At 45.3% G+C, this 244701-nt stretch overlaps 33 protein-coding genes, 1 long non-coding RNA gene, 1 other non-coding gene and 2 pseudogenes across 67 annotated transcripts; 12 read left to right on the top strand and 25 right to left on the bottom strand.

The window, feature by feature from the left end:
- Positions 1–3817: 3817 nt before the first annotated feature.
- Positions 3818–7190, bottom strand: LOC112893162 (protein CHLOROPLAST IMPORT APPARATUS 2). Of its 4 annotated transcripts, none has more exons than XM_025960364.1 (3): positions 5458–7188; positions 4225–4435; positions 3818–4103 (listed from the first exon to the last, which is right to left on the bottom strand). In XM_025960364.1, the coding sequence occupies exons 1-2, from the start codon at positions 6676–6678 to the stop codon at positions 4250–4252; spliced, it is 1407 nt and encodes a 468-aa protein (XP_025816149.1). In that variant the 5' UTR covers positions 6679–7188; the 3' UTR covers positions 3818–4103; positions 4225–4249. The 4 variants fall into 4 exon arrangements, with proteins under 4 accessions (XP_025816149.1, XP_025816131.1, XP_025816140.1 ...); XM_025960346.1 differs by having other exon boundaries at positions 4271–4435; XM_025960355.1 differs by having other exon boundaries at positions 4301–4435.
- A 6483-nt stretch (positions 7191–13673) lies between these two features.
- On the bottom strand, positions 13674–21117 carry LOC112891590 (pathogenesis-related homeodomain protein). The gene is made up of 12 exons (XM_025958490.1): positions 20819–21117; positions 19668–20121; positions 18876–19041; positions 18671–18791; positions 17134–17249; positions 16688–17038; positions 16332–16529; positions 16018–16107; positions 15652–15702; positions 15134–15208; positions 14563–14784; positions 13674–14426 (listed from the first exon to the last, which is right to left on the bottom strand). Exons 2-12 carry the CDS (start codon positions 20084–20086, stop codon positions 14010–14012), a joined length of 2226 nt encoding a protein of 741 aa, XP_025814275.1. The 5' UTR covers positions 20087–20121; positions 20819–21117; the 3' UTR covers positions 13674–14009.
- Positions 21118–21544: 427 nt separating this feature from the next.
- Positions 21545–27214, bottom strand: LOC112902544 (DNA-binding protein BIN4). 3 transcript variants are annotated; one of them, XM_025971692.1, is made up of 12 exons: positions 27056–27214; positions 25970–26174; positions 25804–25847; positions 25169–25367; positions 25020–25084; positions 24775–24825; positions 24181–24298; positions 23208–23254; positions 23107–23133; positions 22840–22915; positions 22447–22586; positions 21545–21927 (listed from the first exon to the last, which is right to left on the bottom strand). In XM_025971692.1, exons 1-12 carry the CDS (start codon positions 27098–27100, stop codon positions 21829–21831), a joined length of 1116 nt encoding a protein of 371 aa, XP_025827477.1. In that variant the 5' UTR covers positions 27101–27214; the 3' UTR covers positions 21545–21828. The 3 variants fall into 3 exon arrangements, with proteins under 3 accessions (XP_025827477.1, XP_025827611.1, XP_025827527.1); XM_025971826.1 differs by having other exon boundaries at positions 25181–25367; XM_025971742.1 differs by having other exon boundaries at positions 25178–25367; positions 27056–27213.
- A 1086-nt stretch (positions 27215–28300) lies between these two features.
- Positions 28301–35302, bottom strand: LOC112902344 (26S proteasome non-ATPase regulatory subunit 2 homolog A-like). Of its 2 annotated transcripts, none has more exons than XM_025971410.1 (25): positions 35088–35302; positions 34910–35010; positions 34552–34672; positions 34408–34467; positions 34193–34260; positions 33958–34000; positions 33378–33443; positions 33228–33266; positions 33047–33129; positions 32789–32897; positions 32626–32709; positions 32320–32478; positions 32138–32242; positions 31945–32049; positions 31665–31805; positions 31474–31578; positions 31174–31395; positions 30832–30945; positions 30520–30735; positions 29698–29757; positions 29500–29613; positions 29295–29380; positions 29096–29204; positions 28828–29006; positions 28301–28737 (listed from the first exon to the last, which is right to left on the bottom strand). In XM_025971410.1, the coding sequence occupies exons 1-25, from the start codon at positions 35193–35195 to the stop codon at positions 28665–28667; spliced, it is 2670 nt and encodes an 889-aa protein (XP_025827195.1). In that variant the 5' UTR covers positions 35196–35302; the 3' UTR covers positions 28301–28664. The 2 variants fall into 2 exon arrangements, with proteins under 2 accessions (XP_025827195.1, XP_025827271.1); XM_025971486.1 differs by having other exon boundaries at positions 32626–32700.
- Positions 35303–36334: 1032 nt separating this feature from the next.
- LOC112902468 (UDP-glycosyltransferase 72B1-like) lies at positions 36335–38118 on the top strand. Its single transcript, XM_025971605.1, has one exon. It carries the CDS (start codon positions 36485–36487, stop codon positions 37949–37951), a length of 1467 nt encoding a protein of 488 aa, XP_025827390.1. The 5' UTR covers positions 36335–36484; the 3' UTR covers positions 37952–38118.
- Positions 38119–40048: 1930 nt separating this feature from the next.
- On the bottom strand, positions 40049–41620 carry LOC112884282 (dolichol kinase EVAN-like; the record flags this gene model as incomplete). Its single annotated transcript, XM_025949666.1, has 7 exons — positions 40049–40493; positions 40586–40686; positions 40774–40825; positions 40907–41021; positions 41122–41210; positions 41315–41380; positions 41492–41620. Coding segments are annotated over 7 exons (666 nt in total), but the record flags the coding sequence as incomplete, so codon positions are not given.
- On the bottom strand, positions 41534–42933 carry LOC112888663 (annotated as a pseudogene).
- Positions 42934–43122: 189 nt separating this feature from the next.
- On the bottom strand, positions 43123–48398 carry LOC112888669. Of its 4 annotated transcripts, none has more exons than XM_025954965.1 (8): positions 48032–48398; positions 47454–47524; positions 46751–46900; positions 46575–46648; positions 46371–46489; positions 44801–44884; positions 44075–44183; positions 43123–43258 (listed from the first exon to the last, which is right to left on the bottom strand). In XM_025954965.1, exons 2-7 carry the CDS (start codon positions 47458–47460, stop codon positions 44075–44077), a joined length of 543 nt encoding a protein of 180 aa, XP_025810750.1. In that variant the 5' UTR covers positions 47461–47524; positions 48032–48398; the 3' UTR covers positions 43123–43258. The 4 variants fall into 4 exon arrangements, with proteins under 4 accessions (XP_025810750.1, XP_025810732.1, XP_025810757.1 ...); XM_025954947.1 differs by lacking the exon at positions 43123–43258 and adding an exon at positions 43462–43857; XM_025954972.1 differs by lacking the exon at positions 43123–43258 and adding an exon at positions 43462–43804.
- Positions 48399–49571: 1173 nt separating this feature from the next.
- On the bottom strand, positions 49572–51275 carry LOC112878802 (DNA-binding protein BIN4-like). Its single transcript, XM_025943022.1, has 5 exons — positions 51234–51275; positions 51133–51159; positions 50867–50942; positions 50474–50613; positions 49572–49954 (listed from the first exon to the last, which is right to left on the bottom strand). The coding sequence occupies exons 3-5, from the start codon at positions 50928–50930 to the stop codon at positions 49856–49858; spliced, it is 303 nt and encodes a 100-aa protein (XP_025798807.1). The 5' UTR covers positions 50931–50942; positions 51133–51159; positions 51234–51275; the 3' UTR covers positions 49572–49855.
- A 271-nt stretch (positions 51276–51546) lies between these two features.
- LOC112878801 (UDP-glycosyltransferase 72B1-like) lies at positions 51547–53414 on the top strand. The gene has a single exon (XM_025943021.1). It carries the CDS (start codon positions 51764–51766, stop codon positions 53228–53230), a length of 1467 nt encoding a protein of 488 aa, XP_025798806.1. The 5' UTR covers positions 51547–51763; the 3' UTR covers positions 53231–53414.
- A 1472-nt stretch (positions 53415–54886) lies between these two features.
- Positions 54887–57777, bottom strand: LOC112893120 (eukaryotic initiation factor 4A). Its single transcript, XM_025960292.1, has 5 exons — positions 57649–57777; positions 56938–57010; positions 56732–56826; positions 56218–56648; positions 54887–55803 (listed from the first exon to the last, which is right to left on the bottom strand). Exons 2-5 carry the CDS (start codon positions 57006–57008, stop codon positions 55168–55170), a joined length of 1233 nt encoding a protein of 410 aa, XP_025816077.1. The 5' UTR covers positions 57009–57010; positions 57649–57777; the 3' UTR covers positions 54887–55167.
- Positions 57778–59606: 1829 nt separating this feature from the next.
- On the bottom strand, positions 59607–62517 carry LOC112885865 (dolichol kinase EVAN). Its single transcript, XM_025951547.1, has 11 exons — positions 62391–62517; positions 62091–62161; positions 61932–62006; positions 61634–61860; positions 61048–61237; positions 60871–60936; positions 60678–60766; positions 60464–60578; positions 60331–60382; positions 60143–60243; positions 59607–60050 (listed from the first exon to the last, which is right to left on the bottom strand). The coding sequence occupies exons 2-11, from the start codon at positions 62112–62114 to the stop codon at positions 59937–59939; spliced, it is 1053 nt and encodes a 350-aa protein (XP_025807332.1). The 5' UTR covers positions 62115–62161; positions 62391–62517; the 3' UTR covers positions 59607–59936.
- Positions 62518–65087: 2570 nt separating this feature from the next.
- LOC112885817 (splicing factor 3B subunit 1) lies at positions 65088–70112 on the bottom strand. 10 transcript variants are annotated; one of them, XR_003227285.1, is made up of 4 exons: positions 66190–70112; positions 65656–65713; positions 65544–65565; positions 65088–65440 (listed from the first exon to the last, which is right to left on the bottom strand). XR_003227285.1 is itself a non-coding variant. In XM_025951521.1 (3 exons), the coding sequence occupies exon 1, from the start codon at positions 70032–70034 to the stop codon at positions 66195–66197; it is 3840 nt and encodes a 1279-aa protein (XP_025807306.1). In that variant the 5' UTR covers positions 70035–70112; the 3' UTR covers positions 65088–65440; positions 65544–65565; positions 66190–66194. The 10 variants fall into 10 exon arrangements, 4 of the variants coding, with proteins under 4 accessions (XP_025807306.1, XP_025807275.1, XP_025807289.1 ...); XR_003227286.1 differs by having other exon boundaries at positions 65659–65713; XR_003227283.1 differs by having other exon boundaries at positions 65544–65713.
- Positions 70113–70324: 212 nt separating this feature from the next.
- LOC112885855 (KIN17-like protein) lies at positions 70325–72158 on the top strand. Its single transcript, XM_025951536.1, has one exon. The coding sequence runs from the start codon at positions 70576–70578 to the stop codon at positions 71860–71862; it is 1287 nt and encodes a 428-aa protein (XP_025807321.1). The 5' UTR covers positions 70325–70575; the 3' UTR covers positions 71863–72158.
- A 2606-nt stretch (positions 72159–74764) lies between these two features.
- On the top strand, positions 74765–76350 carry LOC112874349 (auxin-induced protein X15-like). Its single transcript, XM_025937630.1, has 2 exons — positions 74765–75385; positions 75560–76350. The coding sequence occupies exon 2, from the start codon at positions 75620–75622 to the stop codon at positions 75995–75997; it is 378 nt and encodes a 125-aa protein (XP_025793415.1). The 5' UTR covers positions 74765–75385; positions 75560–75619; the 3' UTR covers positions 75998–76350.
- Positions 76351–77406: 1056 nt separating this feature from the next.
- On the bottom strand, positions 77407–78344 carry LOC112876758 (auxin-induced protein X10A-like). The gene has a single exon (XM_025940939.1). The coding sequence runs from the start codon at positions 78134–78136 to the stop codon at positions 77714–77716; it is 423 nt and encodes a 140-aa protein (XP_025796724.1). The 5' UTR covers positions 78137–78344; the 3' UTR covers positions 77407–77713.
- Positions 78345–79425: 1081 nt separating this feature from the next.
- On the bottom strand, positions 79426–87890 carry LOC112886451. 2 transcript variants are annotated; one of them, XM_025952390.1, is made up of 20 exons: positions 87711–87890; positions 87337–87554; positions 86865–86939; positions 86649–86764; positions 86361–86475; positions 86143–86271; positions 85549–85596; positions 85030–85226; positions 84757–84953; positions 84373–84656; positions 84009–84158; positions 83471–83911; positions 83163–83312; positions 81904–81979; positions 81680–81807; positions 81077–81268; positions 80845–80982; positions 80648–80764; positions 80107–80322; positions 79426–79978 (listed from the first exon to the last, which is right to left on the bottom strand). In XM_025952390.1, the coding sequence occupies exons 2-20, from the start codon at positions 87490–87492 to the stop codon at positions 79817–79819; spliced, it is 3087 nt and encodes a 1028-aa protein (XP_025808175.1). In that variant the 5' UTR covers positions 87493–87554; positions 87711–87890; the 3' UTR covers positions 79426–79816. The 2 variants fall into 2 exon arrangements, with proteins under 2 accessions (XP_025808175.1, XP_025808252.1); XM_025952467.1 differs by lacking the exons at positions 86865–86939; positions 87337–87554; positions 87711–87890 and having other exon boundaries at positions 80630–80764; positions 84373–84674; positions 86361–86480.
- A 422-nt stretch (positions 87891–88312) lies between these two features.
- LOC112888895 (nuclear pore complex protein NUP160) lies at positions 88313–102068 on the bottom strand. Its single transcript, XM_025955278.1, has 27 exons — positions 101776–102068; positions 101363–101495; positions 101006–101270; positions 100816–100876; positions 100407–100558; positions 99764–99846; positions 98965–99069; positions 98617–98714; positions 97813–97933; positions 97068–97250; positions 96780–96972; positions 96124–96692; positions 95378–95540; positions 93987–94249; positions 93677–93864; positions 92575–92645; positions 92152–92495; positions 91359–91427; positions 90923–91232; positions 90704–90835; positions 90492–90597; positions 90297–90362; positions 90083–90221; positions 89260–89367; positions 89019–89165; positions 88764–88937; positions 88313–88683 (listed from the first exon to the last, which is right to left on the bottom strand). The coding sequence occupies exons 1-27, from the start codon at positions 101973–101975 to the stop codon at positions 88621–88623; spliced, it is 4506 nt and encodes a 1501-aa protein (XP_025811063.1). The 5' UTR covers positions 101976–102068; the 3' UTR covers positions 88313–88620.
- A 5865-nt stretch (positions 102069–107933) lies between these two features.
- Positions 107934–110797, top strand: LOC112895586. The gene is made up of 3 exons (XM_025963586.1): positions 107934–108292; positions 109346–109580; positions 110163–110797. Exons 1-3 carry the CDS (start codon positions 108194–108196, stop codon positions 110477–110479), a joined length of 651 nt encoding a protein of 216 aa, XP_025819371.1. The 5' UTR covers positions 107934–108193; the 3' UTR covers positions 110480–110797.
- A 696-nt stretch (positions 110798–111493) lies between these two features.
- Positions 111494–120183, top strand: LOC112893999 (L-arabinokinase). The gene is made up of 28 exons (XM_025961553.1): positions 111494–111805; positions 111888–112064; positions 112206–112289; positions 112394–112470; positions 112668–112734; positions 113052–113109; positions 113194–113261; positions 113349–113411; positions 113869–113922; positions 114009–114111; positions 114208–114317; positions 114432–114551; positions 114851–114907; positions 115206–115369; positions 115478–115637; positions 115890–115973; positions 116557–116679; positions 116867–116997; positions 117073–117154; positions 117444–117531; positions 117702–117745; positions 117834–117929; positions 118015–118091; positions 118193–118408; positions 118489–118654; positions 118997–119068; positions 119237–119440; positions 119605–120183. The coding sequence occupies exons 1-28, from the start codon at positions 111692–111694 to the stop codon at positions 119716–119718; spliced, it is 2973 nt and encodes a 990-aa protein (XP_025817338.1). The 5' UTR covers positions 111494–111691; the 3' UTR covers positions 119719–120183.
- Positions 120184–134427: 14244 nt separating this feature from the next.
- Positions 134428–142240, top strand: LOC112880919 (auxin response factor 5-like). The gene is made up of 15 exons (XM_025945648.1): positions 134428–134803; positions 135017–135135; positions 136520–136618; positions 136701–136757; positions 136844–136999; positions 137104–137188; positions 137436–137526; positions 137602–137766; positions 137875–137997; positions 138144–138219; positions 138313–138442; positions 138558–140425; positions 141046–141236; positions 141474–141687; positions 141807–142240. The coding sequence occupies exons 1-14, from the start codon at positions 134728–134730 to the stop codon at positions 141670–141672; spliced, it is 3435 nt and encodes a 1144-aa protein (XP_025801433.1). The 5' UTR covers positions 134428–134727; the 3' UTR covers positions 141673–141687; positions 141807–142240.
- A 275-nt stretch (positions 142241–142515) lies between these two features.
- Positions 142516–143660, bottom strand: LOC112880936 (AIG2-like protein D). The gene is made up of 4 exons (XM_025945661.1): positions 143344–143660; positions 143133–143225; positions 142912–142995; positions 142516–142815 (listed from the first exon to the last, which is right to left on the bottom strand). The coding sequence occupies exons 1-4, from the start codon at positions 143554–143556 to the stop codon at positions 142741–142743; spliced, it is 465 nt and encodes a 154-aa protein (XP_025801446.1). The 5' UTR covers positions 143557–143660; the 3' UTR covers positions 142516–142740.
- A 902-nt stretch (positions 143661–144562) lies between these two features.
- TRNAH-GUG lies at positions 144563–144634 on the bottom strand. Its single transcript has one exon. It is a non-coding gene; the product is annotated as a tRNA-His (tRNA).
- A 461-nt stretch (positions 144635–145095) lies between these two features.
- On the bottom strand, positions 145096–145981 carry LOC112880928 (molybdopterin synthase catalytic subunit). The gene has a single exon (XM_025945656.1). The coding sequence runs from the start codon at positions 145816–145818 to the stop codon at positions 145231–145233; it is 588 nt and encodes a 195-aa protein (XP_025801441.1). The 5' UTR covers positions 145819–145981; the 3' UTR covers positions 145096–145230.
- Positions 145982–146548: 567 nt separating this feature from the next.
- LOC112884267 (protein FAR1-RELATED SEQUENCE 5-like) lies at positions 146549–149496 on the bottom strand. Its single transcript, XM_025949639.1, has 6 exons — positions 149352–149496; positions 149198–149268; positions 148199–149116; positions 148002–148090; positions 147093–147351; positions 146549–146734 (listed from the first exon to the last, which is right to left on the bottom strand). The coding sequence occupies exons 1-6, from the start codon at positions 149494–149496 to the stop codon at positions 146549–146551; spliced, it is 1668 nt and encodes a 555-aa protein (XP_025805424.1).
- A 3654-nt stretch (positions 149497–153150) lies between these two features.
- LOC112885223 (achilleol B synthase-like) lies at positions 153151–163307 on the top strand. Of its 9 annotated transcripts, XM_025950880.1 has the most exons (19): positions 153199–153213; positions 153293–153700; positions 156097–156285; positions 156408–156497; positions 156755–156949; positions 157099–157183; positions 157262–157428; positions 159358–159546; positions 159737–159850; positions 159944–160066; positions 160150–160272; positions 160508–160606; positions 160906–160962; positions 161092–161138; positions 161228–161371; positions 161458–161635; positions 162058–162138; positions 162223–162306; positions 162941–163307. In XM_025950880.1, exons 2-19 carry the CDS (start codon positions 153503–153505, stop codon positions 163067–163069), a joined length of 2292 nt encoding a protein of 763 aa, XP_025806665.1. In that variant the 5' UTR covers positions 153199–153213; positions 153293–153502; the 3' UTR covers positions 163070–163307. The 9 variants fall into 9 exon arrangements, 7 of the variants coding, with proteins under 7 accessions (XP_025806690.1, XP_025806672.1, XP_025806683.1 ...); XM_025950874.1 differs by having other exon boundaries at positions 153153–153700; XM_025950915.1 differs by lacking the exons at positions 153199–153213; positions 153293–153700 and adding an exon at positions 155476–155973.
- A 1887-nt stretch (positions 163308–165194) lies between these two features.
- Positions 165195–165574, bottom strand: LOC112882483. Its single transcript, XR_003226674.1, has 3 exons — positions 165541–165574; positions 165340–165447; positions 165195–165229 (listed from the first exon to the last, which is right to left on the bottom strand). It is a non-coding gene; the product is annotated as an uncharacterized LOC112882483 (long non-coding RNA).
- Positions 165575–179278: 13704 nt separating this feature from the next.
- LOC112879756 (cycloartenol synthase) lies at positions 179279–193896 on the top strand. Its single transcript, XM_025944139.1, has 18 exons — positions 179279–179641; positions 180646–180831; positions 181143–181232; positions 181307–181501; positions 181592–181676; positions 182041–182207; positions 189209–189397; positions 190025–190138; positions 190303–190425; positions 190508–190630; positions 191209–191307; positions 191603–191659; positions 191904–191950; positions 192026–192169; positions 192261–192438; positions 192840–192920; positions 193008–193091; positions 193406–193896. Exons 1-18 carry the CDS (start codon positions 179450–179452, stop codon positions 193523–193525), a joined length of 2274 nt encoding a protein of 757 aa, XP_025799924.1. The 5' UTR covers positions 179279–179449; the 3' UTR covers positions 193526–193896.
- On the bottom strand, positions 193833–196483 carry LOC112879770 (annotated as a pseudogene).
- A 950-nt stretch (positions 196484–197433) lies between these two features.
- LOC112901686 (squamosa promoter-binding-like protein 3) lies at positions 197434–202747 on the bottom strand. Of its 3 annotated transcripts, none has more exons than XM_025970654.1 (6): positions 202265–202747; positions 201854–202166; positions 200813–201547; positions 200535–200671; positions 199297–199566; positions 197434–197998 (listed from the first exon to the last, which is right to left on the bottom strand). In XM_025970654.1, exons 3-6 carry the CDS (start codon positions 201490–201492, stop codon positions 197661–197663), a joined length of 1425 nt encoding a protein of 474 aa, XP_025826439.1. In that variant the 5' UTR covers positions 201493–201547; positions 201854–202166; positions 202265–202747; the 3' UTR covers positions 197434–197660. The 3 variants fall into 3 exon arrangements, with proteins under 3 accessions (XP_025826439.1, XP_025826447.1, XP_025826432.1); XM_025970662.1 differs by having other exon boundaries at positions 201854–202118; XM_025970647.1 differs by having other exon boundaries at positions 201854–202747.
- An 8927-nt stretch (positions 202748–211674) lies between these two features.
- LOC112874946 (glucan endo-1,3-beta-glucosidase 6) lies at positions 211675–215985 on the bottom strand. 2 transcript variants are annotated; one of them, XM_025938571.1, is made up of 3 exons: positions 215335–215985; positions 214850–215252; positions 211675–213096 (listed from the first exon to the last, which is right to left on the bottom strand). In XM_025938571.1, the coding sequence occupies exons 2-3, from the start codon at positions 215197–215199 to the stop codon at positions 211977–211979; spliced, it is 1470 nt and encodes a 489-aa protein (XP_025794356.1). In that variant the 5' UTR covers positions 215200–215252; positions 215335–215985; the 3' UTR covers positions 211675–211976. The 2 variants fall into 2 exon arrangements, with proteins under 2 accessions (XP_025794356.1, XP_025794345.1); XM_025938560.1 differs by having other exon boundaries at positions 214850–215248.
- Positions 215986–218471: 2486 nt separating this feature from the next.
- On the top strand, positions 218472–225311 carry LOC112886540 (protein arginine N-methyltransferase 5). 2 transcript variants are annotated; one of them, XM_025952472.1, is made up of 22 exons: positions 218472–218804; positions 218902–219108; positions 220033–220122; positions 220223–220300; positions 220392–220486; positions 220595–220670; positions 220765–220851; positions 221039–221120; positions 221502–221596; positions 221686–221721; positions 222380–222448; positions 222789–222857; positions 223192–223245; positions 223437–223511; positions 223646–223738; positions 223825–223928; positions 224022–224070; positions 224141–224227; positions 224352–224457; positions 224543–224630; positions 224720–224813; positions 224901–225311. In XM_025952472.1, the coding sequence occupies exons 1-22, from the start codon at positions 218661–218663 to the stop codon at positions 224982–224984; spliced, it is 1962 nt and encodes a 653-aa protein (XP_025808257.1). In that variant the 5' UTR covers positions 218472–218660; the 3' UTR covers positions 224985–225311. The 2 variants fall into 2 exon arrangements, with proteins under 2 accessions (XP_025808257.1, XP_025808265.1); XM_025952480.1 differs by having other exon boundaries at positions 218661–218804; positions 220398–220486.
- A 364-nt stretch (positions 225312–225675) lies between these two features.
- On the top strand, positions 225676–228492 carry LOC112886552. The gene is made up of 6 exons (XM_025952492.1): positions 225676–226065; positions 227192–227245; positions 227365–227445; positions 227728–227797; positions 227896–227984; positions 228084–228492. Exons 1-6 carry the CDS (start codon positions 225889–225891, stop codon positions 228216–228218), a joined length of 606 nt encoding a protein of 201 aa, XP_025808277.1. The 5' UTR covers positions 225676–225888; the 3' UTR covers positions 228219–228492.
- Positions 228493–231111: 2619 nt separating this feature from the next.
- On the top strand, positions 231112–234331 carry LOC112879329 (protein PHOSPHATE STARVATION RESPONSE 3-like). Its single transcript, XM_025943561.1, has 8 exons — positions 231112–231245; positions 231897–232649; positions 232785–232977; positions 233068–233144; positions 233242–233281; positions 233389–233458; positions 233599–233668; positions 233893–234331. Exons 2-8 carry the CDS (start codon positions 232023–232025, stop codon positions 234100–234102), a joined length of 1287 nt encoding a protein of 428 aa, XP_025799346.1. The 5' UTR covers positions 231112–231245; positions 231897–232022; the 3' UTR covers positions 234103–234331.
- A 129-nt stretch (positions 234332–234460) lies between these two features.
- LOC112879319 (putative vacuolar cation/proton exchanger 4) lies at positions 234461–237710 on the bottom strand. The gene is made up of 12 exons (XM_025943548.1): positions 237590–237710; positions 237447–237509; positions 236701–236916; positions 236535–236602; positions 236419–236447; positions 236127–236323; positions 235854–236058; positions 235627–235757; positions 235383–235499; positions 235243–235296; positions 234959–235075; positions 234461–234861 (listed from the first exon to the last, which is right to left on the bottom strand). Exons 2-12 carry the CDS (start codon positions 237504–237506, stop codon positions 234712–234714), a joined length of 1344 nt encoding a protein of 447 aa, XP_025799333.1. The 5' UTR covers positions 237507–237509; positions 237590–237710; the 3' UTR covers positions 234461–234711.
- Positions 237711–237881: 171 nt separating this feature from the next.
- Positions 237882–241195, bottom strand: LOC112879310. Its single transcript, XM_025943538.1, has 4 exons — positions 240717–241195; positions 240264–240479; positions 238970–239434; positions 237882–238870 (listed from the first exon to the last, which is right to left on the bottom strand). The coding sequence occupies exons 1-4, from the start codon at positions 240960–240962 to the stop codon at positions 238103–238105; spliced, it is 1695 nt and encodes a 564-aa protein (XP_025799323.1). The 5' UTR covers positions 240963–241195; the 3' UTR covers positions 237882–238102.
- A 128-nt stretch (positions 241196–241323) lies between these two features.
- On the bottom strand, positions 241324–242533 carry LOC112879334. 2 transcript variants are annotated; one of them, XM_025943578.1, is made up of 3 exons: positions 242067–242533; positions 241872–241916; positions 241324–241757 (listed from the first exon to the last, which is right to left on the bottom strand). In XM_025943578.1, the coding sequence occupies exons 1-3, from the start codon at positions 242411–242413 to the stop codon at positions 241700–241702; spliced, it is 450 nt and encodes a 149-aa protein (XP_025799363.1). In that variant the 5' UTR covers positions 242414–242533; the 3' UTR covers positions 241324–241699. The 2 variants fall into 2 exon arrangements, with proteins under 2 accessions (XP_025799363.1, XP_025799357.1); XM_025943572.1 differs by having other exon boundaries at positions 241872–241958; positions 242067–242529.
- Between the last annotated feature and the right edge of the window lie 2168 nt (positions 242534–244701).

Here is a 244701-nt window from a genome sequence, read left to right as displayed (position 1 = left end):
CACAATCAAGCGAAAGAATCAAAAGCTTTTACCGTTGAGCTTGAATCGGAAATAATTTAGTTATAGAGATAGGGGTAATATTTTTGGGTGGTTTCTTAATGGCATGGTTAGAACTATACTAGAAAGGGTGTGGTAAAGTTTCGGGTCGATCGAAGCTCGTTTGGCGCATAAAATAACGAGTTAAAGAGGGTTCAGGGGTTAAACAGGGGTCCAGGGGCTTATTCATAAACTTTCTGGAAAAGAAAGGACCTATTTGTACATCCTAGAAACATTAGGGGCACAACAAAAAGTGTGAGGGGTCTATTTGGAAATAAGTTTATATAGTGGAGGGGTCTAGTTTGGGAAATGGCAAAAGGAGCGGGCTCTTCTTGCAAAGTTGTCAAAAGGGTGGAGGGCCCTTAAACAGATAGGAGGGAAGGAAGGGGCCTAAGGGCAAATCTGCCCCTTTCTTCCTCCTCTCCCCACGGGAAAAAGAGGAGGGGGGCAGGGCGCCGGCGGCGGCCAATCCGACCGGCCCGAGCCCCGGCGGTGGCCCGAGCCCCGGCGGTGGTCGTAGGAGGGGGGGAAAGAAGGAGGGAGGCGAGAGGGTTTGATTCCCGGCCTTACCTCGGGCCGGGGCGGCGGGAGGAGGCGGGGCGACGGGAGCGGGCGGCGGCGGCCTCGGGAGTACGGCGGGGGCGGCGCTAGGGCAAGGGAGGCGGGGGCTGGGCGTGCTGCGGCGGTTGTGGGGGTGCCGGGGTGCCCCTCGGCCCTATTTATAGGCGGCCGAGGCGGTGAGGCGGGGGGTCGGCCGGCGGCTCCGCGGGCGGCCATTAATGGCATTTGGCCGCTCGCGGCCGTCGTGGTGCGGCGTGGTGGCGAGGGCGCCGAGGCGTCGCACGTGGGGGGGGGCTGTGCCGGCACAGTGGCAGGGAAGGCAGCAGCGCGCGCGGCGGTGGTGCGGCAGGCGACGGGCGGCGCGGCCACGCGCAGGGGAGGGCGCGCGCGTGCGCGCACGGCGCGGCGAGGCGCGGGCCAGGGGTGGGGGTGCGAGCGGCGGGCGGCACGGCGTGGCGCACGGCCACGCGTTGCGCGTGCGCGTCGCGGAGGGAGGCCGGGGCAGGGCTCGTGCGCGGCGTGGGCAGGACCGGCGCGCGGCTGAGCGGCGCTCGGGCGCGCGGCAAGGGGGAAAGGAAGGAGAGAGAGAGAGAAGGGAGGAAAGGGAAGAAGAAAGAAAAGAAAAGGGAGGGAAAAGGAAAAGAAGAAAATAGGAGGAAAATAGAAAAGAGGAGGAGAAGAAAAATGGGGAAAAAGAAAAGGAAAAGAAGAAATGGTGGAAGGAAAAAGAGGAAAGGGAGAAAGGAAGGTGACGCGCGCCGGCGATATTCGCGGCGGCGACCGCGGCTGGTCGGCCACGCGCGCGCGACGTTCGCACGCTGCGCGAGGAGAAAAGAGGGAGGTGACAGCGGTCGGATTCGGGTGTCGGTTCGGGGTTCCGGGGAATTAGGGCTTCGACAAAAAGGTTTCTGAAAAAGATATTTTCAGCGTATGATTTTCTCTAGTAAATTTTTCCGGGATGTCACATCCATCATCAGCAAAAACCACATCTTGTTCTAGCAAGAAACTCATATTGCAACCTGTGACCGTAGGATCTGAGAGGCAGGCAGGCGGCGTACGCCCCAACGGCATCCATCGATCACCGGTGATGGTAGCGTGAGGCGGGGCATCTAGCGAAGAGACCCTCCTTTCAAAGCTTATTAGTTGGAAATGGCGGCCCTGGGGGTGGACGGTAAATGAAACTATGATGGTTGTGGGTAGTAAATAAAACACCATCCAAGGTGGATTCACTGTCAGCCTTCAGATCCGAGTTAGACAGCCACAATTCGCGAAGGGAGGGGGGTATCTTTCAAAACACCCCTTGTCCAGGGGCGGGGCTATATGTTGCTTCAGGCGACAATTCACCATGCATCACCTGAAGAATCAGTCCAATTTATTTTCGCACGGTGACTGGTTAGCTGATCATCCCATCTTGTAAACTACTGGACCATTAGCTTGGAGGAATAAAATGGAAGAGAAAAATGCATGAGGAATGGTTCAAACAAGAACCCGGATTGCTAATGCAAACATTATTTCTATCAACTATTATACCACCACTACTGGTATGATAACGTACGATATTTCTACATTTATATAAACGGATTAAACGATCTGAAAATTCACAAACAAAGAATAAGTCCATGGTGATGAACTTTTAATAAAGCGAATAGATAATTTAATATCATGAATAAACTAGTATAGTGCATACAATGGATCTATATAGAAAAAATTATTTGGCATGAAGAACAAACATAGCAATAGCAACAAATTATTCTTACGGTTCAAATATTTTAACATTAGGAACAAAATATCTTCAAGCGCGAATACAATAACTCCACAAGTGAATAAATAATTGTACGTGGACAATAAACACATTCAGAACACAAACAAATTATTCCTAGAGACGAACAATATATATATACATTGTGAACAAATTGGTATATAAAAGGGAAAGAAAAGAATAGAAAGAAAAACTATAATAAAAGAAAGGGAAATAAGAATAGAAAAAATATAAAATAATATAAAGTAAAATAAAAGGATAAAGGGAAGAAAAGAAATTTTAGTATTACTGAAATTGTAAAGGGGGAATAAAGGAAAATATATGTATAAAAATATATTGGTATACAAAATAAAATAAAATGATAAAGTAAAAGAAAAGGAAATATAAATATTATATGAAAATTAAAATAAAAGTAAAGAAATATCGGGGAAAGAAAATAAAATGAGAGAAGAAAGAAATATAAACGGAATAATAAAGACAAGGGAAGGAATAAGGCAAAGCAAAAGAAGAAAGAAAGGAAAAACAATAGATGGGCTAAATCTGGGCTCACAGACAAGAGATAGAGCAAATATTTGGGCCGATCACATTTCTTCACACAGATTAAAGTCGAACGGAAATCGTCTAATGGGCTGAATTTCCGGTCCACACAAGCGCGCGCGACAACGGTGAATCTGTCGCGCGCGCGATATATAGTGGTGCGCCCTTTCCAGCGCTCCCCTTCGTCCTCCCGCGGCGGCAGCAGATCGAAGAGCGGGGAGGCGCGGCAATGGCGGCGCGGCGCAGGCGAGGACTGCTCCGAGGAGTTGAATTGAATCTTCACCGCTTCGAATACCTCCATCGATTCGCCCAGGTCAGCAGCCGCTGCCGCTCCGTGCAGGGCGCCATTTCCGATCGGTTGATCTGCTGTGCAGACTGCAGGGCAGCATCTGCACAATGGCTCCTTCCCTCTATCATGTCGAACCAGGGAGGAGGCCATGGAATGGATCTACGAGTTTTTCCATCTCACGAACTCTAGCCGCGCTGTTCATGCCGTTGGAATTTTGTACTACAGGTGTGGATAAGTGAGCAGGGCTCTGCTCTCTGCAAGTAAAAAGGTACTACCATCTGAGAGCTTCAAACACGTGCTGCTTTGTTTACTGTTTTTTAATCCACACCTGATGATGTGAAATTGCAAAGTTTTTTTTTTCAGGTAAAGGTGAAGTGAGATCTACAGTGCTCCTTTTTTCGTTTTAGTTTGCTACTTTCCTAGTGACTGCAGTAAATGTTTCATGTAGACTGTAGTTGCATGCCTGCAGGTAATTTCCCTCTTGAAACGATGACAAGCATAATGTGTGAATAGCAGATGTTGTGATTGTGAAATGGTATTAAATCATCCATGCTGTTTGAAGTTGCATTTAGTCAATAATCTTGGAGCAGTAGAAGTAAATAAAAACCCATCATCTGTGCTGCTTGCTATATGACTGTATATTCTAACATCACTTTATTTCCTTCCTTTACCTCACATTGTAAACCTGAGACAAACTATTTCACCACCATATCATGACAATGCACTCTAAAGGCATCCTATCCTCTCCAGAGCAAAACTCCGAAAAAAAACCCGGGGGAAATCCTCACTCACATCTCTTAGCTAATGATAAACTAAAAGGGACAAAAAGATGCTGATAAAAAAAAGGCTAGCAAGTATCACTGTCTAGCTCTCTTCCTCCAGGGCTTGCTGAAGAAGAGATGGGCTCCTAACAAACCTTCCCTGCAAAGAACAGGAAATAAACATGTCAGTCTTCAGACACTTTGCTATGGTTAACTGCATCTGCAGGCTAAACACACGGTATTTTTGGCGTGATTGAACAGTGAGTTTTTGTAGTTTTTGCCTTACGAACAGATCTTTTATGCTTTCTAATCAGTTCTAGTGCTTGCCTTCATCCGAGGCCGGCAGTCAGCGTTCACCTTACGCACTTGGTACCGGATCTTCTTTGAGAACAGCCGGGTACGCCTCTTCTCCTTGTACCTCAACACACTGGCTTCCCTGATGCCGCCACCAGCTCCATTCTCTGGGAACAGATCAATGTCTGCAAGTTTTGCCTGCAACAAGGATAGATCTTCGTCAGTAAAACTGTAAGAGCAGGTTTACATTCTCTGAAAAGTCTCTCAAGGAGAGATACATGTCATAATATGTCCATATTACAAAACGCCGAACGTATCTAATTATGATTCTTGTCATTTCCGACAGCTGCAAATATTGGCGGTTGCCCGTGCAAATTGCAGAAAATCCAATTGAATTGGGGCTGCAGTTTGTTGCAATTGGTCTATCATTGGACCATAGGGCATCAAAATGAGCCCAAATGACCCTTTGCAAGAAGACAGACATGTAATCCTTGGCATAAGTTCTCCAGGCTCTCTCTATTGTCTGTGGTCCACTGCTGGATAATTGAGTTTAACCAATCCTAGCCGAATAAAATGGCTGAATTGAATTTACACATAAGTTTAACAGATTTTAAATGCCTCGTGAGATCTGAGAAAGGTTCTACACAATGAAAACTTTTTTTTCTGGATACTTTTATTCTATAGGTTACAGGCTTACAGCAGCACCATTGATATTCTGAAAGGACGTGTACTCACAGATATGTAGCAGTGCGGTACTACACAGTACTTTGTGTGAGGGACCATCCATTTGGATAAACAGTACATAATCTAGAGAGATGTAGTGTGGGTTTTACTTGTGAGTGTCCATTTTTATTGTTTGAAGGAAGCAACTGTCCAATTGACAATTCCCTTCTTTCTTATAAAAAAATATGAAACGAATTCTTTCTTATAGAATTGGTACAATTCTTTCTATTAACAAAAAAAATATTCAGAGTTCCAGAAAATTATCCAGCTAATCTGCATAAGAATGTAATAAAGAGGTAAAATTCAGCTACAAATCGCCAAAGTTTTCCTATTTGATCTAAGCGAGCCATCTCAAATTGTGAAATCGAGCCACTGATAAAGCATCAAAATTATGCAACCTGCTCTGCAAGAACCTTCCACTTTTTTCCTCAGGGAAAGCAGCAACACTGAAGTCTGAAGAATACTAAAGACGTAAGCAGATGGTAGTCAATACTTACCCGCACGTCGGCGGCCGACGTCGGCGACTCCGGCCCGCCGCCCTCGGTGAACATCGACCCTTTGTCGGACCACGCCTTGAGCACCTCGTCGGCGTTCAGCTTCAGCCCCAACCCGGTCTTTGGCGCCTTCGTCGGCGTGCTGTCAGCGTCGCCATCGCCATTAGCAGCCTCGACCGAGCCGTCAGCTTCCTCCTTGCATTTTGCGCTGGGCAGCTCCTCCCTCCCCTTGGCCATAACCTTCTCCATCTTCACCACCTTCTTCTTCTTGCTTTTCTTCTTCTCTGGCGCCGCCGGCACCTGCGCCATTGCAGTGTCCGGCGCTGCCGGTGCTGGCGGTGTCGGTGGTGCCACTGTTATGTCCTTCACCGGCACGGCCGGCCACATCCACCAGGCGCCGTCGTCGTCCCGCCGCTTCAGTGCGCGGTTGAGGTTGGGCCGAGCGCCGTGCCGGAACCCGAGGCCGAGCTCGAACCTGCCGGCGAGGCCGACCACCATGAGGCTCCTGAGGTAGGGGTGTATGCCGGAGCTTGATAGGATGGAGTCATCGGACGTGGTGGCTGTGTTGCTCTCGACGGTGAGGCTGCCCATGATGCCGTCGAGGCCCTCGGCCGCGCCGGCGGTGGCCTCGTCGACGTCGAGAATTGACTCGGCATCGAAGCCGTCGTCATCGAAGTCGAGTTCGCCAAGCTCGTCGACGTCGACGGTGTCGGGGCTCGCCGGTGAAGGCGCCGGGTCGCGGAAGTCCCGGAACACGCTGCTCACCGGGGCCGGCGACGAGCAGTTCTTGGCGCCGGACGGGCTTTGCGGCTGCGGCGACGGTGCGGGCATGTCCCGGAGCAGGAATGCGGAGTCCGCGAGGACGGGAAGCGGCGGCAGGAGGTCGGAGGAGGGGTCGAACGCCGCGGCGAGGCCGGAGAGCTGCCGCGCCGGCGGGCGCGTCGCCGTCTTGGGGCTCTTCTTGACGGGGAAGACGGAGGGGTGGATGGACGCGAGCAGCGCGGCGGCCTCGTTGTACGCCTGGTTCGGCCGCTTCCGCGGCGCGCGCGCCCGCTTCAGCGACACAGACGTCGCCGACGATGACGCGTTCGACGCTTCCGACAGCGTCGACGACGGCGACGAGTGCACCGGGCGCAACGGCGACGAGTGCGCGCCCGGCGACGTCGCCGCCTTCACCATGTCCAGGTCCAGCCGCAGGCCGGTTGGTATGCAGGAAGACGACATTGCAACGCCTCAACAACCTCTACCACCACTACTCAAATGATCACTTCGCCCTCGTCTTCTCGGAAGGTGAAATGAACAGCTCCAGCTATTCTTGGATTAATTCCACAACCATCAACCCAGGAACACAGGAGCAAGAAATTCCTAACCTAATCAAGAGCAAAAACTAGTAGAAATTGCACACACTTTGCCTCCACCTGGGACACTAACAACACTTTGGGAGAAGATGAAGTGAAAAGGTTCTGTCTTTGCAACGGCTGGACTCCTCTGTGGCAAGAAGAGGTGAAGAAGCAGAGCAGAGCAGAGCAGAGGGCCAGCAAGAACACAAGAGCAGGAGCAGGGGAATTCCCTTAGCTGAGCAGAGAAGCTGTGTTTGGATTGGGGATGGATGAAGAGAGAAGCTGCAATAGTACTTCTTGGATCCTTGGAAGGAGAGAGAGATTGTAGAGAGAGAAAGAGAGGGGTGTGGGGGAATTGCAGCTGCTGGGGGGAGGAGGAAGAAAGGGTTCAAGAGAAGGGGGTACAGGGTGGGGTTTTAGAGGGCTTGGGTAGGAGGCTACAGGAAGAGACAAGCCACCCTCTCATCAGGTCCCTTTCTCTCCTGCTGCCTGTGGGACCCCTGGCATTTGCAGGGCCCACACAGAGTTTTGTGCAGCCCCTCCTCTCCAAGTAATTTGTTCTCTTTATTCCAAGGCTCTAGGTTGTACATGTGTTGGATTTGCTTGGTCTCTGGGATTTGCAATGGCTAAAATGAGACCAATTTGCCCTAGGTTGTGGGGTTCTCAAATTTGTTACCATCTCTCTCTCTCTCTCTTTTAAAAAAGGTTACCATCATCACCATTTTTTTCAGAAGAAACTCACAGGATAACTAACTGAAGGCTATTTTTTTGTGTCAGATTTAGTTAAAGCCTATAAAAAGGCAAACTATGTACTGGAAGTTTTAATCTCATATGTGTGCCTGCAAGGAATCAGCTGGTACAGCTTTGATTGAACAGATATTTAAAACAGCGTGATAAATCACAGGTGGTCAAAATTATAAGCACACCGACAAAAAATAATTGAACTTCTCCAAATGTGGTGAACTCTCAATTGCTTGAAGTCATGATTCTCGCCCGGAATTAGAACAAATAAAAGGAAGTTCAAGTTTTACTCAAGCTTATTTGATCTTTTGTTTCTTACTGATTGTCTATTGGTAACCGTGTGACAGATCAAAATATTTCTTCTGAAGACGGCACTGGCCAATGGAACATGGGAGTAAGCATTACTTAATGGCATCCTCTTTTGGACTAATACATTTTGTCGCCATGCCTCGCTGTGCCGTATGGAAAGCAAAGCTTTGAAGGTTTCCTCCCACATGTCTTTTTTTTTTGTGTGTGAAATATCAAGTTCCACCCTTGTCCTGATGCATGTTACCTCCATGTGTGTGTATGTGCAGATGTTAAATGTATTAGTTTGTTAATTCGGCGTCCCATAGTAATAATCGTATGTTATTTAATTTTTGTTGTGATCTTTCTCTAGTGGACTGGTATAATTACATTGCAATAGCATTTGTTTAAACTAGTTTGCTGGCATTTTGCAAAAACTATGTACATGCTTTTGGTCGATTGTATCGATAGCTTCAGCACTGAGTATGAATTTTTCTACCTGTTTTGTTTTCCCCCTTACTGTTAGAGGACAAAGAACAAGTGTTGTCATTACTTAAATGTAGGTACAAGGAATGAGGTTCAAAGATTCTGATTCTATACTGCATCTATAGATTCTTATACGAGGGGTATCTGAGCCTATTTCCATTTATCAAGAGTATTTTTTAAATAATATTTGCCCATGTTGACGGATGAAGTGGTTTCAAAGTTGTTGGCCCATTGAGGAAGACAGGAGTGCACACAGTTACATGTCATAGAAGTTCTTGGTTGTTACTTGAAAATGGTAACATACTTGTAGTCTTGGTAACTTGTACGGAGAGAATCTTTATCAAACGGCAGATAAACCAAATGATTCTGAGCTTGAGGTGGCCAAAACATTTTCTTATATCCTACCTAATGCTAAATCATAAGCATTGCCTTGTGAGTTGCAAGTTGTAACCACCAAAAGCAAACCGGAGGGGCATTTTAGTAAACAGCCGAGCTAGGGCGCTTTTAAGCTCCTGATTGCCGATCCCATCCACCCACCCCAACGGAAAAGACCCCATGATTTTCTCTTATCCGCTGACATGGCGTGCTCCCATTGGCCGCGCCGGATTCTCGGGCCTACGTGGCGCGCTCTTTTATCTGCCCCCAGCAACCTTTTCACGTGAAGCTAAGCGCGGGGCCCGCAGGATCTTGGAAGCTTGTATGTGTGCATGGCTGACGGCGATTGGTCCCAGTACAAAGAGCAACAGTGCTACGCACACACAGGCCTCTTACCTCTTGTACCTTTATTTTCCATTTCATGGAAGAATTTTGGGGCCGTGTTAATGTTTGGGCCCCTCTTGATCTGGATAAGCTTTGCACATTGAAAGTTTGCGTCACAACATTCGACTGCATCTGCTGGCGCCCTTGATTGAATTTGTCAGTGAAAGTCAGGAGCTTTCTCGGTATGCGCGTAGCACCTCGCTCCTTGCCTTTTGGACTTTTGCCTCATATTTGCGAACTAGGATGTGTGGTAGCGATGCCCCATACGTTGTGTCCGCTAGGTTCAATCACTAATGATAGAGGAGGGGGGCCAATCGAGCCGTTTCCAGCCAACCAAATTAATCTTTGCTCTTTGTTTCGGATGAGGTTTTCCCTTTGCCCCTGGTAGGGCCGGTCTAGCTGCAGGATCTTTGTTGCAAGATATTTTATTTCTACATCAAAAGTGTCCCTTTGTGGTTGGTGTCTCTTTTTTTGTTAGAAATTCTTAGAGAGATCACTATTATAACTGATAACTGAGCACATGCATAATAGCAAGAGCCAAACTGATTAGAAATCAATAGGATATGTTTTGCACATTAAGAATTTGAACATAAATTGATGGGCAAATAACTTGATCTATCCTACACGTACACATTACCCCTTGGTAATAATCTATAAGGCGTTTAATATGCATGTTGAGATATTTATGTGGCAGAAGATAAATATCTCTTTAGCTGTTCCCACCAAAATTCCAACACAACATGCAGTCTTACACATCCTGAGTGGTCAGGATGTAATGTATCAGCCAATCATGTACACGGTCTGCAAATGGATTCAGTCATTTCACCCATCAAGCTGCTGTGTCTAGAACAGCTAGAACCTACTGTCCAATATAACAGATGTGTGCTGCATTTGTGGCCAGCTATTTTGCGAGGTTCTGTCTGTTTTGTAGTGGTCGTACTAGGCTTGTTCTATGGCTCTCCTTTGTTGTCGACGTATGTGCGAACGTCTTCTCGAAGGGCCACAAAATTTAAATGGATAGGAGAAAAGGAGACATACATACCTTTTTTTTTTCCATTTATCCAGCGATACATACTTGTATTGAATCTCCACATACAAGTAGACCTACAATATTGTACTTGAGAAAAAAAACAGAATATATAATTCAACATCTACGTACTAACAACATTTCTATGAGCATATGGTAATAAACTAGCTCCATGCCATTGCATCTTATTATGCTTAACAAATACTGTCCTACAAAACAAAGAAATAAGTATCCATAGGACGAGTGCATGTACTTGTGGACATAGATTCACCTGCTGCACTTGACCACCTAGCTGGATCGGATATTTCAAGCTAGGCAGCAAGCTTGGGAAGATTTCCCTACGGGAAATATCATGGCGATACGCATGCATGGCGGTTAGACTGTTGTCGCTATAGCGCCAAACGAATTAGGATCCGTGGCATGGCGAGCGGCGCAACAGGCGTATGCGTATGGCGGCACGAGCCCTTGCCCAAATGGTGGTACCGCGGCGGATGGGAACAAGAGGGAAATGAGGGCATGCCTGGGGCGGAAATGTTCAGATTTGGGCTCAGCCAGACAAAGGAAGCCAGAGGCGACCACCCTAATAAGAACAGCACAGCATGTGTGCGGAGAGGATTATTGTAGCGTCAGCTATTTCTGCGTGTAGATCTTTTGGAGAAATTGAATAAAGAGGAAGGAGAAAAAGAAATCGAAATTGCAGAGCTGGATACTATACAGTGAGCTGCAGCAGCAGTGGGTGGTTTAGCAGCAGCCGTGCAAGTAGTCTACTGCATGATCTTTGGCGAAAAAAGAAGAAGAGAAAGTAGTCCGCATGCTGGTAGTCTGCATGCTGGAGCTTGCTGGAGCGGTGGCTGGTGCCTTTTGACGCGCTACCCGGGCTTTGCCGTTGCAGGGCAAACGCCAAACGCTCCTCTCCTTTGCAGGCTTGCAGTTGCCGCTGTTGCTGGGCTGTGACAGTTATCCTTTTCTGCTGGGCTGTCGCCGGGGAGGAAAAAAGCGAGGCGTGGCCGCATGATGCATGCATGAGGTGAGACGACCGACCACCCGCCCATCCATCCATCCATCCTTGGCCAAAATGTCAAACGCTGCTGCACCGGGGCTTGGTCTACCCTGTACAGGTACAGCAGCTGCCATTGTTAGTTACAGTACAGGGAGAAAGTGGGTGCCCTTTCGTCCGCTAACCTTCTGTCTGGTCTACTGCGAGTGCATCAGCTGATCAGAAGTTCAGAATGGCCGGCCTCTCTCGACCGTCCGCTTGGCATGCGCTAGCTGCTTGCAATTGCAATAGCAATAATACAGCTCGCTTGCTTTGGTTTCATAGACATTTTTATGCAGTCCAAATGGCACCTCTTCATTCGGTTTTCCAATCAGAACTCAAATTGAGTTCACAAGAGAGCTCTAGCTAGCTTCAAATTAATGGAGGGAGGGGTAATTCCGGATTGCTATCCACTTGCCATTTACCGGAAAGATCCAAAGAGCACACGCACAGGCACGCCGGTGCGCGTAGATACGTACGCGAAGATCGGATGGGGATCGGGACCTGTGATGTGACCACCGTTCGCCGGAGCAGCTTGGAGCTGGATTGGATGCTCCGGACCGTGTACATGCATGTGCAGGGCGATGCTGGCCTGTTCGGCGATCGACTCGTCCGTCCGTCCATGGATGCATGGCCGGCCGGCCCCGATCTTGATCGATCTGGAGAAGATGATGGCCGGCACGCATGCGGCCAAGGGCGTGCGTGCTGCCCCGATGCAACCAAACGCTCGCAACGATCGATGCATGTGAGTATGTATGCGGCCGATTGGGATCTACAGTGCCAGTGCTTGATGATGATCACCGCTGCACAGGAAGAGACCCAGAGAGAGAGAGAGAGAGAGAGAGAGAGAGAGAGAGAGAGAGAGACGTGCGTTCATGGTCCATGCACCTTCCGGCCGGATCGATGTGCTGCGTGTCCGACCCGTGTGGTGCGCGTGTCCGCAGTCACCGCGGAGCCGGCCGGGCCCCGGGGGGGGACAGTCGCTGACCCTTGGGCCCCACCGCGTGGGAACCGTGCGTCGCCGTCTGCTTGTGCCCGTGCGGGAGCTTCACACGGGTCAGAGTCCGTGCACGAACTAGTACACACCACAGGGGGAGTCACTCGTGGCTCGTGCATACGCAGCCTCCGGTGATTCCAAAGAAATCTACCGTCTAGTGCATCGGAGGGTGGGTAACTCCCAGACTTCACTATTCCCTAGCTTCAAAATGTAACCTTTTTCTTTTGGCGAAGTTTCAAAATGTAACCTTTTTCTTTTGGCGAAGTTCTAAGCATTCAAATTTCTCTGTCTTTGACGAAGTTTGTAACAAAATACTACGTACATCTGATTATTTCAGCTATGCTAGAAAGTAGAAACAATCTGGTTCCATCTGCTATTTCTCTGGTCTAAACATTCAAATTTCTCAGGTTCCTTCGTGGGTCGTGGTGGGTAGAAACAAACTAGAAACAGATTCCCATGCGTATTTCTGCTATGCTAGGGAGCCATTTTTTTTTCCCTTTGGAGGGCAGCAGCCAGCGCTTAGCCATTCACGTCCCTGACTCAAGTCTGTACCATTTCTGAATCTCTGCAGGAATGTGGTGTTGTCGACGTGCACGTTTCTGCTGGCCAGAGAGATCGAGGGAATACTCATGTTCCATCTGATTTCTTCAGGGAAAAAAAAAACTCCTGTTCCATCTGCTGCACAGCTGCAACCCCAGCACATTACTCTGCATGTATTGTTACCCAAAACTCATTCCTGTTGCAGTCTTACTGCAAGAATCGTTTTGACTTGATTTCGCAGTACCTTTACCCCAAACAGACTACCACCTTTCCAAAGTAGAACTCCCGAAATATCACCAAATCCGGCCGTCACCAATCACTCGCGCCGAGCAGTGCGAAACGCTGCGAATAGTACGATATGAACACACACACACACACACCCCACGAGGTTCCAAGCGAGCATACTATCTGCCGTCCCCATCGGCAAGAACACCCATGCTGCCCATCTTATCCCGGCCGTGTCTCAGCCAGTCCCGCGCGTCCCCTAACAGAGCAGAGGGATTGCATGGTGCGCAGCGCGGACACTTGGACCCCTAAACCATCCTCCGTTCCCTCCGGATAACGCCACCACGCGCCAAGTTAGTTGATGCTACTGCGTCGTGTCCAGCACAAGGTCACGGACCAGGGGTGAAAAAGGGGTGGCCTCCCTCTAGTCGCTCACAGGAACAGAAGGCATGCGTCCTCTTATCCAGTAGCCTTTTCCTCTCCCTGCTCCAGCCAATTTGACCGTTTGAAAAAAAAAATCTCTCTTTTCCTAGGGCCGCCTGGTCTTGGAGTGTGATGGTATGGCAACATCCAAAAGGCTCCATTTTCCTGGTATATGCACAGGTGGTTAGACAGTCTCTGCAGTCTGATTATCTACGGTGTGTTTAAAATAAATTGACATGATCCTTGCAGCAAACTTTGGGTGCGAATTCTAACAGCAGTACAACAGAGCAATGCTTTATATTCAAACGGCAGTGAAGGAACAAAATTTGTACATCACATTTTGTCACGCGACAGCACACAAGGAGAATCATGCATGCATGCTAAGTTCTCTTTGAAATTAAATGACAGGTTGAGATCAGTGTGCTTGGTACAACCATCACTTGGATAAGAACAGCTTTGCTAACAGGTCCAACTCTGATCTAGAACATATAAAATTCCCAAGGCACCGAAGGTATGTTTCTGGCTCGTTTAGACTACCAGACGCCTATTAGTAATGTCGAGGCCGCACAGGCACTCTGACAGTATGTTATGTAAGCCGGCACTTGTCTGTTTCTTGTTTCCTTTTTTTTTTCTTGGTTCTCTATACAGTTATCTGCTATATAAAACCTATGGGCAATGCCCAGATAAAGCGCCATGCTACGCTTTTTCCTTGAGCTCAGCGGATGGCACGAGCACCACAGCTTGGTTTTTCATGTCACTCCCACCATTACCACAGCCCTCTGCTCCTGATGACAGCATGTTCTTCTTCAGCTTCTGCAGCCTACATTCAAGTCCGCACATCTCATCGATCACATCCAGGAAAGGCTGATAATCTGAGGCCCCAACATCCACCAAAGGAGCAGCTTGCTCTTCAGCGCAGGCACCAGTATCCATCTCAGAAGCAGCTTGCTCTTCAGCACAGGCACCAGTATCCATCTGAGGAGCAGCTTGCTCTTCAGCGCAGGCACCACTATCTAACTGTGAAGCAGCTTGCTCTCCAGTGCTGACTTCATTGTTTATTGGATGGCTCAAATCTGTCCACAGACAAGACTTGCTTGTAGGTGACGTACTCTCCTGCAAACATGTTGAGGCTACACAATCAATTCAATGGATCTGACAGAAGTAGATCCTTTTTCAAGGCCCCTGCTACTGTGGATTAGGTCAAAAATTAGGCAAGATAAACACAATCAGCTTTGTGTATAGTTTCTACCTTGACTTGGTCTGTTGGAGAACAAGCTGGCCTCACAGGACTGCTAGTTGATTCCATCTTCCTCTTCTCAAGATTCCGTTGCAATCGTGTAGGCACATTGATGATTTCAGACAAGGGAACAAAGCATGAATTGTCTCCTGAATCAACCTTGCCCAAGATAGCTTTTTCTTCGCCTGTTCCCAAGTTATTGGAGGAAGCAGTAACATGACCATTTCTTTCAGCCTGCAGGAGGACACAATGAGACAATAACAAACACAGTCTGTTGAATATAATACCCGCAAGATAAAACGAAAGAAATATTTGAACCTGACACTTTGTATCCTTCAATAGATTTACACAATGGTGATGTGTTGACTTACAGTTACAGAAATCATTGATTCAGGTATCTAATAAACACTAAGAGTCTATGGCTATAATTCCTTTTAGGGCATGGCACTATTATAACTGCCAGAATCAACATGAATACTTCAGAAAACTGAGAAACTCTTCTCAATATTTGCTTGCATGGTAGGGACCTTGGTGATTTCAGACAAAGGAAAATAAAAGAGCACGAATTGTCTGCTGAATCAACCTTGCCTGAGATTCCAGCTTTTCCTTTACTTCTTGAGCTTTTGCTGGGAGCGGTACTACGACTGTTCCCTTCAGCCTGAAAGATAGCACTAATGTTAACAAAGTTGAGTATACAACCACAAGATATACAGAATGGAAAACTAGAACTTGGTTCTGTGTATCCTTCAATAAATTTACACATGGAATCAAAGCATATGGAATAGTAGAACATATAACAGTTAAATTGCAATTTAGTCTAGAACTTGGTTCTGCATATCCTCCAATAATTTTACACATGAAATCAAAGCATATGGAATCGTAGAAAATATATAACAGTTCAATTGCAGTTTAGTTTGTGGTAACGAATGATTCTGTATAAAATAAATTGTGCACCTGTATAAATCACAGATTCACTGGACTAAATAAATTGATATCATTATTTTTAGGACTTTGCTTACGGGCCTTGGAATGCAGGGAAACATAATTTATTCAATGAAATTACACAGATCATATGAATAACCATGAGATAGAAATCCATGCCTTACGATCTCTGAGAGCAGCACACCGAGTATTTTTGAACCATTTATCAATCTGCAAATGGATGGCAGTCACTGGTTACTGCTGCTGAAGACATTTTAAGAAAAAGCAAGTTGGTAATCATTCTATACTTAGACGCCCTGCCCATCACATTGTCAGATGAAAAGAGTGGCAACTGACAAACTGTGATATTGACTTGAGTATCTGACTTTAATTATGAATAGCATTTATAGTATCTCTTATAACAGAAGTTATAAGTCAGGTGCACAGGGTAATTGAAGAGCAGAAAGCAACTTCTAGGTGAGTAAACACATACATGTTAGAAGTAACACAGAGCTGTCAAAATTGATCCAATTAAACACTACGTACCTTTTCAAAAGAGATGTCCAATTCTTTCGAGAGATTTTCTTTGACATCCCGGGGTGGGAGCTCATTTTCAGCAAAAGATTTGCGAAGCACCTAATTTAGCAAGGTTAAGGACAGAGGATATTAATGACAAGCAAGCGTGAACAAGACAAAATTGACAATTTCAAAGTTGCAGGCACAATAAGCCAGATTGAAATCCCATTACAGCCATGAGTTCATCTCGTATCACAACAAATATAAATGCGAATCACAATATGCATATATATATATATAAAGAGGCCTACCAATTTATAAATGTCATTAAAACTATCAGTTACCTCGACTGCCTCGGGAGGAATCCTGAAAAGTTTTCTCCCCTTCTTCTGGATCTTTTCATCTGATATAACATTCGAGAAACCCTCAACAGAATTATCCCCAACACTCCTTGCACGTGTTTTTCTTTTCTTTCTTCTGTCATGACCCCAATCTTCATCCTCACTCGGCTCTTCATTCTCAATTATTTTTCCAAACATTTCCTGTGGAGGATAAAAAGTATTCAACATTCCAGCCTGTTGGGCTAAATACCGCAATCAAAACACTTACTCAATGAAGGTGTGACCTATAAAAAATACTTCCAAGCAAAATGTTCTAAATTGCAGTACTGATGGCAATATTTTAGACTGGTGAAACAAACCTCATTAAGTCTTCGGTAATCAACATCTCTTCTTGGCCTTTGGTGTGTAAGGATCTGTGCGCAATCATCTTCACTAGAATCAATGCCTAAGTCCAAATTGGCATGACAGAACCCTTCAGCATTATTGAATTCTACTGATATGAATTCCGGAATATCATCATTTGGAGAATAAAGTGGACTTCCTGAACCATTGGAATCATCAGACATAATTTCTTCCCCACTGTTCATGCAACTGCTGCTGGCCTCGTTTTCTTCAGGATCATAGTCCTCATCACCTGAATACTCAGAAAGCCAATCTTCATCTAGTGCATCCTCAGAGTCAATTTGTTCAGTTGCTTCCTTGAAAACATCCTATAGAAAGCAAGTAGAGTTGACAATCGACAGAAATAGTATGGAATAACTAAAGTAAAACGATCATAACAGGTGAGGAAATGATGAACACTCACTTCAAAAGGGCACTTCACCGTAAAATTTGTTCCTAGATGTGCATTAATAGCTTCTAAAATTTTCACCTTGCACGAACAGAATTTGCAAAGCCATCCAAGGCTACTTGTTGGAAGAGCTGAGGTTGCACAAGACAGATAGACGTATTAATGGTAAAATAATTAGTACTGCAATATCTGTTTAAAAGTATACTAATGAGTCTGTGTGTATTTCAAATGAGGAGGAAAAGTACGCCAGGCAACAAAAATAAGTACAACACCATCAGAACAGAATCTGTACTTCTAACGCAGGCCATTGCAACCTAGATTATAAGATCACGCATTAAATTACATCATTTTTTGAAATTAATTCTGATGAAGGTGAGCAACATTTAAGGTACATATCTGCCCATGCTCAAATAATTATGATAAACAAAAAGTAGAGAAGCTGTGTGATAGAATGGCTCATTAATGTGAAGTATCTGAGAGAAATATTTAAATAGAACTATTGCAAAACCAGATAATGTAAAGAAACAATAGCACTAACTCAAAAATAAGCAGCAGTTCCTATAAAATAGCACTACAACATGAAAGCATTACATAGAAAAAAGAAAAAGTTACAATAATTCAAAAACCAAGAGGCAATTTTGAGTTAGCGCGTACTTCAGACTTAGCTAATTAAAGATTGACCCTAAACTCTAATAGTGCTGATTTTGGTCCCTAGCAACCTCCACTTTGCTGACTGTAGTTCCATAAATTGCAATATCGTTGTATTTCTGCACAAGTTCTCTCATATCACAAGTTGAGTTGGACAATTGGCACAGCTAGCTAGGGTCTGTGCTAATTGCCAATCCAATGTTTATATTGCATTTGGCAATCATGATAAGCAAACTAAACATTGGCAGTGCCAGTAACAAGTGCATTCAAACTGCAAACTTTGGTATGCAGATGCAACTGATTTTACATCCAGACTTGGCCATCTACAGCTTGTGTGGGCAATCAGACAGATCGATTGTCTCAACTTGTCACATCTGATATTTTTTTAATACAATAAGTAATACAAGGAAGAAAATGAGCAAAACTAAAAAGTTAGGCAGCGAGAAGCCGATCTTTAAAATATGTTTACAAAAGAGGAACTAGTGTAACATTAACCTGTGAGTGCTTGTGACCCTTGTGGTACATGAAATAGAGAAAACTGAACACAGATTTTCAAAGTCAACCTGGAATCTAGATGGAGTGAGTGAGTGATGGATAACTTATCTTTAGTAAGGGACAAATCTAACAAAAGATATGTCAAGTGATCGTCTGGTTTTTAATTGGAGAACTTAGACATCTAACTTTTATCCGTCAACAACCTACCTAGACGACATTCGCCATAAATGTGTACCTATTTTATCATACATTCACACTATATACAAAAAACAGCATGACAGGATGAAACAGAGAGGAGGGATAGAAGGAGGAGGGTGCAAGACAAATATGTTACCGTTTAATCTCAACAAACAACCATATCAAATAAATACATAAGAGAATATCTGGAAGGAAAAGAAGAAATAATTACCATTTTTTTCTAAAGGAGGTTCCGAACATTTCTCATGATATGCCCTTTTGCAAGCCCCTTCGCAGAGGATAATTTTATTGCTGGGAAATGATTCATGAGACTTGCATGTCGAACACATGATCTAGCAAAACAAATATTGATAATTTATCAGTTGAAAGATACTCTGGAAGTAGAACATCTGGCATTTGCTTGATGGTATACGTACATGTTCAGAATTGGTACGTGCAACTGGAGGCATCACTGGATCATCAACACCCCCAGTGGAATTATACAAATCAAGCTGGCGAATAACATCACGTATAGCAATTTTGCATTTTATGATCTGTTTCTTGGCACGCTGCAGTTCCTTCTCTGGTTTTATTTTCTCTCGGCTATTTGGAAAGGTGCACTTAATTAGTCAACTATTTAGTATTTACTATCATACCATATTTTACTATACTAACTCATAAAACCAACAGAGCAACATAAGCAAGGAAATTATATAACAGCATCATGGTGCAATTGATTAACAACAGTAATATGGCCTGTTAACATGATTCTATCAAAACAATAGGCAGGAAAATAAGAATACTTTCACTAGTGTCAACAAAAGGTACCTTACAGAACTTTCATCTCATAAAACAAACTTCAATCACCTAAGTCCAAAAGTATACTTCCGACAAATTAACAGAGCAGCATTATCCCTGGACTTGTGATCTTACTACAATTAAAAAAAATAATTGCTTAAAAGTGTGCCCTTGTCGTATTAGCCACATGGAGCTATTCTACATGGAGTATATAAGTTCCAAACAAATTGGCATCTTGTTGGCTTCAAATCTTAAAAGTCTAAGCTACGTTACATTTATGTGAACTTCCTCCCCCCAGAAAATTTTGTCCCGACATGATAACGTTATTCAGCTTACTTTTTAAATGAAAAATGCATTAACTCTAGTTGGATACATAGATTTGAAATTTTTCTTTCACCAGCAGATGACAGCAGTTAGAGCGTGGTGTGCACCTTTGGCCATTCCATCCATCCCCAGAGTAAGCATCTAGTAAATTCTGCTCCAATTTTATCTTGATTAGAAAATATCTCGCTCTTCTTTCCAAGCGAATTGCATCATCAATATTTTGCCTTTTTCTTTTTTTCTTCCTCCTCGCAACTAGTCCTGTTACAATTTTTCCAGCAACAGAATCTGAACCCCTCCGCCGTTTCATAGGACTACAATGATATTTCTTCTTTATGCTTTTTGCCAGAGTAGCATTCCTATCTTTCCTTGGTGATCCCTTCAAAGGAGAATCAGATTTACACTGGCGGGAAGCATTACGTCGACTTGGTCTGTTTGATACAGGAATCAACTCCGAAGAGGTCTCTTTCCTCCTTTTTGATGATCGTAGTGAGTTGGAGCACACTGTTTTATTTTCTGAGGAACGCATCCCTAGTACTGGTGATGATCACAGGGGATTAATACCTAATATGATAAAAAGATGCATTAAATACAAGATAGGCACAGTAAGAAACTGTGCCAAAAAAAAACAATTAGTGGCACATGAAGGAAATATGGTAAGTGGATGGTTATAGAGTGCTAAAAATAAAATAAGTATTATTTAGCACAAATCTATGCTGATGTCAACTGTTACTTCTTAGGCATGCCATGTATGTAAAGTTGGTCATACAGGGAGCATCTACAGCAAGCAGGCATTAATCTATACAGGCGTGCACAGGAACATAAACATAGTAACACTACTGTTTCAGATGATGTACAGTACTGTATTACTTCTTCCCAACCGTGCAAATAACTGTCACAAGGTGGACAGGTGAGCGCGGCACGTTTTGCACATACGAAACCTGAGCGGACGGTCTGAACTACAGAGTAGTGTTGATTTTAAGCTGGTTGATTCCAAGCCGACAGTCGAAATGGGGTCGACTGTATGGAGAAGCAACACCTCTAACTCTAAATCCACTAGAGGAAGCAGATCCGGACTCTACAACACCGAAGAGAACCAAGACGGAACCTACCCAATGGACCCCCTTTTCAGAAACACTAACCAGCTTACACAGCAACCAGCAAACCAAATCGCAGAGCAGAGACACCGCAAGCTAGCGCAGACTGCAGAGGGAGAGAGGCGGATGAGTGAAGCTCAAGTGGGGGTTAAGATAGCGCGTACAAGTACAATGGCACCGGCGACGGAGCGGCAGGGGCGCGCCGACGACCGGCCCGCCCGCCCGCCCAGATGCGGGGAGCGCGTCCGGCCACGGTGGGCGCTGGAGGCAGCCGACGGAGCTCGGGGCGGAGAATACGGCGCTAGGGCATGGCGGCCGCGGCGGCTGGGGGCGAGGAGAAGAGCGGAGCGGCGGTGTGAACGGGAAGGCGGAGGCGGAGGCGGCGTTGCTGCTGCTGCTTCTCTGCAAATTGAAGAGGACACGGAAATGAAGGGGGGCAGCCGGGCAGGGATGACGCGTCGCCTCGGTTTCTCTGCGCCCGGCTGTTGACGCCTGGGGCAGAGGGCGGACGGGTGGGATGGACGGGAGCAGGCGATCGGACGGCCGGGGCAACCTTGGACGCTGCGACAATTATTGCTCCGGCACCCGTCTGTCAGAGCATGACGGGCAAGGACGGATTCGAAAGGAATAATGATCTTTTTTTATATAAAAAATAAAAAATATATCATGTCGTTTCCTTTGGTGGAAAGCTGGTAATTTGAAGTGAAATCAACCAAATCAAGGGGAATTTGAACTTTGAAGTGGAGTCGCTCGAATTTTTTGCGAGTGAGGCTCGGGATGTGCCGGAGCTGCAGGGATCGGTCGTGCCAGAGCTTTAACCATCTGGGGAACTACCAAGTTCGAATGTGAAATTTGAATTAACGAACAAACTGCCTGGACCTGGTCCGACATTTTGGAAAAACTCCAGAATTTTGTATTAGCTTACAAACTCTACATGGAAATGAGGATACAGAGCTCCTGGAGTATGTAAACACAGTATCGTCTTTGCAATTTTACATTTTCTCTTCTTTTTTTTCATCTCTAAAATACTCCTAAGTGCTACATGATGTTACACCCGATGGACCCAGATCAGTTATCTCGGCAAATTCAGACAATCAGAATTCAGAGTGAATTATCAGCCGCCAGCTATCTCAAGTTCTCAACAGCCATTTTTTCGCAAACAAATCAACAAATATCATTTCTTCGCCTTCCTAGTTCTCTTCGCTGGCTGGGTTTTCCTCGCGCCCTTTTTAGGGGCCTTCCCTGCACCCTTGGCCTTCTTCGGTGCCTTCCCCTGCATGTCACAGGAATCAGTTTGGGCTTCCATCAGGAGCACCTTGATGTCGATGCACAATATTAAATGAGAATAACAGCGCGCCAGCACTAAGGAAGATATAGCAAGCGAAACCTGCTGGTAGATCGTTCTCTACATCTTTGGTAATGGTTATGTGAAATTGCTAGTTGAACATGGGAGCAGCAAGGAAGCCTAAGGAAACAGGAAGGCCAGTGCTGAAGGCTCATGCAAATTTCCTGATAATGACCCTTAGTGCAAGGACATAATAACAAGATACGCACAAGCATATTAATAATTAAGCCTTCAAATGCCACTTATAAAAACTCAATCTGGAATTAAACACATCTAATTCATAATTCCCAATCACTACAAGTCTGGAACACTCTAATGGCCATCTTCTGTACATAAGAAAATCCCAGAAACTAGCTACAGATAATTGGGTTATTTTTGTCTCGAACACTCACATAATTGGGTTATACCAAGTTAGTTATCATCTAAAGTGGAAGCAAGAAAACATACCACTGGTTTCTCAGCTTTTCTTTTGGTTTTCGCCTTAGGTTGACCGTCATCTTCATTATTCTGATCATTTTGATAGGCCTGTGATTCAGGGAGCTTATCACCCTCCTCATCTGAATCAAATGTGAATCCATCAAGCGTACCTATACAGAAGATAGGTCTATAATATTAGAGAAGAGAAATTGTAACACAGGCTGTCATCATGTAAACAATGGTCCATAACTTCATGCAGATTGGTTTTTCCTCGCAGGCGCACACTAACACTAAAGCTACACTCAAATGCGGAAGCACCAATAAATAGCTCAACCAAAGAATGATAGGAGCATGCCATATTAACTTGCATGGCAGCTTTGTACATTAAAGATGCTCTCGTCTAACGTCTATAATTATGCTAACCTTCCATCATAGTCTCTGCTTCAAATAAATTGAACTGTGGTTCAAGTTGAATAAAGTCATTCATTATAGCCTCAATCTGCACATGAAAAACAGGGGATGGATTATGGTAAATAGTTGCCTTGGAATAAAAGTGACCTAGAAAAATGGAATACATAAAAAATTGTACAGTTAGAGATGGCACATTAGACGCTCGAATTTATGACATGTATAAACTGATATGGTGGATAACATTAATGGGCTTATAAATTTATTTAATCATTTACAAACCTTTGCTTCTGATTGTCCCACACTAACCTGAAAGAGGAAACCAAGGATTAAAGACCAATTCCAAATAATAAAATTGCACTTGAGTTTGAGATACAACTTACAACACAAAATGTCCTGGATGGAACTATAGTTGTTTTGTATATCGTTCCTGTTTGAGTATGGAAAGGAGAAATAATAAGCTAACTCTTGGAATATGCATGTATCAAGACAAAACAGAGCTGGTTTTCAAATGCTTGGGCAGAGTTTTAGTGCAGATATCTTGCCTGGGATTTCCAACCACAGATTAGAATTAAGAAGGCAAAATAGGCATTTTGGTCCCTTAACTTTAATCTGAGGGTCAACTTCATCCCTCAACTTTTAAATTGGCCAATATAGTCCCTCAACTTTTGTTTTAGGGTCAAACTCATCCTTGTGCTGATATTATACTCCACAATAACATGAGATAAATATAAAAGGTCTATTTTACCCTTGGCTCATTCCCCCCTCCTCATTTTCCAATATTTGTATCACGTTCGCTCAACTTTCCGATATATTTTATATGATGGTACAATTATGCAACAAGTAGGTCTAATTTTACTCTCTATGCGTCCACAATACAATGCGGTGCATGGGTAAATATTTTATATGATGGTACAGTTATACAACAAGTAGGTCTAATTTTACTCTCAATGCGTCCGCAATAAAATGCAATGCATGGGTAAGTAAACTTCTATGTTCCAAATTAAACACTTGTGTTGTTCAGCTTCTAAATGCATAGATGCTACCACACTGTGTGACTTGCATTGGTTAAATATTTTTTTAGTAAAAAAATAAACTGTTGCAGAATTTAAGGGGGAAGGAGCCAAGGGCAAAAGGACTTTTTGCATAAATCTCATATTATTATGGAGTATAATTATGTTATTATGGAGTATAATATCAACATAAGGACGAGTTTGACCCACAAACAAAAGTTGAGGGACTATATTGGCCAATTTGAAAGTTGAGAGATGAAGTTGACCCTCAGATCAAAGTTGAGGGACCAATATGCCTATTTTGCCAATTAAGAAATCTAATGTGAAAGTTACTTGATGGTACCTTTCAGGTCTAACAACAAATCCTGACTTCCAGTAGGACCATTTGAAACTACTATCCTCCCAACAGCGCCAATATCTCCGCTCAAATCTATCGAGTCACCATCACATTCAATCAGTGCCTAGAAAAATAATCGAATAAACAGAACAAAGGTTATTAACTAAAGTAGATATTAATAACATAAATGTTGGATAATATAATTGGGAGATTCCAGGTAATAGCTTCACTAAGTTATTTTCCAGAAGTCCAATTGTTGATAGTTCAGCTTTATGACATAGTCACATGTACACAATTTAGAAATTTTAACCTAACCCATGCTCTCATTCTTAAGTCATTATTTGCTATGAGTGGACACGTATGCTGTATTGTAAAAACCACAATACAAATGTCAAATCTCCTGATTGTGCCTCTGTTGATTATAAATTTAAATTCCTTTCAATGCTAAGCAGACAGTTTTTCCATGATGAAAACAGAAGAAGAGTGGGGGAGGATAACAGGCTTGTTGATAGCATTTGGTTGCAAGCATAAAAAATTTAATGGGAAGCCTTCACATAGGCAGAGGCGGAGAGCACTAATTCCAGTAACTGTTGATCATACCTTTGAACGTTGAACTTTATCGGGAAACATTAATGGTAACCTCTGGGAGACCTGGAATTTTAGGAGAAAAACATACACTCAATCAAAAAGCTGCAAAAACCTAAATAATCACACAGAAAGGTACAAGCCGAAAATTTTTCCTTTTATTCTTTTTTCTTTGGTAAACGCCCTCTAAAGTTTATCATCCAAAATACCAAGGGGTGAAAATGCAAAAAGTAGAGAGAGAGGTGAGTAAGACATCTTACTGGGTTTCCTGTAAGTTTATCTTGCATTTCATCCTCAGCGACTCCCTCTTGATGTTCCGATGTGTCTATGTTGGACCATGAAACAGTAAGTACATGTTATTCACAGATCTCACTTTTAAGCTGGTAACTAAAATGGCAGCCACACTAACATGTCTTACCACCTATTTGGTCTGGATCAGATTTCGTTCCTGCAACTTTTCGTTTTTTATTCTTAGTTTGTTGAACACCTTTTCTCTTGGGAGTGCTAAGTGAGTTCTCTTCATGATTAGCATCATCAGCCCTTGAAGGGCTGTTTCCATGGGAAGCATCAGAACCAGATGAAAGTGTAACCATATCCTTCTTTGGAGTCTAATAAAAAAAATAGGTACAGCAATTAATTGCAAAAGTACAGCACTAGTGTCTGCACCTAATACGTTGTAAAAGTTAAATTAAACATAAGAGTTGCAATATCTGATCACCAGTAACACCATAAAAAATTGAATATTCCAAAGATAAGGCCCAAAATAACAGTTGCCACAAACAGGAACCCATCATCTGTGCATGAAAAAGATGCATGCTCAACTGTATGGATGGCAAATGTTAGAGTAGCCAGAGCCTTATTTGATGTTTACAATCCTACTCCCTCCAGTCTTAAATATATGTTGTCCTAAGTGTCATATATTTAAACATGGAGGGAGCATTTTTTTTATTCTTTGTTTAATTTTGATGGAAGTAGAAAAAAAAACTGGATAGCAACGTAACATGAATTGAAGCTAGGGAATTCAAAACAACATTTAATCCATACCGAGCAACTAGTGTTATCTTGTTTTTCATCTGTGGTTGGTCCTTCTGCATGTTTGCCAAAAGAATATATAAGCAACTATGTGTAGCAAATGGATCAAATTTTTAATGAGAAGCACTCGCTGCTTCATAATTTTATCGCACTATGTAAACAGGTCGACCAGATCTACCTTTTTTACTACTAAGGGTTTTTCTTCTAGCAAATGACAGAGTTTTTCCCTTGTTTTGTTCAGGGTCATCTCTATCACCTGCATAATCTGAACAAGCCTGTTTCTCTCTGTTTCCTTGTTCTCTAGATGGAGTGGTCCTAGTAGGACTAGCTTCGGGAGAAGCATCAGACCCAGAAGAAAGCATCACCGGCGCCGTACTTGGTGCCTATACCAAAGAAGAAGAAGAAAAAAGTTCAAATCCATGTAGTAACTGCTTATTCCTACATAGTAAACTTATATGAAGAGATGATTTGGAACCAAAAAAAAAAATCTGGAAAGCTAATGTAAAGACAGAAGTATGAGTAGCCAATGAATACTGCAAGAACAAGGTGGTGAGAATGGAGAGAATGACATTTGGCACTATTGATGGGGTTCTGACATTTATTGATCCAAAAGGTTCTACAAGCTCCCCTTCCAAAACATTCACCTCCCTCACTAGACCTATAATATGGATCTGGAAATCAAATTGCTAAAGCAAGCTCATGGACTCAAGGTTTTCATGTGGCTTCTCTGTATTGATAAACTCAATACCAGAAATTTGCTTAGAAGCAGAACAGCAATTATTGAATGTTTTGGAAATTTCTGAGCAATTCGAAGCCTAATTACCTAATATCTTAGAAGGGCATATGCCAATTCGCTTAGTAATCATAGATGGCCTACAGCAGTACAGCTCAATCCTACGAGGAACAGCAAGAACAAGAACTTTCTTGAGGAGGACATGGACCGTTTATGGCACCGGAAGTGCCAATTGGCAGCGTGGCGCAGATCAATTGCTAGTTCGACACTAGTTTGCTTCTGATGTGTGAAACTGAAGCCGCACATTTAATTTTGACCACGATACGACATACGAGTGACTAAACAAGAGGTTAGCAACCACAGGAGGATAAACCTTTTCACCCATCGGAGCTCAGTACAGTCTGACCTAATTCGCAAGAAGTTCACAAGCAGCATCGCGGGACACTAAAGCGAAAGGCTATCCCCAACAGCAGCAACCAGTCCAAGATTTAGCCAAGCAGGTAGAAGAGATACTCCAACGCGAGATGGTACCTGAAACGCGGTGAGCCAGTCGGGGTCCTCGTCTTCCTCCCCCATGCTAACCCCTCGGTCGAGACCAGTAGCTTCGGGAGGGAGATCACGGCGCCGCCGCCGCTCGTCGGCTATGGTCCGGCCGACCTGCTGCGGACTGCGGTTAAGCCTCACGCGTCGAGGAGCGGCGAGGGGGGAAGAAACGAGCCGAGCAGATCATGGGCCCGGCCCATTTGGAAGCCCAGTAGACCAGTAGTGAGTTTTCTTTTTCTTCTTTTTTTTATAAAGGTTTTATTTAAATTTTCTTGAATCCCTGCCAAAAATTGATAAACTCGACAGGCGGCGACGATAATGTTTGGATCACTCAACGGAAGAAACACAGCAGAGAGCAGTTACTGCAATTTGCAATGGCAGGTGGATTGGCCAGAGCTACAAGGAGAGATAAAGAGCTTGCTTCAGTGCTTGGATTCAAGTTGAAATATATTCATAGAAGAGCTTTGTACTTGAAATTATTAGTTCCGGTAGTTCAAAAGACGCCTCTGAATTCAAAGCATCAAAGTAGGTATTGTACTCCGATCATTAATTGGCCGGTCATAGCAATTAGATCACTCAACTAAAGTTGCCAGGCAGGGTAGACTTTTGAGGAACATTGGGGGTTTCCTTGTGTGATTCATCAGGCTGGACATGACTGGTGAGTCCAGGGATGTCTATTCATAACACGTGCGACTACCGGCGTATCATCCGCTAGACAGAACAACATAAAATACTGAGATAACAATGTTCCAAAAGATTTTTATCTTATTTTGAAATATTATTATCTGCAACGGATATATGTAATGATACAACGATTAGACGTACGTGCTATAAATAGACGCTCCCGTGAGTCCCCAACGCCGATTCAAGAGATTCATTATGGAATTTGCCAATTAAACAAAATTAAAATTCCAAATTCCAGCAATTGATGAATAATTGCAAATTTTTGTGTATACGAGATTAGAATAACTTCAAAATAACTGATGGGTTATTCTATTCCACTTCACTTATAAATAGTGAAACGAACACCGGGTATACCTTGCGTTTCCCAGCAATATGCCAATTGCCAAAATGCTTATACAAAGTAGAGCCACCATCTTGGTTATTGTTGGTGGAACTTCGTTAATTGAGACAGGCAAGGGCATTATAAAAGTCGTCCAGTAAGGGGTAAGAGCGGCAAGGCAGAGAGTTGAGTGTCGAATTACGACGCAACTTATCACACAAAAGAGCACGAGTCAAAAGCCAAAAATGCTATTGCGTGCCATCGTATCAACGAGTCAGTTCTAAGCATGCCCTCAGTAATTCCGATACAAAGATAGATACAAATAATCTGGTGGTACAAGTAACAGCAACATTTTAACACCTACACGCCCCCCAGCATGCATATCCAACTAGTATGCCATCACACAACCAAACATGCAATTAAGTCAGCTACAACTCTGGTGTGAAAAGCTAGCCTATTTGATGAACCACCAAAAGGTGCCGAGCAAGTGATGGAAGGGCATAACAAGGGTCCATATCAAGGACAACCACCAGGGCTTATGAGGTTGCAGTGCAGGCGAGCCTGTAATCAGCATTATATCTATCAGGCATAGTCTCACTCCTCGTGATATTCTGGGTTTTTCTTGAGAATTACAAAGCCCTCAAGTACCGGTGTCAGTGGAATGTATCTGCACAACACAAACCAACAGTAATTAGCTTTCCTGGGAGAAACACATACAAATGGTGTAATACATTGTTAGTTCAATCTGCATTATTACTTTTCAGTAGCTAGTTCAGCACGCTCCCCAGCTGCAAGCAAGACAGGTGTGGAATGCGTCTGGAAGCCCGTAATTGTTTTGGGCCTTCCTGCCTGACCAACAACATCGACAGCTTGCCCAACCCGAACTGGGACAGATAGGGGCTTCAGATCCTCATCCACCGTCAAAAGCATCCTCGGCTGTATAAGCAAAATAGAGTTCAACCACAGAATCCAACAGTTCTCTGTTGCATTCACAGACTCAGTGGCAATTGATTATTAAAACATACCTGCATTGCCAGGACAATAATGTAAAGGATGTAGTGATATTTCCCTAGGATGGTGGACTTCATATCAAGGCAGGCATGCAGAACAGTGACAAGCCCCCCAAGCGCCATTCTAGAAAGACCAAAGGAAAATAGAAAAAATATTCAAGTGTAATCCAGTGACATTCACAGGTGAATTGGCTGTTCAGAGATAGTCACTTACGGGGAAAGAAGAAATCGATCAGAATGGTATGGAGAAAGGGTCAACAAGCCCTTTCCAAGGTGAACAAGACCCTGAGCAATTCTTACCTGATGAACAGAACAAAAGTCAATCAACTTATGCAACACAGAGAGACCATTGTACATTTTGTACATCATGGAGTAAGGGCTAAGGACGCCAAAAGACCATTACAGAGCTATACACTTACACAAAACAGGTGAGCAGCTTCTTTGTAGTAATAACTTGAAAGGTTGCGAAGCATGCCAGCTATTCTGGCATTGTTCGTCCCAGCACCAATCAAACCCAATGAGATGATTGCAGCCTGGAGAAATTTAAATTAGGATGTAAGATATATAAAATTAAGAAAGGAACGGATAGGTACAAAAAGGTAAAAAAAAATACAAACCATTGACACATCAGCATCTGCGTCATGACTCAATCTGCTCAATGTGTCCATCACATTTACCTGATAAGGCAAGTAATAGCAATGAAATTTTGCCTGATTGGGTACACAGTTTTGTAATATTATGCAAACTATTCAATTAAATGCACCACTGAACAACAACTAAATGGTTATCCAAATAGAGTATTTTGGTGGTTGGAAAGAAGAATATGCAACAAGCAAATGTGTAATCCAAAATTAAGAACCTTGCATAGGCATAAATGATGTACTACACAATTTGGTTTATAAATTACAGCAGGGATAATTTGGCTACACTTTCAATAATGAGGAAACCATGCAAAATTTTCCATGTGTGATTGTGTCTATTATAGAAAGGTGTTATGAAATTTATTTTGCTTAGATATAGTTAATTCCTATATGGTAATGGATCCAACTCGAAGTCTTGTGTTCTGGACCTACTGAGGGAACAAAAAGTTTTGAATTGCGAGAACAAAAATAAAGTTAGCTCACAGACCAAACTTTGTTACATAGGTTTTATGGTCAATATTTTTTTCTAAAAAGTATCCATAATTTATCGAGAATAGAATGTGTGCGCTGGTTGGTGCATCCCTTTATGCAGTGACTCATGGTCTCATTAGAGGGCATTTCCAAGCGCGTGTAACACAATTTTGCCAATTTACAAACCTCTGAAAGGATTCAAGTATAATACAGATCTTCATGAAACCAAAGCTCTTAACAATTCACTTATCAGGTATTAATGATTTGAGCAGGAGATAGATTTCACATTTGAGAGACTTAGGATGTAAGACCAACTTATCCACATACCTTGGGATTAGATATACAGAGTATACCAAGAGCAAGAGGAACTGCCCGTCTAATATTCTGCTCGCCATACTGCAAAAGACGCTCAAGTGAGCGCACGGCCATTTCAGCTCCTAATTCTTCAGCCATAGCAATAAGAGCAATTCCAAGGACAGCTGGCCCTTGGTGTGTTTCGCCTTTCTCAAGATGCTGTGAGCAAATGCCAAGAAGTTTCTGAATCTGCAAGCAGAGTTGGAAAACATATATTCAAACCAAACAATCCAAGTTTTTTACAAGTTTGAAGTTGCTAGAAACCTTTGCCAGGATATTAAATACCTTAAGCACATTCCCTGTCCCGGCATATGCCAATGACATAAGCGTTACATCACAGTACTTCCCTATCTTCTCATCAAATGTTTTAGAGACCTCCGCAGTAGCCTCTACACTTTCCTGAAATATGAATTGGCTATCAGTGTTAAGTAATAGCAGCTAAACACATCTTTGAAAGTCACTAAAGTGGCATGTGGAAAGAGTAGGGAGTATATCTAGACTACATTTGGAAAGTGGCAAGTGGCAACAGGGTAAACAACTTATTTGAATACTTAACCTACTCAACAATATTGGGCTTAAATTACCCATTGGAAAATCAGAACTATCTCTCCAGGTTGCTTAAATTACCTGTTTTCCAAGATATAGAAGGCCAAGCGCAACAGGAAGCAACCTTATAATGGGCTCTGCCAACTCAGCCTCACTACGCTCCATCAAGGCAAATATGATTGACTGTGCAATCTCTTCATTGCAAGAACCGACAAACACCAATCCCAAGGCAATGGCCGAGAAGACCAAGACCTCAAGAGGTGATTGGGAGTCTCCCAACACAGCAGAAAGATGCATTTTAAGCTGAGGTTTAAGAAACAATATTAATAAGAAACGTATAATTAATCAGTGGGACACAAGACAGTAATCACTAATTTCCACCTCTTCTTTCTGGGAACCAGCATATGCGATTCCAAGACCCAATATTGCGCCAATACGAATGTTTGAGTCTTCCTTTCCAATATACTCCATGAGAATAGCAAGAGCCTGGCAGAAAGGTTAGGATATTAGGGGTGGGGGGGGGGGGGTGCAGGGAGCCGAGGGAAGCAAGTCTAATAAAGTAAGGTACATACAGGATCACAATCGTTCTTCACGCCGCACGTGACAATTCCAATACCTAGCAACGCTCCAGCAACAACATGAGTGTCATTACTATGCAAGTATTTGTCAAGCTGAGCAAGCCCAGAATCAGTATCCCACAGGAGAATCATTCCCTGGAAACAACAAGTTATTATTTAACTATTATTGGATAGTACAAACAAAACAAGATTCAAGTTATCTAACTATTATTGGATAGTTCAAATAAAACAAAGACTTTCTGGTTTAAAAACATAAAGAATACTGTAATTATACCAGACTAGCTGCTGCGCTGGCTTTTCCGTGTTCCTTGTTCTTGAACAACCAGTTTCCAGAAGACCCACTGCTGGACGAATCAGATGGAGCAGTCATCAACTTGTCCTGCACACAAAGTATATAGAAGAACTCAAGATGGACTATTTTTCACACAAATCGGGCCACAAGTAATGGTTTTGTCTCAAAAGCTAACCTGGCCAAACCCAGCATTCACGAATGCATTGACAAATGTTGCAGCCAAATTCTGTCTTGCAGAATCAAGACTGGAGCTGGCACCACGGCCATCAATCAAATGGACCTACAAATTACACAACCACAATTATTATGGATGACTAGTGCCACCACAAAAATGGAAAGCAGTAAAATATACATCACCTTGTATATATCCTCAGGAGATTTTGGCTCCATGACCTCAATATCACGAGCAAGAGTAAGGTACCCCTCACTCAGCTTAGTATTATTAACTATTTCTTGCAAAATCTCCTTGTCATTGTCATCAGCAGCTATCTCATCATCAATCTCCATAGCCAAACCCTTCAGAAGAGGAGAGATGATGGTACAAAACAAGGTCATAATGAGGTAATCTCAATGTCATGTGCAAGCTAGTTGCCATGATTGAATATATTAGCACACATGGTATCTGACATACAGAGAGGAAAATGGGGGCGGAGGGAGGCTTACGTGGCGTGCTATGATGTATGAGAATTGTTTCTTGAGCATAAAATCATCAGTTGATGTGTAGACTTGCTTCACATACTGCATGGGCTACAGATATTAAAACATGCGTTAATATGGATTCGGTTCTAAAATGAAGTAGCATGGCATGAGATACTCATGTACTAACTTTTTCAAGTTGCAGAGCAATTCTCAAAGCGCTTGCAAGGTCTCCAAACTTCATGTAGATGGTATATGCTATGTCAAGTGCCAACATATCATCAGGAGCCGGAAGGTATCTGCAAGTTTCACGTTCAGGCACAGAAAAGTGTTACATTAATTTCATAGAAACTCAAGTATATCTAAGTGCCGCATCCGTTCGAAAATAGAGGGTGGAGGCAATACAATAGAAAAGCATACAAGATGTGATAAAGAGATGCATGCTTACTTGGACGAACTCGTAAGGTACAAGCAAGCTCTTTTGTAGTTTGTAGTGTCCACGTGCTCAACTAGCAAATCAAGGTCTTCAACCTGCAAAACAATGGAATTTATGCATCAGTATATTCAATAGAAAGAAATATTGGGAGTGTGCTCTGAGAGCAAACTAGTAATATAAGGATCGAAGGTACCTCCATCAGAAGATCTACAGCTTCAGGTTCAGCATTATGCTAATAAAAATAATAGAAGATATAAAAAGTTAGCATAACCAAAAAAATAAACATTTTTCAAGATAAACAGAATAAATAAGCATTCAACCATGAACTCTAATCAGAACAAACCTTCATGTGAAATGAAATAATTTGCTGCACGAGCTCCATTAGGGCATCAATGGGCAAGTCATCATCCTGGCAACAATGGAAACCAGCATTAGAGGTTTGAAAGCTAAACAATGACACTACTTAATTCCACTATTGCAGCCCAGTAGCATGAAAAGAGAAATAAAACAAGAACAAGCACAACAAAAAGTTTACAGCTATTTGCAACGAAATTTGATTGTGGTTACGAAGTACATGGGACTCATAAAAATGATAGATAATAAGGGACACAAAAATGAGACAGGGAGGATGAAATGTAGGTGCTTATAATATCAATTAAGACATATTACTATTTTCAACTATCCAACAACCTACACTAGAAGCTCTAACCACGGAATTCAAAATTCTAAAATTTTGATATTGATGAAAAAGATGTTGATTACCAGAGGTCAGATGCAATAGGAAATAAAGACTAAGAAACAATCAAACAACAATGTTAGAACTTTAACAGGCGTTAAATAGAAGAACCAGGCACACTGAGTTATGGATGACAACAGCACAAAAGGATTCATGAATTCTATTATAGAATGAGTGAGAGGGCAACCTGACGCTTTTGGAACTCTTGTGCAATCTCGCCAGCCAAATTTCTGTAGACAGTTATTCATTTAGAATCAAACAATATTGATACAAAAATAGCATGCAAACTGACAACGGCAAAATAGAGATATTGAAATATAGCTTAATCAACAATGGCATTTCAGTATGAGGTAACTATATGCAAAATATTTAGATTTCACTGGCTGGAAGAACTATATTGATTACTTTGGTTTTGTACATACCTTACATATTCATGACCCCATGAACCAATGTCTCCTTCAGAGCCCAATAAACGATATTTCAGGGACTCCTGAAAAACAAAGGTGTGGGAAATTGAATTCTAGGAGCTGAGGTCAACTGGAGTTGAATGAGAACAGCTGAAGACCTTTTTTCTCCAATAAACAAGAATAGCTCATCTACTACAGTAGGGGAGATAATTATCACAGCAGGCACATACCCTTTCTCCTTCAACGGACATTGTCAAAGCTAGCACCGACAGTATGTCCGCCATGTATTTCTACAAAACAGCAAGTTGACATCAGCACTGTATCAAACCAATCTAAATCACAGCACACCTGTGTGATCAACACTTCACACATACCTTCAACTCAGATTCTGGCATGGTCTCAAAGTAGGACTTTAGGGTTCCATAGTGTGGGCGGAGAAATTTCAGCGGCTTCGGAACAGAAGTCATTGAGCTTGTGGCAGAACGAATCTCCTGCCTGAAACGGTTCAGTTTAAGTGACAGCAAAAGGAGTTAAGCAAGCTGTTGGTTTGCACAAACTATGGCAGCAGTACTCAATAGAACTCCTCTTAATTTTATCCCATCAGGGAATAGAAAGCATACGGCACACTGAATTCAACCACACATCGCAGCGAGACAAATTTAAACGAAAGCAGTAGGACGTTGCGACAGGGGGAAACGCAACCCTAGAACTGAATCTGGTGGATGTGAATACCTCATGCTCTCGAGGGCGAGCTTCTGCACACCGGGATCCGCGTCCTGCGCCCGCAGGACGTACAGCTCCAGCTGCTCCTTGAGCGCCAGATCCTCCTCTGACTGCCCCGTCGAACACGTCAGGCGAGGCCAAGGCACCAGATCAAAGCAGGAAATGCGAGATTTTCGCGCGGACTCACCAGATCGTCGTCATCCTTCTTCTTCCCCTTCCCCTTAGCCGCCGCCGGCGGCGGAGGCTGCGACTGCTCCGACGGCGCGGCGGGGGTGGGATGCTCCGGCGGCGCCATGGCGGCGGACGGTTATTGACGAGGGTTTGGGGGGCAGCCTGGGGTAACACGACGCGAGAGGCGGAAGCGGAAGCAGAGAAGACGAAAGGGATCGCCGCCAGCTTTGAGATGGAGAGGCCTCTTATCTGTCGGTTAGCCTACTTACTTGCAGGCGAAGTTGATGAACTCTGTCTCAGTTCGGTCAGCCCAGTTCGGCCCACCACGGAGAGATGGAAGCCCATGCAATGTTTTTTTTTCCTTGAAGGGAAGCCCATGCCATGCTTAGCTCTTTTCCTTTCCTTTTTAAATTTCTTCTTTTTTCTTTTTTTAGTTCTTTTGATTTGTCATCTTTTCTGCAAGAGTAAAATTCACAGCCGGTCCTTGAACTTGGTTCAGTGTGTCATCACGATCCCTAAACTTTTAAAATGCATATTTAGATTCTTAAATTTGCTAATTGTATCATATGAAGTCCAAATCATCATTTTTAACTTACAAAGTGAAAAATATTTCAAGCTATGTGGAACTTATATATTTTTTGAAATTTTCTGAACAGCTCTTGCATTTTCTAAGTTAATTATATGCCAAATATTTTTTAAATATTTCCTTCAAAATTTATTTATTTTTTAAAATTTTCCAAAAAAGGTTATGTGTGTTTCTTGTTTTCAATTTTTAATACATATCTTTCATATTTGAATATATCTGTACAAGTAAGTTGGTATAAATTATTTTTATGTGTATATGTTTTGTAGATAATTTTATTTGAACAAACTATATAACTTTTGATTTAACTTAATCAACTGTGATTTGGACCTCACATAATATAGTTAGCAAGTTTACGGATGTGAACGTGTATTTTAAAAGTTTGGAGACTGGGATGCCACCCTGTGCTAATTTCAAGGCCAGTAGTGTATTTTACTCTCTCTGTAAAAAATTATGCAAATAATTAAATCTAGAAGTCAAACCTAAAGTGCATTTGATTATAGATCAAGTAGTACCTTTTAAAAATTTTACTAGTATTGGTCAAAAGTTAGATAAAAGTTCATAGTGTCACATACTAAGAAATGAGGTAGTACATAAGTTTATCGTGAATGGCATGCACAAATGAATTCTCTCCAAGTTGCTCTTATAAAAGGGGAAATGCAGAAGCTAAGCTGGCACAAGGACATGCGTTATTTATAGCTGGCGCCATCGATCTCTCCTTCACGTCAAGATCAAGAAGAAACGCATTGCTCGATCCCGTCTCCCCTCCACCCTCCACCTCCAGAGTCTGCACTTCCCAGAAAACTTGTCGTCTCCATCCTCAGCGCACGATGTGCTGCGGCGAGACCGAAGCCGCGGCCGCGGCGGCGCGCGGGCCACCGCCGCACGTCGCGCTGCTCTCGTCCCCGGGCATGGGCCACGTCGCGCCGCTGGCCGAGCTGGCACGCCGGCTGCACGACGCGCATGGGTTCACCGTCACCGTGCTCACCTACGCCAGCTCCGACTCCGCCGCGCAGCGCGCCTTCCTCGCGTCCCTGCCGCCGGCCGTCGGCGCCGCGTCCCTCCCGGCCGTCCCGCTCGGCGACCTCCCCGCCGGCGCCGCCATCGAGACGCTCCTCTCCGTCGAGGCGCAGCGCTCCGTCCCGGCGCTCACTGCGGTGCTCTCGGGCCTCAAGTCCACGACCAACCTCGTCGCGTTCGTCGCCGACCTCTTCGGCGCCGACACGCTGCGGGCGGCGCGCGACGCCGGCGTGCCGGGGTACCTCTTCTTCCCGTCCAACCTCCTCATGCTCTCGCTCATGCTCCACCTCCCGCGCCTCGACGCCGAGGACGCCGCCGAGTTCCGCGACCTGCCGGGGCCCGTCAGGCTCCCCGGCTGCGTACCGGTGCCCGGCGCCGACATCCTGCAGCCGCTCCAGGACCGCGCCAGCGACGCGTACCGGTGGATGGTGCACCACGGCGAGCGGTACCGCGACGCGGCCGGCATACTGGTGAACACGTTCGACGCCGTCGAGCCCGGCGCCGCGGCCGTGCTCCGCCAGCCCGAGCCGTGGCGCCCGCCGGTGTACCCGATCGGCCCGGTGACACGGCAGGCGACCGACGGCGCCGCCGCCGACGCCACCGGCTGCATCGACTGGCTCGACGCGCAACCCGAGAGGTCCGTGTTGTTCGTGTCGTTCGGCAGCGGCGGCGCGCTGTCCACGGCGCAGACGCGCGAGCTGGCGCGCGGGCTGGAGCTGTCCGGCCACCGGTTCCTCTGGGTGGTTCGGAGCCCCAGCGACGGCGGCGCCAACCCGGGTGAGAGCTACTACGACGGGTCGAGGAGCAAGGACGACCCGCGGCGCTTCCTTCCCCCGGGGTTCGCGGAGAGGACGAAGGCCCTCGGCCACGTGGTCCCCTCGTGGGCCCCGCAGACCAGAGTCCTCGCCCACCGCGCCACCAAGGCGATGCTGACGCACTGCGGGTGGAACTCGGTGCTCGAGAGCCTCGCGGCCGGAGTGCCGATGATCGCGTGGCCGCTGTACGCCGAGCAGAGGGAGAACGCCGTCATGCTGTGCGAGGAGACCAAGGTGGCGCTGAGGCCCGAGGTCGGGGGTTCGGACGGGTGCTTGATCCTCGCCGGGGACATCGCCGAGGTGGTGAAGGAGATGATGGACGGCGAGAAGGGCGAGGCGGCGCGCGCCAAGGTGGCGGAGCTCAAGGCGGCGGCGGCGAGCGGGCTGGAGCCCGGTGGCGCGTCGTACGAGACGCTCGCTAAGGTCGTCAGCGACTGGAAGGCAGCGTCCGGCTCAAGCTGACTGGAATCGGACGTTCCTTCTCAGAAAATCGTGAAGCATGGCGATCGATCTTCGACAGAGAAAGAATGCGCAACAAGAATTGTAACGGTGTTCGTGTGCTTGTAAAATCGTGGTAACCATTGATCGGTTCCCGTGTTTTTTCTGAACGATCTGTCATCAAATCTGAAGTTTGTGTTGCTCTTTCATGGGAAATCAGACTGATTAGTAGTAGTTGCCACAGCAGTTCTCAATTATTGAAGCCCGGCAATGAAAAGATCGATCCGGAAAGATTTGGCGGCCGGAGAGCAGGTAAGCAGTGCACACTGGGAGCGATGGAACACGAGGATGAGTGGAGGACATGGTGTGCTGTCGCATCACACAATGACATTCCTAAGCTACGTGGCGTTTGGAGTTCGTGGCTTCCGATACTGGACACCGATTAAATATTAAATATAGACTAACTATAAAATTAATTGTATAAATGGGGATATGTTCCCGAGACGAATCCATTAAGTCTAATCAGTTTATAATTTTAGCAATATTGTGCTACAGTAAATATATGCTAATGATGGATTACTTAGGTTTAGTAGATTCGTCTTGTGAATTACTCTCTATTTATACAATTAGTTTCACGGCGGATCGAGCGCCGTCGGACCAAACGAAACAAAGCGCGCGGGGGCAGATCTCGGCGTTACCAGACGAGCGGCGGGGAGGAGGGGAGCGCGACGAGGAGGAGGGGCGACGCCGGGCGCTGGGTGCGGCGGGGACGGCGGCGGCGGCGAATCCGAGATCGGCGTCTCGGATTCGATTGGGCGGTGGCGCTTGTGCGGGGGCAGGAACAGGGGCAGGAACAGGGGCTAGGGGAAGGGAGGGTTTGGGGGGAGGCGGCTTATAAGGGGTTCCGACGGAGGCGGGGCGCGGCTCGACTCGTTCCGCCTCTCTACCTCTCTCACCCCCTCTTCGCGTCTGTGTGGGTGTGGCGAATTTTTTTTAAAAAGGGATAAAAAACAAAATTGGGAAAAGGGGTGTCGGTTGGGAATATTTTGAAAAGGGGTGCCGGGCGTGCGGCGCGCTCGAACGCTAACGTGGGCACGAATGAAACTAGAAATGACTAGGGTTTTTTTCCGACACGGTCTGAGTCAGATCTGACCCGGCATTTGTCTGCTATCAGCTACTGCATCCTGCAAAGGCCCACGGAAACCGGCAGCAACGAACAGCGCCCGCAGGCGGATCGAGCGCCGTCGGACCAAACGAAACAGAGCGCGCGGGGGCAGATCTCGGCGTTACCTGACGAGCGGCGGGGAGGAGGGGAGCGCGACGAGGAGGAGGGGCGACGCCAGGCGCTGGGTGCGGCGGGGACGGCGGCGGCGGCGAATCCGAGATCGGCGTCTCGGATTCGATTGGGCGGTGGCGCTCGTGCGGGGGCAGGAATAGGGGCTAGGGGAAGGGAGGGTTTGGGGGGAGGCGGCTTATAAGGGGTTCCGACGGAGGCGGGGCGCGGCTCGACTCGTTCCGCCTCTCCGCCTCTCTCACCCCCTCTTCGCGTCTGTGTGGGTGTGGCGGACTCCCGGCAAGGGCAGTAGGGTTTGCTCTGCGGCTCTCGCGGTGGGCTTCGGCTCGTTCCGGAATTGGGCCCGTGCCCGCCGCGTCCTGGGCCTTTTATTTCCTTTCGGAGAGTCCTCTCCCCACCCTACGGCCGCCGCCTTCCCTCTATGTCGGCGGCGAGTCCCGTCGGCTCCTGGCTGCCTGCGCGTCCGTGACATGTGGGGCCAGGAGGGGACGTCCCCGTCTCGTTTCCTATTCCTTCCCTGCTAAGGAGCCCGTACCGTACCAGCTGCGATGAATTCGAGTTAGGGCGTGCTTGGACGCCATTAAGCGGCACATTCCTGTTCATGATACATGATCAGCCCACACTCCACACAGCACACGATGATGATCGAAAGCATCCAAATCAAAGTACCATGCTATCTGCAAGCTCGGATCGATATATCTGAAAGATGATAACAAAAACACAACGTATATGAATCTGAGTACCAAAATCTTGCAGACCCGCCCAGTCACCTCTCCATTCTTGCCTGTGGGCAACCCAGCTGACAGAAACACCGTGCCCACAAATAGTTTGAAGGAACAACATGTACTATATTCCAATGACAGGTTCCGATAGTACTTCATGTACAATCAACTATACCAAAAATGCGATCTACTGGAGAACATATATGTTTTCCTACTTCTGTTCCTACGCCTGTACCGACTGTTTTGACCATGAGCACCCCGACTCCTGAACTTCTGAACACAGTATCACAGAGAATGTGATCAGTCGAATCAGGCAGTTGATGAGCCGAGGAGACCGAGTGAGTCCTGTCGGAATAACATATCGCACTACATACTATCATATATTAGCAAGAAAAGAAAAGGACCTCAAGGTCAGTTTGATGTACAAAAGTTATTCCTATAGACATAGAAGACTATAGAACACGAGAGGTATGAAAGCATTGTCGAGCTGTGCTGTATATGCCTCCAATAATCCGCTCAATGTTACAGCTATCAGGAGTGATAGCCAATTCTGTGTCAGCAGGAAAAGATGGTCAGTACAGCATTGTGCTTGCTTTGCTTATTTTTACTTTCAGTAGCTTAAAAGCACGAATGTGGTCGAACCTGCGAAAGAATGTATCCACTGGAAGCTAAGAGCGACACCAGAATCGAGCAGGCTGCGAGCACAGAAGTTATGCCTGCTGCTGTGCCTTCAATTGTTTTCTCTAATATTTCAGAGAAGACCAAAGCATACAAGTGAGAACAAAGAGTGGAAGGACAAAACACAGACGAAAGTAAGAAACTGAACTCACTTCCTGTCTTGCTCCATCTTAACACGCCAAACTTGTACCCTATCATTGATGCCTAGGAAAGAAAAGGAGAGAATTTATCATGTGGATCAAATATAATAATTAACAGGTCACACACATTAGACATAGAACTTACCATGGTATCACCTATCCCTAAGCTGAGAATTCCAGCGAAAGGGGCAAGCGGTCGGTCATTTAATCCAGATGACATCCATTTAGGAAGTGCACAGCCCAATAAGAGTGAAAAATGGCTGAAAACACCAATAATATTAGGTTTATCATACCGCAGGGCATGAAAAAGAAGATGAGATATGAAATGAGGGAAATGAAGCCCTACTAAGGCACACCTACCTGACGATAAGAATTTCAGAATCACGATGGTCAGTAAAGGCGTTCATAAACTGATGCACAACATGCCCAAGAGGGTATATTTCCCAAATCTGATGCATGGTTAAACATTTTGTGGGGCAAAGAGCACAGGTTATTCAAATTAAAAGAAAATAAGTTAAAAGAACTTGGGAAGAGAAAGCAATATGTCTCTTACTCGTATCATCTCCAATGTTAAGAAAACTGCAAATGCTGCACCAAATGCCAAGTCCAAGAAAGCAGGCTGCAAAACATGAACAGTTTTCCAGAGCAAACTACTGAATATTCTGATGGGCATTGACCTTTGTTTTAGCATAGATGGAAATGGAACTATAAAAAAAAGTGCACAAATCACCTGAAATATAACTGCTGGAGAAAAAATCAAAACAGCGACAAGATGGTAATACTTGCGCAAAAGAATCCATGGTATCAGCCATGTCAGCACGCACGTACGCAATTCGACACACGAACCCAAAAAAAAACACTAAACTAGCAGGTGCCTCTCTTTCGTCACTGGGAACTCGCTCGCCGCCGGCCTCACTTGTTGCAGACCAGGCAGGCGCCGCCCTTCCCACTGCCGCAGAGCGCGGCGGTCGGCTCCTCGATGATGTCCATGGGCCCGGCGGCGGCGAGCCCCTCGTCGTCTCCGGCGAACCGCCCCACCTCGCAATCCGTGGCGAAGATGTCGGACACCTGGTACCTGCGGGCGCCGCCCATGACGGGGACCCTGGCGCCGACGTCCACCCCGGCGCTCACGTAGTCCGGCCGGTAGGTCTGGCCCAGCACGCCGTGCACGTCGGCGCTGATGGCGTAGAACTTGAACGCCACGTTGAGGTGCGCGAGGCTGCCGTCCTTGGGGGGCCGGCCGTACCCGTGCATGCACCCGCGAGTCCTCCTCGGTGACGGGCACCGCGTTGGCCACGATCCGGAACCGCCCGTCCAGGCGCACCACCACGCCGTTGGCGGCGCCCGTGCTTAAGATGGACAGCGCGGGCGCCGCGGCGGGGCTCCAGCTGGCGCCTGCCGCGGCGTCCAGCGGCACGGGCGCGCCATCGAAGGTGATGGCGAGGCGGTCCACGACGGCTTCCCAAGCGGCCGTCCGCCGGACGCCGAGGTACAGGCGGTGGCCGCCGAAGCGGATGCCCAGCGCCTGCACCCACGTGAAGTCCCGCGCGGCCTGGGCGCTGCGCTTGCCGATGAAGTGCGCGTTGCTGTGCAGGTTGGCGTCGGAGACCAGGCAGAAGTCGGCGTCCCGGCGGCCGTGGAACAGGAACTTGTTGCCGTCGCCGCCGACGAAGCGCGGGTCGTAGCACTCCGTGCTGGTCAGCTCGCACACTGCTCTCGATCAGATGCGAACGTTTAGCAGGGAACACACACACAAAAACCGATCAAAATTAAATCTTAATATGCCGGGAAGAATGCGGTCAGAGGCTTACGGCAGACGAGCTTGCAGGACGGGCAGTGGACGTAGCAGGTGTCCCGGCAGCCGCTGGGGCACTGGCGCGCCAGGACGGAGCACATGGGCTCCGCCCCTTGCTGGCCCTGCGGGGTGTTTTGTAGCAGCTCACGTAGGTGGGGGGCGAGCCGGGGCTCATGTAGACAGGGATCATGTTCGGGTCCGACAGGAGGGGGTTGCTCGGCTGGCCAGGGTCCATCGGCTGGGCGCCCACCGCCGCGACGAGGAAGGCGAGCAGCGCCGCCGCCGGGAACATGGCAATCTGGTTGCTGGGTGAGACCGAGGAGGGAGGAGACGATGGCAGACAGGGAAAGGTGGACGCGCTGGTGTGAGTGGTACGATGTGCACGAACACGCCTTCTTATAGCCGGGAGGACGACTCTCTGAGGCTCTGACCAAAACGAGTGTCGTTGGAACCAAGCATGGCTTTTCGCGGATCAAGTCTCGGCAAGTCAACTGCTCCTCGCTCGCCGCTCCACATGAAACGATTCCATGCTTGTCATGCCGGGGAACGCCGGAGCTGGCGAGAGAGAGATGGTCAGGGGATGAACAGATCAGCTGATGAAATCTGGGTGCCTGTTCTTGTTCTCGCCTTCTAGGTCCCGGTGTTGAGTGCCATCTTCTCTACATTATTGCAACAGATTCTACATGGCCAGCATCTGCGTAGCTGTTCCATGAACCATGATGTCAACGCCGGAGAAAAACATTATGCCCAAGATAAAGAAGAGCAAGAAAAGAGAAAGAAAAACGAAAACAATCCAGCAACTCAACTTCAGAAAATTAAAAGTTGGGCAACAAACTAGTTCAGCATATGAGTGCCCCAGGTGGTGTCATGATCTGAATTCAAATTCCACAACAACCAAAAGGCGATGGAACAAACAACACTAAGATCACAGTCAGCAATCCAGACATATCTCATGACAAAAGCAATGGAATCTTCAGAGTAAGGTTTCATATTGAGAGTTGAGAGGCAGAAGACACGAGTACGACCATAGAGGTGCGTAGAGTCGACATATTATAGCTCTACCAGTTTCAATCTTGCTTCAGGAAGTTGCTCAAAGGAAGCTAATAAGTTATCCGCAACATCTGGATCAAAAGATCAAAATGGTTGTACAGCTGGATGGGGCTGCCTTTGGGGTTTGCGGACCCTGCACAGCGCGTACTGTAAATCCGCGGCAAGCACAGGGTAGAGTATATTAGACAACCTACTCCACTGATAAAGAAACAACCAAGATTGTCATTAACTCATGAAGAGGCGCTGGCAGCCTGGCAGAGATGTATGGGAAAATGAGCAGAGAATATACGTACATTACAACAAATGGTTTCAAGGTCTACACTTAACTGATTTCTGTATTTTCAAATTCAAAAATTAAAGCTGCGTATAAGCAAATCCATTCACTAGCAAATACAATGGCTGGTTTGGGGGTACAGTATTGAAGAAATTAATAAGTGAGTGATGTTGCAATTAATACACGATACTAACCTACCAAAAGAACCACCTCTTCCCAGCTGGAGCTGATTTTGTCCCTTCCCCCATAGAACTTTGGTTCTCTCTTTTTCCAATGCCACGGTTCAGTGCCACAAGTCTTTTCCTGCAAAGACAAGATTGCAAAGTAGAACAGAAAACACAAGCTGATCATGTTTAAGAAATAAGTTTGATTTATCCCCTCAAACAATGGACAATTTCATTTGAAGAAAGCCCTGACGCACTTCAGTAACGCAAGTTCAGTAACCTGCTTTAAATAACCACAGTAGTCTACACTCTAGAGCATGCTGCGCCATAGAAAATGGCATGATTATAATATGATGGCAAAAACCACAGTGGAACTGAAATAACGAATATTGATTAAGAAGGTAAAAGAGCAAGGCAGGTCTGCTCAATCATGTCCCGCTACAAAAACGCTTAATTAAGTTTTCCTGTTAAATGATCTCAGAGCAATTCTGCTCATACTACTTAACTAAGAGGCTAACCAGACCCAACAGAATAATTTGATAAGATCTTTTTCAGATATGTGATTTGGTAACTTAGACCCATTATTTGTATGTAAATTAAGAGGCTGCCGACTTTTGAGTTATTATCATTCCATGAATCTTAATTTTGAAGTCCACTACATTCTCATGGTTCACTTTTACAAGGCAAACCTTTCCATTGTAAAGACCAAAATGAGCACAAGTTAGTATATGACTGGTACGGAGTCAAAATAACTACCTTGTATCTTCAAGCTGTCCGTGCAAGCTCCATCTCTGCCGAAATCCTTCCATACCCTCAAGTCCACTTGCAAGAATCAGGCGCCTACAGAGAAGTATAAGACCCCACACAAGCAGAATGAATGAATTAATAGGAAATTCACTACAAGTCATGATTCCTGATGTTTACCGTACTGTAACTAACAGCAAAATAAAAAATGTACTCCCTCCATCCCAAATTACAATTCGTTTTGGCTTTTTTAGATACATAGTTTTTGCTATATATCTAGATATAGTGTACATCTAGGTGCATAGCAAAATATGTATCTAGAAAATCCAAAACGAATTGTAATTTGGGATGGACGTAGTATATTACCAACACAAGGCCTCCATTTTAAAATGTAATGCCTGTAAGTTTCCTAATATTATTCAAAAATACCAGATTCAAATGCAGATTTGGTAATTTTTTCTCTCTTTTGCCCTCTTTTATTTAGAGCTTTATTTTGACCTCTCAGCATTCATGAGTAACATCCACAATAACTATTCTCTCTTAGGCCCAAGAGATTTAAAACCAAGGATACCCTGGTCGTGTCAATCTACATTCCTTTTGTTTGTGTCTTCCTAATTCCTGTGCTTAGCAAAATATGACTTATAAAAGAGAAACGACAGGTACTGCGCTAAAACATCAGCAGCATGTGGTTTAACTGGTGATTCTTTTGGAAGGTCCAGTGTTACTCATAAGCCTGTGGAACAACAGAATAAGAACTACTCATCAGAAAGAATAATTGGTGTGCAAAGGTCTAAAAAGCTCCTTCCTATAGTACACCAAGCAGGAACTGTGCAGCTAATCAATCTAAAAGTACTTAAGTGTACTGAAACAGCACCATTTATGAGTATTCCTTTTTTATGATTCTGTTGGCATCAGCCACCAAGATATATGAGGTAGGGTAGCAATTTAGTTTGAAAGTATATAGTATAAGAAAATAAGCAACTATGTATTTGGCAGAATAAAACTAACATGCACTGTGTGCTGTGATCCATCATTAAGAGCTTGAATGTTTTGGGTGGGAAAAGGACACTAGCCTCTTGGAGAGTTACTCAACATAACTTTTTGTCTGCATTCTCAGCATGGTTACTATCCCTATCTCTCCACAAACTACCCAATCCACCCCCAGTAGAATCACATAAGCTTTTGCTCATGCAGGGCTCGTTTCCTACATAAAGCTTGATAATAATATCATAATGCCAGTTAGGTCTAATAGGTGCGATAACCGTCAAAGCATGATAAAAGCAAAGAGCTGTCATCTGCGTAACCATCAAATGGATTAACAGGATCATGGGATGAGTCACAGACTATACTACCATGTTCCTACCACTTTTCTCCTGCTCCCTGTCTAGTTTACTAGTTCAAATTCGAAATACCCATGGAAGCATTCAGCATAAAGACATTTGTTGTTAAGTGGATCACTCTACTACAGCTCCTAAATCTCTTATGAGAAAGAAAAAACTTAATTGTTCATCTAGGAGACAGGACTCGTGTTATGATGATGCTATGGTAGTATAACAGGCAAAATCATCAGTTAATAAACTACCTTTCTAGCAGCGTGACTTCTGATTGGAGTTGGGTAGCTCTCCCCTTTGCTTCTTCCAGAGGCATTGAAGAACCCAGTTTATATTCACTATCTTGCATCCGTTCTCTTATTTCCTTGTCCTGTTATAATAAGATGCAATGCTATACGGTTTAATAAACACCAAACAAAATCAGATAACAGGCAAATGGTTTTAATACAACTAACCCTTTTCTCAGCACATTGTCGGTATAGCACGATTTCATCTTGGCAGAATGGCTCAATATCATTTATTTGCAGGCCTGGAGAACAGAAATGATGTTTTTCTCATAACATTTTCCCACATAAATGCACAAGGAATAAGAGAAAGATAATATCGATGTAAGAAAAAAGCAATTACTCACATAAGAAAAGATTCCTTAGTATACCATCACAAAGCTCGACGCCTTCAAGGACATGCGATGCAATCTCTTTCGGTATGACAGGTGATGGCGGCCCTCGCATGAGATCATCACCAACAAGGATGGTCTCCTCCATTGTTTCTTGCTTATCGACTGTTTGAGAAAAAATAGTCATGAGAAATTGACAATATGAAGCAGAAGCTATACTCAGGGCACACAATTAAAAGCTGCGAACTGTGATACAATTCAGCAAAACTGTGTGGTATTATGATTATTCTAATTGTTTCCCTGCTTCTCTTGATAGCATTGATCTACTTATTGCATAATCAGAAAAAATGGCAGACTTTGATCATGTACAGCTCAGTCCATTTGTAAATAGGAAAGCTATTTTGTTCAATTTGCTGCAGCAACGTTGCACATCGTTCCCCTTCTGTACTCCTGTAATGAAACTTCACCACTGTGCAAGTGCAACCATAATTCCAGATTATATGCTAGAGCTGTAACTTCTGTCCCAAATCTAACTTGGGCACTTGGCTGATGACCATGTTAGCACAAGGGTTTGACACCCTAGCTCACCAAGCATTTATGATAATCTTACTCCAAATCACAATAAACCCATTTTATCTGAAACACATACTCCCCACTACTGACACATCATAACGCATGTAGGTAACCAGAGGGTTGGGGAAATGAAAGGCACGCTTACCATCCATGGTGGCCGATTAAGCTCCCACTCCGCAGCGAACAAGCAACCTGACTCAGTTAACGCCGACCAACCTGCAGCCAATCAATTGAAATGGTAATATCAAAAAATTAGTCTCGTTACACCCCTAGGAGAAAGTGGCGGAGGACGCGACAAAATCAAGGTATTGCCGAGACAACGAGCTAAGAAAATATCATTTCATTGTTACTGCCTTTTTATCAAACACCACAATTCCTTTTGCTAATATGTAGCCAAATGCACAATTGGTCCTCGAAGTTCAGATCCAAAGATTCAATTTGAAATTTGGATATAACCGGAAAAATCAAACTATCGTTTCATTCTTTAAAACAATGCCTGTATAAGTCTAAGTACCTTATTTAATAAACTTTATGATGTTGGGGGGATAAAAGCTTGAGAATAAATTATATCTTCTCAAGCAAAACTTAATTTTTAACTGATCCAAGGAAAAAGACTATATTCTCAGTTTTTGGGAGCACTTACGTATTGCATAGACAGGCAGATGCACTTTATAAACAAATGTAAAGATCTTAGTTGGAAGCACAATGCGGCATCACACACACCTGCAGCCACCGCCGCCTCTGCGAGTCTGCGTGCAGCCGCTCGTCCAGCAGCCCGTCAAGCGCCTCCCCTTGGCTGACCTTCCTCGCGGGTCGCGGCCACCAGCGGGAACTGGAAGTACCCCGACAGCGACGGCTCCTGCTCGGTGTCCGGCCAGCACCGCGCGTTCCGCCGGCCGGAAACAATCTCCAGAGTCCGGGTCGGCGGGTCCTCGAGGTCCACGGGCGCGGGCGTGCCACCGGGCACCGGCGGGCGGCGGCGTCGTAGGCCCGGCCTCCGCCGGCGGCGTTGCTCCGGAGCCTCCGCGCCTCCGCCGGTCCTTGATCGCCTTGTAGACAGCGCCGGCGGAGGCGTGCGAGCCTGCGAGGTCGGGACGGGAGCCCTGGAGCAGGGAGTCACGGTGGGGATTGGGGAATTGGATAGGGTTAATTTTTTAGTTGGGCTGGGCCGAGCCGAAGTATTGCCCGGGCAATACCGGACAATACCGGGCCCTCCGCCACCGAGGAGAATCAAGGAGGGAGAGGCGCACCTACCAGCTTGGGCGACCGCGCCGCCACTGGCCCTGTGGAAGGGATCGGGGACGGCCGATAGCAAGGGCGAGACGGGGCCACGGCGAGGGTTTATGGAGGCTTACTAGAGGTGTCCAATTTCTAACAATAAGACCGGTTAGCCCAAAAGTCCAAATAGTTGGGACAAAGTAAACAGCAACCAGCAAACCAAATCGCAGAGCAGAGACACCGCAAGCTAGCGCAGACTGCAGAGGGAGAGAGGCGGATGAGTGAAGCTCAAGTGGGGGTTAAGATAGCGCGTACAAGTACAATGGCACCGGCGACGGAGCGGCAGGGGCGCGCCGACGACCAGCCCGCCCGCCCGCCCGCCCAGATGCGGGGAGCGCGTCCGACCACGGTGGGCGCTGGAGGCGGCCGACGGAGCTCGGGGCGGAGAATACGGCGCTAGGGCATGGCGGCCGCGGCGGCTGGGGGCGAGGAGAAGAGCGGAGCGGCGGTGTGAACGGGAAGGCGGAGGCGGAGGCGGCGTTGCTGCTGCTGCTTCTCTGCAAATTGAAGAGGACACGGAAATGAAGGGGGGCAGCCGGGCAGGGATGACGCGTCGCCTCGGTTTCTCTGCGCCCGGCTGGTGACGCCTGGGGCAGAGGGCGGACGGGTGGGATGGACGGGAGCGGGCGATCGGACGGCCGGGGCAACCTTGGACGCTGCGACAATTATTGCTCCGGCACCCGTCTGTCAGAGCATGACGGGCAAGGACGGATTCGAAAGGAATAATGATCTTTTTTTATATAAAAAATAAAAAATATATCATGTCGTTTCCTTTGGTGGAAAGCTGGTAATTTGAAGTGAAATCAACCAAATCAAGGGGAATTTGAACTTTGAAGTGGAGTCGCTCGAATTTTTTGCGAGTGAGGCTCGGGATGTGCCGGAGCTGCAGGGATCGGTCGTGCCAGAGCTTTAACCATCTGGGGAACTACCAAGTTCGAATGTGAAATTTGAATTAACGAACAAACTGCCTGGACCTGGTCCGACATTTTGGAAAAACTCCAGAATTTTGTATTAGCTTACAAACTCTACATGGAAATGAGGATACAGAGCTCCTGGAGTATGTAAACACAGTATCGTCTTTGCAATTTTACATTTTCTCTTCTTTTTTTTCATCTCTAAAATACTCCTAAGTGCTACATGATGTTACACCCGATGGACCCAGATCAGTTATCTCGGCAAATTCAGACAATCAGAATTCAGAGTGAATTATCAGCCGCCAGCTATCTCAAGTTCTCAACAGCCATTTTTTCGCAAACAAATCAACAAATATCATTTCTTCGCCTTCCTAGTTCTCTTCGCTGGCTGGGTTTTCCTCGCGCCCTTTTTAGGGGCCTTCCCTGCACCCTTGGCCTTCTTCGGTGCCTTCCCCTGCATGTCACAGGAATCAGTTTGGGCTTCCATCAGGAGCACCTTGATGTCGATGCACAATATTAAATGAGAATAACAGCGCGCCAGCACTAAGGAAGATATAGCAAGCGAAACCTGCTGGTAGATCGTTCTCTACATCTTTGGTAATGGTTATGTGAAATTGCTAGTTGAACATGGGAGCAGCAAGGAAGCCTAAGGAAACAGGAAGGCCAGTGCTGAAGGCTCATGCAAATTTCCTGATAATGACCCTTAGTGCAAGGACATAATAACAAGATACGCACAAGCATATTAATAATTAAGCCTTCAAATGCCACTTATAAAAACTCAATCTGGAATTAAACACATCTAATTCATAATTCCCAATCACTACAAGTCTGGAACACTCTAATGGCCATCTTCTGTACATAAGAAAATCCCAGAAACTAGCTACAGATAATTGGGTTATTTTTGTCTCGAACACTCACATAATTGGGTTATACCAAGTTAGTTATCATCTAAAGTGGAAGCAAGAAAACATACCACTGGTTTCTCAGCTTTTCTTTTGGTTTTCGCCTTAGGTTGACCGTCATCTTCATTATTCTGATCATTTTGATAGGCCTGTGATTCAGGGAGCTTATCACCCTCCTCATCTGAATCAAATGTGAATCCATCAAGCGTACCTATACAGAAGATAGGTCTATAATATTAGAGAAGAGAAATTGTAACACAGGCTGTCATCATGTAAACAATGGTCCATAACTTCATGCAGATTGGTTTTTCCTCGCAGGCGCACACTAACACTAAAGCTACACTCAAATGCGGAAGCACCAATAAATAGCTCAACCAAAGAATGATAGGAGCATGCCATATTAACTTGCATGGCAGCTTTGTACATTAAAGATGCTCTCGTCTAACGTCTATAATTATGCTAACCTTCCATCATAGTCTCTGCTTCAAATAAATTGAACTGTGGTTCAAGTTGAATAAAGTCATTCATTATAGCCTCAATCTGCACATGAAAACAGGGGATGGATTATGGTAAATAGTTGCCTTGGAATAAAAGTGACCTAGAAAAATGGAATACATAAAAACTTGTACAGTTAGAGATGGCACATTAGACGCTCGAATTTATGACATGTATAAACTGATATGGTGGATAACATTAATGGGCTTATAAATTTATTTAATCATTTACAAACCTTTGCTTCTGATTGTCCCACACTAACCTGAAAGAGGAAACCAAGGATTAAAGACCAATTCCAAATAATAAAATTGCACTTGAGTTTGAGATACAACTTACAACACAAAATGTCCTGGATGGAACTATAGTTATTTTGTATATCGTTCCTGTTTGAGTATGGAAAGGAGAAATAATAAGCTAACTCTTGGAATATGCATGTATCAAGACAAAACAGAGCTGGTTTTCAAATGCTTGGGCAGAGTTTTAGTGCAGATATCTTGCCTGGGATTTCCAACCACAGATTAGAATTAAGAAGGCAAAATAGGCATTTTGGTCCCTTAACTTTAATCTGAGGATCAACTTCATCCCTCAACTTTTAAATTGGCCAATATAGTCCCTCAACTTTTGTTTTAGGGTCAAATTCGTGAATGGCATGCACAAATGAATTCTCTCCAAGTTGCTCTTATAAAAGGGGAAATGCAGAAGCTAAGCTGGCACAAGGACATGCGTTATTTATAGCTGGCGCCATCGATCTCTCCTTCACGTCAAGATCAAGAAGAAACGCATTGCTCGATCCCGTCTCCCCTCCGCCCTCCACCTCCAGAGTCTGCACTTCCCAGAAAACTTGTCGTCTCCATCCTCAGCGCACGATGTGCTGCGGCGAGACCGAAGCCACGGCCGCGGCGGCGCGCGGGCCACCGCCGCACGTCGCGCTGCTCTCGTCCCCGGGCATGGGCCACGTCGCGCCGCTGGCCGAGCTGGCACGCCGGCTGCACGACGCGCATGGGTTCACCGTCACCGTGCTCACCTACGCCAGCTCCGACTCCGCCGCGCAGCGCGCCTTCCTCGCGTCCCTGCCGCCGGCCGTCGGCGCCGCGTCCCTCCCGGCCGTCCCGCTCGGCGACCTCCCCGCCGGCGCCGCCATCGAGACGCTCCTCTCCGTCGAGGCGCAGCGCTCCGTCCCGGCGCTCACTGCGGTGCTCTCGGGCCTCAAGTCCACGACCAACCTCGTCGCGTTCGTCGCCGACCTCTTCGGCGCCGACACGCTGCGGGCGGCGCGCGACGCCGGCGTGCCGGGGTACCTCTTCTTCCCGTCCAACCTCCTCATGCTCTCGCTCATGCTCCACCTCCCGCGCCTCGACGCCGAGGACGCCGCCGAGTTCCGCGACCTGCCGGGGCCCGTCAGGCTCCCCGGCTGCGTACCGGTGCCCGGCGCCGACATCCTGCAGCCGCTCCAGGACCGCGCCAGCGACGCGTACCGGTGGATGGTGCACCACGGCGAGCGGTACCGCGACGCGGCCGGCATACTGGTGAACACGTTCGACGCCGTCGAGCCCGGCGCCGCGGCCGTGCTCCGCCAGCCCGAGCCGTGGCGCCCGCCGGTGTACCCGATCGGCCCGGTGACACGGCAGGCGACCGACGGCGCCGCCGCCGACGCCACCGGCTGCATCGACTGGCTCGACGCGCAACCCGAGAGGTCCGTGTTGTTCGTGTCGTTCGGCAGCGGCGGCGCGCTGTCCACGGCGCAGACGCGCGAGCTGGCGCGCGGGCTGGAGCTGTCCGGCCACCGGTTCCTCTGGGTGGTTCGGAGCCCCAGCGACGGCGGCGCCAACCCGGGTGAGAGCTACTACGACGGGTCGAGGAGCAAGGACGACCCGCGGCGCTTCCTTCCCCCGGGGTTCGCGGAGAGGACGAAGGCCCTCGGCCACGTGGTCCCCTCGTGGGCCCCGCAGACCAGAGTCCTCGCCCACCGCGCCACCAAGGCGATGCTGACGCACTGCGGGTGGAACTCGGTGCTCGAGAGCCTCGCGGCCGGAGTGCCGATGATCGCGTGGCCGCTGTACGCCGAGCAGAGGGAGAACGCCGTCATGCTGTGCGAGGAGACCAAGGTGGCGCTGAGGCCCGAGGTCGGGGGTTCGGACGGGTGCTTGATCCTCGCCGGGGACATCGCCGAGGTGGTGAAGGAGATGATGGACGGCGAGAAGGGCGAGGCGGCGCGCGCCAAGGTGGCGGAGCTCAAGGCGGCGGCGGCGAGCGGGCTGGAGCCCGGTGGCGCGTCGTACGAGACGCTCGCTAAGGTCGTCAGCGACTGGAAGGCAGCGTCCGGCTCAAGCTGACTGGAATCGGACGTTCCTTCTCAGAAAATCGTGAAGCATGGCGATCGATCTTCGACAGAGAAAGAATGCGCAACAAGAATTGTAATGGTGTTCGTGTGCTTGTAAAATCGTGGTAACCATTGATCGGTTCCGTGTTTTTTCTGAACGATCTGTCATCAAATCTGAAGTTTGTGTTGCTCTTTCATGGGAAATCAGACTGATTAGTAGTAGCTGCCACAGCAGTTCTCAATTATTGAAGCCCGGCAATGAAAAGATCGATCCGGAAAGATTTGGCGGCCGGAGAGCAGGTAAGCAGTGCACACGGGGAGCGATGGAACACGAGGATGAGTGGAGGACATGGTGTGCTGTCGCATCACACAATGACATTCCTAAGCTACGTGGCGTTTGGAGTTCGTGGCTTCCGATACTGGACACCGATTAAATATTAAATATAGACTAACTATAAAATTAATTGTATAAATGGGGATATGTTCCCGAGACGAATCCATTAAGTCTAATCAGTTTATAATTTTAGCAATATTGTGCTACAGTAAATATATGCTAATAAATTACTCTCTATTTATACAATTAGTTTCACGGTTTATCCCATGTTTAGTCCCCTTAATTGATACACGAATATCCATGTCCGATGTGATCCAGAGTTCGTGATCAAACACCCCCTACTCATCTAATGTTCATAAGGCTAGTCCAATACGAGTTTCATGGCGCATTAAATTCTATGCCAGGTCATCAGTTTTATGGGATGAGAGAGAAGTTTCACCCTATGAAACTTAGCCGGCACAATTAGTTTTGATAACTATGCTACGAAACTGTGCACTGGGACTAACCGAACTGAACTGCTTCTGTGCACAAATGTCCACTCCTGGGCTGGACTCCTGCAACGGCAGCATTTCCAGCTGGCACTCTCCAAAACCAATAAAAATCATATCACGCTCCGCCGATCCGTGCTAGTCTGGATTGATTTTGCCTGGTGGGGTGTCATATCCAGGAAAAACAATGCAACTCTCTCCCCCTCTGCATCTGATCATTTGATATCGTGCCAGCATCCCAACACCATACACGACAGGATAATACATACCCTTCCCGTCGTGATCACAGTACAGCCAGTGCAAGGTGGTTTTCAGCAACTATTTTCCGATGAAACCGGTCGATTCCCCAGCTGGCTGGCCAACCAACGCATTGGCAATGAGCATGGCGCACATCGCACGTTTCATCACCAGATAAATTCGGCTAATGCAAGGGGTCAGCTTGTGAAATTGTTAAGGCTAAATTTTGACTCGCCCTTCTGGCAAAGGGAGACGGGGGCAAAAAAGTAACCGTCCAACCATCGAGCGACCTGAATGCCTGAGAAGCTAATTGGATATCAGGTCGCTTTCAACGGGAGGGAAGCAGCAGCAAGAGGGCACCGAGGCTATCACGTCCGACACAGAGAATAAAGATCGAAAACGCCCCCAGAGGGAAGACAAGGCTGACGAGGATCTGAAGTGGAAAACACTAGACGTCAAAATCAATCGTCATCGCGTTGCTAACAAATGCTCTTTCCAAGCAGATCGTCGGAGAATGCAAGGCTCTGATTGGACCAAAGCAAGTCAGATCGCTGTAAGAGCGTCAGACACAGCAAATAGGCAGCTAATTAACCATCATGATGCACAGAAAAGCAAAGAACACAGGCCAAGGCATAGCTTAACAGCAAGGTAAATACTCCAGGAGTGTCTCAGCACCCAGCTAGCCCAGGATGCGGCACAGACCTACACGCTACAAAATTTTTCCCAAAAGTTGCATATAGAAGAAAAGCTTAGAAACCATCCTTAGCCACAATGCAAATAGTAGATAACCTGACATTACCACTCCTGCAGGAAAGAGAAAAGTTGGCGATATTTAACTAAAACAGACATCTTTATCCAGCACCTTAGCAGCAAAATATCCTAGGACACAATCTAGAGAAGATCAGCAACGTTGGCAGGCAGCTCCTCAATGGTCACGTTGTAGAACCTCTGGATGTCGAACAGCATCCGCTCGTCGTCACGGGTGACAAAGTTGATGGCAACACCCTTCCTACCGAACCGACCACTTCGGCCAATGCGGTGGAGGTAGTTCTCGGGCTGGGTTGGCAGGTCGTAGTTGATGACCAGGGAAACCTGCTGGACATCAATACCACGGGCAAGCAGGTCGGTGGTGATGAGCACACGGGAGGACCCGGACCTGAACTCCCTCATGATGATGTCCCTGGTGTTCTGGTCCATGTCACCGTGCGTGGCAGAGACGGTGTGGTCCCTGCTCCTCATCTTGTCTGTGAGCCAGTCCACCTTGCGGCGGGTGTTCACAAAGATGACACTTTGAGTGATGGCCAGGGTCTCATACAGGTCACAGAGAGTGTCCAGCTTCCAATCTTCCTTCTCCACATTGACATAGAACTGCTTGATACCCTCAAGGGTGAGCTCATCTCTCTTGACAAGGATCCTGACAGGCTTGTTCATGAACTTGCGGGTAATCTCAAGGGCCTCAGGGGGCATGGTAGCAGAGAACACGCCAACCTGGATCTTTGATGGAAGAAGCTGGAAGATATCATAGATCTGCAAAGGGCACATAATATCAGTTCAAAGAACATGAAAGTTTCAAAGCTGCTTTAGGAAGATTAGACCAAGCAAAGCCAGCTCAGCAAAATTCTCAGTGCATATTACAATCCTACTAAAGCTGAATACCAAGTTAAAATTACAATCCTACTAGCTTAATTTAATCAAGCATGGAATACCATGTAAAATTTAGAATCCTACTAAGCTGGTAAAATTCAGGCAACTCATTAATCAGGTATGTTTTTTGGTAAAATTTCACATCAATCTAACTATGTTAATCAGCAGACAACTGGATAAACCACAGGTCCATGTAACATAAGTAAACTAAAACACTACTGATTGCTAGACCAATAATAAGTATCAAGCATGAATAACCATAGAAAATTTTGTAACATAAAGGAGTAAGAAGCAAACCTGATCCTTGAAACCACGAGAGAGCATCTCATCAGCTTCATCCAACACAAACATCTTAATGTTGTCCGGGCGTAGAGACTGCCTACGCAACATATCAAACACACGCCCTGGTGTGCCCACAACAACATGCACACCACTAGCAAGAATCCTCTGGTCCTCACGGACAGATGTTCCACCAACACAGGCATGCACTTTGACACCCAAATAGTCCCCAAGAGCACGCATGACCTTCTCAATCTGCTGCGCAAGCTCACGGGTTGGAGCAAGAACCAATGCCTGGCACTCAACCAATCCATAATCAAGCTGCTGCAAAATTCCAGAACAGAACGTAGCTGTTTTCCCCGTTCCAGACTGAGCTTGCTGAATCACATCAAGCCCCTTGCAGAAGGGAACAATCCCCCTTTGCTGAATGGCTGATGGTTTCTCAAAACCTGCAATTGAAGTAGCATGTTTATAGAGCATATCAAATCTGTAACCATTGAATGAACATCATGAAGTATATATTTTTACATACCGTAGGCATAGATGCCTCTCAGAAGGTTCTCTTGGAGCCCCATGTTGTCAAAACTTTCACAGACTTCATCATAGGAGGTAAAGAACTCTTCAGTCCTGGTACAAAAAGATAACTATTGTGAATCCATGAACAAAGTGATGGGAGTACGGAGAGCTAAACACAGCATCAAGTGGCTAAACAAACAAAACTGATGCAACATGACTTACAGTAGCTCCTGCATCTTGTAGTCATACTGCTTGGCATCAAACTGGGAACCCTCTGGTGCTAGTCCTGCCATGGCTGTACAGTAAAAAAGGGATTAGGTTAATCTAACAGCAATAGAAAACTGGAACATCGACGCTAAACAGAGATGACTACAAGGCAACACAGGCAAGGCAAGTACAAGAAACACTGCGCCTTATTTTCTGCTCAAGCTTCTTATCAGCATCATTAAAAGTACAATAACCAAAACTCATTGGATACGAGGTTCACAACACAAAGGAGGCTGCAGCGTACAAACTTGGAGGCAACGCGAAATTAAATTTCTTTACCCAACCAGAAAAGAAGAAATTTTATATTAACAAGTGCTGCTAATAGTAAAAAACTGTGCTTATAGAGCTACGAGCGTAATAAGATCAGCAGGGAACGCCTAGACGCCTCCTGAATCCATGAGCAACAACGTTTCTACCAGCCAAATCCCCCGCGCCGCGACTCTCTCAAACCCCTCGCACAGGGTCGGCGAAGGCCACGAAAACCTTTCGCCATCGCACCTCGACGCCCGGAACTCGTCCCTCCGAATCGACCCAGATCCGGGCCCGACGCCGACAGACAGGCACGACTGCCAACGGAAACCGGCAGCAACGAACAGCGCCCGCGGGCGGATCGAGCGCCGGCGGACCAAACGAAACAGAGCGCGCGGGGGCCGATCTCGGCGTTACCTGACGAGCGGCGGGGAGGAGGGGAGCGCGACGAGGAGGAGGGGCGACGCCGGGCGCTGGGTGCGGCGGGGACGGCGGCGGCGGCGAATCCGAGATCGATTGGGCGGCGGCGCGGGCAGGAACAGGGGTAGGGGAAGGGAGGGTTTGGGGGAGGCGGCTTATTATAAGGGTTCCGACGGAGGCGGGGCGCGGCTCGACTCGTTCCGCGTCTTTGCCTCTCTCACCCCCTCTTCGCGTCTGTGGGTGTGGCGAATTTTCTTTAAAAGGATAAAAAAATAAAATTAGGAAAAGGGGTGCCGGTTGGGAATATTTTGAAAAGGGGTGCCGGGCGTGCGGCGCGCTCGAACGCTAACGTGGGCACGAATGAAACTAGAAATGACTAGGGTTTTTTTCGACACGGTCTGAGTCAGGTCTGACCCGGCATTTGTCTGCTATCAGCTGCTGCATCCTGCAAAGGCCCACGGAAACCGGCAGCAACGAACAGCGCCCGCGGGCGGATCGAGCGCCGTCGGACCAAACGAAACAGAGCGCGCGGGGGCAGATCTCGGCGTTACCTGACGAGCAGCGGGGAGGAGGGGAGCGCGACGAGGAGGAGGGGCGACGCCGGGCGCTGGATGCGGCGGGGACGGCGGCGGCGGCGAATCCAAGATCGGCGTCTCGGATTCGATTGGGCGGTGGCGCTTGTGCGGGGGCAGGAACAGGGGCTAGGGGAAGGGAGGGTTTGGGGGGAGGCGGCTTATAAGGGGTTCCGACGGAGGCGGGGCGCGGCTCGACTCGTTCCGCCTCTCTGCCTCTCTCACCCCCTCTTCGCGTCTGTGTGGGTGTGGCGAATTTTTTTTAAAAAAGGGATAAAAAACAAAATTAGGAAAATGGTGCCGGTTGGGAATATTTTGAAAAGGGGTGCCGGGCGTGCGGCGCGCTTGAACGCTGACGTGGGCACGAATGAAACTAGAAATGGGTTTTTTTTTCGACACGGTCTGAGTCAGGTCTGACCCGGCATTTGTCTGCTATCAGCTACTGCATCCTGCAAAGGCCCACGGAAACCGGCAGCAACGAACAGCGCCCGCGGGCGGATCGAGTGCCGTCGGACCAAACGAAACAGAGCACGCGGGGGCAGATCTCGGCGTTACCTGATGAGCGGCGGGGAGGAGGGGAGCGCGACGAGGAGGAGGGGTGACGCCAGGCGCTGGGTGCGGCGGGGATGGCGGCAGCGGCGAATTCGAGATCGGCGTCTCAGATTCGATTGGGCGGTGGCGCTTGTGCGGGGGCAGGAATAGGGGCTAGGGGAAGGGAGGGTTTGGGGGGAGGCGGCTTATAAGGGGTTCCGACGGAGGCGGGGCGCGGCTCGACTCGTTCCGCCTCTCCGCCTCTCTCTCCCCCTCTTCGCGTCTGTGTGGGTGTGGCGGACGCCCGGCAAGGGCAGTAGGGTTTGCTCTGCGGCTCTCGCGGTGGGCTTCGGCTCATTCCGGAATTGGGCCCGTGCCCGCCGCGTCCTGGGCCTTTTATTTCCTTTCGGAGAGTCCTCTCCCCTCCCTACGGCCGCCGCCTTCCCTCTATGTCGGCGGCGAGTCCCGTCGGCTCCTGGCTGCCTGCGCGTCCGTGACATGTGGGGCCAGGAGGGGACGTCCCCGTCTCGTTTCCTATTCCTTCCCTGCTAAGGAGCCCGTACCGTACCAGCTGCGATGAATTCGAGTTAGGGCGTGCTTGGACGCCATTAAGCGGCACATTCTTGTTCATGATACATGATCAGCCCACACTCCACACAGCACACGATGATGATCGAAAGCATCCAAATCAAAGTACCATGCTATCTGCAAGCTCGGATCGATATATCTGAAAGATGATAACAAAAACACAACGTATATGAATCTGAGTACCAAAATCTTGCAGACCCGCCCAGTCACCTCTCCATTCTTGCCTGTGGGCAACCCAGCTGACAGAAACACCGTGCCCACAAATAGTTTGAAGGAACAACATGTACTATATTCCAATGACAGGTTCCGATAGTACTTCATGTACAATCAACTATACCAAAAATGCGATCTACTGGAGAACATATATGTTTTCCTACTTCTGTTCCTACGCACCGACTGTTTTGACCATGAGCACCCCGACTCCTGAACTTCTGAACACAGTATCACAGAGAATGTGATCAGTCGAATCAGGCAGTTGATGAGCCGAGGAGACCGAGTGAGTCCTGTCGGAATAACATATCGCACTACATACTATCATATATTAGCAAGAAAAGAAAAGGACCTCAAGGTCAGTTTGATGTACAAAAGTTATTCCTATAGACATAGAAGACTATAGAACACGAGAGGTATGAAAGCATTGTCGAGCTGTGCTGTATATGCCTCCAATAATCCGCTCAATGTTACAGCTATCAGGAGTGATAGCCAATTCTGTGTCAGCAGGAAAAGATGGTCAGTACAGCATTGTGCTTGCTTTGCTTATTTTTACTTTCAGTAGCTTAAAAGCACGAATGTGGTCGAACCTGCGAAAGAATGTATCCACTGGAAGCTAAGAGCGACACCAGAATCGAGCAGGCTGCGAGCACAGAAGTTATGCCTGCTGCTGTGCCTTCAATTGTTTTCTCTAATATTTCAGAGAAGACCAAAGCATACAAGTGAGAACAAAGAGTGGAAGGACAAAACACAGACGAAAGTAAGAAACTGAACTCACTTCCTGTCTTGCTCCATCTTAACACGCCATACTTGTACCCTATCATTGATGCCTAGGAAAGAAAAGGAGAGAATTTATCATGTGGATCAAATATAATAATTAACAGGTCACACACATTAGACATAGAACTTACCATGGTATCACCTATCCCTAAGCTGAGAATTCCAGCGAAAGGGGCAAGTGGTCGGTCATTTAATCCAGATGACATCCATTTAGGAAGTGCACAGCCCAATAAGAGTGAAAAATGGCTGAAAACACCAATAATATTAGGTTTATCATACCGCAGGGCATGAAAAAGAAGATGAGATATGAAATGAGGGAAATGAAGCCTACTAAGGCACACCTACCTGACGATAAGAATTTCAGAATCACGATGGTCAGTAAAGGCGTTCATAAACTGATGCACAACATGCCCAAGAGGGTATATTTCCCAAATCTGATGCATGGTTAAACATTTTGTGGGGCAAAGAGCACAGGTTATTCAAATTAAAAGAAAATAAGTTAAAAGAACTTGGGAAGAGAAAGCAATATGTCTCTTACTCGTATCATCTCCAATGTTAAGAAAACTGCAAATGCTGCACCAAATGCCAAGTCCAAGAAAGCAGGCTGCAAAACATGAACATTTTTCCAGAGGAAACTACTGAATATTCTGATGGGCATTGACCTTTGTTTTAGCATAGATGGAAATGGAACTATAAAAAAAAGTGCACAAATCACCTGAAATATAACTGCTGGAGAAAAAATCAAAACAGCGACAAGATGGTAATACTTGCGCAAAAGAATCCTCTCTGTTTTGCTTTGCTTTGATATGCTGTAGAACCGTCTAACTGATACATATATCACACATATCCAGTATGCACATAAAGCAAGCCGTTCATGTGAATCAGTGAACATGTAGTTAATAATCCTGTGAAACAATGAATCATTTAGCAAACATAAGTCAACATCTTAAAACTTTTACGAGCAATAACATCTCACAAAGTGGAAATACATCCCAAAAATGTTGTCCAACTACCCTATTCACACAGACCAAGGAGTCATAAATTTGAAGCAATAGAGGTACTCATCCCTGTTAAATCATGTCTCAGAACCACTCAACATTAATAGCGCAGATATATGATGAAAAATAGAATAACTACATGTGTTGAAATGAGGAATCACAATAACCAAACAACTATATCTAAGCACAGAGGGATATCCAATTTAAGGGTGTCAAACTCAATGACATGTATGATTAAGAAGGGCGTGTTTGTGTGCATGCTTTTTAGGCTCTTTTCGTGAAAAAGTGAACTGCAGTGCTTACCAAACAAAAGGATGCACTTTGAGACCTTGAACAAGGTGTGTCCATGATGGCACTAAAAACATTAACACCACCAACAACGAGATATAGAATACAGCAGAACCAATTCTTTTCCGCGTATGTTCCTCAGCTGCTTGTGTTTGTTGCTTCCCCTCCATTCCACAGTAATCCCAAAATTGAAGAGAACTTTTGTATAGCAACGGAAGTAGAAAAAGACCAAGTAAATTCCCCTGCCAAAAGAAAAGGGAAAAAATATAGATGTGCTATTACAATCAAGTCAGACAGCAAAAATCAGTTGTACCTGAATAATTGTGGTCATATCACTTCTAGTTCCAGGCGTGTGAATGAATTCTTTTGATGACATGAAGAAATCCATCTGTCATCCCAAATGCCAGAAAAATAATTAAGTAAATAAATAAAATCAGCTTTGGCACTATTTTGCTGGTAGAATAAATCACACCTTTGAAAGAGTATGGGCCAACATATCACCAAAGTAAAGAACAAGACCACTGGACACCAGAAGCGCCTCCCCTGAAATATACAACAGTGTAAATAATGAGGGGGGAAATAGTGAAAAGACCTACAAGTCAAGTAATTGAGCAATACGCTGATAGATTACAGAAACTAAAAAGAACCACACAAGGTGACAGGACTTTTATAAACTATAAGATAATATACACAAAAGTTTATGAATTTTTATTGCAGTATCATATGAAACCAGACATGACAAAAAAAAGAAGAGAAATAAAGATCTAATTACATCTTAGACTTCAAGTACAAACCAAAAGATGAACATGAAGGAAACTTCTCTAGAATATGCTTGATTAAGATCACAGCAGCCACTCCATGGCAGAGCATATACACCATATTGGTCATTACCATCAGACCTACAATAAATTCAGCATATAGGTCATTTTTTACAACTTCCCTAGGCATGCTGGACCTAAATTGCATTTAAATGCGTATTAAAGATGCATGTTACCTCCATCAGTCTTCAGTAGAAAGGACAAGAAGTATGTCATAAGATATAAAGCTATTGACAATGAGCCGTATTTGAAATATTTTGAAATTCCATTACTGGGAGCCCGCCGTAGATGCCATAGGAAGAAAGCTAGCACACTGAGACAGCTGATTGATGCTGCCCAGTACTGCATTTCAAGGTATGCGAATTCTGGCAACAGAAACAGAATGTGTAATTAGTAAACTGTGTGTATCGCACAAGAAACTAACCAACAACAAAATGGACAACAAATACACTTCAGAAACACTTCAAATCGAGATATTTGAATGAAGAATTCAGGAATATCTTATTTAATAGCCAACATGATCAAGACAACAAAACAGAAATATACCTTCAGGTCCATTAGGATCAGCTGATAAGAGCCTTGACCGTTGGATTAACCGAGAAAGCATGACGCTGGGCAGAGTAGTGGCGCCAAGAAGTATGCCTGATGAAGCACCTGGCCTGGAGTGCACAATACATCATTGTAAGTATGGTTTTCCTTATTATGGGTCTTGGTAGAAGCATGCAGAAAAGCATCTGGATAGTAGAAACTAGGTAGGTCACACACAACACAGAAGGTGAACTAACAGTTGAGCAACTACAGACGGTTTAGCCCCAAAAGAGAGCATGCAGGTGGGTTTGGACATCAGATCCTAGTTAATCTGAACAGAGTCACTAATCTGACCTTGGCATTCCTACCAGCCAAATAAGCATGGGCTAAACACATTTGTTTGCTGTGGAGTATACCGCATTTACATTGTATGTTAAATCCAGCAATCCAAATGGATATGTATTCACCTCTTACTTCTCCAACCTAATCTCCAATGCATCTGCTAATTCCCTAATTATTCCCCAATTGTGCATGCATTACAGCCGACACTTTGAAGCAACCTGTATTCGGCCACCATTCGCATGAATTGGACCCAGGTTTCCCAGCTCCACCAGGAGCTTTGCAGGACACTGCACTACCACCCACTAAAACGAAGCTCCTATGCACCTAGTTCGCTGGACGTGGGGAACCGAGCATCGCCTCAATTTACACCGCGCCATACCGCCCGCAGCAAATCAAATCGCAGAGGCTTCCAGCCCAATTCAACAGGGGCACGGGTGAGATCGCACGGAACGAGACAGGGGTGACATCCGCGCACCTGGTCCTGAAGCGGCGGAGCGGGGAGGAGGCGGGGGCGGAGCCATCCACGGCGAGCTCGACGGCAAGGGCGGCGGCGGCGAGGGCCGCGAGCGGCGCGGCGAGGCCGGCCGGGGCCGCGAGCGCGACGCGGGCGGCGAAGAGGAAGACCACGAGGCGCTCGCCGGTGAGTAGCGCCGGCGCCGACGATGGGGACGCGGTGGCGCGCGCGAACCCGGCCATGGGCGTTGGTCGGCCCGTTACGCTAACGCGGCGGGCGGGTTTGGTCCGGTCCGGTCTGGTGCGGTGCGGTCTTGGGCGGGGGTGGTGGTGGGGCTGGTGGCGCGGGCGCGGTCAAAGTTGGTGACCAACTGACCATCTTGCGACGCGTTTCTACACAACCTATGCTTCACCGTTTGTACATCTACCGTGAATTTCTTCTGTACATTAATGTATATAGTTTGTCATATTTTCTTTGTTGATAGAACTGCATTTTTCTTTTGAAAAACTATAGAACTGCATTTTATTTGTCTGAAACCATCACATGCTAAATTATAGATCGTTTTAACAAATCTAGATGTATAATGTTTATTATATATCTAGATATAATGTTTATCTAGATGCATGACAAAAGCTATATATCTAGATTTGTCTGAACGAACTACAGTTTAAAATGGAAGGAGCACTGATTCTTAACTTTTATAGTGTTTTTGTTTTGAAAAAAGAAGTACTGGACAATGGGAACTTTCCACCTGATGACGCCGTAGGACTTGGCTACAACGAGGACAAAATAATCTTTTAAAAAATGTGCGGTATGCAAAGATCGACGGCAACAGCATGCGGTGAATTATCCGTGTGCTCCTAGATCTGGATGGACGTATGGAACGGAGAGTAGATACCTGCACGCGTGCCAGAGATGCGTGGCGTGTTGCTAACGACAAAACTCTGAAGAAAAACAGAACAAGGACGCGCCGCCGAACATTTTTTCCCTTCCCGTCGGTCGGAGAGCATATTCCGCTCGCTGACATTGCCGTCTACTAGGTCATAGGGCCTACGGCGGTCTAATTGGCACGTCTATTCTTGTTTCAAAAATTTTTAACATTGATGTGATCCCACTCAAATACTCCTCAATGTTCAATCTCAGAGCAGAGTTTCAAGCAGGATTGAAGTTTAGACGATTCAACTGTCGCAAACAGAATGTTATCGAGCTAGTTAAGGTAACATGCACACAAATGGAAGGTACCCATTACTCGGTAGCTTGGGCCCCATAGCGACCAAAATACCCAAATCCCTCATTGGATCACTGATCATGGCATGCTACATGAGCAGGAAAACCATAAACGCCAAACAACTTCATAACATCCTGGTGCACAGCATATTACTGATCATGCTACATGCTGTATATCCTCTAACAATACAGCGAGGGAACAAAAACACGAAGGAGCTTGCAATCTCCATGGTTCACAGCATATTACTAAGCATATAACATCCTGGGGCAAATGCAAAGTTTAGGAACACAGTGCCTTTAATATTCATAACAAGATGACAGAAACTAGCATTGTCATTTCTTCTTCAGGATATAGGATCATAATGTAAACCAAACATGCCGCACAGGGACTCTCTGCCTGGGACTGGTTCTAAATCCAGGTGCAACTCTTGAGCAGCTTGAACCCAAAGTGGCCTGAAAACAAAGCAATTCCCAAATTGTCAGTAGACCAGATTGTGTCAGCAATTCAGCACTAAATTACAGTAAAACCAGGAAAAATAATTCGTAAACATTGCACCCCCCCTTCAGAAGGAACAATCCTGCAAATACAAAAAGAAGATGCAACTTCAATAACATGCATCACAAGAGGTAACACCGAGTAATTTAAGTACAAGCTTCAACTCAAATACCACCCAGTTCAAGCTTCACATGCATATGGATGACGACATATGGACAAGTACATCCAGCCTGCCAATGCGTTTGCATATCAGATCCTTCTTTGGCAGAAAGACATACAGGAAAAAGAAGATGAAAAAAAGGAACATGACAAGGACCAATTACTGCTTGCTACTGCACTGCTCAAACACTAACAACATTTGGGTGCCAAACACGCTGCCTACAGGCAAGGGCCAGCTAGTGATGCACATATCAAGATAGCCATGACAGTCCACAGAACAATGAAAGATGCCATGAGAATAGTACCAGCGCTTTAAGTGAACATCACAGCAATAATCACCCAAGGGTTATTCGAAAAAGAAAAAATCAACTATGGAATAGTACAACATGAGAAGTCAATGAAAGCATAGCAGCAATCTAAAAACATACCATGAGACTTGAGCATCTAAGAAAGTAAGTTACAGCCACACAATATAAGGATACAAACTTACAGGTGAAAATAAATCTTTTAATGATCATTGCATGCAGAAATTTGAAGCAAGACTCACGTTAATCAGACGAACATTGCAAGCTCGGGACGGCTAAAGATGTTATCCCCATCATCCTCCAGTGCAGGATATGCAGCAACAAGTGCATCCTGTGCACCAATGTAGAGAGAGTTGTAGATCTTCCAATACACTTCTCGCACTTTCCTTGCTGGATGGAACAGACCTTGCAGGCAATAATTCAAAATCACAGCTGCACCTAGCGCAACCCTCATCCCCTCGATTGCCTCCATGACAGCATTTATGACGTGGGGAGATGTCTCAAAAATGTTGGGCCACACATAGTTAAGCAGATGGACAAGAGCATCCTCACATCCCAAACCAGCAACGCCTAGAGCCATGTGCTTAACAGCAGAGGCAGCAGTCTGCCGGTGAACCAGATCTCTATCCATGAGGGCATCTTCAAGTAAGGGAGTGACAGCATATATGTAATCTTTGCCCATCTCACCAATATACTCAAAGAGGAAAGAGAGGGATTTCAGAACACCATTTTGGACATTGAGCTCTGGGACCCGGTACTCGTTCATAAGGGCAGGCAAAACTGTAAAAGGTGAGCAAGTTTCGGCAACTATAGCAATTGCTACAGTTGTGCAAACACGGTTTTGACGCTCCTGCACCTTCAAGTTATTCAACAGGGTCGCCAACACATCCTGAGGCCCAATAGCCTTAGCAATATAACCAAATGTGTTCACAGTGGCTCTCCTAATACCCTTCTTGTGAGCCTTCAACATTTCAAGCAGCTCAAAACAAATCCTCATCCATTCCCTTGCTGGCACAAATTCTGCTCCACGATCAGCAATCCTACCAACAAGATCAATGCAGTTCTCTTGGACCTTCTCATGCCTGTTCTTCAAGATGGGGGTCAGACGAGGAAGAAGATCCTTGATTGGAGGAGTCATTTTAGTCATACCAATGACATTGACGATAGCCTTCAAGGCTCCAAGAATCGAACCCAACACTTCAGGATACTCCTCTCCTAAGTACTCATACAGCACAACACCCAAGTGACCCATGAGCTGCTCCTCCTGGCACTGCTTCATGACAATGGCTATCCTGGAGATCAGATCAGCAGCCTGCTGCCTAACTTTTGCGCTCTTGTTGTTCAATCGCCACTTGATGGTACCACAAATCTGAGGAAGGTATGGCTTAACTCTCTGTCCAAGTGCATTAACCACAGCTCCAAAACCATTAAGCATAACATTTGCATCATCACTTGTCTGCTCTTGGAAAGCATACAGAATACCATCAATAAGCAGCTCCTCTAGACGAGCATCAATATCTGAAGCACCCAAGTTGGCCACCACCTTCTCAATTGTTTCCATCACCATTCTTCTGTAGGGCTCGCTTTCATCTTTCAGATCCTCAACAACCCTCCCAACAATATCAGCAACTCCAACCTTATTCGCCATCTCCACTGTAGTCTCCACAAGCTGCTTATAGTTCCTACGATCTAGAGCCATTCTCCTAACCCAGAAGTGCTTGAAGAAATCAGGAAGGATGTCATTCCGGATATAATCAGCCTCCACACCTTCTGTACTGACACACTGCTTCACAACCTTTAAGACAATCTTCTTCATCTCTTCATCTGGTGACTGGAACTCCCTAATAAGGACCTGCATCACCTCCTTTGTGTAGTAACTAGCATACAGAGCGTCCATCAGAGGGATAATGAAACCAATGGCCTTCAAGAAGGCAGCAAGGACCTTCCCACGGTGAGATCTGATACCCTTCCACAAAGGCTTCAAAACAGTATCAAAGCTTTCTATACCATAGGGTGCAGCAGCCTCAGCTAGTGCAGCAAGAGAAAGGGCAGTAATGGTCCGCACTTTCTGGTTCTCATCGCTCAGACCATGCTCAATGATCTCAACTAGTGACTTGAGATGTGGCAGAACAGCACAGCCCATGAGAATAGCAATCTGCTGAACGATTTTGATACCAGTGTGCCGAGCCTGCCAAGACTTCTTACTCTGACAGACAGCCTTCAAGAATGGTAGGAGCGCAGGGATACCCAAAGCAGACGCCACCACACTGAACGCCCTAGCAGTGGTGTTCCTGACGTACTCATCAATGTTATCAATATCCGGCCGCATGGCAGCAATCATTGTGGCAAGACCAGCTGCTTTGCTAAGATTTGAGATGATCTCCCGGCCCTCAACACGAGCATAGTAGTCCTCATCAATCAGCAGTGGCTCAATAACCACAAGAATCTTGTGCACAAATGGACGGACCAGCTCATCCAGCTTATACAGTACCCTATCAATGACCTTCACCAGAAGATGCCGCTCCTGGTCCTCCAGTGTTGGCTGCATGAGTAAGGGCAGGATCTTGTTGAACAGTGGTCCAGCACCGAATTCCCGGGCTTTGTCTGTGAGCTGCCGAAGTGCTGTTTTACGCTGTGGGGGTGTGCCATTCTTCACTTTGAGCAACAGTTTCATGATTTTCCTCTCTTTCTGCTCCTCCGGCGATAGCTGCTCCTCCTCATCCTCATTCAGCAAAGTTCCAAAGTACTGGTAATCCTCTGGCTTCATGAGTGGTAAACCACCACCGAGCTCCTTGGGCACATCAAAGTGCTGCCCACGATTCTCCTCTGGAATAGCATAAAGTGGTGTTCCCAGAGGTGTTGGTGTTGCAAGAAGCTTCCTTGCCGGGGTCCTTATGGGCTGGTAGGAAGCAGGGGGCTCGAGAATCTTGTACCCCTCCTGCGGGAACATGGCATCAAGCTCCTCATCAGTGAGAGGCCTGTTCCTCTCCTCAATGTCCCGCTCCCACCGCATGAGCTGGTACTGCTCTGGGGTCATCGGGCCACGAGCGATCTGGCTAGGAGTTGGCGTGGCAAGGTTCTCTGCACCGAATGGCGTCGGTCCAGGAGTATAACCAGCAGGTGTCGCAGCACCAAGACCACCAGGGGTGGCACTACCCATACTCGCTGGCGTCTCATCCCACCTTGATCTCTGCTTCTTACCAGGGGTTGGTGTTACACCACCAGGCAGCTTTGGAGTAGCATCCCAAGCCCCAGAAGGAGTTGCCCCAGGGGTAACACCACCAGCTGCAGGCGTTGCGTCAGCATCAGCCATCCTTCCTGGAGTCGGTGTCTCATCCCATCTATTCCTTCTCACAGAGGGTGTGGCATCTCCAACACGTCCAGGTGTTGCGTCCCAACGCCCAATCCCAGGAGTTGCATCAGGGGCGTCCCAGTCTGAGGATGTCTTTGCCTTCTTGGCCCCAGCACCAGCATCGCTGTCCTGTGACTGATCCCACCTGTTGCGCCGCTTCGTGGTGGCAACGGGCTGCTCGGGCGCAGCAGCCTTCTTCTCCTTCTCCTTCTCCTCCTCTTCCTTCTTCTTCTTCGCAATCTCCCGCAGCAGGTCCTCTTTCTTCTTCTGCAGCGCCGCATCGCGCATGACATCGGCGTAGGTCCGCACCGTGGGGTCCGGGGTGGCCTCCCCGGCAGCGAACGGGTCATGGCGCTCCGGCGAGATGATCTGGTTGAGGCGCCGGCGCCGGTAGTCGTCCTCGCGGTCGATGATACGCTGGGACCTCTTGGGCAGCCCGTCGTCGTCGGCCGAGCGTGGGAGGTCGGCGGCGGCGATGGCGTGGCCCGTGTAGGCCGCGAGGCGGCGCGGCGCGGGGTTGGCGGCCTCCGTGTCCTCCTCCGCGGCGTCGTCCTCGGACGCCGGGATGGAGGTGTCGTAACCGGCGAAGCGGTTGGGGTCGGCGCCCCCGCCGCCGTAGAGGTCGGTGTCGAAGGTGACGGAGGAGACGGCCATGGGCGCGCCAGCCGCCAGCGCCTCCTCCATCTTGCGCCGCTCCTCCTGCGTGCGCGCGATCTCCGCGTCGACCCCGTCCATGGCGGCGGCGCGGGCGCGGGCGAGCTAGGGTTTGGTGGACGAGAAGGAAGATGCGAGATTGGGGAAGGGGACTAGCGGTTGAGCGCTTTCCGTTGTGTGGGGTTGATAAATCCGGGCGCGTAGAAGTGATCTCTTCCGTCGATCTATACGAAAAACGATCGAGGCCGTCGATTTGCTAGCTGGGAACCGACTTAATCGATGTCAAAATCAATTTTGCATCACAAAAGTTAATTTCTTTTTATTTTGACGGCCTCGATCTAATTCGCCTGGTCGCCTCCGCCACCGACTCATTTTTTCAAATAAGCCCATCAAATCCCAACGTCTCCAAACAAGGTCCCCGACCCAAATCCATCCCCAATCCGGCTCACGCCTCCACGGTCTTGCCGGCGCCGGCGCCTCCCTCCTCTCCGGCCGCCGCCGCCGCCCCCCGCCTTCCGTCCTAAAGCCCCACCTCTCGTCACTCTCCAACTGAAATAAACAGATCTGCACAAAGCTCCCCTCCTCCTCCCACTTGGTCGGCAGGGGCAGCGGCGGCGGCGCGATGGGGAAGCACGAGTTCCTGACGCCGAAGGCGATCGCGAACCGGATCAAGGCGAAGGGTCTGCAGAAGCTGCGGTGGTACTGCCAGATGTGCCAGAAGCAGTGCCGCGACGAGAACGGGTTCAAGTGCCACTGCATGTCGGAATCGCACCAGCGGCAGATGCAGGTGTTCGGCATGGCGCCCGAGCGCGTCGTGGAGGGATTCTCCGAGGAGTTCCTCGAGTCATTCCTCGCCCTGATCCGCCGCGCGCACCGCCACTCCCGCGTCGCCGCCACCGTCGTCTACAACGAGTACATCGCCGACCGGCACCACGTCCACATGAACTCCACCAGGTGGGCCACGCTCACGGAGTTCGTCAAGTTCCTGGGACGCGAGGGCTACTGCAAGGTCGAGGACACGCCCAAGGGGTGGTTCATGACCTACATCGACCGTGACTCGGAGCAGGCCGTCAAGGCGCGCCTCAAGCGCAAGAGGATCAAGTCAGACATGGCTGAGGACGAGCGCCAGGAGCGCATGATCGCCCGGCAGATTGAGCGTGCACAGAAATCCCTAGCCAAAGCCAATGATGGTGATGATGGTAATGCTGCCGAGGGTGAATCTGAGTCTGAGTCTGACAGTGAAGAAGAGTATTCAGGTTCAGAAGATGATGGAGAGAAACGAGAGGATGGCTCAAAAGAGGCCAACAAGGCAACCGGGAAGATTGCGATTGCGCTTCAGAAGTCTGCACCAGGGCAGAAGGTTAATCCTTTCGAGGATAAGCCAAAGGTGAATTTTGGTTTTGATGAAGAGGACTCTGGTGTCCGAGAGAAGGAGAAGGATGAGGTGGCCAATAAGAAGGGGAAGGATGTGAAAGCAACGGAGGCAAGGAGGTCAGCATTGGATGAGCTGATGAAGGAAGAGGAGAAGGCCAAGGAGAGGAGCAACAGAAAGGACTACTGGCTGTGTCCCGGGATTGTGGTCAAGGTGATGAGTAAATCATTGGCAGAGAAGGGTTACTACAAGCAGAAAGGGGTGGTGAAGAAAGTGATCAATAAATATGTTGGGGAGATTGAGATGTTGGAGAGCAAGCATGTTCTCAGAGTCGACCAAGATGAGCTTGAGACTGTGATCCCCCAGATTGGTGGGCTGGTGCGGATTGTGAATGGGGCTTATCGGGGTTCAAATGCCAGGTTGCTCTCAGTGGATACAGAGAAATTCTGTGCAAAAGTGCAGGTTGAGAAAGGCCTCTATGATGGGAAGGTTCTCAGGGCTGTCGAATATGAGGACATTTGCAAGGTTTCCTCATGATATAGTGTTTTTCATTTCATTTCCTGGATCATTGCAGAAGCAAACAAGAACTGTGCGATCCAGGGTACTAGCGCTGTCAGTCGATGCATCTGTGCTTGTTATTGCGTGTGCTGGAATATCTTCTGTTGATTGAGTTCAATATGTTGATGTTTCTAGTCCACTATAACTGCTGAAAGGCTACGTGTGAGAAAATGTTATCATTTGGTTTGCTTCTTAGTTCTTACTAGACCAGACAATAACTGTATTGGCAATTTTGTAATACTCGGTCAGGTGTCTAGTGATGATCTTTTACCATATGTTTGCTTGGTATTTTGAGCATTACCTGTCAATCAATTCTTATGATAACATAAAAAAATTCTTATGATAAGGTTTGCCATATTTTTACGATATTACGAAGGTAAAGGACTCAGTTAAAAGAAGGCCACAAAAGGAATTGTGAGTATGCTGCGGAAAGTTATTTGTTGACCACTTTGCAGTTTCTGCATCTCTCTTCCGAACTGCTGCTTTGCGGAAATCACAAAAAATTACATATATATATATATCTTATTAGCAAATTTATTGGTGCACATACTTTGTTTAGCTGTTCCAGATGAAATATGCCGACTACAAATCTCTCACGACACAAAACTTTTGTCGGTTTGAAGACCATCGCTTTTTCTTTATCCCTGTTTTCACTTAAAAGAAGTTATGTACCTGTTAAGTATATCAAACTACCACTGAAACTAAACTGCTGTACTCTGAAATTTGAACTTCGCTTTTAGATAGAATATGTGAATTCTAGTGGTAGCTCAAAGCAGCAATGGACATTGATAGTTTCTGTTCTGCCTAAATTATAATGACAGCTTTATTTAAACATAATAAATCCAATTTCCTACAAAACTTACATCGTCTGCTGTCATGGGTGACATCATTTTGCTTTGCCTCAAATTTTTAGCATTCTACTCAAGGAACTCATATCTGGTAACTCAAGCTTACACATCTTAGTTTTTTCTGTTTATCCTATCACAACTCATTGTTCATATCTGGTTATGCCGTTATGGTGGGAGTAGAGCACTCTGACTGCATCGGACCTGTTGATATTTTTACCGTGGGAGAATGGAATAAAACACTGCTCTCGAGCTGGTATCTGCTTGGATGGAACTAAATGAAAAGTCTCCTTGAACAAGTGTGACGTCCATACCATGGTAATCATTGGGCATATGTATTCCGTGCCTTAAATCTTCTGATCTGATTGGTTGGTTGCATAGATTTGATATGTCTGATTACGTGAAGTGATCATCTTTCCCTCAAAAGGAAAAGAAAAAAGAAAAAGGAAGTAATGATCTTTGATGAATCCAGTACCCCTTCCTTATCATTGGGAGTTGATATGTTTTCAAGTTATCTGACAGCCGAGCTACTAATTGTAGTTGTTTCCGATTTCATATACGAAGTTGAATATCTGACAGAAAAAAGCAGGCGCTATGAGGTCCTTCTTGACCTTGTATATTTAATGTCAACGTGATTCTTCAGTAGCAGACAAATGGCTCCGAGTCTGGTGGCAATAATAATCTTATTATGAGACCCTTATCACCTTTATGTATATGTTCTCTAATCCATTTGCCATTCTTATGTTATGTGCTACACTCGGGTTCTGCAACAAGAAAACATCTGTTGTCTGTACTACCTCTAAATACTGGAAATTTTGTGTTCACCTACGTTCATCTTGCAGGCTTTCAGTGATGATCTTGCAGGCTCAGTGATGATCTTCAAAAACATGGATGTGAAGAATGACATGACATAAGCTTCCCTCGCTAAGCATGTGCCAGTTAGAGTCCGTGAGGCAGTGATGCCAGATCTGGAAATTTGTGTCAGCTAGCTATAGCTGATGCCATGGCCTGTGCTACCATTTGTAGCCTGATTTATTTTTTTTTGACGGTCACCGGTGGGTGGGGTGGGGGGGAGCAACCCCCACCTGAATTTTGATTAAGTGCTTATTGCAAGCCAAAAGTTTTACATTGGATCTTCATATCTGCCTCGATATGCTCAGCTGCTAGAATTTCTACCCATGTGAGTGACTCGTGTGTCTGGAAGAAGGTCCAGACAGTTACTTCAGTTATGCACTCCGATGCAACAACTTGATAGATTTTTCTGGCCATAGGCGAAGGCGTGCCTTCTCTTTCTTTAAGATGCATCCAGTGTCCTGATAGTACTTTTCTTTTTGTTTAAGATGTGTTCCTGAGTGAGCCAACATTGCTCTAGTTAAGAAACTTAAGGTGCATGAACCTCTGGTATAGCAGTTGGCGTATTGTTCTGTTCAGTACCTAAAGGAACTCTTGTGTGAATGTAGACAGGGCTAGTAGGGAGAGCCATGCTACATTCATATAATCAGTTTCAGAGGTTTAAGAACTTAATACTAATCTGACTTGGTCCACTACTGAAAGAGGAATCTTCTGTTCTGATTGTCCGAAAGAAATTCTGTGCACCGAAAGTTGCTTTTTTGTTAGGGGAACCAATGTTTACTGTAGCTTTGTACCATTTATCATTAGTAAACTGAGCTTGATATGTACCTTAAATCTGTAAGTAGCAGTTATTAGAGATAGTTTACTAGTGCCTGAAACGTGGTTGTCATTGTTCTTATAGCACATCTCCATATTCTCCTCAACAACTGCAACCCAGAATTAACGTATTCTTTTCACAGGTACACTGGTGCAGGAGGTAGCAAGAACTGTGCTTTCAGGAGCTGACCAGACATGGAAGATATGAAGCATAACCAAGGTTTGAGCACTGATATGGACCCAATAACCCCCAAATAAAGAAAGAGGATATCAAAGATTAGTAAATGATCTTAAGCAGAAAAAAGATATCATTGTGAATGATTAGTACCAGAAAGAAAACTGAGGAATAAACAATGTGAAACCGTGTATATACAATTGTCTGAGAACCTTCCGTTTCATAGTCAAACACCAGAACTTGCAGTGGTAGTTTGGGATGCCACCTAAAGCTAGGACTAGAGGCGTCCTTCTCCAATCCATGAACTGTCAATTGGTTTGCAGCAATGATGAGGTTGAAGCAAATCATTCATGGTAGTTGTTCAGATAAGCAGACTAGAGTTGGTGCTGATTACAAACATCTGGGCCCTTTGCTCATCATTAGCAGTGGGGGAATCTTTCATCAGTTGGATCGCACTTGCATTCTTCAGAAGTTAGTCAGGGTTTTGACATGACATGGAAAGAACGACTTTCTTTTTAGAAAAAGGTACAATTTCTGTGTATAAAATTCAGGGAATCTTTAAGCAATTTCACACTTAACTGGCTATTAGCTTATTATTATTTTTGTTCAGGAAATATTTCTGAAATCTGCATGGTGATATTGATGTGACTAAGTTTTCTATGTTCTTCCATGTAAGCACATTCCAAAGTAATGAAGTATGATGTCACCGATGAAAGCAGCTGAGGGCTTCAGATGCAGAAATCAGAATGTCACACTGTACATGTTTAACCGGACAGTACAATCAGAATACTCTCATCAGCTGCTGCTGCCACAGGTGCTCGTCGTTTCCTTTTCTGCTTTAATTAATGTCAGAACAGCAGCATAAAAAATAGTGCTCTCAGACTTAAACAAAGCATCGTATCAAGCCACTGATTAGTACATTCAAACTAACCCGATGAACACGCTAAGCCATGCTTAGACACTGATCCAACCTCCTATATATTGGCAGTTGCACCCAGCAAGGGGAGCAGAAACCAGGGGCAGAGATAGGTAGCTACCTAGACTGACAATGGGGGAGCAAGGCAGGTCAAGCAGCAACAAGATCAGAGACATTGTGAGGCTGCAACAGCTTCTCAAGAAGTGGAAGCGGCTTGCACTCTCACCAAAAGCCGGCAAGAGCAACGGCAGCCATGGCGTTCCCAAGGGGTTTTTCGCGGTGTGCGTCGGCGAGGAGATGAAGAGGTTTGTGATCCCCACGGAATACCTGGGCCACTGGGCATTTGAGGAGCTCCTGAAGGAGGCAGAGGAGGAGTTCGGGTTCCGACATGAAGGGGCTCTGAGGATCCCCTGTGATGTTGAGGTGTTTGAGGGCATCCTGCGGCTGGTGGGCAGGAAGGAGGAGGCAGTTTGCTACTGTTCTTCAGAACCTGGGATCTTGTGCAGATGATGAGTTTCTTTTTCAACATTTCCTATTTTTCCATTCTTGGTTCTTGGCGTTCCATGGAGAAGAGATGAGGAAGAATCCGCAAATTGATGGGATTTGCAAATTTATACGGGAGGATTAAACAAGGGTTTCACATTCTTTTTGTGTAAAGATTTTAAAATGAAGGATCTGCGCCAAGGAGATTGGGTAAAAGTCTCCTTTTCAAGAATTCTTTTTCCATCATGTTCTTTGTACTTTTAACTTTCCTTTTAATTGTTCAGAAGTTAAACAATGTTCTTGCACGCTATTTTTGAGTGTAATATGTACTTGTGCCTCAATGAAGTAAACACTACCACTGTATTTCTAATATATATGAACACAACTGATGCACCTTGTTCAACCTCTGCAATGAATGAGTTGGCAGCTCTCATGTGTCATTCCGTCCTGAAATTCTTTGCGTGTATCCAAATATTCAATTTAGTTCAGTGCTGAAAAAAAAAGACAGAAAAAGTTCAGTCTCGACTACCAAGAATCCTACAGGGAAGTCAATGTTTTGCCTCAAAGAGTGCTGTACCTTTGGATACTATAACTTAGTATACCTCTCTCTTGCTAAGGACCTGTTCGTTTGCTACCCTCTAAACTTCAGACGCATCACATCAAAGAGAATATTGCTATTTAGAAGTATTAAATAAAATCTGTTTATAAAATTTTTTGCACAGCTGGGTGCTAATTCGCGAGACAAATTTAATGAGCCTAATTAATCCATAATTTGCCACAGTGATGCTACAGTAATCATCCGCTAATCATGGACTAATATATCTCATTAGATTCGTCTCGCGAATTAGCACTGGGGTTCTGCAATTAGTTTTGTAATTAGACTTTATTTAATACTTCTAAATGATAAGATTCTCTTTGATGTGACCCCTCTAAACTTTAGACCCCAGAAAACGAACACAGCCTAAATTGCCTCTTGACACGTATGCTCCCTTGATTACCTTAATCCCCTCTGCTAAAACAATAGATGCTACATATTTCCCTAAACAAGGTGATGCTACGCCCCAGCACATTCTTTAATCTTAAACTATGTTACCTAGAGATATGGAAGAGAGTTCCAGATCAAAAGAAATAGGCCGTACGGTTACACATGGCTTGAGCACTAGATCACAAGAGCATGAGATCTTCTTCAAATGTATTGCGACTGATAGACATATCGTATTCGTCACCAGCTAATCCAACCCTGCCAGCTCAAAGAATATATCTTGTTGCGAACTGGAACTGGAGAGCAGAAGATCTTTGCCATTCTGTTCTCTGATCAAATCTGGACAGTATTTCAACAGATAACCAAATACAGTGAAAGTGGCACCTGGAGAAAACCAGAGAAATACAAAGAAGGAATTTTTCGTTTTCTATTTCATGTTAATTTTTTTCTCAAATACGTAGAAGAGTTGGGTATCTTTATATTAAGAAGAAATAGAGTCTGTTACACAACACGAGTCCTGCTCGTCAGGATCCAGAAACTCAGACTGAGCTGATCCGGTAGAAAACGGTTTCAAGATTACTCCACAGATTATGTAGCTAATGCCTAATGAGGTATAGCATAATAGAAACCAAAGGGTGCTTCCACTGATTTGAGTTAATCAGGTCAGTTTGAGATCAGATGAAAATAATCCTTTGCTTTCTTCACGATCTTGATTTCCAAGACTGGAATTCTGCACGCATGGCTGCCCGGCTTCTAGCTTGCTACAACGACCAGGCCTTGGGCAATTTGGCCGCCGCCGTGCCGACCCTGCCGGGCCGCCGTCGCCGGCGTGCCGCAACAGCGTCCTCGAGCGCGGCGACGGTGGCCTCGAAGTCCTCCTCGCGGCACGGGATGCGGATGCCGCCGGCCTGCGCGAAGCCGAACTCCTCGGCGGCGCGCTCCATGAGGTCCCGGAACGCCGGCTGGCGGAGGTAGCTCGTCGGCACCACGAACCGCCGCGCCTCCGCGCCCACGTACACCGCGAAGTACCCCCTGGGCACCCCCGCCAGCTCGTCGCCGGCGTCGAGCAGCGCGGCGCTCGGGCTCTCCCCGCCGTAAGTAGTCTGATCCCCCCGCTGCGCCACCTGCTGCTGCTTCCTCCCGTGGAGCCTCGGCGCCCGGAAGTAGCCCTTCATCGCCATCATCTGTTCGATCCACAACAAGATCGCTGCTCGTCTAGCTCGAGATGGCGTAATCCAGCACCCGGATGATCGAGTTCTTTGTGATCGATCGACTCGGCACTCCTGAATCGATCTTTCTCGCCCAAGAACCAAAGCCTTCTCTTGGTGTTGAGGGGCGAGAGCGAGACGGGGAGAAGAGAGGAGAGGGGAGGGGAGGGATCAAAGCAATGTGAGTGCCTTGGGCCTTGGGGTGTAGTTGCATCGTGCAGCACGCGTAAATCATGGCCGCCGGTTGGTTGGGCGCGCGTCCTCTCGCTGGCAGGTGGGCCCGGCATCGGTGCGGCAGTTGGTGGGGTGCGGCTGTCAGTGTCCAACTGTCCCAATGCGGAGGCCCGCACGTACGACCCGATCAGAAGATGAGCAGGAGCACATAGCAGCGTAGCAGAAGAGTGAAGAGCATCCCTAACAAGACTCTTTATATGTTAATAAAGACTCTTTATATCGTTCTTAGTTTACAGGAATAGAGATTTTGGTGAAAAACTACTCTCCAATAGAAAATAACTTTTTCTCAAATAAGAGAGTAAGTTTTAAAAAGTCTCTTGCAGATGTACTAAGGAGCCCTCGCTTGAGGATTATCGAGAACGACGCATAGAAGCCATCGAACATAGTGAGGCGATGGCATGATGACGGATGGAGGTAGAGGACGAGAAGGAAATACTTAGCGGGTGTTTGGTTCCTGACGGCTAAAGTTTAGCCATGTCACATCAAATAAAATCTTATCATTTAGAAGTATTAAATAAAATCTAATTACAGAACTTCTGGACTAATTCGTAAGATGAATGTAATAAGTATATTAATCCATGATTAGCGGATGGTTACTGTGGCATCACTGTTGCAAATTATGGATTAATTAGACTTATTAAATTCGTTTCGCGAATTAGCACTTATATGTGAAAAAAAAAATTAGGCAAATTTTACTTAATATTGATAAGATTCTTTTTGACATGACGAAGCTAAAAAAATAATATCTTAGTTTTCTTTTCCGGGGTATGGTACGGACGCACGGAGTACGGATGGTACTAGGAGAGTAGGACTACGTGGCCGGCCACCTCCCGTCTTGGTTCTTGACCCGGCCTAATTTTCATCGGAGAATACGGACGGTTCCCACTTCTCTGAACCTTCCAGGTCTCAACAGCTTCTCGATCTGAACCTGATCGTCGTCAAGTAGAGAGCGTTTGCATTCGTGCCTTGGATTGACCTCTGAATTATGAATTGGTGAGACGCAAGTGGTGACACCACGACGTTTTAATTCATTTAGTCTAGCGGTATTTTCTCAGCTTTGAAATCCAAATTAGTTCGATCAAAACAGTTTTTGGATCGACCCAGCAAGAAAACAAAACCTCATCCCTGACCATTCTGCATGATATCATAAAAACAAAAACTCCGCATGTAACGCTCTTGTTTAGATTGTACGGTCGAGGCGGGCAGCTTTCTTTTACAAATACAGCAACGACCATGAACGCGATGAGTTGCGTGTGCCCCTTTTCGCTTTTCTTTTTTTCCCCACAAGTCACACGGATACGGCCGTACGGCAGGTCTGCAGCAGAATGGCGACTTTGGCCTGTTACCCATCAGCTGTAAACTCAGTATCCACACTGTTGCGTATGCCTTCAGTTACGAGGCGGGGTTTCTGCAGGCGAAGAATCAGCAGCCAGCAGCCTTGAGGAAGTTGTCGTACGGGCTCGACGCCGGCAGCCTCAGTAGCTGCTGCCGGACGCCACCATCAGTCTGTGGCTCACCGCCGCCGGCAGTCATGCTCTGCGGGTAGCCATCCAGGATCTGCTGGAGGAACGGGTTCGTCGTGTTCTGAAAACAAAACGGCAATAGTCAGCCTCCATACCGGCCAGCCCGTACCTTGAAATTTTTCGGTCCCGATTTATGATTATGCATCGGTGAAAGGTAAACTGCGAGCTCGAAATCAAATTGATCCGCACCTGCTTGTTAGAGGCATAGCCTGCTTCGATGTGGTTAACCTGGTAGTTCGTCACAATGGACGCTTGCCTGCTGTGCTTGAAGCTCATGAGGACAGACATCTTGTGGTGCTTTCCCATTGAAATGGCCTCGCAGTGGCTAGTCATCTCCTGGAATGGGATGTCCCGGGCCGCTGGTACTGAGCATCTTTGGGTCTGAGATGATGTGTCATTGACCACCTGTAATATGTACATATGGCGGTATAAATTGACCCAGCAATCATACCACACGAATGGTTTATTATAATTTTTTTGGTAGAGAAAATTCCTCGCCATTCAAAGTACTACTGCTTAGTAAAAGAATGAAATGGCGTATTTGGAGTAAACAATAGTAAAAGCAAAAATGCCAATACTTAGTCCTAGTTTAGCTATGTAACTTTTAGCTCACTGGGCACGTGAAAAGCTGCAGCCTATAAACATGATCATATCAAGTTCTCAACTAGTTAAATAAACAAAGAGAGAGGAGGTTTGTTGTGATCACAATGACCTGAGAGAAAGAACATACTGTTTCTAGAAGTTCATCAATACTCAACAGGTTTGTTGTGATCACAGGGACACCTGGTGTAGTTGCAGAGACTTCCGTAAACGTATAGTTGTCATTTGTCACATCGATAAGTTCAGCCTGCTCAAATTTACCATGTACTTTAGGACGGAAAAAAGAAAGTGGGAGAAATATATAGGTGATATGTCATATGTGTATACCTCTTGATAGTTGGTATCATCATCATACCTTGACTCTGAATTCTTGCCGGGCGATTCAAAAAAGTGAGCACTAGTTGGACACATGTCATCAGGAGAGAAGTCACTTAGCAGTTGACTTCTTATATTTTCCAACTCTGACTGCAAAATTTGTGAGGAAGGTTCATCAAGGCATTGCATGGAATTCAGTTCAGGAAATTCAAGAAATGCTTATACAGAATGGATGGAAAATTACATCTGGTATATCTGCTATGGAATTCATAATCGTGGAGACCATGGATTCTCGAGAGTTTCTCTCTGTTAGTTCTACTGCTGAAAGAGACCTCAAGGCACTTTCATTGTCCTCTATTGAGCCATAGGATATTTCTTGATAATCCTTCACAACCTGAAGTTTGTTGTCATGTACTAAACGAAGGAATGGATCCATCTACAACAGTTGCCATACATAAAGCTTAGCAATTTATATGATAATAAAAAAGGAAGCACAGGCAGCAACAAAAATGATTTGAAGAACAGTAATACAAAATTAACTCATTAATCCTATAATGTACCGCCCTCAAAAAAAAATCCTATAATGTAGCCATAATATGTTTTGCATCTACAGCAAAAATAATTGGTGCAACTGGAAAGCAATTGGTGAATGAACTACAAGATGCTCCATAAATTTTCGTTCATTTGATGAAAGCATGTTCACTTTTGGGCATTATTCGGCTAGCCATGTGCTGAGGTGCAGTGGTATTTGTTATGTGTTAACATTCACAACACACATGATATACTGGACTCTACCAAGAACAAGAAGACTTGGAGTGGTGAAGGAGTGGAATTTGACGAGACATACCGTTCCATCACTGAGCATTGATCTACAAATTGGCAAAAGAGGTGCTATGTTGAAAGCTCTTGAAGCAAAAACAATCATCGATGTAGCCAGAGTAAACAAGGACCGACGGCGAGATGGTGACAATGAATCTAAACAAGAATAAAATAGTTAGGTAATTCATCAGACAAATAAACCTGTATGTAATTTGGCAACTGCAAGGCAAATGATAAGTAATGTATCCTCACCTGTTCTTCCAAATGAATGGCTCATTAAAGAAAATGCAATCTGAAAACTGGGAGCAAGACCCTCAAAAATTGATGCCTGGAAGAGGAAATGGGGAAAAATAGTAACAACAACAACAACAACAACAACAACAACTTAGCCTTTTGTCCCAAGCAAGTTGGGGTAGGCTAGAGATGAAACCCACAGAAAACAAGAATAAGAAACACAAAAAGCGCACAAGCCAAAGGAAGAGTTAGGGGTTAAACAAAAAGTAACAAAGGTCACGGTTCAGGTACGTTAATTGCTAATCTCCAAGCGCTCCTATCCATAACTAATTCCTTAGCGATATTCCACTCCTTAAGGTCTCTCTTGACCGTCTCGTCCCAAGTTAGTCTAGGTCTACCTGTACCTCTCCTTACATTATCGCCCCGCTTTAAAACTCCACTACGCACCGGCGCCTCGGGAGGCCTCCGTTGTACATGTCCAAACCATCTCAACCAATGTTGAATCAACTTCTCCTCGATAGGTGCCACCCCGACCCTATCTTGAATCTCTTCGTTCCGGACTCTATCCCTTCTTGTATGCCCGCAGAACCAACGCAGCATATGCATCTCTGCTACACTCAGTTGCTGGACATGTCGCCTTTTTGTAGGCCAACATTCAGCACCGTATAGCATCGCCGTCCTATAGACCTTACCTTTTAGCTTCTGTGGCACCTTCTTGTCACAGAGGACGCCAGAAGCCTGCCGCCACTTCAACCAACCGGCTGAAATTCTATGCCTAACATCTTCATCAATGTCTCCATCTTTCTGAAGCATTGATCCTAGATACCGAAAAGTATCCTTCTTGGCCACCACTTAACTTCGAGGCTAACGTTCCCATCCTCATGCCTAGTCGGGCTAAAGTCGCACATCATATACTCGGTCTTGGTCCTACTCAGTCTGAACCCCCTCGACTCTAACGTGTATCTCCACAGCTCTAACTTCATATTAACCCCTGCCCTACTCTCGTCAACTAGCACCACATCATTAGCAAAGAGCATACACCAAGGGATATCCCTTGGTGTATGCTCTGAGTGATGATTATTCCAAATGAGTAAACAATAAACTGTATATGTGTGGAGAACGTTATAAAAGGTAGTACGAAAACAAGAGTAAAGAATAAACTGTATGAGAATGGTCGAGCATGATACTATACGATATCATCCCTTTTACAGGAAAAAAGGTTGGCAGGAAAATAGAAATTTTCTGCAAAACAGATGACAGCTCATAAATAGAAGTACCTTTGATCCTAGAAATAATAGAAGCAAACAATAAGTATGAGCAATAGCTTCATAATTTCGAGGAGTATTTTTTGGAGAGATCGCTTGAGCCCAGATAGATGAGAGCAGAAGTGCAGCCTGATGACCGCTTAGTCTTAACACAGTTGGTTCCTGAAAGTATCGAAAAGTTCATAAAAAGATGTGAATAGAAGCAAAGCTTTGCTCAAATTTTACTAGCCTGTATACTGTTGAGCACAAGGTTCAACATGTTAAGACTTTTTTTGTGAGGGGAATGGACAGGTGAACAGGTTGCACATTGCAGAACATACTGTTTCATTGGTTGCCTCAGTCAACGAGATTAGGCTTTCCTTTAAGGATGTTGAAGAATATTTTTGAGACGCTGAAGAAACTTTGAGGCTGTGTCTCAAACTTTGTGAGCCTTGCAAGTCATTGGGAGTAGCAGTTTCATCATCAATACCATGCAAAATTCTGTTCATGATTCCTTCATGTATATTTTCTCTAAAGGAGTTCTTCTCCCATCTCAACTTATCAAACAAAGCAGCCGACGATGAGAAGACAGATACAGCCCTCGAGAGTGTCCTCTGAACCTCATGCTTTCTACGCTGATCTGGGGATTTCAAATTGGGGAAGGGAGAAACAGAAGATGGGACAATGACAACAGAAAATATGCGGTGTGCAGCAACACGTGTTTCATGATCAGGGTGAACCATTGCTAAAAGTAATTGATGAAAAAGCGCTTCTGGGAATACCTGACAAGTATGGCAGAGAATAAGTTGTTATAAAGAACATACACTATGTGTTGCTGTTAAAATTAATTCAAAATTAGTATGTGTTCCAACAGCATACCTTGTTCTTATACGACAAATTTGGTATAGAAGCAATTATTTGAGCCGTGCGATAAACAGCAGAGGTAGTTGCTATAGCAACAAGAGGAGTGCGTGATATGTTCTCTAGCATCACAGACATCATGTCAAGAACTGGTCCAGCATCACCTACCTGATCAATAACACCAGCTGAGTTGTGGGCTCCTATGAACTATAAGTGTAGGTTCCATGTATAATCATAATAATATTATGCAGACCAAGCTAAGAGGTAAGAAGCATTATATTAGCAGCATCAAATTTGCAAGGGAAGGAAAGGTAAGGACATAAGGTAAAAAAAAACATTAAGTGGCACATCACTGGTAAGTTTGAATTGGAGGGAAATTAACCTTCTTCGACAGCTGGACTATGCACTCATCAAAAGCCTTCCGGAGTTTGTCATTCCACTTTACCACCTCCAAATCTTTGCTGCCAAGAGCAACATGCAGTGTCTTTTTCATATGCCTCACAAGATCACTTATAGCACCAATGGTTGCTGTTGAAGCTTGAGCTCTTGATTGTTCTGCAAGAGCAGATATCACTTCCACAATGCTGAGTTGCATCTCAGGTTGGTTCAGTATGGCTTTGTGTTCAAGATGCTTTACTACTGGTATCATCAGATTAATGTTTTTCCCTGCAAAGCCAGTTATAGCTAAATAAATGAAGTAGCCATGTTAATGCCGATTGCCAAAGGTCTACTTTCAGTTGTCTTCAAAAATATGCAAATAGAGCACCTGAGTTTTCCATGAACATTTGCATGTCCAATAGAACACAAAGTGCAAGACCATTCTTGGATGACCATGAATTAGTATAATCGAAGTGGCGAAATAGGGAATCCATAACACGGCGGAATGTGGTTGCCTCCCTGGACAGCGTGGCCATGTTATGCACACAGATCCTTGACCAAAAATAAGGACCTTTGGCGTCTTCCCTATAAGACAGGAGTCAGTTAAGAACTGCACAAGAAGAGGAAATTACAAATTTAGGTTAAAATAAGATTATATTACATAGGCAGATGAATTCCACAATTATCACCAACTATGCTCTTCCAAGTAGGTATCTTAGAGATGGCAAATGGAGATGGAGAGGCATGACCCTCTATTTTAAGGACTTCTTCCACCCACTGACCACATGGATTTTCAATGGCTCTATTGTCCTTTTGCACCTTTTCAGGCTCATAGCTTTCCAGTACTGCTTGGACAACCTGTCAATTGCAGTGAACATAAGGACAGAAGTTTGAGAGCACAATATATTTGCACGAAAAATTCTCATAGTCACAACAGAAAACATCTAGTTAAAAAAATATAGAAGCAAAAATAGTATTATATGTAGCATAGGTATTGTACTACAGCTGTGAAAAAAACTTGAGCAGATCTGCATAAAGCAACCTCTTTTCTAGACTGTACAGTGTCTGACCGCAATATGTGAGCAAACATCTAACGTTGAGAAAATAATGATAGTCTGAAGTTTCAAAGACACAGATAAGTAAAACACAGCATCTACAAGAACTACTACATGATACTTACATTATCAAACTCGGATGAGATATGAGAATGCTCACCCATGAACCAGACCTGTTCAGCATATAAGATGAAGGATAAGTGAGCATTGGAGCATATTTGATCTGCAGTTTGCATTGCTTTGGAACTATATGTATTGTAATAAGAATGCAAAATAAAACCAAAAGTCTAACTTAGACATACACACAAAGTTACTCAGCATGACCCTATTATTGGCAGTGAAATACATATTACAGCCTTGCAGGATCACAAAATCCAAGGTGATAAACTACTACGAATTTCTAATTGGAGTTCTTAGCCAGTTTTAGAAGCACTGTACAAATATGGAACTGCATGTATATATCCATGAACAGTTGCTACGCTAACGGCTCTATATATTGCTTTAAGAATCACACCTAATTGTGATGAGAATCATCATAATAAGTTTGAATGAGCTATACTTTTAACACTGCAAGCAGCTTTGCCAAATCGTAGCTTCAGTGACAACTACTTTATGTTGTTTGATTCCAAGCTAAAACAGCATCTAATATGGCTTGGTGAGAACATACTAACACAGAATATTGTGCAGGTGACTTACAATAAAGAGATTGCAGGGCTTACCATAGCAGAAAGAGATTGCAGGGCTGCTGCACGGAGTGCATTAGCCTTCTCATCCTCCCGTACTACTTGAGAAAGTTTGCAGAGTCTTGGAACAAGTTCTTCCAAATTGAACTGATATGTACCATCCACCTGGAACCAACTCAGAATTCAGTGACTGATCAAGATTGAAATAGCACCACGAGTATAGAAAGACATCCACTGCTTACTGAATTGGGTACCTGAGTGACAACAAAATCAAACAAGGTTTCACAGCCGATGATGCTCATGTCATCCTGCCTTGATTGATCCAAAAGTGTGTGTATGATGTTTAATAAGCTACTAGCAAGTAACGGTCTGCACTGAGAAAATTAACTTTCTGATTTACAAGTTACAACCATTTGAAATGAACTTGCAGCATGCAAATACAGAAGCTATATTCTATTTTGAAAGCCAAACATCAAGCTGTTCTTCTTTAGGATGAGATAGATCTGACACATTGTAAACTGAACGTGAAAATCAAAACTCACATCTGTTCTTTACAAGATACCAATAGCCTGCGGTATATTAGCACAATTACTTTTGCATAGCCATACTGCTCACGTCTTAACTCCTTGTAACACCTTTGCTCCAAGTAATCCGTGATCTGCACAGACACGGTATGCAAGAGAAAGCAAGTCAACTGGAAGCAATGGATCGTGTGCAATCTCTGTAGGACACTTAAGGTGGAAGGAACACACCCCCACCTTTGGCACGCGATGAGGGTTTCTAGCAACATACTCACACAGTTTCCCAATCCTCCTCTCATTTGGTTCATCTTCCTGCAGTGCGTGATGAATTAAGTCATGTTTTCACTTTTCAGATAATCAAAATAAATCACCACCAAATGTAATTCATACCCATCTATCTTCATTTGAGAACTATGACCGGGGGGAACCTAGTTATGTGAGGAAACCGAAAGAGATTATCATGGCATCACCATCTCCCTATTGTGGAGAGTTAGTGAATGATCAAGAGATTCATGATGGAGACATGTTAGTCAAAGTCAAACCAGGGCACTAAACAGCTCATAACTGGTAATGCCACATTTGCTTCTATTTGTATGTGAAAGGTGGAACTAAGACAGCCTTGTGTGCCACCAGGGAATGCAGTTGATGCCGAGTAAACAGAACCATGGAACTAGCCTAAGCAGACGTGCGGAAGAAGGGAACCGCTAACCTGTGCCGAGGGGAAGATGTCGGCGATGATCTTCTTGTAGCGCTTGACGGGCTGCCTGGAGCGGGCGCGCAGCGAAGGGCAGAGGTAGCAGAGCCCGCCGCACGCCGGCAGCACCTTCCTCGACACCACCCCCGACACCGCGCCGTTGAGCCCCATCCCCGGCCCTCCTGCTCGCCGGAAACACCCCCCGCCCGCCGCCGCCTCCTCCCCGCCTCAGCCTGCAGCGTGCCCGTGGAGGCGCACGCGAAATGTGTTAGCTAGCAACCCCGCACCGCCAGTGGACGAGCCGAATCGAACTGGCACCACCACCTGATCGGATCAGAGTACCAGACAACCGGGGGCGTCGCGTGGCGACTGGCGAGGAGAGGGGTTACCTGCGCCTAGCTCGCGGGCAGGACTGGTGCGAGTTGACGCAGCCGCCGCCGCCGCCGCCGCTTCCGACCTGCCTGCTTGCCTCCCCGTCGCGCCCGCGGCGGCGGAATGGGAGGGCGGCGAGGCGGGCAAGAGGTGGGGGGCGACGCGCGCGCACGCACCAGCGGGGTTTGGCTCGGTTCCGGGGGTGATGAATCGAATTGAATTGGCGTGGGTGGGTGGGTGGGGTGGGGGAAGCAACGCGACGCAACGGCCCGGCCCGTGGTTCGCGCTCGTTTCAGCGTGCGGCACACGGTCCCACCCTGTCAGCCAGAGCCAAGAGGTGGCCGCCGACCTTCCGCATGTGACATGACTGGAAGCAGGAAAAAGTTTAGTACCCGTCACATGAACATTAATTAAAAAAATTAAATATAAACTAATGATAAAATTAATAGAGACTAATTCACTCATGAGATGGATTTATTAAATCTAATTGGTTCATATCCAAACATCCAATGTGACGACATCCTCCCATTTTTTTTTCTATACAAATTCTCTTGTTTTTTTCCCCTACTACTACTCGTGCCGGCCCTGCTTGTCGCAAAATGTTACGGACCGAGCAGGCTCCAATTGGCGCAATCCCACTGCGGCCGTCGCCATTGGCCATTGCTATTCCGAACGACGACAGCGATATACCGGCACTATAAAAGCGCTGGTAGAAATAATGGGGGTCACAACATCTACAAATGGAACTCGAACACGTTATCGGAACCTCCATGTTGAAGTTTCAGCACGAGCAATTTGTTTTCCGAGACGCACGAGTCACTCGATAGACAGCTAAACATACAAACAATTACGTACAAGATTCAAGCGTGACACATCGTTCTCTCATCTCTACATCACGGACCAGCACCAACACGATCTCAGCTTGCTCTAGGCCTCCATCCCCTGCCCAACTCCAACTGAGGACAGCACGTCCTCCGAGTCAACCACCACCTGGAATGGTGGAGCAACAAGAACGGAATCAGCATCAAACAGTTACGCACAACAGAACGCGGTTTGCATGTGGCACTAACCTGCTGCAGGTGGCTCATCAGGGCTCCGTGCAGCAGCTTCTTGAGCCGGTCGCACTGATCCACGCTGTGGCCGGCGTGTTGCATCTCCCCTAGCTGGCACCACAGCCTCTCGAAGGCGGTGTAGGGGAACCAAGCCGCCGACACCTTTTTGCGGTGGAGGACGTCCGCTGGCCTCTGCAAATGGTTTCCAAGGATTTATATGTTATTAAGATTATATTTGATGTGATCTTGAATTTGGGTATTTCGGCTCATTACTGATGATGCGAACGACTCCAAATACTCCAGCAGCAAGTTGGTTGCTTCTGCATGCCGGCCGTAGTTTATGTAGAGTCTGAATAAGGCAGCAGGATCTGCCTCTTTCCCGGACATGCCCCATGAGATCCTGCTCCCTGCCTTGCTGGTCTGAAAACAAAGTGTAGCAGCCAAACCAACGGTCGATCAGCAAACCATGTAATTAACCAACAGAGCTAGTAGATGCTATTGATCAGAGGGTCACCTTGAACATCTGAACCAACCAAAGAGGTAGCTCAATCTTGGGATCAGTATAAAGAAGCGTCTCGGCAACGATGACTGGCAATCTAGGATGCAGATCATTGTATTTCTCCTGAAAAAGGGAATAGAAGTATTGACACACGATAAAACTACTATTTGCAATTCATAGAGACCAGCTAGAATTTAGACTAGCATGTTGAACACGTGTCGGCTATCATTGTTGGGAATGCAGAGAAAATATCAAACACTCCATACATTAATATGTAGAAAAGCCATGCCTCTTTAGTTGGACTTTCTCTAGTTTGGAGACTTTCTCAGAGTATGGCTTAATCTAGTTTCAAGGGTAATACAAATACTTCAATTTCAATAGATAGAGCTTCAAATTCAAACTCCAATATTGATGCGGCATAACAGTGCTTGCTGACAGAACTATTTTAATTTGAGCCTCCGCCAGCCCCCAGATTCAGCTGCATACACCCCCGCACCTAATAGGTCTATCTGCTACTCAGGAAGTAGAAATCATCGACTGATAATCAGATAAAGATGAACAAAAAGACTGGTCATAAAACACATCACATAGTTGCAGGACCCAAAATGTTAGGACTCATTCCTATAGAACCAGTACCAGGGGGTCAAAAAGGATAAGTTTCATATGTTTGATACTGTTAACTGCCTCTCAACTCTCACTCACGAGGTCAACAGTAAAGAATAGTTCAACACAGTATTCTGGAGATTCACAACTTCGACAAATGTAATAAAAGAAGCCCATTCAAATAAGCACTGACGATGGTTAAACTTAAGACAGCAAAAATAGAAAAGGCACATACCATAAATAGTTCAAGGGTTTCCCAGTGGCAGCTTCCCTGCAGCTGTTGGGTCACAGCAATACTCTTAGCGTTACCATCCCATGCATCATCCTCAGATGAAGGCAACAGCAGCAGTTGTCGACTGTCAGTCAAATTTCCCCTGTAATTAGGTTACAACATCTCACGTCAGTAATCAACACTATTACTTGTTAGTACAATAACCTACGCAACATACCCTGATTTATCTGATCTGTTTGGGCAGCACTGTTGCGCAATGGCTGAAAATACACGCTCCAATTCCCTACAACGGAACAATTGAAACAATAGCTACAGTCAGATCGATGCAGAGACCAGAACTAGCGCATGACAAACAACAAACCATTAATACAAGACTACAGGTAAAAAAAACGAATAAGAAAATCCAGTCCACCTTTTCATTCCAGACTCCTTCCAAAATTTGAGCACGATTGTGAAGGCCAGATCATACAATTTCTCATCTATAAGAATATCCACCAGGGACTCAATAGATTGGCTTTCTGCGGTCACACAAAAACAGATTTTGGTGTTAATTCTCAAAGATTGTTGAGACATTGATCTTTATAAATTAAAGTAATAGGGTCTTACGAGTAGGTTTGGACATACCTGAAAAATTGAATGTTGATTTCACAGTGCTGAGCATATACTGAGCTTTTGTTAATGTGTATTCCTTTTCAAGGATTTCAACATCAACACAAAATTGCAATCTAGAAAGCTCAGAATCTGTGCCAAAAGCCGCTGGAAATGGAGAATAAAGTTAAATCAAGCATATTGCTGTGCAATGCTACAAATCAAATAGCAGTTAAAAAGTCTGACAAGACATACAGTTCTCCATCAAAAGATTCCGAGGCCTTTTACTTGGAGAAATTTGATCATCAGCTTCACAAACAGAATCGAGCCATGCAAATGAGGGATCAACAAGCTGCAATGCGTTGATAGCAGCAGATAAAGCATGCAACTTCTCTTGCAACACGTGAGGAAGTTGACGGCTGCCACCTGCATTACCCTCTCTATTCAATCTAACAAAGTACCTGTACATGTATGCAGCTGCCTTCCTCCAATTGTTCCTATACGCTTCAAATGAATAAAGAACCTTATAGATATTCGGCCTAGAAGATAGATCTGAGCGCTCAGCCTGTGAAACCAAAAATAAGATCGATATGGCAGGAAGCAATAGACGCAAAGATTTGGCTATTCTGATAAAAGGGTTGGGGGTGTGTGTGTGTGGGGGGGGGGGGGGGGGGGGTAGGGAGGGAGAAACCTTCCAGAACAGTTCTTGCTCCACTTTCTCTACCAAACTAGTGAATGGAATCTCTCCGTTGCAAAGAACCTATTTCCACAGACAAGAGTCAATTTTAAGCTCCAATCAAGCAGCAACCATCCCTTGCATAAAATGAAAAGGAAAGCAACTGGATAGCATGAACACAGACAACATTGATTTATATGGTTTTTAGTTCATGATGCCTAGAGGAAATCCTGCAAGATTGGTCAACATGTCTTGCATACAATTAATGAGCTCATGATGTTTAGAGGAAAGGAAAGCCTGCTAGATTGGTCGACGTGTCTTGCATAGTCAGAAAAAAAATGCTCAAACACAATAAAAGCATCCAAGTCAAATGATTTTAGGCAATAACAGTTAGAGGAGCCAGCTTGACCCGTTAACAATACCTTGCATACAATGGAAATTAAAATAATTGAAATAGCTAACACAGAAAATGGCACAATTATGATTTTTTCTAACAATAGAACAACATCCTGAGCTGTAAGAATCCCAATGTAAAAATACCAAAAATTTAGAACACAATCAAGTGTGTTAGATCATGCCAACAACCAAGCTAGTAGTCCTAAAGTACCTAGTTGCCGTGTAAACATGTATCATGACCACTACCTATAACACTTTCTAGAATCACCCACCCACCTAGCACCTAATTGTTGCCTAGGCATTACAGCCTACCCTAAAACACTGAATATGTACATGAACATAGCCGATAAAATGGTAATTACAATTGCATGTGGTGACGAATAAGGGGAAATAAGCAACTTAATATGCCAACCTTTGTCTCCCCAAGCTCACAAAGAACTATGATGAAACGCCTCAAACAGATATATTTGCTATCATCATCAGGGTTTGAGATAATTGCACAATATGCATCTCGAAAGTGTTTCATATCTAAGCTGTACTTGAATACATTAGCCCATAGTCGTCCTTTAATCATTGCTGCAGTCTCTGGAAGGCTCTCCGCTTCAGTTCCATTATCCAAATCAAAGATGTCATCAACTTGTTCAAGAGCAGCAAGAGCAAACTGGCATGCCCCCTCGCTCATGGAGTGCTGCTCAAAGATTTGCATTGCCCACTCGTAGTAATGAAGTCTCCACAAAGAAATAGATCTGCATTCCCCTGAAGAAAAGCTAAACAGTTAGAATATAAATTAAATGGGGTATATATACAGCAAGCAAAGGTAGGAGGAGGATGTCACCAGAAACTTGAAAGCCTGTTTCCAATGAAAAGTTCTGTAAAGCCTTTGGAGCTTCATGCCCGGATGCAGCTCTGTTTTCCAAAGTACATGTCAAGTTAACACCAGAGAAAGAGCCAACTGGTAGCCCATTATTATCACAAAAGAGACTAGCAATATTTAAAAAGAACCAGATAATGAGACAAGTATAAGCATCCAAGTATTTTATAAGTAGATTTTTAAGCCTTTCAGGATAACATCCTTATTGAGTTATGCATTTGTACCCCCACTCCTCCAAAGAGTAAACTAAAACATTCCTGCAGTTTTTTATCTTAAGGTAAGTTTAACAGTGAGATACCTTTGATCTGATAGAAGAAACTAACAGATGGTACTGCCTCAGTTCTGAACTAAATTTCACAGAACCCAGGGAACTAGATAACTAAAATTAAATGAAGTGACTCTTACCAGAAAATGGTAACTTAAAATCATTGAATTGCTTGTTTGACAATCCCTTACCTGATGATAGCAAGCATGCCAGTTACTTGTTGTTTCTAAATCCCCTTCCTTTTCAAAGCACAAGAAACCAAATGCTACAGGTCAAGATGAGTTGTTCCGTGTCACTACTTCGTAAGGGGTGTACTGGATTTGTGCTTACAATTCTATAAATTTTGAGAGTTTGCAAACCACGTATCAGACTAATTGCAAGGTGTAGTACGAGATTTATGACCTCCAGGTTACCGATGAGGTACTGTTCTTCCATCGTAGTTCCATTCAAAAACATAACAATATTGTACGTAGATTTAGGATTAAGGTTGGAGAACCATGTGTTTTCGGTTATCACTATCATGTAAGTTAAATCAACCAAAAGTTTTGAACCTAAACAGCAGAATAAACTAGAACTAGATCAAGTGCCTGGTTAGTTAGGCTTCTAAATAACGGACAGCAACACTGATGCAATCCTTTTATATTCAATAGCTCACTAACATGTGTTTATGTAATTGTATAGGAGCAAAATAAAAAAATTAAATTATTGCTGCCCCCAATCGCTAAAGACGGTTTCCAGAAATGTGCCATTTGGTAATCAATAAGGCTCATTGCACAAGTTCAAATAGTGAAAAGGTAGTACCTGAAAAAGCATCGGATAGCATCATGAACCTTGGATTCTCTCAAAACTGTATTTGCTTCATCATGTGCAAGCATCAGAAGGCAAAATCCATTGAGATGAAGATATGCTGAACATGCAGTATCTGCATCCGGACCAGCACGGGATACTTTCTCATTGTTCAAGTATGTTTCCAGAATTCCCAACAGATTCTATAAGAGAGAAAAATGAGGATAAGGAGAGCTTATCTGATATAGTGTATAAATAAAGCAACATCAAATAAAATCAAAATATGTTTGTAATAAATTTTAAAGCACAAAACAAATATTTGTACCTGAGCAGCTTCATATTGACCATGGCGGATGAGAATTGCTGATAGATTAATTGTGGAACCCAAGAAAGTCTGTACACACTCAAAATTTCTTCCACACAAAATCAAACTACTAAACCTCCTTACGAGATTGATTACTTCCACTGGACTAGGAAAACAAGGTGACATAACATCCCCTTCAGGAGATTTTGGAAAATCAAGTAAACAAGCCAATGTAAAATCAGAGCAGCCAAGCTTTCTGTGCAAAGACAGCTCATCTACTTTACCTGTAAAAAGAGAAGTAACAATAAACAGTTTTTTTAGAACAGCATGCACGAACAAGCTTCAAAGATTTATATAAAAGAATCAACATTGAGAGTTATAAGCAACTGTTATCTACTTGCAGAACATAATCAGCTACCAGAAAATCATAAACAGCGAGGTACAGTGTACAGACTGATGAGATATAGAAAATTTCACATCTACTTTCTTAGACGTTTACCAACATGGTCAAGTTTTGATTGTATATTTGTGATATGCAAGATAGTAGTTATCCAAATGTAGAGTTTGCCAACTGTTGCAGAACACGTAAATAAATGTGCCATCCTATTCATTTCACCATTTACAATCTGTCATAGTTGTCCATGAAGGACCACAAATTCCAGCATGTTTTGTTTTTTTCCTTGCTCACCCTGCCTAGCCTTGCTAGATTGCTAGTGAAAGACAGGAGGAGGCCAAATTTGGCTATCCCTCAGAAACAAAGAAAATTATAGCTCAGTCCTGGGAGGGCAAGAAAACAACACATGGCTCTAATTTTGCCCAGAACAGTAAATTGGGGCAAGCTGAATAATGACAATCAGTTGCCAATAAGCTACTGAAATTTAGGCTCTTTGCTCTGAATTAGAAAATGAGCTGAACTCTGTCCTCTACAATCAGAGGCAAGACACCGCCATACCCTTGTTCTTAATATTTTTGCAGTTGAACAAAGTATTAGATATGCATTACTAACATAAAGACCTTACATTTAATGCAATAATAGAAGGAATAAAAACTAGTGAATGCGAAGTTAAGAACACATTCTTTGAGCTCTCTCACACAAGCGTATGTGAACCTGTTTGGAGGCTTTGTAGGAGCTTGTACAGTTTGTTCAGATTCACAAAAACACAAGAATCCAGGGTACGCATTGTCCTGTGGAACATACTAGAAATGATCGCACAAGTGTCCCCAAAATACAAAATCTTATGCATGCCATTACAAAACACCAAACCAACAGATGGTCCTTTGGTATGGACTCATTATATAGCATCATTAAACAGAGGAAAATAAGACACTAAAGGCAGTGGCAGGATGCCCACTCAAAATATGCATATAGACAACACAGGTAAGATACAGTCATATCTTTAGGCAATCATTACCAAGCTGAAGAGAAGAAAGTTGATAACTGAAATCTTCGATGGTTGGTGGCGAGGTAGGTGAGATTCCTACAAAGTGGAGAACAATCCACTGTCCCAGTATGTCTTGAATCATTGGGAACAGCTTCAGTTTTATTCTGGCAACATCACTTTGCAACAAGGCGACCTGATTCAGAAATTACTATTATATCAAAGAAAGAAACCAAAATAATATATACTATTGAAGAACAACCATATAAGTGATGCTGGGGACTCATTAATTTACAATTTTACAACCCACAAGAAAAGGCGTAAAGGGTTAGGAAAAAGACATTGTCACTTAATATTTGCACATGGAATTAAATTTTTTAGCCCACAGACCTAAGGCCGCTATAATGAAGTTATTTTGAGAGGATGTGTAAAAATAGCAAATATTCACCTAGATGATTGTTAGACCATAGCAATTCTTGGTAGTTAGCCATATGGTATGTGCACAAGATTGGCTCACCAACCAAAATTCATTGCTATTTAACTTTCCAGTTGCAATATCACAAAGAGCAATGCAACATCCCAGTATTTGAATAAGTTCGTGACAGTTCTGACCAGCTATTGCAAGTTACAGTTGAGACAAGGAGGCAAGTAAGCTCATGAAGGCCAAAAATGTGTATCTTTAGCTATGTGACAGTCGTGTGTAGTTGGTAGAGGAAGCAAAATTGAAGGCACGCAAAACAGCAGACAGAAATATCAAAAGTCAAAAAGGTATAGCATACCTGCCCACCAACACCAACAAGATAACTCATGAACAGAAACAGATCAAAAGCACACTCATACATGGTCCTTGCAACCTGTGAAGTAGCCTGGACTAGTAACATGGAATTAACATTACAAACTCTCTTTGATTCATAGTCTTGTACGTTGATGTTTGTGTTCAAACACTTCATAAACTTCTCGATCACATCAAATACCACCGACCAGGATGTGGATCTTGATTGCAACTTATGAAAAGACAGTAACATCTCAACAGAAAATTTCCTTTGACTTTTGTGAGCTGCCTGCCTTCTTTCTACATAAGCATCCGTTCCAAGTAATGTAATGAGGGATGAGGATGATTGAGGACTAAAACCAGTCTCTAGAATCTTTACTATCTGCGAAGCAATTTCATCAGATGATATAACAGAACTGATTAGGGACTCGTAATATATTGCCGTGGAAGATCTCCCCAGCAGATGGTGTATATGGCCCATGAATCTAAGGACTTCATTGAGGAGTTCAAAGTTAGATGTATCATCCAATAAGTTCATCCTTAGGTCATCAATATTGCGCAGTTCATCTGATGAACCTGAAATGTTAGGCTAGTCAGCATTGCGTAATTACTCTCAACTGATAAGCTGAAGCATTATTGGAAAATACTAGGACAGAAACAAACCATAAATAAGCATCTCCACACCCTCCAAACAACGGAACAGGGAAAATGAACCCTTCCTTATTAAACCAAACACTTCATTTTTAGTATCAAGAAGCAACCCATATGGCCTATTGTTACAGCACCAATTGTGGAGATATCGTGCACAGAATTTTTTCCAGTGATAAGCTGTAGCACTCGCTGTCTGTGAACTTCCCTAAAACCAAAATAAGTCTGGAGATTCAGCTATAAAGACGAACTAGAAATTGAAGCCTTAACAAAAGAAACGACAAAAGAAAAAAAAAAGATTACCTCTTGTTCTATAATGGATAATATCTCTTTTCGTAGCCCATTAGCTGTAAGTGACTGAAACTCAGAATCTGATAGAAACCTTTTGTGCTCTAATAAGGTTTCACGTAGAGCAGAACAGTGATTTACTCCTGGTTGAAGTAGCCTCCGCAGAAACATGGATGAAATAAAATTGAAAGCATGTTCCTACAGATACCAAAGATGTATAGATAGCTAAGGGAAATTGAAGTACTCTCCACAGTCACAAAACATACCAAAGTTGAGTTGAAATGCATGGAAGAGCTCTGAAATGCTAAACAATATATTCTGCAACAGTATAGAACTATATCATCTGAATAATATGATATTTCACTTGAAAAGATAGGTTTAAAATATGCTGATAAGACTAACCGTTGTGAAACTTATAAGATCAAAATGAGCCAACAGGCAAAGTGGAGGGATGAAATTGGTCACAACCCTAGATTAAAGAACTACGGAAATTACTACGAATATGCAACTATGAAGAGAAATGTATGACACTTGAGAATGATTATATTGCCCAAGAATTTCTGGAGTTTCAGTGACTAAGTGTATTGGAATTAAGCATTCGTCAGAAGATCACTCAATTTACCAGAGAAGATAACAAAAAAAAACTAACAGCAATGCAAAGTAGCAAGCTCAAGATTCAAGCTAATCATCAGAGAAACATATCTGTGTGTTCCAGATGAAATTAGAACTATGAACAAAATCAAAAGGAAAATACAGCTACCTTCAAGGAGGAGAACATTGAATCAGCTGTCCAAACCAAATCATCCAATGCATTGTCAGAACTTTGAAACAATTGCTCACTGATAGCATCTTCTTGTAGCACATAAGAGCAAATTTTCTTACTGCAATAGTTTACATTGTAAATAAAATTTGGCCAATCCATTAGCATTACTTGATATAATTTAGCCACCGTGTCCAGAATTTATATAAGAAAAGGAAATCAAATACTGACTATAGAATTTTGAGAAAAAGCACAGAGATAGATGACAAAAGGTGACAGATCCAACTATATCATGATGCAATCAAGTGATAAAATAACCGAAAATCAAGCGAAAGTGGTTAAGAAATTAACTATTCACTGGTTAATATGGGATGCATTTATGGGCTTGGTGGCGAATTCAACCCAGCAACAATTAACCCAATGTTTATACATGTGCACATCTGAATATTCCCCAAGAATTTACGGAAGTAGAATATGTTAGTGCATGCACGCTTACAAATTTATGTGCAGAAAGGTGATAATACATGTAATACAAATAAAAGTAGAAAAAACAAATCAAGACTGCTGTGTATTTTTGTACTAATATATGTTAGTTGACTTGCCTAGCACAGTTGATGGCATGTACTTACATAGTGATCAAGGTCATTAAAATAAGACAATTGATGCTATGTACTTACAGTGATCAAGGTCACTAAAATAAGAGGTGCTTGTTGCAACATAAGTTACGAAACAAATTACCAGTCAACCACTGGTTGAGGGATCGCAATGGAACATGGTGACAACAATTATGAGCAACGGACTTACGTTTCAATGTCATACTGTAATATTTCATACAGCATTGATCCAAATTCTTTAAGTATCCAAAGCTTGTTCATGCCTATTTTCAAGTCGACAAGCTTCCCCTGAGTAAGGACGTTGGAATATTAGCTAATGAGGGAAGATGTTTTTAACATGTAAGGATGATGCATCAATGTTGTTTTCCATAAAAATGCATAAAAATATAAAATATTTGGAAGTCCAGAATAACTATGATTAGCTCATTCATTTCAAATTACTTAAGTAGATGGAGATCTTATGAAAGTAAAGATTATTGATGCCAATGCCAATAAACTAAATAAAAATAAAAGCACATCACCCGCAGTAGCGCTTTACCTCCAGCAAAGGTATAGTAGAAATTGAAGGTTCAGGAGAGAACGGGAACTTTTCCCCAGCAGAAAAACTGAAGCCATACACAGCAACATGATCACAATCTTGAACCTTTAAAATGTAATAATGGTAACCAGTCAGCTATTTCCAGCAATAATGATGAAAAAAAATAACAGTTTTCATCACATTATGTCGTTATACAGTGGTGAACAATCCACAATAGAAAAAAAAAAATAGATTTCATGAAGTGACAAACATGAGCAGAAGCAAAGGATAGATCACCAGATCCAACATTTAAACATAAGATAGTCACCAGGTAAAGGCTATATAATCCGCAGCTAGTAAATATCACCATCTTATAAGCTGAGGGGACAACAATGCTTCACAGTAATTTATGTCACCAGTTCAATTTTAATACTATACCAACCAGGGCAAGCTCGAAATTAAGTCCACAACTGCCATAATCAATCTGCCCAACTCCTCTTTCTCAATAAGGTTAAAAATGTTTTCTTTATTCTCAATAACATTCAGATCATGTAGTTTACCAATGATGCTAGTCCCATCAAGTAAGAAAATAATGGCAAAGCATAGCTTGCGATTAGATTATTCTTGGTGCATAGTATGTATGGATACACTTCCTATTCACACTAAACCTAGAGTAGAGCATCCCCTTGCCATTTTCAAACAGTGGAGTTACCCAGTTACCTCTACAACCTTAGGTTCTGTTCTCATGCTGTATACATGTAGATTTTGTGAATGGCGAATGAGCAAGTAAATAACTGGTGAGACAACATTCTTGACATACCACAGTGTTCTGATGCAGAACTGCCAAAGATATCAGCTCTTTGTCATCATCAGCCTCACCAACCCATAGCCTGGACGGATGGCCTGATATAGAGAGATATTGTCAACAGTGTTGCCAAACAAAAGACAAAATTGCGGAGGCGGCAGCAATATTGCAATGCATTGACAAAGCACACCTGTTTATTCATGAAAATCAATAATCTTTATGCATCTCAAATTGCTCAACCAAACCCTTCCCTTGACTCTTAGAACTAGTGCAAACAAATGAAACCCCACATGTTAGCTACAATTGGCCCTAGCTGTACTTCTTTTCCACGTTCCAAAGCTACGTCACTGGGCTCACTGAAACAATCATGTACAGTACTACAGATAAAGCTATCATCAGCCGGTCAGCCCACCACAAAAAGTTATCAGTTGTCCAGTAACTAGTATAGACAATGGATGTCAACAACATGAGCAGATTGGATACAAGGCTGGAAGCAAAACTGACTTAAGGTTGTGATTGTGGCTTACACAAGTGTCACAGCGGCATTGCATGTATTGTAAATACAGCAACATTGCTTACAAAGAACCATAACATAATGATCAACATATCAGAAGGACAAGATCAAGAGGGTAGCAAGTAAAGAGAACATAGGCATTACCTTCAATATCATTTGAGTGAACATTATAGTTGAGAAGTTTCGTGTGATTATCCCATATGCGCAAATGTCCATCCAAATGAAGAACAAATAACAGGTCCCTTTCATTTACGATGGTTGCCACTATATCCTGCACAGGACCCACAGTTTTGGTTCTGCAAAATAATGTGGATAAATTTCATGCAAATAGATAAAAAATATGTAACATGAAATGTAGATCAACTAAAGAAGCTGTAAAATAAACTGGAACTCCATTCGCATATAGAAATATGCTACGCTGCAACTTGCAACAGCAAATGGAAGTGTCAATTGAGTCAACCAGTGTACGAACAATACACATGCAGTTCCTACTTCCTAGTTTATGCTACGCTAAGCTATGAATCATGTTTGCTTGGTATAAGCAAAGTAGTACCTTGAAATGAGAGTCCATAGACGCCCAATCCCAGCATCATCTCGCAGCTCATTCAAGAACCCTACAGTAGAAGACAATAACTGTCAGAAACCATGGGGAGAGCTACAGAAGGCCCCTAGTCCAATCACCTGGAGCACATTAAATCTGGAACAGTGAGTTTGCTTCTGTGAATTGATAGTAGAGGACATGCCTGGTGTGTTCGGAGCTAACTTGCCAAGACTGTAAGAACAGATGGACCCATCTTGCCGACCAATTACAAGACATCCTGGTTTTGCTGTTACCGCTGTAACCTTTGCACTCTGAGCATGAGTTTGGAGACTAAACTCAACTATATCATCCTGATGCAGTACTGAACCAGATAAGTATGAAGATGGGCTGCGTAAGTGGCACAAGAGCGCAACTCCAGAAACAGTAAGCACATATAACAGATATACAAGCTCTCCTTGTCTTCGACCCTGCATTGCCATACAAGTGATTAGCTAGTCTCTAAGGTTCCAGCAAGTTACTGAAAATAACAATTGGCATAAGATATGAGGAATGAGCCAACCTCTCGTTCACATAAAAAGGCAAATGGACATAGCGCCTCCTGGAAGACCAACCGCAGTCCAGAGCTAGGGAACTCCTTGGAAGCGCCAAGTTCGATGACCTCTAGCACATTTTGGTGTTCCTCGTGAATCCTCCTGTAAGACAGAAGCCATAAGCTCCCTTCAGAAAATTCCCACCTATTATGAACCTAGGGTTTCTCTGAACGTGGCAAGTACCACAGCAATACTGAGTGTGCGTTTATGTTCTAGTTCTAAAAGGATTCATCTCACAGAAACATGAGCACAAACAACTCTGAAGGCGCAAACTATACTCTAAGCTAAATCTAGTCTGATTGTTGAGCTAGCACAATGCACCACTCATCCGAACAGAATAACAATAGAGCTCGAAGAAGTGAGGAGAGGCCACAAAACGTACCACGAGAGGTAATACTGAGAATCTCCCGAAGGGATGATGTGGCACCCCGAGGCGGCGCGCGGGGGCACGCAGACGAAGGGATCGGCGGGACTAGCCGGCGCGGAGGAGGAGGGGACGGTGAGGTCGATCCACCGCAGCTTGTCGGAGCTGGGGATGGGGACCTCAGCGCCAACGATCCTTCGGGTAGCGGGGGCAGCCATGGCTGCCTCGCCGTCGCCGTCGGCGCCGGCGGCGGCCGCGGGAAGAAGGGTTTTGGAGAGAGTGGGTTTTGGGCGGCGATGTGGAGATTGGTTGGAGCGGGGCTCCTATATACATACCCACGAATGGTTAAGCCATATATCTTTAGAACTCACGAGAATCCAACTAAAAATGACCCATTCAACATTCAACTGAAAAAATGTTGGATAAATATTTTCAGAAATATTAAACCTCAACATTTTTCAAAAAAGTTGAACAAACATTTTCATATATTTTCAACATTTTTTAAAAAAAATCGCCGGCCGCTCCTTTGGCACCAGCAGCGCCGGAGCTCTGACGGGCCCAGCCTGCGCCGGGAGCGCGTCGTCCGGTGGCGGCGCGAGGCTGCGATGGGCCAGCCGGCGACAGAGCTCCAGCATAGGGATGGCGCAAGCACGCCAAGCAAGCGCAGTAGCGCAGGTGCTGACCGATGTGCGAGCGGCGGCGCTAGGAAGTGCGACCGGTGGTGGCGCGGGCCGGCACGGCGCATCGGCAGGGGGCACACGTTGACGGGGCGGCGGCGCGAGGGGGCGCACGTGGGAGGGATGGGCAGCGATGGGCTGGGGCGTGAGAGGATGGGTTTGCAGTGTTAGGGTTTGAGCGGGATCCAATAAATATAATTATTTGCATGAATCTTAAACAGCAGAAGATGGGGAAGAAAAAATCTTCCGAAAAATATATAAGATTCCCGGATTGGAGCAGTGCTACGAGATCGGAAAGAGTCGTGATGCCAGGTTGGGTCTTGTTAGATTTTTCTTTTTCTTACTTATCTAGGTTTTAGCCCATCGCTCTGTTGCTTTCAAATTAGCCGGATAATCAATAATCAATATACTTACTTCCTAAGATATGTTCTGTAGCAGGAGAGAGAGATATTCCATAAAAATTTTAAAAGGAGATAGAAGCTACTCCCTAGTCCCTTCTATAGCAAATAAAATTAGTTAAAAGTCTAAACAGTTCTACACATACGGTTGTTGCAAATATATTAATCATGAAAAATAATTTCATGAAAAATATTTTTTAGAAATCAGTCGTAAAAGTGTCACCTGATAAACTATAATATTGCGACTAATATTAAAATATGTGAAACTAGATGTACAAGATTTTAAAAATTTCCAAAAAAACATTTAGTTCAACTATTCATTATATTTATTCCAGAAGTATAATTTTTCATATCATTTATAATATCATTTTATATAAAAAAGTACTCAAGCTCCCTTGACATGAAAAATCGGAGACATATGAAATATTGTGTGCAATTAGTCCAATTGAAAAGGACAAATCCTAAAAATTTTCTAGTCCTTAGTATGACATCCAAACAGTTCATTCTTACCTAAATCCATGCCTTTCGCGAAATCATATTTTTTTCATGTCTTGTTGTTTCTGATGAAAGGATTGGGTTCTTGACATCCTTGTTTATTCTTACCTAAACCCATGCCTTTTACGAAACCATACTTCTTCATGTAGTCAATTCTAAAGCCCATAGTGTGCTTCTCAAACTCACCGATCTTTGAGAAGTAGTGCTCCCATTGATCAACTTTGTGAGTCTAATAATCTCATTCTTCATGATATGCATTTCGGCAAGATTCGTAGCACAAGATTCAATATTTATATTACTACACCTTGTACGACTATTGCTAGTGGTAGAAGTGGTAGAAATAGAGGATTTGGTTGCATCGTTGGAGCTAGAAGAGTTACTTTCCTTTAGGAGATAATGTTACACTTCAAGATCCATGTGTTTGGCATGTAAACATAAGAAGTTTTTATAAAGTGTTCCATTTGCCCCCTTAAGTTGAGCGTTTGATTCATTGGTAAAAAGAGTTCTTTGATCAATTTACAACATTTTCTTTCTCCTTAGCTAAGACTCTTCAAGCTTAAGAAATTTGTAAATTTTAGCTTTGAGTAAGTACTCTTGCATCTTGAAACCCTTTCTTCCTTTGGATAGAGATTTCTCAAGGCCTACGGTTTTCTCTCGCTCAAGCCTAATTAACTCTTCTTGCACCTCAAGAGTCTTGTCTCTAGCCTCTATTTCTATCATAAGCTTTATTATTTTATTAGTTGTCTTTTTACCAAGTTCTTTTATCATATTTTCACATTCATTATAATTAAGAGTATCATCATCATCATTGGGGTTGGGTTTGCAATCTACCTTTGCACCTTTTGCCATGAAACAAGTGGGAGTGAAGTCATCTTCATCCTCGGTGAGATTTCCAAAGAACGATAACTTGGTGATGTGAGGTTCCATGGCCATGGTCGCCACACCTTCATCATCGGAGGATGATTCTTCACTTGAGTCCCACTCCACACCAAGATGAGCTCCACCCGTGTGCCTCTTCTTGCCTTTTGCCTTGCTCATTCTTCTCACTCTTATTCTTGTTCTTCAGGTTGGGGGCAGTTCTTCGGGTTGGGGGCAATCGGAAATGAAATTGCCAATTTCCCCACATCCAAAGCATGGCTTGTTTGACTTTCTTGTGATCTTGTCTCTTCTCTTGTAGTTGTTGAAGTATCCATCTTTCTTTATAACTTTCTTCCATTACTAGATAAATAAGACCATGTCATGATCACTATCATTATTACTATCACTCTCCTTCTTCTTTGATGATGTGCTCTCAACCTTGCTTTCTGCTTCAAATTTAATTTGAGAGCAATAACATCGTTTTTCTCCATTTGCTTATGGATTCTCGATAACTCTTGAGAGATCTTGACTTCCTTCATAGTGTTAAGATGTTGCTCCATTTTTCCAATGAAATCGGCGAGAGTAAATATCTTGGAGCCTCTCTTCTCCCTTATCAAAGTAGGTAAGTTGACATCTCTAGCTATGTATGTGGTTAAGATCTTGTCAACTACATCCTTATCACTCCACTTGTCACCACTGAGTGCTCTAATCTTGTTCATAATTTTGTTCAATTGGTTGAACATTTCTTGTGGTGTCTCATTCTCAGGAATGATGAACCAGTTGAGCTCTCGTTCTAGTGCAAGAATTTTTCCTTCACACACATTCATTGAGCATTTATGGTTAACTTGGAGTGTGTCCCATATTTGCTTAGCCGAGTCCATTCCATCAACCATGTCAAATTCTTTCGGACACAAAGAGCTAAAAAGTATGGAAGCGGCTTGCATATTGCGTTGAATCTCGAATTCTTTCTCTTGGCGTGATGACTTCATCATCCTCCTCAGGAATGTTAACACCTACATACATAATCTTCGAAAGGTCCGGATTGACCCCGATCAAATACACACGCATTGAGTGTCGCCATAAGCAGTAGCCCATCCCGTCAAAGCGGGGGCTTCTCTAGGTTCACCGATGCGCTTTGGGAGGAGCTACTTAACCGACAATAATCGAAAGAAATCTTGGCAAAGGTTTTGGAGCTTTCCTTTTTGTTACCTTTACCGATTTGGTGTCATAGTCGGAGTTCTCATCAGATGACTCTACCTCCTTCTCTTTGTTCTTTTTCTTCTCATCATCCACTTTCTTTTCATCTCCACCATTGGGTGGAATTTCTCCAGGTGAAATTAACATGTCGATTCTCCAAGCAGTTAAGTTTTAATCCGGAGACCAAAGCTCTAATACCAGTTGAAAGGATCTAGATGTCGACTAGAGGGGGGTGAATAGTCGAAATTGAAAAATATACCACTTAAAACAAGTTTATCGGTAACTTTCGGAGTCTCCGGATATTTGTGCGGAATCTCCGCAACTTCCGGAGATTCTGAAGAAATATCCGGATACTCCAGAGAAAAGTGCTGAAACCAAGCTCGATCAATCAAACCTCAACCAAAAGTAGATCAAAGGAATTTTCAAGGTTTGTAGAGTTGTTTCTACCCCTCTACTTCCACTACCTGCTGTCAAAACCTTTCCAACAAGTAGATCAAGAGCAAACCTTAGAATTCTATCAAGAAACAAGAATTTCGACAAATCACAAAGTGGAAGCACTAAGACACAAAGATTTATTTTCCGAAGTTCGGTTCCGCACAGGGAACCTACGTCTCCGTTGAGGCACCCAAGAAGAACACTTACTAGAACGTGGAGGTTGTACAAACTTTCCGGAGCACACCACAACCTTGGGTGCTCGACGGGCAACTCCTAGTCGGCTAGGACCTTGAAGCTCTAAGAGTAACAAACACGAAATCCATCGGTTTGATGAAGAATGAAGTGCTCAAGAGATGGCAAATCAGCTCACTAGCACTCTCACTTGCTATCCCCTTAATTTCCCTTCAATCCCCTCATTAAATCTTACTTGGAAGCCAAAGGAGGGAGTGAAGAGGGTGTCCGTATTTTAACGCCAAGCCCACTGAGGGATACCTCCAATGTGGTGAGTTGTAGGTGGGGTGTCGCCGAGATCAGGAACTCAAAGGTGCAAGGAACACAAAGTTTAAACAGTTTTAGGCTGCCGAAAATGTAATACGCTACGTCCTGTGTGGCGGTTTGTATTGCCTTAGATGCGTATATTTGGACGGGGTTCCTACCCGCCCTTGTATAGTCTGGAGGACAGGGTTAAATGGAAATTCTAGCCATATACGAGTAGTTGTCAAGTATTTTTTATACAGGGTGCGATTAAACTCGCACTCTATATGGAATACTAGTTGGAACTAGTAATCTGAGCGTTACTTGAAGTAGGGAGCGAGGCCCCTTCAGTAAACTGCGCGTAGTACTGGTCGAGAACCAGTAAACGGAGTGTTATTAGAAATATGGGAGTGAGACCCCTTCACTAAACTACACGTAATACTAGTTGGGAACTAATAAAAGTAGTGTTATTACATGCATGAGAGCGAGGCTTCTCCAGTAAACTATTCGTAGGGAAATAGTAAACTGAGATTTACTAAAAGTGCAGGAGTGACGCCCATTCAGTACACCAATCAATTTATTACTACAAGTATGAGAGCGAGATCCGTTCAGTAATCTAGAATACTAGTCGGGAACTAATAATCAGAGTGTTACTGGAAGTATGGGAGCGAGACACTTCACTAAGCTACACATAAGACTAGTCGAGAATTAGTAAACAGAGTATTATTAGAGGTATGGGAGTGATGTCCGTTCAGTAACCTAGAATAATAGTCGGGAAGAGTGTTACTAGAAGTGTAAAAATGAGATCCTTCAGTCAACTACGCGTAAGACTAGTCGAGAACCAGTAAACGAGAACAAGTAAACGGAGTATTAGTGAAAGTATGGGAGCGAATTTAGAATACTAGTCGGGAACTAATAAGCAGAGTGTTACTGGAAGTATGGAAGCGATACTAGTGTTGCTGTGAGTGTTACTGTGAGTAGGGAGCGAGGCTTCTTCAGTGAACTACGCGTACTACTGGTCGAGAACTAGTAAACGGAGTATTACTGAATGTTGAAAGTACGGGAGTGAGGCCCATTCAGTAAAATACGCGCAGCACTGGTCGAGAACTAGTAAACAGAATGTTACTGGAAATATCGGAGTGAGGCTAAAGTATGCATAGAACCAGTCGAGAACTAGTAAACGGAGTATTACTAGAAGTATGAGAGCGAGATACCTTTAGTAAATTACACGCAATACTACTTAGGAACCAGTAAACAGAGCGTTACTGGATGCATAGGAGCGATTCCTCTTCACTAAACTACTCGTAATACTAGTCGGGAACTCGTAAACTGAGTATTAGTGAAGCGAGACTTTTTTAATATACTACACGTAGTACTAGTTGTGATCTAGAAAACTAAGTGTTCTGAAAGTATAACAACGTCCTTTCAATAATAACATAGGATGCAGTTACGAACCACTAATCTGAGCTTTACATGGGATATTATTTCAGTAGTCCTCCGTTATAAACTGTTTTCAGAAGGGTTTTTTTAGACTGTTGGGAAATTAGCGCTTCCTCGAAAGCAGTGGTGGCAAATCCGACCCCATCTGTAAGCGAGCATGCTCGAGGCCCCCGCGTTTTTTCTGGAAGCATCCCTCCAGCGCGAGCCAACCAACAAACCTTACCAAACCAGGCAAGCCGCCGCACACGAGCGGAGCGTGCCAAATCGGAAGCGCGAAAACCCTCCCCAAGGATCCCGCGGCGCGCGAAGCGAAACCCCCACGGGCAGCACTTGCGAGCGCGGCGGGGCACCCGCCGCCGCACTGCGGAGGTCCTCCAGCCCTCGATTCCGGCGGGTTTCTCAAGGAATCTGCGGGTTCCGCGGCGGGATTTCGCGGGGCCTCGTGTTCTGGTGGACGAGACGATGGTGGGGTTCGCGGGGAAGAGGAAGGAGCTGGAGCAGGTGGTCGATGGCCTCTCCGACTTCTCCCTCTCCGGCCCCGCCTCCAAGAGCCGCAGATTGGTTAGTTGTTGAGCTTGTTTGTGCATTTTTTTTACCCCTTTTAGTTGGTGATTACTGTCTATTTTTAGTGGCGTAACTTTTTCCCTAATTGTGTCTGCTACTGTAGCTGCGAGTTCACCTCTCCAATTAGTGATAATTGATGGACGCCTAGCTAGATTTGTTGATTATAGGGAGAGTTTTCGTTTTAACAGATACAGTTTTTTTAAAGCTGGATGCGGTTGCCTTCATATATTTTCCTGTTGTGGTAGATAGTCCAAATTCCGGGAAGTAATTTGATGCAATCGCATGGTCCAAGGATTGTGCCACTGTTTGTTCCTGTACTTAATGATTCTCTATGCTTATCATCTTGTCCATGAGCTGTATAAGTGGCTATTTGTTTAAAGCATCTTCATGCAATTGGCATGAAATATTCAGTAGAAGTTTGATCAGTTCTGCGACCAGTTTCTATACCATTCTCTAATTTCCGATTAACTAAACATGAGTTTACTCATCAGTATCTGCACTGTCAGGAGCTTCCTACTGAATACTTAGGTAATGAAACTGTCTTTTCTGCAAATACTGTACGCAACCAGCAAATCGGTAGCCTTTTCGTAGGCCGTCCTATTTCATGAGAATATCTGTTTTGTTTACATACAGGTAGTTGCATGCTTTGCTATTGTTTTCATTGAAGTTCTTAATGTAGCATGGTTTGTCTGTGGATGATATCCAGGGTTTACTGCAATTCCATATGGCATAATCTCTATACACCAATTCCATAAGCCTTAGTTACTATGCATTTGCTGAGACAAATCCTATTATCTAGCAAAGTAGCGCCTTGCCTTCTCTTTGATGACTTTCAAGTGAAGAAGGAAAAATTATATGTGTTGCAATTTTCTTCTACACACATATAGATAAGAGAGGTTTATCCTGCATTGGTGCTCTGTATATCTTGTTGTGCGTATAATTAAGCATTCTGTCATCTTTAGTGTTTTGCATTTGTTGGGAGTCTTTATTCAGAATATTTACTGCAATTGTAATGTCTCACTGAATAAAGTGTTGCTTATTTTTTTGTAGGACCCTGGGCTCCCACCAATTATGGAAGAAGAACCACCAGCTCCTTCCATCTCATTCCAGATGCTGGGAGAGAAAATCAATAGTGATGTTAACATGCCCAGTGTGATGGAAGGTTCAATGTCACATCATGTGCCTAGTGAGGACATGGCACTTGTTTTATACAAACCAGTAGATAACCCTGGCATTTCAAGCTCATCATTCATAGTCAGTTCAGACTTGATTCGTGGTCTAAAAAGTAAGTAGATTGTGACCAACCATCTCAGCTGTCACTTATATTTAAATTTACTCTTCCCTTGAGTCTTTGCTACTAGTGTGAAGTGTAATTCCAGACCTTGTATTAACATCATGTAAATGTAATATATGAACTAACATATTTAGATGATCTGTGAATGTTTATATCCATGACATTCCAAGTCTGTTGCATAATACTTTAAGCAAGTTATGCAGAGCTGCAAAGAGTCTCTACTTAGTTGTGCTTAGTAGTTGAATATTTGGAAGCATGACGTCCACTGGCCTAGGGACATGAGATGAGTATTTGTTTTAGGGAAGGCAGCACCTGTCTACATTCCAATTTGGGTGGGTACTGCATGGTGTGCTTTATATTATCTTTTTTTTAGTGTTATAGTTGTTCTGCATCCATTGCTGTTCTGTGATTTTTAGTGTGATGTACATGCAAATGATTATCTTCGTCTCCTTTTATTCTCTTTGGTTCTGTTGTCTCCTCGTGGAGCTTATTCATTGGTTTCCTTTTTAAATTTCTTTAATGTGTTCTGAATTATAACAACTCACCAGTTTCTTCTCCCTTTTCACTTTTCAGACCATGCTTTCAATCAAGCGAATTATCTTGAGCTGGAGGCCGAATCTCCGGGGCGTAGCAACAGCTTGGCTTTAGTTCCTTGGAAACCACCACAAATGCCTATAAGATCTGACTGGGTTGCCTCTGAGCCAGAGAGCGAACAGACTTTTGAAGTGCCTATGGAGGCCGATGAGTGTGAAGTAACTTCTATGGATTTCGAGGAAGCGCCTGAAGCAACTGCTGGGGGTTTCGATGGCGAGAATATTCACCAGTGGCAACATTGTATGACCCTGCCGTCATTACCAAATCCATCAGCCCATGTTATGTGGTCAAGGTGACAGCCGGGAGGCCCTGTATACTGTGATTTTAGGAATCCTCTAATGGGCCTCCACCAGCTGTCTAGGAAGTGACTGGCTACTTTAGATCATATGATAACAAAACAACATATTGAGTATGCATAGCATGATACCTCCTGGTGTATGCTGATCTTCCCACCTTCCGGTGCAGTGTTGGTAGACTACTTGTTACAGGTGAACCTTGTTAGGTTGACATCCAACTAGTTGTTTAACACGTTGGAGTTGGCATCTTCTGGTCTATAACTTCTAATGATATTTTTTGAGCTGAAGCTTTTTATGGCATTATAAGGCTTCTGAGATCAGGTCAAGGAAAAAATGCACCCTTAACGCTGATTTTTTTTCCAGGTTTCAGAATAGGGGTAGGAAGAATGGGAAAAATAGTATTATTGATTGAAGGTAATTGAGTCCTCTTATTATAGCAATATGCATTGAATTTTTTTTGTCGAAAAGGGGGAAATATTTGGTTTTATTTTCTACTAATCCCTCCCAAGATACAAGGATTGCTGAGTTTTTCATATGTCAAATTGTTTCAAATTCGACCAAGTTTATGAAGAATAATATTAACATCCACCAAATCAATGGAATGAACTATGAAAGTATATTTCATTATGGATATACCGGTGCTCACTTCACATTGTCAAAATTATCGTTTTCTTTTCGTACGTCCCAACTTAGAATGGATTCATAAATCCTTGTATTTTAGGTCGTTAGTGATTTATGCAAACAGGATAACTAGAGGTTGCTTCCGCTATCATGCCCGGAAGATAAGATTGGAGGATATGGATATCCAAACAATATTCTGGGCAAGATAATGCCCAACTCCCGCGTAGTCCCATCCCAGGCAGCGAAGCATAGCCCGCTGCCCGCGCATCATTGTTGCTTGAGACTCCCGAACTCTCGGACCTCACTGTACCACGAGACCAGCGAATCAACGATGATGACTTGATAAGAGTCCTGCATCGGCGGTTGGGCAGGAGGATAAGCGAACGGGCGCAACGCACGGCGCGTTGAAGCCGGCGCCGAGATCGGATATGACCAAACCCCCTACGCGACGGCGACTTAAAACAGAAGAAGACGAGACCCCCGAGAGAGAGAGAGAGTCCACTCAGGTGAAACGAGTCGCAGAGAGAGAGAGAGAGAGAGAGAGAGAGAGAGAGAGAGAGAGAGAGTGATCGCTCGATCAGCGAGCGGAGGATGAGGGTTCGGGACGGCGACGGAGGCGGCGAGGTGACCGCGCCGCCGCAGCACCTCGTGTTCGCCTACTACATCACCGGCCACGGCTTCGGCCACGCCACCCGCGCCCTCGAGGTCCGGTTCGGCCCCCCGTCTCCCTCCGTCCTCCCCGTGACTGCCCGCTGTGCGTGATTCCGTCCGCATGCGTCCTCTGCAGGTGGTGCGGCACCTGGTCGCCACGGGGCACGACGTGCACGTGGTCACCGCCGCGCCGGAGTTCGTCTTCACCACCGAGATCAGCTCCCCCTGCCTCCACATCCGCAAGGTCCTGCTCGACTGCGGCGCCGTCCAGGCTGACGCGCTCACCGTCGACCGCCTCGCCTCGCTCGAAAAGGTTCGGTTCCGGGGGCTTAATAACTGGCCCAATCCATTTCCATCCCAGCGCGACGCTTCCTGCCCCTCGCTTCGACCTCAGAGTTCGCGCGCGCTGAATTCTCTCCTGCTTCGCGTAATCGCGTTTGCGTGCGGAATGCAGTATCACCAGACGGCCGTGGTGCCCCGGGAGTCAATCCTCAAGGCCGAAGTGGAGTGGCTCAACTCGATCAAGGCCGACCTAGTGGTGTGGTACCATGATCACTGACAGTTAGCTGTTACCGCCTGTTTCTGAACATCTCTGAATACTGTACAGGACTGAACTCAACCCACTTGACCAAATGCTGGCAGGTTTCAGATGTTGTCCCCGTGGCGTGCAGGGCTGCTGCAGATGCCGGCATTCGATCTGTGTGCGTCACCAATTTCAGGTTGGTGGTTACTTTGATTCCTCCATTCCAGGTGTCACAAAAAAGCATGACGATAAACATTAGATTCAGTTATGCGTGTGTTACTCTGCCTGACCTTGATTAGCTCTATACTTGAAAAAAAAATCCTGATTACTGAACATACTCCCCACATGCAAGTTGAATTCCCTGACATATCTTATTGCCTTATTGGTCTGCAGCTGGGACTTCATTTATGCAGAGTATGTCGTAGCAGCTGGAAATCACCATCGCTCAATTGTGTGGCAGGTATGTCAGATCTCTTTAACTTTTGCTAGGCAAGCTTTGACCCTACTTACAGAAAGATGAGTTGGTGGGGGTGAAGCAGCACAAAAAATGCTAAATTGTAGATCCAAGCTTGATGAACTTCGATATGTCATAATCAATCGTTGATTGCTGCCTAGTACTGAATAATCCTGCTAAATCCCAACAGCCATACACAGCAATTTTTCTTGAAAGAAATTGTACATAGTTCTAGTTTAGCATCTGTTCTCTTCGTTTATACGCAATCTTATAATTATGCTGTCTGTTAATTAGCCATGTGTGCATGTTGACAACAATTGTAGATAGCAGAAGATTACTCCCATTGTGAATTCTTGCTCCGACTCCCCGGATACTGCCCTAGTACGTCATTAAGTCTGAATAATGGTTTACTAATGGTCTAGGTGTGCAGTTTCATTATCAAGTTCTCAATTCTGTTTTCTGCAGTGCCCGCTTTCCGCGATGTCATTGATGTTCCTCTTGTGGTCAGAAGGTTGCACAAGTCTAGATCCGAGGTTTGTATATCCTGCTGGAGAGTGATAGCATACAAATTTAACCCGTTTCTTGCTTTCTAAGTTAGTTCCATAATTTTCATGTATCAGGTGAGAAAGGAACTAGGAATTGCAGATGATATTAAGGTTGTCATTTTCAACTTCGGAGGACAGGTGAGTGAGGACATTGTTTTTTCTTATATGTAGATTACACCACTTTAATATCTGACTGATGGCTGCCAGTAGCACATCTCTATTCAGTTGATTTGCCTGTTTCTGGACTTGTTTAGGTTGGTCTGAATCTGCTAGTAGTCACAGATACAATGTTATAATGGTATATCAGTTTCAAGTAATGCGCTATGATCTGATTTTGCTAGTGGTGTTGATGCATCAGTTTATACATGCTGCAATAGTTGAACCTACTATCGGCGCTAAATTCAGTCACTGGGAGTTCCCTTCTATTTTTCAACAGAAGGGTAGAATTTCCGGGAAAGAAATAGTCCTCATTCTGTTACTATATCAAAGTTATTTTAAAACTTCATTAATTTTGTTTTCTATTTATATGTAATTATTTTAACGAGGACACCTATAAATACTAATAATATCGTGATTTTGCTATATTTTTATCCAGCCTGCTGGATGGGAATTGAAGAGAGAGTGGTTGCCTGACGGATGGCTCTGTTTGGTATGTTTTTGTCTGATAGCAACATTTTCCCTCGCCCATTGATGCCTGACCAACGCAGCTGACTAGCATTTTATATATTCTGAAAGGTGTGTGGTGCATCTGATACTCAAGAGCTTCCTCCAAATTTCATTAAGCTTGCAAAAGATGCCTACACACCTGATTTGATGGCGGCATCCGACTGCATGCTTGGTAATGAAATTTTTATATCCTTTGGTGTTTAAGGTTAATCTTGGGTTTTTTACCCCTTGCTTGACACAAACAAAAATTCTGCCTGTTCCAATGTAGGGAAAATTGGATATGGCACTGTGAGTGAAGCTTTGGCTTACAAGCTGCCATTTGTGTTTGTTCGAAGAGATTATTTCAATGAAGAGCCATTTTTGCGGAATATGCTTGAGGTTGAAACATCTTAGGCCTTACCTTATGTTAAAACTAATTTAAAGTATCGCTGTCGCTCAAGTACCCTGTTTGAGGTTCTGTTCTGTGTTCTCTTCTGTTCTATCACAAAACAGCATTATCAATGTGGCATTGAGATGATACGGAGGGATTTACTTACTGGGCATTGGAAACCTTATCTTCTACGTGCTATCACACTTCAACCCTGCTATGATGGTCCCATAAATGGTGGCGAGGTAATATCTACCTATTGTTAGATACAAGTTTAAATATTGTGACAACTCGATCTAGCAATCATGTTTTGCTTCTATTTTTACAGAATAACTTGAAGTTGTTTATTGTCTTTAAGGACCAAATATTTAGAAGCATTTAAATTGCAGGAAAACTAGTTCTCCCAATAGGTCAGGAAGCAGCAGCTTAATATCAACCTCCTGTTTTCCTTAGACCAAATAATAGATAGAATGTGTATGTGATTCACTAGTTGTTTAGATTGCATTTACAATACTTAGTAGGCAAGCTAATGGTGGTCATTCAGGTGGCTGCACATATCCTCCAAGATGCTGCTGTTGGGAAGAAGTATATTTCTGGAAAGGTGAGTTAATGTACAAGTTATATTTAAATTGTTGAGCCATAATTTACCCTGTATGTTGGACCTCCGGCTGTTCAGATAAAGAATTATGCTGTCATTAGTACAGAGCTAGAATTGTATTTTCTGTTGTTAAGTAAATTTTTTTGTTTGCTAATAGTCCCTTGTTTTCGCTCTAGGCAAAGTTTTCCATGTGATTAGTTTGTGAAATTTTTCATATGATGTATTTGTGTTTGTTACTTCAGATCATTTAATCCAAACGACTCTTTTTTTGTTCCAATCAACTTGCTATAAAAAAATATAGTTGAGCGGAGCAAGACGTTTGCGTGATGCCATTGTGCTTGGATATCAACTACAAAGGGCTCCTGGGAGAGATGTAGGAATTCCTGACTGGTATTCTCTCTCTGAGAAAGAAACCGGTGTTCGTCAAGCACCCACATCTCATGATATAAATGGAACTGCAGAGTCGTAAGTTTTTACCTTTTGTGTTCCCCTTTATACTTGATACCACCTGCAGTTTCTCCAAGAGTGCACTTTGTTGCATTCTGATACAAATATGTTGAACATCCTTTTCAGATCGTTTGAAGACTTTGAGATACTCCACGGTGATATGCAAGGCTTAACTGATACCATGTCCTTTATGAAGAGTTTATCAGGACTTGCTGGAAATGACCCAAGAAGCCCCGAGAAGCAAACTCGAGAGAGGACTGCTGCTTCTGTTCTCTTTGACTGGGAGGTACTCAGTTCTGTCTAAAAAGTATGGAGTCGTGAATTCTGTTATCGTGTGCCAAGTTCTCGTTCTTCTCTATACTAGAATGGAAGAATGCATAAGGTTACAGCCAAGTTTGATGGAGCTTCCTTCATTTGTTTGAGAGATTCTGTGAATGTGTGATGGAAGAAATATTGTTCAGCAACATTCCTGTGCGATATTGAATTAAGAACAAGATTCCTATGCAGTATCAAATTAACTGATTTTATTGTGTTATAGGAGGAAATATATGTTGCAAGAGCGCCTGGGCGATTAGATGTCATGGGTGGCATTGCAGATTATTCTGGAAGTCTTGTATTGCAGGTTAGTTAGACTGCCAAAGCAAGTGCTATTTGTTTCATAGATCAGTAATAAATGTCAGATACATTTGAAGACATGTTTTTTATGCCTTCCCCTTTTGTTTTAGTTACAGGTATAGTACAGATGATTGTTTTTCAATTTTTATCAAATTTTCCTTCTGCATCCACCTAAACTTTTCGGTTCCCCCTTCATGCCATTACCTTTGCTCTCCATATAAGGCTTCTCATGGGCTAAATGTGACATGCTGGATATTCTAGCATGCAAACGTTGTATTGTCATTTATTTATTTATAGATATAGATGGATGAATAATTTACTATTCAGTTTTCTTTACCTGAAAAAATTCCAGATCTTTCACTATTTTTTGGAGGATTAATTTAGATCTACTTTTTCTTCAGAAGAACGAATGGTCATTGCTGATTGATTATCTCATAAATCTAGTTACCTGGTAGCTAGGATTGTAGGAGCATGGATTTTTGCTATACGCAGCTACCTTTCCTAGTAAATTTGTACCTGTATGGAATTGATATAGTAGCCTTCTGAAGTGATGTGGCTCTTCTTTTTTGACATGTGTGATTGATATATAGATGCCCATCCGAGAGGCATGCCATGTTGCTGTTCAGAGAAGCGACCCTAGCAAGCAGAAGCAATGGAAGCATACACAGGCTAGACAACTAGCAAATGGAGGAGCAGTACCAGTGTTACAAATTGTATGTTATAATACTTAAATTTCTATGTTTCCTTACCTTTTCTGAACAAAATCTTGCATTCTTAAAAGTATTTTCATTTTTTGTTTCTTTCATAATTCGCTGTGGGCTGGAGCTAAGACCCACATGTTTACTAGAGTATCTAATGCGCTTGTGCCACTGGGTGTTCTTTCTAAATATGTTTGTGCAGGTATCATTTGGTTCTGAATTAAGTAATCGTGCACCAACGTTTGACATGGACCTGTCTGATTTTATGGACAGTGACAAACCAATATCCTATGATAAGGCCAAAGAATATTTCTCTCTAGACCCATCCCAAAAGTAAGATATTTTATTTCCTCTATAATCAACAACTTTTCATATGTATTGATGTTTAACAGAATTTTTCCATCTCAGATGGGCTGCCTATGTTGCTGGAACTATTTTTGTGTTGATGACTGAGCTAGGGGTGCGCTTCACAGACAGCATGAGCATTCTGGTCAGTATTAACCCTTTCTGTTTCCTGTTATCGGAATACAGTCACAATTCATAATATAAAAAATTGCATATATGGTGTTACCTTTCTCATATTGGGATATATCAGATATGCTTGTAATAGCTACTGTAAAGAATAATGTTCGTTGATTGATTAGTCATCAAACACCTTGGCGTTCACATTTTATTCTTCTATCCCATGTTAACCAGTTTGGCTCTCACCTTTTTGTTACACACTTGTAACTGTAACATTTGTATCAGTCATCGGTGATATTTTTGTTTTGAATCTTTAGGTTTCATCATCTGTCCCTGAAGGCAAAGGTGTCTCCTCTTCTGCATCAGTGGAGGTAGCTTCTATGTCTGCTATCGCTGCTGCCTATGGTTAGTATATCAGGAGCAGGTCTACAGCAATATTTGTTACATTAAACCTTAAATAAAATAGCTATAGTAGCTAATTTTGTAATTTCTTTTGTCATTTTCAAGCTCTTCATGTTTTAGCTTAATTTAGACATGCAAAATGGCATTAAGTCAAGTGTTGTTCTTGCCTATAGGTTTAAACATTGCTCCAAGAGACCTTGCTTTACTCTGTCAAAAGGTACATTACTCTGTCAAACTTTGTTACATTCATCACTTCATCTATTCTCAAGTGAGAGTGAGCTGTTCGTTGGTGAACGGTTATGCAGGTTGAGAATCGTGTTGTTGGAGCTCCTTGCGGGGTAATGGACCAAATGGCATCTGCTTGTGGAGAAGCTAACAAACTCCTTGCGATGGTTTGCCAGGTTAGTAAGTGATCTAGATCGAATCATTCCTACAGTTCAGCTCTATGCTGCCTTCATATTTAATTCGTCAAAAATCTTGCTGCAGCCTGCAGAAGTGAAGGAGCTGGTTAACATTCCAACTCATATACGATTTTGGGGGCTCGACTCTGGGATACGACATAGGTGGATAGATTCCTGATTGAGCTTTGTGTTTGGAATAATCTATTCACCATATTATTGATTGGATTGGCTGGAGCTAATTTTTCTGCCCTTGAGTTTCACAGTGTTGGCGGGACTGATTATGGGTCTGTAAGAGTAGGCACTTACATGGGTCGCAAGATGATCAAGTGCGCTGCATCTGACCTACTTTCAGAATCGTTGCCCTCATGTGTACCTACGCTATCAGGCGACACAAATCCTGAAGAATATGAAGAACATGGTGTAGATCTTCTGAAATCTGAGGCATCGATGGAGTATTTATGCAACTTGCCACCCCATAGGTCTCTCGCCTTATTAAAATCAACAGAATACTAGCATGTTTCATGATCTACAATTTCTTATGGTTATAATTCTGCTTCAGATATGAAGCTGTTTACGCAAAAGATATTCCAGAGGTGATAACTGGGGATGCATTTTTAGACAAGTATGGAGACCATAATGATGCGGTAACACAAGTTGACCCAAGACGGTCTTACTGTGTGAAGGCACCTACAAGACATCCCATATATGAGAACTTCCGAGTTGAGGTTTGATGCCTTGAAACACCATTTGCCTATTTTGGCCATCGTGTCTTCAGAACTCTAAAATTTTAAATCTTCCTGTTAAAAAATAAATAAATCTTCGGTAACTTTTTTGTTTTGGAGTTCAGAAATTAGCAGCAGTTAGAAAGTTTGTCATCCATTACAATAGCCCCTTCCATCTTATCTGAAGTTTGCAGGACTAGCGCTTAGATAAATAAACAATGATGGTCATGACATGCTATTGGAACTTGCTTTAACTAAGCTCGTTTTTTCTTAAATAGGGCCTGTCTGATAAGATCTTTCCCTTCTAATTCTATGTCTGACATGTTTTACGCTTCTGGCGTGCAGGCCTTCAAATCATTGTTGACAGCAGCCAAAACAGATGGGCAACTTTCATCACTTGGAGAACTTATGTACCAGGTACACTTCTATAATTGTCGGTATTTTTTTTCATTTATAGCCACACCTGTATACTGTAACTGAATTTTCTTTTTGAACAAAGTATAAAGAAAAGTCACTGGTTAAGTAAATGTAAAATTTATCAGTTGTGGCATGTTGCTGACAATTTGGTTTTCCCTTTGATGGCAGTGCCACTACAGCTACAACGCTTGCGGGCTTGGTTCTGACGGCACGGACAGGTTAGTCAATCTTGTGCAAGAAATCCAGCACAGGAAGACCTCACGAGTTGGAGGACCTAGTCTGTTCGGCGCAAAGATCACTGGTGGAGGGTCCGGTGGCTCGGTTTGTGTGATCGGGAAAAACTGCCTGAGAAGCAGCGAGGAGATATTTGAGGTGCGTTTCTCGATCCTATGCTAATTGACTTGCATGGTACACCTGAGCTACTCGCATGTTGATCAGAGTCAGAGTTACAATTCATGCATAGCGTTGCAGTCTCACCATGGCTGTCGGTTTATCTCTGGTGTGCTGTCGTGTACGAACCTGTTGGTCCCTTTCAGATTCAGAGGAGATACAAGGCGGCTACAGGGTACCTACCGATCGTCTTCGAGGGCTCGTCTCCGGGCGCTGGCAAGTTCGGGTACCTGAAGATTCGGCGGCGCCGGTCCGCGTGACCATCTCATCGAAGCGAGACGGAGGATCCGACCGCAGAGTGTAGGTTGTGCAAAGCATTCGTCAGGGACCCCCGGAGACCACGCGTTCTCATGGATCGCGCCACGAACAGCACGTTAATAACTGAACAGAGACGATGATGTAGCGCAGCGCAGCCAATAATGTACTGTGTATAGTAATATCTTGCCGCGGCCATTGGATGTGGCGCTAGCCGTTGGATCTGTTGTCGCGGGTGATCAAATGTGATTCAAAGGAAAAGCCAGGCGCGTGACCTGTGGGGCCATCGACTCGTACTTGGAACGTGTGTTCTATCGTGCAATGTCGATAGAGTAGGACACGTGTTCAACGTTCAAATACAATGTGTCAAAAAAAAAGTCTGTTGGATTACTTCTAGCATGAGAATCATTTTCAGATTGTTCTTATGTCCCGGCACTGCATCAAATAAAAAACAGCAACAAATGCCGTCAGAAGGTTGGTTTTAAGATGGAAACACCGTTCAACTCCGTCAAAAGCCACTGTACAAGGATACAAGTCTAGAGCAGACTAGAAGTTTCTAGAAGAAGTGCGTTTCCTGGGTCAAGGACCCTGTTTGTTTCCGCTTATTTTTGATTTTGAAGGCTCGATTTTAGAAAATTCAAAAGTCGGATGACTCTCAGAATCGAGAATTGGATTTTCTAAAATCGAAACTTCAAAATCGAAAATAAACGGAAACAAACACGGCTAAGGGCCAATCCGTCGGCCCAACCAATTCACTCCAGCCCAGCTGCCTTGCCCACAGGCCCTTGTCGTGCAAGATCCTCGTGGAAACGGATGCTCTTCTGATCAAGCAGGCGGCGTCTCTCCTCTCCAGGATAGGTGGTCTATTCAGGGAGCTCCGAGTTCTTTCTACGTAATGACTTCCTCAATGCCTCCATACTCTTCGACTAGCTAGTACCGTGACTGTAAATTGTGCACGCTTTCAGTGGGGCTTGGCGGTGTATGTCATGTAGGAGCTGATCCAATCTTATCTAATAGAGGTGGTCTGCAAGCCATCGGTAAATCGTGTACCTACTTTTGTCAGTCGCAAGCCCCTTTCTCTTTCTTTCTTTTCTTTTTTTTTTTTTTGCTTTTGTGCATTCCTTTGTGCCAAAATCTTTCCTTTCTGAATGAAATATGTGCAAAGTCCTATAGTGCTTCCAAATTCAGATGCCCTTCAATGTTTCAGGTTTCCAGTATTCAGGAAGTCACTCTCAGGCTGCACTGTGCAGTGTCAGCAAAGCACTTCAGTTCTTGATAGCAGCTGGCAACCAGAATCTACAAACAACAAGAGGATTTTACACACCTCGAGAAGTAATAGGCAGCTTAAAATAATGGATTTGCTCGCACAGAGACTAGACGTTACCCTTTCGTGGCCACGGATTGCTGTGCTGCATCTCCAACACAGCCATTCCTATTCTGAATTTCTGATGGATATGCAGAGCCGGCCACCGACTTCAACTGTTAGACGCAAAGCATCATACAACCGTCAGCAACCATGCAGTACCATGGCTTGTGATCCAGCGTGTAACTCCCTAATTTTTAAATAAAAAATCTAAATAAATTTTGTTAGACTTTTATAGGATCGATAAAGTTTTTATTCAATCTCTTTTAATTTTGAACATTTATCGCGAATTATAAATAATTTACTTAGCTATAAAAAGAAATATAAGAAAAGATAGATCTTGTGCATTTTATGCTACATCGCATCGTTTTATTTCTTGTCTTGTCTTTCAATTAAATTTAAATTCAAATGAATTTGATTGTTTTCTTTTTTCTTCTTTCCTCTCCCTTTTCTCTTTTGGGCTCAACCTAAACCTCTCTCTTTTTCTCTCCTCCTTCCTTCTCTCTTTTTGTCAGCCCAAATCTCCCTCTCCCCTCTCCCCTCTCTCTTCCTCCTCCCGCACGGCCCAGCTCAACCAGCCTGCTCCGCCTAGCCTCTTCCCTTCCTTTCCTCCTCCCGCACGGCCTAGCCCAGACCGGCCTACTCCTCCCCTCTCTCCCTTCTCTCCCCTCTCCCTCGCTACCAGGCGGGTCTCGCCTGTCGGGTCCGTCCCCCACCTCGGCCAGCGCACGCCTCCCCGTGCCGCCTTGGTACACACGCCCAGACCCCCGCGGCCACTCCATAAATAGCGCCCCCCCCCCCCCCCCCCCCCGCCTCCCTTGCCTCCCATCGAGTGGCAGCCACCCCCCTCTCCTCGCAACCCTAGCCGCGCTGAGCTAGCCGCCGCCGCACCTCGGCCGCCCGACGCCTCGTCGCTTCCCTGCTTCCACGAACCACCACCGAAGTTTCACCTTGAGGTAAGGACTGCTGCCGGCCACTTTTCCCCCTCTCTCACCTTCCCGCGCTAGCAATCGCTTGCCGGAGCGCCGCCGTGGCGCGCCAGCTTCCCGCCCTCGCGTGCCCGCATCGACCCCGCCAACACGTTCCCCTTCACCCCCTCGTTCTTCCCGTGCTGGCCGTGCTCGAAATGAGCCCCGGACGCTGTTTTTGGCCAAGTCCAACGAGCCCGCCGTTGTGCGCCGCTAGCTGTGCCAGCCGCTCGAGCCGTCAACGCCGCTCGTGGTCGTCCGATCCCAATCCGGATCACAACAATCCATACAGGTCAACTCTAGATCGATTTGCAAAATAGCTCCTCAGTTTTATGAAAATCAACTCGCGATCTGGCTTAGTTCAAAAATATTTACGGATTGATTCTTTTTCTATTTTAGCCCCTGTCTTTTTCTAAAATCCAACCCGCCGTCCCCAACCCGTCGGTTTTCTATGCTAGCCCCCAAGTTTTAGGTTTATTTATATTTTAATCCTCGATTTATTCGATCAGAGCCTCTTTTAGTTTCAACTCTTTTACAAATAAACCCTTGAAATTATATTTTAGTCATAACTTCTCCGTTCTAACTCCATTTTCATCGATTCTTGCGCTCACGCGATCCTTGCGACGTGTAAAGTAGCTTTATAACCTTGTTTTGTTCTATTTATATTATTTGGTGTACTGTTTCTTATTTGTTGTACTTGCTTGTTTGTATGAACTTGTGCAGTGCGATAGGCGGTGCGCAGTTCGAGGATCCGCAAGACCAAAGTTTTGAAGACACCACTAAGTAGGCAGCAACTCTTTTAGGAAGGTAAGTGGTTCTTGATCATACTTCGGTCCCAATAATGTTAATGCACACATTTACATGCATGTGTCTATGATGGATCCCAAACTAAGCGCGTGCCTAGTTTCTAACGTACTTCCTTGATTAAACCTGGGTTGTTTACTTTACTGCTAGTTGCTCATCTACTTAGGCCTAGTTGGTTAACTTGGAAACAATGCTACATTTGTCCTACTTCATATTCTGGGAAATTTTTATGGTGATAATTATAAGATCATTATTTTTTAATTGGAACATGGAGAACCATTTAGGAAAACAGTGCAACCACAATACCACATAGCTCTGATCTTGACTAATTAATTAGAAATACTAGTTTATGATAATCTTACCGAAAGGGCAAGAGATGTTGCGGGTATAGCTCTTTCCTCTTGAGGTTATGGTATGGTTCTAGTTAAGGCGTCTTCCTCATTAAGGAGAGTTACGACCACTTTGACTTAGCGGATTATCATAGGTTAGAAAATCTTTGTCCCTGCCACTCACCTCGGAAGTGTTTAAGGGTCTTGTAAACCCGGGCATCAAGGGAAACACGAGTTGTGGGTAAAGTGCACAACCTTTGCAGAGTAAAAACTGATATATCAGTCATGCTCACGGTTAAGAGCGGCTTGGACCTTCACATGATAATTGAACTTGAAGATGATCTAAATTGATATTCTTTATTTATATTGTTGGTACCTATCTTTTTTACTTACTTAAGGGTTTATGGTATATATACTTACACTTAGTTAATGCTTGCTAAATAAAATTTGACCAATTAAAAAATGCTTATCGCAGTGAAACCATATCAGTTATTCATTGAATTTGGCCATGCATGACTTGCTGCGTACCAACCATAACCATAAGTGTACTTATGCTTACTTTATTAAAACCAATACTGCTCAAAACAAAATAATTATGTGGAGTTCCATGAAGATTTCGAGAAGTTCTAGGCGCATGTCTCCCAGTCATCTGCCTGTGAAGTTGAAATTCCACTGCTAGTTAAAGATGTTCATTTCTTTGTTTAAGATTAAGACTTTCGATTATATAATAGAGTACTTTAATGCTCTCTTTTGTTATGATATTGTTTTAAATATACACTTCTATCGTCTATCATACGTGCATGAACTTGATCCTGACACATATAGATCATTAGATCATAAATATAAGTTACATCTACTTTCTTCTTAAAATCAGGTTTGACACAGCGGACATCAGAGCAGATGCAATCATGCAAGCAAACAGGCACTGCAACAGCAACAGCAGCACAGTCCTACTCCTAGATGACAAGTCGGCAGGCCGGGAAAGATGTGAAGATGCAGGAAGACGCGTCGGACCCAGGCATCCATCCTTTCACCGGGCGGCAGCTGTATGATTTGATGAGCCCGGCCGATCGTCGTGGATAAGAAGGTGATCAGTGTGCGATCTGGACTTTTTTTTTTGGCTCAATATTTGATCACTTGATTATAGGCTGTTGCAAGGAATCACTGTTGGCACAAGCTGATGTGTTGCAGAAATTGAAGTGCTCTAGCATATGTATACTGTCTGTCGGATTACTTCTAGCATGAGAATCATTTTCAAATTGTTCTTGTGTCGCGGCACTGCATTGTCTTCTTTTTATAATTTTTAGAAAATGGAAACAGTACAACTTTTTTTCTGACTGAATTGCTCTCTCGGAAAGCAGATCCAGCATAGCACAATCTTTCAGCCCTCACCAAAAGGGGTAGGGAAGGCAATAGCTTTTGCAAGGTCCAAATTGACCAAAACTGTTAGGCTCAACCACCAAAGACCAGGCCCATTGTGACCCCACTATGCTCACTGTTCCTGCCCTTCAGCGTCCGGTGATTGGCTGGGCCAGGTCTTAATTGGACCTGGGCCATCCTCCCCAATGTAGTGTCCATCTCAAGAAATCTGCCAAACCAATGGAAGCCAGACTCTGAAGCTAGACCACCATAAGCTGCTGGACATAACCCACCCATATGGTTGGGTTACAGAAGCTACCAAAGAGAAAACGCATCAGGTAACCAGTGCCACTTGACCTGTACCCTAACCATATGCATATGCAAATGCATGCACTTGGACCTGCTATAGCTATCTATCAGAATTCTGGAACATATTCCACTGTCACTGATCTCTAGCACATCTGTTTCAATGCCAACTAGAAGTTTTTTCTCGCTCTGATCTGGGCCGTTCTTTTGGTCGTTTGATGCTGATTTTTGTCTTAAAATTGTGTAGATTTTCCCAGTGAGTTGTTGATGATGCATTGGTGCCATCCAATGAGGACATATGCGCAAGGTCAATTCTGTTATAGATGGGGGGAAAGAAGCTTAGATCATATCCTGGTGAAGTGAAGGAGAATAAAGCCCTTTGAGCCTAGTGTAGTTGCAATGGCAAGCATGAGATGACACCACTCGGCCTAAAGAGATCTGCTTTGCCGCTTGCTGTTACAACCTCACCAATCTTTCTTCGCAAAGAATTCTTCCTTCACAGTACAAGAAAGAAAAAAAAACAAGTGAAGACTAGCATGGTTACTCCAAAACCTTTCAGTTAGGGGTCGCAAGCTTGACATGATAGGATCCTGGACATCTGCAACACGCGTGCTCCACAGATCAAGGGTGCAGTGACGAATCATCCAGCTTCAGGAACATGTTCTTCGGATATTACAATTACAGAGATTACAATTACTGACATGTGTCGGCAAGGATGCAGAGCCTCAGAGCTCCGAGCACACCTGCTGACAAGACATGAATTCTTGTGTGGTAGGAGTAGCGAGCAAGCATATGCTGTCACTTGTGTGCAAGCTGGGATGCTCAGCAGTCACACAAGTCTACCTCATGAGCATGAACTGTGCGCCCTGTACTGTGCGTGCGCTACGCTGTGGCAGCTATCAGTGACTTGACTGCAGTGGCGACTGACTGGTTACCTCTATCACCAGCTGCTGGGTAGATAAGGATGGGGGCCATCTTTGTTTACGCACTGTGTTTCTGCCGGCTCCATGATCGTGTCGGCAGGTTGAAGCTGCTAGCTGCCGGGTAGTAGCAGGATTCGTAATCGTAACCACGAGCTTTTGAAAGTACCCAGGTAGTCATTGCGATCTTGCAAGATTCTTCATTTGACATTGGCAAATGACAGAGATGGGCTCCATGTCATTAGACATCGAGACAAGTAGCCATAACAGGTTAAAGATGGGCAAATAAGAAATTGGCCAAGTAATCGTCACTTAGCCTGGGCATAAAACCCGAGCCCAAAGCCCGAAACCCGAAAAACCCGAGCCTGAACCCATTTAGCCTGAAGCCCGATACCCAATGGGCTCCCGCGGGTATTGAATCGTGAAACCCGAATTAATTTTGGGCTTGTTCGGGTAGTAGGCCGCGGTACCCGAATTACCCGAATAGCCCGAATTTATGTTGTGTTCTACTGTTCTATGCCTTTACTCTTGTTACGAACTTCTCTTAGTCTTATTTTTGTTGACTTGCAGTCTTGCATGCTCTTTAATACTTGTTTGTTTGGCTGTTGTTAACTATTGATCATACTTTAAATCTGTACATGTAACACTGATTTCTAATCTGATATCAAATTTCGGGCCAAATCGGGCTACCCGAACCCGAACCCGAAATATTCGGGTACCCGAAATTTCGGGCTTAGCTTTTGAAAACCCAATTTCGGGTAGCATTTCCGAATACCCGAATTCCCCAAAATCCCGAAAAGCCCGACCTGAAAAATTCGGGTAGCCCGAATGCCCAGACTAAATCGTCACCTCCATCTTAAAATATAAGTTTCCTAAGTCAAATTATTTTAATTTGACCAATTATAGAATAATAATAATAATTACGATGTCAAATAAGTATCATTAGATCCCATTATGAAATTTCTTTTTTATAGTTTACTTCTTTAATATTATAAATGTTACTATTTTCTCAAAAAAGATTGACTTAACTTAACAAACCATGATCTCTTGTATTTCATGAAGAAGTGTGTGTACTTGTATAGAGGCTCATTTTTCAGGGGCGGTTTGGATCTAAGGACTAATTTTTAGCGCGGGTCACATAGTATATTTGGATGCCAATTAGCAGGACTAAATATGATCTAACTATAAAACTAATTGCATAAATGAAGATTAATTTACAAGATCAATCTATTAAACCTAATTAATCCATCATTAACAAGTGTTTATCATAGCTAGGGCTGGATAACGAGCCAGCTCGGCTTGGCTCGGTCCGGCTCGCTAAGATAACGAGCTGGCTCGGCTCGGCTCGTTATCCTAACGAGCACAAAAGCCTGCTCGGCTCAACTCGGTCCAGCTCGTGAGCTAGCTCGAGCAGCTCTTGAGCCAAAACGTCAATATCAGCTGCTCGTGCTCCTCCTCCATGGTAGCTCCTCGCGGTGCTTCCCATGGCCGTGTGCCCCTGTCCTTGCCCCTGGTACTCGGAGCAGGGAGTCCGGAGGGGAGCATGCGGGAGAGAGGGGAGCAGGGGAGCGACAACGAGAGAACTGCAGGGGACCGGTGGGCGGCAAGCTGGCGACCGTCCTTTTGCGTCAAGGCCGGTGCCACAACAGCTTGGCGGCGCGATTCGAGGGAGATGGGAGTAGGGAGGCTGGAGAGGAGCGACGGCGAGGGGACGTGTAGCGCCGGTGGGTGGCGAGCCGGCGACCTCCCTAGCATCGGTGCCTGGTTCCCCAGTGGCCTGGCGGTGCAACTTGAGGGAGGAGATAGGAGCAGGGTGGCCGGAGGAGCACGGCCGCGAGGGAGGCTGCAGGGGGCGGCAGGTGGCGAGCCGGGGACCGTCCTTGGCATCGACGCCTGGTACTCCGACGGCCTAGCGGCATGACTGGAGGGAGGGGATAAGATGTGATGGGATTTTTTTTAGGGTGAGTCGGTGACAGGAATTGGAACCGCTCAAGTAGACAAGTCGCTCTAGGGTTCATGCGGTAAGTGGGTCGTGGGGCTTATCGGACGGTGTTTGGGCTAGCGGCCTGCTGGTACACGCAGCTCGTTGAGCTTGCGAGCTGCTTGCGAGCTGGCTCGAAGTCGCTCGTTATACTAACAAGTACAAAGTCGAGCCGAGCCGGCTGCGAGTCAAGCGAGCTCACGAGCCACAAGCATTTTTTTTCCAGCTCTAATCGTAGCACAATATTGTCAAATCATGAACTAATTAGGTTTAATAGATTCATTTCGCGAATTAGTCTCTATTTATGTAATTGATTTTATAATTAGTCTATATTCTAATTAGTGTTCAACATCCAATGGACTATAAAAATTAGTGGGGAGGATCAAACAGCTCCTACCAAAACGAATCTAGTACAAACCGTATCACCCTAGCCGTAAAAGGTGTGACAAGTGTCCCGACCGGTAAAAGTTGGTATATGTGCTGTGGAAAGCAAGTGTAAAATTGAAGAGTGAAAAAATCATGAACTTGAGATATGTCGGGTGGTCTGGATGAAGGCTCCTATAACCCATCTTTCTGAATACTGGTAACATCAAAGAAGGAGCTGGTGAATATCAAAAAAAGAAGAAGAAGGAGGAGAAGGAACTGGTACAGGCAGATGTGAGGAGTAATGCATAACGGAGCTAGATACTGCAAGAAGTTTTGTCCTTTTTTCAGACATTCTTTTGATGGAAAATAAACCGCTCAATTAGTAGTTTAGTACACACTCATTCTATTTTAAATTATAGTAAATTTTGGGATGGGAGGAGTGTTATAATAAGTTTTCAGGCCTGTTTTGCAGGATTTATTTCAGCTTCGGTTTCATCTATTTTACGCAAATCGAGGTATTGTAGTGTGAAGCCGTTTTGTAAGCATCTGCTAGAATAAACTAGAAGCTGGATGAAATTATTTTTAACTTTACCGGCTTCGGCTTGGTTAGTAAAACCGTTTTGGAAGAAAGCTTCCAAACCGGCCCATAGTATTTACCTTAAACTTGTTGAGGAGAATGTGCGATGGTCCTAACATTGTGAAACAAATGATTTCCTGTTGCATCTCAAGCCAGGCAGCACTCGAGCTTTCCGCGCCACACGTCTGCTACTCGTTGGCTGCTGCTGCTCTCCGTGACACACGGGTTGCCAGGTAACCTGTTTCACTCTGATTGGAGCAGGGATGGCTGTCTCGGTGCCAAGGGACAAGCCAAATCCACAAGGGGTCCCATGATCCCATCCAAAGTGTGCACCGCAGGTGAACTGTGCCTGTGTGTGCAAGTTTGTGTTCCCCTTCCAGGACAGGCTCTGTACTACATTAGCAGGTCGATTACCTACTTACTGCCACCATCTGATGTTAATGGTGGATTTTACCTGCTTGTCATGCAGCACTTGTAGTTTGTTAAAACTTTGCCATTCTTGTTGAGCTGCCATGCTGCATGGTCTTTTTTTTTTTGGCAATTTTGCTCCTGGACACTCTACGATGTCGTTCTTTGCCACAGGACACTACTCAATCTTACCTTTGCTGCTGGACACCCTTTAAGCGTGCATATTTGCCAATGGACACCACAGCGATTATAATATTCATTTTGAAAAAAATGGAGGGAGAAAAATTTGTAAATACCTATACTACCCCTGTGCCGGCGGTTTCCTCCCGCCACGCCCCCCCCCCCCCCCCCCCCCGCAGGGCACCCCCCCGCGGCGAGGCAAGCAGGGGCGCCCCCCACCCCCCCGGCGAGGCAAGGGGCGCCGCCGCCGGCGCGCTGAGCAGGGGCGCCCCCCCCCCCCCCCGCCCCCGCGCGAAGCAAGGCAGGGCACTCCCCCCCGCGGCGAGGCAAGCAGCCCCCCCCCCACCCACCCCCCGGCGAAGCAAGGCAGGCACCCCCCCCCCCCCCCCCCCCCGGCGCCGCCCCCCCCCGGAAAGACGCGTGTGAGTGCGAGAGTGTGCCAGCGATGACATGCCCTTTCCCACGTAACATCACTAGTCGGAGTTCACCCTCACGTGTTTGAATTCCCATTGGCTAATAACTTGCCTAATCAGCCTTGATTCGTTTGACCTCACCATCCTTATCTACCCGTATTACTAGGGCCTCGTTTAGATCGCAAGTTTGTATAACATTTGGAACTTTTTGCTACTGTAGCGTTTTCGTTTGTATTTGACAAATTTTATCTAATCATGGTCTAACTAGGCTTAAAAGATTCGTCTCGTGATGTACAATTAAACTGTGCAATTAGTTATTTTTTTTACATATATTTACTGCTCCATGCATGTGTTCCAAAATTGATGTGATGGAGAGAGAGTGTAAAAATTATAACATTTGCAATGCATCTAAACGGGGCCTAGTACTATTTTGACGCCCATCACTGGCAAGAGCTATCTGGCACATGCATATACAAGTCGTTATTAAAAAATTTCAAAAGTGACTGAAGTTTTTTTTATAAGAAAAGTGACTGAAGTAGGCTACTCTATACAACTACTCCAGTACAGTACGGTCGGTTTTGGCGACGGTCGATCTTAGCATTTTATGGAGGAAAGTGCGTTTTTTGAGGGAGTTTGAAGGCAAGGGAACCCGCAATTCATGTTTAATTTTTTACCTTACGTCCTAAACAGAATAAAGCTTTCGCTTCTCGAGAAGTTAAATATTTTCAAATTTATCTAAAATTATATAAAAATTGAGTAACATCTTCAAATAGATTTAGTATAGAAATATATTATATAATTAATCTAATAATATTTATTTTATAATATAAATATTAAAACTATTTTGTATAAATTTGATATTTAATTCCTCGGGGAGGCAGATGTATTTTTGGATGGAGCGAGTATATATTATCTTTTGCCGTTGCAGAGCAAGCGGCGCGCGCGGCCCCCGAGACGCACGACCAAGCAGGAGCGGCGCACGCCGGCGCGGACACCGAGGCTCGCCGCTCGTTAAACTACTCCACCCCCTGCCATCGTATAGGTCTGCAACAACAATGGCAGGTAGTAGCAGTACAGTCAAGAATGAATGCGCAAAGCAGAGCGCCCTCCTGTCTCGAGACACGAGGCTGTCAACGGCCGCCACTCCATTCCGTTCCGCGCGGCGGCGAGGACACGAGAGGGCGGCGGCGACCGGCGAGGACGACACCGCCCCTGCTGGCGGTTGCTGCCGCCGTGCCGTCGGCGCGTCGCGTGCCGCGGCTGCAGCGGGGCTCAGGACTGAGGAGCAGCAGGGGGCGAGGCTAGTGGCCGGAAGCCATCGATCGATTGGACGGACCAGAGGGAGCAGGAGCAGTAGCAAGCTATTCCTGCGTAGGCTATCGACAGAGGGGGCTGGGAAAGCCGGCGAGCAGGGGGTCGGTGTCCCCCGGCGAGGCGGCAGGGCGGCGGCCGGAAAATGCTGTCGGGCGCGCCGCGGCCCTGCGGCTGCCACACGCGTCGCGTCAATCATTCCATGTTGCCTCTGCCGGCTGCCGCGCCGCTGCTCAGCTCAGCTACCGGGGGCTCGAACTCGGACACTGGAAGCACTGCTCGGCCTGTTGCGGTGTCCACAAAAGCTCACAAGCTTACACACACACGTTGGCAGCAGGCTAACGGCAAGAGTAATGACCCCTGCATGATATTGATACTAGTACAAGGATAGTTTAGCTGTAAATCTGTAATCCTGAAAACCAAGTTCATTCCGCCCTCGGCGAGTAGGAGGCAGGGATAGGTGGACGGTAAATAAAGCGACTATCAGATCCTTTTAGCATAAATTAGCTGTGTTTTTCCCATAAAAAACAAAACTAGCTGTGTTTAATTAGCTGGCTAATAGCTTTTGGGAGCTTGACTAACAATTAATCCAGTGATTTGTCGTCATATTTTGGATCAACTAGAGCTAATTCATAGCCGCTACTCCCTTCTTACTAAATTATCAATCGTTTTGGATCAACTAGAGCTAATTCATAACGACTAATAATTTGGAATGAAGGGAGTAACATTTAGCCTTGTGTATCCAATTCCATATTTTTGTCAGAAGGAACTAAAACACATACAATCTTATACATACACCTACTCACCACTCTTATGAATGCACGCTCAGCACAGCTTATCCCTATAAACGTTCCTGAGTTAGCAAATAATGTATCAGTCATCTTGTATCCTACTAGCATCCTACCACGTCTGTCTCTGCTGCTGCATGCATCTGCTCTTTTCTAATCTCTACTATCTCGTTGGGACTCAATCGCTTGACACTTAGCTTGCAGCCCTAGTCCCACTGCACACTGATCAGCACACAAGTTAAGCACTGGATATCTATTCATAGCACCTGCGACTAGCCATCATACTATTGCATATATTTGCTGGAGATAATAATATATTATGATACAGCGGCTAGTCGCAGGTGCTATGAATAGATGCTGGGGCTGGCGGCCTGTCCCTGTACTGACAGCAGGCTCAAGTAGCTGGCCATGGACCCTCTGCCATCGCTGCCTGATGGCGCCTTAAACACCCCAACTAATCACACGCAATGATACGCCGCTGCTCCTGCTAATCCGCATCCCAAGCCATCGGCCTTTCTAATTCTACAGGTCAGAAAGTACAAAGGGCTCAAAAAGGGGTGAGTGGTGGGTGCATGGTGTCATGTGGATCACACCTGCATGTGCAGAATTCCATCCGAATTTGCATGGGTTGGGGGTCCTTTCCCTCTTCTCGGAAGGATCTCTTGCTTGGGAGCTCCCTGTGTTGGCAAGTGGCATCATGTGCACACCACCAAGGCAAACGGCAGACATTCTAGTGTACCATTGCCGCGTTAAATTGTAGACATACTCCCAAATAGAGTAATAATATACACTCTGATCTCATTTTCTATGGTGTTAAAGGGGCCAGATTATCACCGAACACACGCTAGAATTTACCCATTATGCGATATGTCTACAAATAAGATTGGGTCTATGCAGAAGCGGACCATGGTGGAGGTGAAATTGGGCATCGGCCCCTGCTTCCTCCATGCGCTGCTCCACTGCAAGTCTATGTGTGTACTTATTTGGCTTATGTTCACAAGCAGAAATCCACAAGAGTAAACTCGATTGGCCTCTGCTTGGTCTGGCTCTACGTTCTGCCAGTGGATCTATGTCTAAAAAAATAAAATAACTAATAATTTAAAATAGTTATAGTTGCTATGCATTTTCTTTTTAGAGAGACCGAACAAGTTGCTATGAACTTACACAATGGTTGAAAGCTACACATCATATCGTAGAGTGAGGCATGTTGTGTTGAGCAATTGGTTACTCGGGGATTGTAGCTCTATTGCTTTGGAGTAACTAGCGAAGATCTCTTTTTTTATCGTAGAAAAGATCTCTTTTTTCTTGCAATAGAAAAAGTATAATTGCAAATCATAACGCAAAAAAGTGTGACGGTGGCAAGTTAACGCGTTGGTGACTAGGGTGCATAACGGTGGTCAATGATGGCACCTAGGTCGTTAGAAGGCATGCAACTGCTACCCGTTTGCTCCAGCCTGCTGGCATGCAACTGTTGTCGTTTGTCATTTTTCTCCATATTAGCGTTCTCCTTTTCTTTTGTATTCTGGTCTGTCAGTTATCTTTATTCACGCTTTTTTTTTGACATGAATAGGCAGTTCTTGTGCCCATTTCGTTTCTTGTAAAAAAGGATGACGAGGCAAAAGTAACGTGTGTGCTCCTAGAATTCACGTGGAATCCAGGCGCAAGCGACGAATGGCCCCACTTTCATACACACTATAAACTAATAAAAAAAGGAGCGAGGGATGCCTTGTTCCTGCTACATACTCCATTATTACTTGGAACAAATTGTTAAAATATGGAGATGGCATAGAACATGAAAGATTGTAAGATGACAAGTTTGAGGGCGGTTTTGAATTGTTTTTTCACATTAACTGTAAACTATGAGTTAAGAGAGGCAACATGCTCCATTCATCAGACTTAAAATGTTCACTGCTCTAGTACTAAATTGGAGGCAAATCCATTCCCAACCCTTATTCATCGATATTTATGCTGCCTGCCAAATTATCCAAACACCTCTTGTTGAGCACATGGGGTTGTCAATGTCTTTCTTCGTCACCTGTAAACTCGCTATCACTGGCACTGTAACACTGTTTATTATTGGCCATGCCAAATGAAGTTTATCATGTATAGAGGGGTGGCACACGCACAAGCATAAAAATGTATCCTACTTTCTCCTATTAGAAGCATAAGTCTAATATCTAAAATTGACAAACTTAAATTTTTCTCCTATAACAAACTCAAATTGACCATCAGTATCTAAAATTCTATATAGATTGGCAACACAAGATTAATATTTGTAGATTCATTTATGAAAACTACTTTCATAATATATAACTATTGTATTTAAGATAATAGCATTTTCTAAAGTATTGATATTTAAATTTGAAAGAAGTTTTAACCTACGGAAAACCTAGAACCCTACTTATATTTGTGATCAGAGAAAATAGAAATAAAAAATCTTACCGCGAGGAAAACATTGTGTTGGAGGCGGAGCATTTCATTTCAGAGATGCAAAAGTTGGAGACGCGGCTGGGACTGAGCTGATGAGAGCTCCAGGCGGAGGCAGCGCTGTCTCCACGCCCCGCACCCCCCCCCCCCCCCCCCCCCCCACATCGCAAGAAGACGAGGCAAAAGAGAGAAACAAGGAGCGTTTCGTTTTAACTCCCGAGGCAACGCACCAACCAGCCCAGGCAGCTCAGCCTCGGGTCTCCCCTCTCCCTCTCGCTCCCTCTCTCTCTGGGACGGCCCTTGGTCTTCGTGTGCTGCTGCCCGCGTTGTCGGGGAGGCGCCGCCACGCCGCGCACCTAGCACCGCCGCCCGAGCAAGTAGGTAGTAGCAGGTTTCTGCCAAGAACCACCAGGCCAGCCGGCGGCGGCGCCATCTTGCTGGCAGCGCCGCGGCGCGGCGCCTCTGCCTGCTCCATGCTTGAGGAGCAGTGAAGCTCCCGCGTGGCCGCGCGACCATGAAGCCGTCCCCGGCGAGCTCTGGTGTCGCCCCAGCGGCCGCGGCCGCCTCCGCCGGCGGGGCGCCACCCGAAGGTACTTCATTTACCTTCCTCATGCGTCGCGCGCGTCTGTCGCGGGTTTTGACGCAGCGCCGTGCGCGTCGCTGGCGGTGACCGGCGGTAACAGCGCCAACAAATTGGTAGTTTGCATATGGGCGCGTGTTCTGCCGGAGTTCAGAAAGGTGTCTCTTTTTTTTTTGTGTGTGTGTTCTGTCGCTGACGCCGGCCGCGGCGGCGGTGTGCGCAGGGGAGCGGAAGGCGCCGGCAATCAACGCTGACCTGTGGTACGCCTGCGCGGGCCCGCTCGTGTCGTTGCCGCCGGTGGGCAGCCTCGTCGTCTACTTCCCGCAGGGCCACAGCGAGCAGGTGAGGGCGGCCTCCTTGTCATGCCCAGTCCGTGCTTCTTCTCCTTGCAACTGGATGTTCTGTTGTTGTAATATGTCGTGATGGGTCCGCGTTCTCTATGGGATTTTCTGATCAAATCTTCGATTGGTTTATCGATCTCTTGTCGGTGTTCTATTGTTCTTGTCCAAAATTTGTAGTTTATTTCTGTTTTTTCAGGTGAAAGTTTCTATTTTGCCGGGAGTTCTTGGTTGCAATTGCTTCATGTCGAGGTTTATTGCTAAAGTAAAATGTTTTTGTAGCGTAGAGGGACATAAGGTCACTATTAGTGTAGTAATAAAACAATTGTTTAACTAGTATGGAACCTACTAATTGTTCCTAAGCTAACTGGAATAGTAGTTTTCCTATAATCTGCGTTGCTACCAGTATTTGGTGAAAAATTATCATTCATATCTTTTTGCTAATGTCTTCCAGGTTCCATTGCATAAACCTGCTAATATTAAGCTCATTATCAAAGTGTTTCGAACTATTGGGAGCCTACTTATTTCTTTCTTCTGTTGGTTTTGGTGTGCTGTGTACTATTTCCCTGTAAGGAGTTTGGTGTACATGAAGCATCTTCTGTACATGTGGGCTGATTGCATTTATGGTCCTGGGACAGTAATTTCTGTTGTACCTTCTAAAATTTGGCATTGGAATAACATGTTTCGAGAATTATTTGTTTTGTGATTTGAATTATGATATATTGCTCTAGTTACCAAAAAAAGACTCAATTCTAAATCCAAAAACTAGTATGGGGAGGCATAGTGTTGCAATATTATGTTTTTAGAAAGATGAGACCATAAATTAGTTTTTCTATTTCAAAAGAGAAGTATGGGAAATAAAATCCTTTTGTTTTTATGGCATTTGGTTGCGTCTCACATGATGGCAGAGATCAGAGTACTCATTACAAAGAGTCTATCTAAGAAAAAGTTTACTCGTGCGGTGCTCCTTTCTTTCTGCAGATTACTTTTCACTTCTTTAGTCAAACTGCAGAAAGGGTTTGCTAAAAGGGTAGCATGTTTGAATGGCCCTACTTTCTTAATTATATCATGAAATGATCTTTTATTGCAAAAACCACAGTATAGTGATGAGTCTCCAGACTTGCACATTTTGAATAGCCATGCCTCAATGATAAATATTTGCTCATGTGCCATACTGATTGTAACGTGGTAATGAACACATGAACAGGAAGTAGTGGTATATCAACCAAAGAAATTACTGAATATTGGTCCACCTACTTGCTGCTTAAATTCATTGAGAAATTGAGGCTAAGAAAAAAAAGTTACCTTGAATCTTATTCAATACAAATGCTCTTTGCTTTCTTCAGAAAAGAAAGTATATGTTTGAACTTAGTATGCTTCTGACTCAGGTTGCAGCTTCTATGCAAAAGGATATTGATGCTCATGTGCCAAGCTACCCAAATCTTCCCTCGAAGTTGATATGTCTTCTTCACAGTGTTACTTTGCATGTAATCTACAGTTCCTTGCCTGTTCTTTTGACATGTAGCTTACAATCACCAAGTACAAAAGTCATTTCGCTTTCATTCTCAGGCCGATCCAGACACTGATGAGGTGTATGCTCAGATGACTCTTCAGCCAGTGAACACAGTGAGCATCTTGAATTTGTGGTTTCCCAAAAAAAAAGTCCTTTGTTTGTTCCAATGCCTAAAACCATGGCTTTGACTTTGGTTTAGTATGGAAAAGAGGCTTTACAGCTATCTGAGCTTGCACTAAAACATGCAAGGCCACAGATGGAGTTCTTCTGTAAGACACTTACTGCAAGTGATACAAGTACACATGGAGGCTTCTCTGTGCCTCGCCGTGCGGCAGAGAAGATATTACCTCCACTGGTATGCAGGCATTGAATATCTAGCATTGCCACAAGTAAATATTTGCTGCTTATTGACTTCATAGTGCTGTTGTAATTTTTATACTCTCCTCGTTTGCCCTATAGGACTTCAATATGCAGCCTCCAGCTCAAGAACTGCAAGCCAGAGACATACATGACACTGTGTGGACATTTCGCCATATATTTCGAGGTGGGGAAATCATAGCACTTTCGGTGCTACAAAATAGTAGTATCAGTAGGACCTTTCCATTTTTATGCAAGTATTTCCGTCCTGAAACAAGGAGTTTCATGCAAGTTTGAAGACCTTGCACATTGTTCTTTTATGTCCTAGATGATCTGCAAAAAGCTATACTGTTACTGTTGATAACACTAGATGCCCTCAGATTGTAGATGCAACTTTGAATACTCTTAGTCATTTTGTACTTTGATATAATCAGGTCAGCCCAAACGGCATTTACTAACTACTGGCTGGAGCCTTTTCGTGGGCGGCAAGAGACTATTTGCTGGTGATTCTGTCATTTTTGTTAGGTAAGTTCCATGGAAAAGCTTGTCATAGTTGGGAGTGTAAATGTCTATCTTACATTTTGATTTATGATGATTTAGGGACGAAAGGCAGCAACTTCTATTGGGAATCAGGCGGGCTAGCCGACAACCAACTAATATATCTTCTTCAGTACTTTCAAGTGACAGCATGCACATAGGAGTTCTCGCTGCAGCGGCCCATGCTGCTGCCAACAATAGCCCATTTACCATATTTTACAACCCAAGGTGAGTAATGTTTCTACACTGTGTTTTTTCTACCATGGTAGCTCTAAATAACCTTTTTATGTAATTGAGTAGCTATCAAACTGATTTATCTGAAATATGAACTTTCAGGGCTAGCCCTACTGAATTTGTTATCCCGTTTGCGAAATACCAGAAGGCATTGTACAGTAACCAGATATCTTTAGGAATGCGATTCCGGATGATGTTCGAGACTGAGGAATTAGGGATGAGAAGGTACGGTGGCTCTTTTTACCTACATAAGCTCTACTTGGCAAGTCATTGGGAAGCAATCAATTTATATCTATTCAAACACAAAGAATGATATCCATGTTTTTGTTGCCTATTGTACATTACTAATTAAATTATTGAACGTTTTTCAGGTACATGGGTACTATAACTGGGATAAGTGATCTAGATCCTGTACGATGGAAAAACTCCCAGTGGCGCAACTTGCAGGTTAGATTGCTGGCCACATCTTTGATGACAGTCTTGGTTTGCATTCTTCTTTTTATGTTGTATCTGATTCACAGATTTAATGTTATTTGGAAGGTTGGCTGGGATGAGTCTGCAGCAGGTGAAAGGCGGAACAGAGTTTCAATGTGGGAGATTGAACCAATTGCTGCTCCTTTCTTCATATGCCCCCAGCCTTTCTTTGGTGTAAAGCGCCCTAGGCAATCAGGTAAAGAAGCCTTATGGTTCATTTTTCAGTATTAGATTGGAAATTCAAACTGCATATCACTATATGTACCACTTTCCATAGTTTCCATGGTTCACTTTTATACTCGAATCGACAGATGATGAGTCATCAGAGATGGAAAACCTTTTCAAGAGGACAATGCCTTGGCTTGGTGAGGAAATATGCTTAAAGGATGCTCAGACCCAAAACACCACAATGCCTGGTCTGAGCTTGGTTCAATGGATGAACATGAACAGGCAGCAGAGCTCCACATTAGCTAATACAGGCATACAGTCTGAGTACATACATACTCTAAGTAACCCTGCCATGCAAAACCTTGGCGCCACTGAGCTTGCAAGGCAGCTCTATGTGCAGAGCCATCTCCTGCAACAAAACAGTGCACAGCTTAATGCTTCCAAGCTCCCTCAGCAAATGCAGCCTATCAATGAGCTGTCCAAAGGAGTACTATCGTTTAATCAACTTGATGCCATATCCAATCAAGAACAGAAACAAGAAGCTGGCAACCAGCAGAGGCAGCAGCAGACTGTTAGCCAAGCAATTCCTTTAAGCCAGGCTCAAGCCACTCTTGTCCAGGCCCAGGTAATTGTCCAGAATCAGATGCAGCAGCAGCAGCAGCAGCAGCAGCAGCAACAACAACAACCACAACAGCCGTCTCCAACTAAGAACCAGCAAGGGACCAGTAATCAACAGCTGTTTCTTTCCCAGCAACAGCAGGACCAGAATTTGCAACTGCAGCAGCAACAGCAGCTTTTACTTAAGCAACTGCAGCGGCAGCAGCAGCATAATCAGCAGCTAAATAAGTTGCCTGGTCAGCTCATGAATATGGCTGGTCAGCAGACTCAACTGTCTGACCAGGAACTTCAGTTGCAGCTCTTGCAGAAACTACAGCAGCAGTCACTCATTTCACAGCCAGCAGTTACACTCTCACGATTACCGCTAATACAGGAACAGCAGAAGTTACTTTTGGACATTCAGCAGCTATCGAGTTCTCGTTCACTTGCCCAGCAGCGGATCACGCCTCAGCAAGATAGCAAAGTTTCACTGCAAGCATCATCGGCCCCACCACCAATGAAGCAAGAGCAACAGCAGAAGCTTTCACAGAAACAAGTTGCACTTGCAGATGTGTCAGATGTTGCCTTTCCACCGATCTCATCAACCAATGTTGCTGGGAAAGCTGGAAGCCCGTTGATTATTCCGGGTGCTGCACAATCTGTACTAACTGAGGAAATTCCTTCTTGCTCCACATCACCTTCTACAGCTAATGGAAATCATTTGGCACACCCAACCACTGGCAGGAACGAGCATTGCAAAGTTAACATAGAGAAGGTGCCTCAGTCATCTGCTCTGATGTCGATTCCAACATCTGTTGAAGCAGTAACAGCAGCTCCAATAATGGGCAAAGATTTGTCAAAGTTGAACCATAATGTGAAGGGGAATGTGATCACCTCAAAGTCACCGACTAGTGGGACTGGTCCTGACAATCTTTTGAACAACGTACCATCAACAGACAACCTGGAAACAGCTTCATCAGCAACTTCATTATGGCCTACCCAAACAGATGGACTTCTGCATCAAGGCTTCCCCACTTCTACCTTCAATCAGCAGCAAATGTTCAAAGATACACTTCCAGATGTGGAAATTCAAGATGTGGATCCGACTAACAATGCCTTCTTTGGGATAAGCAATGATGGTCCGTTGGGCTTTCCTATGGAAACAGAAGGCTTGTTGGTAAGTGCAATTAATCCTGTGAAGTGTCAGACTCATATGTCAACTGATGCTGAGAACAATTACCATATACAAAAGGATGCTCAGCAAGAGATTTCAACTTCCATGGTTTCACAGTCATTTGGTCATTCTGATATAGCTTTTAATTCCATTGATTCTGCAATCAACGATGGTGCCCTGTTGAACAGAAATCCTTGGCCCCCTGTACCTCCACCACAGAGAATGCGGACATTCACCAAGGTTTGCACTTCTCCTTTACATTCTCAACTCGCCAACAATATAAAATTCTAGTAGTATAATTTCGTTGGTCTGTTGACTAATTACAATAGAAAATTGTGGGGCAATAATGGAAGAAGGCAATATACTTCTGATCACTGCTTCATATCAAATAGAAGAGATGATATGTTGGAGTAGATATGACAATTTATGTGAAGTAGGTCCTCCCAAATTTTCCAAAAATTCAGATCTAACGAATTTAAGGACGGAGCGGTGAAAGTTCAATTTTATTCCGACTATTACTGAATCGTATATAATATAGATGTGTTCCTCTGGAAAGAAAAGAATGCAGTTGTTATGATTTTAGTTGTGCTAGTATATCGTGCAGTGTTATTATAACAATTGAGAAGTCTGCTAGCTGTGAAGCAATTTTGAAATCGTGACCCAAATGGGATACCCATGTGTGCTTCTATGTATGGTTGATGAGATGGCCACGTATAGCTTTAAAAACTTCTCAAGGACAGGACACAGAATTGGGACCTCCTATGATTATGCATACTCTGGAGCCATAAACTCTTGAGCATGTGCTTTGTTTGCTACAGCCATTCATTCTTCTGAATGTAACCCTAACATAAATCTTGTAGGTCTACAAACGTGGAGCTGTAGGCCGGTCAATTGACATTGGTAGGTACTCTGGGTACGAAGAATTGAAGCATGCTTTGGCCCGCATGTTTGGTATTGAGGGCCAACTTGAGGACCGACAGAGAATAGGCTGGAAGCTAGTCTACAAGGATCATGAGGATGACATCCTACTTCTTGGTGATGACCCATGGGAGTAAGTTTACCTTTCTACTTGTGCTTATATCAAAATTTGGATACACTATCAAAAAGTTGTCAAGAAAATAAATATTGTAAAAGAACCTAATAATATATGTATATGCTGTCTAGAAATGTTAGTGGAGAATACTAATATAGCCAAAAAGAATATACAAATGTGGACAGCACTGTTTATGAATGAAAGAAGGATTATATTGGTTATCATTGCGATAAAAATCTGATGTTCATTATACAGGGAGTTTGTGAACTGTGTGAAGTGCATTAGGATCCTATCCCCTCAAGAAGTGCAACAGATGAGCTTAGAAGGTGACTTGGGGAACAATGTCCTCTCCAACCAGGCTTGCAGCAGCTCGGATGGTGGGAACGCCTGGAGGCCTCACTGTGACCAGAACCCAAGTAACCCTTCCATTGGCTTCTATGACCAATTTGAATGACCTGATCATCAACAAGTACGTTCACATTGTTCACTTGCAGTATCTGTCTTCATTCCTATGTTGGTTACTGAATTGGCTTTCTGTCTTCATTCCTATGTTGGTTACTGAATTGGCTTTCATAATTATCGATTCAGAAATGGATAGACGAGGAGTACGGCTGCAAAAAGCCAGCAGTGTTCAGCCGTCAACAAAATTATGACCTGGAAGAGTTATGCCGTGCAGAATGTTGTAGATGTCTAGGCTTTTATATCTGGGAGGGCAAATGCTCCGCAGATTAGGTTATGTTTTGGATATATGTGTAGCTTTCTCGGTTAAAACAATGCAGGCATGGGAATGTAACTTACCTAGAGCTGTGGTGTGTCAGACTTCAGACAAAGGGTTAGACAAAATCTGAACATCAGATAGAGGGGGTAGCAGATCTGAAGATAAAATATTTGGTGAAGAACATTTGTACTGAACTGCTGCAGGGTTGCTTGAAACCCATATAGCATAATCAGTCTCATTTCAGAAAACAATGATGCAGATTTTGAGGTTCTACTGATTAGGAGTATGTCTCGTATGAATTTCCCATTCGAGTATACTTACATGACATGCTTGCTATCATAATTTCTTGTTTTCTAATTTGAGAAAGTCTGGCAGACAAAACTACATCATGGACGTCTTATTTGTGTCCATTTGTTGGTGTATTTTGTCATGAAATAACCAGGTTTTATCACACTTGCATTTTGGCTAAGTTTAATGAGAGAATTCAGTATGCCCCTTGGTGCTGACACCCCAATCTGCCCGAAATCCCAATCGGTTGGTGATAAATAGAGCTGTAGAGCTGTATACCACTGGTAGGCATCTAGGAAGCAGAAACCTTATCATTATAGCACAACAATAAACAGGGAGAAGAAAAGTGTCAATTTGTTCACATCCAAATGACTCGAGTAACATCTGTCTGATCCAAAAACACAGAAGAAATGTATAGTTGCACTAGTCAGGTCTATGAGCACAAGTCTATGAGTCTGACACAGAATCTATGGTAAATTTTGCAATGACCCTGTTTACAAACCAGAGGAGATCTTTTTAAAATTGCCCAACTTCCTCCATGAATTCCCGAGTCATCTCAAGATAATCCTTCAGATGCACCTTCCTCCATTCCTACAGACCACAAATAGACATGAATGCCGTTTAAGAACATATAGAAACATGAATATAAACACCATTTCAGGATACATTAGCATTCAGAGTCAGGACCTCGTAATCCCATTCGCCGTAGAGGTCAGGATCACCCTCGTTGGCCCAGATGTAGGCGTAGGCGAGTGATTTCTCCGACGTATCCTGCAAAACCCCCAAATGATCCCTTTTTTTTTCCATCGGTGAAACCATCAACCATCCAAGCTAAGATTTCACAGCAATGCGAGGTGGCATGGGCAGTCAAAATCAGATTGTGCATGATAAGGTTCCAGTGTACTCACTGCCAGCGAGACCTCAACAGTTTTCTTCACATACTCCTCGTCCTCGAACAAGTCGAACACATGGAGTTCCCTGTCGGTGAGCCCCTTGAAAACCTGGGAGGAGCGCAGACAGAGGCAGCAGAATCAGACGGCGACTCCGTCTCCGTGTTCCTACGGCATTCGCAGCGGATCGTGAGTCTGCTGGTGGCGTGCAGTTCAGTGAGAGAGGGACCTTTCCGTTCACCGCGTGGCCGGGGACGGGGAGGATGGCCGGGTAGACGCGGCCCCTGAGGCTGAACCTGCGGTGGCCGGGGAGGAGCGCGGGGGAGGAGGGCGGGGCGCGGCCCAGGAGGACCCGCACCACCTCCTCCGCCATCAGCGTGCCGTACACGAAGACGCTGTGCGGCCCGGCGGCCGCGGCTGCGGGAGGAGCCGGCGCCGCCATGACTGAGGAGGAGGTTGACGGGAGGTGTCGCCAAGCTGGGGGCAGCAGCAGGAGGACGACGAGGACGACGACAGGAGAGGAGGTGGAACGGAAGACGCCGGCGGCCAGGTGGGTGGCCAGGCCGGCGGCATTGCGTTGGGCCGAAACGCCGTTGGAGTTGGGCTTGGGCCGGCAGGAATGATCCAGACCAGCGTCGACGATACACTATCTCGATCGTAGAGATTTCAAAGAATTTCATAAACAGAGAGCAGAAACATAAAAAGTTTAAATTAAATTTAGTGTTTGCAAAGAAAGCCCACATCAATGAAAGCATCCATTATAGTTTGGAGAAAGTGCCTACAATACTCGTATAGTGTGTAAACGGGACACAAATTGAATAGATTTTTTGCACCCTTGAAGGAATGAACATAACCAATGCTTTGATCCTGGAATCATGCAAAGTGATTGAAGGGTTTGAATAGTCAGATTATTCCGGATAGAGAAAGCATGATCCATCTTAAGACTCAGTATAGTGTGTACTGCCTTGTCAGGGCCTCACTGCCGTGGCCGGCACCGGTGCTCTCCGAGAGCCCCAAATGGGAAGAAGATCGTGTCGTTCCAACGATCTCGTGTGCTCCTTCCCCGCGGTGCTAAACACAAAACTGTATGACAGTATGAGCCAAGATTGTGTTAAATGTTGGAACGTAACAGAGGTGAGTTATCCATTAAACCAACGGTTTACCCAGGTTAATAAGACAAAAGGAGATGCCTAACAAATAGCCCTATGCCACTTAGGTTGAAAAGATCGTGTCAATTTTCCGCATGTAGGTTTTACTTACTTTAGATATAGATCAACTCCACTTCAGGTAAAAGGATGCTTTTGCTTTACCTTGGTGCTACTATATGGGGTTACAAAGGAGAAAGATAATATAAAAGAAACAAAATATGGGGATGATAAAAAAGGGGGAAAAAACAAAAGTGCTGCGGCTGCTAACTATGGGGATGAAAAAAAGACCAATTAATTAAGTGTGGCTGCTGGGATTCGAGCCCAGGTCTCCACGGCCACAACGTGGAATTCTCACCACTAAACTACAGCCACTTTGTTGTGTCACATTTTCATGCAAGTATAATTATTCGCTTAAATGTCAGTCCATTCTTAAACCAACGAACCTGGATCTTGGGGTTCAGTATTTCGACCAAGTAGACATCGTGCATACTGCCTTGTTTAGCTTCAGTTTCCTGCACTTTTGGGCGACCTTTTGATGTCAAAGTCCAGTCCTAATCCGCCGCTCGCACTGAAATCAACTGGACGAGGAAAATCAATCTCATACCACCTGTTTCAGATTCAGTTACTGCCTACTGTCCAGAGAAAGGATCGGAGGCTCAGCAAATGTTTTTTTGGTTCTTGTGCTGGTTTGGTTGTCTTCTCACAAACAAATCTTCAGTAGTATCCATTTATACCAAATCCATACTGTTTCTATTATTTTCCCTCATGGGGTTTCCATCATCACAATACAAGCAGGAGTTTCCAATGCCTTGTGTTCTTCATAAGCATCTGCCTTTCGTCTCAAAAATGCGGTATACAGACAGTATCTCTCAGCAAAAATTGAAAAGAAAAGTCCATGGAGATCGATCGAATACAGCTGAGAATCTCGCAGATCCCACTCCCGTGCGATCGCGATCCGGCGTCTGCCATCAGGCCTCCTGGACCCTGACCTTGCTCCCGCAGCAACCGCCCGCCTTCGCCGCCGGAGCCGGAGCCGCGGCGCCGGAGTGGCTGTCCAAGAACTCGCGGTTCTCCTTCCAGACCTCGCCGTCGTCGTACACCTCCTTCTTCCAGATGGGCACGGACGCCTTGAGCTCGTCGATCACGTACCGGCACGCCTCCATGGCGTCGGCGCGGTGCGTGGCCGACGCCGCCACGAACACGCTCGCCTCCCCCGCCGGCACGGGGCCCAGGCGGTGCGCCACGGCGAGCCGCCGCAGCGCGTGCCGGGACCGGGCCTCCCGCAGGATGCCCGCCAGGCGGCGCCGCGCCATCGCCGCGTACGCCTCGTACCGGAGCTCCACCACGCGCCGCCCCGCGAAGTGGTCCCGCGTCGTGCCCTCGAACGTGGCGATGGCGCCGGCCGACAGGTCCCGGACGTGGTCCACGTACCGGGCGATGTCCAGCCGGCCGGATACTTCCTCCACGATCTCGATCAGGTCCTCCTCCGCCTCCTCCTCCTTCGCGGCCGCCGCTGCCGTTGCCTCCTCGGTGGGTGGGAGATCGCCGGCGGCCATGGGAAAGCAGGGATTTTTGGATTCTTTGACTTGGCAGAGCACGGATTGGAGCTGTCCCGGGGGAGGGAGAGAGCAGATAAGGTTCCGTCAATGGGGGTTGGGAGGCAGGGGAGGAACTGCCGCCGCAATGACGAGCCTGCCCTCCGGTTGCTTACGAGTGCAATGAGGTAGGCGGGGCACCAAAAAAAAAACATAGTACAAGAGGGCGCACCTAGGAGCAGCAGGAGAGCAGGAGAATTTCCATTTCTCCAAGTTACAACGGTGGCGCCGTGGCGATGCAACGGTGGTCTGCAGATGGTCAGTGGTCAGTGATCTCCAGCGTCGGTGGTCAGTGACCATACCATTGTCGCATGCATTAACCGTGACACCCATTTCTGCAGGAAATCAAAGGTATGTCAATAAACACTCGAAGTTCAGTTGGGTGATTAGAAAGGCGTCGACTACTATGCAAACAACCCTTAAATGAAAGCGTGCAAACAGATCATTAGATCCCTCAGATAGGCTGTCAATGGTGGATTAACTTTTTCCTAATAACCCCTCCCACCAGCAACCATGTTTTTTAATTAGCCCCTGCAGCCAAGCCGATCGAAGCGCTATCAAGCCGATCTCGATCTCCAGGCCGCCGCCGTCTTGGTGCCCTCCACAGGCTGCCGCCGTCGAGGTTCCTTCCTCCACAGGCCGTCGCCGTCAAGGTGCCCTCCCAGCCCCAGGCCGCCGCCGTCGAGGTGCCCTACCCTGATGCTCTGTCGACCCGCTGCCCGTTCACGCCTTGGCCGTGGTCCTCCCCGGCGGAGGTCCGCCCCACCGCCCCCGATGATTCCCACCGGGCGTGCACGCCCCCTCCATGCTCGTCCATGCCCCCTCGGCCTTGGCGTCGGGCCGCTACTCCGGGCATCCGAACCTCGGACCAGGACGGCTGCAATGGTTGAAGATAACGTTGATATTGTTGTTTCAATTAGCAAAGCAATGACCAGTGTTCAAATGAAATGAACAATAATGTTCAATTTTGTTTCTGTAATTTCAATTGTAACTGCTACTGACAAAAGTATGTATCATGCAAAATTTCCAAGTCTTTGAAATGAAATAGATTACAATAATTTAAACACTCAAACTGTGTTTGCATCTTTATTTGGGCAATTGCGCCTATCGTGTCCAACGCCTTTGCATATTGTGCATTTGCGCGGACCTGAACTTTGAGTCCTTCTGTTTTTGTCAGCATGACCTAGTATTCTTTTGCACTTCCCCTTTGAACGAATGTCTCTAGATGGATGCACTTGCACATTTTCTGGAATGGACATCGCAATAAAAGTCTCTTGTTCCTCTTGTCTTGTGCGAGATGAAGGCTGAAACAACAATGAAAGAGACTCCAAATTCTGAATAAGAATGTCCAGGCCTTCATCAGAAGTCTTCGCCATTTGGAAAACATCTTCAAATCTGTTATGGGCACTTGCCATCTTCCTTCTCGTAGTATCTTCCATGTAACTAGTGGACTTCTCAATTAATAAATTCCCTTCACTATCGTATGCATCTTCTCTGAAAATGAATCAATGTGAACATGTCAGTTTTCAAGAAATATCAGTCATACTACAAAATTACAAGGGTTAAATATTAAAAGGTACCTTTTACAATTTTTGGTCCATCTATTGGTGATGTAGCACATGGGCAGTTCACGAATCCTTGCACATCTTAACATCCGTATTATATGGCGACATGGTATTCCTATTGACTCAAATAACGTGCAAGAACACTTATGTACCTGTTCAGTAGTAAAGCAAATGACCTCTCTTATTCTGTTTGAGTTGTCAACTACTTTAACAATTGTTCTATCCTCCATTTCAGTTCTATTTTGTACATCACAGTACTCCCTTGCTGCTAACAACTCCTCCTGAAATTTTCTAAACACCTCATGTGTAAATACAGAACCACCATGTCGCTCTAATTCCCACGATGTAAATAGCTTTGGGTTGGTATGCATGGAAGTGTTATTGTCAATGAGTTCCTCCTGTCGCTGATATTTTAATGCCGTGTCAAACCTTAACCAGAATTCAACAAGTGCAAGTTTACGACCTCTAAAACGACTGAAAAAAGAGTTTGCACTCTCTGATCTTGACGTTGTTCGAAGAATGCCTCCAAGCCATATCTCCTTGAAATATGCACGTATCCATGATTTCCGGATTTGATACCTTCCAGCTAACCAGTCATTGTTCTCCAAGTGATACTTTGCTATCCAAACTTGCCATCTGCTCTCAAATTCTTCTATAGTTTCTGAACCCTATACACATGAATTGATCATCTTCCTAAATTCGTCATCATTTAGAAGATTAGCATCAATTTTCTCAGGCGGTTTTTTCATTATGTGTCACATGCACAATCTGTGTACCGTGTTAGGAAGAACATTAGCGATGCCAGCCCTGATGCTAGCATCGTCATCTGTTACAATGAATGCGGGAGCTTTCCCTCTCATAGCTCGAAGAAAGGTCTGAAATAACCAAACGTAGCTCTCAATCTTCTCATTAGCTAAGAAAGCAGCACCAAAGAAAATAGAACACATATGATGATTGACCCCAGTAAAAGGTGCAAATTTCATGTCATACTGGTTTGTGCTGTAAGTAGTATCAAAAGACAGTATATCACCGAAATGAATATAGTTCTTGCTATTAATTATATCAGCCCAGAACACTCGAAACAACCGACCATCCTTCACTTCATATTCAAAGAAGAAATTAGGGTCCAAATCCTTGAGTGTACGTAAATTCTCAATAAACATCTGAGCATCTGCGTCCTTTATTTTATTCCTGAAATCACTGTAGTAATTCTGCAAATCCTTTTTTGTGCATCCAACATACTCAAAACCCCCTGCACCAACTTGAAGTAATCTGTAAGCTTGTGATGTTCCAATGCTAGACTTGTGACAATTGAAAAGAGTAGTTTTTGCCTTCTCACTGACATAACGGTTGGATCGAAGGAGGTGATGTTTGCTAGGTGTCACAAAGGCATGGTTATGTCTCTCAAATAGTGCTGCAATGATATACTTACCTTCTGGAGTGCGCTTAACATAAATATAAGCTTGACATCCACATCTTGACTCTCTACTTCTGCGACCTTTTGATGATGAACCACTGGAACCTGCTTCTTTTTCGGTTTTATATCCTTCCCTTGCACACAGGAATCGCTTCCACATAACCACTCCATTATCATCTAGTTTCTGTTGGCCCGTCCTAACGAAGAAACCGAGATCGTGTGCATATTCTTTGTAAAAAATTTTAGCAGCTTGCACATCATCAAACAACATGCCTTTCTGAAAACATGCATCATATTAGCTTTCGAACATGTAAACATATTTTTAATGAATGGTTATCTGGATACAAATATATGTCACCTTCAGAACATGTTTATTTTTCTTCTGTGGTGTCCCAAATGCATCATTGATATCGATGGTGGTCTCTTTATCTAATGAAAGACACGATGTCAAACTAGGCCAGCGTAAACATAAATGCATAATAATAAATTTGTACATTGTTCGCAACAGTTACCTTGCTGCATGAAGGTCTCTTCACGTATAGGAGAGGATCCACTATCGAAATCGGCACTCATGAGCCCCAGAGCGTCTACCTTCTGTATAGAGATTAAGTCGACGTCGTCCAGCACCTCCAGTTCAACAGCACCATCGCTGGTCATCTTGATCGAGTTGATTCGGTGCGCGGCGCTGCCTTCTGTTCTTCCTTCTTCCCTGGAGGGCGGCGGCCAGGGGAGGGCACCTAGAGGGCGACAGCCTGGTTACTACACGGAAGACGATGGTTCCTAGGGATCGAGCTGGAGATCGAGATCAGCTAATAACGCTTGGATCGGCTTGGCTGTAGGGGCTAATTAAAAAATGTGGTTGCTGGTGGGAGGGGTTATTAGGAAAAAGTTAATCCACCGTTGACAGCCCATATGAGGGATCTAATGATCTGTTTGCACGCTTTCATTTAAGGTTTGCTTGCATAATAGTCAGCGCCGATTAGAAAATCATCCTTCACTCGCCCTCTTATTCCGAGTGTTTCAACATTGCCCACGGAAAGCTAGATTTTTTTTTTGACGGGAAGGTAAATTTTCTTCTAAGACTGATAGCCTAGCCCATCCTGACCACATTTCAGATCGAAATTGAAGCCTGGAGATATTAGCCGGCCCAATAGGCGTAGCCCATTCTCAGCACGTTAAAGGTGTGTTTGCTTTCTGGCCTACGGCGCCGCACCGTGCCTAAGGTGCGGCGGCCGGTGTGGCGCCGTAGGCCAGAAACCAAACAACCCCTAAAATCTGAATCGAAGCCGATATATATAGGCTGCCATTTGTGATGAACATTAGTGAAACGGCCTACGGCCTAATAGGTTCTAATGGGTTATAAGAGCTTGGTAGGGTCTTATATCTTGGGTTCGATTTTTTAGGGCAGTAAATTTTTTAAGATTTAACAGCGTTTGCTTTGCCGAGGGAGTATGGCGTACGTGTAATGACAATAATTGTGACGAACGCTAACTATAGGGAAGAAGATAAGTTCAATGGAAAAGGATTACGGCAGGTGCAGTGTACACATCGGATGATTGATGGCAGTTGTTATTTCTAGCTTGACAAAAAGAAGATTAACGTCCTAAATATTAATGATGATCGACTGTGCAACATCCAGCGCCTTGTTGATATGACCACGCCCCCTAGTGCCTCTCCTCTATCTTTTTTTTTGAGATTTCCTCTATCTATTTTTGATAGAGAAATGATCAACCACCGCTACGGAATTAATGTCGGCACCAATTAATAAAAATGTCAATGCAGAAGTGTACTCTTGCTACCTTATGTGTTAGAAATCGACGGCCAAATAATACAATAGACAGCTCGTATATAGGAGGGTGTATATATGCAGTAGCATTTAGTGCTGTCGCTTCATGACAATTTCTTTGTACATGCTCTCCCCTCTAATATAAGAATTTTTTTTGCCATTTATTTCTATAACGACTCTGTTAGATAATTTGGCAATTTTCGGTATATTTTAATTCCAAATATTACTAGCAATTTCATGATATAGATGAATGATAATGTGTGTAGGAGATATGTGCATGTGTTCATGTTATTCTCACTAATAAGCATGAACAAAGAATTAAACCAGAATAGGTTTAGTATGTACCCTAAGGCGGGACCAGTGCTGGGGGCACCGGTTGCACCGTTACCAGCTGGAATAGACATGCTATTCGACTGGCCTTGCTTGAAGTAGCCGAACTATGTCGATGCAGTGCAGTCCCACGAACGGTCACGCCGGGAAGTAGACGAAGTAGTCGTTCGCACGAACGGACACGTCAGGAAGTAGACAAAGTAGTCGTTCAGGGAGCGAGCAGTCGCGTCAAGACGCTCCCCAAAAACCTAATTGCCCGCGCCCCGTGCAAGTCCTTCAGCGAGCAAAGATTCCGGAGGCCCTGCTCTCGCTAGAGCTGTGCACGCAGTGCTAGCGTTGGGAATGGCAGAAAGCAGCTGAGGGAGAAGGGAGAGGTCTCCTAAGAAGGAGTGAGGTGCCTCAGGTTCAACGAACCTGGACGTCATGAATGGCTTTGATGAGCGGCAGTTATTGTGCCTCAGGTTCAACGAACCTGGACGTCGTAAAGAGCCTTTAATGTCCGGTCATTAGTGTCGACATTAACCCTCTGTTTTAATGCTCTTTACTGCAAAACGTCCTTCTCCGGCCGCGCACGCGCACCGCACCGGGCCACGGCTCGGCGAGGCGAGCGAGCGCGCGCGCGTGTGGTTCACCGTCCTCCTCTTACCGGCTTCACAAGTGGTGTACACGAAGTCCACCTTTTAAGTCGGTTGAGATCCTCCTCAATTCCCGGTACGGAATTAAGCATTGATTCTCTAGCATTAATAGTGGGCTTTAAATTCTTTTAATGCTTTAGAATGAATGGGCCAAGCTCATTACTCCAACAGACTCATGTGGTAATGCAAGAGAAAATGTCTCTCGGTCGCTAAGCTAGATCAATTTGAGGTTCAGTTATGTTTTGTGAAGCTTTATTAGCTTAGAGGTTTATTTTTTTCAACTCTTTTTTCAAACGATATTTTTTTAGCTTAGAGGTTTATTTTTTTCAACTCTTTTTTCAAACGATATTTTTTTCAACTCAAGCTTGCATAAAGTCCAACAAAAATGGCTGGGTTAGAGCAACTCCAACAGACCCTCTAAATAGGTTCCAAGTTTAGAGGGTTAAATAAAAAAGATGCACTCCAGCAGACTCTCTACTAGGCCCTCTGTTCTAGGGAAGTCTCCGAATTCTCTTCTCCACCCTCTATTCCTAGGGGGGTCTTCTCCACCCTCTAGGGGTCGGGAGCCCTCTAGAATTGAAAGTTATTACTGGAGTTGAAGCAAATTTGAAAGCCTCTAAAAAATAGAGGTATATCATATTTAACATTTGGAGGGTCTTATTTAGTGGTTATTGCTGGAGTTGCTCTTACACATGCATAAAGATTTTTTCTTTTTGAAAAAAGATAAATAATGCTTGCAAATAATTAAAGTGGCAATGCGGCTTAGCAAGTTTGTTCCATGCATCTGGATTTGAACCAATCATGCATGGTCAGAGGAGCTGTAAACATGACATTTTCAGGCTTGGAAGAATGTCGCCAACCACCACCATGCATGGTCAATAAATGTGTGGTGAACGTGCCAATCCGTGCAGATCATCACCATGATCCATGATCCCAACCACCATGCATGGTCAATAAATGTCGACAACTACCACCATTCAGATTGATCGGTTGCACCTTTTGGATTCTGAGGCATATGATGATGAACTTGACACCAAGTCACCACCATGCTTGACCATTATTACCCCAACTCTTCAATTTCCCAATTATAGTAACCATTTTTAAGTGCCGCGTGGTGACTACTGGTGAGGTCGTTCTTGTTGACGACGGCGTGGAAGATCACGGGCGGGGCTCGTCGGCTTCCACCACTTCCCGACCGGCCGTACCACGTACGCTCCACTTCAGCTAGCTAGCTGCAGGTCCTGGTTCGCCTGACCACCGCTAGCTAGCTAGTACTACTAGTCTTCTTCGATCTGACCTCAGATCCATGGCTGGGTGTGGACGATGGGTCGAGAGACTGAACAACAACTAACGGCTGGCTTCTTGACTGCGTAGAACCGATGTTCGTGTTGTGCGTATTGTAAGAGACAGCAGCTAGCAGCGAGATAGATAACTGCGTGCGCCAGCTAACAACCAACTAATAACAACCATTCTAACTAGCTGACCTCTTTCGAGATGAGGAGGCAACGCTAGGGTGCTCGCATTGCCTCTTTAAATATAATCCTCCTCCTCCTCGCTAGCCTAGCCACACGCCTACTACAGTACCGGCGCTGCTGCTTCTCGCTAGCATTGCTCGTTCACGAGGTGCTCGATCGATCGCATTTGAAGTTTACTCACTGCTCCCTTTTCTTTCTTTCATTCTTTTTTTCTATACCGCATGCAGTACCCGGCGGCGTCGCATTTGAAATAGATTCGAGTAAAGCTGCCATTTTATTTTTCCCCGAAAATATACCGGTAATTAGAGTCTTTACGATCGAGATCGATGTGTTCCGAAAGCGTTCTCGATCGCCGTCCATGCTGTACGCTTATGGTTTCACTTTGCTGCTACCTATGGTCGGTTTGAGATGATGCACGTGCAGTGTAACTGTGCAGCATGTGGAGGCTGAAGGTGGCGGAGGGCGGCGGCCCGTGGCTGCGGTCGACCAACGGCTTCCTGGGGCGGGCGGTGTGGGAGTTCGACCCCGACGCCGGCACGCCGGAGGAGCGCGCCGAGGTGGAGAGGCTGCGCCGGGAGTTCGCCGACCACCGCTTCCAGAGGAAAGAGTCCGCCGACCTCCTCATGCGCATGCAGGTACGTATCTCAAAGTCATGTACAAGTACGCTATGGTAAAGGGCTGTTTGAACCAGGAAGAAAGCTCCGGATCACATCGGATATTTGATGCTAATTAAATATGAGCTAACTATAAAACTAATTGTATAAATGACGACTAATTTATAAAATATTAACACATATTTACTGTAGCTCAATATTATCAAACCATAAACTAATTAGTCCTAATGGATTCGTCTTGCGAATTAGTCTCTATTTATATAATTAATATATATTTAATATTTTTAATTACATCTGATGTGATGGAATAAAAAATTAGTTTGGGAGATCCAAACGGCCACATGCATATGGAGTCAACCGTGGACTGTGAGTAGGCAGTATGTATGGGGCTTGCTTCCCGTCAATCATCGACGCTACCGGAAAAAAGATTTTTGCCGAATGTCAAGTGTTTTGCCGAGTGTTTTTTCGGTCACCCGGCAAAGAGCGTCTTTGCCGAGTGTCTTTTTTAGACACTCGGCAAAGAAGCTCTTTGCCGAGTGCCTTTTTTCGACACTCGGCAAAGAGTCCCTTTGCTGAGTATTTTTTTAAACACTAGGTAAAGATAATTTTCAAATCATATTTTGAAGTAGTAATTTAATTCAAATACAAATATTTTCAACTATAAAGTTGTATAACTCATCAAGATGCACAATTCTTGTTTTGGACATTTTTTCATTTAACAAAATAAATATAAATTTGTTCACAAAACATATATATCTCTCTCGTAGTTTATGAAACTACAAGAGACATATATAAGATTTGTGAACAATATTAGAATTATCATGTCAGATAAAAAATGACAAAACAACCAAAATAAACTTTGTAGATCTTAAGAAGTTATAAGATTTTACAGTTGGCAACATTTTAATTTGAAATCATCTTGTCAACAAAAACTACATCTGAATATAGAAAATTTAAAATTTGAATTTTGCAAATGACCTCGAATGGAAAAACCATCAAAATTAAAGTTGTAGATCTCAAAAAGTTATGAAAATTTGTAGTTGACAACTTTTTGATTTGAAATCATTGTGTCATATTAAAATACATTTGAAGTTTTTAAATTTTGTAAACGATCTTGGATGAAGAAACTATCAAAATAAAAGTTGTTGATCTCGAAAAGTTATGCCACTTTGTAGTTAACAACTTTTTCATTTGAATTTATTTACTATCTCAAACAAATAATTTACACTCGGTTAATTATAATATGTGGAGAATAAAAACGTAATGTTGACACACGTGGTCCAATGGTGCAGTGGTAGAGGGAGTTGTTTATGTGCAGGAGGTCGTGAGTTAGAAACCTATCATCAACAACTTATGAAAAATTACTAAAAAAATGTGTAACCCATTAGATGGGTCACTGACTGGCTGTGCATACCTCCCCCAATAAATTTTTTTCCTGTTCCTTTTTTTGGATTTTTCCGATTTACATTTTGCCGAGTGTTTTTTTGCACTCGGCAAAGCTTTTGTAGAGTGCCCGACAAAAATCACTCGGCAAAGACGTCTTTGCCGACGAAATCGCTGCCGAGTGCCCGGCAAAGCCTTTGCCGAGTGTAATCGGAGCTTTGCCGAGTTTTCCAGACACTCGGCAAAGGGCTTGAATCCGGTAGTGTGAGGAGACCTAAACTAAACTACTTGGGAGATGTTTTTGTTCGCCCTAGGCCTCTTGGGTTTCAATTTTTTTTTTGTGCGCTCTCATGCATAGCACAGAAAATACCCGCAAAAAAATATAGCACAGAAAAAAAAATCAGGCGTAAACAATCAAAATCATGCGAAAAATGTCAATCTGCGTCAAGAACATTTGGATTCATGAGCTGAAACTTTGATTCGCCGGAAGACTTTAGACTCGTGAGTAAAAAAAAAAAGGGAATCTGGCGTGCAAAGGAGAACGGGGAGGCAGCCCACCATTGGCCAGCCCAAATGAAATTTGTGGGCAATAAGGCTGGAACCTCATCAATTTGGTCCATGGGCCGATCCGTTAGTAAAGATTTTTTTCCAACAAGGAGGCCAGCCTACTGGGCCGGGCCCAGCAGTCTAGCGGGTCAGGATACAGCGCGGCGGTTTTAGCCTTTTAGGCGTCGACCAGTCTCGCGGCGGCGGAGGAATGAATCGCCGGCGGGAGGGCCCACCGCGGGGAGGGGTGGAGAAGGTCTGGACCGTGAGCCGCGGGGGGCGCGTGGGAAGCAGCGCGGGTGGGGGGCTGCCTTTGCGGCGAGAGCGGTCGCCAGGGAAGCCGTTAGAGCGCAAGTCGTCGCAAGGTCTCTCTCCGTGGCGGGCAGCTCGTTCTCGTCGATTTCTGCTCTCCCATTGTTTGATGTGTTCTTACTCATATTTCTGGTAGCTAACCTATGTCTGGCAATTCGCAACTTTGATTCTTGCAGTGTGCAAAGCAAAGCAGCCACCAACGACGGAATCTTCCACGCATCAAACTTCAGAAGGATGAGCCAGTCACTGAAGAAATTGCACTGAACTCCTTGAGGCGAGCTCTAGATGAGTTCTCTTCACTGCAAGCCAGTGATGGGCACTGGCCCGGTGATTTCAGCGGGATCATGTTCATAATGCCCAGCTTGGTGCGCCTTTTCTAGACAGAACACACTTATGTGTATTTTTTTTTACTTTCCCTTCTTGTGTAATTGAGTGCTGTTTGTTACCAATTGACAAGGATAAAACATATGTAAGCATTCACTTGCAGATATTTGCTTTGCACGTCACTAATTCATTGAACGTTGTCGTGTCACTGGAACATCGGCGAGAGATATGCCGCTACATCTACAATCATCAGGCATGTCATTATTCTCTTAGACTGACTTCTTTGGATGGCTGGGGATCCAGGTCAACCCATGTCATAAGCCTAGTAGCATTTTGATCTTACTTTAGCTAAATTGATTAAGATATTGTCCAATCAACCTTATATTATTTGCCGATGCTTTTAGGTCTCATATATACAAGTTTAGACCGAGACTTACGCTTTTATGCACAGTTTGGATAAGGTCCCAACTAAGTCAACTTCTTCTGTTGTCCAAAACGAATAATATGTAGAATGAAGATGGTGGATGGGGCACACTTATCTTGGGCTCAAGCAGCATGTTTGGAACATGCTCAAACTACATCACCTTGAGGCTTCTCGGTGAGGAACCAAATGATGAGAACAGTGCATTGGCTAAAGGGCGTGCTTGGATTTTATCCCATGGTGGTGCAACTTTAGTGCCCCAATGGGGAAAGATATGGCTTTCGGTATGCACCAGAGTGTATATGTGATTATTTGTGTTACATTTTATAAACCTTGGTTGGTGGGTGGGGGGTGGGGGGACCATGTTACCTGTAGTCGTTAATTCCCTGGTATCACTATAACTGACCCAAGCTATTTTATGGATTAAGTGAAGATACTTGGAGTGTATGATTGGTCTGGAAATAATCCAATTTTCCCTGAACTATGGTTGGCTCCCAAGTTTCTGCCATTTCATCCAGGTATTCCTTTGTAATGATACAATTCCAACCTCCAGGGTACAACACATTGGACACATAGCTTAAGCTCTGTTCTTTTAGGGAAGTTCTGGTGTTTAACCCGTATGGTGTATCTGCCAATGGCTTATCTTTACGGCAAGAAATTTGTTGGACCAATTACACCAACTATACTGGCACTAAGAGAGGAGATTTATAGCACTTGGTATGTAAATATTGACTGGAGCAAGGCCCGTAACGCCTGTGCAAAGGTTTGTCAAATTTCTTCCAGTTTTGCAGTTCCATCTGTTCACTATCTGCATACATGTCTTCAATGATTGAAAATGACGATTTGCCACTCAGTGAAGTTCATGTGATAGATTTTTCACAAAATTCTGAAGCACCTAGTTACAGATTGATAAATCCTTGAAATTCCCTTTGATACATCACTTTCTGTGGTAAACAAAGTAAAGATTAATTGACTGGGAAAATCGCCTGGATAGTTTGTGTAATGTGGGGGCAGGATCTATTTGATGGGCTGATTCTGATTTATGACTAGGCTGTGATTCTTGGATAGACTGTCAGGTTAAAAGGGCTCATTCCCAGACAGATGTGGGCTCTGTGCTGCAACATACTAGACTGCTAGAGTGTGGATGGCAAGCAGCCCTAACATGCAAACACCTGTCCCCTCCTCTCCCTCCACACATGTGCACATAATTAATAGTTCCAAGCTTCTATCTAAACAATGAAACTGATGAACAGTAATTTTCCCATTGCAAACCCTAAACAGGGTATAGTAGTTATATACATGGGCCTCTATACACATGGGCTCAATATACTCCAACACCCCCCCGCAGTCTGAACTACTGGCGCAACGGTGTTCAAGACTGGGCAACAAGAAGAGAGTACAAATAGAGTACAAAGGGCAAATACCCCCCCGCAGCCACAATTAGCTACCGGCTACGTTGAGGCTGGATCAAAACTCCGAGAAGGTCGAGGAGGACGGAGACCAGGGCCCTGATGTTCTGGACGCCGGCTGCTTGGAGGTGGAGCTGGGCGACCATGGGGTCGGTCGGGTCGTACCGGGCTCCAGATCCAGCGGGCGGGGCCTGGAAGGAGGAGGAGGCGCCGTGCTCAGGGTCGACGGGCTGGCCGGAGGAGATGCGGAGGTAGCGCTTCGCCTCGGCGACCCGGAGAGCGAGGGCGTCGGCAATGGCGCGCTCGCGTTCCCAGGCGAGGGCTGCCACACGAACCTGCTCCTGGGCCGCCGAAGCCTCCGACTTGGCAGCGAGGAGGGCCGCGGCGAGAGCGGCGTCGGCCTGCTGCCCTCGGAAGGCGGCGGCGGAGAGCGGCGCATCCTCGGGCGCTGCATCGACGACGGGCTGCTTGCTTGCAGCGACAGCGGCGCGGTGGGCCACAACAGCGGCGGCTGGATCGGCGCCCGCGGCCGGCAGCAGCTGCACTGCGGCCTGCAGGGCGGCCGGATCGACGCCCGCGGCCTGTAGCAGCTGCGCTGCGGCCCGCAGGGCGGCCGGATCGACGGCGGCGCGCTGCTGGGGCCCCGCAGCCCCGGCGCCCGCGCCAGCAGCTGCTGCGGCAGCGGTGGCGTCGGGCTGCAGGGGGCCCAGGGTGGCAGGTGGCTGCTGCCGTGGCCCCTGCGCCGGCGGCGGCCCCTGCGGCGCTTGGAGCAGAGGAGCTGCGGCGCCCGCGGCCAGCGCCCCCTCGAGGACCATCACAGCGGCGGGAAAGCTGGGCGGCGGCGGCCAGGCGGCGGCGACCCAGGCGCCCAGATTGGCGCGAGCGGGAGCAGAGGAGGGAGAGGAAGAGGAGAGGGGAGGGAAGGAGGAGAGGGGAGGAGGAGGAGGGGCCGGCGGCCCGCCATGGTGGCTGGCGGCGGCGGCGGGCTGGAGGGTGGAGAGAGGAGAGAGAGCAAACCTAGGCTAAAGATACCATGATGAACAGTAATTTTCCCATTGCAAACCCTAAACAGGGTATAGTAGTTATATACATGGGCCTCTATGGGCCTCTGTACACATGGGCTCAATATACTCCAACAGAAACCAGCAATATAATTTGTTTATGTTCATGCAAACTATCACAAAGTAAAATTGTAAGATAACTTTAGGTTGCTCTACTCACAGCAATGTTCAAACTGATATGAAGATCTTTTTCCTTAAGCCTTTTTTTCCCTGTCAATTCAGGAGGATCTCCTTTGTCCACGTACAGACTTGCAGAATGCTGTTTGGACCGCACTCTACAGGTGTGTGGAACCAGTGTTGAGCAGTTGGCCTGTCAACAAGCTGAGAGACAGAGCCCTGGACAACCTCATGGAGCATATACATTATGAAGATGAGAGCACTCAGTATGTTTGCATATGCTCTGTGAACAAGGTAAACAACAGTAAAAGTTGGTTCCTGACAATTTACCTAAGCTGTACTACCATTCTGTTGTGGTATTCTTATTAATGATCCTTTTGCTTTATGATCTAGTTTATACTCTGTTATAATGGTTCTTGTTAACTATCTTGTGTATCTTGGACTGGTGCTTGGTGCCTGCTAATATCTTTACTTTTCTATTTAGGCTCTAAACATGGTCTGCTGCTGGGTAGAAAATCCAAATTCAAGTGCATTCAAGCGTCACCTTGCAAGGATACCTGATTTCTTGTGGCTTTCAGAAGATGGCATGAAGGCACAGGTATAAGTTTTCCCTGTTTCATGCACTTCTAGTGCTTGCTAGCATCGTCATACCAACATGATTAATAAGTGCACGATTGAATTATCGCGATAGGTATATGATGGCTGTCAGAGCTGGGAGACAGCATTCATAATTCAAGCATTTTGTGCTACAGATCTTGTCAACGAGTATATTCCAACTATGCAGAGAGCCTATGAGTTCATGAAACATTCGCAGGTTTCTTTCTTTATCCTCAAATCATCCATGTTCTAAATTAACAATTGTATTATGTAACATGACATGTATTTGTATATTCACAGGTTATGAGGAATCATCCTGGTGACCAAAGTTATTGGCATCGCCATAGATCAAAGGGATCATGGACTCTTTCATCTGCAGACAACGGATGGGCTGTGTCTGACACTACAGGAGAAGCTCTTAAGGTTGTTAGATTCTTGTTCACCTTTTATTTTGCCTTAATGTGGACAAGTAAAACTAGTGATCGTATAGGTTGCTGGGTACCACATAACCTAATCTAAATTAGTGAATGCAAAGTGTGTAAACAGCAATCGTATAAAATACTCAGCATTCTGTTAATTTCCATGCCTTCGTCTGTTAATTTTTTCCATACCTTCTCATTTTCACTATACAAAGGAACTTATTTAACTTTATTTACAGGCTGTACTTTTGCTGTCAAATATTGCAAGCAACCATATTGGTGATCCGATAGAAAAAGAAAGGTTGCATGATGCTGCCGATTGCCTTTTATCTTTTGTGGTATGAATCCTCTTAAACGGAATCATCTGAAATGATGTTCCAATTAATGCATTCGTTCATGCCCCTGAATAATTCTGTTAGGGAACTAAAGTATATGAATATGACATCTTTCCTTAGAATCTGCACAATTTTTCTTGCCTTCCTGCTTGTTTATGATTTTTTTTCACCTTTTAGCAGTCAGTCAAATAAATTTGAAATTTATTAACTATGTTATGGTTTTTATAACCCTTAAAATTTTATCTGAGTTGCTGTTCTAAGCTGTGAAGATCATCTTTTAATGTCTAATCATTATGATGCAGAACAAAGATGGTACCTTTTCTACATACGAGTGCAAAAGAACTTCTTCTTGGATAGAGGTAAGTTTTTACAAGCTCTTGTTATTTTCCCTTAGGAAGATCGGTACTTTTATTCAGTTATCTTACCTTTTTATTTACATTTTACTGTTTCCACTCCACTGTATTGACATATTTCTGTTAATTAACTAGATTCTAAATCCTTGTGAGAGTTTTCCCAATATAGTCGTCGATTATCCGTAAGTGATGCAAATGACGTATTGTTAGCAAAAAGCCTCATAACGAATTTTCCAGTTTAGCTGAAGCAATTTTCTCACTACATTGGCAGTTACCCAGAATGCACTTCCTCTGTGATTCAAGCTCTGATACTGTTCAAAGAGTTATACCCTAGTTATCGTACAGAAGAGATCAATGAATCTATCAGAAAGGCAGCAATATTTATTGAGAGCAGACAAAAGGAAGATGGATCATGGTTTGTTTTAATGCGTCATTTGCTGACTTACCTTACTCATATAAATTTTACTTCAAGAATTGATAACACACATAGCTGTTTGGCAGGTTAGGCACTTGGGGTGTATGTTTTACCTATGGGGCCTTCTTTTCGATTAAAGGTTTAGTGGCTTCTGGAAGAACATATGAGAACAGCTCTTCCATCAGGAAAGCTTGCCAATTTTTATTGTCAAAGCAGCTCAGTACTGGTGGATGGGGAGAAAGCCATGTATCTAATGAAACTAAGGTACTTCTCATTCGTGTTCTCTAGATCCCTCTAGCTCTGGTTTGTCTCGCTGGTGAATACTGATAAGGATACAATTTTTTTCATTGTATTCTTATTTAACATGCTACTAACAAATCGATCAACACATATGATACTCCATGGTGAATCTGAATAGTTCGAATGGATTTGAATCATTTAGTCATTCATTGGATTTATTGACTCATAGAATCTGAATATTCTTAGAAGCCAATCTTACGCTGTTTCTTTCGCAATAAAATTGCTCCAGTTCCACTACTTAATGCAGCAAGAACAGAGCCTCAAGCTAGTTGGGGTAGGGCACACTATTTAATGCACTGGCAAACTTATATTTATAGACTATCAAAGAGTTTGATTTTTGTCTTTTAAAATTTTCTTTTTTTCTTTTTCCTTGTAATATTAAATAGGTTTATGTGAACATCGAAGGTAGCCACGCTCATGCAGTAAATACAGCTTGGGCGATGCTGGCTTTAATTTATGCTGAACAGGTACAATTTGCTAGTACTTGATTTAAATTTTGACAATAATATGCATTTTATCAATCTAGTCACATAACTTTGTTTGAATACCAGTTTGAACGAGATCCAACACCACTGCATCATGCTGCAAAAGAATTGATCAATATGCAGTTGGAGACAGGAGAGTTTCCCCAACAAGTAGGTTTCCACTTGTGTTCATAATGGCGGCTTCTATGAACAAGCGAGCTTGTTATGCTCCTGTTAGTTTGGACAAAATTTTAATGGAATATAGTGTTGAGGACCACTACAGGAACACCATTCATATTGCATATTAATTATTATGGGAATGAAACACCCATTTTTCTCACGTACAAATATGTGATCAAATGATATAAATGGGTGACTACAGACTAGAATGTGTAACAATTTGATATATTTTCAGTTTACATGCTCCAAAAAAATATCATACCTATAAATCTTGCAGTAATCACACAATTGCACATGCTACCCCAAAAAAAATTCACCCCAGCCTATACATTGGGCCGTAATCACACAACTGCAATTCAGTTAGCGTGCTCAAAACAGTATGAGGTGATGTTCCAGATATTATTGTGTCTAATTAGTAACCTCATAAATTTGACATGCTTTTTTTATGATGGTGACGACTTTTGAAATAATCTATTTGGCTATGTAATCTATGCATAATTTCACAGGCATTCTTGTAGTTCTGAAGTGTGAACTGTCATGGTTCTGTATTATTAACGTGGTGTGTTGGTCTTTGATTATCCAAGGTCCATCTGGTTTTTTGACTGTGCTTGCATTTTGATGGCAGGAACATGTCGGATGCTTCAACTGCTCCCTTTTCTTCAATTACCCAAACTACCGCAACATATTCCCCATTTGGGCTCTTGGGGAATATCATCGCTGTCTTCGTGCAAACAAGAGTAATGGGTCCATGTGAGCTATGATCATATGAACTAGACCAGATGTGAGGCTGTAAAACTGTTTTTTTTTTGAAAGACCTGGACAGATTGTCCAGCATTCATTAATAAGAAGTAAAGCTGCTTCCATGTATCAGTGTATCACATGCATAATGTGAGACTGTAAAGCTAGCTTGATATGCATGAATATTGTTATACCTATCTGGTTGAGTTTCTTATCTCTCTTGAAACACTTGCAAAGATACGGCTTATGTAGAACATAATTAGCTCTCCTCTGTACCTTTCTCTGGTTGTTCAGTTTCTCAGCAAAGCATCAGTGAGAACTTGTAATCCTGGGCAAGTGTTATAACAGACCTTTATTACGTCCTAATACAAAGATACACAGCTCTCCCGTGTTCTCTTGAAAAGAAATTATTATACCTATCAATTTGCTAGGTGTTGTGGGGTCTATACTCGTGCTGTTATATTGTTACAGCGTTATTTTATTTTGAATGTTGAAATCCTCTTCTACACCGTTCCTTCTGTATACGGATCCTTGGTAAATAGTAGCGTCCCCTTGTATGCTGTAGAAAAACTTCATGTTCCTTGCGTGCTTCACTATCCACATTTATTTCAGGCACAGATCCGAAATAAATGTAGTACAATTTTGTGACATGAATTAAAGTTTGGATGGAAGGAGCAATTAAATACTTTATCCTTGCAAAGCTCTCATCGGTGGAGTTTACATTAAATGTCTTTCTGGGGCAGGCAGGTCAAAGCAAAAAATTCAGATTGGTTAAACTACGCCAGAAGCTCTAATCTGAGACGCGCCCTAGGCAAAATGCTAGACGCGCAGGGGTCGCGTCCCCCGTTACCGCGTCGCAGATTAAAAAGTAATCTGAGACGCGCCTCACACGCGTCTCAGATTACCAAAATGCAAGACGCGCCTTACTTACGGCGCGTCTCGCCTTGGCTTCACACAGGCTTCCCTGGGAGCCAAATGAGAGACGCGCTCTAGTTTAGGCGCGTCTCGCATTAGTCACAGATGCGAGATGCGCCTCGCTTACGGCGCGTCTCGCCTTGGCTTCACACAGGCGCCACTGGGAGCCTATTGAGAGTCGCTCCCTAAGCGAGGCGCGTCTTGCATTAGTCTACCTCCAACAGGGGCCTTTTTTTTCCCCAGCTGCATCCTGGAACTAGCCAGGATTTGGCAGCTGCATTCAAATACCTGCAAAAGATTTCAATTCACAGAATTCACCGCAATCATCGCACGCATCCATACAATTCACATAGTGCGATACACACAAGCAAAGATAGTATTATATAACACATGTACAATCAATTAGCCTCGTCCAAAACTCAAAATAAGGCTCAACCTAACTCAAAACAACAATGATCGATAAGAACAATAGAGTACATGCAAAGCAAGTCTCTCAATCTAGCTCAATGTCGCCTACCGTGCTATCATAAATGGAACTCCCCCTTTTGGTTGATCACCTCCGTCATGAGGAACCCCGCTAGCCTCTCTCGGATATCCTGCACGTTACGAAGCGTCGTTCGATTGAAATAATCATCTTCGTCCTTCGAAATATAATTACAAGCAGTTAGAATACAAGATGAAGACAGATATTTTTTAATTAGAACACGTGAGAAATCTTACCATGAAATCCGGTTTCTCTGCAACTAGAAGCATGTTGTGGCAAACATAGAACCCACATGAGTTACCCGAGGGTTGCCGTGTGCACTACATGTCAAAGATAGATAGAAATTAGCATTTTATGACACTTAGAACCAAGAAAACATCGTAATAGTAAAGCGATTTAGTTACAGTAGTTACCGTCCACGCGGTGTGATGTGTAAACGCAACTTGACGTTGCTCTTTGTATCCTTCTGAGGCCCTAAGATGCCTGTCAAGAGATCTAAACACAGACATCCGGATGTTACATTACAAATGCTTCTTAAATGGGCAAATGATAAAAAACTAAAGCAAACAACAAACTTACTCGTCAAGGACTGAGATGACTAGAGAATAATCACGTATCTGAGGCGCGCCCGACTCATCTGATGGAATGCTCGAGTCAAGGTAGAAGACTTGCTTGCTCCTGACATTGATGATGAGTGTAACCCAATGGTCGCCTGGGTTGTACGGCACCACAATGTGCTCCTTGTCAGCATGTACTCGCATGCACTTCACCATGTACCTAACCAAGTTGAAATGGAAACAAGCGGTTACATGTGTTAAATGGAAACAAGTGACTACATGTGGCTACAAGTTGAAATGAAAACAAGTTTAATTGTTGAATGTGCGAACCTGACCAAGCTATCTCTATCTGAATTCATAAATGTCACCGTCATCATCTGTGGGTCAATGTACCCACACTTCTTTCCGGTTCGACGCCTTGTCTCTTGTTGCATGTGCCTACACGATCCATATGAATTGAAATAGAAACGACTTAAATTGTTGAACGTATATCAAATGCATTGAAATGGAAACAAGTCTTAATCGACTTACAATGCAAAGCACCGAATGAGAGAAAGATCCAAAGCGTTGAGGTTGAAAAGGTCGAACAAATCGCTCCAGGCAACAATAAAGATGTTGCCTTTGCCCTCAAGCTGCAGAAAGTGCCGCTCTTGGTATGACACCATGATTTTCTCGGCTTGATTGACATTGTGCATGTAGTAGTTGTGCAGGTCCACACAATATTGACCTGCTGCCCGAAGCTCAGAGACACTAAGCAAGGCCTTTCCAACCCTGTACTTTGGATTCTCAGAAGTGTAAGCCCTTGTGACCGGTTGTTTTATCTGCTCCACCTTTTTCTTACCCTCTGAGATCTCCCGCTTCGTCGCCATTGGCCTACTCTGCTTCTTCCTCACAGGATTAGCCTTGCTTGGCTTCTTGGGAGCGGTAGCTGGCTCTGTCGGAACAGGTGGAGGGGGGGTAATCTAAGGCTGAGTAGGGACAGGAGGATGCGGATCCGGTAACGCTTCCCATGTATCCGGCAGCTGTGGGCATGGCTCAGAAAACGTCGGTGGCACTGCAGGACTCTGTGGCTGAGGTTGAGTGGTCGGTACTGAATCTGCATCTGCTGGATCAATATGAATACCAGCTCTCCGCCACTGAACCCTTCTCGCAACTGCATCCCGCAAAGTGGTGGTCGTGTCATCTGGTGGGAATTCCAGCTTGATATTCTTAGCAAACTCATGCACGTAGTCAATCTTGACCACAGCACAATCAGCCCTGACCTGCAGCAACAACAACAACAAAGCCTTTAAATCTCAAGCAAGTTGTACATACCAAAACAAAAAAAAAGAAATAGAAGAAAAGAAAAGAGAGGCAAAGACCAATGCACTGACCTGGACACCTTCAAGCTGGGACATACCGGGATACACAAGCCCGTTCCCGACCTCCAATCGAGATGAATCTCCGACCAGTTGCACGAGAAGACTGCATCGGGTCGGACGAGCCAAGCCATCTATCGTATCCGGCTCCACTGATGTAGGCACAATTGCCCTCTCTGTCCCTCTACTCTGAGAAGCACCCGCTGCAGTAGAAGCGAAGCTGTCCCTTCTCTCTTCACTCATCCTACTCTCCGGGAAATCAGGGAATGACAATCCCTGAGACTCGAAGATGGTCTTCAACTCTCCAAACATCTCCATCTTCACCTGCTTTTTGATCTCATCTATGTCAACCTTTGATGAGGAGTCTCGAGTCCGCTTCCGGTATCTGCCTTTGTGTTCAGGGAACCCCTCCTTCCAGGTCAACTTACTGGAAACACCACGGACACGACCCCGTTGCTCACGGGTTCCCAAAGCCCTGGTGAGCGCATCAAACTCCCTCACTCCTTCATTTGAACCTTGGCTGCTCTCCATCAAAGCCCTTTGAGCAACTTCCTCAACGCTCGTGCTGTAGAAATTGATATTGCCATCCTCCGTGAGCTTTGACCTAGCACGCATAAATGGTGCCAGCCGTCCCTCAAACGATTCATAGGGATTCTCAATGCCCCTCTCTGCCAGCATCTCATCCTCCTGCTCCCACTTGCGTTGCTTTCCAGCATATCCCGTTGAGCCAAGGTGGTGGTCAAGCTCGTTCCGCGCTCGGAGACCCTGAAAATACTCACTTGACTGTTGGAACTCGGGAGTATTCCACTTTTGAACAAGCTCGTCCCAGGCTTCTTTGGTCATGTCCGCATACTTGTCAAAAGGGTTCTCTTTCTTCTTCCAACACTTTAAAAGCCTGCACGACAAAACAATAAATCTGCATAAGTGACAGTAGATAATGGAAAAATGTTAGTAAATGACAATAGTAAGTGACAACACTTTACTTGTTCTTGTAGCTCCTCCAGGCTTTAGAGATGATCTTCATAGCATGCTTCGTAGCCTTATCGTGCAACTCTATCGGATATTCAACATAGGGTTGAATATTGTTTTCGAAGATTCTCTTTTTGTCGTCCCAAGACAAGTCATCGAAATGTTCCAAGGTGAGTGGCACCCTTTGCCGGGCAGTGAGGCCACAAACCCGTGCTAATCTCACCAAGATTGACGGGTCTTCGGGTGCTGCCTCAGAATTGATCCGGCCACAACTTTTCACATCTGATGGCCACGTTGTCTGTGACCTTCTCTTTCTGCCAGCACCAGACGTGCTAGCTCCTGACTGTGACCGTGCCGGCCGTCCTGATGATGCTCTATCATCTGTAGGTTGCTGCACACTGTCCTCACCGCCTGCAGCTTGCTGCACACTGTCCGGACCACTGGACATCGTGCTACACGAGAAAGAAAAAAAAACAGATACAACCATAGAGTAAACGCTCCGAATCAGATACAACCATAGAGTAACCGCATGAATCCCATACCTAGGCCTAGACATGCTTAATGCTTTAGTGAATTCTCGCAAAGTAATCTCCATTTTTTGAAATATATGACTTAATCTTTGGTCATTAACCGCTCTTTTTTTTAAATTTGGCTAGGTTGGTATCTTTTTGCTCTTGATAATTTGATTTGTTTTCAATTCTATGTAGCAAAATATATTATGTGTGTCTATGGAAGATGTTTCTTGCCTCATACATCCATATGTAGGGTATGAACACTGACTAATTAGAAAGGGGGAAAGCTCACCTACGGCGGCAGTGGACGACGCTACGTTCGCTTGGGGCGGCGCCGCGGGGCCGGGGACGACGGCGCGACGGCTCGGGGAAGGCTCGACGGCGGCGGCACTCGCGGGGACGACGGCGCGACGGCTCGGGGAAGGCTCGACGGCGGCGGCACTCGCGGGGACGACGGCGTGACGTCTCGGGGAAGGCTCGACGGCGGCGGCACTCGCGGGGACGGGAGCTCGGGCCCGGGGGGCGCCGATAAGGCGGAGCGGCGCTGCGGGGCCGGGGACGACGGCCGCGAGGGAGTGACGGTCTGGCTCAATGACGACGGGCGGCGCGAGAGGACGGCGCGGCGGCGGGGAGCTGAGAACGGGTGTGAACGATTTGAAAATTTGACCTAAGTCCCAAGAAGGCCAGCGGCGCGTTCTAAATGCGCGACGTGCTCCCGTGCCTAAGGCGCGTCACGCATCTTCATACGCGACGCGCCGTAGATAACGCGCGTCTCGCCTTTGATGCCCCCGAGATGGTTGCCTGATCAGGCGCGCGTTGGGAGGGGATTTTGTCCCACCTCGCCAACGCAAGGCGAGTGCGTCCAGCTTATAAGCTTGGGCGGTCTTTGCCGTTTCGAAATTACAATGCATGTACCTTTGAGCCGTAGTTTCCTCTCTTTGCCCATGCTGGCGGTGTGGGTCCGGGGCCCGAGGGCTCCCTTGCCGGTTGAACCCGTTCAATCTGTTCGTGGTACCCTGCGGGTTGAGCCCGGTGGCCCCGGACCCCCCCAACCAGGGTAACTTTTTTTTGTTCTCTCTTTAGGCACAAGTGTTTTTTACATCATGGACCCCACGGTCCCTGGGTTCCGCCCGGCCCCTTAGAACCGGAAAAATAATTGCAGACACCGGGGAATGCGCGACGCGCGGTACCCACGGCCCGTCGCGCATTGGTGTGGGACTGGGCCCCGAGGGCTCCATGCGGGTCAAACACGTTCAATCTGTTCGTGGTATTATGCGCGACCCGCGGTGTTGTTATGCGCGACGCGCCCTAGTTAACGCCCGTCTCGCCTTTGGTGCCCCCGAGATGGTTGCCTGATCAGGCGCGTGTTGGGAGGGGATTTTGTCCCACCTCGCCAACGCAAGGCGAGTGCGTCCAGCTTATAAGCTTGGGCGGTCTTTGCCGTTTCGAAATTACAATGCATGTACCTTTGAGCCATAGTTTCCTCTCTTTGCCCATGCTGGCGGTGTGGGTCTGGGGCCTGAGGGGCTCCCTTGCCGGTCGAACCCGTTCAATCTGTTCGTGGTTCCCTGCGGGTTGAGCCCGGTGGCCCCGGACCCCCAACCGGGGTAACTTTTTTTTTGTTCTCTCTTTAGGCACAAGTGTTTTTTACATCATGGACCCCACGGTCCCTGGGTTCCGCCCGGAGCCTCTAGGTTTATAGGGAATGCACGACGCGTGTTACCTACGGCTCGTCGCGCATTATTATATGAGCGACGCGCCGTAGGTAACGCGCGTCTCGCCTTTCTTGTTCAGTTCCAGAACTGAATGTTCCAGAACAATTAAAGTCACAACCATTCAGTTCTGGAACTGAAAATTCACACATATTCATATCTCACAAATATGAATTTGTACTTCACAAATATTCACACTTTTACCATATTTCACAAAGGAACAATTAAAGTCACACAATTCCCATACTTGACAAAGGAACAATTAATATACATTGTGTGCCCAATCATTTTGCTACTTTCCGTTGTTCCCTTGGTTTTTTGAAATTCTTGACTTTTTCTTTATGGTCGTTGCGCAAGTAGGGAGTTTCGTTGGCCGATGGTATTCTTGGCTTGATCATTGAGGTGGCGAAAGGAGGTATCTCATCAAACTGATCAAACTCTTCCTCGTCGACCGCATTCTCAACACCGACGATTCGCCGTTTTCCAGGTATAACCACCTTGAGTCTTTTGTTTGTGGTGTCAGAAACATAGAACACTTGAGCCACATGTTGTGCGAGGACGAAAGGGTCCGTCTTGTATCCGTGACGGCTAAGATCGACACTAACGAACCCGTACTTGTCTTTTTGTACACCTCTATTTGCATCAACCCAATTGCAACGGAAAAGAGCAATTTTAAAACCGTGAAAGTAAAGCTCCAATATCTCTTGTATTTGACCATAGTACGCAGTTTTGTCCTCTCCGTTAACATCGTAAGCATCAACACGTACACCACTATTCTGATACATGCTTTTCTTATCTTGTCGTTCGGTGTAGAACGTGTATCCATTTATGTCATACCCTTGGTATGTCATAACGGTGAATATAGGACCAAGAGCCAAAATTTTGAGTTGTTCACTTATAGGAGTATCTGATCGTGAAATTCGATTCCGGAGCCAACCACAGAATTTGTTCATGTGTTCCTTTGCTAACCATGATTCACTGTGTCCAGGATTATCTCTAAGCAACAGCTCCTTGTGCTCATCAAAGTACTCAGACACAATGTCTATTTGTTGCAACACGTGGAAATGAGCCCTATGAAATAAATCTCGATCTGGAATTATAGCCTTCTTCCCGATCGTCCCCGTGCCTGTGAGCCTCCCCTCATGACGAGACTTGGGAACACCAACCAGGTTACTCGGGTCAGCGTAGTTTAGAGCCCACTCAATGGCTTCCTCTGTACAATATCCTTGTACCATGCTGCCCTCGGGGAAAGCTCGATTTCTTACTAGTGACTTTAAGATGCCGTTGAATCTCTCGTACGCATACATCTGGTGAAGGAACACAGGACCAAGTAGCTTTATCTTCTTGATAAGATGGCCCGTGAAATGAAGGCTGATATCGAAAAAGGCAGGTGGAAAATACATCTCAAGAACGCTCAAAGTTTCATAGTGCTTGTTTTCCAATGACTCAAGATCTTCTTCACTTAGAACCTTTTGACCAATTGCATTAAAGAAAAAGCAAAGGTTCATAATAGCCTCCCGAACATTGACCGGTAGGATATTCCGAATTCCTACGGCAATCATCTGCGTCAGCAATACATGGTAATCATGAGACTTTATACCGGGAGATAGCTTTAGATCAGGCATTGATACAAGCTTCGAGACGTTGGTTGAGTAGCCAGTTGGAACTTTCACACTTTTCAAGAACTCGCAAAACTCTTCTTCTCATTCTTTGAAAGGGTGATGCATGATGTGGGCAGCTCCATTCCTTTAACGGAGTCATCATTGAGCCACAACTCTTCTCTAATTTTCATTTTCTTCAGATCAGCTCGTGCATGTGCGTGATCTTTTGTTTTTCTGTCCATGTTAAGCAATGTGCCGAGAAGGCTCTCACAGACATTCTTCTCCACGTGCATCACATCAATAGAGTGATGGACGTCTAAGTCCTTCCAATACGGTAGCTCCCAGAAAATCGACTGCTTCTTCCACATGTCATCTTCTTCAACAACGACCTTCTTGCCCCTCTTGCCTTTCTTCTCTCCTTTCCGCTTACCGAGGACAACATGGACATTCTTAACCATTTCGTAGACATCATGACCTGAGAAATGCGGAGGAGGACGCCTCTTCTCGGCCTTACCGTTGAAGTGATCACACATTTTCCGGAACAGGTGTTTCAATCCAAGGTAGCGTCTATGTCCCATGTACACTATTTTTTTTGACTCACTCAAGTACTCAGAGTCTGTCTCTCTCAAACAATGTGGGCACCCGCAACCTACTTTCTTGCTCTGCCCGGACAAGTTTCGTGCCGCTGGAGAGTCACTGATAGTCGCGAACAAAATGGCTCGAAGCTGAAAGTACTCACGCTTGTACTCATCCCAGACCTCCACTCCTTCACACCACAGCAACTTCAGATCGTCAACCAAAGGACGGAAATAAGTGTCGATGTCATTCCTAGGTTGATGTGGCCCCGGTATCAAGCCCGACAGCATAATGTACTTCCGTTTGTTACACAACCAAGGCGGAAGGTTGTATATTGTCAGAACAATTGGCCAGGTGCTATGTGTGCTATTGTTCATGAATGGGTTCATGCCATCTGTGCTCATTGCAATCCTAATATTCCTCGGATCTTTCGCAAATTTAGGATATAGCAAATCTATGTTCCGCCATTGTGTGGCATCAGCAAGATGTCTTATCAACCCGTCCACCTTATGCTTCTCCTTGTGCCATCGCAACAATTCTGACTCCTTTTTGTTTGCAAATCAGCGCACCAATCGTGGAACAATTGGAAAGTACCAAAACACCTTTTTAGGTCCGCCCTTTGTTCTGTTGCAGTCCTCATCATCACCACCATCTTTTCTACGGTTGAATCGATTGAGTCCACAAACAGGGCACTTCTCAAGGTCCTGATAATTCGAGCCACGATAGAGAATGCAATCATTCTTGCACGCATGGATCTTTTCCACCTCCAATCCCAACGGGCAGATAATCTGTTTGGCCTCATAAACGGTCTCAAGGACGGTGTTGCCTTGTGGAAGCATGTCCTTAAGGAGTGCTAACAACTCCTTGAAACTGCCATCACTCCATCCGTGGATTGCTTTCAACTGGAAAAGCTTCACCATTGCAAATAGCCTTGAGTATTTCAATCCACAACCAGGATAGAAAGGTTTCTTAGAGTCTTCGATCATCCTCTTGTACTTTCCGAATTCGCCTCCTTTGAACTCATCGTCGCCGTGTCTGTCAGCATTGCAAACCATCTCCTCTATGTTATCAACCTGTCAAGCCAGACATGAAAAGTCATATTAGCACGACCTTATTATACTAATTGTAAGCTGTATTATGGGGCCGGGTTTGATTACTACCTGTTCCATGATGTCGGCATTGCTCAACCCTAGTATATCCGCCTCATCCACATCGTCGTCCTCTTCTTTGACAACGCTATGGACCTCCCTCTCCACATAGGAATCCCTACTCTCTGCTTCATTAAGTCCTTCTTCACCGTGTTTATTCCAACATCGATAATCCTCCATGAATCCACGTTTGATCAAGTGTGATTTCAACACGTGCTCTTGAAGATATCGCTTCTCATTTTTGCAATTTTTGCATGGGCAATAGAGATACTGTATACCATTGTCCACCATATCTTTCTTCGCGTTCTTAATGAATGCTTCAACACCATCCATAAACTCCTTGCAAAGGCGTGGACCATACATTCAACGCCGATACGATATCTATATAGAATATGAAATCAAAACGTTAGGATTCTCATAGTTTGAGGCCATGCACAACTAGTGTTTAAGTTCAAATATTGTTAGATGGCAAATGACATGATATCATGTGCTAGAAAAAATATTTTAAGATTTTCATCTTTACTTTTCATGCTATATGATTTATCTCGGATTAATTTAGTATTAGATGCTCTTAACGTCTGAAGACAATCATGAAAAAATCTTAGTGTATTTTCGAATATAAGTTATAATGCCCTATTCTAGCCATAAAAGTTTGAACTTAGAACTTAATTATTATATGGTGAACCAAAAGAATCGATATCATGTCGGAGGTACCTTGCCACTGCCCCCGCGACACACGACAGCAAGAAGAGGCTCGATCGTGCTCCAGCCGCCCGCCGCGACACGCTCCCGACGAGATCTCCACCGCCCGCCGCGGCAGATCCACCCAGCTGCACATCCGCCAGCACCACTTTCCCCAGATCCACCCAGCCGCACCACCAAAGTATCAGACTGCAAGTTCGGACAGCTTGTTCGGACCTCCAGACCCCAAGGCGGGTCTTGTCTGAGGCCCACGACGCAATCTGAGACGCGCCATCCAGTGGCGCGTCTCCCATCCGCATGATCTGAGACGCGCCATCCAGTGGCGCGTCTCCCATCTGCTTGATCTGAGACGCGCCATACAGTGCCGCGTCTCCCATTTGTAAATGGCGCGTCTCCCATCCGCATGATCTGAGACGCGCCATTCAGTGGCTCGTCTCCCATTTGTAAAGCGAGACGCGTCCCGGCTATTTAACAAAAGAAAATAGTCGCGAGATGTACCGCTGAACGAGATGAGCACGGCTGAAATCTCCCTCCCCAGCGTCCCGGAGACCGAGGAGCTCGCCACCACCAAAATCCCCCTCCCCAGCGTGCCAGAGACCGCGGCGCTCGGCATCACCCTCCTCGGCGCATCCTCCGAGACCCCCGCGCTCCCGGAGTGCACCGCTTCGGAGATCACGGCGGTCGCCACCGGCAAATCTGCGGCGCCTCCTCCAGCCGGCTTCTCCACCACCAGCCGCAGATCTGCGACACGGGGACCACAACTCCCTTCACCACCAACATCCCCGGGCTTCTCCACCACCAGCTGCAGATCTGCGACACGGGGACCACAACGCCCTTCACCACCAACATCCCCCATTGTTGCAGGTATTTGTTGTAATCGTCGCATTTTGCCTGAATCGGCATCAGCAAACCCACGGAGGAAGCTTCTCTTTGTTTGCTGTACTGGTGGTCACCTATCGATTTCTATTGTCTCACGAAACCCAGGAAACACGAGCTGGTCCAGGATGAAATTTCCGAGCTTGACGAAGCTGTTTAGCTGCTTCGGCGGCTGCCTCCCCTGCAACGACTGTGCAGTCACCGTAAACTGCTGTGTCTCGGGGAACAACAACGCAAACAGGGGGCAGGACGTTGATTCAGCTCGCGAAGCTGCTAGCGCTCCTAAGCCAGCTCCAATGCCTGATTTAATATCTATGTAATAATTGATGTCGATATAATAATAATTGATGGATTTAGCCTAGACATTGTAATGTATTGTGACATTATTCGTATTTGAGACAATGTAATGGAATGTTCGTTCGGTTTCAAGGGATTGATTCCATGTACGTGTAATGTAATTGTATTGTACGCTACAGACGCGCCCCACAACGAAACTTTACGACAGCTTTTTCGTACCCCTTGTTGGATCAATGGGAGACGCGCCTTACTAAGGCTCGTCTCGCATTACTTTCAAGCCCTCCCACGCCGCATTGAGGTGGGAATAAATGCGAGACGAGCCACATTAAGGCGCATCTCAGATCTCAAAATGATCGGAGACGGGCCCTCCCACGGCTCGTCTCGCATTTGTCTCCCCCACACCACAGCGCTTCGCCCGCATTTTTAGCTCGACTCTCTTTCTGTAATATGAGACGTGCCCTTAGAGGCTTGTCTCAGATTGCTTGCTCCTATTTGCTGTTTTGGCGTAGTTAACGTTGTTACTCCCTCTATTCCAAATTGTAGGTCGTTTTAGCAAATTTAGATGCATAATTTTTACTATGGATCTATATCTAGATGCATTGCAAAATCTATGCATCTAGATTTGCCAAAACGACCTATATTTTGGAACGGAGGGAATATGTCTTTCTGGGGCAGTCAGCCATGTCTTTCATGACATGGATGTTTATGTAAAAAGGAGGCTTAGTTACCAGTTTGAATCAACTATGTGTGCATGTAGCGTGTACCCTTGCAATATGCAAGAATGAAACAGTATTTTCCACTATTCATGTGTGCTGCCATCACTGCATTCAGCTATCTGAATATTCGAGTCGTTTTTCTTCAGGTTGATCCATTTCTACCTGAATAATCCTATGCATTCTGAATTCTGAACTTCAAGGTCGGCAAAGGTCTGACCTTTACAGCCGCCGCCAATGGCAACCCAACTTTTTCTCCCACATTCAGACATGAAATCCGTAAATAGTGGTTTGATTCTCTTAAAGCGTGTAGAAATTTCTCGACGCTCTCGTCACCGAACAAATAAATTCTCTCTTGCGATCGAGACATTTTGGCGATCGTTGGGAGGCGCCATGCCTGCCGGTGCGTCGGAGCCGGAGACATCAGCGTGGGTTCGACAGGAGAGCACGAGAAAGCAACCTGCCTGTACCAGTAATAATATAATAGACCACACATATCGATCGATCTATGGACGGTTGGAGCTTCTCTTCCATTAATTGGATGTGCCTTTCAGCGAGCTCTCTCCGATCCGCAGCGTTTTCCACGAGCTCTCCACAGCGACATTTCTGCTGTTGCTGATGATGGCCATGTCCATGTTTCTCCACAGCATTTCGACCCCAAGTTTGCATTGCCTGTGACATGACATGGGTTCCCCTTAGAAGTTTTAGTGTTTTCCTTTCTTGAAAGAGGAGTTGTGGTGTATGGGTCAAAATTAATAGGTTCCAGGGATTTTTTTTAAAACAATATAATGTAGAAGCTTTATTAGTTTCTCATGGAGAAATTACGTTTAAGCCACACAAGAAGTATATGCAGAACGGCGACTATATACAAGTGAATTTATCAGAAATCATTTTGATATTTCTCAAATATGAGCTATGAGATTTTTTTTTTCACAGCGGCCTCTCTTCATTGGTTTAAAAGTTGCCTCAGCTGTTGTGGGGTCTAATCTTATAATTAATGATGACAGGACAACTCAGTAGCTGTAGGGTCTCGTAAGGGTATAGACATCTAGCTAATCGCAATTATTCATGCACCACCATATTATCAGGGTCCGTGGAGCTGTATATACAATATTTGAGCCAAATAAAGAGAATGTTTGGATTCCAGTACTAATGTTAAAAAATACTAAACTTTAGCACTACCTTATGCAAGCAGGAGTGCTATTGGGGTAGACTGAAATTTTAGCCAAAACTTAAAAACTTTTGCATTGGATATGAGTGCTAATAGGTGCTAAAGTTTAGCATATCGAAATAGCTTCTAAAGTGGGTCACGACCCTTAGCCAAACTCATATTCCGAGTAATTTTTGTGGCATGCATATAATACACCGCACAACGTGGATGTCAAGTTAAAATTCAAATCGTTTGCTCGAACTTCTCCACTTAATTATTCTAAATATATTCATTTAGGACAACATTGACACGGTGTGATAGATATCGCAATCAAATGCTACCACTACATTAATTAATAAGGTACAATGATGAATCGATACATCTTTCGTTATCACCGTATCATACGAGATAACCGGTGATTTAAAGAAAAACAGGAGTGTTTAGTTTTTTTATATGGCTCATGATTTTTTTTAGCAAATGTACACTCACTCATGGTTTGGTTCCTGTGGAGAGCTTGCACTGTGTCTAACAGGTACTTCAAGTGTTTTCTTTTTCAAATGATGTCGCATGGATCTTTGATTGTGCTCAGATACTGCAATGCAAGTAATATGAATGGTGTGAGATCTTTTTGTTGTAGTTTATTTGCTGTACCTACTACCAATCTCCTGCCAGGAATATAGTAATAAGGGCAGGTTGGACTGTTTGTATCAGCAGTGTTGTGACAAATCAGAGAAGAACAGATGGAAGGAATCAAGTAGCATATCCGTGTCATCAGCTTTAATTTCAACCCGTGTCTTTCATGATGTGGACACTTATGTAAATAAAAAAAAGAGGTTCGGTTATCGTTCACTTCATGTCTTTGGCCTGACATCCATGTCTTTAAACTACAGACCCTTGCAATTTGCAAGAATTATACGTGTCCATACTGTTGTGTTAAAAAAAAAATACTATGTGTCCATACCTGCACCATTAGCATTCTGCTAGTACTTCAGACCTCCTCCTTTTTTTCTCGAGTGTTAAACTTTGTGCCATGTGAACATTCACATGCTGCAAGATGGTCCAACTCTCGACCCATTCCTAAGGATGGGCCAAACGTGAAACGTTAATTATCAGACCAAACATCTTCAGGCTAAATTATCAAAAAAATAATTAAAAAAGCGCACACATCTTCAGGCTGCAAAGTCGTCGATGTGCCCGTGGTGTTGAGCTCCGCAGCAACTGATGCCCATAAACCATTTGACTACCTTAGTACCTTCCTTCCAAAAATACCTTCTCCTGTACGGAGTACGTCCCTTGATGACTACTGCTCTAAATGTATAGCAAAAATTATATATCTAAAAAAGTTAAAATAATTAATAATTTAAGATGGAAAGAGTACATTTCTCCACTTAATTCTCCACGTTTCTTACTCAAGAGTCTATAGGAAGGTCAGCAACCTATGCTGCTATACAGATTACCCCTTCTTCCCATTCTTTAAGCGATCAATAGAAAATTTGCTAGCAAAGACAACAAATACTATATGGAGTAGATCACGTGGATGTAAACAAACCATTTAAATAAATGTACTTAAGATCATATCTACACACAACAAATTTGCAACCATGTTACCCTCTTTCTTAAACCCGAGGTTCAAAATACGGTGGCATAGAGCGGATGTAACAAATCACGCAGCCACATAATTTGTTAGATCCACTCATGTTGTTTTCGCGCTATCCATGCTATTCATATGCTCTCATGAGACTATAAATTCTGAACCACATGTCAAGCTAGAACAAAAGACAATAATTGCATCCTTGGATCATCTTCCATCTAGCAATAGCAAGCTATATGTCGAATGACAAAATTGGTGTACATAATCTTTCTCCATCATCATTATTAGGCGGCAACAATACCCTTACTTCATGGGAACGATGTGCAATGTGTGTGTGTGTGTGTGTGTGGGGGGGGGGGGTGTTCCCCTGTCCATCTTACATCTTTTATGTCAAAATGACAATTTTTCGAACAACAATTACTCTGTTAATATTTTTATAAAATGAGTATTTTTTAGCTTCATTTTGAAGATGCTAACTTATAGTTATGTTGTCATATGATATATATTAATAATATTCTAGGACTAATTATAAAATAAATTCTTGCCCTGAGTATTGTGTTATAATTATAACGATAAACTGATGGAGTGTTAAATATATACTCCTCCGTTTAAAATTATTAGTCGGTTTGATATTTTTAGATAGATAGTTTTTGCTATATATCTAGATATATATTATATCTAGATGTATAATAAAATTTATATAATTTAGAACGGAAGAAGTAACAGCTGGTAGCCTATCCACACTACTTGTCAGTTTTTTTGTTTTGAAGGGCACACTGCTTGACAATTGATATTTGGCGTGACGTGGCGGAATAGATCTCCTATTATTTTGAGCGTGGCGGCATCAGCCTCGCGCCCGCTCGAGTGGACGGTCGCGAACCAGCACGGCGACGTGGGCCCTCCCTCGGAACCGGTCTCGTGCTACGTGGGCCCCGCCACAAGCATCCCCCCCACGGCCGGCAGGCCCACCCACCACGATCCGCCACGCCGCACGGGCCGGCGGATCCAAACAACAAAACGGCAGCCCCACCCGAATTCCAAATCAACCCCCCCTCTCCCCCCCCCCCCCCACTGCTCTGCTCCGGCCAGCCTGTCCCCTCGCCGTCACGAGCTGGGCAGCCGCGCCCACACCCGACCATCGGGGGAGCGGGGAGCCACGCGGGAGGAGGGCCGCGGATCGGGATCTCGCGCCGCCCCTTTCGCCGCCGGCACTGCTACATTGCGTGGGGGAGGAGATGTGGCGGCTGAAGATCGCGGAGGGGGGCGGGGACCCCTGGCTGCGCACGAAGAATGGCCACGTCGGCCGCCAGGTCTGGGAGTTCGACGCCGCCGCCGAGCCCGACCCCGCCGTCGACGCCGCGCGCCGGGCCTTCGTCGAGCGGAGGCACGACCTCAAGCACAGCGCCGACCTCCTCATGCGCCTCCAGGTGCGTAACCGACGGTCCGCTGCCACTAGCAAGTAGCAATGCCTGCTATCCGCGGCTGCCGTCGATGGGGCCGCCTCCGCGCTCGCGCGGCCGCGTGCATGTCGCCGTCTCGACCGGTCGAGCGGCCAATCGGGCGAGCAAGCGATCGGTGTCGTGGTGTGGTCGGGCTCCGCCGTGCGTTTGACTAGAAAAGGCGGCGGAGATGGCGTTGCGGATGTACTTGGTAGATTCTCGTGGGGCCGACGGGACAGGACGTATCCCTTAACTTCCGCTAGCTTTCATTGCGGGGCGGGTGAACTAAACTTGTGTTCTTGGGATTCTCGATGATTTTAATGCGCGGTCTGAGAGCCAGGACGGGCTCTCGCAGGTTGCAGAGAAGTATCATAGCCTTCGTCTTGTCTCAGCTACACCTTTTAGCTTACTTTACAGTCGGTACCTTTTCAATGTGTGGCGTTGTTCAGTTTGCAATGTGCAACCGTATGTAACGTCACACATCACATGGTTGTTATGAGGGCGCTTCTATCAGCTACACCTTGCTCTGATTTGTTTCTTTTACTTACAGTAACCTTTCACTACCCTTGGTAATATTCCTGTACCATGCAAAATGGCTAAAAATGGAGCGCTGAGGGTTTTGAATTATGTAATTCAGTCTGTGTCCAGTTTTCCCTGTAAACATAAAAGACATATTCTCTTCTGCGGTCTCTGTTTTGTTCCACTTCCCTGTAGACACATAACATTTGTTCTATCTTACTCACTGCAGCTAAAAGTTACCTACTGCAGTATCAGCTTTGCTTGGTCTCTTTACTGCAGTAACCTTTTTCAGTGTCTCCATGAAAATATTAGTACTATGTGAAAGGGCTAACGCGGAGCATTTTTGTCAATTAGTTCAGTCTGCGCTCAGTTTTTCTGTAATCTTAGAAAAAAATGTTCTCTTCTGCAGTCCCTGTTTCAGTGCTCCACTTCCCTGTAAATTTGAAACATATCTTCTCTTTTACATACTGCAGTTCGCTAAGGAAAATCCTCTTAACCTGGACCTTCCCGCGATCAAGCTGGACGAGCATGACGATGTTACGGAGGAAGCCGTGGCAACTACTTTGAAAAGGGCAATCAGCCGTTTTTCTACTCTCCAGGCACATGATGGACACTGGCCTGGGGACTATGGTGGCCCTATGTTCCTTATGCCAGGCTTGGTACTTCCTTGAACTCTGCCACGATATGTTGAACTTTCTTACTTCACTCGGATATCCATTTCTACAAATAAAACACATTTAATCTTGCCACATGGTTAAGAGCAAGTTGATCTATTCTTCTTTCTCACTTGCTGTGTCTCTTGTTCTATGTGAGCACCAATTTCTTTTCAGAATGAATGCGATTGCCAATTTAGTTACCTCCTAAAATAGGAACAGGCAAACATCTCATTTTAGATTATAATAAGGAAAAATATGTTTCATGTTTCTTGGTCTATATGGAAGCTACTAATTGTGTTTTATCCTTCACCCAGATCATAACATTGTATGTGACTGGAGCACTAAACACTGTCTTGTCATCAGAACACCAGAAGGAGATCCGCCGATATCTTTATAATCATCAGGCAAGGATTCATTTCTAAATATGTTGACCCTGTGGTGGCTAAACGTAATCTATTTTTTGTCAATGCAAGTGTAGAATGAAGATGGCGGCTGGGGCTTGCACATAGAGGGTCCAAGCACCATGTTTGGCTCAGCACTGACGTATGTTATTTTGAGATTGCTTGGAGAGGGACCGGATAGTGGAGATGGAGCCATGGAGAAAGGCCGAAACTGGATTTTAGACCATGGTGGAGCAACATTTATAACATCATGGGGAAAATTTTGGCTCTCGGTAGGGTATTTACTCTTATTTATTTATTTATGAGCTGCCTCCATTTTCTTGGATCTGTTTAATTCCTTTTAATTCCCTGGCTTATTTAAGGTAATTGGTGTGTTTGAATGGTCTGGTAACAACCCAGTGCCACCAGAAGTGTGGCTGCTACCATATATCCTGCCGTTTCATCCAGGTTCTGCTTTCTTTTTTATACATGTGCATAACTCCAATGTTTTATAGGTGTATATGTATACATTCTATCACTCAGTGGTAGTTGATAATACTTGCTGTAGTCCAAGGGTATTTCAATCGAAAAGGTTGCATACACTACACAGTATGCGTTGAAAGATTTCACAACAAATATTTGACCCGAATTGAATTTTACAATCACCAGATCTTATTATCATAACTCTTTTCATTTGTATATCAATCCCTTTTCATTTTTAATAGGTCAACAATCGAATTACTTTGCATTGCCGCATTCTGAACAGTAGTCTATTTTTGGTTGCTATGTTGTCGCTTGCTGATTCTCTATTGCGGTTTACAATGTCTTGCAGGGAGGATGTGGTGTCATTGCCGAATGGTGTATTTGCCAATGTGTTACATTTATGGGAAGAGGTTTGTCGGCAGAATCACGCCACTTGTGTTGGAATTAAGAAAGGAACTCTTCAAAGACCCTTACAGCGAGATTGATTGGGACAAGGCCCGCAACCAATGTGCTAAGGTTTGTTAACTTTATGCTTAACCTTTCTTATAGGAATTGATACGTATGGGCCAAATTGTGGCACAAGTTCATTGCATGAGGTGCCATGAAGTTATCTACTAGTCCCAAAGTTGATCTTGTGAGGCCAAGGTTGTCCTTACTCCTTCAGAAATCACACTGCCAAAAGAGTATGTTTTGCCGCTGACAGAACCTCGTGGTAACCATGCTAGTGCTAAATAATACTTTATCAGCAATCTCTCTGGCAGAATGTGGCTTTGATTCGTACTCATAACTCAGTATTAAATATGTAGAGAGAGGGAATTGTGCAACACCACACACCAAATGAAATATATAAGCTGTCAAGAAGCTTAAAGAGATTTTTTTTCTCAAAAGAGATTTCTTTCCATGTATTCTCACAGTTAGAAGACTCTTCTGCAATGCTTGGTCGTGTAAATACTCCCTAGTCCCTCTGTTTACTTTCAGTAGTAAAATCAAACTCGACAGTTATTTGTAAACGGTGAGAGCATGCATTTACTCCCTCCATTCTTTTACAAGGCGCATTTGATTTCATTCAGACAAGGCTTTGACCAATATTATTCTATTAATATTTAGTTTTTGTGGTACAACAGCATAATCATAAGTTTTTCAATACAAATCTAGTGATATCAATTTTGTGTAACAAAAAATTATGTATTACTCCCTCCGTTTTTATTTACATGCCATATTAGATTTGTCCTAAGTCAAACTTGGTTAACTTTGACCAAGTCTATAGAAAAATATAGCAACAACTATACTACCCAACCTGTTGACTATCAATATATATTTCATGGTGGATTCAATGAAACAAATTTGGTATTATTGTTGGAGTGTATTGTGCCCATGGGGCATTGTGGCCCATTGGGCCCATGTGTATTACAATACCTATACCCTGTTAGGGTTTGCATTTTTGTATAGTAAAATCTATCTCTTCTATATGGTATCAGGTTAGCTTCTCCCTCTCTCCTTCTGCCCGCCGCCGCCGCCGCCGCCGCCGGCCACCATGGCCGGCCGCCGGCCGCCGGCCCTCTCCTCCTTCCCTCCCCTCTCCTCTTCCTCTCCCTCCTCTGCTCCCGCTCCGGCCACTGCGGGCGCCTGGGCCGCCGGCGCCGGGCTGCCGCCGCCCGGTTTCCCAGCCGCCGCGCCGGTCCTCGCGGGGGGGCCGGCCGCGGGCGCCGCCGCGGGGGGGCCGACCGCGGGCGCCGCCGCTCCCCTGCTCCAGGACGCGGGGGGGCCGGCCGCGGGCGCCGCCGCGGGGGGACCGACCGCGGGCACCGCCGCCGCTTCTCCTCTGCTCCAGGGGCTGCCGGGGCTGCGCCGGGTGCCGCGGCGGGCGCCGCCGTGGGCGCCGCTGTGGGCGCCGGAGCTCCTCTGCTCCAGGCTGCTGGCGCCCTGGGCCCCCTGCAGCCCGCCACCACTGCTGCCGCAGCTACTGCGCGCCGCCGCCGTCGATCCGGCCGCCCTGCGGGCCGCTGCACAGCTGCTGCAGGCCGCGGGCGCTGATCCGGTCGCCCTGCGGGCCGCTGTGCGGCTGCTGCCGGCCGTGGGCGCTGCGGGCACGCAGCCCGTCATCGATGCCGCGCCTAGTGCCGCTCAGTCTGGCTCGGGATGGCGCCGAGGATGCACCGTTCTCCGGCGCTTTCCGAGGACAGCAGGCCGACGCCGCTCGCGCCGCGGCCCTCTCACCGCCAAGTCGGAGGCTTCTGCCGCCCAGGAGCGGGTCCGTGTGGCTGCCCTCGCCTGGGAGCGCGAGCGCGCCACGGCCGACGCCCTCGCTCTCCGGGTCGTCGAGGAGGAGCGCTACCTCCGCATCTCCTCCGGCCAGCCTGTTGACCCTGAGCCCGGCACCTCCTCCTCCTTTCGGGCCCCGCCCGCTGGTTCTGGAGCCTGGTACGATCCGACCGACCCCTCGGTCGCCCAGCTCCACCTCCAGGCTGCTGGTGTCCAGAACATCAGGGCCCTGGTCTCTGTCCTCCTCGACCCCGGTCCTCCTCCTACAGCCGCTGGCGGGACCAGGTCCTCCTCACCCTCCGCCGCTACGCTCTCGACGACCACGTCCTCGTCGACTCGCCGATCGAGGCGCGGGACGTGACGTGGCTGCGTCTCGACAGTGTCGCCATGTCCTGGATCTTCGGGACCATCTCCCTAGATCTTCAGGACCTCGTCAGGACCCACGGCGGCACTGCGCGACAGGCTTGGGTGGCGCTCGAGGGGCAGTTCCTCGGCAACGCCGAGTACCGCGCCCTCCAGCTCGATGCCACCTTCCGCACTTTCGTCCAGGGGGACCTCTCCGTCGGTGAGTACTGCCGGCGGATGAAGAGCATGGCTGATGCTCTTCACGACCTCGGGGATCCGGTGTCCGATCGGGTCTTGGTGCTCAATGTCCTACGGGGCCTGAGCAGCACCTACGACCACTTGAAGTGCTGGATCACCCGCCAGAGGCCCTTTCCCACCTTCCTGCAGGTCCGGGACGACCTTGCTCTTGAGGAGCTCACCAGGGGTCTTGCGCCCGGATCCTCCTCACCCTCCGCCGCGCTTGTTACCGCTCCACCGTCCTCCTCCGCTGCTCCTGCCACCTCCCTCCTTGGGGCTGCTCCCGCCGGGCAGACCGGAGGAGGGGGGGGCCGTGGACGTCGCCGGCGACGGGGTGGTGGTGGTGGCACTGGTGGCCCTGCTCCTGGGGATACCGGTACCGGTGGGGGCCGTCGGAGCGCGTCGACCTCGGCTCCTGCTCCTGCCCCTGCCCTGGAGGTACGCCCTGGCCATCCTTCAGCAACCCGTGGTCAGGGCGCATCTCGATGTGGCCGCTCCAGGGTCAGGTGGGGGGCTTTCGTCCTCAGCTCCAGCCGGCGGCCCTGTTCACTGGTGCTACTCCTTTTTTCGCGCCGTCCTGGACCCCGCCCGCTCAGCCTAGCCAGCAGCCGACCTGGCCGGGGGGGTGGGACCAGGCCGCTCTGGCGCAGTCCTTTAGCACCATGGGACTGACACCGCCGGTCAGCACCGAGTGGATCGCCGACTCGGGTGCCTCGTTCCACACCACTCCTGATGCCGGTATCCTCTCTTCTGTCCGACCCCCACACCCCTCTTGTCCTTCTTCTATCATGGTTGGTGATGGGTCTTGCCTTCCTGTCACCGCTGTGGGTTCTGCTCCTCGTCTTCCTAATGTTCTTGTTGCTCCTCGAATGGTTCACAACCTTCTTTCCATTCGCCAGTTTACTGCTGACAACTCTTGTTCTATCGAATTTGACTCCTCTGGCCTTACTGTGAAGGATTTGGCTTCCCGGCGTCCTCTTCTCCGATGTGACAGCCCGGGGCCCCTTTACACCCTTCGGCTTCCTGCTTCCGCTGCCTCGCCTTCGGCTTCTTCGTCTGCTGCCTTTGCCGTGACACCTTCTTCCACCACCTGGCACCGCCGGCTTGGTCACCCCGGCCGCGACGTTTTGGCTCAGCTCAGCCGTAGTACCGATGCTCCTTGTACTAAGGCCCCTGCTGAGCACCTCTGTCATGCGTGCCAGTTAGGTCGTCATGTGAGACTTCCGTTTTCTTCTTCTTCTTCGCATGCTGCGCATGCTTTTGATCTGATTCACTGTGACCTGTGGACATCTCCTGTACTCAGCATGTCTGGTTATAAATATTATCTGGTCATTGTTGATGATTTTTCTCATTACTCTTGGACTTTTCCTTTGCGCACCAAGTCTGAGACCTTCCCCACCCTCCTCCACTTCTTTGCCTGGGTGTTCACTCAGTTCGGCCTCACAGTTAAGGCCGTCCAGTGTGACAATGGGCGAGAGTTCGATAACTCCACCTCCCGGTCCTTCTTCCTGTCTCGGGGTGTTCAGCTGCGTATGTCTTGTCCGTATACCTCTCCTCAGAACGGCAAGGCTGAGCGGATGATTCGCACGACGAACGACGTCGTGCGCACCCTCCTGATCCAGGCCTCTCTGCCCCCGCGCTTCTGGGCTGAGAGCCTCCACACCGCCACCTACCTGCTTAACCGTCTTCCGTCCACTGCTTCTCCCGCTGCCACTCCACACCACGCTCTCTTCGGTACCCCTCCTCGCTACGACCACCTTCGGGTCTTCGGGTGTGCGTGTTGCCCTAACACCTCCGCCACCGCTTCTCACAAGCTGGCGCCCCGATCGACTCGTTGTGTGTTCCTCGGGTACTCCCCTGACCACAAGGGGTACCGATGCCTTGACCTCACCTCTCGCCGCGTTCTGATCTCCCGACACGTCGTCTTTGACGAGTCGGATTTCCCCTACTCTACCTCCTCTACACCTTCTCCTGATCCTGAGCTGGAGACTCTGTTTCCGACTGACCCGGTGGTTCAGCCACCGTTCCCTGTCTGTCCTTTTCCTGCAGGTTTCCCTGGCACGCCGGCACCGTCTCCGGTGATCCCTGCTGCGTCGCGCGCGGCCCCGGTGCCCGCGGTCGCACCACGCGCGGTTCCCGGACCTCCGGTCGTGCCGCGCGCGGCCCCAGTGCCTTCACGTGCACCTGCGCGGTACGCCCAGCCGGTGCAGGTGTACTAGCGTCGCTTGGCGCCGACCCCGACACCACCGCAGTACACTGAGCCGGTGCAGGTGTACCGGCGTCGTTCGGCGCCGACCCTGGCGCCGCCTCCTACTCCGGAGGCTCCTGCGACGCCGACGCCGGCGCCGTCGCCGCTGCCGCCTCCTCCGGCTTCCTCTCGTGCCGAGCCGGAGGTATACCACCCGCCAGTCATCCATCGGGATCCTCGGCATATCCATCCCATGGTGACTCGGCGGATGGCCTCTCAGGCCGCGACTCTCTCCGCCGCCGAGGGAGAGCCGCGTGTCTCTCCTGTACCCTCCTCTGTCCGCGACGCCTTGGCGGATCCTCACTGGCGTCGCGCGATGGAAGAGGAGTATGCGGCTCTTCTTGCCAACCAGACGTGGGACCTCGTGCCGCGTCCGTCTGGTTGCAATGTGGTGACTGGCAAGTGGATCTGGACGCATAAGCGTCGGGCTGATGGCACACTGGAGCGCTACAAGGCTCGCTGGGTTCTCCGGGGGTTCACACAGCGGCCTGGTGTGGACTATGATGAGACCTTCAGCCCTGTCGTGAAGCCTGCTACGGTGCGCACTGTCCTGTCGCTTGCGCTCTCGCGCTCTTGGCCTGTGCACCAACTGGACGTGAAGAATGCGTTTCTTCACGGCACTCTGTTTGAGACCGTCTACTGCTCTCAGCCAGCGGGATTTGTGGATTCGAGCCGTCCGGATATGGTCTGCCGGCTCAACAAATCTCTCTATGGGTTGAAGCAGGCTCCTCGGGCTTGGTACTCTCGGTTCGCCACGTTCTTGCTAACATTGGGGTTCACCGAGGCCAAGTCTGACACGTCTCTCTTCGTCTACCGCCGAGGGGATGAGACCTCTTATCTGCTGCTCTACGTTGATGACATTGTGCTCACAGCCTCGAGTCAGCAGTTGCTTCAGAGTGTCATCTTCTCTCTGCGGCAGGAGTTTGCTATGAAGGATCTCGGTCAGCTCCACCACTTCTTGGGCGTCACTGTTGAGCCTTGCCCGTCTGGTCTTCTCATGCACCAGCGGCAGTACGCACTCGATATCTTGGAGCGGGCTGGGATGACTGATTGCAAGCCCTGCTCCACTCCTGTCGACACTCAGGCGAAGCTGTCCGCCGATCTGGGTGATCCGGTGGCTGATCCTACTGCCTACCGGAGTCTGGCTGGTGCTTTGCAGTACCTCACCTTCACCAGGCCGGATCTCACCTACGCTGTCCAGCAGGTCTGTCTCCATATGCATGATCCCCGGGAGTCACACCTTGCTGCGCTGAAGCGTCTCCTCCGCTACGTCCGTGGCACTGTGGACCTCGGCCTGGTACTTCACCGCTCGTTTTCTGCTGAGCTGGTGGTCTACACCGACGCTGACTGGGCTGGCTGCCCGGACACCCGTCGATCCACTTCCGGCTACGCCGTCTTCCTGGGCGGCAACCTGGTCTCCTGGTCGTCCAAGCGGCAGCCGGTTGTCTCTCGCTCCAGTGCCGAGGCGGAGTACCGGGCTGTCGCTAACGGCGTTGCGGAGGCATCCTGGCTTCGACAGCTCTTGGCGGAGCTCCACAGCCCGCTCGCCAAGAGCACGATCGTCTACTGCGACAACGTCAGCGCTGTGTATCTCTCCACCAACCCCGTCCAGCATCAGCGGACAAAGCATGTGGAGATCGACCTACACTTCGTGCGCGACAGAGTTGCAGTCGGCGATGTTCGGGTCCTCCATGTCCCGACTACCTCCCAGTTTGCTGACATCTTCACCAAGGGGCTGCCCTCCTCGACCTTCTCGGAGTTTCGATCCAGCCTCAACGTAGCCGGTGGCTAGTCGTGGCTGCGGGGGGGTATTTGCCCCTTGTTCTCTCTTCTTGTCCAGTCTTGAACACCGCTGCGCCGGTTGTTCAGACTGCGGGGGGGTGTTGGAGTGTATTGTGCCCATGGGGCATTGTGGCCCATTGGGCCCATGTGTATTACAATACCTATACCCTGTTAGGGTTTGCATTTTTGTATAGTAAAATCTATCTCTTCTATAATTATAAATGTTATTATTCTTTTCTGTAAATTTGGTCAAAGTTGGCCAAGTTTGATTTTGAACAAACCTAATACGACATGTAAATAAAAACAGAGGGAGTACTTAAGTAATTTTTGGTCAAAGGCTTAACAAAATAAAATAAGCCTTCTAAGTTCAAATGGAGGGAGAACGACTTATCACCGCCAATGGGCCAACTGATCTAGATATGTAGTAAGTTTAGGATCCATCTTTCACAGTTTCACACAAATGTGTGTTGAAGTCCCTTTTGTCCATTGCAATCATTAATTGGCAAGTGATGTGCTATTTGAAAAGTTGCTTACTTATGGAAGCTTATATGGACTTTCATGTTTATCTTCCTTTGTCTGTGAGAAGTCCATTTAGGATCTTGATTGTTCTGTCTGAAAGAGTTTTTATATCCTTGTGCTGCAGGAAGATCTGTACTATCCACACCCATTCGTTCAAGATGTCTTATGGGCCACACTCCATAAATTTGTTGAACCAGTTATGTTGCATTGGCCTGGGAGCAAATTGAGAGAGAAATCTCTGGAAACTGTCATGCAGCACGTTCACTATGAAGATGAGAACACTCGGTACATTTGCATTGGTCCTGTAAACAAGGTAAATTGAGGACTATGATTACTTGTTGAACCTTTACAAAAGAAAGTGGAGTCTTCTTTTGTCCTATTCTTACTGCAAGCATCAGAAGAACTTTGTTGCTTCACAAGGCCATGTGCTGGCAACTTTAGTATTTATTTTTTTGCTCTCCAATTAGAAAGAAAAAGCTGAGGCACTTGTGATTTCAGTGCTTCCTTTAACTTCCAGCTTTTACGTGCATTGCAGTGATGAAGCCTGCCATACCATCTTTACCCTAGCCACATTACTTTCACCTGAACCGTCTATGAGAACTAAAAATATTCCGACTGCAGCTTTCTGTTAAATATTGCCACCGCGCGCACTATGATTGCATCTTGTGAGCTATATAGCATGTATTTGGTGAAACACGTATTCTATGCCAAGTACTTGTGATGTTGCTAATAGTATCCAGAACGTGCGATCTACAGTCCTTTGCAACAGCATAGGATTATGCCAAACAAGATACTACTTGAATGATCATTAAATTTCATATTATGGAATTTCTTTTCCTTCTCTTTCATCTCCAACATACCTTGATTATTGGATTAGTATAACATTTCTTGGTTATTTCTTGATGTTGTTAACTGATCGCTGCAAAAAAATCCTATGCAGGTATTAAATATGCTTGCTTGCTGGATTGAAGATCCAAACTCAGAGGCATTCAAGCTCCACATTCCGCGAGTCTATGATTTCTTGTGGCTTGCTGAAGATGGCATGAAGATGCAGGTGATTATTGCTTGTTTTGTGGACCATTTCCTTTTACCTAATTAACTTTCCATTAGGCAGCTACTGCAACAGCAAACTTGCCAACATAAAATACTTTACTGTCTCTTAATGGGATTGGCAAATTGTTTTGGCATCTTCAATCCAGTTAATTCTTTCCACTGTAGGGTTATAATGGCAGCCAGCTTTGGGATACAGCTTTCACAGTTCAAGCCATTGTGGCTACCAACCTTATTGAAGAGTTTGGTCCCACCCTTAAACTAGCACATGACTATATTAAGAATTCACAGGTACATTCTACATGCCTTTTCATCCATATGGTTCAACATTAAATCCATTTACAGTACTGATAAGGCTATTTTATTATGAAAGGTTCGTGATGACTGCCCTGGAAATCTGGATGACTGGTACCGCCACACATCTAAAGGTGCATGGCCATTTTCTACTAGCGATCATGGTTGGCCTATATCAGATTGCACTGCAGAAGGACTGAAGGTGAGTTAGGTCATCAGCAACACCAATAAGCAAATACTTCAGAAGTTCAAATTTTTCCCTTTTGAGATCTACGATTTTTTTTATTCTTTCAGCATCTCAACTTTTTCACCGTTGCCAAACTATATGGGTATTTTTAGCTCTCACGTGTGATGAGGCTTAGTTTTGTTCCTTGTCATTTATGCTCTAGTATTCTTGAGAGTATAATGCTAAGTATCTTGTCATAATTATTTGACTTAAAAAAAACTTGACCTGCGGGGGGTATGACAGCCCCTGGGCATTTTGTTAAGAAGAAGACCTTCTCACGCAGGTCAAGAAAACTCCCGAACCTGCCCCACCCATACACAGCGGCACCGTAGCCCGTGTGAGATGACCAACGACCTGGGCCGGGCCTTAGACTTGTGCTTTGGTGTGGGACGGACGAGGGGATTTTTTTAACCCCAGCCTGAAATTTGCTCCCACGGGGAGTCTAACCCAGGACCTGAGGAGTGCTACTAGAGCCACCTAACCAATTCAGCTAGAGGCCCGTTCGCATAATTATTTGACTTAAGTATCAAACATTTTGTTTTCCTTTACTCCAGGCCTCATTATTGTTATCAAAGATATCTCCTGAAATTGTTGGCGAATCTCTGGAAGCTAATAGATTTTATGATGCTGTCAGCTGTCTGATGTCTTATATGGTAAGTACCTCTGAATTTTTTTTTACTCTCAATTGTTGTTGTTGAATCAGTTTTTGATGAAATAGTCAATGTTAAATTGTAAAAATTGTTTATTTTATGGAAAACAAGACTCCTTGAAAGGGAAGCAGCCCCCTTGTATCTTGTTTAAATATTATATCGAACACTGAAATCAAACTTTTGTTTTCAGCAGTTTCTCTTTGATTCCATTGGTTTTATGTATCTGTGCTTTGAATTAATCACATGCATGTTTCTGTTGGAGGGACCATGTCTCATAAGTTTGTATTAACCTTTACAGAATGATAATGGTGGTTTTGCGACATATGAACTCACAAGGTCTTATGCCTGGCTGGAGGTAGGTGCCTAGCCATTTTGGGTTGCCGTGCTCTCATCTGAAAATGGGAAGTTAACCAATTAACTGGAATCATATAATGCCAATTGCCAAGTTAATCAGGACACTAGTAAATTTCTTAGTTATTTCGTTTGCCATTGAAAAAAATATGGGTTAATAAGATATTTCGTTTCGAAAGTAGAATATTGATCATTCCTTGAATCTTTCACGTTTCATCTATATTGACATTTTTTCTTAAATTATTCAGCTTATTAATCCTGCTGAGACCTTTGGGGACATTGTGATTGATTACCCGTAAGATGCAATAACCTTTCTTGTGCTGATTTTTATGTTTAAAACAAACTGGAAAAAATAATACTCATTTGGCAGGTATGTTGAATGTACATCAGCAGCGACTCAGGCCCTGACATCATTCAGAAAGCTCTACCCTGGGCACCGCCGGAAAGAGGTTGACAACTGTATCAGCAAAGCTGCTAGTTTCATCGAGAGTATTCAGAAAAGTGACGGCTCATGGTCAGTATTTATCAGAAACTGTATATTATTCTATAAGGTGCCTCCAAATAGCTCTACATTGTTCTCTATTTGATTCAATGTTTCCCAACAGGTATGGCTCTTGGGCTGTTTGTTTCACCTACGGCACTTGGTTCGGTGTGAAGGGATTAGTTGCTGCTGGTAGGACATTTGAGAACAGTCCTGCAATCAGAAAGGCATGCGAATTTCTGTTATCAAAAGAGCTTCCTTCTGGTGGTTGGGGAGAAAGCTATTTGTCGTCTCAAGACCAGGTAAATTCACTTCTAGCAGTTTCTTTAGAATTTAACAGTACTTAACCATTACCAGTATCCTGGATATACTTGCAATTCTGCTTGACGCATTATGTATATCTACTCCAATTTTCATCATCTGTGTGCTGTACTAAAGATTTTAGTGCGACCTGGTCTTGGATTTAATGTACCAAAAATACGTAATTAATCATCATTGGACACTAAGGCCAGAGAAAACCTGTTTAATATTTGCACATTATTTATCTGAAGAGTTTCGGCACAAGTAGGAGTTGATAATTCTTGCCTTCTTGGAATGCTTAACCCGCTAGTGAGTACAAAACAATGGTACAGTGATAATTCTTGCCTTCTTGGAAATTGGAAAGACCTTTGCACTAAACATCTATTAACTTGCATTCATTCAGGTTTACACCAATCTCAAAGGCAAGCGAGCTCATGCAGTGAACACTGGTTGGGCCATGCTGGCACTGATTGGCGCAGGACAGGTCTGCATTGTTTTATTTAGCTTGTAGCTTTTGATTCTCTGATACAATTTGCACATTCAGAATGGTACTTAAATCTCATCCATACAGGCTGAGAGAGATCCAACACCTCTACACCGAGCAGCAAAGGTTTTGATCAACATGCAATCAGAGGATGGAGAATTTCCTCAGCAAGTAAGTAACAATCGATCTACAGAAATACTAACACTGATGCATTGTTCCATCTCATATGTCATCAATGTGAAACTTTGCTCGAGAAACAAAATGGTCGGAATATTCTAGATGTATATGTTGCTGGTGTACCGATTAGCGGTTTGTAACCTCCTTTTTTTTGGATATGTAAACATCGGATTGTTTTAGGTAAATCAAATTTTGTTTACTGACCAGGGTAAACCGCTGTTTGCATGGATCTCAGTTTTTCTTTTAAACCCATAATTGATTACTTCCCTTCTTAGACGTTGAATAACTTTTTGCTCAACATAACACAGGAGATCATTGGAGTCTTCAACAAGAACTGCATGATCAGTTACTCCCAGTACAGGAACATCTTCCCAATTTGGGCTCTGGGAGAGTACCGGTGCCGAGTCCTGGGCGCTGGCAAGCAGTAGTGTCCCACTGAATGGCTCTATGTTGTCGCTCTACCTCGCCACGCGTTGCCACGCGGACTGTCTTGCTGGGATGTCTCGTGAATCAGCTTCTGTGAGTCTAGTAGTTCGAATAATTAGCTACGTCACGTTTAGGGGCTGCCTTCCTAATCCTAATAATGTATATTCAAGGTGGTTAATAATGTAGCTAGATCCAGGTCAGTTTTAGGTTCTGTTGCTCCGTTCGTGTGCAACAGATGTATCTGGAGTTGCATGGTGGACACTTAGACAAGTCTCGACACAGTTCTTGCAATGTTAAGGCTGGTAGATGTCTTGTGCCCATGTAATTTTTCTCATGTCAGAGTCAATCCTGAGCAATGTTGGGAGAAGCAAAAGCAATCCAATCCTACAAACATACATGAAAGCTTATTATTTATGTGCATTCTGGCATGCACGGGGAGATCCCCATCGCAGGGCGAGCCGTTAGCGCCGTCCTCGTCACGGCGCCAGCCTCCTGGGGTCGCGCGGGAAGAGCGACGTCTTCCTGATGTTGCCGAGGCCGCAGAAGAGCATCACCACCCGCTCCAGCCCCACGCCGAACCCTTCGTGCGGCGGCGCGCCGTACCGGAACGAGTCGACGTAGGCGGCGATGGTACGGACGTCGATGCCCCGTGCCTCCGCCTGCGCCGCCAGGAGCTCCGGGTCGTGCACCCTCTGCGCCCCGGAGATGATCTCCTCGCCGCGGACGAAGACGTCGAAGGAGCAGCTGTAGCGCGTTTCGTCGGGGCAGGGCATGGTGTAGAACGGCCTCACCGCCGACGGGTACCGGCAGAGCATGTAGAACTCCGTGTCGTACCTGTTGAAAACACACGCTCAAATCAGAGTCTCATTCTACCCAGATCAAGCACACCATGCTGATTGCTGAATGCTGGCAGGGCTCCAGGGAGGCTCACTTGTCTCGAACGAGCTCTCCCAGCTTCTTCTCGGCTTCCGTGTTGAGGTCCCCCATGGGCTCCACGTGGACCCCGGCTTCCTGTTTGACAGCACAAGAACTGGAGTCATCTCTGGCTTTTTTTTTTTGGTATCATCATGCCTTAATGTCGGATCACTGGCAGGTTCAGTCTAAGCAACTGGTGTCGAAGTGCCAAGCAAAGCAAAGAGTTCCAGTAGAGCCGTAGAGGACAGAGGAGAGGATGCACCTGTAGCATTCGGATGCCTTCGTCGTAGTCTAGGCGCAGCGTCGTCTCGTCTCCAAGTACTGCAAGCATCAACACGACGACCGATTAGAATCTGAAATCGGTCTTGTATCTGACTGTAATCTGACAGAATAGGATGCTTGCCTTTAACGGTTTGAAGGGGTACTGCCTCTGGATGGCCTCCAGCTCCCTAGCGCAGCTCTTGCTCAGATGATCAAATATGGCGACGAACAGCCTGTCAACGACGTCGCACACCTGCCACAGGAAAGAGAAGAACAATGTGCTCATGTGTCCATGGAGCCAGACCATTCGACAGTAGAGGTGAAGAATTGAATCAGAACCCTCACCTCGGAGTAATGGTCCCTGAGCGCCATCTCGACGTCGAGGCCGATGAACTCGCAGAGGTGGCGGTGGGTGTCGGAGCCCTCGGCCCTGAACACGGGGCCGACCTCGAACACGCGCTCGAACCCGCCGCACACCGCCATCTGCTTGTGCAGCTGCGGCGACTGCGCCAGGCACGCCGGCTGCCCGTTGTAGTCCAGCTTGAACACCGCCGCGCCGCCCTCGCTCGACCCGCCGATCAGCTTCGGCGTGTGGATGCCCAAGAACCCTTCCGACAGCAGCACCTGCCTGAAGATCTGCACACCGTACGTGTGACAACAGTCAACAATGATCAGTGATGTCATAGTCACCATTTCGTACATGTTCCAAACTGAAATGTTTCTTCAAATTTTGTGACGAAAGATTAGCATTGGCCTTCTTGTTTTTGACCCATGAAATGGCAAGAACTCACGTTTTCGACTTGGCATTGGACGCGGAAGATGGCCTGGTTGGCGGCGGTGCGGAGGTCGATCACCCGGTAGTCCAGCCGCTTGTCCTGCCCACATGAACGAGCTGCTCCCCTGCCTGTGAATACGTGTGGCACACATGCTCTTGCAGTGAATCCATCGTGCACACAGTAGAGAATTCAAAAGGTTGTCAAGGATTATTGTGCAATGTGTGTGAGCTGCAACCAGGAGCTTACAGCTTTGGCTCTTGCGACGTCGTCCTCGCTCCGCGCCGCGTCGTCGACGCTGATCGGGAGGTTGGGGACGGCCCTGCTGATGCAGTGGAGCTTCTCCACTTGGATCTCCACGAGCTGTTGTTCGCCACCGGAGACGGGCAGACGTCACATCGGCGGCGCAAGAAACAGAGACGCTAATCGAGATGGGTGAAAACGTCGAGCACCTGCTGGGTGGTGCCGCGGACGGGCTCCCGGGGCAGCGACACGACGCTGGCCACGTCCACCACCGACTCCCGGCTCAGCCCGGCCATGAACCGCGCCATCCCTCGGCTGCCGCCGGCCACCACGCACTGAACGGTGGCCGACCCCTGCCGCAGCACGAGGAACGCCACGCGCGGGCCCACGGCGCGCATCGCCTGCGCCGCGCCGCGCACGCGCACGGCGGGGCCCGCCGCGGCAGCCGGCTCGAGCGACGCCACGTCAGCCCAGGCGTAACCCGCGTGCATCTGCCGCAGCGCCCCCATGGTAGCCGCGTCGCCGTAGTCCCCCTCCCCGCGGTGCTCGTCGCCGGAAGCCATGGATCGTGGGCTGCGGCCGGCGGCGGAGGCTCTTGTTCCGGAAGCTCAGTGGAAGCTGCTGCGCTTGCGGGTGGTAGTTGTAGTGCGCAGTGAACTGGCTAAGCCATGGGTTGTTGGCTGGCTACGCCGGCGGCCGCCGGCCGGCAGCAGTGAACTGGGGGAGGCTGCGCTTGCTGGTAGTTGTAGTGGCGCCGCCGCCTTTGTCTTTTTTCCATGGACGTTGACTTGAAAGGCTGACGGCATAAGAGAAGGGACCTTTTCGAAAAACTGCCGCAGCTTCTTCCCCCGCCTCGATCCCAGCCGCCTATATCCGATTGGACGGTTAATATAGCCCCCAAGTTGGATCGCGATTATTAATCGCGATCCAATTTGGGGTGTGTTTTGACGGAAACTTCTCTTTCAGGGTGTACTTCGTAAGAATGCCTGCGCCAGGATTTCGCTTGCTCGATCCGAGCCGCACAGGACTGATCGGACGCCTGAAAACGACCTAGAAATTGGATCGCGATCATTGGTCGCGATCCAAATTCGGGGCTGTTTTGATGGAAACTTCGCTAGTAGGGTGTACTTTGCAAAAATGGCTGCGCCGGTTTTCGTTTCGCCGATCTGAGCCGCACAGGAGTGATCGGACGGTTCAGAACCGGTCCCCAGTTGGATCGCGAATACTAATCGCGATCCGATTGGGGGTATTTTTGGAAATAAAAAACTGGAGCAGGGACCCTTTTGAAAACTTCCCTGTGCCGTTTGTTACCCTCCGGCCTCCGGCCTCCGGCGAAGCCAGCGGCGCGGCACACGGCGGCCGCCGCGTAGGAATGGGAGGATGGATGGGCGGCGGGGGTTCCTGGAGGTCGGAGGTTGATAGTTCGGTTCTGTCGCAGCGGAAGGCGGCGAGCAGGACATCACAGGCGGAGAGGGGAAGGAGGCGTGGCGGAGCTCGCGGGAGGCGGCGGCACGGGCAGCCGGAGCCACATCCAGCGCCGCCGCGTCATCCGTGTGCTGTTGTCCTGCAATGCTCTTCCAGGCGGCATGGAAGCCCTCGTTGCGGAGAGAACAGTGTAGGTGATCAACATCGAATACAAGGGTTCCATTCATGGCATTCAGAATTTGAGATGGCATCAGAACAGAATCGTCCATGGTCACTTTGCTGAAGCAATCAAGTTGCATAAACAGAATCACAAGTATGGATTATTCAAGCACATAGCTACTGGCAATCCCAGGAATTCTCATGGCAATAAGGCTCAAATCTGGATCAACTCGAGCCTCAGTTTTGTGCGGCCTTTATTTTTTCAGAACAACATAACAATCCAAAATTCAGAGTTTCAGACATCAGAAACCAACTCTGCTTCCTCGCAACCGGACAATGGATGCACTAACCGAAGGAAGCATCAGTGCATCAGGTCATAGTGGGATGAGGAGCCATCGTACAAGGATGGTCTTGGGAGCTGGAGCTCATGAGCTGTTGCAATGGTGCTGCCGCTGCCCAGAGGATCAAGAGCCTGAAACCGCGCATGAAGATCAAGGGCTGCACCGTCTTGCCAGAGCCCTGGCGATGAAGCTTGCATCACTGCGTCGGAGGTGCTGGCGACGGTGCTCAGGCCAGGGTGCAGCTGAGTGGTCGGTTGGTTGTTGCCAGCACCAGCCGAATTGTTTGACAGAAGAGAGAGAGCACGCTGAAGATCCGGGTTTCCATTTGAGTCGGAGACAGCCGCAGAAGCTTCAACGCCTGAAGAGAGGTAAAAGGTAGGGATATTGTTATGTTCATCAAAATTCGAAATTCTCAATTTTTTTGAACTGACTTATTTAGGATATAATTGCGACGTATGCAAGTGCAACTGTCGTGCATCTTAGTTATTTGGAAACAAGCAGCTCGGTCCTGACAACTATATGAAAGATAGAGTGCATTAGTCTTGTTAATAGCAAATGGCGTAATTGGGCCTGGGTTTTTCATATAGAGGATATATTCCTATCAAAATCGATGATGATTATACCATTCAACATGATAGCAACAATCTGGCTCCAAGGTTTCCTTGCACACTTTGAGCCGCAGAAGCACAATCATTCTAGAATGGCACTAAATCAATCAATCAGTTAAGTCTTTCCTGGAATCTGGACCCAAAGCATATTGGCTATGTGGATGACATTAGTTGGCTACTTACTGATTTCCCCAACGTACAAGAAAAGGGAAAACATTTTGGTGGTTGCAGTCTATTTCGCAACATACCTAATTTCGGAACCAACCATGAGTGCAATCTATTTCACAACATGCCAAATTTTGGAACCAACCATGCTACAGACCACCTACTGACCTACCTTACACACAGAACACTACAACTGCCCTAGGTTACAAATTATTTAGTGGTCTGAAAAGTTGGCTTGGCGTGCTGGTTTAGGTGGGAGCCAATGATGGCGACAATTATGTAAACTGGATGAATTTTATATGAGACTGCAGATCCTTGCTGATTCAGCGCTTGCAAAACACAAATGATACACTAGTGCATTCAAGCCTAGAGCAAAAGGTGCAATCATGTTGCAAGAAGCAAGTAAAAAGACAAGAATAAGATTACTTAGGATGTTGCTAAAAATGGTAGGTGATGGTCATTCCGTGACCACGAAAAAAACATGGGGAAACAAATGTGGCCTGGTAATCAGGTTCTGATATCACCCCTTGCAAAGAAAGCTCATATTGCAAATTTAGAAACCTGCCATATACTAGTGTGACGCAAACTTGTACAATGAACTATATGAAATGACATAGGTACATGTCAGAACTCACAAAACTTCATGTCAGGCTGTCGTAAAGCCAACAACTTTGTAGCTTCAAAGCAGTAATGCACTAACGCACAGATCGAAGAATCATCCAAAAGACAAATTATATGAAAGGTTCCTATAATAATAATACTATATGGATGCGCCTATCTATGAATTTTTCATGGTTAGGAATTTTAAGGAAAATACTTTTCATGCAAGTGAAAGACCATTTCTTATTAATATTGTATCAGTTTACAATAGTGGAAAAACTACCTTGATTGAGGACCTTTGCACTGGTTCCTTTGAAAGCCATGAACCCATCAAAATCTTGATGTCCACCATGTGGCATAATGTTGTTCCATACCTGCTGACTTGAGAGATGCAAGCCATCAATACCAGCAGCTCTTGTTGGCTTTAACCAAGGAGCTTTAGTTTCTGCAAATTTGAAGGCTCCTCCTGGGTTATCCCATGAAGAACTTGCACAGCTTCTTATTTGACCATAAGGAGCTTGACCAAAATGAAGAGTTGTCTGTTGCCTTGCATCTGTTAAGAAAGTAACAACAATCTCAGCACTAAAACAGATTCAGCAAGAGAACAAATATTTGCTTAGTATTAATGTTAAAGCTGCTTCCATACAAAGCACTCCCTCCGCTCCAAAATTTAGGCCGTTTTAGTTTTGTCCTAAGTCAAACTTTTCAAACTTCGACCAAGTTTAGAGAAAAATATATTAACATCTACAATACCAAATAAATGCACTAACAAGATATATTTCATGGTGGATTTAATGAAATTGATTTGATGTTGTGGATGTTGGTGCATTTTGCTATATAACTTGATCAAAGTTAGAGAAGTTTGACTTAGGACAAAAGTAAAACGAATTACATTTTAGAGCGGAAGGAGTGGAGAAAATATAGTGGACTCATCAAGCACTTGTTAAATTTGAATCCATGCTCACTCGGATACTTAATGGCTTCCTAGTGTCTCCAAACTCGAAAAGATCAATTTATTTGTATAGTTATGCAATATAACTTTTCCTAAAGTAGTGAAATATGATGTGGAAACATAACTGTATAGCGAGATGGCATCAGGACAGATAAGTTCTATCATTTCTTAGATATCTAAATCGAAAAGAACAGAGCATATGTGCACCCCAACACAACAAATACAACTTAATTGATATCTCCTTTGTCCCATCTATAGAAGTCATCACAAACAGAGCACTTCCTAAGATGGAGTTCATAGTTTACCGGTAGTGCCAGAGTGAGCGGGCCATCTAATATCATAAGTAAAAAAAATCATGACATCTCAAAAATCATGACACTGAGTTGTGAATGAACAAGGCGAACTTCAGACACAAAATATTTTAACCTTGTATTCTTAATGTTTTACGCCATTTAGTTGTGAATGTGCATGAAAGGAAAGATTCTTAAACATAATAATTGGTTGAAGAAGAACAGTGATTAATGCACTGGTGTCACAAAACCACAAGGCAACCACACGCTTATCAGTACCATAGAACATTGTGGAGAGCCTTGATGAACCAAAAGAAATTGCTTCAGGCTGTGGCTTCCGTCTGCGGGCATTGTGATCATTGAGACGCCTGCGGCAGCTTCGTTTTTTCTGGTCAAAGAGATCTAAACCATGGAACCTGCAGACATTGGAGAGCCAACATAGTACAGCATGTTTCCTTAGTCAAGGATGCCAAGACAAGGGATTCAAGCAAACAAACAGAAAGCATGCATTTTTTTCAACACAAACGGATGCTCAGTTTACAAGCTAATACACTCACCGGCTACACTGTTGACAAAAGCGCCGCTCCAGACCAGCAACAACCACCTTGGGAGCCTTAGAGTGAGATTCACAGACTTTGTGCTTTCGATGGTAATCTTTAGCAGAAGAGAGATCAATCTTGCAACCTTCAACCTGACAGTATGTGTTCTGTGCGTTTTGAGCCGCCTTTGCCTTCTTCACCGAAGCAGGAGTCACTGCACTCGTATCTGATGGCAAACTCTTGACACTCTGCCCTCCACAGACATCTTCAAAATAGGTTCTCTTGCCAAGTTTCAGGCTAAGCACCGGCTCTCCACTGCTTATGGCTATCACTGATGATGGGGAGGTTCTGGCATCATCAACCTTTCCCAAAACAGTGTTCCTGCCGGTATTCTTGTCAGACACTCTGGCAGGTGCAAAACTGAGCTCCATGTTTTTCCTCGCCTTGGGCGAAGAATCAATCGTCGCGGATATGGAGCTCTTAGATGAGCCATACCCCATCTCCGAGTTGGAAGAGAAAGTACCACAGGAAGAATGCACTGATCCATGCCTTGTGACCTCAGCGCCTGAAAACTTGGCCTCAGCCTGAGTCGCAGTCATCTTAGCACTCTCGTTTCCATTAGTGCCTATCAGTGGCAAATTCTCCCAATCCCACAACACAGAACCCTTCTGGTTCCAGTCCATCCGAAATGAACCCATTCCAGGATCGTAAATCCCAGCCGCTGCTCCTATCTGTATCCCAAAGCAGCCACCTCTGAAGCAACAAAATGGAAGGGTGAAGCAGGTTAAAAACAGAAAGGATTCAGCGTAGAGAGTTGCAGAGATTGGAGAGATTTGCAGTAACACATCTGAGCACTCAACTATGCATCATTAACTTTACAAACAAGTACGCAAGGTGCTATCAGCAGATGCAGATGCCATGTACCAGAGAGAGAAGTTAGAACTTTTACTAGAGGGATCGTCAATCATGGCAAGAACAGCAGCGCCATCATTCTAGCACCAAGAAAGGCAAAAACACAAGTACGGCAATCAAGGTGCAGCTAAAAGACCAAGTACTCACCACTTCCTCGCTCCCAGAAAAAGGAGCGGGCGAGAGATTCCTCCCCCCGGACGGACAGCCTGCCTCTCAATCCGCAGCACCGCGCTGGACGGCAGCCATGGAGCTCCGTTGATCCGGCGAGCCGAGGCGGCGGCGGCGCATCGATGAACTGGAGGAGCAAGAAGCTCAGCCTCGCCCACGAGAGCACAAGCTTGGCCGCAGCTGGCTCACCCTCATCTCTGGCTTGCTGAGATCTATATCCTATTCGTCTTCTTCTCCCCTCAGCCTGGACACCACAGTGCCGTCAAGTCGTCAACCACTCCAGTGCTGGACGCTACACATCATGACAAACACCTCCTCAGTTTCACCCCCTCCAATCTTTCGGGTTCCAACCTGCTCCTAGGCTAGGGGGTGAAGGAGCAAGAATCTCACCTCCTTTTCTGATGATGGAGAATGAAGAATCTGTGTCCTGCTGAAAATTCTCGCACATCAACTGTGCAGGGGCAGGAAGGGGAACCAGAACCACTGAACCATGGCCTCAAAAACCAAAAAGACGAGGAAGGAAAGCGAGCATATAAAAGACAGGACTCCCAATAATCGATCCAGTGCACCCAATACGGCTAGCCTTTTATTTTGCATCCATCTCTGCGTGTCTCTCCACCCCCACCTGCGCGGCTGGTCCGGGAGGGAGTGTGTGCGAGTGGATGGCTGCCTCCTCCACAACAACCAATGCACATGGCCGCCTCTGACACCCCCAGCAGGGCTCACCAACGGTGCCTGTTTACTGGTGCGGACTGCAACAACCACAACTGACACTGCCCAATGATCTTGCAGTTGCTCCTACGGCGGGCGGGCGGGCGGGCGGCCACCACGCCGGCGCTGCCCCGTGCCCAGTACTGCAACAACGAGTTCAGTAATCAGTACCCAGCCACACGGAGGAGAGGCCTTTTGTGGCGGATTTCCAGGATTCTGATGGCAAAGCTCTTGTTGCCACATTTGGAACGATTGGACAGTCGACAATGGCCGGCCGGCGTCTCTGAACCGCAGTAGCAGTAGCACACGGCTCCAGCCTCAAGGAAAAGAGTGGCGTGCATGAAAGAAGGATCAACAAAAGTAGTGGCGCTTTTTAGGTGGTGGTGCTTGCTTGGTTTAGGGATACACTGTGGATGCGGCGACGGTGACCTGGACTGGGAGTGGTGGTGCTGGTGCCACTTCGTCAGCGTGCTCCCGATCGCCGTCGCACTTGCTCAATGATCTGGTGGTAGCTCCGTAGCTGTTGGCGCCGGCCTGGGGATGCTGCAGGCCCTGCAGCTCTTGTTAGGTGCTGTGTGAATTCAGCACAAGTTTGGATCAATCCGACCTGGTGTGTCATGTCAGTAAAAATTTGGCTCGAACTCGAGGTGTCACCATCCAAGCACAAATCACAAACGGGAGAAGGACACCGGCATCGAAAACGACCGGAAACAAAACATATAACCGCAAGGACAGATTGCTGATAATTGTCTCTCTCTCTCTCGCAATGAATCCTGAATCTGAAAGGACAACAACCAACGCCAATCAGATTCAGATCAGCCCCCTCGTATCCATCAACAGAGCTGATCCACAAATTGCAGGGCTGGTACGCCTGATCTCGCTCACATCAAGCGAACTGGTTCGGTCTTGTAAGATTCTTCACGGTTGGTTCAGACGAGCCGAAACCAAACAGAAAACATAAACAGGGGCCAAATCTCAATAACCTTAGAGTGAATTGAGTGAGAGGGAGAGTCAATCAAGTGAGCAAGTGAGTAAATAGCCAAGAGTCCCTCCTCCAAGCCCTAAGGCTTTTATAGGGTGGAGGAGATGGTTGTTTATATTTATTTTATTGGTGGGGTTGAATATTACAAGTAAGTCTCCAAAACTTACAAAGGGGTCCTTGAAACTTACAAACAGGTCCTTGGGTGCTGCAACTAAGTCCCTAGACCTTCTCAAACATGCCCTTGGATTCCTAACTCGCCCTCTTTTACACAAAGGGGGTCCCTAGCTTTAGGTGGCGACTTAAGACGCATCCCAACAGTAGCCCCTCAGCTATTCGGTCCCAGCTGGCACAACGAGACTGAGTAGCTGACCATGTTAAAAGAGGCATATTTACAATCCGAACTCCGGTTGCAAGAAACGTCTTTTGCAACCTACACATGTGTGCCTCACTAAAAACTCTATCCCAAAAACCTAGTGGGAAAAAAGGGAATGGAGAAAAGAGCACGCACATGCTTTGGTTTACTCGAGTGGCAACTTTTAACCATGAAGAGCTTCGATTTTGTGGAAAGCTTCCCTCTTGAGCTTCGATTAGCGAGCATCTCCTCTTCCAAGCTTCGAACAGTAGGCTTTGCTCCAAGAGCCGATGTAGTGGGAGTAGCTGTGGCCGAAGGTTGCCTCAACATCTTAAGTCTTATCTCACGAGCGCTGGGCAAGACTCCATCATCCGAGATGAACTGGTCCTCTGGTACATCCCCAGCCCCTCTTGGCTGGTGCTGGTTAAATAAGCTTCGCATGTAGTTGAAGTAGTCAACGTAAATGACATAAAGGTTGAAGTAGCGGTCGAAGGTTATGCCATTGTCGAGGACTAGAGCCATTGAAGTTGATGGCGAGCCGGTGAGCTCTAGAGCTGAACTGGTGATGGAGGCGAGGTTGATGGCAATGTCGAAGGTCGTGACGATAAAGTCGAAGGTGACCACGAGCCTTTGAAGCCGAAGTGATGATTGAGGCGAAGCTTGTGGTGAAGGTTGAAGCCTCGAGCCGAAGTAGCGGCGACGATGAAGTTCACGATCATGTCGAAGATCACCGGCGAACCCCTCAAGCCGACGTAGCGGCTAGGATAAGTCTAAGTTGAGGACGAAGCCGAAGGTGACGACGAAGTCGTTGATGATGCCGAAGATGATAGCGAGCCTGTCGAGTCGAAGTCGGAGGCGATGCCGAAGGTGACGGCGATGCCGGAAGTGACGGCGATGGCGAAGCTGACGGCGAGCCTCTGGAGCCGAAGGTGACAGCAATGCCGGAGGTGATGGCGAGCCCCTTGGGCCGAAGTCGGAGGCGATGGTGAAGCTTTGAGCGCCAAGCTTTGTCGAATCTTCAACTTAAGTGAAGTTGATTCGATGATTTTTACCTGAAAGAGGTGATGTATTTGCAACGGGTATAGAAAGGTTCGGTGACCATTTCTTGAAGTTATCCGTAAACATAAGTGTTTTTTGCACTTTTCTTTTTCTTGGCCGAAGGTGTTTTGGCTTCGTATCCCTTAAGATAGACAGCCCCTTAGCTTTTTTGTACTTATTGTACTTTTCTTTTTCTTAGCCGAAAGTGTTTTGGCTTCGCATCCCTTAGGATCGATAGCCCCTTGACTTTCTTTCACGAGGTATTCGTCCTTTCATTTAGGAAACGATACACGACTTCGTTATTGAGATCATAAGCCTCTTAGCTCCTTGGAGCTATTCTTTTTTTGCCATGCATGATGATGTGTTCATGCAATGAGATGATTTGATGTATGCTTTTGATGCATATGAATGGAGATGGATGCATTTGCATAGATATGGCGAGGTTTGCCAATTCCAGATCGTTAAAGCTGATAAGGACCAAAGGTCAAGATAGTGCTCTTGAATACCAGAGCGGATGAATTGCTATTGTTAAGATGGAATCCAACTGTTGATGAATATTATTATAATAAAAATCAATAACTGATGAACACCAAAAGAAACCAATACAATAGTCGGAAGAGCCGGAGGTAATAAGAGATATCTCCTGATGAAAACTCATATACTGTGAAAACCAATGTACCAGGCACTTAAGTTTAGGATAAAAATCGATATTCCTTGAAGAAAACCTGAATGTTAGTGAAGATAAATTTTATTGTATAATAAATGTATATCCTTCAAAAAAGCACCTCATCTGGCTGAGTGTTTTGGGTGAAATCTGAATTGGAGGTCGTAAGTTATTTTGACTTCAAGACCTTTAGGTCCGAAAGCCCCTTGCCATTCAAGTGCTTGTTGCACTTTTAGATAAGTATGTAAAGTTTGTGAGATATGCGAACTTTGCTAACTTACATAATTGATGCATTCAAGATGCGACGGTCGATGTTCGCAACTCTTCATTGCTTCGACCCAAGATAAACTGAAACACTTAAACAAAAGCAGTTAAGCATCGCAAGGTAGATAAGCATCTGTGGGTGTGGTACCTTTGATATAACCTTCTCCGAGGGTCAATAGAGGTCGAAAACCAATGAGGTCATAACCTTCGATATAACCTTCTCCAAAAGCCCTGACCTTCTCAATAGGTCAATGAAGGTAGAAAACCTTATAACCTTCTCTGAGGGTCAACAGAGGTGAAAAACAATGAGGTCATAACCTTTGATATAATCTTCTCCAAAAGCCCTGACCTTCTCGATAGGTCAATGAAGGTAGAAAGCTAATAAGATTATAACCTTCGTTATAACATTTTTTTCAAGAACCCTGACCTTCTCTGGACCTTTTCAGGACCTTTTCTGAAACTTCTATGGACCTTCTTTGGAAGCTCTGACCTCCTCTGGAGGTCAGTAAGGGTAGAAAGCCGATAAGGTGGTGACCATCGTTGTAACCTTCTCTAAGAGCTCTGACCTTCTCTCAAAGTCAATAAGGGTAGAAAACCAATAAGATCATAGCTTTTGTTATAACCTTCTCCACAAAGCCAAGTATGATAACTCTTGATTTTTGGGAGAGAAATTATCCTCAAGAGAGGGGTTAGTGAGTTAATTTTACTATGTTGAACAAACTTAGTTGTAGAACCATGAGCTTAAAAAGAGGTTAGAGCATGCGAGTATAACAACTAAAGTTCTTTAAAAGATACACCCTGCAAATATGGAGGTTTGAGATTACTAGCCATAAATCCACATGCAAGTAGCTAGTGTATAAATTGCATGTATAAGAAGAAGCTAAAGCTCCGCAAAATTGTAGTATGCCACCTCCGCTCTGCTGCAGGCTTGTCCTTCGCTCGGGGCAAAAGGTTAAGACCGTATGCCACCTCCGCTCGACTTAGCGAGAGGAGGCGAACAGTGAGCTTTCTCCTTTAATTAGTAGCTTCCTTTATATTCCTGCGAAAGCTAAGAGGAAATACGAAGGTGACGGGATTTAGCGTATCTTATGTAGATGAGAAGAGGGTGACCTTCGTTTGGTGTTTGGATGCAGTAATTGTTTTGCATGGGTGCTTGCTTGAAGCATGTTTATCTTGTCAGTAATGTCGGGCTCGCAGCGGAGGTTCGAGTTCGCGGTGAAGGTCGTCGGTGCTTGCGCGGAGTTTCCGAGCTCGCCGTGGGGGTCGGCGATACGGGTTGCCGAAGGTGGCGGCCTTGCTTTTGCTCCTCACACGGAGGTTCCTTACCAGCCACCTCGGTGCACGCTGTCCATGGTCGGCCTTGCCGCGAGGGTTAGAGGTGATAGACAGGGTTCAGCTCTTGTAGCGAAGCTCGTCGCTTGCCGCGAAGGTTCACTCCGCCAGCAGTTTGGTAGGGCAACGATAGCTTTGATCATGGGTCTGTACGACTTTGACTTCGGGCGCTAAAATTTGCGCGGAGATTAGCTCAGGTGTTGCCTGGGCAACCAGCACTCGGGCGGAGGTGCATGTTTGCATACTGGAAAAAGAGTTTTTTTAAAAAAGGTTAAAAAAATTAAAATTCGAAAAAGGGGTGCCGGCTTGGAATATTTTGAAAAATGGGTGCCTCCCGCCCGTTGATCGGGCGGGAGGGGACATTCCGCCCAACCAGAGGGCGGGATGTTCCAAAAAGTTTTTTGCAGGCCCCTCCCGAGAGCCCCTTCGCGAATTAGAAAGTTTCTTATTCGCGAAGAGGTCCCTGAGGCAGGGATCCCGCCCAATCAGAGGGCGGGAAGCATCCCGCCCGGCCAGTGGGCGGGATGTTGACTGTCTATTTTTTTATTAATTTCTGTTGGAATTTATGATTTACAATCTATTTAAAATTCAGACTATTTTCAAATACAATATTGATTCGCCATACTCTTTTGTATACATTTAAAATTTTAATTCAATTTTACAAGGAAGATTGCTCTATCTAAAACTCGTATGAATATGGTTAAACGATAACGTTTTGCAACGTAGAATCCAAATATTGCGATACTACGATATATCAACCAATTAAAAAGAAAATAGTATCATACAAAAACAGTTTAAATATAAAAAGTCGACCGAATCAGGAGTATCTACCCCGCATGTCCCGGACCTCGCGCTCTCTTGGTCCTTCCCCCTAGTCCTAGCCCGTCGGCGTATGTGATCCTCCGAGTACGTAAATGCATCTGGAGCACGGTGAGGACGAGGCGGAGGAGGTGCAGGCGTGAAGGGGTCATCCTGGGACTGTGCACCTGGAGCGTCATACGTCTGGGATGGACCATTGATGTCAGGCTCGGCGCCGCCGCCCACCAACTCTAACCAAGTGGCGGAGCCGCCCTCCCAGTCGTCCCAGTCCGGCACACCGAATGGAGCACCGTACGCAGGAGCTCCCGCCGACCATGCATGCTGAGCGTAGCCCTGAGAGTACGGTGCAGCTGGCATCGAACCTGACGGGAGAGACGTTCCTGGAGCATACGCGCCAAACGTCTGAGGCTCCATTCTTGCAGGAGGAGGTCCCATTGCCGTCGAGTGCATGACTATAAAAAGAAATGAAATTAGTCGTGTAAATCAAAGGTGATCGAAATGGCAATTATAAAGAACTTACAGCTTGAACTAGCGGCAGTACCGCTGGACGCTGCATGCGGTGCTGCAGAGGTCGACGGGCCAGCTGTGTACACATGGGCCGACGCATGAGATGAACTAGAGGCCCCCACGTCGTCTATGCCGCGACACGTCAGTGCATGTAATGCTCGCGTCAAGTTGTCTTGAATCTTACGCAAGGTGTCCTTGTACTGTGACTCCGGTACACGTGCGAGTGGCAGCAAACCAGCCTCACGTAACCTGTATATTTTGCATTGTGGTTACAATTATCGTACAAGCTATACATTAGTTTCGTAAAAAAATATAAAGTATCACCTGTCAAGCCAGCGGTCGTTCAGGTGCAACAACTCCTTTGCTACACGAGGGCGCAACTCGTGAAGCTCCTGCCCCTCCACCGCTGCCAGGTACGACCTGTGCCGTTCGTCGATGTGCACGTCAAGGAGCTCTGGTGTCTGCGCCATATCTGCATGAAAAATATAAGTACCGTAAGACATATTCCTACAAACAATTAAAAATACTAAAAACTATTTATAACAAAACTACCCTAAGAAATATTTTTAAAAGCTATTCAAAATACTGAAACCTATTCGAAATATAACTACCCTAAAAAATATGTCTAAAAACTACTGCAATTATAAAAACTATTTAAAATATAACTACCCTAAGAAATATATCTAAAAACAATTGAAAATACTAAAAAACTATTTATAACAGAACTACCCTAAGAAATATTTCTAAAAACTATTCAAAATACTGAAACCTATTCGAAATATAACTACCCTAAAAAATATATCTAAAAACTACTGCAATTATAAAAACTATTCAAAATATAACTACCCTAAGAAATATATCTAAAAACTATTAAAAATACTCAAAACTATTTAAAATAGAACTATCATAACAAATATTTCTAAAAGCTATTGAAAATACTGAATTCTACGTGTAACTACCCTAACAAATATTCGTAAAAATAATTAATAATTATACGATTATAATACCTCCAAACCGACGTGTGGACAGGGCTTCGCCGCTTCCTCTCCTCTCTTCCTCTCCTCTCCTCCTTTTCTTTTTTGTTGATTTTTGATGAATTTTATGAGAATTAGGGGGTGGGTGGAGGCTTAAATAGTGGGGGGAGACATCCCGCCCGTTGGAAGGGCGGGTTGCCCCTCGCGGGACCTCCCGCCCGTTGGGGGGGGCGAGATGCCCCTCGGCGGAACGTCCCGCCCTCCCAACGGGCGGGAGGCCCCTCGGAAGACACCCCGCCCGTTTGAACGGCGGGATGTTGCGTAACTTTCGCGAAGAGGCCCCTGCGAAAAAGTTTTCCTCCCCCCGCCGACCCCCCGCCCGTTGGATGGGCGGGATGCGTCATCCCGCCCTTTCATTGGACGGGAGGCACCTATTTTTTGAAATATTCCAAGCCGGCACCCCTTTTCCGAATTTTAATTTTTCTTTAACCCTTTTTCAAAAAAAAACTCCTGGAAAAAGGGACATGCAGGCCTGGAATATAGGTGGAAAACTGGTCTGGGCCCAGAACAGGCAGCCTTGTGGGCGTGATTTGCACATGGACCAAAGTAGGCCGGGCTCAAGGTTCGCGGGCTGACAATGTTACACCGACGCGAGCGACCTGTGCTCACATTCTCGTTCATGCGAAGGTAAATCGTGCATTCACGGCTGCGACACACTTGACGTGGTGTCACGAACGTGGGGGAGGTTGACGAGGCTACGGAACCTCCTGTGCTGCTTTGATGCTGCTAGAGGTTTGTGAAACCTTCGCTGTTGCTTCAAGAAAGAGGCAACGAAGGTGGCCGGATCAAAGTATTTTGTCCGGAGGAAAGGGGCATGACTTTCGCTTGGTGGTTGGACTATTTTCCTCGTTTTGAACAGTTGGATTGCTCATTGCAGCGATCTCAAAACAATCTCTCTAAGGAAAAATAAAATGTGACATGCAGGATGGGCGATCGGCTTCTTCCTTGTGGTGTCATGGAAGGTTATTTACTCGAGCTGAGATCACGGTGGGTGCCACTGTTAGGTTCGGACGCAAGCAGAAAAGATAAAGAAGGGCCAAAGCTCAACTTAATAAGTTTAATGTGATAGAGCCAAAGGGAGAGCCAATCAAGTGAGTAAATGGCTAAGAGTCCTCTCCTCCAAGCCCTAGGTCTCTAGGTGGAGAAGACGGTTGTTTATATTTATTCTATTGGTGGGATCGAATATTACGGGTAAATCCTCGGAACTTACAAAGTGGTCTCTAAAACTTACAAAGACGCTGCAACTGACTCCCTAGACCTTCTCAAACGTGACCTTGGACACCTATCTCAGCCTCTTTTACACAAAGGGAGTCCTTGGCCTTAGCTGGCGGCCTAAGGCGCACCCCCAATATTCACCATGCCTTGCCATACCAAAATTAGTTAGGAACCTGATCAACATTTTATCCTCCAAAAATATACTGCAATCCAACTTATCATCAGCATTCGATTTTACCCTCGTTGGATTAGGGGGATTTCTTCAGGTACTATGTATGTATGTATGTATGTATGTATGTATGTATGTATGTATGTATGTATGATATGATATATTTGGGGTAAATTTGTACTGAGTTTTAGAAATTAGATTTGAATCCATCTATCTGAGCAGCCTTTATAGTCTTGAGTCTGGACGGAACAGGAAAAATTGCTGGCACTTAGGATGTACCGTGTGTACTTGGAATCTGGGAAAAAGGGTGCCATGAGTCCACTTGAGCATGTACTGCAAATTGTTCTCTTGGACAGTATAAATATTTTTCCAATAGGCTTGCATAAATCTTAGTTGTTCGCATCATCTGGTCCATCAGAGGGCCACACTGCCTGAGATCCAAACCTGACTCTGACCTGGTAGCCCTTGGCGGTCCCGTTGCCCATTTGAGTGATCAGATCACACTTCACTGAACAAGAATGCAGAAGAAAACATGCGGATCACACTTCACTGAGCAAGAATGCAGAAGAAAACATGCGTAAACTGTAAAGTGTAGAAGAGAATGCCCTTCGCGAAGCATTTGGTTTCATGCTGAAGCAGAACCAAAGCCTTTCAGGCCATGAGCACAAAGCATGGTCCCTGAAGATGACGCGTGATGGAAGATGGATCACAGATGCAACAGGAAAGTCTGAATTTGTCACGCTTGCAAAGGTTTAATGGCAGCGCCATCACATTTCTGGGAGCAAATGGCTGGCTCAATGCCTCATTCTCGTCACAAATGGTGCTGATGGATCAAATCTAACCTAACAATAATCCAAGCATGGATGGAACCGCTGTCCGCAATTTCCTTCCAGAAGAGAAGAAAAAAGGTTAAACAAAAAGGTTCCTACATGAATGATACTGACAACAGACATCAAATATCCTCAAGCTGTCAGATTGTTTATGCTTTTATGCTCATCTCCAGCAAAACAAGCATTTATGAGAATGACAGGCATAGCTGGAGAAGCACAAGCAGGAGCATCAAGAGGAAGTTGCTTCCAAGCCGCTGCAGCCGCAATGAGAAGGCAGAGTCGACCTCGATCATGATACCAAATCTGCATGTCCCAGTGCTGGGATCTTGGCCGGTGGTGGTCGCGAGGTTTTGAAACCCACAGGCGACATCATCTTGGTCATTCTTCTGGTAGTAGTTGTTGAACGCATATGAGATGTTGCCACGTACATCCAGCATCCCGCACGAAGTCTTGTAACCAAGGCTGGTGCAGTCTGCCATGGAACACGCATAGCCCACATTGTCTGCGAGCTTCGGATCATTGAGGCTCACCGAAGGCTTCAGTACACACCACTTCTTTTCGAGGTACTTCACGCCCTTTGCTCTCACAAGGCTGCCTGAATTTGCTGTCCCGAGATTCAGTTGGTATTTTGGCAGGCCATCATAAGTAAAGATACCCCAGTGCCGCTCAAAATTTCCTGGTTGGATGCTCTTCTCGTCCTCATCAATTAGACTGAACAAGTAAGCATCAACAGGTCCAGGCCGCATCGGCGTTCCTCGACCAGAGGTAATATGAGTCATGAAGCCTTGGTTGAAGCGCTGAGCCATCTGAGCATTAGCGTTCCTGTCCCCATCAGTAGGCCATCCGATCTCCCCAACAATGACTGGGAGGTTTCCAAAGCCATTCTTTTTCAGAGCCCATATAAGTGTGTCATGGTTCGCATCAAACATGTTTGTGTAAGTAATGGAACCATCAACAATGGGTGACGAGGCCCCTTCAAAGAAGGCATAGTCCACAGGGAAGTTTGGATCGATGTAGAGGCTTATGAAAGGGTATATGTTGACAGTGAAAGCTCCACCATTGTCGCTGAGCAATTTTACAATAGCAATCATCAGATCATGAATATCTGTGCGGAAGTCCCCATCAGAAGGCTTGGTGGTTGGTGATGCATAGACATCGGCATTCAGAGGGCATGTGACTTTAACTTGATTGCCCAAACCAGCCTTTATAAGTGCACTTTGTATGTTTCTGATGGCAGGATAAGTGGTTTGCAGAAAGCTTCCATTGTATGTCTCCAAAAACGGCTCATTCCCAACTGCAACGTACCTAACAGTGAAATAGGACAAATAAAGAGGTGAGACCAAATCATCATGCAGATGGTTGACTGAGTTAACATCAAGAACACACCATTGCAGAATGGTCAATGGAATTGGTTGAGGGATTCAGAACATGAAGCAAAGTACTATCTTGCATAGACTATCTTTCATTTACAACATGCGGTGCAAGCAGAAGTGTCATCACATGCACCGCACACAGGTAGCTCAGACAGCTAGTTCAGAAAATATCTTACTAGTACAGCATTTCGTAAATTGCAAGGGAGTGCTTAACAATCAAGGTAGACTCTTGCTTCATGCAACAAAGATGTTGAAATAGCTTACACGAACAAGATGTCTACATGGAAATTTTATACAAAAGATATGAAAAGATTGATAGTTGTATGTTTTCCATAAAAGCTGGAAAAGAGAGTATCAATTAAATAGCTTATGGATTCTGTTAGTCGATTCACGAATCTGAGTTTGTGAATGCCATTGGTATTATTCTAGCTATCAGCTACTGTTGGAAGGCAAAAAGGAAGTGCCCATTGTGCCTGTTACATGCGATACTTACATGGGGTACTTTTGCTTTTAAAGAGCTTTGCTTGCAAGCAGTGGTGCCAATAAGGATCAAAGCAGGGAGAAGTGGTCAAGTGGCCAATTTAATAAGACATGGTGCATGTACAAAATATGCTTATTATTCAAAACTTGCTGAAAGACGAATGTAGGGCACCACACAGATTATAATCAGTCGGGTTTTGATGTAATAATAATAACAAAATGCTTTGCAATGCAGTATATAATGTGATAGTGCTTTGCAATGCAGTATTAACATCAGTTCTGATGTTTTACAGGTACTTTTCCAGGCACATGCCATTTAGCAGTTTCATATATTTTTTCTTAAAAAAAAGGCCTTGGAAGTTTGATACGTGGAATAATGGATCATATGTGAACAATGTTAATACTCCCAAAACAGAGAGAAGGGATAATACAAAAAATATCTAGCTAAGATTGAATCGCTACAGTTGAGATACGGATAGCTTTTTTTGTAGAGTGAGTACAGATGTACATGATTTTTGGTGCAGTCAAGCAACACCTGGCCGTGGCTAGTGAAAACTTAAGACATTTCAGATGTCCATATAACAAGTTAACAATGAAGCATACCTTGCAAACATAACAAAATTATCAGCAAAGTAAATTCTTCAAAACAGCGCAAGCATTGATCTAGTGATGTGAAACGTAAAACTCCCAAATTGCGAATGAAACAAATACACTGACCGTTTCTCACATACAAACAACGACATGCTCCGATGCACCCAAGCAAGCGTGCAAAGTAATAGATGGGCAGCTTAAAATGTCAACCGTTTCATGTCCAAACTACAGCATGCACACAAAGTTACTAAAAGTGCGATGAAAAATGCCAACCGTTTGTCGTGTACGGAGATGATGAGTTACTACTTTCCAAGTCAAACATTTAACCAGCTATGAGCTTAAATCATTTGCCACCCTAGATCGTTAGCACGAAAATGCCAAGCGTTTGTCGTGTACGGAGATGAAGAGTTACTACTTTCCATGCCAAACATTTAACCAGCTATTAGCTTCAATCATAAATCATTTGCCACCAATCAACACAAAACATCGGAAGCATGAAAACATCTTATCTCCTTAGACTCACAGTTCACGCTAGATCATTAGGACTGAAATTTCAGAGTGATTTGAAGAGCAGTAGCCGTAATCAGAAGATGCAGAGATACAGAAGCAAATACCGGATGTTGACGCCATCGTTGAAGTAGCTGGAGACGTTCGTGTCGACCCACTTCTCGGCAGACTTCATGCTGTTGGCCATCGTCAGCAGCATGTCGTTGGGGATGCCGACCATCACCTCCAGCCCGCTCTTCTTGAGGGCGTTCATGGTGCCCTCCTCGGCGTCGAACAGTTTCACCTTCTGGAACCCATTGTCCTTGAGCATCCGCACCACCGTGTCCGGCGGCAGCGGGTGGCTCGTCTGCGTGCCCCAGTTCGCCCCTATCGCGCCGACGCCCGCCGACGCGAAGCACAGCCAAGAAACCAGCGCCACGGCCACCGCCGCCGCTCCATGGCCGGACCCGGAACCCATCGATGGATTATTCCAGCTCCAAATCTTAGGGCGGTTTTGGTGGATTCCTCTGCCTTGCACCACCAAGAACCCTCAAGCTCAGATCTTAGAAACGAAGAGATAAAGAAGAAATCTTGGAAATCGGCGAGAGCAAACCTCTGGGAATGGTTTCAGAAATCCAACTCTTGAGCTCTCAAAGCCTAAAAAAAAGTTGAAATCTTCGCTGGAAAGAAGTGGAAGGGGCACGAGCTCCTCCCGAGGGGGCGGCCAGAGTTTCCCCCAGCGCCACGAGAATTTGTGACCTATTAAAGCTCCAAAAGCTCAAATCTTTGGGAATAAATGAAGTCCAGCCAAACTCCACCTACAGAATACCGTGGACCATGAGAGGGGATTTCCCGCGATAGCAAAATGCGATGTTCACATGATAAACACTTCAGGGGAGCATTGATGGCATGCAAGCCCCCAGGCCCCAGGTGTGAGTAAATTGGCTGAGAAGGACAGCAAAGAGGCAGGTAGATAGCAATAAAGAACACTGCCAAAGATGGCTCCAAAACAAGCAGAGGCGATAAACAAGATGACCTTTCTAGGTTGATTTGCAAGGGTGAAAAGGAAAGCAGGAATATATATGATTTGAGCACAGGATTGAACAAAAAGGAGAGAGCTGCTGAAAAGAATAGGAGCGTTTGAGCTAATCTAGCATAGTGATATCGCCTTCACCTCCAGGAACCTCACAAGCTGATGGCATAGAGCACTCAACTCACACACTTTGTTATCAAAAAGAAAAACCCACACACTGCAGCTGCAAGGAGTGACAGCACTCCCCAGCCAGCGCATGCATGGAGATGATGATGCTCTGCAAGACCCAGTAAATAAATATATTTCTACTGTTTCTTGTGCAGAGAGGATGGGATTTACATTAAAAGCCCAGGAAAAGGAAGATACAGTGCCAAAAGAAAAAAGGCTAGCAATATTCCCCGCTGCTCCACTCTGAAAAGCCTCCAGAAATGCATTGGTATTCCGTCCACTGCATCCTAAAAAGGCTACAATGTTTTGTTCGCACATGTTGCTCTTGCTGCCAGTTTTTTTATACTTTTCTTTATACTTGTCCGTTTGCTACAGCTCACATTGATTCTGGGACCATTAAAATAAACAGACGCTCGATAAACTGTCAGCAAACCAATTAGCAAGCGAACAAACTGGTGAGGACAGAAGGGCGTGGACAGTGACAGTAACCCGTTAAAATGTGAGGTACGGCGCCTCGTTGGCACCACGTCAGCAGCATGGACCGAGGGGCTGACCATGTTCAGGAGCAATGCCGAGGTGCATGATTGATTGGAGCTAGTAATTGGAAACCTGCAAATTGAAATATTGTAAATCCTGTCAAATAGGTCTGAGAATTCGTTTTTTTATAAGAAAGTTCTAAGAATTTGTTAGGTTCCTACTTACCGGTAGGTTGGGGCACACGAGGGCCCTTTAAACTCAAAAATATAATTGTTTAGACAATAAGTGGCCAGCTCGACCAACTGGGTCTTTTAGATTTTAATTTGGTTTTCATCTATACTAACTACACGTAAGTGCCCACAAGACACGATAATGGTGTTGTTGGTTTCGACGGTGTGGTAGTCTACTAATAAGCATCTACAATTTTTTGCGCATCCTTTTTTCGCATCTAAGGTGCCTAAAGAAAAGTCACTGGTACAACTCTACAAGGCACGGGTATTAGATAGCGCACTCTTACAATTATGGGTCATGCCTTCATCTACAACATTTATTTATCTTCTCTTGATTATGGTGTTAGTGTGTTTTGAGCAAATACTGTAATTCACAGGGGCAACCTAGTGTTAGTTTGATTTGGATTTGCCTGCATCAAGCGTGAGTTGCCCACAAGACACCACACCTGGTTTCTTAGCGTGAAGGAAGAGCGTATTATTGGTGCATGGTACTCTACAAGCGCCTGCACATGACCTAATGAAGACAATGCTAGCACGTAACATTTGTGCCCTTTAAATTGCAGGCCATCCTGTAACCTTCGTTTCTCTTACCATCTAAAATTGAAAATCTTTTTCTTGCTTGATGTGGGGTCAGTAGAGTTTTCATGTATTTTAAGCAAATCTTGCAATCTACTTCCACACATATAACAAAGATTAGTTTCATCCCTGTATTCTTGTGAATAATTTCTGAATTAAGCTGATGCGGCATCTCTAGTGCGGCTTAGCACACTCAACTACAAATGCCAGAGAGGATAGGGGGATATAGCTTGGTGCTAAACTGCTAATATAGGACTTTTTTGGAGAAGAATGTTCATTGATTGCCCATGCTGATCTCGTATTGTATTGAAAGATAAAACTAGGCAGTAAAAAGCACTAACTATTAATTGCCTCCCAAAGAGAATTTTTGTTCATCAAGCAAGCCGAACCACAATATGGAATTTTGTTACGATATGCTTGAACTAGATTTTATTCTATGAGTCCAATATGCTTGAACTAGATTTTATTCGATGAGTCTTGGATCCCAAATTCCTATTGAAATCAACTTTAAATAAATCCTATTAAGTTCAACTTAATTCTTTTAATGAGTGGACATAAAAAGGACAGAGGTTCAGTTTGTCTACTTATACAACTTATAGATGCACAAGAGAGAAACCAGTCGGCTTTATTACAAGGCATAAGCTAATTATAATTTCATACAACATCTTTAAATTTATTTCGTTTAGTTAGGAGAAACATTTATATTAATAATTACTATATTATAATTATGTACTTTTATGTTATAGAAATAACACACGGATACAATAATTATCGTTCAAAGTTTTGTCCCAACAAAACAAATACGTCTTGTAAAATTGTAGAGGAATAACCAAAGTACCTACCATGACGAGATGAATATGATTAAAAGTTATCAAATGTTAGCACAATAGCAACGTTGAGAAAAAAAATTCCTAGTTGCTATGTGGAAAACAAAACGATGAAAAGACTACTAATATAACACCGCGTTTCATTATTAGTGTAGCTTACTTTAGTAGTAATAATAGGCTATAACAATCTTTCTAACATAAAACATCTTGCTCCCTCCGTTTTAAAATAGAGTATACAATATAGCAAGATATAGTACATAAAGGGCAAAAGTACATCCGTTCTATAATATAGCAGAATAAAATACAGTTAAACAAGGTATTTTGAGCATGTAATTTCGTTTGAGAAACGATAAGTGTAAGCCAAGTCTAATCTTATACTTACGGCGGGTCCCACATGCCCGTAAGCGAAAAGGAAACACAAATCAACTGCAACAGGGGGGAAAAAATAAGAAAAACAAGAGTGAAATCAGAAGCAGCCGCCAAGGCGCCGTCCCCCTGCTTTCTGCCCGCCGCTCAAACCCCTAAACCCTAGCCGCACCAGGGCCTCTCCCCTCCTTCCCCGGCGGCGGCAGCGAGCGGCGCACCAGTATCGGACGCGGAGAAGCGCCCATACTCAGGTTTGGCAGAGATGCCTCTGGGGCAGCGCGCTGGGGACAAGAGCGATTCCCGCTACTGCGGGGTGGAGGTGCTCGACTTCCCCGCCGGCGAGGGCCTCCCCGCCGTCCTCAATCACTCTCTCGCCTCCTCCTTCGACTTCATCCTCGCCCCGCTGGTGGGTACCGCGCTGCTGCCGCTGGAGCCCGCCGCCTTCTCCTCCCCCCCCCCCCCCCCCCCTCCGCTCAGTCTGACGTGCTCTGCTCCCGCTGCAGGTCGACCCCAACTACCGGCCCACGCCCGGCGCCGTGCTGCCCGTGTCGGCGTCGGACCTCGTCCTCGGCCCGGCCCAGTGGAGCAACCACGTCGTCGGGAAAATCAGCGAATGGATCGATTTGGATGCGGAGGACGAGCAGCTCCAGTTGGACTCCGAGCTCACGCTGAAGCAGGAGATCGCGTGGGCATCTCACCTCTCGCTGCAGGTCCAGTTTCTCATTGCACTGTTCATAATTCATTCACCCCTTAGTCTGACACCAGCCATTGATCATTATGAAGTTGAAGAATTAATCGGGTAATACATTGGCTTCAGGATTTCAAAAGTCAAACCCATTGTAAAGAAAAAAAAAATCTCCAAACTTTGCCGGGAACCAGTAACTGGCTGCTGGTCCGGTCACATTTCATACATCTTTCATGCTTTTAACAACTTTCAAGTTCCAAGAGCATTCAATTGGCAAGTACTCCCTTCATTCAACAATGATGAGCGCATAAGCAAATGGAAGAAAAATCCAATTTTGTTGTCGTAATAGCGATGGGAGCTGATTTTATCTTGGGGTGGACACGTGTGACTCTTTGTAGCACATGCAGACTTAATTGTGTCGCAACTGTAGTGCTCACATCGTCCCGTAGTAACGCCCCCTTGGTCTCTATCATCATTGGCCAGAAGCATTCCATGGTGGTGTGTGGGTGTTAGACCAAAGCGACAATGCGGCGTGGAGTTAATGCATTTCGGGGTATATTTGGCTCGCCTTGGTCTCGCTGCCCAGAACTTAGCCACTGATCAAAAGTGGAAGGAGGGAGTATATTCCAAAACACCTATAAAGTGGGATATTCTCACTGCCATCATTTGCTCCCAGCTCCAGGTGGTAACCTGCGGATCGCCCCTGGGATTTGAAACCCTGATTGCCATATATCATTATATGTCTTCTCCGATTTTTTTTTTTACAACGATGAATCTACCCAGTTTGTAATCATCTTTGCAAGCACTAGAAATAAGGATAATTCCATTCCAATACTTCCAGTGCAGAATCTTAGACTTTTGATGGTTGTCAATCACATTGTAAGCTTGACTGTCTCATGCAGCATTTTCCTTTGGAAGAAAATTTGAATTTCGGCACAATTCCTTGCAGGCATGCGTTCTTCCTGCCCCCAGGAGATCTTCTTGTGGCAATTATGCTAGAGTTGTGAATCAAATTCTCCAAGGCCTGACTAATATGCATGTATTGCTCTCCATCTCCAACTCATTCCGGTAGTTTTATCTATGTTCTATATATGTTTATATCTGAATAATATAGTTTCTTCTGCTTCTTCTTTCTCAAGTTGTGGCTTAGGTTACCTTTGGAGAAGTCGGAGCCAATGGATGATGACCTTGATAAAGTAAAGCATAACAACAACGCGGTAAATTTTTTTTTTATCATTGAGAGTTGCCTGGAACACTGTGTAAATGATATGAAAATTGACATGACACATGTTTATTTGTTTTCTTTAGTTGCAGAATGAAATGGTAGACTCATGGGAATTGTGGAATTCATTCAGATTACTATGTGATCATAGTAGCCAACTATGTGTGGCACTTGATATTTCGTAAGTGTCATACTTTCCTGTGCCAATAGTTTCGTAAGGAATAATTTATTTATTCTATCATGCCATAGCTTTGGTATTCATTACAAAAATTCATTATTCTTTTAACAGGAGCACACTTCCATCAATAAACTCATTAGGCCGGTGGTTTGGGGAGCCTGTAAGGGCTGCTATTCTACAAACCAATGTAATCATACAATTTATTGATTTAACAAATTCATGTTAGTACGCTGTTGAAATGAAAATGCATATTCTGATCGCCATTTGATTTTGCATCACAGGCTTTTCTAACAAATGGAAGAGGATATCCTTGTTTGTCAAAGCGGCATCAGAAGCTGCTAACTGGATTTTTTAACCATTCTGTTCAGGTTTGTTAATTTTTATGCATTTACGCTTAAACTGAGTCAATCTTTCTATTTTTTATATCTTTCGAGTTAACGGTCCTATGTATATGCTCCTGTTTTTCATCTTGTCTTTTTTTCTTACATATGCTGCCTTGGACTTTTGAGGTTTCTGTAGCTGACATCGTTCTTGAGTTCCTTTTGTTTTATTTAGGTAATACTTTCTGGGAGATCAAATCACAATGTTCCCCCAGTATCTGGAGGAGTGCTCTTAGGTGATGAGAACCACACTGAAGGTTAGTCACGCATACTTCAAAACGTATTCGTCTGTTGTGCGCTTTAACCACACATGATTATTGATAGACAAAGTAATCATTTATACTAAGATGTCACTGGCCACACTACACTTTTAAGTAGTTTTAGTACTATACTAAAGTCAACTCTGGGGGGAAAAAGAAAAACACACCAGAGTTCTTAACTTCAAATGTTGAAGTCTAAGCTCTCTCATCCTTTATTATTATGATATCAATGTGAGCATCTCTATGATTCTACTGTCCTATGTATGAGTTAATCACCTGATTTCTAAGGTTCAATGTAAATGTGCTTTCATTTTTTAGCATATGACTAAGATGTTGCCTAAATTGTTGCCTTACCATTGAACTAAACTGTTGCTTTAGATGCCTCTGTTCGACATGCATTAAGTCCATACCTGGAGTACACTGCATACCTATATCGGAGGATGGATCCACTTCCTGAGCAGGAACGCTTTGAGGTATCCGTTCTGCCAAGACTTGCATGGCCCATTATTTAACTGTCTGACTGGGATATTCCATTAACCTTGTGTTATTTGACTTGATTCAGATCAATTACAGGGATTTTTTGCAGTCTCCTCTCCAGGTAATTCCTTGTTTATTTGCTCTTGATTTCATATTACCTAAACTAACTATTTCTTTGCTCATGGGTTGGGTTATTACTACTACTTCCAAATACCATTAGCAGGGATTTTAATGTTGTTGAAATTCACTGAAATTTTGCAAAATTCAGCTATTCTTATTGCAACAAGGTGTTTTTGGTCCGAAAATGAGATTTAAGATCTAATTTAGAAGTGTAAAAATTATAAATGCCCCCATAATAAAGCAAACCAAATCCCCATTCTGGCATCTCCTTGCATGTAGAGGATGTCCATAGTCAAATCCCATGCTCAGCCAGTTTTTTTCAAAATTTACTTTTGATGGACGGCTGGTCTTCAAGGGAGAGAAAACTGAAGATCTCACCCTCGCTGGTCCAGCCTTGCAAATAGGCTAAAAGCATTCATATGTCATGGCAGATAATGCTCTCTTTATCCTACTTTTATGCTTAAATATTCAAATTGGTTCAAAAAATCTTTATGGAATTTGGAAGGAACTTTTCATAATTCGCAAATTCAGGTTATTCTGCTGCCAACCTGACATCTTAGGAAAAATTTCCAAGCCAAAATATAAATCCTTTTACCCCCGTTACTCTGCAGAGTCTGCACTCTGTTTTTCTCATGGATCATGACTTCTTTTTGGTGCAGCCTCTAATGGATAATTTGGAAGCTCAGACTTACGAGACATTTGAGAAGGATGTTGTGAAGTACACTCAGGTTTCTGCTACATGCTGCGAATACACCATTATGTTCTGAAGGAGCTACTTTCTTTTTCACGTTTATTGTAAAAATGTTAATACAAGATTGAAATTTTGAATTAAACTTGCTACTTCTATGTATTCACCTTTTCTCCCTTTTTATTTAGTGACCCGTTATATGGCTCTTTGTGACAGTACTTGCCCCCTTCAAATATTAATTTGCTTGCACGAACTGATGAACCTAGTTTGGCAAAAGAAAACGAACATCATATGAGAATGTTATCTTTTTATTTCCTGGGAGTTCCTGCATTTCTGCTTTTATTAACACCAATAATTCTTTCTTTACGTCATGTACACAGTATCAAAGAGCTGTTGCTAAGGCTTTGGTTGATAGGGTTCCAGATGATGCGGTCTCCACAACTAGGACGGTAAGATTGAGCATTGAGCTTTGATAGTTTCCTCTTCTAGATTCGATGCTTCCAGACTTTCAATGGCACAAAATTTAAGAGATGAAGTAATGGTGTACGTGTATCTCTTTGAACTATGATTAGAGGCTTTTTTTTTTTCTGTTGAGGTGGCATAAATTCAGATATTGTTTCTCTATATGGTTCTAGACCCTGGCCAGTTGAATGACACCTTTTCTGGCTTCTCATTTCTTGCATCCTGTTAACAAATCTACTCCCTGTCTGATTGAGCTTCATTTCATATTTCTACTATCTCCTAAGTCTAATCATATAATTCCTCGCTATTCAACAAACGAAGGTGCTGATGGTTGTTGGAGCAGGCCGAGGACCTCTAGTACGAGCATCATTGCAGGTTAGTGTCACTTCTCTTGGAGCTTATGAGCTTAACAGAAAAAAAAAGGACCTTGGTGAGTTAGCTTGCGCTTATGATACAACTACAACACTCTTTTGGAAAAGCATAGTACAACTGTAACACAAATAATTTTTCATTTCATCTGATTTCAATGGAGCTTGGAGCTACATAAACTTTGGCGATCGATGCAGGCTGCTGAAGAAACTGGTCGCAAATTAAAAGTATATGCTGTCGAAAAAAATCCTAACGCTGTCATTACTCTTCATGTGAGTTATTGAGTGATTGTCCTGGCTCTTATTTATCCAACCATTCCTTGTCGATGCAAGATGCAATCTTGTTGTTGTCTTGTATAAGTATTGACTAAATACTTGACCTTATCTATTTTGGGGGCCTGAAACAGAGTTTGATCAAATTGGAGGGGTGGGAAAGCTTGGTTACTGTAATTTCTAGCGACATGAGGTGCTGGGATGCCCCTGAAAAAGCAGATGTTTTGGTACTGTGATATTTTCTTTTATTGGAAATGGTCATGTTTTCCAACCTGTTAATTAGATAAACCTCTTGCATACCTACATGAATCAGGTCAGTGAATTGCTTGGGTCCTTTGGTGACAATGAGCTATCTCCTGAGTGTCTGGATGGTGCTCAGCGATTCTTGAAGCCTGATGGGATTTCTATTCCTTCTTCGTACTGGACCTTTTCTTATACATATCTTTCCTAAATTCCTCATGTCCAAAATATATTTGATATCATTGATTGTTTTCTTATGGTCCTTTGCAGATACACCAGTTTTATCCAACCAATAACAGCATCAAAGTTGCACAACGATGTAGGTGTCTACCCAATTCAGCTATAGTTGTGAGATTTCTATAAAAATCTAAGCGACCTGATTTCTGCAGATCAAAGCACACAAAGATATTGCACATTTTGAAACTGCATATGTTGTCAAACTACATCGCATAGCGACACTGGCACCTCCACAACAGGTTCGAAATCAGAATTTCTGCTGTGTATGCTTCGATGGCTATGTGATCTGATCACAGTTTCTGACACTGCCCTTTTTTCATTCATTATTTATGCCATGAAATTTGATCACCTTTATATCTCTAGGTTTTTACTTTCACTCATCCAGATTTCTCACCAAACGTGAGCAATCAAAGGTATACCAAGTTGCAATTTGAAATGCCACCAGATATGGGGTCATGCCTTGTGCACGGTATGCATATGTATTTATTTTTTAATTACCGCAGCTACAGTAGTTGTCCCCTCAGTAACAGCAGTTGTGCCCATTATTTTTGCAGGATTTGCTGGATATTTTGACTCTGTTCTATATAAGGATGTCCATCTTGGAATTGAGCCAAACACTGCTACACCAAACATGTTTAGCTGGTAACTGGCAACCTGATCCTTACAAGCTGACAATAATTTCCTCAAATCTTGCCATCAATAATTGTGTCTTCATGGCCAAACCTTGTCAGGTTCCCGATCTTCTTCCCGTTGAGAAAGCCCATCTACGTGCCGGACCGATCTCCTATAGAAGTGCACTTCTGGCGGTGCTGTGCTCCCACAAAGGTAGTACATGTCATATCTTATTGTTTGGTTGCTAACTCTGGGATGCTTAAAGAGTTTTTATCATCGCATCCTCCTCCATTGTTGCAGGTGTGGTACGAGTGGGCTGTGACGGCACCGACTCCGTCGCCCATCCATAACAGCAATGGGCGGTCATATTGGGTTGGTCTATAAGTCACCAAGATCGTTGTCATCTTATTTTGTAAGAGAGAGAAAAGAAAATTTAGGTTTAGTAATATTTTACTGGAGTTTCGCTGGTGCCTGGAGGAACCTTCGAGTCTCAAGCATGTGCTGATCAAAGGTCAAAGGACATCATCTTGTACGCAGGGCTTGGGAGCCCTGGAACATTGGAACTTGTATCTCAAAGGGGTCGTTTGGCTTCCAACGTTGTGCGCTCGATTTTGATAGCATTAGGCGTTTGACGTTCAAATTTTGACAATATTTCTTGTTTCGTCAATTCAGATGACGTTCAAATTTTGATGTTCAAATTTTGACGTTTGGCTTCTGTTTCTTCTCTACCGCGCCTGATTTGCTTGTGACTAGGGATTTGTTATCGTTCTGTTTTTGGCGAGTAAGATCTGTAACCGTTGTTTCGCGGGAACATGAACATGATCAGGTTTTATGAACAAATGTACGATATGAAATGAATTCACATGTATAGTGTTAAATTTAACTTTGCAAAAGCACCATGGACTTTAGGAGAGGGTACGTTGCGCGGGTCCAGCTTCTGACGCATGGGCCAACTGCTTTTGGGCCCACAAGTCAGCGGAGATGACGGGAACAGGAAGCTCTCACCGAGCGTGTAACTGCTGGGAAGGTTCACGAAGCATCTGGAACACGTGCCCATGCCACTGTCCTGAGTGGCTGGCTGACCACGCCACCAAACCGAAAGGGGAAGAAGAGCCTGACGCACGCGAGCCCCCTCTCGCGAAAGCAGGAGGACTTGTCAGAATTGGAGCGCACGCGACCGCGCCGACCTCCCCTTCCCCGTTCCCACCTCGCGCCTCGCTGAGAGATCTGCGGCGGCCACCGATCCGCCCGTCGTTGGTGCCGGAAGCTGCGGGGAGAACGAGCACAGATGGAGGACACAGCGGCGGCGGCGGCGGAGAAGGCGTCGTCGTACAGGTACTGGGTGCGGGAGGCCACCGGCGACGCCGCGCCGCTCCCGGTCCCGCGCAAGCTCGACCCGGCCGCGGCCGCCGCCAACGGGAACGGGAACGGCAACCCGCCGCCGCTCGGCTCCGTCTGGAACCAGGTCAGCCCCCCACCCCGTCTCATCTCTTCATCTCCGTCCTTCCATCTCGTGGGGGATGAAACCCTGTGGTTGCATTGCGACAAGCTTGGCAGAAAAAAAAGATTGCAAATTTGTGATGTCTCGTGTCTCACCAGCGTTCACCCCATCTGTGACTCCAATCTAATGGTGGAGCTACGGATGCTAGATCTGATCTGTAATCGAACTTGCTTGCCATTGTGTATAGCTGATCTGCCGCCGGGGCTACAGCTCCATCTGTTTCCGATTGTTTCATGGATTCCTCAGCGAGTATTGTTCCAACCCATGGAATTTATTGCGGATTGCTGTGTACATTCATCCTCAAATTCACAAGGAATTTATAGAATTAGTTGACGAGTGCTCCTGCTGTTTATGAGCATTTGATTTTGTTCACAGAGCTGATGACCTGGACAAGATAATGTGCTAGATTGCTAGGCATAAACGTGACTGAACCTTTGAGTGTGAGATAGAAGAAGTGATTTCACTGAGGAAACATACATGAAGTTGAAGGGTGAATAGATTTGTAAGCTTGAACTAGTGGGACAACATCTGATAAATTCAAACTAGTTAGTCAGGATTGATGTTTAGATTCCAAATGATTTAAGACAATTTGAATTTACCCCATGTTTGGATTGTCTTCACAATGAGTAATCTCATGACATTAAATAGAAGTTTTTTTTTGTGTGTTCTTGCCCCTACTTTGAAGTTTCAATTGTAGTTTTGCCCTTGTTCTTTTAACTTTGTGATTTTGCCCTTTACTTTTCACAAGTAAATGCGATTTTGCTCTTGGTCTTTGCGGACTTGCCTCTGTTTTGACCATTGACCAGGCGCAAAATTGACTTGTGAATAGTAAAAGGCAAAATCACAAAGTTTAAGAAAAATGAGGGCAAAATTACAATTACACTTCAAAGTAGGGGCAAGAACTAAATAGAATGGTGGGAAGAAATGTGGGAAGTGGTGAGTTATGTCATCTTAGTTGTAACCAATCCGTGCATAATTTTGATATGGATCTTGCAGCTTTAGAAGGAACAAATTACCAATGCACTTTTACTGTGGCTACACTGCTGCTTGCTACAGTACTGTTTTCTGATGTGTTGTTTGAGCTTTGCAGGCTGGAACCTGGGAGGAGAAAAACCTCAACTCATGGGCCACTAGTAGGATTAAGGTACGGTAGTTTAACAGCCAATTGTTTGCAAAAGTACTTGGTATAAGTATAAAATAGAAGAATGATGTCTTAATTCTTCTGCATTTCGCTTGACATTTGTTGGCTGATCTGTGCTACAGGATTTGTTGGGTTCTCTAGGTTCATTGGAATTCCCAACAGGGAAGGCATCCATCGATGAAGTGTCCAAATGCTCAGGAGATGTAAGTATAATGTTTGACAGAACTATTCAATTCCATGATACCATTATTATGTTGCGACTGAAGGAACACACTAATTATTCATGTTCATTCATTGTCATTATACACCTAATGCAATTGACATTATTTGTATTGACCCGTAACAGTGGAGCAGACGCATTGTTCAATGTGTATCCCTGGATGGAATCTGCTGTGCTCACTTGATAGCCGTTTACTTCTTTGACTGAGTATTTCTGTACTGGTAATAATTTAACAACTCAATGTATGTCCATTGTTGCTATGCAGGCATTTCAAGTCACGGTTCGTAACAAGAAGAGAGTAGGGTATAATTATGAGCTGAGCTTGAGATTTAGAGGTAAACACCACATCATATCAAGATTGACATCATTCACTCAGGATTCTCTCCTTTGGTCTTGGTATTACTACAGTGTAACTCATGGTAATGCTTATCAGGTGAATGGTTAGTTAAAGAAGAAAACAAGAAAGTCAAAGGTCATTTAGACATTCCTGAGTTTTCTTTTGGCGAGCTTGAGGACTTGGAGGTAAAGTTTCTATTTTATATTGGGGGATTTGTACCGATGTATCTAACATAATACTGGCTGGCATCACATATTTACCTTTTCTTTTTTGGCGTCTGTCAGTTACAAGTAAGGTTCAGCGACAACAAGGACCTCACATCCAACGATAAAACACGGATTTGCAAGGATCTGAAGTCCTTTCTGGCTCCAATTCAGGAGAAAATGCGCATGTTTGAAGAAGAGCTTAAAGGTAGATAGCGAAGGTTAACAAGAGTTGGCAGTGCTAGGTAACTGACTGGCGCTGCTGTGCTTAGATGAGTAAGCATGTCAAAACTGAGGTCGTCTTGTGGTTTCGCCATCTTCTGCAGTCGTACTCGGACTACTGACACTGTATGTGTACTGATGTTATGCCCCTGTTGAGATGAACAAGAACTGTCAAAACTCTGAACCCATCTCCTGATCTTCCTTCCACGAACGATGTATGATAGCAAAGAAAAATTACCATATTTCTGTATGAACGCTACATCTCGTATCCAAAGATAAGATGACATCCAAATCATTATTTGAATGCTATGAGCCTATTAGATTTGTGGATACACAACAATACAAATTAGTGTTCAAAATTATAATCTAGAGGCCGTTAATATCCGAAATGCTGTTAATATCTGATCTGGAAGAGGTAGCAATTATGTGGAGCCCAAGTTGGAATTGGAATCCCTGTCTCCAATAAATTTGGCACACCTTAGTTTGTTCCATCTATCTCTGATGCATGTGCATTCAACCTCAGCCACAAACCCCAGGAATCACCATTCCTCTCTCCATCCAGCAGTCTCCATAAAAAAGTTCAATACAAATCAACCATCCCCATCCTCTTCTCCTATCACAGTTCCTTTCCAACAACCCTTGTCACGCATAGACACGAGGAGGAAACATGCATGCGCATGAATCTCCCAAATCCTAGATTTTTTCCTCCATTCATTCATAGCTCTTGAGTGACATGTTTGTTGAGGATTATTCTATGCCCTTGTTCATCATCCTACCTTTTTTGTTGAGTGTGCAATCATGTATTGCCTGCAAGCGAGCAAATTTACTTGGATGGGGATCTCATGAGGAGCAGACACCTGTTTCTTTGGCCCTGGGAGTTGTCTATTTGGGCACATCCAGCTTTGGATTTTCAGCATGAGTGCTGGATTATACTACTAGTTTTCCAAAGGGCAGTGCTTATCTAGTTCAGTGGAGAATTTGGACAGGCAATGCAAGCTTATTTGCCTTATCCTCCAACCTCATCATCATTAACCCTCACTCTTTTTACTACATGGTTGTCAAAAGTGGTTTCTAAAGTAATGACCATCCAGTGATGTTCAGGCTGAGATCTTCTTGTCAAAAATAGTGGTGTGACATCATTTGGCATGGATATTCTTATCTGTCGCTACCGCGCTAATAACGCCAAATCAAATCTCTATACCTGTTCCAGAACTAATATTGACACTATTTTTAGAAAACCACATGGCTCTTTTCTTTTTGTCATGATCAGAGAACCGAATCCTAAATGGGCATAAGGCCTCATTACAATTTACAACCCGGGGTTCCAAGTGTTCGACGAAACCCGGATTTGCATGCGTGTATGGCTGAGCGGATACGGTCTTTGTTTACCAAAGACAAGGGAAGGCGTGGGCGTGGGCCAGGGCGGGGCGGAGGAGGACTGAAGAGGCGGTTTCAGGAGCTCTGTCGTCTAGTTGATCTGCATCAGCCAATCCTGGGCTGTCTCCGGGGCCCACCAGGGAAGCAGCCATTCAAGTGGGGCCAGGTGTACTGTGCAAGCTGGTTTGGTGAGTTCGCTCGATCACTCCGTCACCATGGCATCCTTTTGGCATCTGTGGAGTCTGTTTTCTTTAGGCGCCACTTGTTACCAACTTACCATCCGCCTGCCTAGCAGTTCTTTTGAGAAGAAGTGCGCGCTGCAACTTATTAGTAATGGCCAGTAATCAAATCAGCGGAGTACTAGAAAAAAAACTCTCTTTTTTCTGCGATGATCTAATGTGAAATTCCTACGTTCCAAACAATCCCTTAAAGTCCGGTTGTCGTATCGAACTAGTCATAAAACCTCATTGGATAGAATCTCGCAGGGGCATCAAGACAAGCCACTGGGTAGATGATGACGACGAGGTAAGATTCGAATCCACTGTCAAACCCTTTAATCTACACTTAACTATTTAACTAAGCATTAAACCAAATAGCAAACAAGCACCTGCATCTCAAGGGTCACACATCTTGCAACTGGCCACTCACTGTCCTCTCACAGCACAAGAGGCTGCCCAGATTCAGTCAGCCAGCGTCTCACTTGTTTATGCACTCGCTAACCCCTGAGCTAACTCAGCGTGCTTATGCAGTTAATGCATGCCGTGCAGTACACTCAGACTCAGGAGTGATGCTTGATGACGAAGCACAGCTTGGTCAACTTGTGTTGCGAGCGACGGCTTCGCTTGCTTTTGCCCTAATTTCTTCTTCGATAGATTTAGATTTTTTTTTTGAACTAATTGTTTGTTATCTGACCAGGCGGAATTGGGATCGATCCTATAAGTACTTCTTTGATCGAAATAGGCGTGTTGATGCGGAATTTTTTAAAATACTTGATTAATAATTAGTCAAAATATACGTGTGATTAGTTGATGAAAGTTGATTGTATTCAAAGTGCCTTTAGGATCATGTTGATTTTATATTACATCAATTGACAGACAGTATTGTTAGAAACTAAAGGCAGAAATCTATTTTCTTTCCACTAAAATGCGTTCTAAATTGGAGGGAGGGAAGGAACATAAGATTACCTCTCGTATTCTATGAGCTAGCTTAAAACAAAGGGAAATACATACGTGTGCCAACAGGACACGTGAGAAAATTTCGAACTTGTAGCAGCAAAATTGGTGAGCCTGGCCTGTTATTTGAAACACCATGCTGTCTTCCCAAAAATAGAAGCAAGCAGGGACAAAATGGCATAAACAAATGAAAGCAACTGCAGAGAGAGAGAGAGAGAGAGAGAGAGAGAGAGAGAGAGAGAGAGAGAGAGAGAGAGAGACTAGTATAGTTGCAGCACCAATCATTTGCCATACTAGTACTACTTGCTAGTTTAAAGCCAGGGGGGGGGGGGGGGGGGGGGGGAGAGAGAATGGATAGTAGAGAGGAGAGGGGAGAGAGGGTGCCGTAAAGGTGAGAGGATAGGCAGCTGCTAGCTTCTGAGTTCTGAATCTCTTACGCTCTAGAACTCGTCATCTTGCGCTTCATTGTCAGGTGGGGGTTTGGATCTTCCGCCACCATTTCTTTCCATGAGCCGCTTCCTTCTTGACTCCCGTCTTAAGAGTTGAAGTCCGACACTCCTGGTCGTGTTCTGGTTTCTTCGAGGAATCTTGTTCTGTTCTTATAATCCACAGATTGTATTTGAGTTTCCCCTTCAGATCTCGTTTCATGAAAATTTAGTCAAACTATGGAACTATCTGAATTGTCTGACCTTGATGATTCTTCTTTTAAAAAAACGAAGTGGCATTGATAATTCGTTAATTTGCTGTTTTATTTGGAACCATCACAAGATTTGCATGGTTATTTTGTCCCCGTTTTGCTTTCCTTCCTGTGATGTGTCTTGGGCTTCTTATCACAAGTTTGCTATGAGTTTTCTTCTGTTCAGACATTGCTGCTCTGAACCTGACGGTTCAAAAGCAGGATCCTTTTGGTTGATGTAACAGTATCCTTTGGGCGTAAACAAGACAATATTGCACTCTGCATCCATATTTCCGGCCTTTAATTTTTCTATTTTTTTATTTTTTCCTATTAGATCCATTGATGATTTGATAGGACTTGCAACAAAATGTCACAACCTGGACTAGACTATTTGATAGGTCCTGGACCTGGAACTGCGTGTTCTTATTCAGATTTTTCACTATGCAGGTTTGGAGCAAGCAGTCCTCAATATCTCCTGTTCAGTGGTGAATGGCCAAGGACACCGACAACCTCAAGGCGCCATGAGCACACAGGAGCACTATTGCTGTTAAGCAATTCACTGGCCCTGACAGAATGGATCACACGTGCACTGCTCCCCAGCCTTCAGCTCATAGTCTGTTCAGAGCTAAATCCGATCACTGTGGTTCAGCGCATGATCCACAGTCATCATGTGCTTCTGCTCAATCCTCGAGCGTTAAGTCAGAGATGGTTGGTTCGTTGAGTCTGACAAAGATCCTTCCGCTTGACCTTCATAAACGGAGTCCTGAGTCCAATCCTGAACGTTCTGCTTCTCGCGCATCGCAAGCCCAATTGTCGGATCCAATTTCATCTAGTTCTTCCACATTCTGCACAAGTATGTTCTCGCTCAAGACAAGCTCCGGATCGTGCCGGCAAAAAGGCGCTCTGCCTTTCCTACCCCATCCTCCTAAATGTGAGGAGCAGCAGCAGCAGATTTCAGCTCGGCAGCCATCCAGCTCTTCTTCACTGCTCTTTGGTGCTGACCTCAGCAATGGTGGCCATGATGATGCTGAACATTCAGGTGATCTCAAGGACTTTCTTAACCTTTCCGGAGACGTTTCAGAAGGTAGTTTCCCTGGAGAAAGCAATTCCATGGCTTTCAGTGAGCAGATGGAATTTCAGTTCTTGTCTGAACAGCTCGGAATCGCCATCACCAACAACGAAGAGAGCCCTCGATTAGATGTGAGTCTTCCATTGATCTCTAGCTTCGTGGGTATTCGACACAAACAATAGCTTATGTTGTCCACTTTAATCTATTTGTCATGCCTTTATTGAGACTCTTAGCTAGTTCCTTCCCTACAACTTGTTCTTGATCAGGACATATACGACAGACCACCACAAACCTCTTCATCTTACTCTGACCAAGAAAACCTCCAGAGCGCAGCATCTCTTGTCAAAGTTCAGCTGAGTTCATCCCGAGCTGAAGTATGCAACAAACCAAGACTGAGATGGACACTGGAGCTCCATGAGCGTTTTGTAGAGGCTGTCAACAAGCTTGGAGGACCAGAAAGTAGGGTGGCCCTTCTAGTTCATTTTAAACAAATTCTCTGATTTGATATTCAAATTGGTGTTAACATATCAATGATACAAAATCTTGTAGAGGCAACTCCAAAGGGTGTTCTGAAGCTTATGAAGGTAGAAGGCTTGACCATCTATCATGTGAAGAGCCATTTGCAGGTACTTGGGTGGGATTTCTTCCCGTGCATAGTCACTTTCTCCAATAAACAGTTATAATTTCTGATTTTCTAGTCACTCCTTTTGTCGAGAAATGCAGAAATATCGTTTCGCCAAATATCTTCCAGAGACAAAAGAAGGTACTTAAAGTAGCAATTCAAAGCCTTTATATTTTAAGTGCTGGTAATTGCTTTTTGTTTCCAAATTCTCCTTTTGTATTTATTGGTTTCTTTCATGCTCAATTAAGATAAGAAGTCCTCTTCAGAAGGCAAGAAATCTCAATCGGTAATACCAGGAAATGATGCTGGCAAAAAGAAGTGAGCATCTCCTCCTCCTGGATTTCCTTTGCCTGTTTGTCATTGGCTTGACCACAACAGTATGCGACTGGTAGAAAAAATTACAGTGTGCATGAACAAATTCAAAACCATTTAAATTCACATCTCTCTACCTTTCTTAGGAGTTTACAAGTAGCAGAAGCTCTTCGGATGCAAATGGAGGTTCAGAAACAACTTCATGAGCAATTAGAGGTAAGTACCAGACACTTATGATCAACGATATATAATATAATACTTCAGTGGTTCTTAACTTTTTATTTAGAAGATCTGTATAAATTTCTGATTCATCTGTGCAGTCATTTTTGGCAAATACTATTAGAAAAATCGTCATAGACCATCACTGCTCTTAGTGAATTCAAACGAATTTTAAGTTTACCAGCAACATTTACATTGATAAATTTTTTCTTGGGCATCAGGTGCAAAGGCAACTACAGCTGCGCATAGAAGAACATGCAAGATATTTGCAGAAGATATTAGAACAACAACAAAAGGCAAGGGACTCCTTATCTACTACGAGAAATTCAACAAAAGAGGAAGCGCCAGAATCCACAGAGAAAGAGGAAACCTCTTCAGATCCACTGTCAAGGCGCAAAATTTCAGATACTGACCTGGAATGCAACTCATGAGTAACAAGTGGATAACAAAAGTGCAAAGGCTCAGGATGATCTGCGATGAACATGGTGATTGGTTGAATGTTTGCTTCTTTTCCCTTGTAGAATTTTAGCACTTGCGCCTAGATGCTGATCTCTCTTCTATGTATCTTATGACCATGACCAACTAGTACTGCGATGAGTTTAGCCATTGTATATGATTAACTTTCAGATGGAAATGGAACAACAATTGTTCGTACAAAAATTCAAGAGTCCTTCTACTTCCTATAATTTCTGTGTGTATCGTAAGAACAAAATTGTTGCCTACAGAAGAAGCAGTAGATTCATGTTGAACTTTTCATTTTCTGCAGATCTAAAAACGGTGGTGTGCTTGAAAGACCTTTGAATGTGAGGAACACTGAGAAGTCGGTCAAAGATACAAAAAATAGCTCCTGTTCTGACTGTCACGTAGTCCCACAGTAAAAAACTTGTGAACAATCCACTCAATCATCAGAGTACTAGTTTTGGAGGCTAAACACCTGCAACACAAAATTCCAAATATACATTATGCAAAATCATTGCGTTGTTGATCTTGCTCACTTCAGAGATGCCTTTTAATTAGAGAAATATGAAAAAGAAAAGCAATCAGGACCTCCTTTGTCGCACAGAGAACAATTTAGAGAGGTGAGAAACCTTACCGTCAATATTTGGGTCAGCGTATACATAAAAACTGGCAGCTACTATCAGATAGCAGAGAATCAGCATCAACCCTTTGAAACAGTTCGAAGTTCCATCCTGAAAATGTTGACAAAAAAAAATGAAACAAGGAAAATCTTGCAATAGTACATCTACATCAGTGGTTCCTAAAATGGTCTTTATATTATTTCAGTACCTGCAACAAAAATGCTACGACCAGTACGGTTATCAAGAGGCTTGCAGTTTCAAATAGATGGAAATTCAGGTCCATTGGCTGGCCCATCATCCATCCTGTCACTACACTAAATGGTATCTAAAAAACAAGATGAAAGGGTACCAGTCAGTTTAGAGGGAAAAAAAAAAGGTCCCTTGTGAGCAGGTCTTGTGAACTAGATTAACATGACTGGTGAAGCATAGCCAATATAATTCTGAACAAGTTCAGATTAATGGTAGTGAACAGCACATAGTTGAACAACCCACCACAAACATGGATATCTGCGTTGAAGACCCAATAGCCACTCCAAGGGAAATATCCTATAAAAAGACGAATAAGAGTTTTGCAAAACTATACTAAAAGAAAAGTTACTAAAAATGGTTAGCAATGTCAAGCTGCTGCTTACTAATTTGTCTTTCACTGCAAACATAACAGCACTAGCATGTTCTGCAGCATTCCCCACAATTGGAAGCAAAACAGTACTGATGAATGCAATCGGTATTTTCCAAGCCTTGGATGCCCCCTGCAAACGACTTGCAGTGCTAACCCATATCTCTCCATGATAGAAGATAAATGTGATTGCTAGAAATTGTGACAAACAAGAGAATTGGCCCAAAAAAAACATCCATTAGATCAGTGAGACGTAATACCTCGATAGCATCAACTAAAAAGTCTGAGAAAACTGAGATCCAAGCAGTGAAAATTCCAAGCCATGCGATGGCTTCCCATTTGGAAATTTCAGGATATGCATATTCGTAGTCGTCATCCCCTTGATCTCCACCTCCTCCCTAGTAAAATGCACACAAGGACCTCATAAACTTGCAAAGGGATAATAGGTAGTGAGTGTGAGAGAATAAGCTCATCATGCTTGCCTCACTAGCTTCATCTCGACGGCGACTGTTCGACAACTCGAAGTAAATGAAAGCAGCATAAGCAACAAGCATTATGCAGCTGCTGAACCTTGATAATGCCAGCGCTGACTGGCCTAAGTTAACTTCAGTGTGAGTATAGTAAAGCATAGCAGGAGACACCAACCCCATCACCGCCATCAAGAGCAGCCCAGAGTTCAGCACTGCATCTTCCTGTCAACAATTCAGGATCAGCACTCCATCTGTATCAAGCAATCCTGCAGACTGATAAGGATGGGAACCTTTCTGAAAGCTTGCTCGGTTTTGCCACAGGCAAGTCCCCCACCGAAGAATGCGCAACCGAGAACCAGGAGCGTGTTCGACAGGATTGATCCGAGCAGAGATTGCTGAACCACCCGTAGCTTTCCACTCCGTAGCGCATGAATCGATATGACCAGCTCGGTTGCATTACCAAATGTAGCATTCAGAAGGCCTCCAGCTGCACAAGAAATGTGGACAAAGTTCAGGTAAGTGCAGCTGCGTGTAATGAAATTCAATTTAGAATGCTTCAGAAGAAGAGCAAGTGAGTAAGACCTGTTCGGCCAGTGAAGAGTCCTAATTGCCTGCAGCAAGTAAATAGTCAAACATTTTTGTGCAAGAAGATCACAAAAACACAACAAGTGTGAGGGGAAATTATAAGAAGCAGTTACTCGGTAGCGAAACCCAATCGCTCTGCCAAAGGAATGATACCCAACAGGCTCAGAGGAAACACCCAGCCCTTCAGAAAACAGACTGACAACATCAATAAAAGACCACAAGCATGCAAAAGCAGCTGTAGTAATTTCTACACATGGATGAATCGTCTATGGAAATGACCTGATTTTGGCTGGTATAATCAATCAGTATTGCCAAGAATCCACATGGTATAAGCAAATTGAGCTTGGATTTGAACAGCACAATCTTCATGCTACCGAAAACGCCCCAATCTGCGGAGCCTAGATCCCTTTGGGGACGTGCTCCAACATTGTGGGGCGGTGATTGCGGTGCAGCAAGATTGTCATCCTCGAACCCATCTGCTCCATCTATAGGAGCCTGTTGCACAGGAAAATCGGTGGAGATAAATCCAGTGAACAAGTGTGGAGATATACCAAGCAAAAAATCATGGAGTTCTGAAAATGGAAAGCATGCTGAATGCACTAGATGGCACCAATAGCGACTATGATTGGTTACTTGAACCTGTCCATAGGCACATCAGTAGCAATAAGAAAGTATGATACCTAAGTTTTGCAGATTGGTTCTGAAGTACAAATTCCTTTGGAGAACTTGATGAAATTCCATACAAGTCAATTGTTGGTGATGGCATAAGGCCAATTATTTGCAACAAAGGAAAAAAACAAATTCTTTCTCAAATATTGAAGCGCGAACGGAATTCATCTTAAACATGCATGATCCCTAGTATTGTTTAAGGAAATTCAAACGCGCAAAAGTTTCGTGATTGATGTGGAAATCTCTCGATTGCTTCTCTCTCAAGGACGCAGTAATGATGCAAGCAACAGTGCAAACACCGAAATGATGAGGTGACTCAACGACAGAATCTATACAGGAATGCACATGAACAGAACCTGATGGGAGTTCTGACGCCCATGCAAGAGCCTCCGGTAGTCGGCACCGTCCGTCGTCATCTCCTGGTCCAAAGATTGAAACCCAATCAGAATTGAGAATCGCCATGAATGACATGATGTCTTCATTAGAACAGAATGGCTACCTCTCCAGTTGAAATGCAAGTCTGGAACCTAAACGGAATCAAGGCACGGTATCACGAGACGAATGGATGGAAGGACGACGAGAGAGGCCAGGTCCATGGCTAGGTTAGAGATGTACGCGGCATTCCATCTACTCAGGGGGGGGGGGGGGGGGGGGGGCGGGGGGGGGGGAAGGTAGTTTTAACTGTGCCCTGCATGATCCCCGCGGAATTGCCGTCCATTTGCAACAACTGGCTTTGCAACGTGGTCCTTCACAATACACACAAAAAATACTGAAACAATACAGAATGGCCCTTCATGATATTGGCGGAAGTCTATTTAGTTTTTTGTTACCATATCATAAAAAACTGGATTAAGAGCGCAACAATTGTTTACAATACGCAAACAGAAATTTTAGTTGCTCTTACAAAAATCCGCCCTTGCTATTTCAGAATAATCACAACACAACAGCTATGGTCATGACTTTGACAGTATTGAAATGTTGATCAACGAGTTAAGCCCACAAAACAACAGCTTTATCTTTTTTTCAGTGGTTTTCCCTTCCCGGCATTGGATCCACTGCTCTCATTGCGCTTCTTCGCGAACCCAGATATAGCTTTCTTTGCCTTTGACCATTGCTTTTGTGACTCTGCATTTCTCATGAAAGGGCAGACTTCACCGATGGTGATCTTTGGGACCACCCGCACCTTCTGCAGCTTATTGCTATCCTTGCACTCACCACCAGTTGACTCATCTGTTGTACCAGTAGACAGCATTCCCACAGAACTCAGAAACTTGTGGTCCGATGGGAGCTGCATTGTAGCTTCCAGGAGTTCTGAAGATCTCACATTTTCAGTGACATTTGCATGTACTGATTGTGCTGGATAGGTGTTTGGCAGCACCTGTGATATACTGAAAGGTGTGCTTCCCATGCCCCCTACAAGATCTCTCCAAGCTGATTTCTGAGTCCACATCGAGCCCTTTTTAGGTTCATTCGCCACCACATTTTGTGCACTTCCAGAACTTGTCTGAGCCTCGACAACTTGAGGGTCTGCAGAGCTTTTGTCTCTGGGGAGTATTGAAGAGAACTCATATGTCCCTTCTCCTGTCAAACCCGGAGACTTCAGTTGATTTTTTCTGTCTTCTGATTTTGTAGGCAAAGTCTTGCCTGTGGTTCTCATGCCTGACATAACTGAAACAGGTTCTTGTCTCCCTTTTCTAGATTCAGACAAACCCTCAGTTCTCTGCCTCTTCTTTGGCAGGGAAGCATCTTCAACACTTGGGCGCTTTCTTAACTGTGAGTCCTGCATATGAATAAAGTTATTCTGATTATGTTCATGCATATAATTACACATAAATTTGTAAAGGATATGCAAATTACTAAGCACTTGCGATATGCATACATTTTTCACTTCCTGTTTTTCCATGTTTGCTTGCCCTACTGATTTATTGGACTTGCGGGGAGCAATATTAATCACAAGGTCATCATCTAAATCCTCATCTGAAGACTCTTCTGGTTCTTCCATTTGCAAATCTTCCTCTGGAGCCTCTTCAGTTTCTTCAATTTGCATGTTATTCACAGCATTGGAGGGTTCAATGGTGTCAGTATGAGCATCAAATTTCTCCATTTCTGATGAATCAAAATGCTCATTTTCCTTCTCAAAAAGCTTGTTCATCACAGAATTCATGATGTTGCGCTCCTTCTCATATGCAGCAGCATTAAGAACTGAAGCATATTCATTATTAGCTGCTTCAGGAGGTCCACAGTGCTCCTCACAGTCACAGAAATGAATCGGATAAGAAGGAACTTCAATATGGCGGAAACTGTACTTGTGCTTTCCTGTGCCTTTAAAAGGCAAAGCTTTTACCTGTAAATAGATTTAGGAGAACACACGCCTGTCAGTTTATTCTTGCTCTATATGTTGCACAGAACGATACTACAATAGTAATCATCACGTTTGTTTATGTTTTATTAGGTAGCTTAATGCTCTCACAATTGTGTAACACTACTTGTCCAAAGATTTCAATAAGGTACTTAGCTACCTACAGGACATATTAAACTTGTAGTCTTTGAGGAATACCCATTCTTACAAGATATGAGTTATGACAACATACATTAGCACATGTGAAAAAGGAAAGCAACACTGTTGGAGAATCAGTTCCACCATATAAAATTATATGCATACCATAATGTACCACTTATATGACCTTTGAAAGTAAGTCTATTAATGTTCTTTAAGATTTGTGTTTTTTTCACTTCTTGGAAGACCACAGGACTAGAAGCACTACTCAGCAATTAAACATAATATAAAGCTTGGCATAACACTACAACCAGACATTACTGGCAAACACCTACAGTTATCTTATTATTCTCAACTTGACTTATTGATACAGAAACTACTCACTACCAAACAAAAGACGATCTAGATCTACCCAGGAAGTATAAATGGCTAAATGAGCAATCTAAAGAACCCAGGAAGAATAAATGACTAAATGAGCAATCCAAAAGATCAATGTTGAGGAGTGGTATATGAACTAATACTCTGATACTTGGACCTACGTTAACAACTGAACTGACTAAAGAACTGTATGGCTCATACAGCCTCATAACTCGTATCGTATGTACTGAGAGCTTGTGATAAAATCCGACAGACATAAGTTCCAAAGACATGTACTACAACACAAGCAACTGCTCACCTTCCTCAGTTTTGGGAAGTAAATGTTAATCTTTGAGGCATCCAAAGCAGCCTTATCCAGTTTCGGCTTGTCCTGCTTCTCCCCATTATCTTTCGGCGCAGCTTCCTGTGCTGCTGCCGCCGCTTCCTGCTCCCATTCTCGCTTCAAGCGAGTAAGGTAGTGCTCTTTGGCCTTCTCCAGCCTAAGCTTCCCCCCTTTCCATTTACACCCATTGTACTGCACACAGATCATCGTAAGCTCAGACAATCTCAGGGCAAGGGCTATGGCAAACAGGAGACAAAAATTCTGATTAACTATTATTTGCTGAATTCATAAGATTCACGAATTAAAAGAATGCATTCATCTCCAGTTTTCGACCACTAGCAGAGTAAGATAACAGAAAGAAGCTACAGAATCCAGTGCTGCTAATTAGGAGCATTGAAGATGTAGAAACGAGAAGGGGGTGATGAGTACAGTGGAGAAGAGCTTGGCGAGGGCCTTGTCGGAGGGGCAGTGGAAGTCTACGTAGGCGAAGCTGCGGCCGTTGGTGCGCACGAACTCGACTCCGGCGACGCGCCCGGCCGAGGCGAACACGGCCTCCAGGTCGGCCGCGCCCACGCTCTCCGCCAGCCCGCCCACGAATATACGCAAAAAAGATCCCGTGCCGCTGCCGTCTACTCCTCCTCCCTCCCCGCCCGCCGCCGCCGCCGCCGCCACCATGAGGAAGGTATCTTTGCTTGCGGTGGTGGCTGAAGAAGCGAGAGCGGCGGCGGAGTAGAGGAGGGGTGGAGGGACACGACACGATGCTGTAAGATTCGTGCGGAACGAGCAGCGACGGTCCAGGTGGCTCCTCCCCTTGCAGAATCGTGCGTGGTCTGTCTCGGACAGGTGGGACCAACGAGCTGTGGGTTTGGAGGGCCCAGGCCTTCATATGGGCCGCCGTTGACGGAGATGGCGATACGGACCTACTGGGCCGACCTAGTAATGGGCTTAAAAGACCATTAGTGCGAGTTTGCGATTTTACTCAAAATCAACCAAAAAATGATATGCTTCATCGCTTTTTGATCAAATCCAAACCAAATCATGTGAATCCGTCACTCCCCTGTATTTCACCAGGCAATCAGATTTACACAGCAACAGCATCAAGTAACAGTGAATATTGAAATCATGGCTGCTTCTGCTCCTGCATAACTTTCCTTGATAGCTCACTTAAGCTATCTGTTACAGAGAGCAAGTGAATAGCGGTGAGTCGAGTTCTACAGTAGCTATGCTATCTTCTTCCATGTTCCATCTAGCTAAAAGCTCTGCCTCGCATGGCATTTCCACCCTTGGAATGCTGTGTGGAGCGGGCAATCGGGAGCACGGACCGCCCTGCCAGGGCCTCCGTTGCCGGCCTAACCCAGTCAGGGCACGCCATGGAGTGCAAGAGAGAGCTGGTCTTGCTGTATCCATCGATCTCACTGGTCATCTTCGCCGTCCTTGAGCAGATTGCAGATGTCTGAACACTCGACCAGGCTGCAAGTAATCAACACATGCATGGAGAGTAGATCAAGTTCATGCCAATTGTGAGGGCTAGAGTTACTAATCAGAAGAATGAAGAATAATCTGAAGGTCGTGCTGGTTCTGTACCAGTACTGCCGGCTGCGGAAAGTGTCCTTGAACACCACCAGGGGCCTGCGGGCACGCGTCCGTCCACCACCCATGCCAACAAAGAAACTGGGGATTGATTAGTTGAGACCGGCAACGATCGTCGACGCGATCGAGCAATCCATCGACGAGCACCAACGGTGCTCGTCAGCGATTCAGCAGCGGGGAGTTGAGTACCTCCGGATGTTGAAGGGCCCGGCGACGCCCGGCGCGCCGTAGCCGCCGAGGACGCAGGTGCTGACGCACTTGGAGGTGCAGCGCGCCGCGCGGTCCGACTTGGGGTGCCGGATCCTGTTGGTCTCCCCCTGCCGCCCGCCCTCCTCGCCGGACAGCGTCGGCGGGAGGTTGCAGAGCGGCTCCGACGCCCCTGCTGGACCCGGAGCCGCGGGAGCGGGCGCCGAGACCGCCAGCGCCGCCGCCAGCGCCACCACCGCCGGCGCCTGCAGCAGCCTCAGGACGCCGGGGCCGAGCCTACGGCCGGCCTGGCCCGCCGGCGCCCCGCCGGGCCTCGTTGGCGGCCGCATCGCGCAGCTCTAGTTGCCTTCCCGAGCCATGCGCGGGCTGCACCTGCATACTAGCTCTGTGCTGTCTGAAGGAAGAAGCCAGAGCGGAGCGAGGCCACCAGAATCCGGATGGCGCCAGGCGTCCCCGGCGGGCGCTAGAGGAGGGCCTCAAATTCGCAGAGCTGACGTGGGCTCTGCGCAGCCAACTGGTTGCTTGGCCTGGCCAGGTTCTCACTCACTCGGACACTTGCCGTACCGGCTCTACGAAATTGTTGCATCGCAAGCAACTCCTGGCCCTGGATCACACTGTCTTAGAAATTCGTGAAGATCAGATCAGATCAGCAGAGCTACGAGGCGCAACGAAATGCGACAGTAACATACTAGTCTGATGATCTTATCTGAACCAAAAAGAAAAAAAATGGCTGCCATCCTGCTTACATATCTGAAGAAACAGATGATCCTTGTCATCAGAGCTACGTACTACATACGAGATCCTGCCTGGAACGAACCAGCGACAGTGAGACAAGTGGAGCAGAGTCTTGTGCAAGTGAAACTCGTGTAGCTAGCAGCCTAGCATCGATTTGGAACTTTTTTAGGCCAGTCTAGTCTTCTTCTTTTTTTGAAAGATTAAGTTAAAACGCCCGTTCAGTCTAGTCTCCTTTCGCAGACGCTGGGAAGAGGGTGAACCCTGAAGGCCTGAACCAAGTTCAGGGGCTGCCCGGCTGGGCTGGGAGGCCGATAGCCTGGTTGCCTCTTGACGGGCCGCCAAAGCCTAAAACGCTCTCCGCTCAGGCAGGTGGCGCTCCATTGTGGCAAGACAAATGGACGCAGGCAGGTGTTTTCTGGCATCGTACGCACCCGTAGGCTGCTCGTTCACCTGGCAGCCGGCAGGTCAGCCAGGTGACGATGCAGATCAATGGCTGACCTGCCGGCTGCCAGGTGAACGGGTGCCGGTACGAACCTGGCGTGCGCCACATCCTAGGTTGCTCGTTGGCAGAAACGAAGCAGTGAGTGGGTGCGTGCGTGCATGATGATGATGATGCAGGCGTCCGGCAGCGTCGGTTCCGACTGCGCCCGTACGCGCATGTGATCGGTGACGGCGGTCGGTGGCGACCGGCCCAGGTCCAGTCCGGTCGCCAGGGGCACGCGGTCAGGTCTGGGAGGTGTTCTCTCCACGGCACGGCTGTCCTCCGGTGTCTGTGACTGGGACTGTCCCCTCCGGCCGCCAGCCGCGCCGTCGGTGAACGCATGCGTTGCGTGCGCTCCGTGCCTCCCAAAAAAGGAGGACGAAAAGTCGAAATTGCAAATGGACCTGCCCGAGGCCAGGCCGCCCAACCCAACCGATGCTTTGGTTGGGCGCCGTAAATGGAATAGGGGAATATGGTGGGCGCGCCAGCTGCGTGTGCAGTGGTCTCGTGGAACATTCGCATATGGGCGCACGTTGCCGTATCCGGTGGTGGAATACGCTGGAACGAACCAATGAGGGAGTGAATGTACGCACGCACGCACGGCACTTACCTCTCGTGTCAAGAAATTTTTTTTTCTCACCCTCCTCTTTTCTCCCTCGTTTTTTCTTTTTTTCATTCGCGCGCGCGTGTATATATATTGTTTTGTTACAGTGTATCTGGATGCATTTTGTACAGAGAATGCACCCACCTCTCAGTTGCAATTGTGACAGTTTTAGTTGCAACTGAATTGTGTCCAGTTACAATCGGGCCGGTCAAAGTTGCACCTGGTTCGCGTCCAGTTGCAACTGGTTCGCGTCCAGCTGCAATCAACTCCATCCAATTGTAATCGGTCTATTCTCCAAATTGCAATCGATGTAGTCTTTCGATTGCAAATGCATTACAGGAGCACTTGAGCGCACCGGCGCACCGCCATCGTGCTTGTGCAGTGTGCATGATCAGGGGTTAGGGGATCTCGCGGGGTACGCCGGTAGATCTCACTGTATCACTGTACCAGTCACCCGGCGTCCAGTGGATGTGGATCCGCCCCAGTTGGGCCTGGGAAAAGTAAGGGCACGGACAATGCAGGACTTTCTAAAAAAAGGTTAAAAAAATATAAATACAAAAAAGAGGTGCCGGTTTGGAACAATTCGAAAAATGAGTTCCTACCGCCCGATCAACGGGCGGGAGGCGACATCCCGCACATCCAACGGGCGGGGGGTCGAAAAAATATTTGTCAGGCCCCCGGGAGAGGCCTCTTCGCGAAAAAAAACTTTTCTTATTCACGAAAAGGTCCCTAACGCGGCATCCCGCCCGTCCAACGGGCGGGAGGATTCCCAAGAGGCATCTCGCCCTCCCAACGGG

The sequence above is a fragment of the Panicum hallii genome, chromosome 1, assembly GCF_002211085.1.
Source record: "Panicum hallii strain FIL2 chromosome 1, PHallii_v3.1, whole genome shotgun sequence".
Lineage (NCBI taxonomy): Eukaryota > Viridiplantae > Streptophyta > Magnoliopsida > Poales > Poaceae > Panicum > Panicum hallii.
This window is presented reverse-complemented; position numbering and strand designations above follow the sequence as displayed.

Coding starts and splice junctions, on each gene's coding strand:
- LOC112893162 (XM_025960346.1), bottom strand. CDS start 6,678: ATGTCGTCTTCCTGCATACCAACCGGCCTGCGGCTGGACCTGGACATG. Junction 4,436..5,457: donor CGTCGGCCGCCGACGTGCGG/GTAAGTATTGAC, acceptor TCCTTGTTGCAG/GCAAAACTTGCAGACATTGA. Junction 4,104..4,270: donor ACTGCCGGCCTCGGATGAAG/GCAAGCACTAGA, acceptor TGTTCTTTGCAG/GGAAGGTTTGTTAGGAGCCC.
- LOC112891590 (XM_025958490.1), bottom strand. CDS start 20,086: ATGCGTTCCTCAGAAAATAAAACAGTGTGCTCCAACTCACTACGATCA. Junction 18,792..18,875: donor CACGTACCAATTCTGAACAT/GTACGTATACCA, acceptor TTGTTTTGCTAG/ATCATGTGTTCGACATGCAA. Junction 16,530..16,687: donor ATTACCGAAGACTTAATGAG/GTTTGTTTCACC, acceptor TATCCTCCACAG/GAAATGTTTGGAAAAATAAT.
- LOC112902544 (XM_025971692.1), bottom strand. CDS start 27,100: ATGGGGGAGGAAGACGAGGACCCCGACTGGCTCACCGCGTTTCAG. Junction 25,368..25,803: donor AAGATAACACTAGTTGCTCG/GTATGGATTAAA, acceptor TTTTTTTATTAG/ACTCCAAAGAAGGATATGGT. Junction 21,928..22,446: donor GAAAAGCTGAGAAACCAGTG/GTATGTTTTCTT, acceptor TGTGACATGCAG/GGGAAGGCACCGAAGAAGGC.
- LOC112902344 (XM_025971410.1), bottom strand. CDS start 35,195: ATGGCGCCGCCGGAGCATCCCACCCCCGCCGCGCCGTCGGAGCAGTCG. Junction 34,261..34,407: donor TGTCCGTTGAAGGAGAAAGG/GTATGTGCCTGC, acceptor TTTGTTTTTCAG/GAGTCCCTGAAATATCGTTT. Junction 28,738..28,827: donor GCTGAACTAGCTACTGAAAA/GTAATAATGCAG, acceptor TGTGTTGTGCAG/ATACATTCCACTGACACCGG.
- LOC112902468 (XM_025971605.1), top strand. CDS start 36,485: ATGTGCTGCGGCGAGACCGAAGCCGCGGCCGCGGCGGCGCGCGGGCCA.
- LOC112888669 (XM_025954965.1), bottom strand. Junction 46,490..46,574: donor GACAATGTGCTGAGAAAAGG/GTTAGTTGTATT, acceptor TTATTATAACAG/GACAAGGAAATAAGAGAACG. Junction 44,885..46,370: donor GAAGTCACGCTGCTAGAAAG/GTAGTTTATTAA, acceptor ACTTCTCTGTAG/GCGCCTGATTCTTGCAAGTG.
- LOC112878802 (XM_025943022.1), bottom strand. CDS start 50,930: ATGAATGACTTTATTCAACTTGAACCACAGTTCAATTTATTTGAAGCA. Junction 50,614..50,866: donor AGCAGAGACTATGATGGAAG/GTTAGCATAATT, acceptor TCTTCTGTATAG/GTACGCTTGATGGATTCACA. Junction 49,955..50,473: donor GAAAAGCTGAGAAACCAGTG/GTATGTTTTCTT, acceptor TGTGACATGCAG/GGGAAGGCACCGAAGAAGGC.
- LOC112878801 (XM_025943021.1), top strand. CDS start 51,764: ATGTGCTGCGGCGAGACCGAAGCCACGGCCGCGGCGGCGCGCGGGCCA.
- LOC112893120 (XM_025960292.1), bottom strand. CDS start 57,008: ATGGCAGGACTAGCACCAGAGGGTTCCCAGTTTGATGCCAAGCAGTAT. Junction 56,827..56,937: donor TACAAGATGCAGGAGCTACT/GTAAGTCATGTT, acceptor TTTTTGTACCAG/GACTGAAGAGTTCTTTACCT. Junction 56,649..56,731: donor GAGAGGCATCTATGCCTACG/GTATGTAAAAAT, acceptor CTTCAATTGCAG/GTTTTGAGAAACCATCAGCC.
- LOC112885865 (XM_025951547.1), bottom strand. CDS start 62,114: ATGTTGGCCCATACTCTTTCAAAG. Junction 62,007..62,090: donor TGGCCCATACTCTTTCAAAG/GTGTGATTTATT, acceptor TTGGGATGACAG/ATGGATTTCTTCATGTCATC. Junction 60,051..60,142: donor GTGGATACATTCTTTCGCAG/GTTCGACCACAT, acceptor CTGCTGACACAG/AATTGGCTATCACTCCTGAT.
- LOC112885817 (XM_025951490.1), bottom strand. CDS start 70,034: ATGGACGGGGTCGACGCGGAGATCGCGCGCACGCAGGAGGAGCGGCGC.
- LOC112885855 (XM_025951536.1), top strand. CDS start 70,576: ATGGGGAAGCACGAGTTCCTGACGCCGAAGGCGATCGCGAACCGGATC.
- LOC112874349 (XM_025937630.1), top strand. CDS start 75,620: ATGGGGGAGCAAGGCAGGTCAAGCAGCAACAAGATCAGAGACATTGTG.
- LOC112876758 (XM_025940939.1), bottom strand. CDS start 78,136: ATGATGGCGATGAAGGGCTACTTCCGGGCGCCGAGGCTCCACGGGAGG.
- LOC112886451 (XM_025952390.1), bottom strand. CDS start 87,492: ATGGGGCTCAACGGCGCGGTGTCGGGGGTGGTGTCGAGGAAGGTGCTG. Junction 86,765..86,864: donor ACCCTCATCGCGTGCCAAAG/GTGGGGGTGTGT, acceptor GTGTCTGTGCAG/ATCACGGATTACTTGGAGCA. Junction 86,272..86,360: donor TTGATTTTGTTGTCACTCAG/GTACCCAATTCA, acceptor AGTTGGTTCCAG/GTGGATGGTACATATCAGTT.
- LOC112888895 (XM_025955278.1), bottom strand. CDS start 101,975: ATGGCTGCCCCCGCTACCCGAAGGATCGTTGGCGCTGAGGTCCCCATC. Junction 101,271..101,362: donor CCTTTTTATGTGAACGAGAG/GTTGGCTCATTC, acceptor ATGGCAATGCAG/GGTCGAAGACAAGGAGAGCT. Junction 97,251..97,812: donor CAATGTTCTCCTCCTTGAAG/GTAGCTGTATTT, acceptor TGGTATCTGTAG/GAACATGCTTTCAATTTTAT.
- LOC112895586 (XM_025963586.1), top strand. CDS start 108,194: ATGGTGGGGTTCGCGGGGAAGAGGAAGGAGCTGGAGCAGGTGGTCGAT. Junction 108,293..109,345: donor CCTCCAAGAGCCGCAGATTG/GTTAGTTGTTGA, acceptor ATTTTTTTGTAG/GACCCTGGGCTCCCACCAAT. Junction 109,581..110,162: donor CTTGATTCGTGGTCTAAAAA/GTAAGTAGATTG, acceptor TTCACTTTTCAG/ACCATGCTTTCAATCAAGCG.
- LOC112893999 (XM_025961553.1), top strand. CDS start 111,692: ATGAGGGTTCGGGACGGCGACGGAGGCGGCGAGGTGACCGCGCCGCCG. Junction 112,290..112,393: donor CGATCAAGGCCGACCTAGTG/GTGTGGTACCAT, acceptor AAATGCTGGCAG/GTTTCAGATGTTGTCCCCGT. Junction 118,655..118,996: donor ATGAGAACTTCCGAGTTGAG/GTTTGATGCCTT, acceptor TCTGGCGTGCAG/GCCTTCAAATCATTGTTGAC.
- LOC112880919 (XM_025945648.1), top strand. CDS start 134,728: ATGAAGCCGTCCCCGGCGAGCTCTGGTGTCGCCCCAGCGGCCGCGGCC. Junction 137,527..137,601: donor GATTCTGTCATTTTTGTTAG/GTAAGTTCCATG, acceptor ATGATGATTTAG/GGACGAAAGGCAGCAACTTC. Junction 138,220..138,312: donor CCCAGTGGCGCAACTTGCAG/GTTAGATTGCTG, acceptor GTTATTTGGAAG/GTTGGCTGGGATGAGTCTGC.
- LOC112880936 (XM_025945661.1), bottom strand. CDS start 143,556: ATGGCGGCGCCGGCTCCTCCCGCAGCCGCGGCCGCCGGGCCGCACAGC. Junction 143,226..143,343: donor GCCACGCGGTGAACGGAAAG/GTCCCTCTCTCA, acceptor CGCTCCTCCCAG/GTTTTCAAGGGGCTCACCGA. Junction 142,816..142,911: donor ACGGCGAATGGGATTACGAG/GTCCTGACTCTG, acceptor TGTGGTCTGTAG/GAATGGAGGAAGGTGCATCT.
- LOC112880928 (XM_025945656.1), bottom strand. CDS start 145,818: ATGGCCGCCGGCGATCTCCCACCCACCGAGGAGGCAACGGCAGCGGCG.
- LOC112884267 (XM_025949639.1), bottom strand. CDS start 149,496: ATGACCAGCGATGGTGCTGTTGAACTGGAGGTGCTGGACGACGTCGAC. Junction 147,352..148,001: donor AATGACTGGTTAGCTGGAAG/GTATCAAATCCG, acceptor ATTCATTTTCAG/AGAAGATGCATACGATAGTG. Junction 146,735..147,092: donor CCATTCCAGAAAATGTGCAA/GTGCATCCATCT, acceptor CAACCATTGCAG/CCGTCCTGGTCCGAGGTTCG.
- LOC112885223 (XM_025950874.1), top strand. CDS start 153,503: ATGTGGAGGCTGAAGGTGGCGGAGGGCGGCGGCCCGTGGCTGCGGTCG. Junction 156,286..156,407: donor TGTTCATAATGCCCAGCTTG/GTGCGCCTTTTC, acceptor ATTCACTTGCAG/ATATTTGCTTTGCACGTCAC. Junction 160,067..160,149: donor AGTTCATGAAACATTCGCAG/GTTTCTTTCTTT, acceptor GTATATTCACAG/GTTATGAGGAATCATCCTGG.
- LOC112879756 (XM_025944139.1), top strand. CDS start 179,450: ATGTGGCGGCTGAAGATCGCGGAGGGGGGCGGGGACCCCTGGCTGCGC. Junction 181,233..181,306: donor GATATCTTTATAATCATCAG/GCAAGGATTCAT, acceptor ATGCAAGTGTAG/AATGAAGATGGCGGCTGGGG. Junction 192,439..192,839: donor ATTTGTCGTCTCAAGACCAG/GTAAATTCACTT, acceptor GCATTCATTCAG/GTTTACACCAATCTCAAAGG.
- LOC112901686 (XM_025970647.1), bottom strand. CDS start 201,492: ATGGGTTCATTTCGGATGGACTGGAACCAGAAGGGTTCTGTGTTGTGG. Junction 199,567..200,534: donor GCTCTCCACAATGTTCTATG/GTACTGATAAGC, acceptor CTTTCTTAACAG/ATGCAAGGCAACAGACAACT. Junction 197,999..199,296: donor TGCAAAGGTCCTCAATCAAG/GTAGTTTTTCCA, acceptor ACCTCTCTTCAG/GCGTTGAAGCTTCTGCGGCT.
- LOC112874946 (XM_025938571.1), bottom strand. CDS start 215,199: ATGGGTTCCGGGTCCGGCCATGGAGCGGCGGCGGTGGCCGTGGCGCTG. Junction 213,097..214,849: donor AACGATGGCGTCAACATCCG/GTATTTGCTTCT, acceptor TTTCACTGTTAG/GTACGTTGCAGTTGGGAATG.
- LOC112886540 (XM_025952472.1), top strand. CDS start 218,661: ATGCCTCTGGGGCAGCGCGCTGGGGACAAGAGCGATTCCCGCTACTGC. Junction 220,671..220,764: donor CTGCTATTCTACAAACCAAT/GTAATCATACAA, acceptor TTTGCATCACAG/GCTTTTCTAACAAATGGAAG. Junction 221,597..221,685: donor CTGAGCAGGAACGCTTTGAG/GTATCCGTTCTG, acceptor GACTTGATTCAG/ATCAATTACAGGGATTTTTT.
- LOC112886552 (XM_025952492.1), top strand. CDS start 225,889: ATGGAGGACACAGCGGCGGCGGCGGCGGAGAAGGCGTCGTCGTACAGG. Junction 227,798..227,895: donor GCTGAGCTTGAGATTTAGAG/GTAAACACCACA, acceptor AATGCTTATCAG/GTGAATGGTTAGTTAAAGAA. Junction 227,985..228,083: donor GCGAGCTTGAGGACTTGGAG/GTAAAGTTTCTA, acceptor GGCGTCTGTCAG/TTACAAGTAAGGTTCAGCGA.
- LOC112879329 (XM_025943561.1), top strand. CDS start 232,023: ATGGATCACACGTGCACTGCTCCCCAGCCTTCAGCTCATAGTCTGTTC. Junction 233,145..233,241: donor ATGTGAAGAGCCATTTGCAG/GTACTTGGGTGG, acceptor CGAGAAATGCAG/AAATATCGTTTCGCCAAATA. Junction 233,282..233,388: donor TCTTCCAGAGACAAAAGAAG/GTACTTAAAGTA, acceptor TGCTCAATTAAG/ATAAGAAGTCCTCTTCAGAA.
- LOC112879319 (XM_025943548.1), bottom strand. CDS start 237,506: ATGACGACGGACGGTGCCGACTACCGGAGGCTCTTGCATGGGCGTCAG. Junction 236,917..237,446: donor GGCGTCAGAACTCCCATCAG/GTTCTGTTCATG, acceptor CCTGTGCAACAG/GCTCCTATAGATGGAGCAGA. Junction 234,862..234,958: donor TCGTAGCATTTTTGTTGCAG/GTACTGAAATAA, acceptor CAACATTTTCAG/GATGGAACTTCGAACTGTTT.
- LOC112879310 (XM_025943538.1), bottom strand. CDS start 240,962: ATGGTGGCGGCGGCGGCGGCGGCGGGCGGGGAGGGAGGAGGAGTAGAC. Junction 239,435..240,263: donor ACTTCCCAAAACTGAGGAAG/GTGAGCAGTTGC, acceptor ATCTATTTACAG/GTAAAAGCTTTGCCTTTTAA. Junction 238,871..238,969: donor AAAAACAGGAAGTGAAAAAT/GTATGCATATCG, acceptor ATTCATATGCAG/GACTCACAGTTAAGAAAGCG.
- LOC112879334 (XM_025943572.1), bottom strand. CDS start 242,413: ATGCGGCCGCCAACGAGGCCCGGCGGGGCGCCGGCGGGCCAGGCCGGC. Junction 241,959..242,066: donor GGGCCCTTCAACATCCGGAG/GTACTCAACTCC, acceptor ATCAATCCCCAG/TTTCTTTGTTGGCATGGGTG. Junction 241,758..241,871: donor TTCCGCAGCCGGCAGTACTG/GTACAGAACCAG, acceptor GATTACTTGCAG/CCTGGTCGAGTGTTCAGACA.